Raw genomic sequence first — 288,358 nt, 5'->3', positions numbered from 1 at the left:
GGTGGGCTGCTGAGCCAGACAGATGCATTCCCAGCTGAGGGCTCCTCGCAGTGCACTGAGTGTGCTCCACAAAACACCCGCTCCAGGGACTCCCCTGCCGATCCAGTGGCTGGGACTTTGCTTTCCAATGCAGGGGGTACAGGTTCAATCCCTGGTCAGGGAGCTAAGATCCTACATGGCTCTCAGCCAAAAAAACCAAAATAACACATTAAAAAAAAAAAAAAACACAGAAGCAATATTGTAACAAATTCAATACAGACTTTAAAAATGGTCCACATCAAAAACATCTTTAAAAAAAAAAACCCACCACCAACACCAACAAAAAAAACAATAACACAAAAAGAAAACAAACAAAAAATCACACTAGCTCCAGGTTTTATGCCAGAAGAAAGAAAAAAAAAGTTTTCTTGAATGTGGATGAAATACGTTCAGAAACTCAGGTTTTAACAAAACTGTCCGGGTGTCTTTACTTCTCAGAGCACTTAAAACTACCGAGGTGTGCGGTGACTTCCAGGACGGGGACACACTGAGAAAAAGGTCCCCGCCTGTCTTCTCTGGCTGCAGCAGCCCCGTGCTGCCGGCCCTGCGTGCGGGCCCAGGCACCTGCACTACCCGTGTCAAAGCGCCTCCGGCAGAGTGTGGGCAGGAAACATGTACGTGGGAAAGGAAAAGAATGGTGGGAACAGGGAGCCTGGGAACAGGCACAGGTGATGCTTTGCCGAACCAGAATCTTATGCAATTGTGGGAAACCAACTTTAAGAAAAATACAGAAAAATCTTAATTGTGTGCATTTTACAAAAATATATATATATATATATATAATTATGTGAATGCAGAAATAGAGATCTGCTTTGAAATCATATCCAAGCTGCTTGAGCACCTCTGTGTTCTCTGGCAAGACACTCTCACAGAAGTGTTTCCAATTTACTCAAGTTTCACAGCTTCTGGAGGTAAGAACCATACATTTTTTTCAGCTCTCTGTATCCACTGCTCTCTTCGGGAACCACTATTTTTATCTGAGCAACATCATAATATACAGTAGGCACTCAATCAATGGCTGATTGATGATAAATTGGAAGGAAGGATGGAAGGAAGGAAGGAGGGAAGGAAGGAAAGGAGTGAGGGAGAGAGGGAGGAAGAGAGGGAGGGAGGGAGGGAGGAACGTGCCTTGGTTTATTCTCTAAGCACCAGAATCTTTTGAGTTTCTCGTCACAGGAAGTTCACTTAACTGAAGCATAGAAGATTTTTGAAGAATCTCTCTAAATTAACCAGAGCACAGCATAAAGGTCAAGAGTAAGTTACATTCTTCAAAACACCATAATGTGCAACTGTTGGTGGGAATGTAAACTGATACAGCCACTATGGAGAACAGTATGGAGGCTCCTGGAAAAACTAAAACTAAAAATAGAGTTACCATATGACCCAGCAATCCCACTACTGGGCACATACGCAGAGAACACCATAATTCAAAAAGACACATGCACCCCAATGTTCACTGCAGCACTATCTACAATAGCCAGGACATGGAAGCAACCTAAATGTCCATCAACAGGTGAATGGATAAAAAAGATGTGGTACATATATACAATGGAATATTACTCAGCTGTAAAAAGGAAAGAAATTGGGACATTTGTAGAGATATGGATGGACCTAGAGACTGTCATACAGAGTGAAGTGACTCAGAAAGAGAAAAACAAATATCGTATGTTAACACACATATGCAGAATATAGAAAAATGGTACAAAGCAACTGGTTTGCAAGGCAGAAATAGAGACACAGATGTAGAGAACAAACATATGGACACCAAGTGGGGAAAGTGGGGAGGGTTGGGGGAGAATGAATTGGGAGATTGGGATAGCCATATATATATTACTAATAAGAAAAAAAAATTACCAAATTGTACACTTTAAATATATGCAGTTTATTGTATGTCCAAAAACAAACAAACAAACAAAAAAGCACCGTGATGTGTGAGTAGATTCCAGCTTCTCTTCTTGGATCTATAGTTCCACTCTCTTCCTCCTGCACCTTCAGGAACTCTTACCCTCTTCCGGTTCCTGCCCTGTCGTGGAAAGCTTGGGAGACTCCACGCTGGGGACTCACACAGGAGCCTGAGACAACCCTGCCTTGAACGTTAGTTCCACCTGTGGATAATCCAACCCGCAGGAGGCCTGACAGGGAAAACAGGGGCTTGAGAGTCAGTAGGTGCACACAGCTGAGTCACCTGGGAAGCTCATTAAAGACACTTGTTCCCAAGTGCCCCTCCAGACCAATTAAATCGCACTACCAGGCAGCGAGGCCCCAACATTAAGTAAGTTTTAAAAGCTCCTTATATGAGTACGATAGGCAGCCACGCTGGAACACTGCTGGGCTACAGAAGTGAACGCTGCTTCCAAAAGCTGCCCTTAATTCCTGACGTGAGCGTGGGTACATTCATTACGTTTTCCAGACCTCGGTTTTCTCATCTGTGAAATACGTGGGATGAACGTCAGTCCTGATGTCCTGGTTAGGGAGAAAATGGTCCAGGTTCCATACCTGTGTAGAACAAACACTTCTGTAGCTACCACAAAGGCAAGACTCTGGAGAGTGCAAAGATACAGGTGTGGCCCCTGCCCTCAAGTAGCTTGTAAGTAAGTTTTAAATCCATCAGTTACCTAAGAATAAAAGGCAGAATGGTACTTGTTGGCTTGATGGATGGGTGGATAGATAGAGAGACAGAAAAAAGGAGGAAGAAAGGAAGGGAAGAAGGGAGGGAGGGAAGGAGGTAGGGGAGAGGGAAGGAAAATGTTTTCCTTCTGAAATATCCTACGCATCATTTTGATTCCTTACATCCCCTCCTAAATCTCAGCACTTATCTTGATGTGAATCAGGGGAAAATAAAACACACTGTCATGTCGCTTACAGGAAGATGTAAATCAACACTTTATATTTGTGTTGTTTACTTTATGAACCCAAAGCACACAAAAGTTATAATTCTTGGCTCAAGAAACACTATCACCAATGGTCTACGCCTTCTATTATTTCCTAGGATTTTGATAAAATCATACCTGATAGGTAAAGAGCGTCTACATACTCATCACCTAACCCATGAATAAGAAGATTACCATCTAAGACTTAACCTAAGACTCTTCTCATCCCAGTCCCTTGCCTCCACCACCCACCCAAGTCCAGAGGTACAAGTGACTTGAAACGTTGTGTCTTTTAAACTTTTGTTTTAGAAAAATTTTCATCGTAACACTGCCGACTGCCAGGAGGAAGTCCAGAGAGCGTCCATTGGAATTACCAAGGAGGACAATATTGGAGACCTTCGGAAACGCAATGTCAGTGGACTGGTGAGGGCCAAAGTCTGCACGTCCCAGGTCGTGAGTGACACGTGAGGGAGAAAAGAGAATGGCTGATGGAGACAGATGAGGGAAAGGGAGGTAATCAGAGGAAGCGTGGGCTCAAATAAATACTCTCTTTCAAAGATGCAGAGACTTGGACCTCCCTGGTGGCACGGTAGTTAAGAATCTGCCTGCCAATGCAGGGAGCATGGGGTCGAGCCCTGCTCCAGGAAGATCCCACAGGCTGCCAAGCAACTAAGCCCGTGCGCCACAACTACTGAGCCTGCGCTCTAGAGCCCTCGAGCCACAACCATTGAGCCCATGTGCCGCAACTACTGGAGCCCACATGCCTAGAGTTGGTGCTCTACAACGAGAGAAGCCACGGCAATGAGAAGTCTGCACACTGCAACGAAGAGTAGCCCCTGCTCACTGCAACTAAAGAAAGCCCCTGCACAGCAACAAAGACCCAATGCAGCCAATAAATGAATTAAGTAACTAATTTAAAAAAAAAGATGCAGAGACTTAACATATTAAGAGGCTGAAGGGAAGGGGCCAATGGAAAGAAAATTTGAAAATATAAGAGCAGCCCTCACTTTGCTGTACAGCAAGAAACGAACGCAACATTGTAAAGCAACTATACTCCAATAAAAATTAATTTTGAAAAAGGAAAGAAGATGTAAGAGCTTCCCTTAATGGGTGGCATAAAAACCTACCAAACAGGGAGAGTATAAGCCTTCTGCCCTGATAGCTGGAAGCTGGGTAATCTTAGCTTTGGAGTTAACTGGTAGCTTCCTTTGGCCCCCAGCCTACTCAAAGGAGTTATTCTAAATAATCAAGTATGATTTCTGAGTCTTTCAGATCCAACATTTGTAAGTTGTACTAATACAGTATTCCCCATTATTTCATAGGATCTGAGGATTAGGATTACCTGGTGTCTAACCATCTCATTTTACTACAGAGAAAACTGTCATCCTTGAATGGATAAAGAAGACGTGGTACATATATACAATGGAATATTACTCAGCTGTAAAAAGGAACGAAATTGGGACATTTGTAGAAACATGGATGGACCTAGAGACTGTCATACAGAGCAGACTCAGAAAGAGAAAAACAAATATTGTATATTAACACACGTATGCAGAATATAGAAAAATGGTACAAATCAACCAGTTTGCAAGGCAGAAATAGAGACACAGATGGAGAGAACAAACATATGGACACCAAGTGGGGAAAGCGGGGAGGGTTGGAGGGAGATTGGGATTGCCATATATACATTACTAATAAAAAAATATCAAATCGTACACTTTATATATATATGCAGTGTATTGTATGTCAATTGTATCTCAATAAAAGTTCTTACAGGAAAAAACAAGTTATCCTTAGGGGGAAAAAAAGAAACTGTCATCCCAGAACTTTGTTCCACTTGACCAAGGTGATAACAAATGCTGTAATAAACTGGTGATGGAAACAAAACTGACCCCCAGGCTGATGAATTCAAGTTTAAAAACAGTCCATTCAGGGAGTTCCCTGGTGACCTAGAGGCTGGGATTCTGGGCTGTCACTGCCATGGCCTGGGTTCAGTCCCTGGTCGGGGAATTGAGATCCCACAAGCCACGTGGTGCAGCCAAGAAACAAATAAATAAATGAAAATAGTCCATTCACTCGTTCAACATGTGCTGACCACACGAAACTCAGACAAAACCTCTGTCCCTGTGGCCAATACAAGATGATTTCCATGAACCCAACCTGTCCTTACGTGTTTATTTTTATGTCTCTTCAAAAAAATAAAACAGCAAATTTCCTGGACTTCTTTAACAAAGACTAGAGTCAATTTTCACCTCATTATGGCAATGAGGTCTTTCAGCCCCCTTTTGCTTAAGTGGTCTCAACTTACTAAGACTCATAATATTGGCCACTGGCAGAGCAAAAGAGGGCACCAAGATCTCCTGAACCCTTAATCGGTCACAGTTCTGTCCTGTACCAGTTGTGTGACCTTGGACCCCTGCTTCCTTTCCTCTAACACATAAATATTTCTTGTAATTATATGAAAAGCAAAAAGGATAATGCATTGTAATTTTCTGGCATATAGTAGACATCCAGCACATATTGGTAGCAGATAAGTTCGAAAATTTTAGACAGAGATAAAGAATGTTCAAACAAAAATAAAGAATTAAAATAGAATTTAGAGGGACTTCCCTGGTAGCACAGTGGTTAAAACTCCGTGCTCCCAATGCAGGGGGCCTGGGTTCGATCCCTGGTCAGGGAAGTAGGTCCCACATGCACACTGCCATTGAGAGTTCACATGCAACAACTAAGGAGCCGGTGAGCCACAACTAAAAGAAGCCGACCTGCTGCAATCAAGGAGCCCATGTGCCTCAACTAAGGAGCTGGTAAGCCGCAACTAAGGAGCTCTCGAGCTGCAACTAAGAAGCCCACCTGCTACAACTAAGACCCGATGCAACCAAATAAATAATAAATATTAAATTTAATTAACAAATCTATTTTTTAAATAGAATTTAGAGATTATTTTCCCCAACAGATGTGCTTTACAAAGGCTCTGAATCCCAGGGAGGCATGGACATCCTTCCAGAGGAGCATGACAGGTCAGCAGCCTCCCTACACCTGATCCTGGGTCCTTCAATTACTAGCCCAGAGCTTTTGGTTGCTGCCAAATTGTACTGTACCATGAAGGCACCCAGGTGTTGTCCTGCAGACAATGCAGACTTATCAAAGATTTTCCAGAAGTGATATGATGAATCGCCCATCAAGGCTGGACACCAACAGTGTGTAAAAATTGGCAAGGGCCAGGACTGGGAGAAGAGTTCCTGCCCTCCAGATGGGAGTCTCCATTTATCTGGTGAGCTCTCTTTCTAAATTTAATAAACCGTGAAAACTTTGACTTCCAATAGACATGTTAAAATAATCAGAGTCCACAAAATTGCCAGGAGATGCACAAATTCAGTTTCCACAGGCCTGCCCCAACTCCAGCGAGACCCTGAGTCCTTGAAAGCACTTGGTATGCACTGAGTTGATCAAAAAACATCAGGGAAAACATATTTCATCTGTGGACATCATTTTTCTTTGGTACAGAGTGACTTTCACTCCTGTCTAAAAAAAAAAAAAAAATGAAAAAAAGTGAAAAGCAAAGTCTTCATATCAAAGCCTTATTGATTTTTTTTTCATTTACAAAAACTCAACCATGCCTGTCTATTAAAAATAGAATGTCTAAGGGCCTGAACTTATGTCGTGCCAAGAACCCAAACTTTCTGCTGACTTCAAGGAGGGTTCCTGGGTTGGAACAAAAGCAGAAGAGGCCAAAAGAGGGCTAGAAAATCAAATTCCAAACCCAGGTCTTCAAAACCTTACTTTCTTATTCTCTCTGCACACTCTACAAAGTTTTGAGTCAAAATATCACACAGGAGGTATCAAAAGGCTTTATAAGAGACACCATGTTGTGAGTGAAAGCAAAACAGTCAACAGACGTGTGAGGAACTATATCGCACTGCACCAGCAGAGTCACAAAATATGACTTTCAAACTACCTTTCTAGACTCATGGCCCATCGCTCTCCCCATCTGCCCTATACTCCAACCGTCCAGAGTGCAATCTGGACTCCAGATGCAAACATGGCATTGACCATAACATCTCCAAACCTTTGCCTATGTCTTTACATCTTGTCCTTCAATGCCCAGCCTAAACATCTGAGATCAGTCTGTACACACTGAAATTATGTTTAAAAGTCTGCTTCTTCCATAATAATGGGAACTAACTCCACTAAGACACCAGGCCTTATTCACTTTTTACTTCCTGCACCTATCAATTTCCTTGAGAAAAGTAGATGAATAATAGCTGTTTCTTGACGAACACACGGGCAAATGAAGAAAGGATGAGTTAAACACAGATTGTGCCATCAACGAAGAGTCTAGGAGGGGAAGTAGTTACATAATAATGTTAACAGAAATCTTAAGCAAAGCGATAAACGTGATGAGAGGAAGCCTTCAGAAGCAGGGACTAGACAGTAGCTACCGCTGGGGAAGAGGGGTAGGGTGCGGTCAGGGTAGGCTTCATGGAGGAAGTGGCACGTGAACCAAACCTTCAAGGATGTCTGGAGACTAAAGCAATTAAGCCAAGCAGGGCACTTGCAAGAATCGAAGGCAGCATACGTAAAACACCAGGTCCACAGTGAGGGCTAAATAAATGGCAGCTAATAATAATAATGGTGATGCAAATGATACTCTAGTTGGTCTCCAATGGGTGTGCAGGTTGTTAGCGCTTCCATTTTATTTCTTTTACAGCTTATCCTGACTGGAGTCTCAGGCTGTATGAGTTAGAAACTGGTACGTCTTACCAACAAGGAAGTCAGCATGTTAACAGCTTTTGCACAGTCATGGAGGATACTGAGCTCCTGGTCTGAGCTCAGCATTAGTTCCTAGAACTTGGCTGAACTGGCAAGGCCATTGCTTTTGCTCATAGTCTACTCTTTACAGCCAAGAGTCGGCTCAGATTTTTATTCTCCCATCAAGATGGCCCCAAGCAGGGCAGACATCCCTCCTTTCAACCAAACACTCTTGGCTCTAAAAGAAGACACCAGGACTCACCTTGAACTTTTATCTTGATAACCTTGATAATTAACAAACAGTGATGGAAGGCTCTTCATATGAGACACATAACAGGTGATCCACCAACTCCTAAAACAGTCATGGATTTTTTCAACCCATGTATATTTCCATATATTTACAAGGGACTCATATTGTTTTCAGTTCTGAATGCAGTTGCAGTAAACACGATGCAATTCTCCTATACGCTCCCCAGCTCCTTTCTGCAGTCCAGCCTCATGTGACACCTGCATGGTCTTGGGGACACGCAGACTTCTCAGGTCACTCCTCAGTTCCAAAGCCCTCAACGGCATCCTGTCCTCTGCTGCAATGGTTTTCAAAATGGGCTCCACTGAGTCTTAGAAATTCCTCAGTCAGCCTATGAGTGACTTTTTTGAGGGAGTAAAACGGAGGGTCAGCAGATATGGACCCTGAAATGGCAGGTTTGCAGTTTAAAACCAGTAGTTTACTGTTAAAAAAAAAAGTCAACAAAACTCATTGAAGATCACTCAAGACCTTCCCAACCTCACTGCTATTTCCTCACTGACCCAACCCATGCCCTACGTATGCACTTAATGCTGCCACAAACAACTCTGTATCTTAAAAGCACTTGCCCAGACGCATGGAGGAACACCTGCTAACATACACCCACCGTGCACACTAACTCCATCCTCCCCGGGACACTCACAGGCACCCTTTAACACCCGGCTCAAATGCCTTGTCCTCTGTCCAACGTCCCTCAGCTCTGCCAGCGGAGGTCAGATGCTTCCTCCTCTGGACCCTCCCAGTGACCTCTTTACTCATACAAGAAAGCGCCTCCTCTGAGTACTTGATACTATTCCCCACAGTAACAAAGCTGAACAGAGACGCACAACGAGCTTCACACAAAAATAATCATGAACAACAGTTTAAAAGAAAACAGTTCTTGTCACAACACTCGGCTCTACTCCTACCATCAGCTCTGTGTTCCTGTTGATTATGCCATGCCTGGCAAAGGTTTCAAATGTTGTACGAATACTATGGAAACTGTTTGGAAAATTAAATTGTAATTCTGATGTAGATATAGAATTCCATGAACTTGATAAAAGTGATACTGGAGAACTACTCAAAGCATAGGATACCCACTGACACGTGACAGTCTAACTGAGAGACAGTTGTCAAGTAAAAAAGATAAAATCTGTAAATAAGCAACAGGGATTTACTGTGTAATAACCTATAATGCGAAAGAATCTGAAAAAGAATATATATATATAAACTGTGATATATATATCACAGTTAATATATACATATATAAATATAACTGAATCACTTTACTGTATACTCAAAATGAACACAATATTGTAAATCAACTATACTTCAACTAAAAAAAAAAAGATATAATCTGCCACCTGAACAGGCAGTTCACAAGAAATTTATATGAGTATTATAGGATTAAAAGCAGCCATTGGTAAAACTGGTGAATCCCTCAGAACACTGGACACTTTAAATTCATAAAGGAAAGCTAACTATGGTAGCAAACAACCTCAAAATTCTCAGAGGCTTCACACAAATGCAAGTACGTTTCCTACTCAAGACGTGATCTGATGTGGGTGGACTGGGGTGGGATGGATGGGAGGGAAGTTCTCTAATCAGACTCCTTCCATCCATGCAGGTCTGCCATCTTCTAGACCAGAGACTGGCAGTCTTTTCCTGTAAAAACTAGATAGTAAATCTTTTCAGCTCGCAGGTCACCTGGTCTCTGTCACGACTGCTTAACTCTGCCACTGTAGCACAAAAACAGCCACAGACAACACATAAATGAACAGGCTTGGCTGTATTCCAACAAAACAACATTTACAGAAATAAGCAGTGGGCCGGTGACGGCCTACTGGCTCTGGTTTGCCAGTTTCTGTCCTAGACCTTCATCCTCCTCTTTATTCAAAAGGTAGAGAGGAAAGAGAGAGACAAGGCAGCACATACCTCACAAGGTTATTAGCGCTTACACAGCCCCTGCTAGAATATCAGCTCTACTAGAGATTTTTTCCTAATTTCACCACTGATCTAAATACATAGAGAAATGCATGTAGGTGATCAACAAATACCTATTAAATGAAATCATTCAATGTATTTATTATAACATGATTTTGAAAAGCAAAATAAATATTTAACCAATTTTGTGCATTCTAAAAATTAAAAATAGTGGCTCATGTTGTTGATCGTTTAATATATATCAGGTACTGTTTGTTCTAAACCCATTATGTGTAATATGCCATTAAGTTTCTCACAATAACCCTGAGAAGTAAGTTCCTTATTTTTTTTTAGATGCGAGAACTAACGCAAACAAAGGTTGACCATAATTTAACCTTATTTTTTTTCAGATGCGAGAACTAACGCAAACAAAGGTTGACCATAATTTTAATTATAACATAACTGAATCACTATACGTAAAATGCACTTACTTCCAAAATTTTGAATTTTATGTTTCTAAATTAAAATATCAAAAGCCTTTTCTCTATACCACTTACTATGACATTTTCTTCTTTTAAAAGTAGAAAATTCTCCTCGGGTGTCTTTTTCTTGGTATCAATTATTCTGCCTTACTGAGTGCCTCCTGTGATGGTTTATAAGAATATCTGTTATCAACTTATTGCCTCGACTGCAAATTAATCCTTCAATGCCAGTTCTGCACAAAAAATAAATAAATAAATAAATAAATAATGGAGCTGGGCCCCCCTTTTTTTTTTTCCATCGTGAACTTTGCCAACAGAGGGTGCTGAAGAGACCGTGCAGGACGAAATAACTCCTCAGCAGGCTCCTGCAGCTGGGGGCTTCTCGGCACCTCCCAGGGTTGTTCAGAGATGAGCTGAAGAAAAAGGGAAAATAAAATACCTGGCACACAGTCCATGCACAAGCACCCTCATGTCCCTGTCTTAGTGAGTAATTATATCTGCTTTCAATGCTTGGGGAGGATTAGCAATGGAATGTGGGGATGTAAGGGGCACAGAAAGATTTTTTTCTCTCCCTTCTATTATTATTTCACGAGGAAAAATACTACTGTCCCACAGAACAAATATTTCTTTTATTTGCTAAGATCATAAATTTACAGGTCAATGGACAAACATCCCCTGTTTAGTCCTTTTGTTGGCAGAGCGAAAATAGAAACAGTATTGTGTGTCCCAGGCATTTTTCCTGGAGCCTGAGTTTGCTAGATCTCCGTTCAGCTGGGAAAGAGGATTCTGAGGCTGAATGTTTTCATTTTTGTTTCATTTGTTTTTGTTTTCATCAAGAGACTGCTTTTATGCAATAAGAAAAATTAACGAGGTATTCAAAATATGTGACAATTATTTATCAAGCTTGTAAAGAAAATTATTTCTTATTATGATCAAAGTAACTACAAAAGTTAGGGGGTATAATTCATACATTACACTGAGAAGACACAGTTCAAAGAGCTTATGAAATTTGCCCAATAGCACGAAAGATTAAAAGTGACATATCCAGGATTTCAACCCCAGATGTGGTTGGCCCCAAACATACCTTTTGCTCTGACATTGTCTTACTTCTCTCACAGACTCTCAGTGACAGTAACATTTGCTAAAACTGGACTATAAACCCAGGTCTGCCTGACTCAATAGCAAACACCTTCTCCACTAAAAGAGGCAGGAGGATGGGGGCGGGGCGGGGGGGAGGCAGGAAGTCAGAACCAAGCACAGATATTTACCATGCACAGAAGTCAAGAATTCTGGTGACGAGTGACAGAATTCTAAGACCAACTAGCTCAGCGGGTTGCAACAAAGAGAATTTACTGACTTATGCAACTGGCAAGTCCTGAGACAAAGCTGCCTCCAGGCACAGCTCTGGTTAAGGGCTCAGTAATGACAGTGGCTCTCCATCATTCTGTCCACTCACACCCATCTCCATCTCTGTCCACTTTGTTAACTGGCTTTATGTTCGTCCTATAGTCAAGCTTTCTCCACACAGCAGTTGAAACAGCCATCACCAGCCCCACGCCTACATGTTTACCGCCCTTGATTTAAAAGAAAAAGACAACTTCTCAACTATTGCCCCCATGGAGAATGCCAGGAAGGTCCCTAACTGGCTGAAAATTACTAGACTTGGAAGTTGGAGGCATCCCCAAAATCACTTGGGGGGAGCAGTACCCCAACCCATGAGATGTTGACGAGAAGTTGTCACTACCTCCCTAACACACACATTCGCACAAGCCAGCATTACAACATAATTCTAATATCCCCAAGATTGAATATTCTAAGTGATAAAACATGGAACATTTGAATATAGGACAACAGATAAAATCAGCTAAATCACAATCACATTGTTTTGTTGTAGAACAGACATCATAAATTTTTCATCAAATGAGAAGTCAAATAAAATATAAAGTATTAACTTTATCTCACGGAGAGATCTATCACCTCTACATCAGATTGAGCCTTGCCAATGCCTTGGCTTGTTATGTGAGCTTGGATATTATAAAGTGTGTGAAATACTGAGGCATCTTGATGTGATGATATTTTTGCATAACCCCCAGAGGACTGTGCCCCTATCCTGAGAAGACTATACGCCTTTAATGCTGGATGTTTCTTAACTCACATTAACTGGCATCTAGAAGGATATCCTAAGCTCGCATAGGTATTTGTATACATTAAACCAGCACTTCTGAAAGCATGTTCACAGTCCATGGGGCACCTGCCCTCAGCTGATAAATTTTAAAAGGTTCAGTGGCTAAAAGCATACCATAACCTTCTCTTAGATAAGGATAATCTGAAATAGTAGATAAAACTCTGAGAACTGTAATAAAGAGGAACTATTTAGCTTTTCCTGAAACCATATATCTTCATTTTGATTTCCCTTCAGGCAAAGTCTGAGACACAGATTTGCACAAAGAGTTAGAAAGGTGATCACAGGAATTGGGATAGAAGGAACGGTGAGGCAGGGAAGGAGGAAGTGCTAACAATGCTACGCTTTGGAGGTGGTTACCGCTTTGCTTACCTGTGGGTTGGTCTCAGGACGGTGCCTACAGGGAATGGAGGGAAATGCCCTCAGAATTTTCCCTCCAACTTCAGGAAGCTTGCATTTAACCACCACCTGTGATCCTCTATTGGTTGAGGGTTGGCCCCAAGAGCATGAACCTTCTTATGCCCCTGGAGACCTTCACACAGGCCAAGGGATCTGCTGCAGCTTAGAGGAAAGCATGAGACAAAACCCCCAAGCAGTGGCCTGGGATGCTGCTGCAGGGTCAGAAGGTAGGAACTGGGTACCAAGGCTGTGCTGAAATCAAAGGTGGAGAAGAGAACATAACACAGGAGATGTTTTTTAATCTGCTTATGTATTATGTCCCAAATTTTTTTGAGCATAGAATCCTTGCTTTATGAAACAGCTTTTAACATCACACACGATTCGGAAAATACTCAGGCCATTATGCAGAAAAGAACCAATAAGGACAGACTTCCAGAAGAGCAGAGAAAGAACCTCTGAAGATCTACTCCTCCACAGAGGTAACAACAGCACCAGGGGGAAAAAAAAAAAAGTCTAATCACTTTTTTCAAAATTCTGGAAATCAACAAATATCTTGCAATAATCCAAAGAGCATTTATTCAAGAAAAAATAGCTGAATCTTGGTAAGAATCAGGAGCTTTGCGATGTTTTAACTTGCCCTATTTCCATCGCTTCCTTCCCAGCTCCACAGGGGCCTTGAAAACCAGCCGCCTTGCAATCGTGATCGCTGGGCAAACAAGCAGCCTCGCAGACACTGAGGGGTCCCATCCCCATCACATTGCACTATTTCTCGTTTGTCAACTCCCTGGAAAAGCCCCATTATTTGACCTGATTCAGGGCTCACACAATGAGAAAAGTTCTGTCCCCAGGGTGTTTGTCAAAAACAATCACTGGGCAAGAGGATGAGAAAGCAAGCCACAGAATAGGGTAAAATATTTGCCAAAGACATATCTGATAAAGGACTGTTATCAAAATATACAAAGAACACTTAAAAGTCAACAACAGAAAAAATGAATAACCCAATTAAAAAATGGGCAAAAGATCTGAGCAGACACCTCATCAAAGAAGATATACAGATGGAAAATAAGCATAGGAAAAGATGCTCAACATCGTATGTCATTAGGGAATTGTAAAGGAAAGCAACAGTGAGATGCCATTACACACCTATTAGAATGGGCAAGATCCAGAACACTGACAACACTAAATGTTGGTGAGGATGTAGAGCAACAGGAACCCTCATTCATTGCTGGTAGGAAAGCACAATGCAACTGCCACCTTGGAAGACAGTTTAGCAGCTTCTTCGAAAACTAAACATACTTTTACCATATCATCCAGCAATTGTCCTCCTTCATATTTATCTAAAGGAGTTGAACACTTATGGTTCTCACATAAACCTGCACACATACATTTATAGCAGCTTTATTCATAACTGCCCAAATCTGGAAGCAACTGAGATGTCCTTCAGTGGGTCAACAGATAAATAAACCATGGTCCATCCAGACAATGGAATATTATTCAGCGCTAAAAAGAAACGAGCTATGAAGCCATGAAAAGACATGGAGGAAATTTCAATGCCTATTACTAAGTGAAAGAAGCCAATATGAAAAGGCTACGTGCTGTATGGTTCCAACTATATGACATTTTGGAATTGGCAAAATATAGAGACCAGAAAAAGATCAATGGTTGCCAGGGGTTAGGGAGGAGAGAAGGAGGAATAGACAGAGCCTTGAGGATTTTTAGGGCACTGAAACTATTCCGTATGCTACTACAGCACTAGATGCACGTCACTACATATTCGTAAAAATCCTTGGACTGTCCGCCACCCAGAGTGGACCCTAATGTAAACTACGGACTCTGGGTGATGATGTCACATCAATGTAGATTTGTGGATCGTGACAGTGTACCACTCGGGCGGGATGGTGATGATGGGGAAGGTTGTGTGTTTGTGCGGGCTGGGGATATATGGGGACTCTGTGCTTTTTGCTCAGTTTTACTGTGCATTTAAAAGTGCTCTGAAAAAAAGTACATTTTTAAAAATGAGTGGCAATTGTTTAATACTGTAATGTAACAGCCTGAGGTGATGATACTATCTGGGGCAAAAAAGAGGCTAGCCTGGGACTTCCCTGGTGGCGCAGTGGTTAAGAATCCGCCCGCCAATGCAGGGGACACGGGTTTGAGCCCTGGTCCAGGAAGATCCCACATGCCTCAGAGCAACGAAGCCCGTGCACCACAACTTCTGAGCCCATGTTCCGCAAACTACTGAAGCCCGCATACTCTAGGGCCCACGTGCCGCAACCACTGAGCCTGAGTACTTCAACTACTGAAGCCCGCAAGCTTAGAGCCTGTGCTCCACAACAAGAGAAGTCCGCACACTGCAAGGAAGAGTAGCCCCCACTCATCGCAATTAGAAAAAGGCCGTGCGCAGCAATAAAGACCCAATGAAGCCAGAAAATGAAAAAATAGAAAATAAAGGAGACTAGCCAAAAACTGTGAATGATCTGATCCGAGGAACACATGTTCACAGGGGACTGTGAAAAGCTGGTATCCCCAGGATCTCACGGGCCACACCCACGTGCATGGTGTGCGCGCTCCCACAGGTTCCCGTGGAGGACCACTTCTGCTCCCCTTGAGACTCTGTGAAAGCAGGAACCAATGAGTAAGGCAGAGCTACAAACCGTAGAGCAGCGAAAATGTGTCCAAACACCCCCCCCCCCCCCCCCCCGCCACACACACACACACACACACACAGCTCCTTGGCAAAGCACAAGAGAGTTATTGGTTCCAGGCATTTGAGGCAATCGCTGTCCAATCTTCAGCAGACCATGGAGCTAACTGGGCAGGGAGCTCAGCGGCTGCACATGGCAGAGAAAGCAGGGTTTAGAAAATTAGTCCAGAAAAGTCACAAAATAAACAAGTTGCATTAATAACAGCAACAAAGAGTAACAACAAGCAACCCTAGCGAGAGGGGAGTCACACTCCCAGAGCAGCCACGGTATACTGTGTAAAATGTAGTTTCCAACAAAAAGGATTTCACCTGCAAGGAAAAATGTCCAGGAGGAGAGAAAACAGCCAACAGAAAGTGTCCATGAGGAAGCATGGATGTGCTTACTAGATCTTTCCATCAGCTACTTAAATCAGTTACTAGACTATGTTCAGTGTGTGGGGATGTAAAGCACACCCGTGGTTGCCAGTGGATAGGGAGGTGGCCAGGAAGGATTACAAGGGGACAGGAAGGCGCTCTAATGGACTGTCCCCTGTGCTGACTGTGGTGACGGTTTCGTGGGTGTAAAGGTGTAATAGAACTTTAAAACTGTTAACATGCACAGCTTATTAAATGTCACTATTACATACTCCTACACGGGAGCTGGGTTGGGTGGATGCTACCTGATTTTTAAGTCGAGATTCTGAGACCCCAAATGAATGAATCCAGGTGAGGCAGTCCCCTTCGGAGCCCTAAACCCTGAATGATGGTCCCATCCCTCTCCCCCTTTGCTGCCCTGCACACAGCCAGTGGCTGACCCGCTCACAGAGCCACGCCCACTCTGGGTCCCTACCCACCCACCCCCACCCCCCATCCCGTGCAGGTGAGTGTGAGGCTCTGATGCTCGGCTCCCTCCACCCCACGGAAGGCCAGTTGCTTTGAGGGCTTTTCAGCCCCGCGGAGCTCCTGGGATGCAGGGCCGAGCCTCCCCCTCCTTCCCTGCAGCTGCGACTCCAATCTGCCACCTCAGAAGCTTGGAACTAAAAATACACCTCGCGCCTGGCTCTGGACTCTGAAACTCTGCCCCCAGGAGCTTCTATTACTTTCCTTGCTTTCTCTTGAAAAATAGGATTTGCCATTTTGCAGTTCTGTAGAGGCCAGAAATGAGAAGACACTGGCGGAAGCTGTCACCCGAAGGACCTGAATAAGATGTAAGGTTTTGTTTCCCGAGAGTGGCTGGACTCAGCAACAATGTTCTCTGCACCTGCCGCGAGCCAGGCCCTCAGTCAGGGGGAGGGAAGGAAGGGTGAGCAGGGAGCCTTCCTGCCCCCAAGGAAGGTGTAAAGGCGTCTCTGGAAAAATATATTGTCAACAATGGAGGACAAAAGTAGTGCTTTGATGGCCCAGAGCAGGACTAGAATATATTCTGGCTTTGCAGTGAAAAGCAGCCACTTCCTGAAACCCTGTAAGAACGACAGTAAGGGAATTTATTAAATGAAAACCTATAAAGACAAGAGAGGTGAGAGAGGAGCGGACAGCCGATGAGAGGGGCCAACTAAATTTTAGACAATGGAAAGCAAGCGTCTTAACCCTAAACTTGCCCAGAGGGGCGCCAGCAGGAAACAAGCTGTGCTTGTTGGTCATCCAAATCCTAGCCCCCTCCTTGCTTGATAAAGAAGCCAATTTGACTTGGAGCAGCAAAACACCCAACCCAAGGAATAAATCATGATTGACCCCAGCCATCAGGACATCCATGGTCTCTTGTTTCCCAGCCTCTCTCCTACAGAAGTATGGCCATGTTCTGGTCTTTGAGGCTGAAGCAGACATCTTCTGGGGCTGATCCTGAAAATTATTTGGCTTTCTTAATAAAAAAAGATGTACACATCTCTTTTCTTCCTGCCTCGAAAGTAGCTCTGAAGATTGGAGTTGCAACAGCTATTTAGAAACCCTGAGGGAAAGATCAAAAGGACTGCAGAGATACTGACCCTGCAACAACTGCTGACTTCAGACTTCTTTCCATGTGATCCAGCATACATCCCACTTCTGGGCATATATCCGGAGAAAACTCTAATTTGAAAAGATATATGCTCTCCAATGTTCATAACAGTACTATTAATAATACCCAAGACATGGAAGCCACCTAAATGTACATCAAGAGATGAATGGATAAAGAATGGATAAAGTTGGTGGAATGAGGCTTCCTGACTTCAGGCTATACTACAAGGCTACAGTGATCAAGACAGTATGGTACTGGCAGAAACAGAGATAAACTATGGTCAACTAATCTATGACAAAGGAGGCAAGGATATACAATGGAGAAAAGGCAGCATCTTCAGTAAGTGGTGCTGGGAAACCTGGACAGCTACATGTAAAAGAATGAAATTAGAACACTCCCTAACACCATACACAAAAATAAGCTCAAAATGGATTAAAGACCTAAATGTAAGGCCAGACACTATAAAACTCCTAGAGGAAAACAGAGGAAGAACACTCTTCGACATAAATCACAGCAAGATCTTTTTTGATCCACCCCCTAGAGGAATGGAAATAAAAACAAAAATAAATAAGTGGGACCTAATGAAACGTCAAAGCTTCAGCACAGCAAATGAAACTATCAGCAAGACGAAAAGACAACCCTCAGAATGGGAGAAAATATTTGCAAACACATCAACAGACAAAGGATTAATCTCCAACATATATAAATAGTTCCTCCAGCTCAATATCAAAAAACAAACAACCCAATCAAAAAATGGACAGAAGATCTAAATAGGCATTTCTCCAAAGAAGACATACAGATGGCCAAGAGGCACATGAAAAGCTGCTCAACATCACTAATTATTAGAGAAATGCAAATCAAAACTACAATGAAGTACCACCTCACACCGGTTAGAATGGGCATCATCAGAAAACCGACAAACAGTAAATGCTGGAGAGGGTGTGCAGAAAAGGGAATGCTCTTGCACTGCTGGTGGGAATGTAAATTGAAACAGCCACTATGGAGAACAGTATGGAGGTTCCTGGAAAAACTAAAAATAGAGTTACCATATGACCCAGCAATCCCACTACTGGGCATATACCCAGAGAATACCATAATTCAAAAAGACACATGCACCCCAATGTTCATTGCAGCACTATTTACAATAGCCAGGACATGGAAGCAACCTAAATGTCCATCAACAGATGAATGGATAAAGAAGATGTGGTACATATATACAATGGAATATTACTCAGCTGTAAAAAGGAATGAAACTGGGACATCTGTGGAGACATGGATGGGTGTAGAGACTGTCATACAGAGTGAAGTGAGTCAGAAAGAGAAAAACAAATATCGTATGTTAACACACATACGCAGAATATAGAAAAATGGTACAAATCAACTGGTTTGCAAGGCAGAAATAGAGACACAGATGTAGAGAACAAACATACAGACACCAAGTGGGGAAAGCGGGGAGGGTTGGGAGGAAATAAATTAGGAGATTGGGATACCAAATTGTACACTCTAAATATATGCAGTTTATTGTCTGTTAACTGTATCTCAATAGAAGTTCTTAAAAAAAAGAGAGATGAATGAATAAAGAAGATGTGGGTGTGTGGGTGTGTATGGGAGTGTGTGAGGAAGGTGGGGTTGTGTGTGTATTGGAATATTACTCAGCCATAAAAAAAGAATGAAAGAATGCCATTTGCAGCAACATGGATGGACCTAGAGATTATCATATTAAGTGAAGTAAATCAGAGAAAGACAAATATCATATGATATCACTTACACATAGAATCTAAAAAAATGGATACAAATGAACTTATTTACAAAACAGAAATAGACTCACAGACATAGAAAACAAGCTTATGGTTACCAAAGGGGACAGCAGTGGGAGGGGAAGAGAGAAATTAGGAGTTTGGGATTAACATATACACTCTATTATATATAAAACAGATAAACAAGGATCTACTACATATGTAGCACAGGGAACTATACTCAATATCTTGTAATAACCTATAATGGAAAAGAATCTGAAAAGGAATATATATATAACTGAATCACTTTGCTGTACACCTGCAATTAACACAACATTGTACATTAACTACTTTATTTTTTTAATGGTTTAAAAAAAGAATTGGCAAGGTTAACAAAAATGGCCAACAAACAATCAACCTAGCCAACAAGTGAAGAGAGAAAAACGAAAATAAGAAAATACCTTCAGCTATTACATCTGAAGGAATGGAAAAAAGAAGTTGGCCCAGGAATTCTAGTTCTAGGAATGGATCGTAAGGGAATCATCAGCTGAGCACAAAAGGATGTATGTGCAAAACCATTGGTTTCTGAATTGCCTGTGGTGTAAAAACTGGAAGCAAACATATAAACAGTTAAGAATTATAGAACATGAAAAGAGATTCATGGGACTTCCCTGGTGGTGCAGTGGTTAAGAATCCACCTGCCAATGCAGGGGACACGGGTTCGATCCCTGCTCCAGTAATATCCCACATGCCACAGAGCAACTAAGCCCTTGTGCCACAACTATTGAGCTCATGCTCCGCAACAAAAGAAGCCACCAAAATGAGGAGCCCATGCATCACAATGAAGAGTAGCCCCCGCTCGCCACAACTAGAGAAGGCCCGTGTGCAGCAACAAAGACCCTACGCAGCCAATAAATAAATTTAAATAAATTTATAAAATAAAAAAAGATTCATAGTATACTATTGACAGAAAAAGGATGCTGTACATTCGCAATGTGATTCTATTTTTGTTTTCAAAAGTTTGCATTCTCTAACATATATACACATGTAAAAGTTAATATAAAGTTATGTATATAATTACAGAGAGAAAGTCTCAGAAAGTTCTGGAAAGTTACACACCCAGACGTTAACAGTGGATATGTTTTGGCAGTGGTTCTTGCAAGAAAAATTTTAAGCCATCATTATTGTCTTCAAATATATCCCAAATATATCCCAAACTTTTATACTTCTATAATCATGCTGTATCTTGTTATATAAAATCAAAAATAATAAAATGAAAACAAACTACATTTAAAACACTTAGTACAGTGTTTAGGCTGTAACAGGTGCTCACTACATGTCTGTTACTCTTGCAGACTTTTGAAGCAAGAACATGGAACAAAACTGACTCATCTATCAGATCAAAGTTATGAACTTGATCCTATTCTCTCCATTCTCTGATCAACTTAACTTGAACCTACGAAAGAAAATATGCATTTAATGATCTTGGAACCTCATGTAGCCCAGCACCTGGCCCACAGCCAGTACTGCATAGACGTGGGGGCGGGGAGCAGTGAACAAGTGAATGAGTATCCACATATAGAAAGAGGTCTTCACAGGAACCTGGAAAGTGAGGGAGAGAGACTGGACTATTCCCATGGTCCCGAGTGCTATTCCAGGCGCTGTGTTTGTGTGTCTCATTTGATCTCACAGACCTCAGTGTCATCACCTCTCTCTTACAGATGAGCAAATGGGACTCAAAGAGGTTAAGTCACTTGCAGAAGTTCGTACAGACAGCCAGTGTTGGAGAAGGATTGACAGCAGCTCCGTCTGACTTTCAACATCTGTTCTTTCCTCCACCCCCAAGCTTGGTCTGCAGACGCAAGCACTAGTGGGGGTTAAAAGTCAGACTGGTCATCCACACGCTACTATCTTCGTGATATCAAGCAGTACAGGTGTGGATCCTGATGGTTCAGAGGCTCGATGATTAGGAAACGAGCCTGCACAGACACAAGCCCTCGGGAAATGGGGTGGAGTGGCAGCCCTCCTTTGCTGAAGAAATTGAATGAACTTCCATCCAATCCCCTAAATTATCCTTTTCCGCTCTCAGGAGACTTAGCAACCGAGGAGATGATGCAAAGAGAAGCAGTGCGCTTGGAAAGGTCAGTGGTACTAAAAAGCCCAGAATCTTCCTCCATTAATGCCCTAATTGTTTTTATCACCTAGTTTTCACTCAAACGTCAAACTTAATCTCTGCATTTCTCTTCTCCCAGGTCACGGATGTTTAATATTCCTAACCAAGACATAATGAACCTTTTTATGTCACCGTAATATTTAGTCTCTTTAAAACATGATCAGCTTCACCCACTGTGCAATGCAGAGATGACTGGAAATTTTGGAGATGGGATTCCATTAGGCGGATGTTATTACCAAGTCAAGCTGAAAGGGAAATTAAGCCAGGTGGCAAAGTTCAGTGGTGATAAACTGCACTGCCAGCCTGGGGTTGATTGTCTGTGAAACTCAGGTCAAAAAAAAAGTAAGAGGATTGGGGTATTAAGGACTTTGAAAAGTTATGATTTTCTAATTTTGTGAAAGTCTGCTTCCCAAATGAATATATATTTTTTAATGTTCTAGTGTAGTAAGACTTTTTAACGGATAACTTCAAGTCTATGTTCTTCTAAATTGTAGTGTCCATCTTGAATGGTTCATTTGGCAAAAATAAGTTCCCAAGTCAATGGGTAGGCAATTGCTCACAAAACATCACTGAAAACTGTAAAGTGCATTCTTATGTTTTTGTGCAAAAAAGCATGAGGATGCACCTACCATTTCTTTTTCTTTTTCTTATTTCTCAAATAATAGGTAGCCCCATGCCCATGATAAAACATACAATATCTTTAAAGCACTCCAACAGATGCTGCAAGGGAAAACTGATAAAACTGAGCTGAATATACTCCAGGGCTCTTTGTGGCAATTATTTCAATTCTAAACATATCATCCCAGGCTTGTCACTTCAATTTTTACCTAGGAATTCACTATTGTTGTCTCCCAGTTTTCTATTCCATCAATTACTTTAAACTTGAAACACCCCCATGAAGAAGAATTAGGATGGTATCTGACATTTATTGTGAATTACAAGTAATAGTAACAGCTACAGAAGAGGGCATAGTTATGGGGGAGGGGGGCCTGTGACGCATTTTTGTAATTATCAAGATATAAACACTGGCTTCGAATTTCTGTCAATTTGCTAAAATAATAATAATTAAAATTCTAATAATCATATTAGAAGGATGAACTTTAAAGACATAGCACCAATTAGATTTTGCCCTCCGACATGGACCAAACCAACTATCCAAGCCTGGCCAACTTCACTTCTTAAATATTTTTTAATCCATCTGTTCTCTGGCTCTATCACAGCTACAAGAGTGGAGCCCCACATCAGCTCTCAGCTGGACCGTTTCTGTAGGAGCCTCTGAACTGGTCTCTCTGCCCACATTCGCCCCCAGCTCCCTCGACTCAATGGCTTTATTGCCTTCAGCCCGAGGTCTTCACCACAACATTCAAAACCCTCCTTGAGCTGGCCTTTTGCAGCCCTTTCCCCCATGTCTCCACTTGCAAGTGGGAAGCTTTCTTCTTGGCTCCAGAATTTCCACAGGCCTGCAGCCTGGAAGGATGAAGGCATGGAGTTTCATCTGAGGGGAATCTGGCCTCCTGCAGATACAGAAGCTCTGGTTCCCTAATGACATGGTTTGTGAGAAACTAGCAGAAGAAATGCACTCACAAACCTGGAATGGACTAAATGAGGCTGTCCTAGTCCACTGATGATTTTCTTCCTACATGTATCACAATGTAATAAATAGCTTACGATACATAGTAGTGTATGCATGTGTGCGTATATCCATATGCAATTGGTTTACTGCTTCCTAGAGATTAATTTTGAATCATGCTATTTTATTAAATTATGTTACTGTTTTTATTCATCTTCATTAACTGCCTTGAATTTTTCAGCTATATAATCACATATTCAACTATTGACTGTTTCACCTCTTCCTTTCAAGTCTATACATATAATTTCTTTATCTTATTCACATGTCTGGTATGATGAGAAATCATGGGAGTGATGGCATCCTTGCCTTTTTCCTGAATTTAGTGGGAATGTTTCGCATTCATCCTGAAAATGCCTTTGGGACAAAAGAAATATCATTTACCAAGTTAGGAAAATATCGTGAATTCCTCTTTTATTAAGTTTTTTAAAGTTAAAAATGGATTTTCAGTATTACTTAATGCCTACTCGGCATCTATGGAGATTATCATAAGTTGTTTCCCTCAGATATATCAATATGATGAATTACACATATCGCCTTATAACACACCACACTTGATTACTGGAATAAATGCCATTGAGTCATGCTGTGTTTTTGTTTTTTAATGTGCTGCTAAATTGTCTGTCATAATTTTATTTAGGGTTTTCCATTATCATGTATGTCAAAATTCATTGCTGGGGGATTTAAGCACATCCTGTGTGACTCCACTAGGAAAGGATGCTTGGAGGCTTGTTCCTGGTTTCCTCTGAATTTTCCCCATGTATCTTTTTCCTTGGCTGATTTTGCCTTATATCATTTTGCTGTGATAAATTACCCCAAGTGCTTTGGAGGTCTGGCTAAAGGGAGGTTGAGTTGGGGATGTATTTTGTGGGGACTTGTTGAGATATACTTATGTGATTTTCTGTCGCTGCCATTCACAGTTGAGTTACTGCTAGCCGCCCTTGTGGAGGAAGAGCTTCCAGAAGTCTCTGCCTCCCTCTGCCAAATTACCCCGCACGGTGACTTGAAGATGCAGGGTTTGACCCCAGGAGGAATCTGTCCTCTAGTCTCTGGTACAGGGTCTCTGTGGCTAGTGGGAGAGAAACAGGTTTGAAATGTACACAACCAGAAGCCAGAATTTTCCAAGAGCTGAAAATATTTCCAGTCATCAACTGTGAATAATTATAAGTTTGTTTCTCTTCTCTGGTCGAAACAGAGATTCTCTCCTGTCAGCAAGATGCTCAAAATCTCAGTAGTTACAATTATGAATGTATTGTATGTGTTTTTCTTTTGTGATGGGAACTGTACAAAATAGAATTTATCAGAATCCCTGTGTTTGTAGAAGAGAAACCAGTATCAGAACAATAAACATAATAACAATCAGAACAAGTGTGTCTATGTGAGAAGCTGTGTGTTTTATGTATTCTAACATATTGGATGGCATCTACCACATCCAACACATCTTGTCCTGAGGATGTCTGCTGGTTCCAGATGAAAGAGAACACAAAATTGTCAGGGACACAGAAAAACAGCCTGAAGAAACAAGCGACAATCTCCTACACATTCATCAGTAAGTCGATGGACGTGGAGGAAGAATAATTGGATTACATGATTAAGTAGCTCAATACAAAGTAAGAGGCAGTTTTTAAAAGCATTTGGATTGCTCTTGTGTATGCTTTAATTTCAGATTAATTTTTTACATTTTAAGAAGTACTGATCAAAGCAAAATGAAAATTTGATGGGAAATATCTTAGTAGAAGTAAAAAACAAAAAATTAAACAAGCCAAGACTGACAGAATCCTTAAGTCAAAGACTCTATTATTATATCACAACAGGAATTAAAATTCTGATGGACAAAGCAAGAAAGATACAGAAAAGAATCCTGGCAACTGAAAGGATAAAATTAAAATAACAATTGAATAGATAACAAAAATTGTGAAAATCAGGAGAGAGATGAAACAAAACAGAAAGAGAAAACGAAGAGGAAACAAAACCAGGAGGGAGATGAAAATAAAAGTGAAGTAAGACACAAGTTGTACAAGTGACAAAACTGGCATGAAGGTCAACAGTAGCTGCCCTTTGCTGAATTCATCAACTTCAGTAATTTCTGTGATATTCTGTGATGGACTGTTACAATGAGCAATATTTTTATTCATACAGGTTTAACTAAAAACTTTTTCTAATAACACAATCAGAGTAATATGAAGCATCATATTGCAAAGAAATACAAAGAATCAAACAGAACAAAAATGCACATAAAAATGTTTCTGAAATAAGTACTTAAAAAATTAATGACCAAACGTCTGAGATCTTGGGTGTCCTGTAGGATGTCCTATAGGTGTGTCCTGTATGGCTTTGTGCTATTTTGGTTATAAATCATGTTCCATTAAGAGAGGTATTAAATATCTTGCTTTTTGGTTTGTTCATTCATCTTTTATATTCCACATATAAGTGGGGAAAAAAATAAGTGAACAAACAAAACCAAGCATAAACAAACACATAGATACAGAGAACAGAGTAGTGGTTACCAGAGGGGGAGGGGCTGGGGGAGGGCCATGCGGTTAAAGGGGGGTCAACTGTATGGCAACAGATGGAAACTAAATTTTTGGTGGTGAATACATTCTAGGATATACAGGAGTAGAAATATAATGCTCTACACATGAAATTTATATAATGTAATAAATCAATGTAATTACAATTAAAATTAATAACATCCAGGCAGGGAAAAGAGAGACATACCAAATAAACCAGCCCCTAAATATTACACTACTCCATTATCATAGGTCCTATTTTGGATGTAACCAGCATTGAGCTGTGGCTAGTACTGTGTGCTACTCTTTTAACAAAAACCCTATGAGAAAATTTTAACTTTTCTGCCAGCTGACAACTATCTATCTATGACTTCATTCAACCAAGTGCAACAAGTCTGGGACTATTGTAGCCGCCCTTGAATGTTATTCATGGTCAGTCGCATGAAAACACGGCTACCATGGAGAACAAAGGACTCCACGTGTGCTTTTAAAACATTTAAAAATGGCACAATGTATGCAGTGAGCATCTCACTGCCTTAAACCTACTGAAGACAAAGCTGCCTCCCTGGTGCTGAGGTTTTTGTTGGCTTTGGTATTCTGCTACATTAAATATTTTCTTTTCAGGTTTGAATTGTAGATGTGTTATTTTATCTACACATGCCAACTTGAATTTTTCTTCAAAGATTTTAAGGGTGATAAAATGGTCTGGCCATTATAAAGCTATTCAAGTCTTACACATGGACATAAAGACGTTAACAGGACTCCGACATACATTTTTGAAGACTCAGAAGAGAACCCTGAGCACAAAGAAAATGTAAAAAAAAAAAATAAAACGCATTCAAAAAGTTGATAAAGCTTCAATACATCATTTCCACTGCAATTTGAAAAGGCATTTTGGAATGTTTCAATAAAACAAATAAGAAATACAGGCTCCTGAACTGGATGTCTATGAAGAGTACCTTCTTTTATCATCTTTATTTGTTAAGGGAGTGAGAGGAAATTCAATGAAAAATTAATGAAAACAAAATGAAAAAATGAAGGAAAAAAAGCAGTAGAAATTAACCTGGCATTTAGGAGTGAATTATAACAAAAACAATGTTTAGACCACACTAAATGTGGTTTTTCACTAGAAGGAAGAGTGACTCTTCTCATGGAAATAATGCATAGGGTCTCGGCTGGTTTGATGTTTTGATCAACCTAAAGGAGTGGATCATCTGAATATATTGGGAAGATACTCAGATGTCCAGCTGATCTGAAACAAAAGGCTGACATCAATGAAGGTCATACAAAACTCGAAATATACCATTCTAAGAGGAAATCATTGACAAACCGGCTAACAAATCTCAGTAATTCAAAAATGATTTAGTATTTAGTTGTTACACAAGAAAACTTAATTACAGCCCATCTAGGGAAGAAGTTGGATAGAGTTTTTCCTGAAGTTGGTAACGATCCTTAACACTTACATGACATACCATCAGTAGATTGGGATACTGAAAAGAAATTTTCTCAACTATGAGTAAAACCCATCTTAATCTACCATGCTAGGAGAAAAGACTGAATAAGCTTTCTATTCTCTCATTAAAAATGATTATTAAATTGTCATCCTGTGAAGAGACAATAAAAGCATATGCAGCCAAAATCTTAGGGAAAACCTATTATAGATGTGTGCCAGGAAGTTAACTTTTTTTAAAGTTTAGGTTAGATTTTATGAAATTATTTTGAATTTTATAGATTTTCAGTCTGTGTGATTTATTTCTTTTCCAGTTCTAAATAAATATTTACTTTAAATCTAATTTTCTGTTCATAATCTTGTGTTATTTTCCTTAAAGAGAGCCCCCATAGTTGTGCCATCTGCAGGCCTCAAAAAATGTTAAGAGCAGTGATAATATATATAAAAACAAAACCTGAGGAGAGCATTAGTGAAGATGTGAATTTTGGGTAAAAAGGTTGAGCCATTATTAAACTTTAATACCTTACAAAATGCCTTTCCCACTGTGCCACTATTCAGAATCTCCCTCCACCTCAAACAATTTGTAAATCATTGACCTACACATATTCTGACAGATGCTAGGTGTAGGTCAATGGAAAAATAAGAAAAAGACAAACGGACTTCTCAGAGCCGGTAAACAAGAAAACACAATGATAAACTATGTCTCCTAATACAAGGACCACCAGAAAACGCTGCATTCCTGGAGCAATGCCAAGATCTCTGTCTCATTATTCAGGACCCTGAAGAGTCTGACAACATTAGAAGAACTGCCCTGCTGAGCCCGGCCACAATTGCCAACCTATGGGAGTATAAGTAAATGAAATATTTGTTGTTTTAAGTCATTCTATTATGGGGTGGTTTGTTACACAGCAACGGTTGACATGCTTACAAAGCTGCCTATTCAAAAGACACAGCTATAATATTTACCAAGTTCTGCCTTCTATCAACTCTGAACATAACCCTGAGTTATCTAGCTGTTTCAAATATGCTAACCCCTGTCTTAGATGCCTTTTTCCTCCTCTTCGCTAACAAACTCAAACATTTAAAATCCCTGCCTGTATTGTTCACTCTGCAATTTCCTTTTGTGACCCCGGCAGTTAGCCATCCTCTCTATCATGTGCCTCTAGTATATGTGGCAGGCACAGTGGCAGGCATGTAATGTTTTCCAAGGGAACAAACAGCATAGTGGTTAATGAAATGAGCTTTCAACTAAGAAAGTGATGTGACCTTATGAAATCATCTTGGCTAAGTAGAACAGAAAACCTAAAGGATGTAGTAGGTGAAATAGTAGTTATTTTTCTCTCATTAAAATAAGCCTGGGGTAGGCAATCCCAGGCTGGGCTGGTGGGTCCATGGTAGTCAAGGGCACAGACTGATTCTACTATTTTCCCCATCACTCTTCACTTATGATTTCCATTCTCAAGTTCATCTCATGGTGCAAGAAGTCTGTAAATGCTCCAGCTATCACATCCTTGTACTAAACAGGAAGGAAGAACAGGGAAAAGGCTGCTGCTCTGAGCCAAATTATCTCCATTTAAAGAGCTCCCCACAAGAGCCTCAAGCAACGACTTCCTCCCACATCTCACTGGCCATTCTCATCAGCAAGAGAGAATGCAAAATATACTTTTATAATTTGACACATTGCCACATCCAGTCATATATATATATATAAATACACTTATATATAAATACACTTATATATAAATACACATATTTTGTGTACAATATACAATATATTATACATTGCCACATTCAGTCATATATATATATATATATATATAAAGAAGAAAGGAGAATGGATATCGAGTAGGAAACATGACGTCTCTGTAACATTTTAAACCAATAAGTTAAAAATTTTTGAGCCTAAATTTCCTCATATGTACACTGGGACCAAGACTCTTTCTAGGCGGCTGTGAGGATTTTGTGAGATAACTCATGGGAAGCATCTAGCAGAGTGTCTGTCCCATAGCAGATGCTCAATAAGAGGTCCTAGCATAGATACCAGTTGAACCTGACCAGCTAATGATAGTCCAAGCCCTAAGCTGCCCCCAGTAGGGCACCAGAAAAGTGCATAAGATGTGTTCCCTGCCTGCAAGGGACTCACCAACCACTTGAAGAGAGAAGATGCACATCTAGAAACAACCAACAAGAAACTGCCCCCACTCTGCCTTGTGTACATTCTAACAACTGTCAGATGACACAATGGTTACTCATCAGTGTGGCTCAAGCACTAAACTGGGAGCTTCTTGAGGACAGGACCAGGTCTAGTTTCTCCACAGATTCCCAACAGGCTCACCTGCTCATGGAGTGAGCGGTTCGGATAATATGGGATCAGGGAGTTCAGCAGGTGGCTGGCACAAACTGAGGGCCCATAACTTCATCAGAGGAAGGGGTGAATGAAGGAAAGAAGGAAGGAATGAGTCACACATGACGGTTATGTATCACCTATCCACTGGTGGCATGAGTGGTAGAGTCTGTGCCACGACCTAATCCCACCCTCGCTATGGGCTCAAGTACCTGATGCTCACTTGCGTCAGCCTCCTCACTATGAAATGAGATGTAGGGTCAGAGGGTTCCCGTGAGAATCAGATGCTACCACTGTTCCTTCTATGAAACAGGCCATAATCAAGCACCACAGGTCGCTGACCCTGGTGATGCAGGGACAGGAAGGGGTCGCCGGCAGCAGTAAGTGGCTGCACGCCCAGGGCAGATGCATCCTCGTGGAGGTGGGAGGGGTGACGCTGTGAGCCACACATGGCACACCCTGAGGAAGGGGCCACGGCCACAGCCAGGGGACAGGCCACGACTGGCCCAACACTCAGCAGGGCAGACACAAAGCACATGGAGAACAAGCAACACTGACTCTGGTTGCCGGCTGAGCCCCAGCTCAGTGCCGGTGTATTTCTTCTGTACTGGTTCTCATATCTTATTTTCCACCTTTCTCTCCATGTGCTGCTCATTTACTTCGTTCACAGTCCATGGTGTTTTCCTATTACCTAGTTTCACAGAGCTGCCCTGGATGTTCTAACCCGTGACCCCCAGTGACCCTGACTGGATAAGGTAGCGTATGTGAGCCTCAGACTCCAGCCACCTGCAAACGCTGTGGCCATTAAGTGACAGGCACATCAGACACCCAGGAGGACAGCCACGTGCGTGCTCCCTGAGTTCTTCCATCAGTGCTGAAATCAGGTATGACAGTGACTGAATCTCAGCTCTGCCACTCACCTGGCTGTGTGAACTTGGACTACTTAACCTCCCTGACTCAATTTCCTCATTTGAAAAATAGAGACAACAACACCATTGAATTTAAGAATTAAAACTATGGTTTATGAGTACTTCTTATTTGCCCAGCATTGTTCTAAATATTTCTAACATTTTAAGTGTTTAATTCTTATAACATCAACTATTATCACTCCCATTTTATGGATGGAAAAAGCAAGGCAGACAAGAGGCCCGTGACCCTATGCATGAGAACGCACAGCTAGCAGTGACAAGCCTGGAGTTAACCCCAGACAGGACCTGCCAGAGTCCCCACTATTAACCCCTCCATACACCCCAGCCTTCTGCTCAGGACTCAGTGAGCTAAGGGTATGCAGAGAGCACAGTATGTGTCTAGCACATCATAAGTACCCTAAAAACAGTGGTTATTATTCAATTCCCAGGGTACATGGAGAAAAAAAAAATGTCTGGATTCAATTTGGGTAAATCTCCAGTTTATGCATGAGTGACAGGAGAAAGAACACAAAAGATGGTGATGACCCAGGGAGCCACCTTCTAGAGCAATACTTCCCAACTAGGGGTGTTTTTCCACAGTAAGGGACATTTGGCAATGTCTGGGGACATTCTGGTTGTCACAACTGGGGTGAGGATGCTCCTGGCATCTAATATATGGGGACCAGGTATTCTGCTAAACATCCTACAATGCACAGGACAGCCTCTCACAATCCCCCACTTAAAGAAAAAAGAAAAAGGATTATCCAGCCTCAAATGTCAGTCATACCAAAGTTGAGGAACTCTGTCCTCAAGCACTGAGTCTGGACACACTGATGTAAGCTAACTGCCCAGTACTCAGCCTCGCTCAGAGTATGAATGAATAGATACTTATTCCTCAGCACTAAGATGCTGTCAATTGAACAACACACTATCAACTTAACAGACGTGGTTCAGGGAGAAAGGAAACAGCACCATATTGACTATAAGATATACTCCAAGTCAAAAATGTTCAAATGAGTGGCAGCGGGGGAAACATGCATCTTAAAAGAGAGTAAACAGAGAATATTCCTTATGTTTAAAAATAAACTAATCAAAGAAGAGACAATCTTTCCAATGTGGAAAGGACCACCAAAATATAGCCCAAGATACCTTCAGAGGCTTGTTCAGCCCCCAGACAGACAACACAGAGTACCAGGATGGTGAGAAGATGTTACCTTGAGCCTCAAGTGTTTGGTAGAGGGCTGGGTTGAGAAGGATTATGAGCCAGTGTCTCAATTCAGCAGGACCGACACCCATGATTGATTAGTGATGTCTGCGTAGACATGGCAGGGGAAGCAATCTTACAAAGGACACCAACCTGCTATCCAAAAAAATATACTACAGTCAAACCTACTATAGTCAAAAGAACAGTGGATTCTGAATCACACTATCTAGATGTGAGCCTTAGCTCAGCCACAGAACAGCTATTTCCTTGGAGAGATCAGTCTACTTCTCTGAAACTCCGTCTATTCTTCTATAAAATGTGTGTAATACCTCTTAGTTCTGTGACATGGTTGTTTCAATAAACTCTGTTAGGTATAATGAAAATGCTGATTATTACCATGAGATGAAAATGAGACCATCTATGCTAATGCTTCTTAACCTGAAGTTCCCAGGTACTACCTGGGAGCTATTCTGTTTTCTGTATTTCGAAGTGTACACTGGATATCATTCTTGATACGTCCTCACAGGTTATTAGTTATTCAGTTCAGTGTGTTGTATAGCAGTTTGTGAGACATGCCTACATTGTTGAGGTTACACTATTTGAAGAAGGAGTTTTAGGCCATCTTTTAGGCTCATTTATGTTCTTTTTTAATCTAGAAAAGATATCATGGCTGGGCATGCTTTATGTAATAGGAAATTGACTGAAAAATGAATTACTGGCCTAATAAATGCCTTCTCCTGACTCATATTAGAGCCTTCCAGGGACAAAAGATAATCTGTCCACAACTAAGGAGGATACACAAAGCAGCTATCATAACTAGTCTCCCCATGGGCCCTAGTTAGCCAGGTCTCCTAGTATTCACACTCTTGCATAACACTTGAGCCTTGAACCTAGGCTGGTCCTTTAACAAACAGAAGGTGGAGAAAGTGACTTCTCAGGCTCGGTCAGAAGAAAACTTGCAACTTCCTCCTTGATCTCTTGGTACATTCATTCTCAGGGAAAGCAGATTCCATGTAGACAGTATGATCATACTGCCATGATGTGAAGAAGCCCAAGCCAAGAGCAGCTACGTGAAGAGAGAGACCCATCCAGCTTCCAGGAATTCTATCCACCCAATCAAGGCACCAGACACTGGTGAAGATATGGCCTTGGTTGTCTAGTCCAGCTGAGTCTTCAAATGACTCCACCCGCAGCTGCCATCTGACGTCAACCATGTGGAAGACCAAGAAAGAACCACCCAGTGAAGACCTGTGAACCCGCAGAACCTAGAGAGATTGTAATAAATTATTATCTTAAGTCACTAACTTTTGGGGTAGTTGGTTACTTGGTGTTAGAGATCTCAAACAGGAGCCATCCTGGATGTGCAGACAGGAGAAGGACGGCCCTGGTGAACTACTTACCTGCTGCCCGGGAGTAGGGCACACTCTGAATTACTGAGGCTTAGAACTTCAGTATTTTTGGGGGGGGGGGGGGCAGGGAACAACTCAACCCATAAAGTAGATAATCAGATTTTTTGTGGCTGGAGTATGATATCCATTAATTACTTAATAGGCAATGAAGCTAGAAAGGTAAGTGTCTGTCTGATCCTGAAAGGCACTGCACACCAGGCTAAGGATGTTAGACTTCACAGTTAAAGAAACACAGAATGACTTTAAGCAGAAGAGTCATGTGATCAGACCTGGCTTTAGAATACACAACCGTGACTGTAGCAAAAAGTAGGATAATTCATAATAGGAAGCTGGGGTGGGTACCAAGCAAGAGGCTATTTCAAAAGTCAAGGTGAACCTCACACAGTACATAAAAATTAATTCGACATGGTTCATAAACCTAAATGTGAAAAGTAAAGCAGTGAAGCTTCTAGAAGAAAACAAGAAAATATCTTCACGACTTTTGGGTAGGCAAAGATTTCTTAAGCATGCCACAAAAAAAGCACTAGCCATAAAAAAAAAACAAGATTGATAATTGAACTTCATTAAAATGAAGAACTTCTGTTCATCAAAAGACTCTGTTAAGGGAGTGATAAAACAAGCCATGGGCTGGGAAAAGATACTTGTCACACATATATATGAAAAAGGACTCATACCCAGAATATATAAATAATTTCTACAGTGCAAAGACTGATAATTTAATTTCTTTAAATGGACCAAACACACACATGTGCATGTGTGTGTGTGAGCATGCACACATCTGAAGGCAATAACCAAGTATTGAAGAAGATATGGAATAACTTCAACTCTCCTACATTGCTGGTGGGCGTGTAAATTGGTTCAACCACTTTAGACAACTATTTGGCAAAATCAACTAAAGCTAAACATAGATATTCTATGACCTGGAAACTCTACTCTGGGCTTTGTCCCTAAGAGAAATGAAAACTTCTTTCCACCAAAAGACAGGTGCAAGAATGTTCACAGCATTATTCATAATCACAAAAAGCTGGAAATTATTAAATGCCCACTAAGAGTAGAAGGAGTAAATCATCTGTGATATACAGATATAAATATAGATTTTTTTTCCTTAGCAGACACTACAGACTGTTTGTGTCCCTCTGAAATCCATATGTTGACATCTAAACCCCAATGTGATCGTATTAGGAGGTGGGGTCTTTGAAGAGGTGACTAGGAAATAAGGGTGAAGCCCTCATGAATGGTATTAGTACCCTTTATAAAAGAGACCCCTTGCCCCTTCCACCATGTGAGGTTACAGAAAAAAAGACAAAAACACAGCTATGAGCCAGGAAGCTGCCCTTCACAAGACACTGAATCTGACGGCACCTTCATCTTGAACTTCCCAGTCCCCAGAACTGTGAGAAATACATTTCTGTTGTTTACAAGGCACGCAGGTCTACGGTATTTCTTAATGCAACCCAAAAGAACATAGACAGTGGAACCCTTCGTCATAACAAAACAAAACAAAAATCTACTTCTAAATACAATAAACTGGATTTATGGCACCAACATAACGGTAAGAAGAGAAGAAAAAGCTAGACACAAACAAGTGCATTCTGTATGATTCCATTTATAAGTTCAAGAACAGGTGAAAGTAACCTTGATGGAAGTGATAAAAATAACTGAGCCTTTGGTTACCAACAAGAGGGCCCAAGGGAGCTGCTGGGGTGCTGGAAATCTGTGTCTCAATCTGGAGGTTCCATAGCTGTAGACGTGTCTAAAAATTCATTGGAGGTACAGCTGGGGTTTGTGCACCTTGCTCATGCAGGTAATAGCTCAGGGAAGGATTAAAGAAGCCCAGGTGAGCCACGAAGACAGTGGGGGGGCACCTGACAGCTACTGGGGGCGGTGCTGACTCAGGGAGAACCATTAGTCAAACCCATTTCCCCAGCCTTCACTAATCAAGGTCGTCTAGGAGAGACCTGCACGTCCTCCAAGCCGCACGAAGCCTAAACAAGAAGATGCTTACCTGAGCTGTTTTCTAGGAACTTGGAGTCAGCTGCGTCTTGTTGGAGCTAGGCTGGTTAAGATGGGATGGGACCGCCCACCCTCCAACTGGGCATGCGCGAGCATCCGCTGCGTGACCTTCTGGCGTCAGAGGGCAGAAAACTCCACCCTCTGCTCATGCCAAGTGCCTCCATTTTTGAACGTCCCGCCCTGGTGGGTTAGTTACGCCTGCGCAAAAGGACAGTTACTGCACCTTCTTCAAATCACCTCTCCGCTTGCTTCCCCATGCTACCCACGCTCCCCACGCCCGGGACCTCCCTGCAGCTTTGTTCCTCGTCCCATAAATACCCCAGCCCCTTGCCTTTGGGAGATTTGCCTTCCTGTCTCCTCGCTTGCCTGCCTTGGGGAGAAAAAAAAAAAAAAAAAAAAAACCCTTTTTTGCTGCAAACCTTGGCATCTCAGCGTCTTAGCTTGCTGAGCCTGGGGCTAAAACTAACCTGGGTGGGTAACAGTGGGGAAAACGAGGTTGGGAACCAGCTGGATGGAAAGCAGGGAAGATGAGAGCACGGTCTCTCAGTCCTGACTCTGTTTACAGGAGCAAAGAGAGAGAACAGGGAAAAAGCTTAGAGAGGCATGAAGCAAAGCGGAGCCTGACCCGGGGCCTCAATGAGGGGCTGGGTTTTGTTGGGGGAAGTTGGTGGTTAGATGAAGAAGCTGGTCCCTGGAGGAGGAAGACCACATACGGGGGTTGTTAGATGGGGGTGATCACAGCCCGACTTGCTGAAGGGAGGATGGATAGAATTTTTGCTGAATAGAACTTTTCTAGGTTTTTGTGATAAGGGTCAGAATTTTTTTTAGTCCGTGTTTCACAAAAAGGTGACAGAGAAGGTCCCAGAGTAGGAAAACTCTAGTCAGATCTTCCTCCTGGATGGAAAAAGGTGAGGGTGAGGAGGTGGGGGGCGAGCGTGTGGAAATCGCACAATGCTGCAGTCTTTCAGGAGAAACGCTCTCGGAATCTGAAGCCCATTTTATCACAATTGTCAAAACAGACTCAGGCAGTACATAATTTATGACCCTGGGGTGGCAGCTGAGGGGAAGAAGCCTAAAAGATTGGTTTATTTTTCTTATTAATATTTATTGGCTAAGAAACAGCTCTGCCCCCACTAGACCAGAATAAGGGCTTAATTTGAAGCAGACGCACTTGATTAGCGTTTCTGAGCCTCCGTGGCTGGTCCTCGGGGCTGCCTGGAGCAGAGACCGGTTGGGGGATACTGCCTTCCTGCACTCTGCTGGCCACGTGGCAGTGGGAACTGAGAATACAGAAGACGTGGGCCCCTTTGGCAGAGCTAGTCCACAGCAGGGACAAAGATGGGTGGAGTTGAGTCCTATATGGGCAGGAAATGAAAGTCCCCAGCACAGAGCTTGGAAGAGGCAGGGAGGCCTGAGCCAGCCCAGGGGTGCAGAAGAAAGACATGTGAGCTAAGGTTGAAGGGTGGGTGGGACTTAGGTGAAATATGGGTGAAGGGTGCTCCAGGTAGAGGGAACAGCATGTGCAAAGGTCCTGCGGCATGAAGGAATGCATCTTTTCTGGGGGATTCTCTCTCCCTTTAGGAATACTAAATGATTAAAAACTTTAAAGATATCTTTCATTGATATGGGAGGTGGAGGGAGAAGGAAGCAGACAAGAAAAATTGACAATAGCTCCTTTCTAGAGAGCAGAGTGCTGAGTCAGGAATGAGGATTTGGAAACCCGTGTGCAGGTGGGGGCTATTTCCAGCTTCCCAGTGATGGGCAAGGCATGGTGATGGCACCTAGGCTTGAAATGAGGCAGGCAAACTGTAAGGTCCCATGCCTCACCCATGGCAGTCTGCACAGAGCAGGGCACGTCACCCCCTGCGTGACCTCACTGCAGCCCAAGAGGCAGGGTGGGTGGTCCTGTCACAGCCAGTCACAGGGGAGGAAAAGAGGGCCAGGCAGGAGGCACTGCCCAGGTTTCACTCCACACAAGAGTCTGGACTCAGACTCCAGCATCCTGACTCCAGATGCAGTGTTTTCTCACCAACACCACCTCTGCCCCATCTCCACTCCAATCCTGAGTGTAAGCCCTGATTTTTACAGAGAGGGGGGAGGGTAGAGGAAGAAGGGGATGAGGAATGGATGGGAGTGCGGTCATCTGGAACCGGGCTCTAGCCTGCCTGGCTGGCTGAGTTTGAACCAGTGACTTAACATTTGTGAGAGGTGTTCAGATCTGTGGAAAAGAGAATCATACCCAGTTTGTCAAGTGCTCATGAAGTTAAGTTGCAGTAAGTACACGTGAGCACTTCTGCGCCAGGCACTGTGCTGGACCCTCCTGCAATCTTATTCACCCTCTAGACCATTCTGCAGAGCGAGTGTTATTACACTTATTTTCTGAAATAGGAGATGGGGGTCCAAGTGACTGCTACAACTTACCCAAAACTAGTAGCACAGATGTTAATAGACCCTAATGTTAATAATGCTTTCTCTCTTTAAAGGAATAGAGGAGAAAAACCAAACCAGTCCAGAAAAAAAGAAGAGAAGGGGCAGCCATCTCCATACCCCCACCAGACAAGCCCTGGCCCCTCACATCCAGCAGTTAGAATCCGCTCTCTCAAATGCTTCCTTCTCGATTCACGCTACTTTCCTTTGCCTTTTTAGTTCTTTTCTAAACTAAAGAAAGTCAAGATGGCTAGAGAGGAGCCTTCTGTTTTTAGATGTGGTTTTTGAGAAGAGCTTTTAGGGTGTTGTTTTAAAAATCTTTTCTGGGAAGACTGACTCCCAGAGAAAAGTCTTTCCTCGGAACAAGAGAATTACAGGGAGGTAATGGGTTCTGACTTATCAGCCTCCCTTGCCGGCCCCAGGGGCGGCCTCCTATCCCCTAAGCCTCAGTAAGAACCCAGTCCAGCCCCAGAATGCTGTGCTGTGGCTATCAGACTAATGGGATGTTTCTTCCAGTGGAGACCCACACAGGAAGACCCCAAAAGAATTACTGAAGGGAGAATTAGAGTCAGGCCTGGGGTGCTGCTGGAGAAAGGGGGAGACCTGGAGGGATGTGAGGGGAGGAGGAAGAGGCAGGGGATGGAGGGTATCTTCACAATGAGAAGACCACAGCAGTGGGCTGAATCACGTACCCAAAAGAGCTCCAAGTCCCAACTCCCTACCTGTGCATTCACCTTATTTGAAAACAGGGTCTTTGCAGAAGTTTTGAGAGGAGACCATCCTGGATTTAAGGTGGGCCCGAAATCCAGTGACTGACCCTTATAAGACAAAGCACAGGGAGATCTGAGGCAGAGAGAGACACAGGGAGAATCCATGTGAAGTTAGCAGCTTTGATTGGAGTGATGTGTCTACAAGCCAAGAACGCCAAGGCTTGCCAGCGGCCACCATAAGCCAGAGAGAGGCCTGGCGTGAGCCTCAGAGCCTCCAGAAGGAGCCAGGCCTGCTGGCACCTTGACCTCAGACTGCTGGACTCCAGAACTGAGAGAGAATGAATCTCTGTTGTTCTAAGACACCCACTTTGCGGTAATTTGTTACATCTGCCCCAGGAAATTAACACACCTACCAAGGGGCCAGAGCCACGTGCTCCCAGGTTTGCAGCTTTTTGGTGACTGGCTTCCCCAGGCCTCAGTCAGTGGGGATGACGAGGCAGTTTGAGCCTTTAGCAATGGATGTCACTGGCCTGTTGGCCCCACATCTCCCTGTTATGCTGGGGGCTGCAGGAGTTCCACCCAGGGGCTCAGGAGCCAACCATCTCCCCCAACACTCTTGGTCACGTTCTCTGCTGGCAAAGATGTCCAAGGTTGAGCCAGGCCCTGCTACTGCTACGAGAGCAGGACCTAGCCATGCAGCCTCCCCTGCCCCTCCATCCAGGCTGCAAGCCTTCCATCCCATCTCTAGGCCCCTCTGGAGTCTGAAGAAAGACCAGAGTCCGTCCCTCCCTGCCGCACTCGGCTGTGGTCCACAGCTGGGGAGAGACCTTGTTGCCATCTTGGCCCCCAGCCCAGGCCTCAGTGTAAAAACCTCCATCCCCTCCCCCTTCCCCAGGCAAATTAGCTCCAGTAAATCAAACATCTGAAGGGTTAAAAGCTCGTGGATTCAGCAAACATAACCAGAAGCTGACTCCCAACTTCTGCTTACCTTCCCCTGGGAAGCCACACATGCTTCACCTTGTAGGGGCCTCACGCGTCCCTTGACGTGGGCAGGCGCTGGCTGGATAGTTTCAATGCAAGAGGTTCTCTTGGTTTTTTAATGTTCTATAAAGACAGTCTCCAGAAAAGCTGACGCCCCCCAGCCTTTGCCCATGCTGGTCCCTCTGCCTGGAGCCCCCTCCCTCCGTATTCACATAAGTCCCCTCCCTCCGTGCCCTGCGCTGGTTTCAGTGCCTCTTCTCTGTGCTTCCTGCTGGAAGAGGAGCCCAACTCAGTGAGAATAGGACCTTGGCCAGAGGCACACCAAGGAGAGTGGAGGGCGGGGACCAGAACCCTGCCCTCACAGCGCTTGTGCTCTGGTGCCAAAGGAAAGCAGGCAGGGACGGGCACTTAGACAAGCCCAGGGGACGCTTCAGACCGGTGCCCCTGCCCCAGCTCAGCTCAGAGTCCAGCCCTCCCATCAGCTGTGGGTGAGTGCGTCCTGGGGCATCATATAACACCTGCCCACCTGTCAGAGGGGCTGGGATGGGAGCCCTGAGATGTGTCCAGAACAGGGGGCAGCAAGTTAAGGCCAGTGGTCCAGACCTCGCTTGCAAATGCAGTTTCATTGAGACACAGCGCACCCATTCATTTATGGATTGGTTGCTTTCTAGCTCCGATGACTGAGCTGAGTAGTTACAACAGATCTTCTGCAGGCTCACAAAGTCTGAAATAGTAACTACCCGGCCCTTCACAGGAAAGGGTTTGCAACTCCTGCTTTAAAGAGCAAACGCCACGCACCCACCCCACCCCCGTCCAGGTGGGGCTGCCTCCAGCCTGGCTCAGGCAGCCTGGGAAGAGGGGGAGGCGCTCAGGCTCCCCTAGGTGGGGCGTTCCAGCCCCAGAGGCGGGGGGAGCCGCCCAGGTGTGTGCTTGTGTTCTCAGGCCCAATGTGCTCCTCCCTGCAGGGGGAGGCGGTGCTTGGTTTTGCTCTGTGTGTCGGTCTGTTGCTTATTCTGCCTGTTTGGGGACCACCCCCCGCCCACCCAGCATAGGATGGTGCTGTGATGCAGACTTGGTGCAGTGCACTGCTGTCCTCCAGGGCTGCTGGAGAGGTTCAGGCCAGCACCAAGGGACTCTCCTGCTTCCCTTGGACCCTCACACCTGCCTTTTCCCACTTGTGGTGGTTGATCTTATGGGCCATCTTGACTGGCTGCAGGTGCCCAGGCTGAACATTATTTCTGGGTGCTTCTGTGGGGGTGTTTGCAGATGAGATTGGCATTTAAATCAGGCTCAGTAGATTCCACCCCCCGCCAAATGTGGCTGGGCTTCATCCCATCCCTTGAGGGCCTGGATAGAACAAAACATGGAGGAAGGAGGGATTCACCCCATTTTTTCTGCTTCGCTGTCTGACCTGGGACGTCTCACCGCACCTCCTGCCCTCAGACTGGGATTTCTCCACCAGCAACCCTGGTTCTTAAGCCTTCAGACTCAGACTAAGCACACCCCCAGCTTCCTAGGTCTCCAGATTGTAGATGGAGTAGCTTTTTGGCCTCCGTAATCACATGAGCCAATTGTTCATAACAGATCTGCTGTGTGTGTTTGTGTGTATCACCAGTTGGTTCTGTTTCTCTGGAGAATCTTGACTAACATACCATGGTACCTGGAGACAGAAGTTAGCAAGGGCTTGGAAACAAGAAGGCTCAAAAAGACGGTGGTGGGAAGGACCACTAGGCAGAGGGGAGAGAGAAGAGGGCAGAAGGTGGCAAACCTCAGGCAGAGTCCTGGCCGCCAGCCATTGTCTTGACCTTGATTGTTGACCCCAGACCAGAACCATCGTTTAAACCACCCCAGCCCTCCTTTCTGGCTCCCTGATGTGCAAGGCTGAGCCCGAGGGACAGGGTGTTGGCAGGAGCTGGGACCACCTAGTGCAGGTCGCGAGCTCTTGGAGTCAGGGAGGGGGGTGGGCGGTGTTCCTTGGAGGTGATTCTGTCTGAACTCAGCCAAGGTGACAGATGCCAGATGTGAAGACAGGTGGTGGGATGCTTGGGGGCGAGGAGGGGAAGGCTGCCTTCCTATGTCCAAGCACAGACCTCCTCTCTCACTGAGGTACAGGGTGGCCGTGGGACATAGACTACCTTGCTCAGAGCTGCAAGTTTCCTTGTGGCCCAGTCCCTGGCAGGGAGCAGTCAGAAAACAGACCAGATGTCTCCTGCAGAAAGAACCCAGTGCACTGGGAGGAAATTCATCACCAAAGTGGAGAGTCTGGAAACAACCTGGAACTGCAGGAGTGGAGGCTGCACAGCGGCAAAAGTGGGGACCAGGGCTGTGAGCCTGTGTCCAGGATGGGGTGCAGGGCTCTCAGGCCAGGTCGCCTCCTAGGACACTAACCCATCCCATCCAGAAGAGCCAGGTCACACTGACGCAAAGAACAGGTGTCTGATGCTGCCACCACTGGCCACTGCTTTTCTCAGGAAGTGGGATAATGGCTTCGCGTTGAGCCATCGCGACCCCACAACAGTGACCATTCATTCATTTTTTATGGACTCACTGAGCACCTACTGTGTGTCAGGACTGTGTTCAGGATACGGTGATGGGCAAATCAGGCCCACGGAGGCCCTCAGGAGCGCATGGACTCATGAAAAAAACATACTTTTGACAAGGCAGCCCCCACATGTAAAATCACATCAGGAGAATAGTGTCACCTTAGCTCCGATTTCCCCAAAGTAAAGCTGAAACTAGGATGTGGGTGCACAGACCTCATCTGGGATGTGATCCCAGGAAGCAGAAGGAGGAAGGGAGGAGAGGACACCAAGGGATGCCTCTGGGAGGTCGAAGCGGACGAGCAGGGCCAGTGCTCCTGGGACAGCTGAGAAGTGGACCGAAACCCTCCTGGAAGGTCAACCAGGAATGTCATGGGAGGGAGACTAGAGCACCGTCCACCACTCCAGGGCACCTCCCCACCTCACCCCAGCCACGGACTTCTCCAGTGTGGCTGCTCTCGGGGGAGCCCTGGAGGAGAGAGACAGAAACCCCGGCCCTGGAGGCCCCGATGTCGGCCAAGGCCCATCTGAGTTCTGTGAACTGACCTCCAGGCTGCAGCTGAACTTGAAAGTGGCCCAGGCTGGTGAAGGGGGGTCGAGGGGAGGGTGAGGAGGATGTGATGTGGGCCTCAGAGGTGTCGCTGTAGGTGCTCTCGGGGTGACAGGGGGACCCATCCAGCTGGGGACAGACAAGACGTGCCCGAGGAAGGGGCCGGCGGGAGAGGCCAGCGGGATCACAGGATGCGATGCAGGGATGGCTGGGGGAGGAGGGGGGAGGAGACAAGCTGGTGGAGGGTGGAGGGCATGAGTCCACGTACCTGCATAGAAGATTACAGGGAAGGGAAGAACAGGACTTCGGGATCTGTCTCTCAAAGCTCAGATCCTCGGGCTCTGGTCTTTCTTCCTCCTTCTCTTCCCTCCTTATTTTCTTACCTTTCTCCTTCCCCAGTGGCCTCCCCACATAAAATCATTATTTGTGTGTTTTATAAAAGTTACAAATGGCCTGTTGTGCCGAGTACCATGTCTGCTTTTCCAGAGATGGTGGAGTCAGCCCCCGCAGAGCCAGGAAGAAGGGCAGAGTCCGGACTTGACTCTAAGTGACCAGAGGGCTCTGATGAGAAGCCCGGAGACCCACCAGGGGAGTGGGCATCGCACGGGGGGAGAATCCCGCCCTGTTGGGTGATCTAGAATGAGGTGATGGTCATGTAGGTAAGAAGAGAGATTCTCCTGAACACCATGCCTCGTCCATCAGGATTCCAGGGTTCTCTGGTGGTCTAGTCTCACGTCCATGTGTTTTTATCCGTAGACACGTAAGTACCACAGATACAAATGGCTTCACATTCTGCTGACCCACAAGTTCAAAGTAAATAATTTTCTTAACATTGGTCACCAGAGAAGAAAACTATAGAGGATGAAATATAAATATATATATACTTTTATACCCTATAGGCAGGTTGAAACGGGTAGAACAAAGGAAAATGCAACTCCTGTGTATAAAGAGCCAGAACAAATTAAAGCAATAAATCTGGAACAATGACATAAGGCGATTTAATAAGCCTTTCCAACAAAGGTACATTTTGAACAAGAACACTCATCACCACCACGACTGTCCCCATCACCACCATCCCCATGGCTTTAGGAGGGCAGATGTGGAATGTGAGAAGCCGAGTCAGAACTCTGGGAGTTGGAATCTGGTTTTCCTGATGGCCTTATCCTAAGTCATGAACGAACGCATGGGTCGACTTTCTGACCTGCCAAATGCAGATAATAATGACAACTTTGTACCAAGGCAATTAGCAAATTTGGAAGGAACCCCATTGGAAAAGCATAACTCCTCTATAAATACCAGTGTCTTCATCAACATCTTAATCATTTTTATCAGAATTGAAATCATAGCAGCAACAATAATATATCAGTTAATACTTAACAAATTTCTCTCGAGACTATAAAACCCCACTTTACGGGTGAAGATAACGAGGTTCAAAAACATTGTGACTCATCAAGGTCAGAGCTGCCATATACAGTTGCACAGGTTGTGCACTGCACAGCTCTAGGGTTTAGGGATGCCGTTTTTGTTATCACAGTTTGAGACACTCTCAGCAAAGGGCAGTGAGAAGGCTTGAGAAACAGGCAATATTTTTTAATTCTCAAAAAGGTTTAGCAGAAGGGCTGGTCAGGAGTTCAATTGAATTGTCTAACTCCAAGATGACATCTGAAACTTAAAGGGAAGTGTGATCTTTTTCCAAACTAAATGGTGTAGAATCTCAACATAAATGAAAGCCTTCCTTTCCCCATCCCCTGCTGTCCCCAGCTAGGGCCACCCCTGTGCAGCAGCGTGGATTCTGGGACTGGGGAGAAAGTTCTGGGTCCTCCCTGCCCACACCCCACCATGGTTGAGGGCAACAGCAGACATCAGCAACAGCCATCTGGCCATCTGGGGGGAGCTTGGAGGACAACCACACATAAGACACCAGACCAGAGGGTCAGCAGTCGATAACAGCAGAGGGAGATGGGGGAGGCTTGTGCCCTGAAAGAAAGTTTGAAGAGAACTGCAACCCAGGCCACACTCCATTCACCAAGCCAAGCACCAGGTGACAGGGCCGGCACCTTTGCCTGATTCACAAAAAGTCCTCCTTTGGGGAGCCGGGTACCCAAGGCGAAGGGAGGGGAGGAGGGAGAGGAGAGGGGAGAGGGATCCTGAATTCCTCTGACAAGCATGGCTTAGTGGTTACGATCTTGGGCCCTGTGGTCACACTGCCTGGGGCCAAATGCACCTACCAAGTGCGTGATCTGGACAGTTACCTCCATGACTCGGTTTCCTTCTCTGTAAAGTGGGATTGACAGCTCCTTGAGGCTTAAATGAGTTAAGGAGGGGAATAGGCTTATAGATACCCTGGATGTGCATGGTGACTGTCCGCTGTTGTGATGGGCGTGTCCTGGGCTTTGGGCACCCACGGATGAACCAGACAGATCCCGGAGGCAGACGACTAGACAAAGATGGATCTCAGCCGGTGCCAGGAGCTGTGATCACAGACCAGGGAGTCGGGTCAGCCTGGGAGCCAGGCCTCAGGAGAGAGCAGATCCAGAGGACAACAAGCTGACGAGGAGGGGTGTGTTCAACTCCTGCACATTCAGGGGCAGAGACTTTACCCAGAAGACAGAATAAAACCCAGCTCCTCACCATGACCTCCCCAACCCAGGCCCATCCGAGCATCTCGCGGTCAGCGCCCTGCCCTCTCCGTGTCCCCTGCTCTATCCAGCATAGCCCCAATGAGCGTGCGGGGGTGCAAACAGTTGGGACCAGTCTCCACAGGAGCCTGGGCTTTAATTCCTTCTGAACACAGTGGAGATGTGAAAGCAGAGAAATAAAGGCTCCAGGAAGATCATACTGGTTATAGAGCGAAGGATGCCTTAGAGGAGGGATGGCCTCAAAGCAGAGAGACCTCTTTTAACAACAGATCCCCTGGGAGTTCCATGGCCTGAGACCTGTGAGTGACCGAGGGACGAATTAGAGAAACAGATCGCACTTCCCAATGCTGTGCACTGGCCCCAGGCAGTTTCCAATAAATGAAAATCACTCCCCTAGGTCACTAGGGGGTGGAAGATGGGTCAGGAGGGCGAAATGATTTTTCTAAGGCTCCATTAGCGGGGACCAGATGACCACCAGGACCAGCCTTGGCTTTCATGTCCACCAGCGTGGGCTGCCCACACTGCATTGCAAATTATCGGTCACCGTTTGAGAAGTCTTAATTATCTGGATCCATTGGAAACCGTGTCAGTTATTTGAAACCAAGAGGTCGATAGCTCCGATCAATACCAGGCCATTAGGGCACAGAGAGGTCGATAGAAACAGCCCCAGCTCCCCACGCCAAACTCACGGTGCCCGAGGCACCTTCATCTGCTGAAACCAGAACAGAAAACTCTTCAGGTCGGACCATGTGGTCACTGAGTCTCTGCCAAGGCCCTCACCGCAGCTGTCAGAAGGATACAGAATTAGACTGAGATCTTTTATTTTAGGTGGTTGGAAAGTTTTTGCCTCTTTCCCCTTAGGAAACTTGTTATTTATTTTCAAATTGAGCCAGACCTGCCTGAGGAGATCTTTTTCTTATTTTTTCCTTCTCTCTTGTCTTCCCCATAGCCCCATGCGATTCCAAAGGGCCTCACCTGGCAGAGAAGAGCTGGGCTCCACTCCTAATGCTGTCGTGGCTTTGCTGGGCAACCCGTGCATCTGGAGGCACCCTTAGCATCCCCCTTGGTGTCCTGATGTGACTCAGACGTGGCACAGGACCAAGCCTGTCCCTCTGAGTCTCCTCTATCTCAGAAAGTGGCATGTTGAGGGTACCATCAACAATGAAAACAGTGTCTGACACACAGTAGAAGCTCCACAGATATTTACTGAGTGAACAAATGAGAGACGCTGGGGAAGTTATATAATCTCTGGGAGGCCACTTTCCCATCAGTAAAGAAGTGCAACTATTTCTTATCCCGAGGAGCTGTTTAATGATTGGCCCAAAATAGGTGAGAACTTTAGCACGGTACCTGGCACACCTGGGCCTACTCCTTCTGCCAGTTGAGACAGGAGGCAACCATCTGTGAGCCACGGGGAGAACTGGGGCTGGATGTTCCCAGAGCAAAGGGGAGCAGGGAATTGAGAGGGCCAAAGTTTCTCATGCAGGTTCAGAACCAGCCAAGGATCCTGTGCAGGGAGATAAATGAGGTGCTCTCATGAACAAAAACCCCAGAGAAGTGCCAAGGTGCCAAGACTGAATGTAAGAGACCCACGTGGGCGGCTAGTGATGTCAAAAAATATAGGGGACAGCACTGAGCCTGGTAGCGGGTCACCAATCGCTTATTCACACCACACAACATGGCTGCAGGGTTCCAGCCACTACATCCTCATTCCAGGGAAATGGGAAAATCAAGGAGCACTTCTAGAAACCTGTCCATTGGCTGAACTCAGTCCCATGGACAAACCCAACTGCAGGGGCGGTGAGCAATGTAACCTCTCAGCAGCTCAGGGCTCCCTCTAAAAAAATGAGAGTTCTGTTTTGTTGGCAGGGAGGAAGGGCAGAATAGACATGGATGGGTGATCCGTAGACTCTGCCACAGGCAGCTTCTGCCCAGGTAGCTGTCAACATCATGCCGGAGGGTGGGATAAGAGGGGCTGAGCATCTGGACCACCCTGGGCCAGAGAGGACTCCAGGAAGGTCTGAGCTGCGGGCTGATGGAGGAGATGGGACTCACTCTCTGGCCTCCCTGGCTGGCCCATCTCATTAAAACAGGGTGTAGGGGGTGGAGACCAAGAGACAGCATAGAGGCCAAGGGGAGGGGGGTCTGGGAGGCTTGGGTCCCAAACTAGGGAGCTGGGTTCAGGGTCTGTGTTCCAAACCCACAGCTAGAGTGTTCTGATCTTATGTAAGCCCCAGGGCTGGGGTGTGGAGAGCAGCTGCATGGATTCATATGCCACTATTTTCAACAAAATGGAGTTCTTTCCATTTAATTTTTTTAGTTCTTTCCGTTTTAAAATAAGCTAATCACAAGCAATGAAAAGTGATGTCAGTGCCACTAAACACTGATTTTTAAGAATGGTAAAGAAGGTGTGGTATATATATATATATATATATATATATATATATATATATATATAGTGGAATATTACTCAGCCATGAAAAAGAATGAAATAATGCCATTTGCAGCAAGATGGGTGGACCTAGAGATTATCCTACTGAGTGAAGTAAGTCAGAGAAAGAGTAATATCATATGATATCTCTTATATGTGGAATATGAAAAGAAATTATACAAATGAACTTATTTACAAAGAAGAAACAGACTCACAGACTGAGAACGAACTTATGGTTACTGAGGAAAGGGTCGGGGGGAGGGACAGAAGGAATTTGGGATTGACATGTACACACTGCTATATTTAAAGTGGATTACCAGGACCTACTGTATAGCACAAGGAACTCTACTCAATGTTATGTGGCAGCCTGGATGGGGGAGATCTGGGGGGAGAATGGATACATATATATGTATGGCTGAGTCACTTTGCTGTGCACCTGAAACTATCACAACATTGTTAATCGACCGTACTCCAATATAAAATAAAAAGTTTAAACAGAGTGCAAGAACCAGCAACTCAGACACTGATACGATGCCTCCCTTTTCCTCCTGACAGTCATTGACTTCTGCTGGCCGGCCCTCCAAGCCTCAGCACTCAGTCCCTCCTTCCATCCTCCATGGCTCTGCCTCCCTCTGGCCCTCATCTCTTTGGCCCTGGACTGTCTCCATCGCCTCCTGACTGGTGTCCTTGCCCCTCTTCCTTTCCCAGGCCATCCTCCGCCAGCTGCCAGGAGGGATGATTCTAGAGCTGTGGCCCTGGGTGCTTGTTAGAAACACAGAACCTCAGGCCCCACCGTGGACTCCCAGGACACCATCTGAGCTTCACACTCTCCCCTGGGGATTCCCACGTACAATAAGGTGTGAGAAGCCCTGTTGTAACGCTGAACCGTGCCACGTCACCCCAGCATCAAAGGGACATACATGTGACTCTGAAAGACAGTGTTCTTAGCCCTCCCAGCTGCCTCTCCTCCCCAATTCTCCCCCCTCCATGCACCCCTAGAACCTTCCACTCAATACAGTGAGCTACGTACCATCCCCCAGATACTGCTGTTGTGTGTCCTCACATCCGGCCCTCGCATTCATTCATTCAGCTATCATTCATTCACTCCTTCCACGAAGATGCACCAATGCTCAGGGCAAGGGATTCAGGGCGCTTGTCCTCAGGGAGGTTAGCGTCTCCATAAAGAAGACGCTAACGGGGGAGGGTAGGCATTAAACATTGTGACTGACCATGCACAATTAATTACACCTGTGTGAGTGTTCTTCCCGAGACGTTCTGGGTGATGAGAGCACACGACAGGGGCCTAACCTAGAAGACAGCTCTAAGGGCGTGAAGACAGGCCAGACAGAGGAAGCACGTGTATGAGGCCACGAGAAGTCCAGAGCTCCCAGAATGTGGAAGCAAAGAGGAGAGTGTTGCCAGGAGGCTCTCTGGCTGGTCCTACGTGTCCTCAGAGGCCACGGGGAGGGAGTGGCCGGATGGAGTGGTGAAGTGTGCTTAATGAGGCCCCATCCTCTGTTTTCCCATCCTTGGAGTGACCGGGATGAGCTTCCTAAAGTGCCGCTCCCCAGGAAAATTTTGTGATGCTACACTATTCCCAGAAGAGGCTCCAAATGCCTTGGGAGTTATCCCAGGTTTTCCTACGGTGACTGCAAAATAGCAGCCATTGCTGCCTGTCACTTGGGCGAAAATATGGCCACATGTGTGAAATTGATTTACGACCAGAGAAAGGGGCATTAATCCAGCCGCAAATTCTTTCTGCTGGGACACAAGGCCGTAAATTGCAGCAGCCGGCAGCAGCTCCGATACAGCGTAAAATATGGTGCTTGTGTTGTGAGTGTGCGTGTGTGATTAATAAAGGAAACTCTTTCTTAGATTCCTAATTGACGATCACATTTTCCCATCTAAAAGCCAGAGCCGATGACGAGGTCATAAAGACGTGAGGCGAAGACGTGCCTTTCCCTGCCCTCACTGACACTTCAACACGCGGAGTTCACCGCGTGAGCCTCTTTGCCTGTAGTCGGGACATTGCCATGTGTTTGAGTACCAAAAGGAAATTAAACCAGCCAGCACACTTTATTGAACACACATTAAACGCAAGTTGGCTTTTCAAGAACAATAATACCTAGGATCATTATTCCTTGTTACTATTGCCACTAACATTTATTGAATAATTACCACGTACTGGGAACCTTCTAGAGCTCTCGCCTATCAATTCTGAAATAGCCAGGAAAGGTAGGCTGCCATTATCCCCGTGTTTCTGCTGACGAGCGCTACGGTCAGAGAGCGTAAGTGTCTTTTCCAGGGTTGCACAGGTAGATGACAAGCTTGTATGTTTCCCACCACGTCACAGAAATTAGACCCAGATCCCCAAGGCTGACGCACTTCCTCATGCTCGAATGTGGAAAGCCCCTCCACTCTTCCCAGCTGCACCTGCACCCCACCAATCCCCTATTTCCATGGGTTCCAGGGAAGATTTGATAAAGTCCCAAATCCCCAACGACACCCTTAGTCCGGTTATCTGAGCTGGACCTTATGGCAAATTTTGCCCCAGAACAAAGTTTGTTTCATTTTCCTGGCAGTATTTGATGCTAAAAGGGTTTTTCCTAGATAGCTCTCAATTTCGGCCTCGGTCTTGTTCATGTCATCAACATTTATTGAGCACCTACTGCGTGCAATGCCCTCAACCCTGAGGAGGTAATTACGTGGCTCTTACACTCTAGTGAGACAGAAGAGAGTGCGCCCAAGGCAAGAGAGGAGTGTTCTCCACCCAGCCCCAGCTGACGGCCCCACCCAGCATACTTCCAGAGAGCCTTTCCTGCGATGGGTGGAAGGGAGATTGGCCAACAAGTGCTAGGCACAGGAAGCTACTTGCATCCAATAACTATCCTTCTCTCCCTCCTTTTTTTTCCCCAGTCTTGTTTATTTTTATTACAGTTTTCTTGGGAAAGGGAGAATTTTCAACCTCCCTCCTTCTTGACCAGCGAAACCTGCCTCCCAAAGAGAGAGGCTGGAAAGGCTGGTCCTCATGTTCTCAGACTCCCCTGCAGCTGAGTAATCACGTGATCTATGCCAGCCAATGAGAGTGGAGGGAAAATCTGTGAAGGGGCTTCTGAGGAACATTTCTAAGATACAGATGTGCAAGAAGAAAGACTGGGCTGAGGCTTTCTAAGTCTGGTTTTTATTTGGTTCTCTGAGGAGGCCAGACATCCTGTGACATGGAGGACTTCAAGACACACTGAGGAGACAGAGTAGAAAGAAGGACCGGGGCTCTTGACAGCATCCTTAAGCTGTCTCCTGGTCTGCAAAAGGAAGATGTATCTGTAAATGAAAGAGTGGCAGCCTGAGCAATCTAGACATCAAGGCAAAAATGGAAAACAGCCAGGTAAACAGTGGCAGTTTCTCTCCAGAAGAAAGCACATGGCTTTATCAGCGGAGACAGTGGCTATAGGACGTAGCACTCAGTAACCCTTTGACCAGTCCCTGAGTTTTCTTTCAAAGTGTCTACAGTCAGCCCCAAACCAGGCCAGGCAGGATGCTGTGTGGGGTCTGAAAACAGATCCCAGGCTCTGGATCCTGCCTTCACTGAACCCTACTAAGTTTCCCCAGCTGCTTCTAGGATTGAAAACAGAAAAAAAGAAAACCAAGCCCTGAAGAGCTTTCCTTCAGCAGTGAGTCGGCTGGGATGGAATCAAACAATCTATCAAGGAGGAAATGAGGACACTGGGGCAGGGAATTGGAAATGAAGCTGAGACTGACAAGAAAGTGGATGAAGTATGAAAAGAAGCTCTCTTTTTAATGCATTTATACATGAGAACATCAAAAATACCACATCAGAGAGGGCCCTCATTTCCATTTGCAGAAGGAACTGTAGGACTAAAAGTCGGGGTGGCAGCTGGCAATGGCATCTCTACCTCACTCAGAGGCCCTTGGGTTTTCTGCTCTGTCCCATCCAGCGCATCCTCCCAGGGGGCAGCCGGAGGGCTGCTTCCAGAGCACAGGGCTGACCTGTCCCTTTCGGGCCAAAAGATGTACGTTAACTCTGTTGCCCCAGGACCCAGAAGTGGCTCTTTCCACAGAGTCCTGAGCTCTCTGATCTGACCTTGGCCTCCTTCTCCCGCTGCCTCTTCCTGTCTCTGCTCCCTCAGTACAGACCCACTTATGCCCTCCCTCACGCCTCTGTGCCCTGACCCATGCTGTCCTTCCTTCATGCACCCAACAAGCACTTATTGAGTGCCTTCGGTGTACCCGGCACTGGAACAAGTAACAGTATGTAAGGAAGAATTAGACACATTCCAAGCTTTGAAGAGTTGCTGAGCCCAGTGGGGAAGACAAATACATAGAGATCATCAAAAGCAGCCTGCACAGGACGCCCTGTACATTTGAGAGGGGAGCCCTGTGTGAGGTGTCAGAGCCAAGAAGGGGTGAGGAGGACACCCTGGCATGGGGATGGCCGCTGTGGGGTGGAGGAGACCCAACTGGGTGAAGAGGGCAGCCTGACGGGAGAAGTCAGAGCCTGAGCAGGAATAGGAGGGCATCTGGGTGGGGGAGGTGGTGGGAATGGACAGAGGAGATTCCACATACAGGAGGGCTGATAAATAAGCAGATGTATCAAGGAGGATGGAAGCCAGGTTTCTCACCACTGGACTTAATACAGAAAGAGTGAAAGCTTCCAAAGAATAAACTCTCTGGATTTGGATCGTAATTATGTATGTCAGAATCAGCTCTGGTTTTCAATACATACAAACAGATACAGAAGTAAATCCAGATGTCCAATGAAAGCACCTGGTGGAAGCCACACTCCATTAACACCAAGCACACCTCTCACCCAGATCTTGGCTTCTACATATCCTTCTCTTCCCAAAGGAATCAAGCCTTCTTGACAAATGGCTGATTGCATATTTTGAATGTAATCTCCTCACAAGATACGAATCACTTGAAAGGGGAAATGGGGACATTCCAAACAGCCCATCCTACCCAAATGTTCAAAGCAATGGGACAGGTTGAAGCCACAAGCACAGCATCACTTCTGTGATGTTCTTGCCAAAGGGGTCTGGCCTGGACCCAACCTTGAGGGAGTAGCAGCCCAAAGTGAGGGATATTGACCAGAGAGCTGGCCTGATGTTTTCAAAGGTGTCGGGTCCATCAAAGTCAGGGAGAGACTTAGGTCTGGGTCCCCACCCCCTCATCCCTGGGGGGCCCTCGGCACCCCTTGACCTGCCCTCCCTTCTCGACAGAGAGCTCTCAGCACACAGAGCTCAGCTGTGGTTCCACACATCTCCCCAGAGCCCCTGAGATGCAGAATTTAATATCACTGTGGGTCACCTCATCCGCTCCTCATACAGGTTCACCAGGGGAACAGGAGAAATTAAAGACAGCAGCAAGGAAAATAATTACTGGGCTGAAAGACTTGATAATTGCCAAATGATTGAAGTTCGCAGAGAGCTAGAGCGATGGAGATTGGCCAATTGATCTTCTTGACAAGGGTTAAGAAATGACATCACGACCTGTAGCAATAATTGCAGAGTTTGCTAGTCCCAGGAGGGAGAAGCAGGGTCTGCTTCCAAGAAAGTGATCTATATAGTTATAGAGATACATTTGTCAAGTCTCCACCCCCCAGTCAGCAGCAGACGGGCGAGGAGATACAAGTCCAAGCTTGGAGGTCAGGCTTTTGAGTTGTCACGACATTCACTGGGTGGAGCCCTGGGCAAGTTCTTATTCTATCTGAGTCCCAGTTGTCTCTTCTATAAAATGGGTTTCACAATACAAATCTAGGGTCGTGCAACTGTTAAATCCTGTGTAAGTTGATTATCACAATGAGAGCTCAGTGAGGGCTGCCCCCACTGCTGGGGCTGCATTTTGCACCTCTATCTCTTTACCTTATGAGAGATGATGAGGCACAAAAGTGGGGGCCAATGAGTCCAGAGAGGAAAGCAAAGCCAACTCAACTCACTAAAGAAATCTTGCCTCCTCCAGGAAGCCTTCCCAGGCTTCTCAGGGACAGGTCACTGGTCCCTCCTCTCCAGGCTTGCTACAACCAATACAATGAGTCAGACCACCCAGGACCATGCCCGCAACGCAACATGAGGGGCTCTTCCAGCCCAGGGACTCTCCCCTGGTGCGCGCACTCACTCCCAACTTGCTGTCTATGTCTTCTGAGCCTGACCTTGGGCTTGCTCTTTGGACTCATAACGGGTTTGGCTTCTCCAGGTTAGCCTTTTGGCTCTCTCTGTGTCTCTTTTTGTGTCTCTGCCTCTGTCTGTCTCTCTCTCTGAGAGACCTTGCCTCCACTCCCTAGCTCTCAGGATACCCCCACCTCCAGCCTGAGTCCCCCAAGCTCAGTGGAGGGATTCATGGGATTCTATACCCAGGACCCTACCCAGTTCCCCTGGAAACGGCCTATCCTCACCCCAGCTTCATCTCCAGGGCCATCCTCCGCCCCGCACCCTCTTCTCGGGCTGGAAAGCCAACTGGACCCAGGCCCATCAGAGCTGTTCTCCAGGAATTTCCAGCTGCAATGGACCCTTCATCCGTCTCTGGTGATGGTGGCCTCGGGGTATGAAACTCAGAAGCTGAAAGTGAACAAAAGCCCCCCACGTGAAGAAAGCTAACCTGCAGCAAATGAAAATTAATCCAGCAACTGGGGAAACGGTGCCAGCGGAGCAGGGCTGGGTGCTGTGCAAGGGACTGTGCTCCTGTCTAAGCAGGGTCTTCACTACCCCGTGTGGCCCCCATCGCGGATGTGACAGGAGGAGAGCTGTGTGCGTGGGTGGCAGGGTGGGCGCGAGGCAGAGGCCGTGCTCCTCGGGGACGACAGGCCTGTAACCTGTGCTGTCCGGTGGGCCCGGCTGTCTCTGCTCTTCTCCAGGCTTTGTGTTGCCCGTTTCCTGACCGCTGGCTCTGCTCACCTTCAGGGCCCGAGACCCCGCCCCAGGCACGTGGCAGGGAGCCCCCAGGGTCAGCGGCTATCACAGCGGGGCTGTGACGTATCTGTCTGTGGGGAGGATGAGTGTGGCGGACAGGTGCGTGAGCGCCCCCGGGAAACCCCACTTCCTGGCATCCCCTGCCCCTCTGACATCAGCGCTGAGTTTGGCCACGTGACTCTATTCGGCCATTGGTCCCATGAGCCCTTGTGATGCCAGCAAATGCTTTGAATCTGCTTGTGTGCTGCGGCTTGTCCTCTTGGAAGGCTCCCTCTTGGAGTCCAGTTGCCGTGCTCTGCGGAAGTCAGTCCAGGCTGTCGGCTAATGGAAAAGAGGATTCACATGGAGGCTGCAGCGAAGAGGCACCACAGCAAGATTCGGGCCACGTGGAGGAGGAGGAGAGTGGGCTCCCCAGCTCCGCTCTCAGCTGGTGATGTGGTGGGAGCGCTCCACCAACCCAGAAGGAGAACCCCTTTCTCCTCCCCTAGCTCTGTGCCCCAAGTGTGAACCCAAGGCCGGCCTGGAGCAGGAGGCCTGCAGTGCCTGTCTGTTTGGTTGCTAAGGAAGAATGAGGAGAAATAGGAAACCCATGTTGTTTTCAGCTGCTGAGCTTTGAGGAGGTTGCCCTGCAGGACAGATGACCAAAAGATGAGAACTGACCTCTCTCTCCCGTCTCCTCCAAGCTTAGGATGCACATGTTGGAGAATTAAAGGAGAGGCTGGTGGTGGAACTCCTCTCTTGGCTGTTAACTTCACATCCTCAGGGTTCAGGGACGCGTGACAGCTTCATCTCTCACTCACTGGGGACTTAAGTCGTCAGTGTCCCTGCTCTGGCCTCCTTTTCTTCAGATACAAAGGGCTTGGACCAGTGGTTCTCCGAGTTCCTCGGGTCATTTGCAAACCCAGCCTTCAGTGTTCCGCATTGTACCGGGACCTCAGGGAGCTGAGAACAGAAATTAGAAGTGCCACCTCCGGCGGCTTTGTGAGTTTGGCCCCAGTGGGGACCAGAACGTGCCTCGTGCAGGCGCTGATGGGAGACTCAGGGGGTGGGTGGAGCCCCCAGCTGTCTTGGGGGTTCTGAGGAAAATGTAGGGCCAGCCAATGGTGGGGAGTCTGCCAGGAGATTCTAAATGAAGCTGGAATCCCAAAGCGCTTCGTGGGACATGGGGAGAAAGAAAAAGCCCACTCTGCAGAGAGGCCGCAGGAAACCGCCCACCGCTACCCGCCTCAGCCCTGGGGGGACAGAAACCTCCCCTGAGGCTCTGCAACCCCCAACCAGCTCTCACATATGTTTGCAGACCAAACTGTTACTCTACCTGTGGTCCAAAGACCCTGTGTCTGCAAGGGCGGCCACAACAAAATACCGCAGACCAGGAGCTGAAACAGTGGGAACTGTTTTCTCACGGTTCTGGAAGCTAGAAGTCTAAGATCAAGGTTCCCGGAGGGCTGGTCTCTGGTGAGAGGTCTCTTCCCTCTGCCTCACGTGGCTTCTCCTCTGTGCACACGTGGACAGAGATTTCTGGTGTCTCTTCCTTTTCTTATAAGGACACCCGTCCTATTGGATTTGGGCCTCACACTTACGACCTCATTTAACCTTCTCTCTCTAAAGACCTTCTCTCCAAATATGGTCACATTGCGGGTTAGGGCTTCAACATAGGAATCTGAGGAGGACCCAGTTTCGTCCATAACTAATTGCGAGCTTAGAATTCATTTTGAAGTAAAGCAAAGGGGAAGCTGGGTGAGCGCATATGTAGGAACTTTGCTATTATCATTTTTGCAAGATTTTTGTAAATCAAATTATTCCAAAATAAAAAGGTTAACAATGATAAAAAAATAAATAAGGTAAAGCAAATATGAATCATTTTTAGAAGAATGCAACTTCATTCCAGTAGTGGAAGAATTCCAGTACTTGGAAGATAAATATCTAAGGAACATGAATCCACAATTTTTAAAAAAAATTCTCAAAACACTTAGGGAAACAAAATGCTGTGGGTGTGGAACCGGACCCACAGATAATTAGGCACAGTATAATTTATACACTTAATGTTTAAAGGAATAAAAGAACCCATGAGACTATGAGATGGTAAAATTGACAAGCGGATCTAAAAAGTAGTGCCTCTCTAAATGGAAAACATAATAATTGAAATTTAAAGCTCAGCGGGTTAAATTGCAGATTGGCCACAGATGAAGGGAGAATTCATGAACAGGAAGATAATTCTGAAGAAATTACCTCAAAATGTAGCATAAAGAGACCAAGCTAAAAAATATAGCAAGATTAAAAAAACAAGGCACCTCATGTGAAAAGGCTTACGGTCTTATGATCAAATTTCCAGAACAGTGAAAATGGGGAGGAGGGAATTTTGAAGAGAAAATCTAAGGGCTTTCTGGAAATGATGAAAGACATGTCAGGATTTAGGAAGCTCAACCTACCACAAGTAAACACGCAGGCTGAAAGTGAAGAACACTGAAAACAGAAGATTCTAAAAGCTTCCAGCGACAGAAGACAGAGTCCCTCCAAAGGAACCACCACATTGAGAGTGGACTTCTCGATAGCAACAGTGAAATTCAGAGGACAGTAAAATAATATCACAATGTCCTGAAAGAAAACCTAAAACTGTATATTCAGCAAAAAAACCTTTTAAAATGGAGCACACAATCAAGACATTTTTCAGACAAATACAAACCAAGAGCAGTTATGACCAACCGCCTTTCACTGAAGGAAATTCTGAAGGAAGTGTTTCCGGCAAAGAAAAACGATCCTCTGAAGGCTGAAAGTCCCTCAGAAGAGGGAGCAAATAAGTGGGTAAGTGTATAAGTAAATCTAAGCAAACTTCATACAAAACAACACTCCTTCAACAGCATTCACGTTTTCATTCATTCATTTCTCCCACGTGGATTTCCTGAGCACCTTCTGGTCTTCAGTCCTGCGTGGGATGGATCACGAGGAAGATGGGCTTCCAGAGGAAAGTGTATATCAATGACTTAAGAATCCAAAGAAAAAATATTTACTGAATTATTATTTTTGATAGTTAGAAAGTAGAAACTACTAAAAATAGAAAGGTGGCCAAGAAAATGATGTATTCAGTATATTGAGTCCCCCCTGGCTGGTGAGCAAAGCAAAGGCTTAGAACCCACCTCTGCCCACAGTTCTCTGCCACAGGACAGGGAGCAGGGCACAGGGCAGTGCAGAGGCCAGGCAAAGGCGAAGGGTTCTCTAGGGAATAGTTAGACCAATTCAGTCTGCCAGGGACCTGGGAGGAGGAGCTGTACGAGGTGAGTGGTAAACCAATACTGGGAATTCTCTCCATTTTCCCAGTATGTGCCCAGTACTGAAACCAGAAATCCTACCCTGTGCTTTTTCTCTCCCTTCATTTGTGCACTTGTAATTTAAAAAAAAAAAAAAACAACACACACACACACATACAAACGTTATAAAGCTGATTGAACATTGACTTTCTCTCCTCTTAGTTCCTTACATCCTGCATATTGCAACTAACACTGGGATTGAAATTGCAAAGCGAGTTTGGAAATTCAAACCAAAGATAAGCAAGAGGAAATAAGTTCCTAAATGCGCCCTGGCTATTCCTGCTGATGCTCCCCTTTCCTGACATGTACTGACAACCGGCATTGGATGGGTTTCTCCCTCTCGTTTACCCGCATCCTGCAGTCAGTCTCTAACCGTGATGTATTGAAACCAGTGCTGACGTGAGCAAGCGGGACTCCATGGCCACCCCTCCAGCTCCAAAGTAAATTTCCAGTAGAGATGAGTGACTGAAATTCTCCGAGGACAGCTTTTCAGCCACAGCCCTCAGCCTGGGTGGGGAACCAGGGCATTCTTGGAGGGACCATCAAATTCTGTGCAACAAACAGAATGGAATGGAATAGGGGAGAATAGCACGGGAAAGGCTGGGGCAGGGTGATGACCCTTCATCTTCTGGTTGGGTGTTGTGCATCCTCTCTGTGAGCTCTAAGTGCACAGGATTCTAACACCCTCCAAGACAGAGCTCGGAATAGAAGATGCTGAGCTCATTTGGGTCATCACTCATCACATGAATTGATGATCTGACGTAGACATGAAGTTCCTACCAGGCAGGACTGTGTCTAAGGGGAGACTTCGTAGTACAAATAGGAGAAAATGGAATGCAGGTCATGTTTCTACCACTGGTCTTGCTAGGCCTTCAGAGATTCAAGTTGGCTTTTCTATCTTCTTTTTAGTGACCACTTTATTTCTGCTCGGGCAAATAAAATGTCCAGCATGCCTCTGAGATTGATGCCTTCGGGCAAAATTTAGCAAGGGAATTCTCTCCTGAATTTTTTTTAAATTTTATTAGTTATTTATTTGGCTGCACTGGGTCTTCATTGCTGCACACGGGCTTTCTCTAGTTGTGGCAAGCGGAGGCTACTCTTCGTTGCAGTGCGCCGGCTTCTCATTGTGGTGGCTTCTCTTGTTGCGGAGCACAGGCTCTAGGCATGTGGGCTTCAATAGTTGCAGCACATGGGCTCAGTAGTTGTGGCACACAGGCTTAGTTGCTCCGCGGCATATGGAATCTTCCTGGCCCAGGGATCGAAACTGTGTCCCCTGCATTGGCAGGCGGATTCTTAACCACTGTGCCACTAGGGAAGCCCCTGTCTCCTGAATTCTTGACCAGCCACCAATTCCCAGAGTCGCTCTCCCTGGGTCCCCAAGAAAGCCCCACCTGAAAGTATAGAAGCCATGGCTACCTCTATTTTTTTAATAAATACATTATGATTTATTCATACAATTGAATATCCAGAAAGAAAATGGTAGTATAGTAGCTGAACACATCAACACAGATGGACCTCAAATGAAAATTGGAGTGAAAGAAGCAAGTTACTGAAGAATATATCCAGTATTACATTTATGTAAATTTTTATAAACAGTAAAATGAAAATGTATTGTTTGAGGATATAAAAATGTTATAAAAACTATAAAGCAAGGAGATGATACACACACACACACACACACACACACACACACACACACACACACACACACACACACACACTAATGGTGATCTCTGGGCAGGAGGGATGGACGTATCAACCTGGACCATTGCAGGGAGGAGTCGGTAGCCAGGCAACCACGACTGGGCTTGGGCTGCTGCAGGTTGCCAGTGTGCAATAAATGGGAATTCTGCTTAATCTCCCCGTGCCTTCATCCATAAACTATGACAATATGAACTACTTTAGAGACTTGCTGACTCACGTACAGCACTCATGTACAGTACTACTTGAAAGGTTTAATACATAACATCCTTTTTTATAAGTATTAGAGCTACCAGGCGGGACTGGTCCCTCTGCTGGCTTGAGTCTTCCTATAGCCCTGTCATCACAGTGTTCTTCATCCATTCACTCATCCATCCATCCATTCATTGCTCAGGTACTGCTTGAGACTTCATATATACTGGCCCCTATGCAGTGGTGTGCTGGCATTCCGGCTTTAAAAAATGCACTACATTTATAGCATTTGCCAATTTATGTGGTGTAAATACTCCCACCATGGCCGATTTCAAGCTATCAAACCACTGAAAAACTCTCTGGTAAAATTACCCTGTGAGGTCATCATTATCATTAATACCCCATTTTTTAAATGAAGAAATGGAAAGGATAAGACTTTAGTGCCCAACTTGTGGCACAAAAGCAGCCACAGAAAGCTGGTAAACAGGTGTGGCTGCGTGCCCACTGCATTTTATGTACAAAACCAGGCTGTTGACTGGCTTTGGTGGGCGGGCCACTGTTTGTCCACCTCCTTTCTCGAAATGTGAAGCTGTCTGGGGGCTTCGGCAATTTTGCCCACGGGCTCAATTTGTAACAATAAATGAAGACTGTTTACCTGAAGGATTGTTTACTCTGTAAGGAGGTTCCATGACTTTACGACTTTGATTTCTTTGCAATTACTTGATCAGAATTCCACCCTGCCCTGCTGGCCTTTTGAGGTTAGAGGGCTGATCAAGCATCGCTGGGCAGACATAACCACAGGCCGTCAGGGCTAGAAGGGAAGTGTGCATGGTAGGGCCCCACGTCCTTTACCGATGAGGAAATGGGCATCTGGAGAGGGGCCGGGACATCCCCAAGGTCACAGGACTAACACGGCACACACACAATTGCGTTAACGAGGTTTGCATGGGTCAATACACACCTTCTGTCAGGAGCTTCAGACACACTTCCAACCCTTACCCACTGTCCTCTTCTCCTGCAGCTGGTTCTCAGAGGGGACCTCAAAGGATCCCGCGTACCAAGATTCTGTTGATGGGTGGAAATGAGAATTCCATGTGAGGCTTTGTGTGGAGAAGGGCAGCCAGCTTGAAGGCCGGCTCAAGTGGCTGGCCTTGCAGGGCTGCCATTTCCCAGCTGTGTGACCCCCCAGCAGGTCACTTAACCTCTCTGAGCCTGACTGTCTTCATCTGCTAATCGAGGATGATGGTGTCTACCAGGCATGGTTGCTCTGGTAGCTGAAGAAGGTCATGGACGCAGGCCTCTCTTGCTGGGCCAGGCCTCTCATACCCCAGGGCCGGGTCTCCAGCCTGCGTGATACGCAGCAACCTCTCCATCCTGGGTGGACCAGGGGCTGGTGCTTGATTGAAATGGTTCAGTGCGAGTCGGGGCCTTCAAGAGCTCAAAATCCATCTTAGCCAAGGGCCTTTAGAAGTCCCTCCAGGCCCAGGGAACTCTGAAAGCACAGACACCCACTGAATGTCAGCCAGGCCCCGACTCGGGCTGACACCAGGGAGGGTGAATTTCCCAGGAGTTAACCACCCTCTGGCAAGATCACAGCTGCTGAGGATGCTTGAGTGACCCCTGGGACCCACTGAAACCAGGACTCTGGGGCTGAGGAGGACATCGTGCTCTCCCTTGGGCCGGCCAGGAGCTTCGCTGCAGTGCCCGCGGGGTGCGGAGAGCTCTGCGAAGTGGACTCCTACGGCCCCGGAAACCAGCCCGCTCCCCCGGGGCTCAGATCCCAGCAACCTGTCTGCGGCAACAATAAACATCAACCAAGGCCCTGTTTGGTGCTCAGGAAGCAGGGAGGCTTGAGACGCGGTTACGTCTCCAGAGGGGCTTGCAGAAACAGAAGAGCCCGTGTCGTTATAATGAAGTGACCAGGACTCTGCTCCATTCGCAGGTGCAAGACACCCTCTGGGAGCAGGTGGCCCCCGCACTAAACCCTGGGGTAGCTGGGCAGGGCCTGAGAGCCAGTGGGTAGAACTGGCTGCCTGGCTTCAAGCCTGTCTGAATCACCCAGCAGCTGGGTAACTTTTGACATACGCTTTCTCCCGGTGCTTCAATTTCCTCGTCTGTACAATGGGCTAATAACAGAATCTGCCTTGAGGACTGCTGCCAGCAAAGTCAGTACAGGCCCCCCGTTCCGGGAGGGCAGGTGGGATTTGGCTGGTCAAGCACAGGGGCAGCCGGTACACCTGGGCACAGGTCAAAGGTGGGTCTGCAGAGTAGGGAGACCCGCTCGTTGGATGCACCTGCTGCCGTGTCCTGGGACCTGAGGCTTCTCTCTCTCTGGGGGACCACTTGGGGCTACCTCTGGCCTGACCATCATGCACCGGGGGCCAGTCTGGGAGTATCCAGAACACTCCCCCACCCCAGTCACTTGGAGCCCAGATTCTGCTCCTTCCTCTCCTTGGATGCCTCCTGAGTGCCAGACGCCACGCGGGGAGGTCACAGCCAGCGAGCCATTGAACCAGCAAGAGTGTCTGCACCCTGGAAACTGCCCGCAGCTCAGCGCACAGCCAGGGTCATCCTTCCTCATTACGGTCCACTCATCCTGCCCTCAGAAGCCCTGCCCTGGAAGCTTCTGAAAACAGCTGAACTTCGGACTCCTGGATCGATTCCACAGCCTGGCCTGTTCTTTCTAATCAGAAAAATGCTGCATGACACCCAGTCTGCTCTTTTTAAAAGGCGCGGGGCTTCCCGAAAGGCGTGCGGACAGTGATGAATTGGGGCCGGGCCCAGCCTAATCAAGCCCACGCGTCTTCATAACCCGGGGCCGGAGCAGCGGCCGCAGGGAGAGTGGGGCCGCGTCCATCCATCCTGCATCGAGCTCGAGGCCGAGCCTTGGTGAGGGCCACCCGGGCAGGGCTGGCGGCCCTGGCCCGTCTCCCAATCCCACCCCTCAGTGCATCACAAGCCAGGGAGGATGGCACCCTGGGGCGTCGGGGTCCGGGACCTGGGTGCGGGTCTGCGCTCCCCCACGTGCCAACTCTGGGTCCTCGGCTTCCTCACACGTGAAAAGAGGATGATAAGGATCGTGCTTAATTCCTCGTCTAGCAAAGCTCCCGGCTAAGTGCCTGACTGCCAGACGGGGCTGATCAAGTTTCACCTGAGAAAGAAAGACCACATGTAGGGCCACCTTGCTGTTCGGGAATCAAGGGAGGCACTCACCGTCCCCACGTGGGCCCTCTTGTTTTGTTCCCAGCCACCCCAGCGAAGTGACCGCCCGGGGGTACACGGCGAGGTCCCTCCCGCCTCACCGTGGAGAGGAACAGGAAAGAAGAGTTTGAGGGCCATCTCATGGGGGATTTAGGGTTGAAAACTGACAACAATAAGAGAACCGTAGCTACCACAGATGATAGATAGTACTGCCAACAAAACCATCATTCTCATGACAGTAGCCCCACCATGTTGTTTTACTGAATCCACCCAACAACCGTGGGAACCCTTAGCCGCACCACAAAGGCTACTGGGGAAACTCCAGCTGGAGGTTCTGTCATATTCCCATTGTGGTTGTGGGCAGAGACCCAGGTGACCTGCCCAGGGTCCCCCTGCTGCATCTGGGAGGCAGGACTCAGAGCCAGGTGTGCGGGGGCCGCACGCCCAAGTTTATGCAAAACATCCAGCTGCAGAGAGGTGGCCGAGCTTGGCCTCGCTCACTTCTGTTTGGGGACTGCTGGGCCCAACCTCCGGGCACGAGCCCCAGGGGTGCATGTGGCCCAAGAGCCTCTGACCTCATTTCCTCCTGAGAACAAGATCCTGGGATCCCCGTTGCTGTCTCAGGGAGCAGCAGCACATCTATAGGAAAACCTATGGGGGATCTTCCCTCTTGAGCAAATCCTCACATTTCTTTCCTCTTCTGACTTCCTCATCTCTTTTCAAAAATTCCAGGAGCCAGCTCTGACACGAAGGTGGGAAAGGTGCATGCATTGGAGTGGCAGTGAATTGTCGAGCCAGGTTATCAGCCCTTTCCTTTTGCAAATAACCATCAAACTGGAGTTGCAGGAGCCCTGGATACTCCTGCAGTCCAGCCTTATTTTACAGGTGAGGAAGCAGGCCCAGGGACTTGATGGCTTGACTATATCACACTGCTAGTGTCAGCCCCACATTCACACTTCGCATCCTGTGGTTCTCAAAATACTGACCCTGACACCTCAGCAGAAGCATCACCTGGGAATTCAATTCCATAGGGATGCAAATCATCCAGCAGCCCCCAGGCCAACCAAATCCGAAACCCAGGAGGTGGGGCCCAGCGCTCTGTTCTAACAAGCCCTCAGGGTGATTCTGAGGCAGCTAAAGTTTGAGAACCACAGCTGACAACAGCTGTGTCCTGTGCCCGTGCCTCGGCCCAGGTACAGTCCCCGCTGCAGCTGTGGTGGGTGTTTCCTGGCCTCGTCGCCCAGCTTGTCTGGCTCAACGGTGTCCGGGAGCAAGGAGGCTCACACCCCTGCAGCCACCCTACCCCAGGCAGCCCCCTGTCCTGACTGTGGTGCCCCAGTCACCGGCAGCCTCTGCCCGGCATCCTGGCCCTTTTCTATCCTTGTCTCACTCCCCCTCTGTCCACCCTTCTCTCCCAGGATCACCTCCAGGATACCAGCACCCGAGTCTGCCTTGGGATCACTTTGGGGAATTGCAAACTAAGGCAGATGGGGCCAAAAGCAGCCCAGGGAGGGGATGCAGGATGGGCTTCTACCATCGCCTCTCACCTGTCAGACAACAACAAGCCCACATCCTTGACGTTACAAGTGATGCGGACGAGGTGCAGGGACAAGGAAAAGTGTGGGCATTCTCTCTCTACTGATGCAAAATAAGCCACTCAAGCTTCATGTCTGAGCACAGGGGTCGGCAAATTACAGCCCTTGGGCCAAATCTGGCCCCACGCCTGTTCTTGCCAACAACGTTTTCTGGGTACACAGACACGCCCAGTGGTTGAGCAGCTGTGACAGAAATCCTATGGCCCCCAAAATCCAAAGTATTTCCCACCTGGCCCTTCACAGAAAAGGTTTGCTGGCTTCTGGCTTAAAACAGCATTCCTTATTTTACTCTTTAATCTGCAGTTTGGGGATACATCTGTGGGGACAGCCTGTGTGGGCCCCACGCAGAACCAGGCGGGGGACTTTTGGGCAAAGGAGGTACACTAACATGGCATGACCACCGGGTCCCAGGGCCCACTGTGTGCACGTCACCCAGAGGCAGGAGCTTAGCTTACATGCTGGCTCTACAATTGCATGTCCCCGCTCTGTCCTCAGACGCCCCAGGCTCTGAACCCCCCAGGCAAACACAGGCCTCTGAGCCCAGCCCCTGGAACAAGGGTGGAAGGATGGCTGGTTCCTTCTGCTGTCCTCCCAGGGACCTCCTTGGAAATTGGCTTCCTGTCCCTGCAGCTCTAGCGTGTGCTGAGCTCGATGGTCTGGTTCCCAGAAGGAGATGTTCCCAATAGGGGACGCGGTAAGATTTCCCCTGAACTTAAAACTGCACCTGCTGCCTGGCCACTTTGGTCCCCACGCAGCTGGGCCAGCAGACAGAAAACAGAGTTACTGTATGTATGGGGACCATCAACTCTGAGCACAAGAAGGTGGGGTGGCAGCTGGTGACAGGGAAGGGACAGAGATGCCTGTATTCAGGGGACTCAGTGGGGCTCCCCTGGATGTTCCCACACTCAGTGGTGGCAGGGACCGTGCACACACAGCTGGAGAGGGTGTAAGGGCTCAGCCCCTCGGGGAGGAAGGTCTGGACCACTCCACTTTCTGTGCCTGATCACAGGGAGACAGCAAGCCCAGGGCAACCTCCAGTCAGGGGGTGGAGTCGGAGCATAAGCGCCCACCAAACGGCCTCTAGCAGGACAATTCTGGGATGTGTCCTCCTGGGGACCCAGAGGGACTGGGCCCTAGCAGCCCACGGGGCAGTAACACAGCCCCTCTGCTCCCTCACACACAAAGCACCTGCAGCCAAGCCTGTGTCTGCAGCTCCCTTTTAGGGAGACCCCAACTGAGGCATTGGTGGCAGACTGTCCCAGGGGCTGCACGCTGCGCATGGACTTTAATTAGCAGTTATGAGCAGAGGCTCCAGTAATGCTCTTTAAAGGGGGCTGTCTCCGCTGACATGTGTCCTCCAGTCCCCCCTTCTTCCTTCTTCCTGCCTGGACCACAGCCTTGTTGTGACCAAGAAGCCATCTTGAGAATGGAGGCCACCCACAGAAGACTGCAGAGCAGAAAAACAGAAGGAGCCGGGGTCCCTGCTAGCACAGTGGAGCTGCTGTACCCTGCGGCGTGTATTCTAGAACGGTGGTCCCATGCGGGATGCTAGAACCCAGCCTCCCGGGGTGGGAATCCCAGCTTAGGCACTTAACGGCTGTGTAACCTTGGACAAGTTCCTTAACCTCTCTGGGCCTCCGTTCCCTTACCTCAGAGTGGGTATACACTCAGCCAGGCTTGTACTTAGTGCTCTGTTATAACTATTATCCCGTTTCCAGGCCAGTGAGCTTCAGGATCTTCTATGTGAGGAGAAAAGGCTAATCTGCCTAAACTGTTCAGACTGCTGCTACTTAAAACTCTCTGCAGCGTATCCCATGGTAGACTCTTCTAGAAAGCTGGGAGGTCTCTATCTGGGGAAACTCCAGAGAAAGAAGACCCTGTATTCATCAAGACTTAGGGTCATTGGGCCTCCTATAGGAAGGGGCCTCTGAGGTGGGCTGTTCCTACAGCCTGGGTTTGCCAGCACTCAACCCAGGGCCTCCTGGGTGAGCTCCAGGGCATGGCCTTAACCAGCACAGCTCCAATTTCAGGAGTTGTTCATACAGGCAAGATACTTGTTCAGAGAAAAAAATTGCTGGCTATGTGCAACTACCCATGAAATGTAGGTGTTCCTTCCCTGGCCAGAGGAAGCATCTAGCACCTGCCTGAACTCCTGGGTGGTCAGGAACTGATGTAAAGCCCCCATCTTGCCCATCCAAGGTCAAAGCCAGTGGAGAACTCAGAATTCAGTTGAGTGGAGATCAAAATGGTACCTTCTATTACTTGAAGGTGAGGCTGCTGTGGTCATGCAATATTCTTTCTCCCCTTCATTCTCCATATCATTATCGCATGCAGGCTATGTGCTCTGTTAAAAGACTACATTCTCCAGCCTCCTTTGCAGCCAGGAATGCCCAAATTGCTTAGTACTGGCCAAGAAGACAGAAACCGAGATGCTGTGTCAGATTTCCAAGAAGGTCATGCTAGAGGAGCTGACTTAGCTGGGATAGATACTCTTTTTGTCCTTCCTTCTGCCTCCTGCAGCCAGCATGGGATGTGGAAGCAACGGCTAGAACTCCAGCAGTCATCTTGGCCTGTGAGGTGACTCTTAAGATGAAAGCCTATACTGATGGTAGAGGAGAGGAAGGCTAGGAGGCTTGAGGGCCTCATAGAGCCATCATACCAGCCCTACATTATTAGACTTATTTGTGGATAACTTTGAGAGAGAAACAAACTTCAGTGCAGTTTAAATCACAGTTATTTGGGGTTTTCTTTTATTTGCAATTGAATTGGCTCCTCATCAATAAGCTTGATTAAAGGACCACATGACTAAAAGGATTTTTCAATACTTTTGCCTCTCTGATGCTCCAAATCTGGAACTCGAGACAGTCCCCTTCTCTCCCAAGGGCAGGTTTGGTTTTACAGTGATGGCGTATTCCCCTAGATCACGGCCTCCCTCTGGTCCTGCCCAGAGATGCAAGAAAACAGAGAAGATCCCAGTGTGTACAGTCTTCTCACAGATGAGCCCCCAGCTGAAAAATCCAGGGGAGCAAATCCCTTCTCGAGGGAATTTAAGGAGGGTGATAACTGTTTCAATATGAAGCAGGCCTCCCTTCCTCCTGGGAAACTGCCTCCTTCTGGCCCTGGACTGCTGGCAGGTTCCTCATCACACTGAGCTGGAAAATCTCCAGCCGAGGATGATGGCTGTGGGTGTGAGCTCTGCCTGGATCCACACAGAACATGCCTGATCTCTCTCTGGAGGGTCTGAGGATGCTTCAGAACAAAGGAAGAGCTTAGATTGTAGTGTTGCAAGGTGAAATATAGAACATTCAGTTAAATCTGCATTTCAGACAAATAATATATTTGGGGTAAAATATGTTCAAATATTGCAAAGGACATACTTGTACATAAAGACATTGGTTATCTGAAATTGAAATTAAACTAGGCATCCTGTATTTCTATTTGCTAAATCTGACCACCCTAACCTAGAGGCACCACATTTCCAGACACTGAGATGGGCACACTCCAGTTTTGGGAAAGGATGTAAGGTGAAGAAAAATGCCCAAAGGCTTCTCCGTGATCGCTACCTGCCATGCTCTCCTTTCTCCCTGCCTGTGGTCCTCTGGACTGATTCAAAACCTGCCTTGCTCAGAAATATGAGCCTTCCCTGTTGTCTCTAGCCCACACCAACCCCAGGGTGGATGGGTACCACCAAAAGCTCCCCTCTCGTAGCATCTGTATTCCAACTCTGTCACCTTCAGAGCCGCTGCAAGGCTGAGCCAATCAGATTCTTCATTCTCTGGCTAAAGGGACCGGGTAGGGGCTGGCAACACGTGATCCAAGTCTGTCCAATCAGAGTGGATGGAAGAGCCTTTGCACCTGGTAGGACTCTGAGCCTCCAGAGACCTGAGCAGCAGCTAGTCCAGGACGAGATCCAAGAGACAAGCGCGCTCTATCTTCTAGACTTTTCTGTTTACTTGAATCGATAATTCATCTTTAGCTGAAAGCCAGCTTGTTCTGGATTTTTTTGACACTCGCGAACAAAAGAGTCCTGATACAAATCTCAGAAACGGGCGGAAGTGAGGGAATGCAGAGAGCCTGTCCCATCCCCATCTGTGCAAAATGCTGGGTGCCTGCTGCCCCTCAAAGACTTTGGCTGCTTTCGCCCTTTCTGGGGCTCCCACGGAGCTCACACTTAAGCTGACACAGCTCTGCGGGAGAGTCTTGTTAATCACAGGAAAATGCCAAGAGCAGTTCACATTTGGCCCTCACACCAGCTCCGCATTAGGTGCTGTCCTCCTCCTGATTTACAGGTGAGGAGAGAGGTTCTCCTGACAGCATCTGCCCACGACGGCATGCATGGGCCCGAGGTGGAGCTGGGGTTTGCAGCTGGGCAGTCCACTTCCAGACCCTGCACTCTTCATCCTGAAGGGCATCCTTGTTTTGGGTGCCAGGATGGCTGGAGCAGTAACAGAGGCCGCCAGCTGGGAGTGTGGAGGAGCCCAGCTCTGGAAATCCTGGGAGGGCTCACCTGGCCCCAGCCCACCCCTCCCACCTCTGTGTGCGTGTCTCTTTGTCTCATCTTTAGGGCCTGACGATCCACCTTCCCTGGACTGGCAGCAGTTGGTATATGGGGAGGAGCCGCAGGGGCAGCGGGGGTTGGAGTGGAGGTTGCTCCTTGATGCCCTGTGCTCAGGGGTGGGGAGGGAGCCATTGAGGGAGCACAGGAGCAGGCAGGCCTCTCTTGGAGAAGAGCCTCCAGGTGCCCTGTGGAGACCAGGGCAGAGGCTGGGGGCGGGAGGGATGCTCAGCCTCGGTCCTGTGGACAGAGCTTCCCAGGCCCCAGGAGGGGGCAGGATCTGGGGCTGGGGTCTCCTGGGCTTTCTGGACTGGCCACTGCCGGGGCGGAGTTCCCTCCACATTGCTGGGAACACTCCCTGGGCTTCATCCACTGCTTCTGCCTGGGGCTCCAGGAACCGGGCTGAGCCAGGAAGGCTGAGGAAGGGGGATCGGAGCGAACCTTGGTCCCTCCACCCGGGCAGAGGCCGGTCCTTGATTCTCTCTCCTTCCCTCGCGCCCTTTAGACAGTTCACCACACAGCCTGGGGCGGCGGATTCATACAAACGTGTTTTCTCTCGCAGGGACCATTGCTGGAGCCCCGGGCTGCCTCCAGCGGACCCCCTCACCCTCCTTCCGCGAGGCAGCTGACTCCTTCGAAGATGTGGATCTCAGGATACAGCTTCCCAAAACTGGACCCCACACCAGTGGCCCTTCGCCGCCCACAGGGTCAAGTTCTAGCTCCTCAGCAAGGCAGCAAGCGATCCTGGCTTCTCAGCAGGCTCTGCTGGGCCCTTCCCCATCCTGGATTCACGCCCCCCCTGCCCCCGCTATGAGACCTGCTCCCCATCCTGGTCTGCTTGTGCTGCTCTTTGCCTGGACCGCCCTTCATTCTCCTCCTGACCAACACTCCTCAACCTACGAGATGAAGCTCAGGCATCGTCTCTTCCAAGAAGGCTTCCTGGTCCCACCGTACTGCCTTCTGCCCCTGACACTCCCCGCTGCCCCTGCCCCCAGGCGGATGGGGTGCTCCCCCGTGTTCTCCCTGAAGGATGCATCTTGTGGACACTTGAGCCTTGCAGTTAACCCCAGTCACTTTTTCCTTTGGCTGCTGGGATGCTCAGGGCCCCCCTTTAGGCCTCATGGGGGCCCCTGAGCATCCCACGACCCTCTCCAACCTCACCTTCATCTCATTTCCTCAACCCCCCCTGCTTTTCCCCACATCTCCCCACCTTTCCCTTTTATCCTTCTGCACGGCATGCCTGCACTGCAGGAGACCATCCCCAAATCCTGCTACGGAGGATGAGACAAAGCACAAAACTCGGTAAATAGAAATGATAAAAGTCCACCGGGTTCTATGAATCCAATTACACGAGGAGTAGGAGCCACACATTTCTCCTGAGAGATGAGACGGTGTGTCTGCTCCTCACGGAATGTTGTTGTTCTTATTTAAGGGAGTGAAAAATAAATTGCTGTGGCGTCTTCCTGCCCCTCACCTTCTGCTGAGTTTTCTCCTAAGGAACCTTAGAAATCGCAGAAAGTCAGAACTGGGGAGGTAGCCTACGTCACGAATACCTCCCTGCTCATTAATGGAGCTGGGAAAGTCAAGGTTGATCGGCCTCTCTCCAAAACCTGAGCATTTTCGACCCCCCTCAAGTTGTCTTAGATGGTACATTAGTTTCCTATTGCTGCCCTAACAAATCACCACAAACGTACTGGCTTAACACAACAGAAATTTATTAACTGAAACTTCTGTAGTTGGAAGTTCAATTTGGGTCTCACTGGGCTAAAACCAAGGTCTGGGAGCATTCCTGGTGGCTTCCTCCAGGGGACAAGCCTCTTCCTGGCCTCTTCCAGCTTCTGGAGGCTGCTTTCTCCTTGGCTGGTGGCCCCGTCCTCCACCCTCAAAGCCATCACTCAGCCTCCGGGCCTGCCTGTCTCCTCTCTCTGACTTTTACCCTCTTGCTTTCCTCCTGTAAGGACCCAGGCGATGACGATGGGGCCACCGGAGAGTCCGGCATCATCTCCCCTCGCAAGGTCGGTCACTCAGTCACATCTGCAGAGTTTGTCCTGTCATCAGTGGTGACGCATCCGCATGTCCTGGGGATCATGGGATGGACACATTGGGAGGCGTTAGTCTATCTTCTGAGACAGCTCAGGCTCCCCCGAAGCCAATCCTAGGATGAGGACTTGGTGCAAATAGTTTATGTGGGCGGTGGGGAGGAGAGGGCGGGCGCAGGGCAGGGAAGGCCAAGGGGGGTGTGTCAACGAGAGGTCACCGCTGGGGGCACCTGGGGCTCAGTCCCACCGAGGTCCCTCTGAGCAACTGCGTAAAACTCCTCTCAATTTCATACCTAGAGGCGAGGGACACAGTGATACCCCCCCAGTGTGTTCCTCCCTGGCTGAAGATTTCTCCTGGGGGTGTCAGCGCATGGGCCCCTCCCAAGTGGAGAATCCCTCCGTGCTTGAGGCAGGAGGCCATCACACAAGCCTCTGTGACCTCCAGTGGCCAAGTGGACGGCAGCGGGGGCACCGACAGTGACTGTTTCTGTGGGATTTGCCATGGGCGCCCTAAGCCTAGAGAGGTTACATGATTTCTTGCTGAGCTGTGAGGAAGGGGAGCCAGAGAGAGAACGGGATGCAGGAGGAGGGGGCACTGGAGCTGCTGGTCCACGCAGAGAGGGGGTGGAACTGACCCCCTACCTTCCCTGTCCCCTCCACGCCCATCCCATGACGCGGGCTGGATGCGGAATGGTCCCGGGAACCCCAGACCCACATTGCATACAGTGCAATGGGATTTGGATAGGTCCGTAGCGGTACCTCCGTCTCCCACAGGAGACAGCTGAAGCTCAGAGAACAAAGTCGGCTCCCCAGAACTGTCCTAGAACCCACAGCAGCACGTGTGGTGGAGAAAAGCACAGGTCTCTCAGCCTGCACGAATGAGGACCGAGTCAGAGAAACCAACCCAAACACGGATGCCAGGGCGGCTCTGCCCATCCCAGCTGTGGGTTTGCCTTCCTGAGCCTCAGCCCGCTGTTGCTGAGCGGGGGAGCTTGGGCAGAGAGGGCACGTCCATCCTTGAGTGCCTTGGCCCACCTGCCACTGCCCCTCGCTTGTCGTCAGCGGGAGCTAGATGGCAGGAGGGCAGCCCCTCAGGAGCGGGAGAGGACCTGCAATGCCACAGGTGCCCCGGCCTGGCTGGATCTCGGGCCAGTCAGCATCTGGCGGGAAGGCAGGCCCCCAGGAGTCAAGTGGGGACGTGGGCCGGGACCCGGGGTCACGGAGCGGGTTGCGGGTGAGCACACACGCTGCTGCCCCAGCCGGGAAGAGGTGCAGCCCCTTCCTCCCTCCTGCATCTTGGTCGGATCCCCTTTTCCTCAGGCGGGGCTGGCCATGATCAGCTGACCCCACGTCCCTCCCTTTTTGGCTGCATTTACCACAATTCTAATAAAACCAAGCAAACAACTTTTACGCAGGGAATGCTCTCGAAGTGGCCCCAGAAAAGGGGGTGAGGCCTGGGGGACCGCTGTCCCCTCCCCACTCAATGATTTTCTCAGGGCTTTCCACTCAAGGTCGAGATTTCATCCTGGAGGCAGAGGGAGGCTGCACCCGGGTGTCCCCTCCCGATGCCGTCAGCCCCTCCTCCCCGCCCCCCAGTGTCGACCCTCTCCTCTGTGAAGCATCTATTTACAAAGCAGGTCACAAGTCTGAGAAGCGTGCTGCTGTCTAAAAATAGAAAGTCATTACGGAGCAGACAAGTGCCCGCTCTGTCCTGCAAGAGCTGGAGCTGGGGCGGCTCTGCTCCCTTCTCTTCTCCCCTCTGTGGTTCTCCAGACCCTTCTCACCCAGCACGGCCCGCAGCCGCAGGTCACGGTCACTGGTCCTTCCACGGGCAGCACCACCTCCCCCTCGGTCCCGACTCAGCCCCAGAGCCCACCCCAGGCGGGACGTGGCTTCCCTTTGATTCTTTTGGCAACACCCACGAGGCTAGCGCTCTCATCCGTTTGTCCGCTGAGGGACCCGAGGCTCCGATGGGCATGGGACTGTCCCCAGATCAGGAGGCCAGGGGGTGGTGGGTCTGAGAGGGGTGGCAGGTCCATCTCGGGGGGTTTGTCATCACGCCACATGCACCACGTCACATGCACAGGAGCACCGTCTCTGGGACGAGCGTCATGGGCCTGGCATCATGAAGAGACCCCTGCCCGCCCCTCTCCTGGGAGGCCTGCCCAGAAGGCTGGGTAGGGGGCCCTGATGCACCCCTTTGCTTGGGATCCACCCCCAGTGTACCAAGGGCACCTGCCCTGTGCCTGGTGGAGCCCCTTTGGCAGTGGATCAAGAGGCCGGCTCTCCAGGATGCAGATGGTCTCGTGCTGCTTTCTGAGAAGGAAAGGAGGCAGGAGCCTTGGGCATCAGCAAGGGTGGAGAGGGCCCAGGACCCTGGAGCTCCACCTCCCCGGAGGCTCTGGGTGGCACAGCCTTAAAGCAAAGTAGGAGAATGAGAACCTGCCTGGTTGAGAGAAGCTCCCCAGGTGTCAGAGTGTCTGGCCGCGGGAGGTGAGTGCAGCATGGCCCTGGGGGGGTGGGGGCGGGGTGGGGGGGTCAGCTTGCTGCATTAGGCTCCATTTCTCCTGTCACCCGTGGCCAGTGTGGCAGGCGCCCCTCCTTTCTCACCTGCAGAGGCTGCTCCAGCCCCAGGGGAGATGGAGGATGCCCCTGACAGTCTCCCGGGCTGGGGGCCATCTGCTCGGTGGGGGTGGGGTGGGGAGAGGACCCACCGGGAACGTGGACGAGGCACTGCTTCCTTCGTGTGTCCTGCACCTGCTGAGCTCACAGTGAGGCAGGAGGCAGGCGTCAGGAGTATGTTTTGCTGAAGGTGCAAGTAACCATCCTATTGTGACACAGTGAGATGACTGGGTTGTGAATTTTCCCAGCTAACTTGATTCCCTCATACCACACAGCAGAGGGTGTGGGACAAAACCTTATTGCTTGGGCTATGGACATCAACTGCAAACAGCAAATGAGGCCAAATAGTTACCAGCAAATGCCTGCAGTGGTTGGGCTGGAAGGCAATAGAGAACGGTGGGGACTGGGGCAAACCCTGGGGCTTGTGCCTTGGCTCCACGACCCAGCAGACCCGGGGCACGCAGGAGGCAGGCTGAGGTTGTAGGTCCCCTGCTTATCATGCAATCACAAATCTGGATAATCGTGTAGAGTTATTTGGTAACAGATGAAAATAATCTAAAACACTGGGGAAAGGAAACACGTTGGCAAGTCAGAAGCAGAGAAAATAGGCACACTGCTCAATATTTAATGCAAAAGGAAGTTTCTCTAAGGTATCCACAGCTTGACCTAAATTATTCAGTATAATACACATGTAGGAAAAAATACCTAGGGAGGTAAATATCCTGCGATACATTTGCACCATTTCAGATGGAGACGTCGAGCAATGGAGGGCACAGCTTGACTGGATCTAGCCTGTGCAGTCTTAGCAACACTGACAGGGCATGTGTTTTCATTATGAAAATAGTCTGTCATTTCCCATTATGAACTTTGAATCCCTCTCAATCCAGAGAATCCAGGCGGAGAGGCCTACACGGGCCCACGCTTCTGGGATCGTCCAGGAGTGACGGCGCTGGACCAGCAGGCAGGGAGGGGGAGAACCAGCGAGGACGCTGGGCCGAAGGCTCTCCCCCCCCCCCCGCCACCAGGGGCTACAAGGGTCAAGAGAAGCCTGTGACTTCAACATGAGGACTGCAGAGGCTGCGCCCAGCACACCGAGTGCCTGGTAGCGGGGGACCCTGGGCGCCACTGGCAGGTGGGCAGAAGGAGCCCTCTCACCAGCGCCTGCTGTGGTGTGGGTGCCATGGGGAGGGGCGAGCCCCTGTCCTGCCCTCAGGAGGTCACGGTCATGGCAGTGAAGGCTGAGGGGCTCCCTTTGCGGGAGTGGCGTCCACAGTCTCCACGACAAGTGCCTCTGCGCGTGTGCAGCTAACACACGCGTTCACACGTGCGTCAGTTCACAGCTAACACGTGCCTACGACGTGCAGGCCGCCTCCTGACAATCCCTCCGAGGGAGGCGGGACTCTCCTGTTTTGGAGGGAGCACACAGAGGTGTGAAGGAACTCCCCCGGGAGGAAGCCAGCCTCCAAGGAGGCCCGCGACCCCGCCTCCCAGAGATCCCACCCTGAGCGGTCACCCCCACGCTGTCCTGGGGGTGCTGGGACGGACCACCACCAAGTGGAGGAAGTGATGGGATGTGACTTGTCAAGTCAGGGCCGCGTCTGTGGCCCCCTCGCTCGGGGACGCTCCCTCTTGGACCGTTTGCCCTGGAGGAGGCCGGCTGCCATGTCACGAGGATGCTCGGTGGCCTGTGGAGGGACCCGTGGGACAAGGGCCAGAGCCTCCCGCCAACAGCCCCGTGAGTGAGTCGGTGAGTGGATGCTCCCGCCTGGAGTGACCACAGCCCCTGCTGAGGGTTTTCATCCTCGTGAGAGACTCTGAGCCAGAATGCGTCCCTGATCCCCCACCCTCAGGGTATGTGTGACATTGTCAACGTTTGTTCTTTTAAGCAGCTAAGTGCTGGGATGCTGGTTACGCAGCAGCTGATAACTAGTGCACTCAGGTTATCGGCTGCAGGGAGTGGGCTGTATCTCTGGAGCAGCAGTCCCCAACCTCTTTGGCATCAGGGACGGGTTTCGTGGAAGACAGTTTTCCCATGGGGGTGGGGGGGATGGTTCAGGCGGTGATGCCAGTGATGGGAACCAGCACATGAAGCTTCCCTCGCTCACCTGCTGCTCACCTCCTGCTGTGGCCTGGTTCCTAACAAGCCTTGGCCCGGGGCTTAGGGACCCCTGCTCTGGAGGATGCCCTGTGCCGGGTCACCGCCGTGAGCCAAAATGAGGGACAATTTGGAGGCAGTGTGTTTAGGGCAAGGGCAGAGCAAGGGCAAGAAGTCATCTGGGGCAGGCTGCCCAGGAAGGTGCCATCTAGAGGCAGTTAGGCGCAGACATGGGCACCAGGAGAGAGGCCAGAGCCAGGTGCCTGGAGAGCAACTCTAGAAGTCACCACGAAGCAGGAACACGGACAAGAAGCTCTTAGGTTCTGCACAGAAGCATCCTTTTGCCAGAGCTTCTCATCATGCAATGCAAAAGCACCATGCCTGTGTCACTTTGCAGAAGATTTAAGTCCCACTGAAGGCAGGGCTGCTGGGCTAGCAGAAAGCAGAACTCCTCTGGCACAATGGCCATGATTTTCACACTTCCACGAAGGCACCCCTTTAAAAACCTAGCTCTAAGGGTCGAATACAGTTAAATACGCATTGAAATAGCCATCAGCTGTTATTTTTAAGACCACGGGAAGTCGCTCAGATGGTGTAAAAATCGAACACTAGAATGGCTATCTCAGCCTGCCATGCTTGAAAGCTGCTGATAACAAGACAGACAGTCAAGGAGGAACTCCCGCTGAGATGAACCAAATCCAGCTTAGCTGCAGAGACGTAAAGCTGAACTTCAAATCCTAAGACTTCTGTCCAGTTGCTCTGTGCTAACCCTGCCCTCCACGCCTCCTCCCCAGGCCTGAGGAGTCACATTCAGAGAGCCCTTGCTAGGGGTCCGGCCCAGGGCTGAGCTGGGGACACTGTCACCCTGATGAAGCGGGTCCTGCAGGGCCATGAAGCCAGCACAGGACCCATGAGGAGGCTGGTGACTCTACAGCAGAAGCAGAGAGACGGCCAGGCCGACAGGGTGCGTGTGCGGAGGTGAGGCGCGATGAATGGGACCATCAGTCTGGCTGGAAGGCCCGGAGCAGCCCCCCGTGAGGGGGTCGCCCGGGGGGCACACGGTGCACAGCATTGGAGGGGACGCGTGGGGCGCCAGGCCTCCCCAGCCTGGTGTGCAGAAGTCAGAGCTCCCTGACGGCGGCCGCAGGGGGCGTTTCAGGCTGGACAGGAAGGTGGGGCCAACTCACCGAGGGCCTGGGGGTCAAGCGGGGAAGCTGCGGGCGCCCCGAGGGTGCCGGCCGCGCCTCTGAAGGGCGCTCTCACACAGCCGTGGCAGCAGACGCCCCGGTGCACGTGCCGGCCCTGGCCTCTGAGCTGTCCCCAGTGCCCCGCCCCCCCACCCCCACCCCCCGCGCGGCTGTCGGCCAGGCCCGTCCCTGTGCTGTCGCGGCACCGCACCTCCCCGGCACCCTCACTCTCCCCACACGCTCAGATTTCTCATCCTGACCCCACAGCCCTCTCCAGCCACGCTTCAAAGCGGACTCCCTGGAAGAGGTGACCGCACCGCCAGGCCTCGCTTTACTGCGCTTCGCAGGTACTGCATTTCCTCCAGATGGAAGGTTTGTGGTAACCCTGTGCTGTCAGATGGTGGTTCGCATTTCTTAGCAATAAAGTATTTTTAAAGTATGTATTTTGTTTATTTAGACATGATGTTTTTGCTCACTTAACATGTTTCCACGGCACTGTGTACGCACTGGGAAACCAAAACCTCTGTGACCTCCTTTACTGCCATGTTGGCTTCACTGCAGTGGTCGGGAGGCGAACCCCAGTATCTCCAGGTCTGCCTGCCCCATTCTCTCCGGAGCCTGCCCCAGCTCTCACTCTGAAGCACAGCATGGCCTCTATGCACCTACCGTGTCCAGTCTTCCTCACGCCGCCTGCCCCCTGCAGCAGAGGGTCACGGCCCTCCTCCGGGAAACCCTTTCTACATGTGCCTTGGGGGCAGGACTCTTGGTTCTCTCCTTACCTCCTGGCAGCTCGTTCCTGGGCTCTGGTTCTTGGCCACCTCACTGACTTGAACATGCTGTACATTCCCTGGCCTGTTCCCTGATGTCCACACTCGGAACACACCTTACATACCTGCAATCTAATGGTTCTCAAATCCCCAGCTCCCGCTGCGATCTCCCCTCAAAGTCCAGATCTGAATCTTAAACAGTTCCTTCTACAATCTTCCCATCTCAGAAGGAAGCGACTCTATTTTCCCAGTGGCTCTAGATCAAAATCTCTGCATCATCCAACTGCTACTTTTCTGGACCTCACATCCAACCTGTAGGCTGGGTCTTATCGGCTCTTCTTTCTAAGTGCGTCTCAAGTCTGGCCAGCCCTCGGGACTTGCAGGGAGGCCACCCTGGCCATGCTAGCATTCCCTCTTACCCTCACCGCAGGGGTTTCTAACGGGTCCCCCCACCTTGCTCCACTACAGCCGCCTCTCAGCGTGGTGACGCCAGAGATTCTGCTGAAAGAGACGTCCGACGGTGTTCCTCAACGTGCTGACGGCTCCTGCTGAAGTAAAGCTCAGAGACGGCCCTCCACGCTCTGGCCCCGTCGTCGCCCTGACTTCCTTCCCACATCCTCGTGGCTCCCCCAGCCCTCGTGTTCCCACCTCAGGATGCTGGCACTGTTAGTGTCTTGACGTGACTCATTTTCTTTACTATTCTAGGTCCTGGCTGAAACGTCACCTTATTACTCCCTTATGGCCCAAGGTCAAGTCTAACCTCTCTTCCTGTGACTGTGCTGTCGCCCCAGCTCTTTCACTGCCTGGCAGCCTCTGGTTTGTGGGTGATGGTCTGGCTCTGCCCACTGGAATGTAAGCTCCTCGAAGCAGGATGCCCTCTGCTCTCTCACAGGCAGGGATGTAGGAGATTCTCAGTAAATGTGCGTGCAGTGAATTAAGTGACACAGGCAGCACAGGATGAGGCCAAGATGAAGGTAGCAAGAGTGGGATCGGGAGAAGGGAACAGACAGGAGGTGAGTCAGAAGGTTCAAATCCCTGGGATTTCACTTGCAGTTTTCCGACTCAGTAGGGAAAGGCTGCAGTAGGAAAAGGGAGCTCAAACTCTTCCCCATTTACGACCCTCTGGCTCACGTCCTGAAGCTCTTCCTTGTTTAGAATTAATGCCACACAGAGGGGTGTGCTGACTGTGCTCTGATGGGCGCCCACACCCAGTGCACCCTCTGGGACATGGGCCTTCATTCCTTGCACCTCTGAGATGGAGAAACACGTATCTGACAAGTGCACTGCAGGAGAGGAAGATCATGTCTTCAGGACGTATCATGAGAACATAAGAAAAGCGAACCTATTAGAAGTTGTTCTGTGCTTTCAACACAATGCTCCCAACACGAGACCCTGTGAAAAGTGAATTCCTTGAGGAAACGTGTCTTTGAGGTAAGAAAGTGACACTTTAACAGTGCACAGACTGTTTTCGAAATTCCCAGGCTAGGAAGCGTGTTGTGTGAGCTTCTAGCAGAAGGAATAAAACGCATCCTCCCGGGGCACGCTGAATTAAAATCACAAAGCACCCGTGAATGACGAGAAGAGAAGGAACGGAACAGTACTGTCCGCGGGGATGGTGACCTTTATTACAGAGGAATGGAAGTCGGGTTCCACTCTGGCAGTGCCACTCTGCTTCCGCAGAAGCCTCTGGAATTAACCCTTTATGCGGCAGCAGCCTTTCGGCATAACACATTCATACTCATCGCCCCATAACTGAGATGGATAAATCCTTTTCAAATCTGGAATTTGTGCCTAGTCTTGACTTCTTGCAGTGAGTGGCAGCCGTATATGGTTCTCAAGTGTGCAGAGTTCAGAGTTGGGCTGAAATAACAAGCCTTTGTTTTTCTAGGTTTATATTAAAGTAGAAGAGATTGAGATGGGCAGCCTTTATTAAATAATACACAAATCATTTGTTTTCTGTTATTAGGAGACAGTGAGATTGATTTTCTTTCCCTTTTTTAAACAGGCTTTCCAAATTAAAAAGTATACTGTTTTATAAAACATTTCATGAACCACAAAATTGTGCAAAAAAAAGAGATGATTTTCCAGTTCTCAAGTGAATTTGTTTACTGACTAGGCACGTTGGTGAGTTGACTATTCTTAAACAGTCCATAATTGGAAGGAAAGTTCCTGAAAGAGAGGAAAATGAAATATATTTGTATACATCAAGAAACAAGTAATTATTTACACTCTGTTGGGAATGGCAGGATTTAGGCAGAAGAAGCAGGCAGGGTGAAATTTAATAGAAATGAGATTACTTATGGAAAACAATGCAAAACAGTATTACAGAAATTAAGGACATAAAGTATTCCTGTTCAGTACGGCAGATGAATGATGCAGCAGTGTGAGGATGATCAGAATACTACCCACTAGGACACTTATGGTCTGCTCTCAGAATGGCCAGGACTTTTTCATATGGAACTTCCAATATTAAAAAGTGTGGTGACTTCCTATGGATACACACTGGCACTGTCCTTGCCTTCTTGTCACCTGAGAAGAGACTCAGCTTTCAGGTATATTTAAAAAAAAATTTATTAACTAACACCAAACAACAATATATTTTGATGTGCTAATTACAACAAAATTGTTTCAAAACCCAAGTGGCAATCGGAAGGAAACCAAAGAGAACCTAATCACAATGGAGACATGGCCACCACCATGCTTCCTCCTCACGGCTCTGGTCACAGCTGCTCGGGCAGGGGGGTAGGAGGGGACCTTCTTCGTGGCCCCTGTGACCCGGTCCTGCCAACCCCACCTGCCTCTCCCTCCATCGGCACCGGCACTGGCACCTTACATTCCAACACCTACCTACTTGTCCCTAGACACGTGATGTCCCTCCCTGCCTCCCCGACCTGCGGAGCCTGTCACCTCTGACATTTCCTCCTCCCTTGTCTGCTTCAAGATTTTGACTTAACTTGAAAGCCCTCTTCACGTTTCTCCTCCTCTGTGAAGCCTTTCCATCCTCACCCTTTCTCGGCCAGAGCTTGTGACCTGAGCCTCTGCACCCCCTCTGCCGTCACCTGGCCTGCCATGACCACACGCGGTGCTGGGGACAGTGAGCCTCGGCCCGCACACGGCACCGGTGTGCTAGGACGGGCCAGGCACAGACTGTTATTTTAAAGGCTAATGCTTTAAAGAGGTGAACAGCTAATACAGTGTATCTATTGATCAGGGTATCATTTAATTCATCAATGCATATTTCTTGAATGGCTTGATGACTACAAGTCCAAGTTACACGTGACGGACTTGCTCTTGACCCTCGAGGACTTACTGGGGGTGCAGGACAAGCCACGTGTCCATCAGCATATCAGAATGAGGGGTTTGCCACTCGGGCGCTATCAGCCAGGACTCTCAGAGTGAAGAGAGAAAAGGGGTTTTGGGCAGAAGGAGAAAGAGAAGATCCTGGGGACCTGTAGGCTCTGAGGACCCAGAGGAGACGACGAGGTGGGCAGAGAGGGAGGACAGAAGGGCCAGCTGGAGGCTGGTTTCCTCGGAGAGACCGTGGGCCCCGCAAGAGCAAGGCCTCCCTTTCCCCGGGTGTGTCCGCAGTGCTGAGCACAGGGCCTGCTGCTGAAGGCCGGCCTCAGACTCCATCTGCTCGTGAAAGGAGGTTCTAGGCATGAGTGGAGACCACCGGGAGCCTGAGGAAGGGTGATCTTTAACAATCCCTGCAGGACATGCCAGGTGCGTCCAGAGCTCCCCTCACTCATTGACACGGGGACCAGCCCACCACCGCGGGAAAGACACTGTGAACCCACTTTGCACAGAGGAGCTTTCGGTGTGGCTGTAGGTGCCAACAGTTGTATGTCAGAACGGATAGTACAGCACTGCACGTTCACGTTTCCTTCAGAAAACCATATTAAGATGCACCATTACCTCCACAGGGAGCAACGCAGTAATAACCATAAGAAAATGTAAGGACTCAATGAATCTATTTTAGAAACTTCGTCTACAGGGGTATACAAACGCACACAAGAACAGAGATGAGGGGCTATGCTTTCTAATGAGTGCAAAATACTGGAAGCAAAATGACGTCTCTGCCAACAGTTGTTTAAATTATGGTTCATTCATACAAATATTATTCAGCCAGTAAAAAGAAAAACATACCTTTATAATTTAAAATGATAGAAAATGAACTCAAAGATATACTCTAGAGTGAAACACAGAGGCAGAAAGCAGTGTTACTGTTCTGTATGTAAAAAATAGTAATAATTAGAAAAACATACACTTTGCTTCTGCACAGACTCTCTCTGAAAAATACACAAAAAAAACAAGACCAACAGCTAGCTGCCTCTGGGTGTTTGAGGTCGGGGTGGGACTTAAGATCAACTTTTCATTGCACACTCCTGCCGAAGTTTTGGATTCTGTACCAAGCAGATGTATCACCTACTAAATAAAGGGCATATTTTTGTTTTCCAATTTCACTTTCCCCACTGAAAAAGCCAGAGCTTACCGAAGTAAATTATCTCATTTCCACTGATAAACCAAATGAACAATGAGAAGTGCTCAGGTCAGTGCTGTAGGAATCACAGGGTCCTGTGCTCACTGATTCACTGAGTCATTCATGCCTCAGTGAGCACAGGCAGTCAGTCCCCGCTTTGTGCCAGGCACTCGCTGGGATCTGGACGGAAAGTCAAATGAGACATGGTTCCACCTTTAAAGAAGCTGAAGTGGTGCCGCTGTGAGAAAGACAGACACGTCAGCAGCAAGAGAGCAGAGACCCAGCTTCAGGATGACACCTCCAGCCCTGCTCCCATCACGGCTGCGGCTGCTCATTGATTCCACCTCCCTGTTCCAAGAGCCTCTTAGGTGCTAGGAACCGTGTTTGGGAGCAGACGTGGGGAGGTGAGGAAAGGAATGGGTCTTGCCTTGGTGGTCAGGTGAGCTCTTATATACATACACGCATGTGTGAATGACAACATTTCACAACCTGGCAAATTCTTGTCCAATGGAAGAATGACTCTAACTTGACCCCATGAGGCCGATGAAGTCCTAATCCACTGTCCTGTACCAGGAGACACTGCACCACCTCGTTCATTTCACTCACCACATACATGATGGCTGCGCTAAGACATGGTACCTGCACTGAGGCTGTTCACACTTGGGGCTGGGGTAGGAGGGTGGAGAGGAGAGGAAACAGTCAATCACAGGACCCTGTTTTGCAGATTCAGAGCCATCAGGGCCCTCCAGTAGGGATTCTGCAACCAGGCCAGAGGTGGAGACGCTGGGACAAGGAGGACTTCCTGAGGGAGGTGATGTTTTAAGTCTCACTCCAGAGTTGGACAGACCAGTAACGACCAGCCTCATTGAGGTGGGGGGAAGAGTAAGGAAGTGTGATTTCAGGCAGAGAGTGGCACAGATATCAGAGCCCCCTGAGGGCTGCTCGAGAGCAAGGCTGGCACAGAGTGAGGTCGAGAGCAGCGGTGGGGGGAGTGGGTGCTGGAAAGGCAGGCAGGACCGCGACCGTGCACTGGGAGCCTCGGAGGCTCACACTCAGACAAGAAGAACAATTACAGCACTCGGTGCTGGTCCCTGCACGGTAACTAGCTTCTTGGAATAAGAATCTTGTTCAGAATCCACTTCAACGGGATGGGATCTTCCATTAGACAAGGGGGGGATGCAATTCAGATTTTAAAATGTCCCACAGCCTTTCTCACAGGTGGAAACAGAATCGAGCATAAAGCAGATTTTATTTTAAACATGATGGATTTTTTCCTTTCTGATCAATATAAATAGTATATCACTATAAATAGTAGATATGATTTGCACACGAAATAAACTTTATTATTTATACTTATCACATATAACCTATAAAGTGGCTTAACTTGGCTAGATTTTTGACTACATTTTAATTTTTTTCGTCAAATTGTCAGTTTTAAATTCTGGGACCTGTTTCTCTGCACATAACTAGAATTACTGTCCAATTTTGAGTTAGACTATCTGAATTGTAACACTATATACATGAGTGACCTTTTTCTTCCTTTTTTTGGGTCTCTGCTAACTATTCCTAACCACCCCAACAATGCCTGTCAGGAATCCCACTGATCACACCGACACTGTCATGCTTCCACACTCACTGATGTGCTCCATAAACACTTAGGCTGCCAAACACTGTGCTAAGAGATGGAACAAGAGGAGGAAAAGGTTAGGCCCCTGTTTTTTAAGGCTCTCCCTGTCTGGCTATCAGATCAATAACCAGTGCAAACAGAGCTTAGTAAAAAGCTCTTGTTGGAACACAGACTGGAAAAGGCACTGTCTCTGCCCAGGGAGATGCAGGAGAGCAAGCTCCTGGGCTGAAAAGGATACTACGTTTCAAGGTGGACTCACCACAGTTAAGCTTCTTAGCAGGGCCTGCAAGATCCTTCATTAAGTGTCCCTTGCCCATGCAGACAGCATCATCTATTGCTTTCTTTAACCGAAGTTTCTAGATAAATGTTTTCTTATAATCCAAGCATCTGCATAAACAAACACGAGCAGATACCCAGGTTTGTGCCAGGCATGCTCCTCATCTTCACAGCAGTGCTGAGGCAGATCTCGCTATTGTGTCCACTTTATGGACAGGGAAACTTAGACTGAAGTTCAGAGAGGTTAAGTAACAAAGCTGGTAAAGGACAGAGCTGGGTATGATGCTTCCAAGAAGATCTTCCCTATGTGGTTACCTTCTACTGGTTCTTACACCCCTACTGGCACCCTTCCCACCTCCACCACCCTGCCTGGCATCCGTGTGTCTCCCATGTGCCATGTCTGTCACGGCCCGACTGCGCCTTCCCTGCCCACTTCCCCAGCAGACTGCCATGTCCACCAGCACTGCGTTTCCACTGTCTGCAGCACAGCAGATGCTCAGCCAGTGTGTCTGAATGAACACAGGTACTTATTCAACTTGGAATATCTTGAACAAAGGAAGATTCAGAACCTAACTACAGGGACTTCCCTGGTGGCTTAGTGGTTGAGAATCTGCCTGCCGATGCAGGGGACACGGGTTCCATCCCTGGTCCAGGAAGATCCCACATGCTGTGGAGCAACTAAGCCCGTGTGCAACAACTACTGAGCCTGTGCTCTAGAGCCTGTGAGCCACAACTACTGAAGCCCATGTGCCTAGAGCCCACGCTCGGCAACAAAAGAGGCAATGGCAATGAGAAGCCCTCACACCACAACGAAGAGTAGCCCCCACTTGCCACAACTAGAGAAAACCTGCGCATGCAGCAACAAAGCCCCAACAGAGCCAAAATAAATAAATAAAATAATTTTTAAAAAAATTAAAAAAACAAAAACAAAAACAAAAGAACCACAGCCAAAGAATCTCTCCAGGAGGGAACCTGAGGCAGGGTGGGTTAGAGACAGGAGGGGAGGTTATCAATCACAACACGGGCCAGCACTCAGTGTTGTGGGGTTACTTGTAGGAATACAAGGTAACAAAAATTAGCCCCCGCCCTCAAGGAGCCTTTAATCTAATGGGGAGTGAGCACTAGTCCACAGAACAGACAGCGTCACAGAACGGTCAGGAACAAAGCCTGGATCAGAGTGGATGGTTCAAAACTGGCTCCACCAGTTACAGGGCTTCGGAGCCTACTCAGTGATTTCACCTCTTGAAGCTTAAGCATCTTCCTTCGTAAAATGGAGATGACACTCACCTTCTTATCGTTATAAGGATTCAATGAAATCATTTATAGAACGTGATTACGCACAGGCTTGGTTATTAACGGCAACTTGTAACCAACCTAAGTCATATGCTATCAATACTAAAATGAAGAGGTATACACTGAGCACACTATTTCAGAGAGCACGGAGGGACTGTGATCTAACCAGTGAAGACATCATGGAAGGGAGGGCACGGTTTCCAGGGGCAAAGGCCCGGGGCAGCAAGTGCTGGTGTGCCGTCTGCCACCTCCACCCATGCTGAACTACTTGAGTTTTGTAAGGTCCACGTCCTCTAGACCTTTGTGATCCTGGTGCCTCCTCTGTGTCTGGGGAAGCAGTCGTGCTCAGTAAACGTTGTCGAATGAGGAGATGCACGAACCCCAAGGGGGCAGACAAAGGCTGGGGGAAGACGAGGGAAGGTGCAGTGTGCGCTTAGGGACAGGAGATGGCTGCTGGTCTGTAAGTCTTCCTATTGAAACAGGGAGAAATGAGGCTCAGGAGACTATTTGCTAAATAAGGGGAGCCCTCAAAAGCCAAGCAGAACTGTCCAAGAGCACTCCTGGTGGTTCCGGACCCTGCTGGTCAACACCCCTTTTAAAAGTCCAATGGAGCTATGGAGTCTTCAAAAAAATGAAGAGAAACGTGAAACTGAACAATTCCTATGAATTAGCTCTGAAGACTATATGGAGGGTTTACCCTCTAGGGACCTGTCCATAATTTCTGACTGAAGACATCTACACTTACTATTCAATATGCCAATTCCTAAAAGAAAATAGTGAAAAAAATTCAATATAACATCGCACATTTAAAAAATGTGTTATATATCACATTCCCTTTCTGTTAGAAGAGAAGCACCAAAAAAAACCCCCAAACAAAAGATCCCAAAAAATCACCCCACCCCCCAAAACAAAAAACAAATATTTATTTTGATTTATGAGAGTAAAGAGAACTATTTTCTTTCCTAAGAGTAATTTAATCATTTCAGGCTAATGTTGGCATTTAACAACAACAACAGAAAAGCTCATATATTTCCCATACTTATAAAACAACTTCGACAATTAAATTCTGCATTATTCTATCACCTTCCAGATTACAAAACACTCTCACAACACTGCCTCACTTAATGCTCAGAACAGCTGCGGGAGGTGAGCGAGGTCCTCCCTGTGCTGAGACCACTGGGGGCGGAGCTCAGATACACACGCTCTTAAGTAAGGTTCTCTGGGATGTCAGGGTCTATGCAGTGTTTCTGATGGTGGAGGAAAAAACAAGAATATCTGAAAAGTGAGACCAAATTAAGGATACCTTTCCTTCACAGATCCCTATTTTTTAAATTTCATGAAACAATTTTACAAAATACACTTTATAATATTTACCTTACTAAAAGCAGAAATGTGTTTTACAAAACTCAAAGTAGAAAAGGACACACACACACAAATCATACTTTCACAAGTCTAAGATGATAACTGTCAAAAATTTCCAGCATATCCGTGTAATGTTTTGCCTATGAATATATAGAGAGACAGTATATACAGTCTGTTTTTAAAAAATAAAATTGGGATCACAGTATCGCTAGGTTCAGTAAGCTGCTTTCTCACGCGATACTTTTGCAAACTTTTTCCTGCTATCGACTAGCTTGTTCCATTTTTACTGAGGAAAGTAATGGAGTTACTTACACAGTGTGACGGCCAAGCCTCCCATCTCTGTAGCTCATGCAGAGCTCCTGGGGTCTGACGTGTTTACGTTCAGGAAGTCAATTTGCCACAGTCACTAGTGCTGGTGGCGGGAACAGTGTGGAGAATGTCCCACACGACTTTAGAAAAGCACAAGATCATCTTCATCTTCCACGCACATCAAGTGCCTGGAACAAAGGTACTCACCTGCGTCTGCTGGACCGACACAACCTTCCTTTCACTTTCCAAGACGGCCGACATTTCCTAACAAAAGAAAAGACCTTTTTACTCAAAGAGAAGGAAACCCCTCAGAAAATAAAAGTTAAACATTTTACATAATCTACAATTAAAAAAAACTTAGCCAAATGATTAAAGAAAAACTTTATTAAATATTTGTCAGTTTTAAGAAGTGCCCTCAATTACTAACCAAAGAATGTATTACAAACAACTAGTTATGAGGTTTTACATTTGTTTAACAGGGAATAATTGGCCCCAATTAAACTGACTAAACTAAGGCTTTTTAGATTACTAAAACAAATTAAACTTTTTAAAATGAGAATTTAGGTGATCTTAAAACCTTTCTAAAATGGATAATGAAACCTGCTAAGTTGTAACCTCCCTGGTTTTATTAGTTATATTAAGATAAATTAAGTGAGATTAAAATCTTATTTGATTTATTTACCTTTGAAAATGAAGACCGTTTAAGGGTTACACATCCTCAGCCTTGGCGAGTGCGACCTCAATTAGTCAAGTCAGAATGTCTTTAAAAGCTTTGTGCTTATTGCTTCCAGCATGGAGCGAGGTGTTCATTAAGGTACCAAAATTCTCATAAAAAATCCAAAGTTGCACTAGTGAAAAAACGCTCAACAAGATGAAAACTGATCACATCTTTTTCAGAAAATCAGTAGTTATTTTAAACCAGTTTTTAAACAAGATTTGGTTTTGCGTAGTTTTAACGTGCCACTCAAGCAGCTTGATACCATTTGGACTCTTTAAACAGCATTTAAATCTATGGTGAGTATATAATGGTACATTTAATTTTATACCATGTTTTAAATAAGTTGTACAATGTTTAGTGTGACCCTTTTTTGACAAGCGTTGTTAAATGAATCCTTTCCCTGTTTACGACTATTTATGAAGGCCTTTTTAAATAAGAGAGACATGAAATTGTTAGCTCACACACACAAAATTTCTTTCAAAAGTTTATTTAGTATCAAGCAAGAGGAGACTTTGCTTAACACTACAGAACATTTCAAGACTTGAGTTACAAAAGAATACCACATTATTTGCACTTGTAATTGGCTTCCCTTTTTACGCATGTTGGCAAGAGAAAAAAAAAAAAGCTAGCATATGGCTGAAAGATAAAATAACTAAATTTCTACGGAAACCTTTAAATCAAAGGTGAGGCTTATGTTAAAAGGATGGATTAACATATTTAGTAAACCTATCTTTTTTGTTTAACACTAGTTAATCAAAGTTATTTTTTTCCTTTGATGACCTATTTTTTTCATATACAGACTGGAAATAACAAAATTTTACATGTCTTTTTTTTTTTTTCCTGCCCAGGTTGATGTTTCAACCAAGTAATTTTAAATTCCATCCATTCAGATGTTAAGCATTTTGATTTATTTAAAAAGGGATTGTTCATAGAAAAAAATTACTTTGAACAGTATACAGGACTGGTGGAGACTGGCTATGTCACAACATCAGACAGTACACTCAGTATCTGCCGTACGGCTGGTCTCTGTAGACGCCCTTCGCTGTCCTCGCCGAGGGTGCCTTGTGTCTCGAGTTAGTCCACTCCTCTTGCCCTGAAGTCAGTCAGATGAATCACAGTTAGATCAGTGCCAGGGATCCCACTGGCTTCATTTTTCAGAATCTAACTTAGCCCTGAACCAGTGGTAGATGTTGTACTGAAGCCATGTATCCCCAAGGTACCAAAAAACCCAAGGGAATTCACTTTAAAAAAAATTACGAACACAATGGAAAATGGTCCTCTCACTAGCAAAACCTACCAGCCTGGGAAGACAAATACTTTTTGTATCTTAAATGGCAACCAATTTGCAGGAACTTCCTTTCAGCCACTCATGTAACAAAAGCTCACAAACTCAAGCTGCAAACTGAAATGCCTCTTGCTAAACACGAAGACATCTATGGGTGGGAAAGAGAACGGGAAAAGGGTCACTTGGATTTATTCTTCAAAAACAAAGAAAACAAGAGCGAGAAATCAAAGTTTTATTGGGTGGAGATTTATGCCTCAAAAATACTACCTGGATATGAAATAATCTCAATGACATGATGTCGAATTGCACTCATCCTAATACTAAACCCATACTGAAATGGATTTACAAATCCATTGGTATTTGTAACAGAGGACATTCAGTCACCCCCATCAGGCTGCCACTGAGTGATCTGCAGGTCTTTGACAACAAACAGTTAACATCCATGCTACAACACACAGCGATTTAAAAGCCATGTGTCCACAGAGACCAATTTAAAAAAAAACTGTTAAGGAAAAATGCTTAAAATGACCTCTTCTTTGATACAAACATGCAATCAACGTCATTCCCTCAAGCTAACTTGCATCAATTTAAGTAGACAGCAATCGGCAAACCAAGGTATTTCTCTTAAAGTGTTTATTATGACTAACAACAAAAAAACCCCCCAAAACACAAAAAACCAAGGTGCGGTCATCAAGGCTTGGGGCAGGTGATATAATAAAATGCACTTCAAAAGGAACACTGGAAAATGGTTTTTCAGTTATGTCCAGAGAAATGTCATAACATCCATTAACGATAATCCTGATTCACTTGCACTGGGCATGAGGCATCCACCAGAACTCTGCAACTGACTGAAGCTTTGCGTTCTCTGATCTCTGCCCTGCGGCAAAGGAGCTTCTTAGTATCATTAAGTTGCTGCTGCCAATTCTTTTAATTAAACCTGTCGTCATTCTGCATGTCAACACTCTGGATATGGATTCCCCAGCATCTCGACCAGCTCCCACTGAATTAAGGGGGGTTTCGCTGTCTCCCTGTAAGCCTGAGAGAGCCGTGCATCTCCTCCCTGGCTTAGTGCTTCCGTAACCTTTATGCAATGACTCCAACCGTAATGTTTTCAGAGGACTTGAGATTGGGAATAAATCAAAATATGAAGACGGGGGTGGTGGAATAATTGTAGGGCTGTAGTCTCAATCGCTTCATTTTTCTTTACTGTCAAGAAGCAAAGACACTTCAAAGAGACCCATTTTCTATCAAGTGCCTGCAGTTTGGCAAACTATTCAATAAGTGAGAAAACCAGCACACGGCATTCATCTCAACAGAAAATCTAAGTTCAGAATCTGAATTCCTGCAATTTTCTGCAAGTCTTTAGTCCTCTTTAAATATTAAATTTAAACCTTAAGGAGCTTCTGAAAATAGCTAGATAAGCACAGATGAACTGAGAGGGAGCTGCTGTCTGGATGTCTGTCTGCACGCATTTCCCCTGAGTTAGGATCTGCAAGGTGCTTCTACGATCTTTCTATTTACGGCTCCACTCTGGCCATTTACTCACCGTAGGAATCGTAAGTCTCTTCACTGAGTCCGTGTCCATAATCATAGTAATCAGCGCCACTGCAGTGAACAAAACAAACACGCAGAGAAAGATGAAAACACACTTAGGACGAACTGACTTGCCTGTGCGTTAAATCATATTCAATGAAGTATTCTGAAACTTACAGATAACTGATAAAGGGCAGGGCTAAACACTGGCAGGGATTCCCAGGGAGAAGACAGAGGCCTTAGGATTATCACAGGCCCCTCCGCGGTCCCCAACTTGAATTCACAATAAACGTGTCTGACACCGGCAGCCAACTGGCCGGTCCACAGGGAGGGCGCCGACAGTGCCCGAGGGGTGCAGAGTCTCTGTCCTGGAAGGGCTCATGGCCTGAGAGGAGACGCGTGTACAGTGGACAATCACAGCCCGTGTGCCTGGAACCTGGGCTGGGCTCGTGCGAGGCTCGGGGGATAGGAAGGACAGCCACGGCTCCTTTCCTGCCGATGCAAAGTTTGCAAAAGGCACGACCCTATGTACCACGATGCTGTGTGACCTGTGGGCACTGCACTTTACAGTGAAGTAACAATATTACAGGATGAAATGCTGTATTACTGCTTCCCCAGCACCATCCCATTACCATGGGGAGTGGCTGCCCAGCAGGAGGGCTGTGTGGGACGGGGCGGGAAGGGCCCCTGCGGTCCAGTCACCTGCCCTCGCCAAGTCTGTGAGGACAGAGGCCGGGGATCTTTCCAAAGCACAGGCACATTGGTATTCTAACGCACAGCATCCCTGAGACGCCAGGAGGAGGGAGGGGGCATTGCCACGGCCATTCTGTAGACCATGCAAAACAGGCTACACAGCTACAACATAGGTGAATTAGGCATAATCTTTCATAGGCACGAGTCTGTGGAAAATCTGGGCGACTCGACCACGGCGGGTATAATCAGCCTCTAATGCTAGTCTGAGTAACTGAGGAAGCGCTTCCACTCACTCTCTCCGGCTTTCCCCTTTCCCACTCTTCTTAATTCTGTAGGGAAACAATCATCCTGAATTTGTTATCTTGGATTGTCCTGGAAATAAACATTCTCATTATTCCAACTTGATGCAATCAAGTAAGAAGTTCTAATCAACATGGAAAATGATCCAGTTCAGCTGTTCAGCACCTCAGGAAGCCGTGGAAGGCATGCTAAAGCCCATGCTGTGGGCGCCGTCGCCCTGTGTCAGCTCCGAGACCCCACGAGCAGCTGGCACCCCAGCCCCTCAGGTAAGAAAGCAGAGCTGTCGTGCCCATTTTACAGATAAGGATACTGCAGATCAGAGCAGCAGGGACGCCAGCCTAAAACCTCACAGGGAACACACCCGGTAAACCCACACCTGGTCCTCCTCTCACCTTTCGTTCCTCGGGTAAATATATACCAGAGACTTATCGTCAGCTCCACTGACTACAGCGCAGGGCGCAGGTCTATGAGAAAGGGCTGGCGACAGGAGCTACGCGCCCTTTTGCCTCAAGTCTGTGGGGATGGGTCTTCGCATCTGCGCCTCCTTCTGCCAGAAATGTTCCTCTTTCCTCTTCTTCCAAGCACCTCCTACCCACTCTTTAGCCCAAATGCCACTTCCTCAGAGAACCTTCTCTACCTCCCAGGGTTAGGTGGCTCCCATCACACCCCTCTCCTGGCCCCCACAGACCCTCGCTCTACAGGAACTGAGCGCCTGGGTACAGAGAGAAGGGCACCCCTCCCTCTGGTGTGTCATGACAAGAGACTGATGCTTGAGCATGTTCCGAGAGCTGGGTGAAGCAGAGGACGGGGTGAGGAGCAGGGGTGCACAGAGTCGTGGCGGCAGGGGCCCTCCAGGCACAGAGAGCAGCGTGCGCTGGGCACGGACACAGAAACAGGCTGGAACCTGAGCGTCTGTAAGGACCTGTGTTAAGCAGGGTGAATAAGCATTAATAAAAGGCCTGCTCCAGGGGAGTCTCAGTACAGAATGCTTCCTCCATGTGCAAACACAGGCCAGATCCCCGCCGTCCTGGTTCACCCACGTCCTCACAAGCTAACTCATACACCGTGCCGTGCCAGTGCTGGAGTGAGCTTTCTGGCATGGAATGTGCTGGGGGCTCCACTGGTGCCCAGGAACAGAGGAGTCCCTCCCACGGCTGACCCATTAGACCAGGTGGTGGTCTGCAATCTTTCCGAGGCGGCACACGTAGCTACAGAGTTGTTACGACAACTGAGAGCGGGCACTCATCCCTAAAGAAGCCCGTGGAAAGGAAGGGAGCCTGAGAGGAGTGGACTGTCCTGAGCTGGACCCCTGCCGTCCTGACAGCTTCTCCACGGGCACTATGTGAAATCTCTGTGCTTCTACAGATGAGGTGGCTGAGCCACCTCCCAGAGTTGCACAGCTCACTGGGGCAGCAGCTGTGCTCAAAGCTCAGGACGCACCGCTGCCCCGTGCTGAACACCTAGCTGGAGGCGGCTGGCCCTCGCCGTGCCCAGTCCCCTCAAACCAGCGGTTCCTGCTTGACTCCCACCTGCTCTGTCGCTCTTCCAGAATGTCCTATCTGCTCCCCCTGGGGCTTACAAGATCCCTCTTCATGCTCAGAGAGAGAAGTCCCAACACCACACAATCACAGTAAACAGTAACTGCCTAGTTCTCTCCCTGGTCTCGAATTCTGCCTCTCCACTTCTGTAGTCCTAGTTTTCCATTCGGGCGTTATATAGATTTATGGGGAGAAGAAAATAGGGGCTTTCGTATTCAAAAAGGAAAAAATCCAGCACCAAGAACAACAACAAAACCGTGGCATCCCTATCTCTTAAGATTTAATAGCTTTAAATACGAGAACTGCTATTAAAGTAGAATGTTTTTCTCATCTTGCGAATAGAAATTTAGAAGCGAAACTTTTGATAACATGTCATTGCCAAATAATGGGTCAAGACATCTGAGTCTAAACCCAGGCCTCCCAGGGCCAGGCAGCCGCCTGCCCGCTGAGTCCGAGTGCCCCTCCCCCTGCCGAAACCCACTGCCCCGGATCCGCCCAGACCCCAGGCAGCCCTAACTGCATGGCTCATGTACAGCATCTGGACACAAGTAGTCAACATAACTTCTCATTTTGTTGAAAATAAATTGGTGATTGCTTCTTAGAAACTCAGCACTAAATTAAGTGAACCTCAGTCTTCTTTCCAAAGGTCAGAAGTTACATCATAATGGCTCCTTAGACAAATAAAGCAGTGATGTTCTTTAAAATTTTGTCTTTGTTGCATAAAAAAACGATGAGGGGGCCTCTTCATAAAACTGAAAAGAATTTCCTTTACTGAGACAGGTCCTCAGTGTTTAACTTGGAACTGTCAGTGACAGGTACTGAATCCAATGAACAGGAGTCAAACAATTGCCTTCTGACCAAACTAAGTCTCCTTTATTAAATGAAGTGAGCAGTAATGAACATCAGTGTGGACTGGAAATCCATCTGTCAAGTGTTCTACCATAGTTCAGCATAAAAAAGTCAGGGGTAAAGAATGTTTCCCACCGAACAGGAGGATAAAAGGTAGCATAATTTGGTGCAGCAATGATTTGGTGATAAGACAATCTTAGTTTTGACAAGTGAAAACTTTAAACTGACATCTGCTATCACTTCACCCAGTTTCTGATTATTTATTTCAAGACTGTCATCAAGCCAAGAAGCTGGGAGCAGCTGAGCCCCGTTCTCGTACCTGTCAGTTCCATCTGAATTGCTTCTGCAGCATTTCATTCCATGCCCCTCAAATGTCTATTAACCAAAGACGTGTCCTATTTCCCAAGGATAAACTAAAAACTCAACATATGGCAAAGGGGAAAAACTCTAAGAATTTCTTCATTTATGAGTACAACTTACAATATTAATAATATGCAAGAAAACACATTAGGTTGACTATGTCTCAACTGCATCAGAAGGGGTCAAGAGAAGCCCCCTCCCTCAACAGATCACGAGTGGGCGCCCCTCCATCAGCACCACGGCTGTGTCTCCCCAGGCCTTCTATCTGCCCTCCACGTTCTACCCCTTGTCAGGGGAGGGAGGAAGGAAGAGAGGAAAGAAGGAAGGAAGGAAGTCCAAATGTTCAGCATAATTCCTGGCTTTCCTGGAGGGTTTTTTTTTTTTTTTAAATTTATTTATTTAATTGGCTGTGTTGGGTCTTTGTTGCTGCACACGGGCTTTCTCTCGTTGCGGCGAGTGGGGGCTACTCTTCCTTGTGGTGCGGGGGCTTCTCATTGCGATGGCCTCTCTTGTTGCAGAGCATGGGCTCCAGGTGCGTGGGCCTCAGTAGTTGCGGCACATGGGCTCAATAGCTGTGGCTCACAGGCTCTAGAGCACAGGCTCAATAGTTGTGGCACGTGGGCTTAGCTGCTCCGTGGCATATGGTATCTTCCTGGGGCAGGGATCGAACCCATGTCCCCTGCATTGGCAGGCAGATTCTCACCCACTGTGCCACCTAGGAAGTCCTTCCTGGAGGTTTTTGATTTCATCAATTAGAGTCAAGAAATAGGCCCAGCACTGGGAGGAAACACAGGGGGTCAAGGAGCAAACGGCAGCACGGGGACCAAGTCCACGTCTCTCCAGGCCATTGACAGGTGCTCAAGAGGAGAACAAAAAGTCTGAGTTTCCAGATCACCCTGTCTCCACAAAAGGAATTAAGAAGGAAGAGCTGACATGAATCTGTCCCGTATCCCTTCGAACTCTTCAAGCCTCTCCACAAATTTCTACGTTAAAGTCACTGGAACTAATCTCGTTAGGTCCTTTGCTGGTATTTGTGAAGCTCTGGGAACTCTAGACCACTAGTTACTCTTTGTCTCCAGTTCTGCCCCCCTCCCATCTGTCCTCATCTCCACCCCAACTCTTTAACTGTGCCCTGGAATTCACAGGGTCCTTACATATTCTCAACCTCCTTAGACATTCTCTTACCTTCTTCCTCAATGGAAACCTGATTCTCCTTTAATGACAACTCTTCCCTGGCAGCCCTCTCCTCTTCTTCATCCCCCACAGTCCAGGTACCAGTGGGGCCACAGGAAGGGTGAGTGTTTTCTTCGCTAACCCCCACCCCCGCAACACACCACTGCCACTTCTAGACAGTTACGCTCCACTCCTCCACACAAACACCTGGCTTCGAATCTCCCAATGGTACCACTGTCCTAAGTCCTGGTGCTCTCCGTGTGCAGCAGATAATCCTTCAAACAGGCTGGACCCTCGATTCCCTGGACCACACTCGTTCACTGATCTTGTCTCTAGTCTCCTTTAGCCACTGACTCCCAGGTCACATCCTAGATTTTGTAATATCGATAACTTCAATCTTCCCCACCTTGCTTCCATTTCACACATTCCACTCTAACGACAATTTTCTTTCTCTAGTCTCCCTCCCTCTAGTACTGTGCTGACCGTCCTTTCCAATACATTGCAATCATCCCAGTACTGTTCTGAAATTTTTCATCCCTTGTCAAGGTAAGCAATGAAGTCCAAATTCTCAGGCCTCTCGTGTGACTGGTCAGTAGATGTGATACAGCTGATTACACACAGCAGACGCCACCTGTGGGACTGTGTCCTGGGCTGGGGGCTACCAAGTGCGAGGGTCCTACAGAGGCACATTCTTGGTCCATCTTGGACCAGGAAGGTAGTGCGGTTGGAGCAGAGGGGACCAGGGGGAGGCAGAGCTGGGTCACGCAGGCCACTGAAAGGCCTTGGTTTCTTGCTTTTATCCTGAGTAAGACGGGAAGTTATTGGATGTTTCCACAGCTCCAAGGAGAAACAGTGTGCCCGTATCCTGAAATGGGGAAAAGTGAAGCAGAAAGTGCTCCAGGCAGGGGGGGCCACCAGGGGTCTGGCCTGGGACAGGCCAGGCTTGACAGGCTTCCCAGACCTCCCAGAGGAGGCAGCAGGGAGGCCACTGGGAAGAGAAATAGAGAGGTCAGGGGAGAGGCCTGAACTGGAGACATGAATCTGCAGTCATCATCATATAAAAGGTACTCAAAACCATGAGGCAGGATGCGATCCCTTAGGTGCAAACGGACAGAGAGCTCGGATTCTGGATTAAAGGTTCACTTAGTTTTGAACCTGTTCTTCCATTTGGAAGTAGTGTGATCTTGGACAGGTGGCTTAATCTTTTTGAGCTGCAGCTTCTACAAGTGCCTGAAACACAAAAGGTGCTCACTAGTGACAGGAGTGAATGAGTGAAGCGTGTGCTGCTCGGAGGAGAGGACCGCAGCTGCATCTCCCATGACAGGGCGATGATGGGATGGTGGGTGAGCAGTGACTCAGTGAGTCCACACACAAAGCACTGCCCACTCGCCCGCCACTTCCATTTATTGGCACAGAATAAACGGCGGCGATTATTCTTAACCCTATTGTTGTAATTAAGTTTGCAAAGCCTCATTTCAGCTGTAACAATTACTTTGTCAAATAAAAAGATTTTAAATGCTAATGTAGGTCTGCCAGAGAATGACACAAAGTTTGCCATTTACAGCTGATCATCCACCTCTACTGTGAAAAACTTCTCAATCTGACCTCACTATGAAGTGCAGGAACTTACTGGTACTTGACTGATCAAAGGGGAGAAATCGGCCTTGAGAAGTCATGTGATCCATCCTCTGGGCTTCAGGCCAAATTGTCTTAATCATCTGAGAGAATGATTCCCTCTCCACTTTCAAAGACTTCCAGAAATAAAGTCTGAATAACTTGTCACAGTAACACTTGAACAGGCCTGTCGGAAAGTTCCATGTTTAACCTTAATCTCTCATGAGACACTCAGAATCCTTTTTCTCTTATTCTGTTCTCCACAGAGCCCAAGAGCACCACCTCCTGTGAGAGACCACTCAGGAAGACGGATCACGCAGAGCAGCACGTGCCGCGGCAGGGACTGGCAAACCTAATTTAAAGGACCTACGTCAAGTACCAGGATCGGGTGCTGGGCAGAGACGTGCCAACAAGAGCTAATATAACACTAATAACAGACGCTACTGACAGTACTTCTCAGATATTATCAAATGCCTATCAAGAGCCATGTACTGTGCTAGGTACTCCACATAAACTCTCTCCCATATTTAAACCAAACTCGCAATCTGGTGTTATCTCTATTTTATAAATTCAGGTTAAAAACATTTTCCCACCATTTAAGAAGATACAAACTCTCACTTCTTCTGCCATCTCTTGAGAAAGATGCTCTTAGTAGGAATGTATGAAGTTCAGACATCACCTTCATTCAACATCTGTTCGGCAGCTATTTCTGGAACACCTACCTATGCGCGGGGCACTGGGGATGCAGCCGTGAACAGGATCTGGTCTTTGCGCTAAAACATGCTTGGTCCAGTGCGCAAGTCAGACAACCGTAAAGAGGCCAGTGGAGTACTGTGGTCCCGAGAAGCCCAGAGTGCTGGCGGAGCTCGGGGGTGGGGTGCCTGAAGTTGTGGGGTACCTGGGAGTGCTTCCTGGAAGAAGGAAGCTCTAAACTGACACAGAAGAGAACAGCCAGACAAAAAGGAAGAAAAAAGCATCCCAAGCAGAAGAACAACGCTCAGTTTGCCTTGGTGATGGGAAAGCAGCAACTCAGAGACAGAGTGCTTTCTCCAGAGTCACATGGCGACAGTGGCGGGTGGGGGGAGTCAGGAGGCAAGTCTAGTTCCTCTCACTCCCAGATGGCTTTCACCACCATCTAATTTAACTACCACTCACTACACTCGCAGAACAGTAGGAAATATGTGCCAGTGCTTTTTTTGAAAAGCCACGCAATTCAGGGAGACAAAAAGAGATGATGAAATAAGACACCCCATAGTCAAAAGAAAAAGCCAGAGAACTGTCTGGGAGCTGGACTCGCCCTCTTGGTTACATGGGTGTACACCCTGGAAACAGTCACTCAGCTAGCTACATGCTCCAGTGAGTGTGAACTTAGGCTCTTTGCTGTATGTACGCTTTATTTCAGAAAATGGAAAACAAACCTAAAAGAAGAAAGCTAACATATATGTTAAAAGGGAAGGATCAATGTGCAATTGTTGCCTACTTGATGTGCACTTTCCCTTTCTTTCTCACCAAAAGACTCCTTGCAAGACTGAGGGTGGAGTGCTAGTGATTATGTACCAATCCAGAAAACTCCGTTTTTCAGCCACCTATGCAGATGAGGCCATCAATGAGGTAGAAGTGAGCTACAGGAAGTAAAGCTTCCAGGAAACTTCCTAACAGAACGCTGACCCATCCAAGATGTACGGCTCTCCTCTTCCTCTTTCGTCCTGCGCCAGCTTGGTGGCTGGAACTCTGACAGCCACCTTGAGACCGAGATGAGCCTAAGGACACGGGCAAGGGTGAGGATGGTGAAAACAAAGGGAGAGGCCTGGGCCCTTAGTACCTATAAAGAGTTGTCCCTTTAGTCCGCAGCTGTTAACGTTCTTAGACAAGAGAATAAACCTCTAACGCATTTGGATTTATGGTTAATTCAGAGCTTATCCCAGTCCTAAAAGGTGGCACAAGCATTCTGAAATGAGGGATGTTGAGTATCTCTGTTTTTCTGCTGCAGGGATATCCAATGATGCTTATTTTAACAGCACTCTGTTAGCTACTCTTCTCTCTCTGCGGCACTCTGCTGTGCTATTCCTTCCTATCAAAAGTTGCTTAAAAGATTGCAGATTGTTCTATACAATTCTAAAAAACTATGAATTCTGATTATATACCAAGAAAAACGAAAGAGTAAACAGAAGAGTTTTGTTTACAAGAGTCTCTTCAGTTCACTTTGTGCCTTTTTCTTCCTCCCGCACACCTGAGACACGCACACAGAGAGGCCTCAGTGATGCTCAGTGTGTGTTTTACAGCAACACGTACTATGCTGTGATGTGATGTGTATGCAATGCTAAGTTTATATACCCATTTTCACTTTTCAGCAGGCTTCTCGTCTTATTATAATCATTTTGGAAGACAGTATAGAATTAATAGCTAAGAACCAGGCTCTGGAGTCAAACAAACATATTGTCAGAATCTAGGCTCCAGCATTTACTCTATGAGTAAGCTTGGGCAACGTTAACTCAATTTTCTCATCTGTAAAATATTCTAAAGATAAATCTTTCATAAGATTCTTGTGAGGTTTAAATAAGGTAATGTATTACATACATATATTAAGCTCTTATTCAAGGACAGCTGTTATTAATATTATTGAAGTAGAAGTTCTTTCTAAATGAGTAATATTTTTCCCAGAGTCTCATTTGGATGTTATACAATCTATTTCTACTTATTTACTAGAGTGAGGAACGTACCTTTAGTGATACAAGTCTAACAAAAATATCAACAATAACTAATAATTTCCTCCTATTTGCACAGTTCTCTGCAATTTCATAATTTTAACTTTCAGGAAGGTAAGTACTATTTTGTCCATTCACTTCATTAATTAAACACAAGGATCCACCAGGTCCACGGGTGGCTGGCTCCACGTTACACCCTAAATGACCAAGCTGGGATTCAAGGTTAAACCTGTCTTTGACTCAAGCTTCAGTATTTCTACTATAGCTGTTAATTTCAACACTGAATTAATTTTTCTGAAACACCAACATTTAGAACTAAAATTTCTTATGAAAAAACAGAACGGAACAGACCTATTTTTATAACATTTTTTTTCTGGCAAAAGATAATTAAAAAATTTACCAATAACATATGCCATCACTAGACATTCCAAGAAATTTTAATGAGAATTCTTTGCATGAAGCATCAAAACTGCAAATTCAAATGTGATAAAACATGGCTGTCACCACAGACCACAGGGGAAGTCTTGAGAGTGGGAAGAGGGTCAGGGACGAGTCCCCATCGAGGAGGAGGCTGGGAAGGGTGCCGAGAATCAAGTTCTAAACAATGAAACATGTACCTACAAGTTTAAAAAACATAAAGAGATTTTTGGACAGAGAACAAAATGGAGGTTGGGTTCATTGGCCTATTTATTACTACTTCTCTCTGTCAGTACCCAAGTCTAACTACACTGAGTGCTAAGGCATGTCAGCTCTCAATATTGGATTTGTTGACTCTTTGAATAACACTCAAAATAGCCCACCAGCACTTTATGAGCAGTTTACAGTATTTCATGGGATCATCGGTTAATGCGATTTGTTCCTGGGATCTTGAATTTGTTTTTACAGCCAGTGCCTCTATCTGCTATACTGAGGTATCCTTTCTGGGAGGTTTCTGATAGGTACATTGGACAGCTAGATTTCAAAGCCACTGGCTATTACTCTTTAAGAAACTTTGACTCCTTACACATGTGAGATACGTACATGCGTGTGGAGGGAGCTCACTTGACTTTTTCGGGGATGATCAGCACCCTTGTTTCAGTGTTGCTGGAGACTCGGGTAGCACACTAACCTGCATCAATTTGCATGTCACATTATTCAGCCTCACTCTTCAAATAAGCAGAATTAAAACAACTTAAACTATCCTGTCCACAGCAACTGCATTCAAATTCAACACCAGGAAAGGACAGGAGTACCTACTTTGTTGTAAAATTACTGATGTGAAGTAAAATTTAACCTCTCCCTATTTATTTAACAAATACTTATTAAGCATTTTCTACGTTTCAAGCACTGTGCTAGGAACCGGGGGTTATGACAGTAAAGAAATTTAAAGATGACAGACATTGATCAGAGAATTAGTTCAATATAAAATTGCAGTTACGAAGGGAAATTGCTTGGTATTATGACAGCATATAATTATAACACATTTGGGGGAAAAATCATTCTGGCTGCAGTATGAAGAAATGATAGGACGCTGCTCACAAGTGGAGGTAAGGGGGGGCTGCAAGCGGGCTACTGGTGCTCCAGGAGTAAGGGGGCACTGGGTGGGGCCAGCATGGTGGTAGTGGGTACAGAGAGCACCCTGGTCTGTAAGGACGAGTTAGGTTATAAAACTCCTGGGCCGGGTATCAGGCCCACCCTCCTTAGGCAACACCTAGGATAGCTGCCCGAGGGACTAGCTATCACCCTTCATAGACCATTCCACACTGTTTGTTCCTCTCTCTTCCTCCTGTTTCGCCTGCTAAAATGGTCATCTACTATTAGTGACAGTTACATACTACTACATACTACTACTAAACGATGACTCACATTGAGAGCCTTGTAGGAAGTATGTTTTAAAAGCTTTCTTCTGGTTTCATCTATGTTATTGCAGCTACCATGACTCTGTTCATTTTTATTGCTGAGTAGCATTCCCTTGTATGAATACATCACAGTTTATTCCTCTGCTGAAGGACATCTGGGCTGTTTTCAGCTTTTAGTGGTTAAAAATAAAGCTATTTGGAACACTCTTACATAAAGCTTTTTCTGGATTCAAAGTCTCATTTCTCCAGGATAAAATTATTAGGAGAGGAATTATTGGTTTACAGGATAGATATATGTTTAACGTTTTTAAAGAAACTGCCTAATTTTCCATAGTTGCGGCATTTTATGCAAGTATGAGAGTTCTGGTTGCCTTAGAACTGTGCCAACGTTTGGTGCTGTCGACAATTTTGTTTCAGCCATTCTAGTGGGAGGGCAGCATGTCCTGCTGAGGTTTCAACTCGCATTTGCACTTCCTTGGTGACCAGTAATTTTGAGCACTTCTGCATTTTCTTCTCGGCCATCTGAATATATACTTTTATGTGTTTCTTATAGAGCTGTACAGTTTCTTTATATACTTTAGATAAAAATCATTTGTCAAGAGGTGTGTGTGTGTGTGTTGCAAATATGTTTTCCCTGCCTGTGGCTTATCTATGTATTTTTTCATGATGTCCTCTGATTATGAGATGTTTTAACTTTTGATAAAGTTAAATTTGTAAATTTTTTTCCTATGATTTGGGTCTCTTTCCTATGATTTGTGTTCTTTTGGGAGCTTTATAAACTTAACTTTTAATCTGAAGTCATGAACCATCGCAAGTTAACATTTGTAAATGGTGTGAGGGTTGTGTGTGTGTTGGGGGCGGGGGAGTCAAAGCTATCCCCACCTACACATATATCTAATTGTTACAGTATTAGTTATTGAAGAGACAATTTTTCACCCACTGAATTGCTCTGGAGCCCTTGAAGGCAATTAAGTGTGAGTCCATTTGTGGATATTCATTGATCTGTGATCTATCCTTTCATAGCACCACAGTGTGTTGATCATGGTTTTATAAATCTGGAAGTCAGCAGAGTATCCCAAATCTGTTTTTCATTATCACAACTGTTTTGGCTATTTCAGGTCCTCTGAATTTCCTCATATTTTAGAACCATTGTTGTCATTTTGCACCCCCCCCCCAAAAAAAAAAGTGAGAGAGAGAGAGAGAGGCCTGCATGGGTCTTGATTAGAATTGTACTGAATTTACAGATAATTTCAGGGTGTAGTGATATCTTTGTGAATACTGAATCTTCCAATTAAAAAACCTGGAGTATCTCCATTTAGTTTGGGCTTCACTACTTATGACAAGCAATATCTTATTAATAGTTGTCAGTATAGAGGTCTCCAACATTTTGGTTAAAATTATCCTTAAGAATCCTCATACACCACTGGTGGAAATTTAAAATGGTAGAACTAGTTTGAAAAACAGTTTGGAAGTTTCTTAAAAAGTTAAACATACAATTAATATTTGACCCAGCAATTCCACTCCTAAATATCTATCTAAGGGAAGCTAAAACACAAGTCCACACACAGATCTGCACATAAATGCTCAAAGCAGCATTATTCACAAAAGCCAAGAAGTGAAAACAAACTCAGTAGCCACCACCTAGTTAATGTATGAGGGTGAGTCAAAAATTATCCACACTCCGGCTGCAGAATTTATCGAAGCTTTAATACAACTGGAGTGCGGATAATTTTTGACTCACCCTCGTATAAACAGAACATGGTAGGCCCATAAATAGAAAACCATTCAGTAATAAAAAGGAATGAAATACTGATAAAAGCTATAATGTGGATGAACCTCAAAAACATAATGCTTAGTGAAAAATACCTGGTGTAAAAGATCATATATTTTGATTACATTTATATGTCTTTTTCCTTTGGTCGCTCTCACTCTCTTCTCTGTTTTACAGCGATTTGTCTCTGTTACACCTTGGTGTGCTTTTATTCACATTCACCCGGCGTGGGGTTCTCTGCACTTTGTGGATCTGCGTGATGGTGTTTTTGGCCAATTTTAGAAATGTTTGTCATTATTTCTTCAAGTACTTCTTCTACCCTACACTTTCTTCTCATCCTGCAATTCCACTAACATGGTAAACTGTTTTACATCATTTTGCAGATCTCATATGCAATTTTCCTTTTGCTCATCTTTTTTTTTTCCCTCTGTGCATGTTTGGATACTTGTTAATTTGTCTCAAGTTCTCTTACTATTTCCTGTATGGTGTACAATCTGTTAATGAGCCCACTGAAATATTCACCTCTCATATGGTAATTTTTCAATTCTATCATTTCCACTTGTCTCTTTTTTAAGAGTTTCCACTGGTTAGATTCCTACCTGTTCACTCATACTGTCCACCTTTTGCACAATATCCTTTAGCATATTGAACAAATTAATTTTAAGACCTTGTCTGACAATTCTAATACCCGGGCTGCTTCTCTTGTCTCTGGGTTATTGCATAATTTTTATTCATAACTGAATACTGGATGTTTATAAAAAAGAAGAGAGAGAGAGTTAGATACATAAGATTTCCATCTGTAAAGGACATCTCTCTTCTTCTGTCAGGCTGTTAGTTGCTGTATTAATTTTCTGTTTCTGCTGTCACAAGTGACCACAAACTTAGCAACTTAAGCAACACATACTTTATAACATTATAGTTCTATAGGACAGAAGTTTCATACAGGTCTCACTGGGTTAAATCACAGTGTTGGCGGGCCCACGCTCCTTTCTGGAGACTCTAGGGGAGCATTTGTTTCCTTCCCCATCTTGGCTTCTGAAGGTGGCCCACTTTCTTTGGCTTATGGCCCTCATCCTCCATGTTCAAAGTCAGCAACACTGCATCTTTCCGTACCTTTCTTCCACAGCCACCTCTCCCCTCTGACATCTGCCTTCCTCCCACCTTCACTTTTAAGGACCCTTGTGATTACAATGGGCTCACTCAAAAAAGAACCTCCAGGTTCTTAACTTAATCATACCCGCAAAGTCCCTTCTGCCACGTAAGAGAACACATCCACAGGTTCAGGGGATTAGGCTGTGGATATTTTTGAGAGCCATTTTCTGCCTACCAAACTTGTTACAGGCCAAGATATCGGCGTGTACAGGCTGAAGTCTTCTCCTGTAACTTCATAGTTTTCAGTTTGGAAGCTCCTGTAATCATACTGGGATTAATTTTAGATAGGAAAAAGTTATTATGACACATTCCTGAAACGCTAAAATATTTTGCTCCAAATTGTTCAAAAATAACTCACTCTAAAGGGAAATCTCAAGTCTTCTATTAGAACTTGAAATTACAAATTCAAATGGAAGAAAATGATAACTTTAAGGATTTCAGAACACATGAGACACACTCTCCTCTGAGGGCTTTTGCACAGACCACTGCTCCCACAGATATGTTCTTAAGCAAACACTTTTACCTCCTTCAAGTCTTAAATCATCTCCTCAAATGGCTGAACAGGTGGTGCAGTGGTTAAGAATCTGCGTGCCAATCAATGCAGGGGACATGGGTTTGATCCCTGGTCTGGGAAGATCCCACATGCTGCAGGGCAACTAAGCCTGTGCACCACAACTACTGAGCCTGCGCTCTAGATCTACTTAGCAATTATCTGCTAGGCACTCTGAAAAGTGCTGTATATATAATATCTCATTTGCACAGTACTTACTAGTCAAGAAAAGTAGTCCTCAACTTTGGCTACTCATAAAAATTAGCTGTACAGTTTAAAAGTTTTCAAATAGCTATGCTATCCCAAGACTCAGATTAAAAATAAACAGGAGACTGGCTTGGGCACCTACTCTTTTTTTTTTTAAGGTTGTATAAGTGACTCTTCCAACAGCCTGAGTTGAAGCAGGGCTACCTGTATTTTCGCATTAGAGATTTAATGGTTATCAGACGTCTTACCATGTTTCCAATAAGGAAACTTTTAGAACAGATACAGAATTCTTGACTGTTATCAATTTAAATGAAAAACACAGACAGGTCACTTCTCTGATCGGTACTATACTAGGTATTGGGAATAAAGGATAAATACAAAGGGCTTTCTGCTGCTGAGGGCCTCTGTATAAGAAGGAGAGAGATTCTCAAGTCCAGCAGGTACTAGGGGTGAACAGAGGCAGGCAGGCAGTATTCTGGAGACACAGAAGATTGGCTGAGTACTTAGTAAACGTGGGAGGGGACGTGAGGGGCAGAGGGAGCATCAAGGAAGCTTGCTGGATGAGGTAACTACTGAGTCAAGGAAGCTTTGCTCTGCTGCAAGCAATCTGGCACGTACTAAAATGTAAAGAAAAGCAAAGTATGCTGTTTACACCATTGTGGAAAAGTCTAAAAACATGCATTTAGTCCATAATTTTTATAGAAATACACCAAATAACCATGTCTTTAAAAGGTATAAGAAAATAATTGAAGGAGCCATGAAGAATTTGATGAAATTAAATTTACTCTCATAATTTATGCTTTGAGATCCATTTCATGTATAACTGAGCAAATCATGAGTCATGACTGAACAACTCAATATAAGTTAGACTGTATGAGTGGGTGACGACACGAGACTAGAGAAAAATCAGGGCCAGATTAAGAGACGCCCTGCTAATGCAATGGCTTCTAACAGATGGGAGAGTCCTGTATTAATCCTTTCATCTGTACTATTTAAAAATTAATTGCTAGCACTCACCATTTGTTATACTGGTAGGATGACAAACGGCCAAGGTTGAACACCACCCCTCTTCAGAAATCCCCTTGTTTTTCAGTTTGCCATACATACTTTCCATCCCTCTGTAATCACATTTTCCTTGATCATAAATTTCAAATAATCCAAGCAGCAATCACTGCCCTGGAAAACCAGAAAAAGGGCCCCCCTGGAGTTGTATAACATGTTGAACGTAACATACTGTCTTTCCAAAATTCAAAAATTCTGAGTCTAAGACACTTAGCCCCAAGGCTTTTAGAAAAAAAATTAAAGAATTTTAATGATAGCTAATGATAGCATCTACAAAGTGCCAGGTGCTTTTTCCATATATTAACTCATTTAACATGACAACAAGCTAAGAGGTAGTTTCTATTATCATCATCCCCATTTTACAGATGAGCAACCTGAAGCACAGGTAGGGTAACCTGACCGTAGCTGTGCTGTCAGCAAGCGGAGGCGCTGTGATGCAAACCCAGGCCTTCTTGCCCTTCACTCTCATTAACCAAGTGTGGATTCAGCCTTAATTCAGGTGCTGCTTTATCTGCATCCCTTTGGTCAAGTTGATATGCATAGGCTTTTTCTTCCCATATCTAAAATGTCATATTTCTTTCCCTGAACTTTGCCAGAAACTGCTTACTCTCTTTAAAGAGGTCTTAAAATATATTTACACTGTCAAACACTCACTATATACTAAGTTCAGGCACTTATTGTGCAAATATTGGGTCAAAGGTTACGAACACTTTCAAGGGTCTTGATGGACACTCATAAATTACTTTCCAAAAGAACCCATCGCTTCATGATGTCAAATAAAAGGGAAAAAATGCAATCCATATCATGTCTGAATTATTTCCGCTTCTAAAGTTGTGGGTCCAGTAAATGAAGTTTGACTAGATTCTGAGAAATCTAAGCACACTGACGTTCTCTACTACAAATCATTCTTCACAAGTAACTTCAAGCTTTGACCTCAAGTCTATGCTTCCAAACATCTTAGGACTGTAAACAATCTAAATTAAATGAGGCCTTCAATAAGTTTTTGTTCCACAAATGGGGAATCAAAATAGCATGTATAATTTTACTCAGGTGGTTTCCTTTTTGAGATTTTACTGACTGAAGTCTTCCTCAGGAAAAGACTGTATGAGGTTCTAGATGGGATAACTAAGCTGATAAGAACAAGGTACACAGAAAGGCAGCAGAGCAGAGGGCTTAGACTGCTTACGTTCAATGCCAGCCCCAGCACTTACTCCCTAATAGTCTTAGGGGAGTTCCACAATCTCTGTGCCTCGATTTCCTCATCTATAAAATGGGATAATAATCTACTTATAAGACTGTAAAATGCTTAGAACAGCGTGAGGCACCCAGTACGTGCTATTTTTGCAAGTTTACTGAACTTCTACTATGTACATTACACCTGCTATCTCATTTAATCACAATCTCACAAGCCAAATATTCTTGCCATCATTTTACAGATGAGAAATGAAGACTCGAAGAAGTTAAGTAACCTGGTCAAAATCATATATAGCTAAGGAAGTGATACAGCTGGGATTCAAATCCAGGTTTGCGTGGTTTCATAGCCCACAAGTCTTTTTATCTAAATCATGTGACTCATTTTAAGAGTCAAGAACTATACAAAAGTTATATCATTTTCTTTCACTAAAAAGAGGGCAGAATTTGTTAGGAAAATTATTCTAAAACTAACAAAAACCCATTTTAAGAATGTATGAAACATGGGGAAAGAACACATGGGGAGAACACCAAGTAGATCTTTATCTAACAGACCTTAAAATCCTATAGCGAAGTTTTAAAAGTGGTGGTGTGGTAACCAACAAACCCACTTTTTGGAAAGCCTGTCACACGATGCACATTGTGTAAGGAACCTCGTCCCCGCACACTCACATGCCGCAGCATCTGTCACCGCTACGAATGGCTGATCACAAGCACCGTGGTCGCCTTCTCGATGCTATTAAGCAGATGGCAGTGCTAAATCCAAATGATGTAGTACATCTCCCTGGTGGACTCTGTTTTCACGTACTACCATTATCCCACAATTCCTCAGTGATAAATCTCATATATTCTTAAGAACGTGAAAGAGTGAACTGATGGTGGCAACTGATTTATCGCCATTAGCACGCCTTTGACCTGCTGCTGTTTCCATCCGCTTGTGGAGATCATGCCTGGAGATTCCACGTGGCCAATTCAGGAGTTCTGGTATTCTCTACAGCTGTAGGGATTTTTTTTTTTTTTTTCCTTTTCTTAGTTGCTTTCAGGTTAAACAAAAGAACATGGGCTTGATCTTAAAGAGAACTGGATATGAGGCCTGCTACTTACTAGCTGTTTGACTTTGGTCAAGCTCAAATTCTCTGAGCATTAGTTTCCTTATTTGTAAAACTAAGAACTGACAATCTCACAGACATTCTTGGGAATTAAATGACAGGCATAAGAACATTTAATATAGTAACTAACATTTGATAAGTACTCAATAAATATCTCATTCCTTCAAAATTCATTAATGAATCTTGAAAAAAGAAAATTGCTGAGGGCAGTGTTTGCTCAACTTCAGCCCCTTATGGACCACTTTCGGGACTTCTCCCATCTGTGTCCACCACTCATCCTGTGAGTGACTTAATATTACTCTCTATTTTACAGATTTTATTTTAACTTAAATAAACTTCCTGTAATTTATAACAATACTATTCATAAAATCATGTGCTTGATAAAGTAATTATCTTTTCCAATAACTTTAAAGTCTAATCATTAAAACTGTAAAGAAGTCTGCCCACGTACCACCTGCCATCATACTGTGAAACACCAGTGATAGGTTTACTACTCTTTGAGAAGCACTATAACAGTAGGAAGAAAATGGACTGAGATCAGTAGTGTCACTAAGTGTGTGACTTGGGCCACTTACTAAACCTCTCTCTGTGTCTCAGTTTTCTCAAGAAAAAAATGGGGATGAGAATATCCACCTCTTAAAGTCAAAATTAAGATCAGAGGGGATACATGTATGCATACACACACTTGTCTTCACACAACCAATACCGCAGTAGATGGTCAATGCACATAATCATTATTAACAGCAATACTTAACAGGTGTTAAAACTCTGGCCCTTGGGCTGTTCCTTCCCTTTTCCTCTTTAGGTTTTAGCTTCATTTTCACTATATCCTTCCCTTCTTTTTTTCTTACCATAGCATCCTTGACTGAGAATTTAGACATTTACAGTTTTATAGTATAATCTGGGTTGGTGTCTCTGTTATTTGGTCAATGTCTACATAATACTGTGTTAGAAAGAAGTATCTGTCTGTCAATCGCTGTACTGCTTAGTTTAGTGCTAAGAGATTCCTTCAGTACTTATGCAGCAAGTAGCCAAAAACCCAGGCTAGGTAAAAGCATATTTCAGAAAACTTCAGCAAGGCATGGTTAAACCAATACAACCTTTAAAAGTCCAAAACAGCCAACCCTGACACAACACAGCAATATCATCCAAAAGACAGTTTTACTGATGTTTAAATGTTACACCCTAAATTGAACAACAGGTCATCATTTCCAAAGTGAAAATTCCAAACTATATTCAGACCTCCCCGAGTCAGCTCTTGTGAAGACATTACTGCACATATGATGCTAAAGCTGCCAACAGAAGCAAGAGCAAACCAGAGAGCAGGGCATATGGCAACGTTAATTTTTGCCTCACTGCCTTCCTTGAAACTGGCACCTGAAAACACACCAAGCGTACTCGTAGCTTTTGACAGCTTCCACTACTCTGCCTATTTGGATAAAGGGGCTTAAGGTGTTGTTTTGTCACAAAAACAAGTCAGTGATTTTATATTTAAACTTTTTCTTAGCTGGATAATGGTTTTTAGGGTCAGACAAAAACCTAAGCTTAAGTACTCTTCAGCAGCGTATTCTTGGGAAAGCTGCTAAACATCAGATTCTTCAACTTCTCTGTACATGGAAAAACTTAGCATGTAGGGTAACTGTGAAAACTGGAGGTAAGGTATATAAAGGACATAGATAGCTGAGTGCTAGACTTAATAGATTCTCCAAAACTAGCAGCTATTATTTCTAATTCCTTTTTTCAGTATTTCTGAGTGTTTTCAGGAAAATCATACAGAGTTTGGAGCATGAAATGAAATACGTACTTGGAAGTAGTACTGTCAAACCACAAAGTGCTATGGGAAATCAGTATGTCAACATTAAATCTGCCAGAAAATAAAATCTTTTACTACAGAGTCATTCATTTATGCTTGGAGGTTATTAGAACTTTTTGGAAACAATTTTTGTTCTACTTTCTTTATGACTGACCATTAGAGGAATCAAATACTTCTTTGCAGAATTTATAATTATTCAGAAACAGACTAAAATATTGTGAAATTTGAATAAAAATTGTATATAAGGTACAAAAACATAGTGAAATGATTATTACAGTCAAGATAATTAACTTATCTTCTCACAAAGTTACCTTTTTTGTGTGTGATGAGGGCACCTGAAATTTACTCTCTTAGCAAATTTCCAGAACTCAATACTGTATTAAGTACAGTCATCATGAGGTACAACTGTGACTGTTATTAGGATTATAAATAAGAGATCAGATGAAAACTAATTCCACTTAGTTTAGAATGAAACAGATACATGTACAAAGGGTTTCCAGGAGTCCAACTATGATTTCTGTGAAGGCTCCGGTCATGTCATGGCAGGTGCAGGTCCCCCAGGGCTGAGGCCATTTATCACCTGCTCTTTTTAAATTCACCACAGCTCCTTCAGAGCCGTGTGTCCTTAGGAATTAATCAATAACTATTTCTGAGCCAATGTATATTAGAATAATTCCAATACTGTAAAGAACAGTTTATATGTCTCTTCACAGTAACAGGTGACAGCTTGTTACTCATTAAATGTGTGAAGTTAGATAAACAATGCTTTGTTTTACATTTTGTTTTACGCTACAGAGGTCATTACAAACATCGATGGGGAAATGTAGCTGAACTATGCTGAATTTCCTATCACTCTGTAGGGACTCTCATTTGTACTCTACTTTTCATATTGGGTATTTGAAAATTGGGAGAAAAAATTCCTAATTTGTAAAACCTCCTGAGAGAAACTGTTTTTTCTATAACAAAACAGTGCTGTAAAATGATTACAGCGCATGAAGTGTAGACGTCACTGCTGAGAGAGGCCTTTTACACACAGGTGACAACACCGTCTCAGTCTATCCTGTTTCCAAGTGCCAACCCTTGGAAAGGCTACAGCTGCTCACCCGCTCATGCCGGCTTACGGCTGACATCCACACAGAGCATCCACAAGGTACCCTCTCTTCCTTCTCATTCTTCCTGTAAAGCACGACTCCCACGATCCTTCCCCATTTACCAGCACTGGCTTCTCGTGGCCATCCCGGTGCGAAATGGGAAGCAGAAGAAACTCAGAGCTGCGGGCAAGGGTGGGCACCGGGCTCCCTCAGCGCTAACCACCTGGCAGAATGTGGAACTGCCCAGGGAAGGTCTCACTTAGTTCCTCACAGGGAAGACGCTAGGCAGCGCACCTCCCTCCATGAGGTTCACCAGGGCTGTGGGCTTTCCTGTCTCGTTCAACCTACAGGTCAATCCCCCAAAGAAGAAACCAAGTCACACATTTTACAAACAGAGGCTTAGAGAGGTGAAATAACTAGCTAGCCCAAAGTCACACAACCAGTAAACATTAAAGTGGGGTCTAAACCCAGGTCTGTCACTCTTACACCATGGCCTGGGCCTGCAGACGTTTCTGATGATACATCTGCATCAGAAAGAAATGGTTTTTGAGCTTGTAACTGGAACATTATGTGCAACAGGTGTGCAACAGTAGGAACACAGTACAAAGCTTCACAATAGAAATTTCAAAAGGACACACGTGACTGGATGCTCTCTACTTCTCTACCTGCACCTGGTGAGCTGACTTGCTCGCCCCGAGGGTGTGGCACCCTGACCCAGAGACTCAGCTCCACTGTGCTGGTGCCAGACACGCTGGTCTTTTAACTCTGTGCTGTCCAAGGGGAGCTTGTAATTTAGAGTTTTGTAGTGGCCATGCTTAAACAAAAAGTAAAAAGAAACAGGTGACGTCCATTTTAATCATATATTTGGCATTCTTTACTTCACAGTGCCTTTGGAATCGGGTGTGTGCTTTACACCCCCAGCATGTCCCCTTTGGACTAGACACATTTCAAGCGTTCAATAGGCATGTGTGCTGGGGGCTGCCAGGGTGGACAGTGTGGTCCCAACTTCTGCTCTATGCTCTTTCCACTATGTCTTGACATATCAAAGAACATTTTCAGAACAGCTCGGAATCTAAAAGGAGACCAAGTAAAGAATTCTGCTGTAATGCTTAATTATATAATACAGAATTTTGCTATACTTTCAAATTTTGAATTGAGAGAATTACTGAAGTTTGAAATTAATTTTATAGGACCTGGAGTGTCAAAATCAAGGAATTTTAGACTCCACAACATCAAGTGTTACATGGTATTATCTGTCAGAGGATATTAACGCTGTTTGCTCCCTGAAAGTAGCGGCTGTAAATGTTATTTGCTGAAAGGATCTCATGTAAAATTGGAAAAACAAGTTCTTAATCTCATTAGTCTTAGCTCACAACACTAATATGCAGGATAAATGAAATTCTTAAGTTTGGCTAAGGTATCCATGTCTGATAAGGCAACACTTCCAGTTCAGGCAGAAGCATGATTCCTAAGGGATTCAAAAGCATCACAGAGTATTAGATTTTTGAATACTATATGTATATGGAAAATAATAATAGGAATCAGTTTCAGCAACTGAAATCAAAACCCTAACAAAAGGAGAGTTGAAAGGCAATGGAGCAAAGTACAAAAGAGAATGCTTGGGGCCAATGTGGACCTACCACCACTCAGCCTTGTGAGTCTGGATAAGCGATTAACCTCTCTGAACCTGTATGCAAGGCAAGGACACGTTTAGACTTGAGTTCTGCAATATTTCAGGGCATGCTGAGAGGGGAGAGAGAATCTGTGTGAACCCATGGTGTAGCGCACCAAGCACACAGCCTACATTCACTCCTGAAGATGATACTGATGGTGATTTCCTGGTCAACACCCACCACTCAACCCTGGTGGGGATTTCAGAATTTGCTCTCCTAACTGGTTTATACTACATTTCTAATTCTGAGACACACAGTGTTGTACTTCAAACAATGCTTATAATATGTGCACGTTATGGGCTGAACTGTGTTCCCCCCGAAATCATATGTTGAAGCCCTGACCCTGGTACCTTATAATGTGTATTTGAAGATAGGACTTTAAAGAGGTGATTAAGTTAAAACGAGGCCTTGTATGAGCCCTAGTCCAATCTGACTGGTGTCATTATAAGAAAGGAAATTTGGATACCAAGAGGGAGCAAGGATGCACGTGCACAGAGGAGAGACCATGTGAGGACACCATGAGGAAGTGGCCAGCTGCAAATCAAGGAGAGGGGCCTCAGGAGAAACCAGTTCTGCCAACACTGTGATCTTGGACTTCCAGCCTCTATAACCCTGAGAAAACACATTTCTGTTGCTTAAAATACAGTCTGTGGCATTTTGTTGTGGTAACTCTAGCAAACGAATACAGCACATGGAACCACGTCCTCATCCTACTCCATAATATGGCTGCTTCACTGTGATTTACAGTAGACGCTGAAGAGGAAGACAGACAGACAGACAGACAGACTGAGGGGCGACGTCGAGCCCCTTCGCTTGTATGCTACATGATCTTAGGCAAGTTACCTAATTTTTGCAAACCAGTTTTTCTTCTTTAAAAGGACTGATGCTTATTTCATAGGTTATGAGGATTAAACGAATACTCAAAATAACCAACCGTGATTTCCACATTTGCCAATGTGTATAATTCTCACACAATTCTCTGTATTCCTTCAGGTAAGATGAGCTGTAGCACTGAAAAGATCACTTCCAAGAAGGTGGATTGGCTGTCATGTAAGATGCTTCTTTTAAGTGAGTCTTCCCTGACACTGAAAGGGCTTATAATTCATAATGTGCCAGCCTCCCAACTGGTCTCTGCCTCCAGGCCCACCATCTGCCAATCCGGCCTCTATATGGCCTTCTACACACCACTCCTCTGTCTGTACCTTGTAGGTGGCTCCCTACTGCTGCCTACAGTCCGGAGCCTGCGCCCCGACACTGGGAAGGATGTGGTCACTCCCATTCCTGCCTCCTCATCTCTCCCGTGCGTCACGCCCTCCAGCTCAGACAACACTTACTGTGTCAGGCTCTGTGCCTTGCCCTGGCTTTGGGAAATGTCCTTCCCCATTTGTACCCTGGTGACCCCTACCTACTCTTCACTTTCTCAGTGAAATGTCCCCAGTGTTCCCAACCAGACTTGAGTGCTGTCTTCTCATGGAGATACTATGTTTTCCCGCAGACTCTCCTGTGATTACCATATTACTCGTACATTGCTTTTAAATATTTCTACTTCATTCCAGCCTGTGAACTTCACAAGGAGAGGGTCTCTGTCTCAATAATCTTTGTAATCCAACATTAAGCACAGTGCCTACATTTAATACACATAGTGGACACTTAATAAATGCTGCCTGAATAAATGACCAAAGGAACGAATGCTTATGATCGATCACGTGAATATGTTACCACAGCTTAAAGTGCGAAGACTATAAGCTCTCCAAGTCTGGTACACATTCTGGATGATTTACTTCTCTGAGCCTTAGTTTCATCATCTATAAAACAGACACATTAATTCCTGCTGTTGCTGTTCTGACTGAGACGTGTGAGTAAAGGATTGCATTCCACGCATACATTTTCGGTTACTTACTTAATCTTACACTCTGCGCTCCTTTCCTTCATCTACATAATGGGAACAGCCCCACATACATCCTGACGTTGCTGGGACACCCATATGAGCTGCGACGTGTGAAGTCTTGTCTAGCATCCACTGTGTGCCAGTCACCCTGGCTGTGCCAAAACCCTCAAGGATACAGACACCATGCACAAGGCTTCCCACAAAGAAGACCAGTTGGGAGTCAAAGTTTAAAGGCTACTGAATTGTTACAAATTACATAAGAAAAAACTCTGGCCTGAACAGAAAGAGAAAAAATGATATCCCTATCAATCTCAGCACTAGAGTGCCTACCTGCTCAAGGCCTGCCTGGCCCCAAGTGAGTTCAAAGTGAATTTATGTTTCACCAAAGTAACCATGTGGTCCATGTTTATTTACAGTCCTAAAGCCAGTGTTTTGGTTTGTCTATGTCTATCTCTGTCTTCCACTTAGAATTTTAAACATAAAGCAAGAGGTTTCTAGGCATTTAGGAAAACATTCTGAACAGAACACAGATGTCATATATCAATGAACATCAAGGTATACTATGACATATATAAAGCTGTATTTTCCCTCTGATAACACCCATTTCTAAGTTAAACACTTCTTTAGAAAATGAATTAGAACTAACTCATTTCTCACAAACTGGAATTTGAAGTTGTTAGAAAACAGAAGCACTGCTGCTAAGAAACGGAAATGATCCATGAATACTGAACACAACTTTTGTCACTTCCATCCCCAGGCACTGACAATGTAGGATATTTACACATTTCTGATATGATTTTGGGCCTCAGGACTTGAAGAGCCACGGACTTGGTAGACATTGTCCTTCCTTAGAATGTACTGAATGCTGAAGTTAAATTTTTAGAGTAAATTAAAATTTCAAATTTTATTTTCTAAGACTCATTGCTTTACCACTACAGTAAATCTGAGAGCAATACATGCTAGTTGGCAGGACAAATCGTGTTTCTCCAATTAAAACAAACAAAAGCAAAGCAGGCCAAGTCACACCACCATCCTTGGCCAGCCATCATCGCGCTCTGGAGTGTATCAAGTATGGAAGGGCACCAGTGTCTGCTGTGGGGTCTGGTCATAAAGATGGACTCTTACCTCTGGGCTGGGGCGCTATAGCTGTTATCATAGGAATCATAGCTCTGGTCATCATAGGCAGTGCCGTATCCATCATCATAGTCCTAAAACACAACAGAAGAAGTACAAACAAGTTCAGAGAAATTTCTGGAAAGAAAGAAGCATTCTGCTTTTAGCGAATCTTTATTAATTCAGCTACCATTTAACTACATATCTAATTATAATGTAAGGAAAAATAAAGAAGTGACATTGGTGAAAATGATAGCGTAAGAACCTCCAAAAATTCTCTCTGAAAAAGCAAAGAGAAACTGGCAAAAAGTGCCATAATCAACATTTTCAGAACTCTGGAAATTAACCAAAGGCTTGCAGAGATCTAGGGAGCATTTATTTTTAAAAAATTGTCTGCTTCTTGGACTGAACAGGGAGCTCTGTGATGTTTTAACTTGTCCTATTCCCATCGCTCACCCCCAGCTCTGCAGGAGCCGCAATCAATCAAGGTGGAAACCCGCAGGCTGGAGGTCGCTGGAGGGGCAGGCAGGGTGGAGGCTTTCAAAAGCCCATTCCTGGAGGACTGTCTTTATCTGACCTGACTGGGGGCGCAACCAGTGCACAAAGCCTTGTCCCTGAGGGGACTGGAAGAAAGTAATTAGAGGCAATGGTTTACGATTTTAGCTGCTTGAAGTCGTGGAGAAAAACTGGCGGGAACAACAGGCTAACCAAGAAGATTACACAGGAATGAGATGTCCATAGGAGCGCTGCAAAATTCTGACATATTTCTGGAATCTCAAAGGCTACAGTGTCATGTACTCACCCAGGACAGACCTGAGAAGACCCTAAGCTCTCTCCTCTGGCTGACTTTGAGGTTCAGTATAAGAAGGAAAGTCAAGGCTAAGCCAGAGCTGACTGGCTGAGTGATGAAGACACGCTCCAACATGTACCCATAAGGCTCTTGGTAAAGACTAGGGACTTAATTTCCAAGCATTTGATAAAATCTCTATCCAATCATTAGCTGACCACTAAGGTAACAGAGAAAAGACACTTCCGTGGCAACACATGATAAATATTGACTTCACAATATTCGTTTGGAACAGTAAACAAAAAGAAAAAAAAAATTCTAGGGAGGAAGGAGAATCTGATTTCCACATGGATACTATATTAAATGTTCAGTTTTAAGCAAACAAAAAACATCCTGTAACATGCAAAGAAACACAAAAGTATAGTCTATACACAAGAAAAAAAGTAGTCAATAGAAACTGTCCCTGATGAAGCTGAGACACTGCACTTACTAGACAAAGACTTTAAATCAGTTATTTGAAATATATTCAAGGAACTAACTGATAGCCTGTATCTAAAAAACTAAAGAAGGGTATTAGAACAAGGCCTCACCAAAAGAGGGAATATTAATATACATATAAGAAAAACAGAAAAGAATCCAAAGAAATTCTTGAGGTGCAAAGTATAACAGCTCAAATGAAAAATTCACTAGCAAGGCTGAACAGCAGAAACACAGGTTTAACTCTTTAGTAATAACTTTTTAGTTATTATAAGGGTGGGTCAAAAATTATCTGTACTCCAATTATATTAAAATTTATGTAAATTCTACAGCCAGAGTGTGGATAATTTTTGACTCCCCCTCACAGTTTCTTAGATATGCTAAAAAAAGCACAAACAACCAAAAAAATGTAAATAAGACTCCATCAAAATTAAAAACTTCTGTGTCAAAGGACATCAGCAAGACAGTGAAAAGACAATCCACAGTATGGGAGAAGACATCTGCAAATCACATCCCTGATAATGGTCTACTGTCTGGATTATATGAAGAACTCTCATAACTCAACAATAAAAAGACAACACAAGAGGAGCTGAAGCCATTCTCCTAGTTCTATGGACATTCTGAGGACATTCTGCAGATGTGATAGCAAGTACACTATGGTTATTTTGAAAGTATTTTGGAATTGAAAAAGGTCCAGAGAAACGATCACTCTGTAAGATCATATTAGGTGTGTTACTCAAAGACATTTACATCTACGAGAGGGCAAAGCCTAACCTACAACTGGTTTCTAAGTTTCTGAGGATAATCAATTATATAGTGACTTTGGACTTACTGGTATTTACTTAATATTTAGAAGAGTCAGGAAATAATCTAAGTATTCTGGAACATCAGTATTATCAATGGTAATCACTTTAATGATCACCACCAGATCTTCTGAAGTGGAGAAATGTGGTCAAGGGGTAAGCCAAAAGATCTGGAGTCAGATGGGCTTCTGTGTTTTACTCTCACGGATTTTAGGCAAGTCCATTCACTCTTCAGAATCTGTTTCTTTACCTGTAAAATGTGAATCCTTAATAAGTATACTGAAAGGATGAGAAATTACATACATACGTACGTATTCCAGCAAAATGCCTGATATGTGTTAAGAACTTTATAAAGAATAGCTTTTATTATTAACGGTTATAGTAAAGCATTACCCTTGCAGATTTCTAAAATGGTAAGACTCACAGGTGACGAACACCAGGAGCCTCTACATACAAGGGCAGGAGCCAAATGACTGATTTTAAAGTGATGACCTCGGTTATTCTCTTTTAAGAAGCATCTACTAAAGAAGCGGGAGAGTAGTACAGACATATATATACTACCAACTGTAAAATAGTCAGTGGGAAGTTGTTGTATAACAAAGGGAGTCCAACTCGAGGATGGAAGATGCCTTAGAGGACTGGGGCAGGGAGGGTGGGGGGGAATCGAGAGGGGGGCGTCAAGGAAGGGAGGGAATATGGGGATATGTGTATAAAAACAGTTGATTGAACCTGGTGTACCCCCCAAAAAAATAAAATAAAATAATAATTAAAAAAAAAAAAAAAAAAATTTATTGACTGTTCTCAGGCATTCATTCTTCTAGAAGTTATGTTCATTTTATTCACTTAAAATATCTGATGGGATTCTTTTTGAAATTGTATTACATTAAATATTAATTTTGGGACAATTGGCATGCTCATATCAACTATTCCCATATAGAACATGGTATGCTTTCTCTTCATTTAGATGTTATTTTATATTTTCCAGTAAGATTTTATATTTTTCTTTGTGTTGCCCTCTGCATTTTTAAGTTAAATTTACTGATAAATATTTTAAAGTTTTAATTGATATTGTAAATAAAATATTTTTCTCATTTCAAAAAAAAAAAAAAAGAAGCATCTACTAAATACTAGACCTCAATTCCTTTGATTTAGAAAAGCAAAAATATCTAAATAGCAAGCTATATTGTAATCATTCAATTTTGTGAGACAAATGTTAATCCGAAGGGATGACGCTGTCTTTGTAGGAATAAGGCTTATACAATTTGTACATGATCACCTTAATTTTTTTAAATGTTTTCTCATAAAGGAGGGACTGAATATCTGTTGAAGAGCTATGTGTTCAGAACTTTGAACATGGACAGAATATAAATGGAACACTCATTAAATAGGGGCAGAGGAAGAATAAAAGCCAAGACTACCCTTAGAACACACTGGTAAGCCATGGAGTAGCTTGCCTTGCAGCAGCAGAAGCAGGCTGCTAATACAGCTATGATCTCCCAGTGACCAACGCAAGAAGCAGAAAGCTCTCGGACACGATTCAAACAAACAAAACAAAACAAATTTCAGATGATTTTAGTTATAAGTGGCAAAATGCAGATATTACTCACAATTCTGGTGAATTAATAAATTAAAAGCAGCTAGCATCTTAACAAAAAAAGTAATCTTGCTACATTAAGAAAAATAATAACCCTCCACGTAGCCCCCAGCCTGTAGCTGGCACTCCTGCTAGACACCATGGCGGGAAAGGGGTGTCCTGGTGTGGTGAGTATGCTGGCAGGAGGGAGATGACAGGCGACCGAAGAGAGAACTACCAGGCCACACGTCACATGCGGTGGTGAAGGTAAGCACTGGGGTGGCACTGGGAAAGAGAAAGGGGAAGAAAATTCCCCAGAAGTGCTGAAAGCAGAGGAAAGCAAAAGTGGCTGGGAAAATTTATTTAAAATTAGGCAGAATGAACAGCAGGTGCAAAACAACGGAGATAAACACGAGAACCCTTCTCACCCAGGAGTCAGGTCGGCCCTCTGTGGGGTGCAAACAAGAGAGGGGAGCAAGGAGCCTGAGACACCCACACAGCAGACCACGCGAGGCCAAGTTACAGGGTGTGGGTTTAGATCCTGCACCTCAGGGATCCCTCTCTGGAAACGGGGTGAGGGATCATGTAGCGGGGAGGGTCAGCCTGGAGGGCTGGACACACAACGTCATTGCCTCGAGCGTGCTGTTTGGCAAAATGCAGAGCCCATGGTTCTTTAGAAATCTGTTAATAGCTTAAAAAGAATATGGCTTCACCTGTGCAGAATTCTCTTTCTATGCATATTTAAAGAATCAGGATTCTTTAAACTCCAGTATATGACTGGAATGTTCTTAAATAACTGAAATGTAAAGTAGTAGACTATTCTAAACCTACAGTTATTCTTCCTTGTTCAATTTTTCTGTCAGATACTACAATGCTAGTTTATTTGAATCGTCAAATTGTTTAGATCACTGAATCACTGACTTTCATATTTTACACTGAAGATTTTAAAAGATTAAAAAAGCAATTCCCACAAAGATTTCTTTCACGATGATGCCTTCAGTTGGGTTTGGCCACGGGGATGCAGCCTCTTCCGTTACAAGTATTATTTGTTCAATGGGCAGGACTTGAAAAATACAGAGAAGCATAAAGCAGATTGTGACAGACAAAAGGAGAAAAAGCGAGTGTGACTGTAGATAAATGTGTACCCTTCTGGGAGGGAGTGGAGGGGATTCTTGTTGATTACCTGCTATTTTATTGCAAGGTAGCAGATGAGGTCATTGGCTAAGAACACCTGGGGAGCTCAGCCAGCAAAGGATCAACAAATGGTTAACACGAGGAAGGATGAGGGTGGCGGGGCTGCCTGAGGGCTTCTGTCTGAGGGCTGGGGGATCTGAGGTACAGCAGCCCTCGCTCTCCCTCTCCCTAAGGCTCTTATCTTCCAGTGTTCCCAACAACTGGCTGCTCTTCTTTAAATAATTTGACATTATGAAATTCCTCTTCAGATTTTTCTGAGGCCAGTTAGAAATTTTAAATAAGAGTGAATGCATTCTTTGTCACAAGTTAACATATAATCCACTCTTAAAAAGCACCAGGACCTGGGATGGGGACTCACGACTCCACTGTTGGCGGAGCTCAGATATGCTAAACAATTTCTTTTTACACTTGAAATCTCTGCATAACTTCTCACAGTCCCTTTTTTTCCTAGAGAACATTCTCCTTCACAACATGTCACAAACTCTATTTGTCAGCCCCATTCTTTTCCCATGTGTCCTGTGCTTCACGTGCAAGTTCCTTCCAGTCTACACGTTGTTCCGCATGCGTCTCTGTACCGGCCTTCTCTGCCTAGTCAATTTTTCATGATGAGGCGCCAACGAGCCGAGCCTCCTCCTCTGTTTCTCCCACAAACACAGCGTCCACCACACCTGTGTTATGCCAGCAATGGACCAACATATGCTGCTATTACTACACAGAGAAGACTGACTGGCTCTGGCCGCACCTACCGCTATGAGCACGGACCGTGTGGTCCTGATTCTTGTGTACAGAGTAATGGCAGCGCTGGAAGGTGATGAGGACCACTCCATAAATGCTCGTTAGGTTGCTGGACTGAACGCCCCCGAGGAAAGCATGCCAATCCCTCCTGTACTCACAGTCCTCTCAGCTGCCTGAGTTTGCCTCCACCCATCTACACATCTCCGGAGCCATTCCTCAGACGACCCAGAGTGAGGAAACGGGACATTTAAACTCCTTTACTCTAAGCAACTTAACTGAACCTCCTCTGGAAGAAGCTTAACAGAGCTCCTTTATGTTGCTATAATGCACTGCAAAGATCCCCCTTCTTGCACTTTAAAAATAGGATCCTGTACCTGGGAGGGAAGCAGTCCTGCGGACACGCACAGCTGTAACCAAGTGCTGGGAAACCAACAGTCTACACGGACGTCTGAAGGATCCTGTCCCAGACAGAATCCATGCCTCCGCTCCCCATCTCACCACCATCCCACCTACCAGCAACTCTTTAATTCTCATCTCCTGCTTCTCTCCCTACATTCCCAACGTGACTGCCTTAGAATCACTCAGAATTTCTCCACTGGACTAGTACGATATCCTAACTCATCTCCCCAGCTTCCAGGTACTTTCCTTATCTAATCCTTTCTCCAGAATTATCTGCTAAAATGCTAACTTAAGCTTGTTGCTTCCCTGCTTACTAATCTCCACTCCTCTCTCCTGGTTCCTACGCGAGAGACAGTGCATGGTAAGCTTCATCAGCGTGTTAAGGGCCCTGAGGAAGCCTGTCTGTCTCATGCTGTAATTTCTCTGCACATGCTGTTCCCTCTGCGTCACCTGTTAGACCCTCCACCGGAAGACTCCAGGCCGAATTATCACTCCCTTCTCTGGGCTTCCCTGATAACTTGCACATTCACTGTGCCCACAGTTATTTCTCTGCCTCCTTTCACTCCCTCTAGTCTGCAAGGTCCTTAAAGGGAAGGAAGAGACCTTGTTCTCCTGTATTCTCAATTCTGGGCACACAGGAGGCACACAGTCATGTTTGTTGAATAAACGAATGAATAAAGAAAGGACCTAATTAAAGACTGAGTGGCAGGAAATATAGCAATAGCTTCTTTAAGATGAATGCAAACTGAAGAGATGTGCTAGAGTAAAATGCAATATTTATTAAAATACTGTAAATTTCGATAATGAGACCTCACCTGAATTGTTTTTTCAAACATTACCTATCAATCTTACATTCTCTGCCCTCAGGAAAAAAACTCCCCCTTAAAACTCTGTATTCTATTCCTGAAAGTCAGAACATCATTAAAAAGAGTGAACAAAGATGGACAAGAAATAAATACATATTAATAAACATTCTTGCATCGTTGTAAGAGACTTATTCCTCAAGATCTACTTCTGAGTCTTCATCTTCGATAAGGAAGATGTCTAAATGGAACTGGCAGGGTGACCTGGACACCTGGAGGCATCAGGGAGGCCATGGCAGGCGAGACATGCTCTAACACAGGTAGAGATCCTTCACCTGCCATTCCCGACCTGGAAACTCCACCGACATATGGCCTGATACCAGAGAAATCCTGCTTTGAAGAGAAAAGATTTTCCAGGATAAAGGAAACAGCATGACCTATTTAATTCTATTTCTGTTACAAGTAAAATCAAGCATAAAATTTAAGCTGAGAAAAACCATTTTAAACAGAAAGAGACTTTACAAAAGTGATTTAAAAATAATGTTTAGGTTTTGAGTCCTTTTAAAAAGAGACAATTATGCTAACTACACACCACCTCATCAGGGTGAAACCTGGTCGTTTCAAAACATAAAACGTTTTCATATAAAATACAGTGTTAAAAGATTTTTTAAAATCTAGTCTTATCATGATTACTTTCAGTTTATAAAATACACATACTAGCTAAAAATAGTCTTCTGAAAAATTCATTTTTGCTGGGGTTCTGAATAACAGTAATATCCTCATTGAGTACCACCAGTGACTGTGAACATATCACGTAACCAAGTTACTTTATAATTAAGGACAAAATCTCAATATTAATAACAATTCTAAATACAAACCTGCCCCCCATAATCACTTAAGACATCATTGATTCAACAATCAAATCACATCCCCACGTGTTGAGAAATACATTATGCAGCTTCTAGACTCATACAATTTCTTCATCTCAGTCTTTGGAGTCTGATGGCCGTGTTCAAATTCCAGCTCTGCCTCTTAACTGGCCGTGTGGCTTTGGGGAAATCACCGATCCTCCCTGCACCTCAATTTTATAATTTCCAAACTGTAATATCATAATCCATGTCCTGGCTATTTCCAATGGTTGTGGGAGGATTAACCAAAAAAATATATGTGTAAGCTGTTTGGCACAGTTCTTGCCCAATAAAAGCTAGTTTCATTTTATTGAAGACCTATTCCCTTTAACACTCTCAAGCTATTAGAACAGAGAAACATCTGAGCTATCCAGGTATTTTTCTTTTGTTGAATGTGATAGACTCTAAAAACATTGTCTAAACTGTGATGTCTACATTTTCATTCTGCAAATACTAGTAGTAACTACTACTGTGGTTTTTAGATAAAGGAATGGCTGACAAACAGTAGCTGTAATTCTATCCGCATCTAAACACAGCTTTTAAAAACATATCTACATCAATTATTCATAGAACGTCTTCTCTCAGTTTGTATCTAACTGAGATAGAACTAGATTTGTTTATATTTGACAAGGAATACAATACAGAAAATAAAATAACAAAGAGGTTAACTCAGAAATCCCACAAAGGAAAGGGAAAATTATAAATAGAAAATTAAGGAAAATAAAATTAAACCTGAAATCCCACAAAGATGAGAAAAAGTGGGATAACTAAATTTTATTAAACCTACATTATGTTATCTCATGCTAAGGATTTTTATATGGGTTTTTCCATTTTCCCCAGGAAGCAGGCATTTGTCGAATGCCCACTGTTCTAAGCCCTTGGGGATACTGTATTGAACCAACAAAACAAACATCTCTGTCCTCATGGGGCTTACATTCCAGCGGGGAAGCAGACAACATGAGTCCTCACATACACAGTGTGTAACAAAGAGTGCGGAGAAGCGGAAGGCCTCGGGCAGCTGCCAGAGGAGTGCTTATACAAAGGACTGCATAAACGTGTGAAAGAAGTGAGAGGCTGTTTATGAAGATTTTTTTTTCTTTTTTTTGGGGTGGTACTGGTATTTCAGGCAGAAGGAACAGCAGATGCAAAGGTGGAGAGGTCAAAGCCGGGTGAGCCTGGTAGAGAAGTACAGGCGCCACATCACGTGGGGCCTCTGGGGCTTAAAGTGAACGAGGAGCCACTGGGGGCCCTTGTGCCTCATGCGATCCTCTGTGTCGTCCAGGTGTTTGTCTTTCTGTTTCACTGATTTAACTTTCAGTACACTATTTCTTCCCTTATCTATGCCTAGCCTGCAACTAAAACCATTTTGTTATTTTTTATATTTTTCAGTTCTAGAACATGTTTTCTATATTTTCCAGTTCTCTGCTTAAATCATCAATTTTATCTTTTAATTCCATGATTATAAAGAGCACAGTTATTTTAAAGTTTGGGTCTATATATGGATCTACCGTGGTCTGTTTTTGCTGTTTCCTCATCTTGTATACCTATAATTTTTGATTAACTGCAATTATATATGAAAAATTAATAGAAATAATTGAAGGCCTACACTGTTCTCTTTCTCTAGAGAGAATTTATATTTGCTTTTGGTAGAGGACAGGAGAATCAGCAATTCCAGCTTAACCTGCATCCCACCAGGGACTGAGATGGTGAGAAGCCTTGCTCTGGGAGTATAACATTTCTGGGTTCCAAGCCAGAGCCTAGGGGACTTAGCCCCCTAAACCCAAAGTTGGAGGGCCTTAAACTCCAACTATTTTTTTTTTTTTTATCCTTCTCAAATTCTGGACTCCTTTTAAGCTCCATTCAGCTTCTCAGCTACCTCTTCAGGAATTGGTAGGAGCCCTCAATGCCTTTCTCAACCACGGTTCCACCAACCAGGGTTCCACCAAAGAGTGAAGCCTGGTGCCATAAGGGGTTCACTGTGCATGAAGTGAGTCCACTTCTCTCCTGTGCATCTAGAATAGCAGTCGTTTGTACCACCCCTGGGGAAGCTAAGGAATAATTATGTATATCGTTTTCTATGTTCTGTGATTCAGATGAGGAACCCCAGTTGAGAAAGACTGCCCCAAGGGAAAAGCAGCCAGAAATGCTAAGAGTCTGGCAGCGGATCCCTATCAATACCCAATATATCTGATTATTACCCACATCCTCCACCGGAAATGTCTCCCTGAGAACAAAGGCTTCGCCTACCTCGTTTACCACTGTGTCCCCAGTGCCCGGCACAAGAAAGATTTCAATAAATACTTCTCGAATGGATGGCTGACTGCCAGTGACGGGTTTACATGGGTTCACTCCTTCTTCCAAGTGTTCCTGCACGACTGGCCAGGAGAGAGGTACCAAGTGCTTCCCGCCCTGTGAGGAAGGGGAAAGGGCTCCTGGCCCACCAAGATGCACAGCTAATTCATGGTGCAGAGGCTTCTCCACGATGAAACATCAACTATCAGACTTTCATATCAACTATCAGACTTTCATAATGTTAGTAGTAAGATTACTCCTTGCTCGACTTTTAGACTCACCCAGAAACCTTCCGATTATCATCTGGTTTAACAGCAGAGGGACCAGATGTGCTGAAGGTTTCTTCAGCTTGAGCAAATCTGCTTGAAGACGTGCTGTTCTGTTATAAATAAGAGTATCTGCTCTGTCTAATACAATGTTTTTAATACACAAATTGATCACATTTTTAAACTTTTTATTCAAGCATAAAATAAGTCATAGAAAGGTACAAGTCCCACATGCACAGTTCAGTGAATTTTCACCAAGTGCGCGTAGCTCTGTAACCAGCACCCGGGTCAAGAATGGGAACATCAATGGCCCCCAGACCCAGAAGCTCCCCTTGTGCACAGCCTCAGCTACCATCTCCTGCAGAAGGAGCACCATCCTGACTTTCAACACCCCCAGCAAGCTTTACTTGCTTTTGAGCTTTATAAAAATGGAAGCAGAGAGGCTCCCCCTTTGCGCCAGGTTTCTTTCAGTCAACTTCATGCCTGTGAGATCCATCCATGGCGCTGCAGGCAGCAACCACTGGTTCCTTCTCGCCACCTGAAAACTAGGTCTGTGTGACTGTACCACCACTCCTTGATCCACCCCAGCTGTAAACATACTTAGCTTCTTCCTAGCTTTGCCCGCACACCTCTTGTGCAAGTCTTGTGGTGCATCCGAGTGTGAGTCTCTGTTGAGTGGTTTCCAGAGCAGAATCGCTGGATCTTGGGAGGCCTCTTTTTGGCTTTAACATGTGGTACCAAACATTTTTCCAAAGTATTTGCATCGACTTACATTCCCACAGCAGTGGATGAGAATTCCTATAGCACCCTATTCCAGCTAACACTTGAAATTATCTTTTGAACTTTAATCTTCCCGGTGGGTATGAATAGTATTGGATATTTTGCTTTTCAAATATTAATGTTTGGGGCACAGTCAGCAAGAGTTGGCCCTGAACGATGGAGCAACACTGGCAAACTGAAGAATTAAATATTACTTTGTATGTGCAAGACACTATTCTAAATAGTTTCCGTATGTTAATTTACCTAATCTTCCTAACAAGCCCATGTGATAAGCACTACTATTTTCATTTACAGATTAGGAATTGAGGCACAGAGCAGTTAAGCAACTTGCCTAAGGTCACACAGCAATTAAAGGCACAGCAAGGATGTAAAGAGTCAGTTTGGCTCCCGAATTTGCTTTTAGCCACTGTGACTATAAAACTGAGGGTCAGACTGTGTACCCTAATGAACTCCCCAAGATAAGGTCAAACTATGAAGACATCTCTAGATGGTCAGCTGGTCTTCCACTTGTATCACCCAACCTAATGATGTGGTTTCACTTTAAATTGCTTTAGCCCTAAAGTATCTTTCAAGATTCCATGAATTGCTATGTACCTCAGCTCTATTCTACCTACATACAAACTGAATAGAATAAAAATAATGGTATAAATAAAAAGATGCTAGTGAACCTCATCAGCACTGTACCAGCAGAGCACTTTGGCAGTCCCTGCAAAGGCCCGCACTTGCCTGTGCCTGTGCCTCTGAATAACACATGAGTCTTCAGGGAAAGCTCCTAGCTCCTCCCCTCTGAGTGCTGCAGGTCCCCTTTCCTGCTCGGTTTACACACTGTTTCCTCTGGAAAGTCTTCCCACATTCCGTCAAGGAGTTAGCCTTCCTTCCTCCATCCTCCCTAAATACTCTGTATGGAAGTCAACTGCAGGTGTTCTTATCCTGAATAGTCACTGTGCTTTGTTTCTGAATCAAGAAATCAAACATCGATTAATTATTCAATTCTGGGCTCTGTGGAGGCTTGCCTCTATCATGAGCTTAAAATATAATGGGAAACAGTAAGACAAATAAAGGAGTGATCACATCACTTTAAGGTAAGTACCCTAAATAGGACGTCCACACGTGGATCCAAATAACAGAGACTGAGCACCTGGCGTACACAGGGGACTATGAAATGCTTCAAAGTGAGGGTGACAACTGTTCCTTCGCAGACTCTGGTCTACTTGCAGGCAAGGACTGAGTTCTATGCGTGCTGGTTAAAAGCTCAAAGAAAAAAAATAAAACTAAGATGGCAGGTTCTGGTAGGAAATCCATTATAACAGAGGACTAGTCTAGTGGTTCTCAAGTGCCCTCCCTGCCTCAGCCCTAATTCACCTGAGGGATGTGACACATCCATCATGTTAGCTCAAATACAATCGCTCAACTTACTTGGATGGGAAAGCCTAATTAGGGAGGCAGAATTTGCTTTCCATGCCTTAGGGACATTGTCATTTCAGAGTCCTCTACTCCCTTAATAAAGCACTTTTTTGGGGGGTTGTTTTTGCTTAAAGTAAGGAGGAAAAACAAAAACAGAATCCCTTCATATTCATAAGTTTAAAATCTGAAATTATTTGCTAAAGTTTTCCATTTCTAAAATAGGTCAACTTCTCAAGCAATTTAGGAAAGAGATAGACTTGTGAAGCTCCTGATAGACATTTCAAGTAAATTGCACACTGCTCTTATTCTTGCTTCTGGTAAAATGGATATAAAAAAAAATTAGAGAACCTTCATCTTTTTATCTAAAATAAAAAGGTGTCCCTAGGCTTTTCAATTCACATTTAAAATGCATTTTCATAAATAACCTTTTCACAATCCGTACTCTGTTTTAATTAAATTTCTCACTATGGAAAACAAGATAATTGAAGCAGTTTAGAGATTAGTTAACTGTCAAAAAATTACGCCAGTAGTCACCGCAATGGGAAAATTTGCTGTGAGTACAACTCTCATCTGTACTGAAACTCCCAGACTAGTCACAGAATTAAAACTTCAGGTGAGCTCTCAAAAGAATGAGTGTGACTTCACTGAGTCTTTAAACAAATCTACATTACACAATTACATGTACATTTTGAAGATATATTTGGTTTTTCCCTAAAGGCTTTCACTGATGTTCCCAGCTGACAAAATTTCAGAAGAGTCTATTCTTAAGGCAAATGGAGAAACGGTGGTCCCTGTGGTGCCATTTTACAGACAAGGACACTGTTTATGGTAGGAGCAGCGTTCTTCTTGAGACAAGTTTCTTCTTCTACAGTTTTACTGAGCCTGATGCTACAGAACAGGCAGGAGAGGCATGTCTGTGTGTACAACACAAGGTTAGATTTCTGCTCCCATTCAAATTCTCTCTTTGACTCTTCAAACTTGGGTTAGGTTAACCAGTGGCAGAAGTCCTATGAGGAAATACCCCCCAGCCGCTGCGGAAGGAGTAATAAAACCAATTACTACTCAATCATGGACCTCTTGCTCTAAGTTTTGTATAGCAACCTTTACGTCTGAAGTGATTAAATAATTTCCCCCATTCATTTGTCAGTTTCTCTGTTCATAAATGCAGACTTTTTGCATTAGATGAAACCGACTCGTCCAGGAAGCACTGTGTCTTGATTAACAGCATGGGCTCTGGAGCCAGCCTGTGGGGCTTTAAATTCTAGCTCTGCCCTAATCAGCTGTGTGACTTCTAGAAACTATTCATCTCACCGTGGTGTTTCAAGGATATGACAGATCTATGCAAAAACCTGACAAAAGTGCTTGTGAGGAAAAATAAGGGCATGTGGGCTTTATTACTTCCTAGAAGTCTGATTTGGGAAAAATTAGTCATCCTCTCTAAACTGTCTGGAGATCATAATATTTACTTCACAGGGCTGAGGTGAGGACTGAATAAGATGATATAGCAGAATTGCCCAGCATGCACTAATATATTCTACAGAGTAAATACCCAGCAAATGGCGGCTGCCTTCTCTTGCATCCACTTCTAAAAGCTAAAGAGTACACTCTTTTTCTATGGTTACTGAATCAGAAAAATATTAGGAGACTAAAACAGAAGAATACTTTTCTATACTTTTGTGATTGTTTCCAAATGAAATCACTGGTTTCAAGTACTCTCCTTCCAAACACATAATAAATTAAAGCAATAACTTCTGATCTTAAGACTGAAGCATCTAGAAAGCTCAGGATCTTATTCAATCAGTAAGATGGACCAGATGAGGGCATCAATTTGGAAGAAAAGTCCATGGCTAGGGATGCCTTGATATACAATTACGATTGTGTAGCCAGCTCTCGTTCTTATATTCTCTCCTCACTTATTTTCCCACTTCTTCTAGGTTAAAACATTACACAAGTTAGAACGTTGTGACAAAAAGCTTTAGACTCCGGGTTAGGGAACTCGGGGAAGAATCCACTTTTCATCCTGCGGGCACTGGATGAGACACATCTGTCCTTGCACAGTGCAGGCCAGGTTACCCCCTGTATCTGTGGCTTAGTGACCTTCCTTCCTTCCTCCTGTCCAGGAGGCAGCATACGGGGAAGCTCAGGGGGGCCGAGTGCTCCCCTCCACATCAATTCCCCTTTGGAGAGGCCCTGACCGAAGGGTCTGAAGAGAAAAACGCCTGGTGCTCTAGTCAGATGTACTTGGCTCTGCTACTTCCTAGGGCCCAGCAGCCTCGAGGAGCCTACACCTCCTCCTCTAAAACATGTAAAGCCCTTTTCTGTGGCCCCTGTGTGTGGTAGCCATCCCCTGCCTCACTTAAGTAGGCACTTCCACACCAGATGGGGTGGTTTGAGGACAATTCCACATTCTGTTCAGTAAACATAATACAGATGGATAATCAGGGCATATCAAGTACCTGAAAGAGCTCTCATATTCTGATGAACTCATACGACTTCATCTAGAACGCCCCACCATACGTATGTTTAAAGGTGATTAACCCATCAGCTCAGGCTCAAAAGCTGAGAATGATTACACAACATTAAGACAGCAAGGGATATCAGTGAATGGTAAATACTTCCTATGAATAGACAGCTGGTGCAATCACAATTAAATGAGTTAAAAAATAATATGATTAAAATTTCTAAGACAATTTTAGTTTATACATCTTGAAAGGTGAGTTTGCATTTAAAAAAAGATCTCACTTTAAAAATTATTTTTCAAAACTTCTGTTTCAGAATTCAAAAGATTCAGAGCCATGCACCTTTAGCTTATTTCTCTCATTAGAATGTTTGCTTTGTTTATCCTGTGACTTTCAATATCAAGATTTCTATTTGATGAAAATACAGTTTTTTATTAAAAGAACATGCTTAGGGTGAGTGGAAACCAAGTAAGTTTCAGAAAACAACCAATTACAGAACTTCAAAGTTGGAAAAGAGGTTAGAACAGCATCTGGTCTAACCTGCTGATTTACAGGTAAAGTACCATCACCCGCATTTTGCAGATGAAGAAACTTAAAAAGGTTGAACAGTTTACACAAGAAAAAAAAAGATGGTGAAACAGACAATAAGGAGGATCAGAATAATACCCTCTTTATTAAACTGCACTGTCCTTCATATTTATTAGTTCACTAAATGTTTGCTAAAATTGGCTTTAATTTTATTTCACTAAGTATGTTTAGCAATGCACATTAATAAAAGACAGCCTTCACATGTTTACTTAGTATCTCCAAAATGTCAGGCCCTGTGACAGGCTCTGGGCAAACTAAGATTTACAAAAAAGACATAGTTCCTGCCCTGAAGAAATCCAGTCTATGGGGGACAAGGACAAGCAAGGCGACACTGAAGCAGATACAAGGTGCACCCAGGATGCTACTGCCTGTGCCTGATTAGGACCAGGAAGGCTTCACAACTGAAGAATAAATAGTAAAAAGAACTGGCAGGACAGAACAAAAAAAGGCATTAGAAGAGAACCAAAAGTACATACAAAGCCACACAGTGTTCAAGTCCTGGTATGTTTAAGGAACTGCAATATAGATATTGATGGAAATACAATGATAATGTGGGGAGAGCAGGGAGTTAAGAGGCTGAAGAGCGCAGTCCGGAAAGCCTTCAGACATCACTCAGAAGAATCAAACCTTGATCCTCCTCAGCTTCTACACTGGTTCCTATGTTCTGGGGCTTGGAGGGGCAGTAGCATCGTCAGAGGTTAGACGCCAGAAAGTACCCTACAGGTAACGCGAGTAATAACCTACTTAGGAGAAGGGCCCAGGGTTAGGGCAGGACAACAAGCAAAGGTGTGACTAAGGAGGCTATGGCAATCGTCTGTCTGTCTGTCCATCCCCCTAAACAGCCAGCGTTTACTGAGGGACTACTATATGTTAGGTGGCAGGAGTAAAAGAGTAAACAAACATTTAAAGTTAGAGAGAAGTCAGATGTGAAAACAATACACAAACAAGGAACTGCCAACTGTGGACAGTGTGAGCACTGTGAGAGGACATCATCAGAGCATAGAAGGTGGATGCAGAGAGGTTGGAGAGATGTTTCCTAAGATGCAGGAGGACAAGCATCTTCACTAAAGCGGCTGTAACTGGAGATCAGCTACTCATGAAGCAGTGAGCCGTGTTCACTGTGTGAGTGCAGGGAATGGAGATGAACACACGAAATCCTGGGTGCTCAGCTCACGGCAGTGCCGCTTCCTCAACAACGGCCCTGGGGCCGCACCACAGCCTCCACTGAGCTGCAAGCTGCAGGTACTGCAGAAGGAACTCAGGAAGGGGCCCTAGAGAGAGCTCAGAGGAGAGGCCGGAGTCAGAGAGGTAGATGTAGTAGTTATTAACACAAATGTCAGGTGAAATGAAGGAAATGGACAAGAGTTTTCAGAGACAGTAAATGAAACGACCAGACTGAGTGTTTGGGGGACGTGCAGCCACAGGGGTCCCTTGGTATCCACAAGGGATTGGTTCTAGGACCCACTAAGATCCAAAATCCACAGATGCTGAAGTTCCTACACAAAATGACGTGGCATCTGCATATAACCTAGGCATCCTTCCCTGTACTTTAAATCCTCTCCAGGTTATTTACAGTAACTAAGACAATGTAAATACTATGTAAATAGTTGTAAATACAATGTAAATACTATGTAAATAGTTGCCTACATGTGGCAAATTCAAGTTTTGCTTCAATTCTGGAACTTTCCTGAATTTTTAAAAAAAAATATTTTCCATTTGTGGTGGGTTGAATCCGCAGATGCCAAACCTGCAGATGTGGAGGGCCTACTGTACTGTGATTCTGTGTTTTCTTTGTATGTAGAGCCTAAAGCAATTTATCAAAAATGATTTCACTTTAGAAATTCATATGTAAATTGGCTCTGCCAGGAAGCATCAAACATGTTCTTTTGTGTAATTACACCAACATTCTGAATTGTTAAAGTGCTCTCATTGAATATATTCTGGGTTACACTAATTATTTGTCAGTTATTTAATTATTTGGACATAAGTAATGAATCAATGTCATTTTGGGAAAGAGGTGCTTCTTGTTCTCAAAAAGGAGATGAGAAGTTACCGTAATTATATCTAATTTTACTAAGTTAAAAGTGGAGCAGAAGGTCCCAATTTGTACTCAAATAGTTGAAAACACATCCATTATCTGTCTTCTTCCTTTCTGGAAAAAAGCTAATCGTGTTGAATTGCCTTGTGTTCTTAGAGTCATTCTTAAAGACAGTGCTCACAAGAGATGGTTAGCCTATGCTATTCAAATGGCTACTGTGCGTTGTACTTTTGCAATAATAATGTTCTCATAGTCAAACAGATTTATTTGCTAACAGAGATTCTTCTCAATGACACATACTCAGGGAGTACTCTGTGACAGCAACTCTGATGAAGAACAGTTGGCTCAGATGACATTATAAATGATCACGTATCTTCACCAACTCACCTTGAGAAAAATCAGTCCAATTTCAACAGGCACATTTCAACAAGAAAACACCTTTCAATTATCAGGCTTTCTTGCTTGGGCTAATAGGGAACATTTTTATAATGGGCATATTATAACTACTCACTAAAAATAACTTTAACATATCCCCAAAACTGAGTTTTTCTTGGGCCTAAAACTGTGTTGAAATATCTTCATTTTAGTATACATAATCTGAAGAATAATGTCTATTTTAAGGACTGAAATGTATACTTTCTCAAAAAAGCACCAGCTGTGGCAGGATCTGCAAGAACAGGTTTCACCCCCTTTTTTGTTTAAATAAGCAACTGATATGATTTCTTTGCATCTTTTATTCCGGAAATAATGGCCTCAGATACTAAATGTTAAATGAAAGTTAAAATAAGTAAACTGAATTAGTTAGATATAACCAACAACAGATGACAGAACATTTATTACTACAAATGTATTCCAAGGAAATCATTAGAAATTACATTTTGAGTCCCAAAAGAACGACAAGCCTTTTTTTGAGATATAGATGCTTGGAAATTCTTAAACAGTGAAACTGCTATTTCAATTTTTGCCAATCAATGTAATAATACTTTGTTTATTATTATTTTTTAAATCCTAACCCCATCCCATTCTTCCTAATGGTTCTCGGTTTCCATTTCCCTACTTGAGGTAGCTTATAACCAGAGAATTATTAAACTGCAAGGGACCACAGAGGTTACTTAATCTCCTGTCATCCTCTGCTGCTCTCCTGACAAGAGCAGGGTACAGGATCTGCTGCTCTTTCCCTGAGGGTGAGGAGATCTTATCGTCTCAGCTCGTAGAGCACTGGCTGTTCAAGACAGAACACAGGCCTTGAATCGTTGAGTCCCGCATCTGCTCCTTCTGTGTTGCCCATGTGACTTGGGGAAAGACACTTCACTTCCCACCCCTTAAATTCTCACCTCCACAACAGGACCACAATACCTCTCTGAGTGCTGTGAGAACAACATGACATAACATATAACAAAGTGCCTCATGGAGAGCAGTTTCTCATTAAATGTTACATCCTTCTTGAAAGTTCATTCTTATACTGAGATCAGATTAATCATATGTGATTCTGTTATTTTCAGGAGCTACAAAGAATCAGACTTACATCTTTGTAACCTGCAACTGCCCTCTGAGCCCAAGAATAATGAAGGGAAGATATTTTTTCAAATGCCAGCTACCATATTCTTCCCATGGGAAGGTTACAGTAACTGACTTGGAAAAGATCATTAGGAAAACTTACCAGGTCTCTCTGCAGGGTTGTCTAGTCTAGTAAACATTTACTAAGCAGAGTGTGCCAGAAACTATGCTAGTGGCTAGAGACTAATTAAGAGACACAGTGCCTTTGCGGAGAAGTCTACAATCTTCTGAGGAACAGACATATGCTAGTGAAGACTGCGCTACTCAGCTACATGCCAGTAAGTTAGATATACAAACCGCTAAGTGACTAAAGACGGCAAAGCACACGGCAGGTATCTGGGGTGGGTTCTCCACTGGTGGCAACTTTAAAAAACTCAGTCTTGAGAATATTTTCATTCAGCAAACATTTATTAAGGACTGACTATGTGCTAGACATTATACTAGGTGCTGAGAATATAAAGGTGAATGAGGGGTGTGCGGGGGGGGGTCCCCTACTCCCATGAAGTTTAGAATCTAATTTATGATTATTCCAGGTCAATGGAATAATTATCTTAGTATACTCTAAGAAGACCAACTTCAACTTTCCCACCTGCCACAGGAATGAATAACCAGGCTTACAGAACCAAGCCTTCTAAGTTGGATATTTTTGGGGGGGGCTATAAAAACAGGCTTTCCAAGTTGGATATTGTGGGGGGGTTATAGAATCCAGGCTTTCTAAGTTGGATATTTTGTAGTATACCCACATGATCTAAAATCCCAGAAATAAACAACCAAACAAAATAATTTTTTAAAGTTTTTTTTCCCCTTCCCATGCTGCAAAGCTAAGCATACAGTGTGAGTAATCTTTAGAAGCTCAAATGATTAAGACCAATGACAAGTTATAACCAAGACAGCCAACGCAGCCATCTGCTATTTGAAGGCAACACAGTGGTGTGGCAGAACAAGCACAACCTGTGATGGAAATGCAGCCTGGGGGACAACCAGCGCCTGAAGAGGGCCACGCATGAGGGTGGGTTCACACGAGGAAGGCTGCCTTTTTCCTTCAGACGCCTCCCGAAAGGACACGCATATTCTTCTGCACGGCCACTCTCCCATTCCCCATTGTCGTGGATGCGAAGGGGGTTATTAACTCAACACAATACTTGGCAAATTAACTGTTTTCATGCCTTTCCACTTATCAATAAAAATCAGAGCTAAACACTGAAAAACTAAGTGCCTTGAGTTTCTCTTCTTTTCGCTCCCCTCGACTTTAATCTTTCAAGAATTTTTTAGTTGTATTCCTCTAATTTCATTTGAGACTCGCTAGAGTATACACTCTGAGACAGAGGACATGTGTGTCTGGTTCACACTGTAGGCATTCAATCGATCTTTGCTGAGTGGAAAGGTGAATTAATGTATGGAAAGAAGGCACTAGCTCTTTCTGAAACAGATGGATTGTGAAGACAAAAATGCTAAGTACCTTGCCTGACTCATACCACCTTCATAGCGCCATGGGCCTCGGATCCAGGTCTGTAACCCCTCCCCCCGCCCCAACTATGGTGACACCATCCAGCCGCATCTGCCGCACACCCAAACCTCAGAGAACACAAGGTAAGCCGAGGTGCAAAAAAGCAGATACCGGGCCACCTCAAAGGAATTTCACAACGTTTCCTTTCCTTTACAGTCTCTGCTACTGTCACAAGACTCCGCCTTTGTGGATGAGTTCGAGGCACAATTGCCAGTTTGGTAAGAACACGAGTGAACAGGACCACGTCCAGCTGTAAGGAGCACAGAGACGAGATAGAGACACATCCTTCTCCAACTGAAGAGCAAAACGGTGAAACTGTCTATATGGGATTTATTTTTAAAATAAAATTCACTGAGCTCCCAGCATGGATTCTCTGCCTAGTGCAAAGGGACACAGCCCACCGTGTCCCCCGCCCCCCGCCACCAGCAGCCACCGTCTGGGCCAGCTCTTGCCTCCTAGGAACTTCCCTAGGAACAGGTGACCTAAGTATGAAGGACAAACAGGAACTGGCCAGATGAGGGGGAGGAATGCTCGAGGCAGAGACTGCTGCAGGAACAAAGTTCTGGAAGCCAAAGAGGCTGAAGCACACTTCAGGAATTACAGGGAGTGAAGTATGACCGGGACAAAGACTCAGACCTTTCTGGCGGCTGCAGATGACACTGAAGAAGGTGTCTGTGGCCCAGGGATTACTTCAAGTTCCAGAAACTGTGCAAAAAGGTGCTGCGCTCCCAGCAAGAGACCTCCATTCAAGGGAAACATGAAAACTTACTGGTTCTGGCATTTTAGGCCTGTCACTGCTTCCCTTTCTTTGACAACAGTTCATATACTCTTTCTTTAATACTTTCAATTACTAATATGAAACATCTATCCAGTACTTATTTTCCTCATTTATGTTAGACTAGAAAGTTATAGTAAAAATCCCAGGGGTTCTATATTGTTGTTATAGAATCCACTCCTCCCCACCCACCACTGCCCATTTTCCATGGATGTATTTTCTTTCTCTTATGTTAAGTAAGTCTATGAACCATATCAAAGAATTACTGAATGATAAATGGAAAAACTGATTGGCATTAACTTCAAAAATCTGGGAACTTTTAAATTTTCTTCACTGAAGAGAACTTTCACTAAGAATCCACATTCAGCAGCACAGCTTAAGAGGAAACACTTAAGGGTAAAAACAGCTTGTTATATGTAGGCAATAATTTCTTAAATGACTGAATCACTCAGAGGCAACCTGGAGTGCACCACGGACAAATGCTACATTAAACTCCTGTGAGAGCTTGACAGTATGAGTCCTTGACCCTGGTCTCGAACCTCCCCACCACCCAAATTCATCTTCCATATCTGACGTTTAAGTTATTTGACGAAAAGAGGTTATTTCTTTCATATTTTTTATGCCTCTGACACCAAGCACTTATTTAGCACTCAATAAATGTTTGCTAAAGAGCTAAAGCAAGGTGAGGGATATTGGTCACAACACCCATCACTATGTCTGGATCCCAGACCAACAGATCACCTTCACTTACATAATCTCCATAGGTCTCTTGTGTTGGAGGCGGTGGTGGAGGTCTGTATCCACTTGGAGGGACTCCTCTTGCCCTTGGAGTGAGAAGTCCTCTTCCCCGACTCACTGGCCCACGGGTAGAAAGGACTCCCCTGGAAGTTGGCGTCCCTCGTGGTACCCCAACTCCCACTGGCCGGGCTGTGACTCCTCCCCTTCCCCTGAAAACAAGAGGGTCAAATTAGCAATACGCATGGTATTCTCTAGCAGTCCACTGTTCACATACATTAACACCTTATAAAAATCAGTGTTCGACAATTCTGTAAAAATAAATAAGGAAAACAAACGCAAAGTGAAAACTAAAGCAAATGAGAAACAGGTATCTACCTAAAGGGAGGAAATTAAGTCATTTAGGCAGCTAGTCCAGCAGCAATAAATATGATAACATCAAAGAGTCAGTTTCTGTTTGGGACACTGACTAGGACGCTGACATCCAGGGAGGCTGCATCTACTGAGCACTCCTCCATCACACCTGGCCAGGGTCGCAGCCCACCCTCACTCCAACACTGTGACCTGGGCTTTACCTGGCTCGTCTACGGACAAGGAAATGGAGGCCTAGACAGATCTTAAGACTGTCTGAGAACACACAGCTCGCAAACCTGGGGCCAAAACATACACCAGATTCCGTAAGAGAGGGAATAAAATGAACTTTCCCAAACAGCGTATCTACTACTTAGGGGCTGAACACATCACTCTGACATTAAACACATATTTTCTGAAGTGGAATTCAACGTATTCATGTATTTCTAACATAAAATATGAGACTTCTAGTCAGAGAGGAAGGAAGGAGGCAGAATAGCCCAACATAAGCTAAAACTTGAGGAAGCGTGCAAGTCCTGTGAAGAAATGAGGACAGAAAATAAAGGCACAGCCTGACCCGCCTCCTATGGACAACGTCCTCCAAATAAGGAGAACTGAGCAGATAACATGGCTGCCCATACACCAGCTCTTCTTCTGACTGGGATAGCGAATACCCAGCTGAAAACACAAATTCCACACACAACAGAGAAAATTAACAAAACCAAAAGCCAGTTCTTTGAAAGGATCAATAAAATTAATAAACCTCTAGACAGGCTAAACAAGAAGAAACAGTATCAGAAATGAAAGCAGGGTCATCACTACTGATCTCAAGGACACTAAAAGATTAAAAAAGGAAGATGATGAACAACTGTAGGCCCACAAATTTGTTAATTTAGATGAACTGGACTAATTCCTTCTAATATATAAATGACCAATTCTCACACAAGGAGAATTAAATAACCTGAATAAATCTATGTTTATTAAAGAAATTTAATCAATAATAACCTTCCAAAAAAGAAAGCATCAGACCCAGAGGTTTCACTGGTGAATTTTATCAAATATTAAAGAAAAATGATATCAGTTTTCCACACGCTCTTCCAGAAAATAAAATCAGAGGGAACATTTCCTAACTCATTCTCTGAGGCTGGTCACTGGACGTGCCTCCTGAAAATTATTTCCACATTACTACTCAGAGGCTACAACTGGCCTGGGCCACCAGGGAAGACAGAAGTAACCGGCCTTGTTCTTGAGCCCTTATGGGGATCCGTCACAGGAGGTGCCTCCCAAGATTTTTTTTCTGTCCACCTGTGGAAGCCATAACTGGTCAAGGGGTTGGGAGGCAGAGAGGCCGAGGAAGGGTGACAGGTGGGTGAGCAAGGTGGTCTCTGACCTCCCCAGGAAGAGATATGTGGTCTAAGGGGAAACAAAAGACACTAAAGACATTATAAAATGAAAAACAAAAACTATAAATCAGTATCTTCCATGAACAAAGATGCAAATATCCTCAAAAATAGTAGCAAATTGAATTTACTAATGTATTAAACACATCACAACCAAGTGGGACTTATCCCAGGCATGCAAGGTTGCTTCAACACTGATGGAAATCCACATGGTCCACCACATCAAGAGGGCTAAAGAAGAAAAATCTTACCATCATACAAAGCAGAAAAAGCATTTAATGAAATGCAACATCGTTCATGATAAAAACTCAAGCCAACTAGGAATGGAGGTAAATTTACTCAAGTTAAAAAAAAAAAGGTCTACAAACACCTACAGCTAGTATCACACTTCAGGGTGCGAGACTGCATGCTCTCCCCTTAGACGGGGAATAGGCATGGGTGTCCAGCCTCACAACTCCAACTAAAGCTGTACTAGAAGCCCTACCTAATTCAGTAAGACCAGAAAAGGAAACAAAACTTCTAAGATTATGAAGAAAGAAAAACTTTGTTTGCAGGTGACCTCATTTCTATGTAAAAATTCCCAAAGAATCAACCAGACCAAAACAAAACAAAGCAACAATACAAACAAACAATAAACTAGAACTAATAAACACATGAAACAAGACCTTGGAATACAAAGTTAATATGTCAACTGCCTTCCTATATAGCTGCAATGAATAATTAAAACTTGAAACGTTGAAATTAGTCGCTAAAACAACCAAGATGCCCTTCGTTCAACAGGTGAATAGATGAGCAAGCTGGGGTACATTCATATAATGGAATATTATTCAGTAACAAAAAGAAATGAGCTAGTAAGTCATGTGAATAGTGCGTTCCCATGAAATGATGTAATATAAATAGCATTTTAGCTCTGTGGTTTTTGTTCCCCAAACCTATAGCCCCAGGCTAATCATGAGAAAAATATTAGACAAATTCCAAAGGAGGGACGTCTATACAAAAAACCTGACTGGTACTTCTCAAAAATGTCGAAATCATTATTTAAAAAAAAAAAAAAAAAAAGTGCAAAATCTATGACTTTCACCTCAGGTAACTTGTGTTACCCCTTTTTTGAGCACTGTAATAAGTTAGATCTTTTTTTTGTTTTCATACTAGGCCACAAAAATCGGTGCAATAAAGTTGATGGTCAAGAACAAGGATACTGGGTTCAGATCTGAATTCAATTCCTGACTGCACTTATTTACCTTCTGCCTTCCAATTAACATCTAAACTAATCAAAAGTCTGAACTTTCCGAGACAGTTTCCTCAAGTGTGAAATGGGATATGGAACCCATTTCTTAGCGTTATGGCAAAGGAAAAATGGCACAGGACATACACACACAGTGTTTAGCACATTTCCTACTCAATGAAGATCAACAACTTACAAAAATTTCAATCTCCCTGAGCTGTACTGATAGACACTGTGATATCTACACTCTTACCCATCTTTTTATCTCTGATATATATCGAGAAAAATCTTCAATGTGATTAGAGAATAGTTTCTACTTATGGTATATCTAACTCATTTGTGATATTTCAGTCAATCTGTGTATATTCAAACTAAATTAGGCTCCTTCTTCTTTATCTAATACCCCATCCCTGCCATCCAAGGTACTGTATTGATCACAAAATATTCAATACTTCTGACTGTATAAATTCATGTCTTTCACCACACTGAAAGACATAATTTATATATAAGAAGCTCACAATTCTCTCGATCATCACTAGCGTTGTTAGGTTATGTGCCCGCTGGGCACAGGGAATACTAAAGAATCTGTTATAGAATTCTGGACAAGTCATTTGATATATGATGCTTGAGATACTCATCTACAAAAGACACTTTGAAGATTCATTTCTAAGGGTTTGAAATCCCACGGGAATGGTGTCAAGCTGCACAGTCTCAGTACTGCTGTAAATGGTGCCCTGGTGAGAGGAAGGCACAACGGAGTGACAGGCCAGCGTGAGGGCCCCGCTGCACTGTCAAGTGCTCACGTGATGCTGCAAATGAAGTTCAGGCTGGGACTGAACAGCAGAGCTGAGAACATGGGCTGAGAACAGAAAAGGTCTGTTAGATGAGATTTATAACAGTGATCAATGGGAACGTGTTTATTTTTCACTTGAGAAGTTGATTCAAATTGATAGGACTGGGTGCCACGCTGCTCAGAAGCGGGTAATTGCAAAGCAGAAACCACACATCTGATTAGAAAGTTTCATACACAGACAAAGGGGTGTGATTATCCTCCCTACAGTCCTGATCTTGCCCCATCAGACTTTCACCTGTTTGGTCCCTTGAAAGCAGCCCTACGAGAAGATTCACTTCTGATGAAGACGTGAAGACAGCAGTGCACGCGTGGCTCGCAGCTCAGCCTAAAACATTTTTTAACGAAGGAATACAAAAGTTTGTTGACAGATGGACAAAGTGTACTGAGAAGCAAGGAGATTATGTCAAAAAATGATGTATTTGTCTTTTCTAAAAGTTAATTAAAATAAATTCTACAGCCAGAGGGTGGATAATTTTTGACTCTGCCTCATATGAAAGAAATCCAATGCAATCTGCTTCTTCTCCAACAAATGACAAACTGGTTACTAGTAAAACTGTTGACAAGTAAGACAGTGTGAGAGAGTGTCCAACCAAACATATCTTTTCATCCAATGATGTATCCCCATGAAGGCAGAGAGCTTGCTCCATACTCTGAAACCTGTCACTGTCTTCCAATTCTGATTGTTACCAACGTTTTTACTTTTTTTACTTATAAACAAAAAATAGCAAAAATCTTTATCCTATCTAAGTATCGGCCTTACTTCTGCCTTCTGGAACTATGCAGCGCAAGCGTTCCTCCTCTGTGATGATGGTGAAATTGATAATAAAGGAGTTAAGAGAGATGTGTCATTTGCCCAAGGACTGATCAAATATCTGTGCTACAGGAATTCAATTTTTAGTGAGGGATCATTTTGAGTAATCAGAAAAGGAATCATGCCACCGTCTGGGCTTCAATGGGGCATTCAAAAAATTAAGTAGGATTTGGATTAATGTGGGCTCAAGTTCTATCCCCATTTATAGACCAAAAAAGTAGGGAAGTTCCCTGTGACCACACAGCTAGGAGGGCGGGGCTGACACACGCTCACTCCAGGGAAATGGCCCCATTTTCTCTGCTCTCAAGCCTCTGCCCTTTGCACGGGATGACCCCCCTGCGACACCACCCTGCCTCAGGACCTTACCTTCACCCTAGGTGTGTGGTACCCATGCTCCCCATTTAGGGTACTCTGGGCTCTCATCCCTATGTCCACTTCCCTCTTCCTCGTGTCCCTCGTGCTCTACTTCAGCCGTTCTGCCATAATGACTGGTTTCTCTGACTTTCCCCTTAAACTCCCTTGAATGGCAGGACAATGACTTGGTCATCATCTCTGTAACTTCAGTTTCTGTCACAGAAAGAGCTCAGGAAAATGTGACATTAAACGACCTAACACCAGAAACTGACTGATATTCAAAGAGGGAAAAAACCTGATTAAAACTTCTGAAGAGCCAGGGTGGGGAGAGCAGGCAACACCCACTGCGTACAGGACACCCTCACTGGGCTCCTTCCACCCTACAGGCTGCGGCCTGTCCGTGGCACGGGTTCAACATCATTCTAGGAAAAGTCGGTTGGCCTGCTGGGTGTCCAAGCCTTCCTCCAGCCGGCGCCAGAGTCGACAGGAGGCCCCGGAACACACACCCGGCTTCAGGCGGTGCTGACGCGCTGTACCCAGAACCTTGCTCAGGCCGCTGCAGGCTGCTTTTAGGTTACAAGTTATTGTCAAAGTTTTCTCACTGTTTGCAACATTATTTGCCTCAGTTATTGTTTGCCCAAAGCCTGTTAAAGTGATTTTAAAAGAAACCACACATTTTTCTCCTTTTGTCTCCCCTTAATCAACTCCAGCGCAGCTGCACTAACACACACTCGGAGAGCACTTGGGTGAAAAGGAGGTGGATGCTGAGGACTGAGGAGGCAGTTCAAGTCAAACGACAAGAGAGGTAGAGAAGCCCATTTCCAAGGAAAGCCCTCTAGCATCTGCCTGCGGCTCGGGGCACGTTGTGTCCTGAATCACTGCCTGGCTTTTGAGAAAGACCCAGACAATAGACACAGAGTTGGAAGGAAGGAGAGGAGAGTGACTATCCTGACAGGTCAGGCGGTACAAGGTCCTCAGAAAGTAAATCCAGGAGGGAATCAATTTACATGACATCCCAAATTAATGGGTTTTGTTTTTTAAATTGGAAATTCCTATAATTTTGGCCAGTAGAAAAAGAAATAAATTATCATTTTCCTATATCCAGCCTTTCCTTAATAATAAAAAGGACTTTTTAATATAGATTGGTAGATTAATATAAATCATATCATATGCTGGTGAAATATTTATGGCCCATATATTAACTATTCAGTTTTCCCAATAACATTTCTCGTAACTTCACATACTGTGGAGAAAAACAGATCATTTTCTGTCATTAAAACAATCTTTAGCATCTATGATACTATTCATAATCTATCTTAAGAAGAGAATAGGTACCATGTGAAAATCTGTGTGGACGAGAAAGTGAGAGGGACCGAGTCCCGTCTGATCCCCTGGTTTGGGAAGCTAAATAGTGCCCAACAGGCAAAGTGATTGTGGCTACCTAACATTTATCACAGCAACTGCTGAGATGCCAGTTGTACAAACATACAATGTCATTAAAATCAGCAGGGCACGCTCTAACGTTAAAACGACAAATGATTACCTTGAGCTGACAGTTCATGCAGTTGTCTAAGAGCTGTTGATGACTGCGGTGGCCCCATGACATTTTAAACTCTCCGCAGCAGCCCAGGGAGTGTGCTGCAGCATCCCAGCACCCTGGCATCCAGCCTGGGAAGTGCAATCATGAGTTCTAACAAGGGACTGCACTCCAAGAAAAGACGAGATAAGGGGAAGGCAAAACATTTAAAGAAGCTGTAGCTGAAAATCTCCCCATGTGATGAAAGCTGATAAAAGGTCTGAGTGAACAGGTCAGCCTCCTGCCCTGAGCTGAAACAAACCACCAGCTTCAGCACCCAATACCAGTGAATGTGTATTTACTACTTAGAAGACAGGCTTCGTCTGCTTGGTTCGCTTTTTCTTCCTGCTATTTCTGGTAACAAATGCAAGGAGAGAACACTGTCGGCTACTTGGGGAGAGGCCAGGTGGGCCAGACAAGGCCAGTGGAAAGGCAACACAGAACAAGCCAGCTGTTCTGAAGACAGGACAGGAAGGGGGCATCCTTGAGGGCTCAAAACTGTCTAGCCCAGACCACTAGGGCAGCAGGCAAAATATGGGGTAGAGACCCTATGGAGAAAAACACAGAACTAAACAAAAAGTTTGCCTAGGGTGGCGTCAGTCCTAATCTTTCCTGATATGTTCTCTGCTGGGGTCCGTGCAGGGAGTTATGGAGGCGATGTACCACAGGGCTGCACAGGGCAGACCTGAAGTAAAGAAACTTCCTTATCTCCTAGGTAGAGAAGGAGTAAGTTTAGTCCTCTCACCTGAAACTGAATGAAAATGTTTCATTAAAATACATGTTACTCCCTACTGCAGGATTTAATTTAGATCATTTACATCTTTTAGCAGAAAGGTGTCCTGAAGTGGTAACAGTGGAGAACACGCACGAGGCTTCTAGCAATGACCTGTTCCACTATGACAGAGCAGTGCTGCCCAGGTGACCACTCCCCAAAAGCTAATCCCCCAATAAACCCAGCCCCGTGACAGACAACAACTACAGTCACAAAAAATATTGTAAATGGTCAATACTTGATCAGAAGAGTCTAAAGAATTTGCTATTGTACAGTATTCACTCAGCATTTATTTACTGAGTGATTCCTATATGCCAAACATTAGGGACACAAGTGCCTTCAAGGTTTTATATTATACTGAGGAGTAAGTAACCAATGAAAAAGTGATCAAGTCAGAAAAAGTAACTTCAGTTTGATACATGCTATTATGTAACCAAGAAGGGTGTTATGGGCCGGCCTCTGGGTTATGGGGGGGACACTTCAAACAAGGTGACAGCAAAGGCTTCTCCGAGGAGGCACCTGTGTGTGCTGAGAACAGGATGCGGAGGGGCAGGCGGGCAACTGCAGACGGGCCTTCTGAGGAGGAGGAGGAGTGAAGGCAAAGCACACAGAAAGAAACGAGCTTGGCCTGTTCAAGGAACACGAAGGAGACCAGTCTGGAGCACAGGATGAAAAAGGTGACCAAAGGAAAACAGACTTAAGGCTTATTTTAGAGCTAGAATCAAAATGACTTACTGAGGGACTGGGTGTGGTGAAGATCTACCTACTACCTCCCAAGGGTCCCAGGGCTAGAAAGTGCTAGGCTGCAATAAGTACATTTGTCTTTCGTTTTATGACTGTTTTTAGCCATTTAGACAACGTGAATTCTATAACCATATTTCCCTCAGCTTTGGCCACTAGAAAGTTCAAAGCATAATTTTAAGACCGATTTTGCCAACCCTACAAAATAACGTTGCTTTTTGTGTATTACTCTCACCCTCAGAATTTTTGTAACTTTCTATCCTATTATTTTCTATATCAATTTATTTTTATTCTGTAAGATGGGCATTAACTTAGCAAGTTACTATATACGATCTGATGAGAAAAAATAGTAAAAATATGTCTTTTCAGCATGGTTTGTATTAATTGTGTTATAATTTAAAATGTCAGAATGAAACTTCTATGGAAAAACTGCAAGGGGAGAATGAGTGGAAGGAAAAAAAAAAAGATTCTGGATAAAAACAGAAGGGAAGGATCAAAGAGAGAGAGGCGTGGTTTCTGCATTCCAGCCAGGCTCTACACTCACCAGCTGAGTGACTGGGGCATGTAACTGACCCCTCTGGCCTTGCTTTCCTCAGCTGTGAAATGGTGACTTTAGCAAAACAGTGCCCGCCTCACAGAGCTGCTATGAGTCTTAACCTAGTTAACATCTGTAATGTGCTCAGAAAGTACCCAGTAGTGGGCGCAATGTGAGTGAGTGTTAAAATAAGTTTCAGTTTGGGATGTAAAGACTAGGATTTAAACAGGTGAGGGGGTAGAGAGAGGAACTACAGACCTGCAGGCACAGGAACAATGCAAACAAAGGTCTAGAAGGGTAGAGCACACCCTTTAACCCAAAGTAATGAATAAAGACCAACCGGGAGAGAAGTCTTAAGAAAAAAATACAGGAGGACAATGAATGCCTCTGAGGGACACGAATTTAAAACTGTAAAAAACAGTGTTTGAAAGATTTGGTACCACGGAAGCCCGCGATCACGTGGAGGGGAGAAGGCGGGGCCCTGTTGTTTAGACACGCGGCGACCAGAAGTGCCCACATGAAGGCGTGCAATCAGCACAAACCAGCCATTACTCCACAAACTAAACCACTGGGTCTGAAGTGCAAACCAAACAGTAATTCTACCCGAAAACACCAACCACTGAGGCAGCAAAGGAATAGCCTAAAACGGTAAGCAATCTGTATGCTGCCATCAACATGGCAGATGGAGGTGTTTCTCCAGATACTACACTCCCCCTGGTCTGTTCATAACACAGTGTTTTCTACTTCACTGAAAACGTGACAACTAGATTAGAAATTATCTCCCTTAAACCAGCAGATCTGGTTTAAGGAACCAGAATCCCCTACAGCATGACACTGCATGTGCTCTATTATCTATAGTCTCTATCCAAGGGATATTCATTCTGAGAATGTTGCCTTATTTAGAAAAAAGGGCCTTTGCAGATGTGATATTAGGTTATGAATCCCAAGATGGAAAGAATACCCTGGATTATCCAGATGGACTCCAAATATAATCACATGTATCCCTATGTGAGGGAGGCAAAGGGACATTAGAGAGGACAACACAAAGGAGAGAGAGCAGAGTGATATGGCCTCAAGTCAAGGCCTGCCCACAGCACCAGAAGCTGAAGGGTCAAGAAAAGGATCCCCTGCTACAGCCTCCGGGGGGGGGAGCTGTCAAAACCTTGACTGTAGCCTAGTAATGCTGATTTCAGACATCTAGCCTCCCAAACTATGACCCATTTCATTTAAAGCCACGAAATTTGTGGTAATTCATTGCAACAGCCACAGGAAAACTAAAATAGCAAATATGTAATTTCTTACGATTTCGAGTAAATTATTTAACATGAGGAGAAATGGAAATGAAAGATATTACTGAACAGCTACATAAATTATTTCATTAAATCATCAGCAGCAATCCTATTATTACTGGCCTGTTTTTATAGAGAAAGCCCACCTGGTGCCATGCCCAGACCGGTGTTTATTTCACATTGCAGTAACACCTGTCTGTAATTGCTCTGACAGTGTGCCCATCACTCAACAGGGGAACTGACTTTTTATTCCTCCAAATAAACTTGGATGTGTATGGAAGAAACCTATTTTAAATTATTTCATGCGAAACACTACCTGAAAAAATATATACAGTCACCAGAAAAAAAAAATCTATATTACTAACTTCCACTGAGTTCTTTTGGGGGCAAAAATTAAAAAATTAAAAATAATTCTCAAATAAGTTTGAGAGTCACATCTCGATTTATAGTTTGCTTCAAATGACTTATGAATTCATTAAAATATTTTTCATGTTAAAAGTAATCACTATTCCGAGACAGAAATACAAATTCTGTGTGCCTGGACAAGCTCTCGAGTTTCAGATACCACAGAGCATTCACATGGAATAAAAAGACAACGAGCATCGGGACATTCACTTGGTACCTGACGCCACTCAACACTGAGGATGTGGCAATGAACTAGCCTGATACTGTCCGCACTCACTGGGGAAACACAAGCTTCCACATTCTCCATTTGTGCATCAAAACAATGACTTACATTTTAAAGAATTAAGGGATTAATAACATGAGAGTGATTAAATAAACTTACCTACAGTCATTAGCTAGTAAGTGGTACAGGTTACATTTAAGCCCAGGAACACCTCAGTCCAAAGTGAATCTCTCGATATGACACCATATTGACTGAATGCATTCCTACAGGCTTTGTACCCATACAGTGGTAGAGCTGCTTGCCTGTTAATAAAGGAAACACTGCAACTGTTGCCATGGTACCCTATTCTAACAACAAAAAGGTAAGTCAATTAATGACACCTACCTGGTTATTGTTGGGGTTGGTACACCTCTTGTACGTAAGGTAGGTTTCCCTCGAACAACAGGTACATCTGCGTTTTCTGAACCACCATTCAAATATGTTAATTCCTGGAGCTGTGCTTGCCTGATTTCATCATTATAGTCCTATACAAAAGAGAGAAGATAATAAAGTACTTAGAACAAGAAGCAAATAATTTTTAATAGAAAAAAAGGATAAGGAAAATAGCTGAATTCCTAAAACAAGATTTGAGGTTGCTGAAATAAAAACCTATCAATAAATTGTTGTAAAAATAAAAAAACAAATAGTAATTTTCCCCTAAACTAGAATTTTCAGGCATAACTCCTGCTGGGCATACTTTCCAAGTGAAATATTTATACTAAAATTAAAATATCATGTAACTGACATATGGGCATTACTATTTACAACTGAATCAACTAGTAGTTATTGAGAACCTAATATAGCCAAAACTACCTAAAGAAAAAAGAGCTAAGTTAGAGAACTGGTATGTTCTCATTTCAAAACTTACTATAAAGCTATAGTAACGGAGACTGTATGGTACTGGCTTAAAGGACAGACATAAAGATCAATGAAATAGAATTCAGAGCCCAGATATCAACTATAGTCAACTGATTTTCATATAGTCTCTAACAAATGGTGCTGTAACAACTGAATATCCACATCAAAAAAATAAGGTGAGCCCGCTACTTTTTGCCATACACAAAAATTATACCAAAATGGATCAGAGACCTAAATGTAAGAGCTAAAACTATAAAACTCTTAAAAGAAAACATGAAAGTAAATCTTCATGATCTTATATTACATAATGATTTCTTAGATAAGATACCAACACACAAATGAAAAAACAGTCAAATTGGACCAAGTCCAAGTTTAAAACTATTATGCTACAAAAATACCATCAAAAAAGTGAAAATACAGTCCACAAAATAGAAGAAAATATTCTGAAATCATATTATCCGATAAGCAACTTGTATTCCTAATACATGAAGAACTCTTACAACTCAAAAATAAAAGGACACATAACCTAATCTTGAAAGGGTAAAGGATTTGAATAGGCATTTCTCTTTAAAAAAAACATAGAGTGGCCAATAAGCCTAAGAAAAGTAGCTCAATGTTATTAGTTATTATGGAAATGCAAATAAAAACCACACTGAAATACCACATTAGGATAGCAATAACCAAAGAGATGACCAATAGCAAGTGTTGGCAAGACTGTGGAGATACTGAAACCCTTATAACTTTCTGATAACAACGTAAAATGGTCCAGCCACTTTAAAAAACCGTTTACTAGCTCCCCAAAAATGCTGAACACAGAGTTACCATATGACCTAGCAAATCCACTCCTAGGTAACACCAAGAAAATGAAAGCGCATACCTATGCAAAATTGTGTGCGCAGATGCTCAGAGCAGCATTACTCATAACAGCCCGGAAGCGGGAATCGCCCCAAAGTCCTCAACTGAGGGATGGACATATGAAATGTGGTATGTCATAAAATGGAACATTAATCAGCAATAAAAAGCAACTTGAATGAACCTTGAAAACAGTATGGTAAGTGAAAGAAGTCAGGGCAAACGACTACACATACTGTACATGTTTTATATGAAATGTCAAAGAACAGGGAAATCTAGAGAGAGAAATTAGTGGCTATGTAAGACAGGGAAGTGTGAGAGGGTAGGGGAGCAGAATGGGGTATTGCAATTGGGTATGGGTTTCTTTTGGGGATGACAAAAATCTATAACAGTTTGTAGTGATGGTTAAAAAACCATGAATATACAATAATCCAATGAACTGTATACCTTATGGGTAAACTGTATGGTATGTGAATTACATCCCCATAAAAGCTATGTAAAAAGAACAAAAAGTAATGACTGCTGCCTAAGAAGGGAGAAGAATGGGGAGTGACCGCTGCTGGTTACAAAGTTTATTGGGCGGGGTGGGGGTGTGGGGGGGAAGAATAATACAGATGGCCTAACAGATTATGGTGATAGTTGCAGAACTCTGTAATATACTAAAAACCACTGAACTGTATACTTTATGTGTGAATTTTATGCTCTGTGGTTTATATCTCGATAAAGATATTAAAGGGGAAAAAAACATACTGGAGGCAGAAACACCAGACGGCAGCACTTAAGTAATCCCAGTATATGGTAAAGATGGCCTGGAGTAGGGAAGTGGCAGGAAGGATGGCGAAAGGTTGAAATGGAGTTATTTATAATGTCTACCTTTATTAGAAATGGTAAAATGTTGGATATGGGGGTGTATGAGCAAAGTCAAGAATGTTGATTAGTTTCTGGAAGATGAGGAGAGGAACAAAGGGATATCATGATTGAATCAATTTTGTACAGGTCGAGTCTGCAATGGTCTATAGTACATAAAAACTGAGATGTTCTATAGCAATCAGACATAGGAACTGCAAATTCAGAAGTTAAAGCCATGGATACAGAAGTGGGAAGGAAGGCCCTACACATTACAGAGAAGGGTGTGTCATCACGGCTGGCCCTCGGCAGGCTCCTGGCAGATAACCTCTGAATCCATGGTGGGTTCTGCCTATTAAGAGTGTTTCCACGGGACTTTTCTGGTGGCATGGTGGTTAAGAATTTGCCCGCCAATGCAGGGGACACAGGTTCAATCCCTGGTCCGGGAAGATCCCACATGCCGCGGAGCAACTAAGCCCATGAGCCACAACTACTGAGCCCGAGCACCACCACTACTGAAGCCCGTGTGCCTAGATCCTGTGTTCCACAAGAGAAGCCACTGCAATGAGAAGCCCGCAAAACCGCAAGGAAGAGCAGCCCCCACTCACCACAACCAGAGAAAGCCCGCGTGCAGCAACAAAGACTCAATGCAGCCAATAAATTTATGTATGTATGTATGTATGTATGTATGTATTTATAAAAAAAGTGCTTCTGAGGCCTGAGGCCAGGCTGTGCCCATCTGGCCGGGTAAGTCTGTCCTAGGAGCGTGACTGGTGGGGAACATTTGTTATGGCTCAGAAAGGGGGGCTGCGGCGCTGGGATCAGGGGCACAGGTGCTGCAGGCCTCTGTGACTGATCCCCAGTAAAAGCCCCGGACGGCTGCGAGACTCCGGGAGGCTCCCTGGCTAGCAGCAATCACTTCGCAGTGCTGTCGCACAGACCGCCAGGGGAGCGGCAGTAGCTGACGTAACCGCCGGGAAGGGGCGCCGGGTGGCTGGGCCTGGTCCTTCCTGACTCACTCCTCTCTCTTTCCTCGTCCTGATCTGTGCCCTTGTGCTGGGAAAGCCATAACCACAGCCCACAACACACCTCCTGAGCCCTCTGAGTCCTAGGGAACAGCTAAGCCTGAAGGTGGCTGCAAGGGCCTCTCATGAGAAATCATCTGTAGACAATGTCGGCAACACGCAGGGCTGCATGGGGCCCGCTCACAGAGCTGGAGAAGGGCTGCGGCACAGCTGTGAACATCCATGTAAAGGGCCTTGAAGAAGGGGACGGGCCGCCCAGAGAAGACCTGAAGGTGTGGCGAGAGCCTCAGGACAGGCAGGTAATCACACCACAAGAGCCACAGGAAGTCAGCGCCGCATTCGCGGCCGTCACACAGCCAAGCACAGACTCTGCAGGATTCACTAACAACAAAGGCAGCCCTGACTGCAGAAATAATCGTTTTGGTGAAAAGTGGAGCTGGAACTCCAGGTGGAATGAAGAATGAATGGGAGCAAGTCCCAGACACAGTAAAGGAGGCAGCTTCTCCCAGTTGTTTGGCTACGAAGAGGAAGAGAGAAGGACTACAGTTTGAGGAAGGAAGGAAGGATCCAACGATAGAAGAAACAAGCATACCTGAGTATGAATGAAAGATTCAGATGAGACAGTATCCTGAATTATTTAGAATTAAAATATAAAATATACTTAGTAAATTTATAAAGAAATATGTTCTCTGCCTTACGTTTCAAAAGCAGAATGCAAAAAGTAACTTACAACTTATAGCAGAAGGCATTCTGGAGTAAGAAAAATAATATGGACACCAATCAAAGAGGAAGCTGACGTCATACCCAGCTAACACTTGCAGAGGAAGAGGAAGAGGAAGCAAATGAAGACAAATTCAAATCATTATGATTAGCAGGAAAGGCTAAGGTTCAAGTCTAGATTTTATTGTAAGTACAGATTTTCTACCTTATTTGGGGTATCATGACCTCAGAAGAGTCATGTGAATCTATCATTATTTCAACCTCTCTAAAAGAAGCCTGTTAGTATGTTCCTTACCATTTTACTAAAAATGTATGATTAACAAATTATTTGTAAAGCATGTTCTAAATAAAATGTGTTACATAAATGCTAAATACTGGCCCTGCTGAAAAGTGTTAGGAGGCAAGACACAAAATGGTATGTGGTTAAAAACAGATTCATGGGAAAAGAAGATAACTGAGGCCCTATTCGAAAAATACAATTAAAAATTTAAAAATAAAAATAAAAACAAAGAAAAGCATTGCTCTAAGTAAAGTCAGGTGACTTACAATGGTGCCACAAAAACTAAACTTAGAGCCTATTTTAAACATCATCTGTGTAAAAGTACATTTTATAGCAGATAGTATAGTTAAGAGAAAAAACAACAACAAGAAAAACAAACAAACAAAAAAACCAGAATCTGAGTCACTCACATCTGAGGTTAAGCCTTAATTTAACCAACTGGACTGACCAGCTATGTGATTTTAGACAACTTCTTTAAATATGAGGCAACCGTTTCTTCTGATGTCAGATAGACACTATTGATACACACACTGTAGTTACAGTTTTATCGGTCTTTGAAATAATGCTTTTAAATCAGTAGGGGAACCAAGTCATATATGGTAGCTTACAGACTAAATTATTTTTACAATTTTACATTTTAAACTAGTCATTAGTAAATTATCATTTCAACTCCCCATCTGAAAAGTGAAACAATTATAATATTAACACCAACACTGTCACCAATTGTGAAGAGTAGAAAATTGATTAGAATTCTAATTAAATATGTGTAAATGGGATTTCTCTAGCCAGTAAATTTAGAATCTATTTAAATGTGTTAGCCTGGAGAATAGGAAAAAAGTTTTTAAATAAAATTATTAAAAGTAATTTATTAAAAATTCAGTGGGTTCTCTGCCAGAAATGTACTCCCCAGATATATTTGCCAAAATATGCTAATATTTATGTCCAACGTTAATCCTGGGATCACTGTTTTAATTATAATCTATAAGAAATAAGTGTTCATTATTTGAAGACTAATCAGATAAATTCTAGAACATGCATATAATGAAATATTATGCAGACACTAAAAAGAATGAAGTGAAACTTTACACATGCTCATATGGACAGAGATCCAAAACAACCTAAGTTAAAAAAAAAAAATTAAAGGTTATGAGAGAGCATGGGACTTTCAGGATAACTAAGTGCAGAGTTTAGCAAGGTCGTGAGGGAGCTTAGCAAAGCCTTTCCATAAAAAGCAACAGTAAAAGCTGACCAAATTGTTAAAAACAACCATTTGAGGACTCTGGAAACTGACTGAAGGAATGCAATAAATTGAAAATAAGTAAATTTATTTGTGAAAGATTGTAAATCTCGAAGAGTGGGAGTCTCTGGCAATCTTGTCTGGGGGAGCTCCCACCCCTCCACCCCAGCCCAGATGATGTGTAAGTTCCGCTAGGATGGGGAAAGTCATGAAAACCAGTAGAAGGACATTCACTTAATTTTGAAGAAAGTGTGAAAAAACTCCATGCCCAGCAGCACTGTCAATATCAGTAGCAATTCTGGCAGCAAAAGAATAGAGAAGACCAGTCAATCAGCAAGCCTAATAATCAGGTGTTGGGTGGGGCAAGCAACAAACAGACTGGCAGACTAGCCAGAAATTTAACAGCCATGGAGAGCCTTGATAAGCTCTCTCTGCACACCCCTGGCTGAATGGAGGACTATGCACATGAACTGCAGAGAGCAAAGAAAGCTAAAGTTCCCCACACATCCTTTCCTGACAGTGGGGCTGTGTTACATGCAAACGAGATACAAGGATTCCTGGCAGAAAGTAAAAGCCAGGGCAGATCGGAAATCTGAGTAGCCTTTGGAGGTACTCCCCAGTGCAAACCCAGTTCGCCTTACTGACACAGGTGTTTGAGCACAACCTCTGACCAATCACTGGCTGATCTCTCAGCAATCACTGGCTGACCCAGAAAAAACTCCTAGCGGGACAGACTTAAAAATAAAAGTGAGAAGGCAAAAAACTAACAAAACTTTAAACCATGAAGGAGACAGACTGCAGATTTAGTCCAACTAAATTATTAAAGGAAAAACAAAACAAAACCCTGCAACAACAATCCTCTGAGAATAAAATGAATCAGAACCAGATTTGCTATATTTCCTAAAATGTGGTGTTCTCGACAAAGACCCAAGAGACATGCAAAGAAACAGGAAAATATCACCCATACCGAGGGCAGGAAGAAGCTGCCTAGGAGAGGGCCCAAATCTGGACTAGAAAAAAAAGGAGATTAAAGAAATCCACGATAACTACAGTGAAAAGTTACTTAGAGGAGCTCAATAGCAGAGCTGAGATGGCAGAAGAATGAATGAGCAAACTTGAAGATAAGTTAATTCAAAGTATTCAGTCTGAAAAACACAAAGAAGAAAGGGTGAAGAAAAATGAGTCTCAGAGATATGTGGGGCACCCTCAAATGTACCAGCAGCACACACATAATGGGAATCCAGGGATGGGGGGAGGGTAGAGGAGGAAGACGAAGGCAGAAAAATTTTAAAGAAACAATGGTTGAAAACTACCCACATTTGAAGAAAAAAACCCATGCATCCACAAAGCTTGAGACAAACATGTACACCATAGTCAAACTGTTGAAAATCAAAGATAAAAAGAAGGTCTGGGCAACAGCAAGAGAAAAACAACAGATCACGTACAGAACAACAAAATAACTAATGACTCTTCACATCAAAAATAGTGGAGGCCAGAAAACAGAAGAATGGCCTCTTACCACCTAAAAAGAAAAACCATCAGCCAAGAATCATATACAAGTATACGTCAGAGATACAGCAGATTTGGTTCCAGACCACCACAATAAAACAAATATTGCAATAAAGCAAGTCACAAGAATTTTTTAGTTTCCCAGTGTATATAAAAGTTATGTTTACACTATACTGTAGTCTATTAGTGTGCAACAGCATTATGTCTAAAAAAACAAAAGTACTTACCTTAATTAAAAAAGACTTTATTGCTAAAAACTACTAACCATTACCTGAGCCTTCAGTGAGTCACAGTCACAGCAGTAACATCAAAGATCACTGATCAAAGTTCACCATAACAAATATAAAATTAATAAAAAATTTGAGACACCGTGAGCATTACCAAAATATGACACAGAGACATGAAGTGAAAAAATGCTATTGGAAAAATGATGCCAACAGACTTGCCTGACACAGTGTTGCCACAAACCTTCAACTTGTTAAAAAACAAAACCACAAAACAGGACAAACAACAACAACAAAAATACAAAAGACAAACAAACAAAAGAATCAAATCCACAGTATCTCCAAAGCACAATAAGGTGAAGCACAATAAAAAGAGGTGTGCCTGTAAACTAACTGTTAGGATATAGGTGAAATAAAGACATTCCGAGAAAAAACTTTTTGTTAGAAGATCTATGTTACAAAAAGACTAAAGGAAGTCCTTCAGGCTGAAAAGAAATAACATCATATGGTAACTCTATGTGCATAAAGAAATGAAGAATACCAGAAATGATAAATGTATGTTAATATAAAAGTCTATAAAAATACTGCACTACAAGCCAATATCCCTCATGATAATGGATGTAATAATCCTTAAACTATTAAGATTTTTTATGTTTCCAGCAACATATAAAAGGGAATATATATCATGACCAAGGTTAACTTGGACTGCAAGGTTGGCCTGACATATGAAAATCAACTATTGCAACACACTATTATTAACAGAATAAAGGAGAAAAACCACATGATCAACTCAATGGACTGAAAAAGCATCTGGCACAATCAAACACCGATTTGTCATTAAAAAACAAAACAAACAAACTCCTCTTAACACCTAGGAATAGAAGAGAACTTCAACATGATAAAGGGCAGCAGTAAAACAAACCTACAGCTAACACCACACTTAATGGCAAAAGACTGAAAACAAGGAAGGGATGTCTGTTTTCGTTTCTATTCAACAATGCATTGAAAGTTCTAGTCAGTGTAATAAGGAAGAAAATAAAGTCAAATAAAAAATTAAAGGCAGCAGATATGAAAGCAAGAAGTAAAGCTTTCTTTATTCATAGATCACATGATTCTGTATGTAGAAAATCCCAATAATTCCATTAAACACACATACCACACACACACACACATAAATAAACACATTCAGCAAGGTCACAAGACAAACAAGATCAACTGCATTTCTACACACTAGTAACCAACTGAAAATGAAATTAAAAAAAAAAAAATTCCATTCACAATAACATCAAAAAGTATATAATACTTACAAATAAACTTAACAAAAGAAATGCAGGACTGGTATCCTGAAAACTATGAAACACCACAGAGAAAAAATTTTAATATCTTTTTTAAAAATCGAGAGACATTTCGTGTTCATGGACAGGAAGATACAATATTGTTAAGATGGAAAACTATCCCCAAATTGACCTACTGGTTCAATATACTATCTATCAAAACCCTAGCAAGGGCTTCCTAGGTGGCGCAGTGGTTGAGAATCCGCCTGCCAATGCAGGGGACATGGGTTCGATCCCTGCTCCAGAAAGATCCCACATGCCGCGGAGCAACAAAGCCCGTGCGCCAAAAAACAAAAAAAAACCCTAGCAAGCTTTTTTTTTTTTTTGGTAGAAACTGACAAACTGAATGTAAAATATACATAAAATGCAAAGGAGCCAGAATAGCCACAACTATTTTGAAAAAGAACAAAGTTGCAGAACTTAACACAACCTGGATTTCAAAATTGGCTATAAGGCTGCAGTAATGAAGAGTATGGTGCTGGCGTAAGGACAGCTATATAAACCAATGGAACAGAACTGAGAAACCTGAAATAAATTCATACATTTATATTCCGTTAATTTTCAACAAAAGTGCCAAGGGAATTCAACCCGGACAGAATTGTCTTTTTAATATATGGTGCTGGGACAACTGGATATCTACGTAAAAAAAGATAAATGTAGATCCTAAATTAACACCACACACAAAAATTAACTTCAAGAGGATCACAGACTTAAATGAAAGAGCTAATACTATAAAATATTAAGAAGAAAACACAGCAGAAATTCTCTGTGACTTGGGTTAGGCAGAGTTTTCTGGCCAGCTCAGATTCAAGGTGAGAGAAGTTGGACCCTACTTCTTGGCGGAACAGCGTGTCCTACTTGGCTAAGTCAGCACTCCCTGGTCCACAATGAATGACCATGAGGACATTAAACCTCTCCTTAGTCCTGTCAGAGCTGCAATTTTAAAGTCATTTATATAAACATCTGATTCTAACCTGTCTCTCCCATTATATAAACTCCATAAAGGCAAGGGCCATGTCTTTTATTAGTTCACATGTGTCTATCAAATAGAAAGCACTCAGAAACTTCGTTTTTAAGCTAAATGAATAAGAGGATCATCATCCTGGCTGGAGGGAACTAGTGAAAACTATGTTAAACTCACAAATTAAAATAGATGACGCAATCTTATGCCCTGGCTTTTCTAAGACCATCATGATTTAAAATGTCCTTACAGATAAGATAATCGCGACACGCTTGCAGTGTGTAAGTCAACCGACGACACCAACCAGGAACCACTGAGCACAGCCTTATTCCAGACAGCCGTTTGGCAGATGTGACAGTTTCTCTAAAATAAACTGTCTGAAGATCCACCGTGTTCAGGTTTTTGTTTTTTAAATCTAGCACATGCAAATTATACAAAAGACCTAAATTAACTTTTGTAATGGAGATAGGGACATATTCTCTTTAAATGATCACATTCTCAGCAATGTCAAGGTATCTGAAAAGAATTTAAAAATATCATCAATTGTTAACAAAACATAACTATCTGCAGAGGGCCTTCCTCTCTGTGTCCGTCCACTCCTGTCCGTCACCATCATCGCATTCCTCCCGCTGCACAGAAGCTGTTTGTTTCTGCTCCCCTAAACCACACAGGCCTCAGGCAGGATGGCGCTTCCTCACCTGTACACGCCAACACCACGCACAGCGCCCGGCACATGGACCGCACGCACAAGCTCATGCTCGAGAGCAGTGAGTCTGTGAAGTGATTCAGTGCCACAAAAAGCCTTAGGACTTGAGACCCAAAACACACACTAGTGACTGTACTCTTCACCTTGCTTGCTGTGTCAGCTTAGTGGTATTACCTCATTGCTTTAAAAATTCCTGGCCTCATATATAAAGAAGGAATGATGCCAAGTAATTCACAGGGACACTTGAACAAAGTGCTATGCAAATAACAATTACTGATAAGAATTATCAAGGATTAAAACAAAGGGAGGACTTTAAAGTACAAATTAATTACCAAGAAAAATTGTACTAACAGGAATGAGGAACTTTTTGATTTCTTCCAAAGCATGTCCCATCCGGGCATAGGCTTCCGCTGGGGGCGCAAACACTTCAATGAGAACATGGAGATCATCGTTGAGGTGGAAGTACTTTGCTTCTCCACTTTTCCTCAACTCTTCTTCCTGAAAAAAAGAAAAGTCATGTTTAAAAGAGTGTCACTGTGAGAAAAGAAAAAGAAAATAAAAAATACCCAAGCTTATTTGGCATGTGGTCATCACAAAAGATTCACTCAACAGCAAACACCACCTAAGGAAGAAAGTTTAAAACATAAACCTGATCTTGCCATTCCCAGGCCTTTATGGAAAGGCCAAAGGCTTCCTGCTACTGTGGGAGAAAGTCTCAAGTCCTGCCTGGGGCCCAGGACCCCTCCTACATCTGCCCAGCATCTGTCCATGGCTCCTTCTCCACCTCCTGCCTCCCGGCTCAACCCCTCCAGGAGCTGCAGAGAACCTCTTTGTGTTCCTCACACTGGCCAAGCAACCAAGCTCACTTCTGCACTGGTTACACTGTGTGCCTGTGAGCTGTTACAACGTGTTTACCACTATCTAAAATACCTAAAATACCTTACTTTTTGCTTGTCCATTTTCTAATTTCTCTCACTTAAGGTGATCACCGTGGAGCAGAACCCACAGCTGTCTTGTTTGGTGCTGCACGCTCCTTGTCTAGAAAAGTGCTTAGTAGACAGTAGATGCTCAACAATGAATAGGTAAATATTATTTATTCATTTTATGTTCATTTGCTCATTCATACAAAAAACATTTCTACATGCCAGGTACTATACTCTATCGGAGAATAAAACAGTGAATAAAATAAATGAAAAATTTTATTATATGATTTTATATAATTATGAGAAACATTTAAAAAATTTTTTGATTGATATAATGAAATTCAGGGGGAAAACAACCCCAGATCATTAAGGGACCACTAACTTTGCTCCATTATCTTTTTCTAACAAGCTTTTATTAGAGTAGCAATTACAGAATCTGGTTCTTTTCACAGTCTTTGTTCTCAACATTAAAATCACAGATTGAGATTAGTAGGAACCTATATCTAGAGTGATTTCCAAAAGGCAGGAAAACTAGCCTCTCCAAAAAACCCACCCCGAAAGACAGAGAACCTAGGAATTCCTGGCAACAGCATCTGTTGATTCCAAAATTAGCCAAGAGGACAAGGAGGCACTCACACCCTTGACTTCACCCCTTAAGGCTTCAACTTTTGTTGCTTTATTAATTTGAATTCTTACAAAGAAAAGAGAGATCAAAATATAGAGCATGAAAAGGGCAGGGGATTTAGAGTCAGATATATCTAAATCTTAGCCATGGTGGTCACCAGGTGTGTGAGTCTGAACAGATTATATATAATCCAACACAATTTGCAAAATCAATTTGGTGTTAACGTATGTAATATTATGCAGGTCCACTGAGAAGACTAAAGGCCTGGCCAAGGAGATAGTGTATATAGTGCCCAGGACACTGCCTTGTGTGTGGCAGGCACTCAGTAAATGCTAGCTTCCTTCGCATTTATGAAAAATGGGCCGGAAACTGAAAGAAAAGAAGAAAAATATATTTGAAGGGAGAGCAAATATAAGCTACCATAATATCCTATGCATTTCCTTCAAAATTTGTCAAGTAGGAAAAGGACGATTCTTTCATGCCAATGCTGGATTAGTTCTTGTTCCAATTAGAACATTTTCAATCATCTGATTTGACACTCTGCCTTTCATAGCTTAAGTTTTAGAAATTGGACTCTATGTACAGTAGTTCATCTTCAAAAGCATGAAACACTGAAATAAACACTTCTTGTCTTTTTCTAACATGGCACCAAACTAATGCTTTTAATGAGAGATTAAATTGTTGATTCGTAGGCAAACATTTCCATTTCTATTACAAACTTAAGCGGGAACAGGAAGGCTTTCTGATCATAACCACAGCTGTCATGTAACTCCAGAGAGCAAACAGTTATTACTGGATTACTTCTTGGATTAATGATGAGAGGCCATGCAGTGTATGGGGAAGAACACAGTCTGTGTTTGAAGTTCTGCATTCAAATCCCAAAGCCAACAACTGGTCAGGTTACTTTATCCTCATCTTGAAGAGGTGACTTAAAAATGGATAATAGTGTAGTACCTGCTCAAAGGGTTGTTGTAGTAATAAAGGAGTGATTATAACAGTCATTAGGAGTTATGAGTAATAAAGGAGTTGTAGTCATTCGAAAGACATAAGAAGTCTTTAGAATTATGCTTAGCACATTATAAGCACTCAACTGATAAATACAGTAATGAAAACTATTACTATATAATGATAGTATTAATTATTCTTTTATTCTATAATACAGATGACGTGGGCAAAACGTCTAGCGTGTCTGGCATAAACTGAAGGCTCAACAGACCGTAGCATTATAGTGCTTATTATGCTACATGACCAGCTGACACAAGTCAGTAATGACTCCTATAATTTCATCAAAGTAGCAAATACAAGAAGAAAATGAATTATGTTCACATTACAATTTAAATGGTAAACACTGTGAAAATCTAAAAGGATACTTTAATACTAAAGAATGGAAATCTCTTCAGAAATAAACATTATTAACTGAGAATTTCTATAGACTAAAATTAAAATTAGTAAAGAGGATCTACTGAAATCAGTATTCTAGAGTTCAGGCAGTGACGATCTAATTATGATACAGCAGACAGGACACCTGTTACTTAAATTATCACCTGTGGTTACTGTCAGTGAAATGCTTTTGAAGGTGTAACTGATGGCCACATGGTACAGTATGACGGACGAAAAGGAGACAAGGTAGGCCAGGTGGGGTGAAATGGGCTGTTTCTACTGTATTGAAGAGTTTAAAGAAGGAAATGACAGACTCAGCACTTGACATTATCAGTTCCAGGCCCAAAGAGCCAGTATCAATGTTTTACTGCTTATGGCCACGGCGGATGGACTTAACAGCCCAGGCGGAGTTCAGGCATGTGCTCTATCAATCAGCAGATTGCCTGGCCAACTCCAAGGGAGACTAGGACAGTGTCTGGAGGCCAGAGAAAACCTGAGAGCTGGATTGGCAACATTTGGAAAGATTCAAATAACTCCGAGTATACAAACGCTAAAGTCTCACTGAGACTTCCACGCTGGAAAAAGCCTGTCTTGAACAGCCAAGGTAGCTCCTTGAAAGGAGATGACAATTCTTACGCTTTACTACTGCTAGCCTTTATCACCTCCTGGCCTAAGATCAGATCCTTCTCTGCCTGCCCCAGGGATGCAGAGAACAAAAGAGTTAAGCGAAATCTAGAGGAGAAGGCTGCACGAGTACAGTAACTGCAACATCTCCTGGTGTGTACGTACTGAACACTTCCTCCCAGTCTTCCCAACAAGGACCTGGGACCTTTTACTAGAATGACTGTACACTAGAAGAAGAAATACTCATACAGCTTGAGGACTAACAGACTTGACTCTGAGCAAATGCTGTTCCACTGAAGGCCACCAATGAGAGTGCGGTTTATGGGATCAAGAGATAGAGCACTTCTGGTTCTAGTCCCTTGACAGGGGCTCAATGGACTAGGCTACTTCGTCAGTTCCTAGTGTCTTGATGGAATGTAAATGATCAGCCACTGGCAGAATCCCCATATTCACTTGCTGACCCTTCTGGTCAAGGACGCAGAAATGAGAGGATTAGTGAAGGGGTGATAAGTGGTCTGGGAAAGAGGCCCAAGTGCGTAAGAACTGGGAGCCCATGCGATGCCAAGGGGACCAGGTAGCCAAGGGGACCCACTGTAGCAGACATCAAAGCACCTCACTCCCCAACCACCGCAATGCTACTCAAGGGAGTGGCGAACAAAGTACCTATGGTGACAGGGAGAGAGGGCTTGGGGTTTTTATTTATTTGCTTAATTTTTATTGGAGTATAGTTGCTTTACAATGTTGTGTTAGTTTCTGCTGTACAGCAAAGTGAATCAGTTATACATATACCCCCTCTTTTTTATATTTCCTTCCCATTTAGGTCACCACAGAGCACTGAGTAGAGTTCCCTGCTACATAATAGGTTCTCACTAGTTACCTATTTTAGTGTACACATGTCAATTCTAATCTCCCAATTCATCTCACCCACCTCTGGGAGAGAGTTTCCGTATTACTCCACAACATGGACTCCCCTCCAAAAGGATATCTGGCTAGTGCTACTGCTGACTGTCTAATATGCCGGCAGCAGAGAACCACCACCAGACCCGAAAACGGCAACACGATGTGGGAGAACCACCAAGCCCTGCTAGTGAGCTGATCCTATTCAGGATTCCTTTCATTAAACTAACAGCCAGGAACTCGCTATTTTTGGACATATAATCTGACTAAAGACTTGCCTTCCCTGCTCCCCTTCTACCTGTAAAACGATCTATGGATGCCCTGATCACAGCCACCATAGGCCACAAAATGTTGCTCCTCACCAAGGAACTCCTTTAATAACAAACAAAAGCAGCACAAGGTTGATGGGCTTCACTGCTCATACTATGGACCTCATTACCAGATGGCCTTCCTGAAAAATTAATTAAGGGATCAGCAAGGATGGGATACTTTCCAACAACATACACATAATTTCTGACCAACTGACCAATATACAGTTCCATTTTCTCCTAGTGCCAGAATAGATGAGTCAGGGAATCAGAGTAACATCATTTCAGACAGTGATACTTAGTGAGCAGTCAACCTAACCTGGCCATGCAGTAGAATCCTTTCAACATCTATTGAAAATTCTTTTTGAGGGTCTACCCTAAACAGGTTGGTGCATGGGGCACTCTCTCTCTCCCTCTTTGAAAGAAATTTATATATATATATATTTATATATGTATATATTTTTGGCCACACTGCACAGTTACGTGGGATCTTAGTTTCTCGACCAGGGATCGAACCCCTGCCCCCTGCAGTGGAAGTGTGGAATCTTAACCACTGGACCACCAGGGAAGTCTGGGACTCTACATGTTGAAACAGCATCTCACTTTTCTTACATAAAATGAGGAAAATGTATGTATGTCATCATTTTTCCAAGGATAACGTGGAGTAATGCATGTAAAGTGTCTCACAGAGTGCCTGACTCACAGTGACTATTCAATAAACAGTGGCTTTTTTTTTTATTTTGTAACTATAAAAGCTATTGTTCTTGGATGGACTTTTTTGTGAGGGGGCTGGATTTTGTCTAAATAAATTTTTTGTCCCTCACAATCACTGTTCAGCATTTCATGGAAAGTGATCACTGAATGTGGATTTTGTTCTCAGTAATAAAATCTTTTAATAATGAGAGAACAACAAAGTAATAATAGAACAACATAAGTGATAGCACATTATGAAATGTGAAAATTTCTTTCAGAACTGGTATAGTTAAGAAAGTGATCAATAAATATAACTCAGTAATTTTAGCTTATTAAGAAAAGAAGGCAGTTGTGTGAATACATCCAAGTAGAACAACTATGTGTTAGAATAGGAAGCAATCATTAAAACATTTACAATCAATTTTAACTTGCAAAAATGCATAGGATATCAAAAGAGGGGCAAAAAGAGCAAATAAAAACATATATTTTACAAACACAACAATATGAAACACAGCTGTAGAAAAAAATGACCTGAAGAACTAATCTAAAATGCAAATAGTGATGGTGAGACCACAGGTAACTTTTACTTCTCTTCAGGATAATTTCAATACCACTGTACTTCTGGGAGGTACTGTTTCTAGAATCAAAAGCACAGGTGCTACTATTTTACTCTATAAATAAAAATAGTAGAGATTTTGGTATAAGATACTACATATTCTGAAATTAGCTAGAGTGACTCAATTTTCTAAACAGTATCACAAATATATCACCATATATAGCATTTTCATATGATTTCATTTGAGGTCCTAGGTAGTTTTATATAATATGCATTAATACCATGAATGATCTAAAAGCACATTATATAACTTGACTAAAAAGCTGCCGTTGTTTGTAATAAGCGTTACCTTTGCCTTGTCTCTCATGGAACCTTTTCCAAGGATGGACATTTTTGTCAAGGTTTCTTCTTGTAAACGCTTCAGAGAATTGCCACGTGGCCCCAAAAGTTTTCCCACAAAGTTGAACTAGGAAAAATTAAAAAAAAAAACAAACTTATAACATTCATATCTGAAGAAAGTAATTTATTTCTTGGATTTCAGGGAACACTGTAGTATGCCACACGTCACTGATTAGTGACAAATATTTGGGTTCCTGCTACATGCATCACCCTATAATGTTCCCCACAAACCACATAAAACAGGGCTTAAAAAATACACAATTAAAAAAAATGATATATTTATTTCTACCAAATCACTTCAGTGACAGCTATATTTTACAAATGGCAAACAAAGTTAACTCCCAGAATTCCTTAGTTGCCATCCTGGTAATTTTCACACACATTATCAACCATGAACAGTGCTGGAATTAGGCTGTTGGTGAGGAAAAATGACGCCAGGCGTCCTGTAACGTGCACTAAACTGGTCACCATGGAGTGTCTGGGTTCTTCTACCTGGTCAGCACTTTAGCCTCGGTTAGCCAACCACTGGGTGCACTGGTCTGGATGGCTCTACGTCTTCAGTGGCTGACAAACGCTTGATGACAAGATCCACCTATTTAGCCTAGAGGCCTAGGGTTCTTCACTCAGCAAGCAGAGTAGCAGTGAATTTAAGGGTACCATGCACTCTGAGGACAGACTGCCATGGTTGTAAAGCCCGGCTTTTCCACTCTCCTGCTGAGTGACCCTGGGTGACTAGACCTTGGTTTCCTCGTTTGTAAAGTGGGAGTGATGATGGCAACAGGACCTCCCCTCTCAGGGCTAGTTCGAGGATTAAATGGGTCCACAGAAACCAATCATTTAGAACAATGCTTGGCACGTAACAGACAATAAATACATACAACTGAATGAAATAATTATTGTGAGGAATTTCACACAACTTTTAAAAGCCTTACGATAATCATGAATTCCTCTTGCTTCCACACAGAAAGTCAGCCCTATTTACCAAGAGAGAAACTCTTCTCTCTGGCAAGATTCTTGATCACAAAATCACGGAGTTGCTGCTCTGACACAGGCCACCTTTCATAAGCTATGCTATCACTGTGCTGCTGCTGTTTTTAAGAGAAAACTGTTCCTAATGTCTCTAACTATGGTAATTGAAGTAATTTCCTGAAATAGGTACTTTTAAAAATTCAAAATGGCACTTCTTCCTTACCCACTTTCAAGTTTGTCTTTAACAAAAACTAAATTATCTATTTTTAACCTTTACATGTAACATTTTTTTGCTTTTTAAAATTTAAAGTAAATGATTTAAAAAAATATAGAAATGTTGTGTACAGAGTTTAAAACATCAAATAACACTACAAGGTGGAGGAAAAAAATCAATGTCTCAACCACCCTACCTCATTCTTGTTTCCTGTTTTCTCTGCTTTATCTTTCTGGAAATTCTCCTCCCAGATATCGGGCCTCCTGAGTTAGATCTCTGAGTTTCTCACGTCTCCTTCCTCCTTCACCCCTCTCTGTTTTACTTTCTAAGAGATTTAATTACATTTCCTACATATTTATTGATTTTTTCATTTCTGCTCTCAAATGTTTAACTTTTAACAGTATTTTCTTATATTTGTCCCTTCTTTATGGCATTTTAAAAATACTTTATGGAAGTGATGTAAGTTCTTATCTTTCTGAGGATGTTAATGGCAGTAGCTCTCCCCACTCCCACACCTTGGAGCTTAGAGTATCTGCTTCTTCCATCAGATCCCCCTTACCCTTCCATGTTTTGAGAATTTGTTTCTTGCTACATTATGGGCTTTTCTCACATGACAAGTAATCATCTGCTATTTGTTTTTAAAAATTATAAACTGAGGTTCAAAAACACTAACTGGATATTCTGCTTTCATACATGCGATCTGACAACTGGACGTAACAATTCACTGCAATACGGCAGCCCAGTTCTTTCACCCAAAGCTACTCAAATATCAATATTTGTATGTCTTTTCTTTTGTGCTAGGCGTTTCCCTGAATAGGAACTCCCCAGCTGCCTAGGAGGCGGTATAAGCCTGGCTGCCAGAATACAGAGAATCCCATTATGAAGCACACACACCTCTGTGTAAAGGAAATAATGCCCTCATTTTCAGCGTGGCATCTCACTGCAGCCCTCAGCTGTATCCACCTAGGTCTTAAAGCCTAAAGCTTCTCTTATTCAAAATCTTAGGAAATCTCTTGTCTGTTGCTAGCTTAAGAAGGGCAGATGCGTGGTTTTTTCAGCTGGGAAGAGCATCCAGGGGTCTAACTATTTCCATGCAAACTTTCCACCAAGTCCACTCGTCAGTTCTATCCCATAAGTTCATCCTCACTGTAACTGGTATCTACAATTCCCAAGCCTTCTTGAGGTTTTCCCACACTAATAGGCATGTTTCTGATTGGCTTTCTCTTTCCCTGCAAGCTCAGGATTCTGCTTTCTCTGGTCTCCTAAGTCATTACCATTTATGCATTTGTTTTGCAGCCACCAAATTTTACTAACATTGTCTGTCTATTGTCTCACACTTCTTATCTTCATAGATCAGTGCCTTTTTAATTCATTTACATTCATTTTAGCAGGTTTCAAGGATAGCATAAAAGTTAATTTGTATTCAAACAGCCATATTTATATCACATCTGTAATAGTTAAATATCTTCCAATTAATAAAAATTAAGAGACCTTAGAAAGCATCCAGTCCAAACATCTAATTTCATACTGAGGAAACTGAAGTCCATAGAATGACAAGAGTTACTCAAAGTCACTTGATATAACATAAAACCACGAGGTTCCACGTAAGAAAAAGCATCTTATGTGATTTTACATGCAGTCAGTTTTCTTTCTCCATTTAACTTCTATTAGCCTTTTGCTCACAAAAGCTACAAAAATGAGCATTTTGACCGTCAGAAGCACTTCTGCTCTCTTCTCCGTCAACCACACACTGTGTATCAGCTGCACTCTCCTGGTTCAGTCAGTCTTGTGAGTCTCAGACGCCTCGTCCACAACACAGGGATCAACCACCTCCTATGGGTGTCTGATGTACGGACTAAACACAACAACACACAAAAATCGCCTAGCAGAGCAGCCAGCAGACCGTGCACATTCTGTGCCAAATCAGTCATGAATGGATGAATTTAACTATTGTGAACATATATAATTTTGAGTGAACAATACCCACCTTGTACATCTACAAGCCTGCTAAGAAGCTACCACCTGAAACAATATGGCCACACCCAGGCCACCCAGGTGGGTCAAGGGGCGCTGCCTGGGAGCTGGAGGTGTGAGGGTTAGAACTAGGAGGGTGGAGGCTGACCGTCCGCACAGCTGAGTCACATACAGCGATGGGCTTGGTCACCTCACTGGGTTCTCCACAGAGGTTAACCACTCCCCTCCAAAAGGCATTTGGAAATAGTGAGAGTATTTGGTCACAGTGACTGTGCGTCACTACTGGCATTAGTGGCCCAAGGCCTAGAAGTCACACATCAGCACAGGTGCGGCTGCCCTTCACAGTGAGGCATGTATAAAATGTCAGTCGTGCCTGTTAAGAAGCCCTGCTGGAAAGAGGAGCCACAGACCCATTCACTCTGACTCTTAGGCTTGAAGCCCTTCTCTCAGATCACAAGTTCAAGATCTCCATGGATTCCAGAAGATACCCTAAGGAAGTCAACACACACACATACCCTTGAAGCCTGCCACAGCCTGCACCTGTGACAGGGACTACATCACACATGGGCTGAGTGTCTTTTGGACTTTAAACAGGCAGCTGAGGCAGCACGGCCCTCTGACCTGCCGAGTTATACGACCCACCGAGGGTCCACCTGCTCCCCACCCGACGGCATGCCGAGGGCTCCCTCTCACCAGTGTGATCCAGGCAGTGTCCCCGGCTCCACCGAGTGGACCGCGGCTGTGGTTTACAGGAGTCACGAGCGCCAGGACCTGCCGGATGTCACCTGAGCCCCTGACCCTCTGTGTTCCTGGGAAGACTCACTGCAGAGAACTGCTCTTACCCAGACATGGGCGGCCCCCTTGTTTCTCCAGGTCAGACACAGACCCTCCATTCTTTGCCCCATAAAAGATTAACTGTTCTTTCTGTCCCCGCTGATCAGTCAGAAAATGTCCCTTAACCTGATGTGATCAAACTTTAGTTAAGCTTGGCCTTTCCTCAGGCCCCTGCAGGTGACATACAGGCAACCTGGGCCAGCACAGGCCTCTGCGACAGGCCCTCTGCTCTCAGGGACCAGCCTCAGGTGAGATACTCTCTGATGTCTGTCCCTTCCTGCTCCACCCCACCCCACCCCCCACAACCCCACACCTTCCCAGACTCGTCCACTCTCCCTCCAAGGTCTGACGCCTGAGATACCGACAGGTCTCAGGCTCAGAGTTCTCCCTATCACAATGGCCCCTTTCCCTGATCTTCCAGAAATCCTTCCAAATAAAGTCTGTCCTTCCTTAAGTCAGGATTCATTTTCTTTTTGATAACTGTATTGGCAAGACAGACAGTAAGAACCTACTGCATTTTAGCCTTCGTTTTCATTAATGATTTCATTTGTGCACAGATTTGAATAGAAGGTGAAAGTGTTATTTTCAAGACCACTGATTTTTCTCCAGATGCCAATTATTATATGACAAATATACTATCATATTACAAATGTTACAACTGTAAATAAGAAACTTTTCAAATGATTATGAAGATGGTAAACCAACATAAAGTATACGTGAGTTTCACCACATTATGTGTAAGATCCAGTAATTACGTTCTTCCGCAGTAAAGATCAAGGAAGAACTAGCCTTAATTGATCTAAACTATATTTGTGACATGACACTGTTCCATGGGGAACAATTACAGTTAGGCTGTCATTTCATAAACAACTAAGCCTCAAGAACATGTCACTGTCTCCGCTAAAAGGTTTCCCTTAATTGGGTGTTCACCAAAAAGTTGATTAGTCTAACAAAGGGATGCTTTATTGACCTCTAACTCAACACTAAAACTGAACTTGTAATATCTTCCAACGTAGCATCAAATACGTTACCCTTCCCAGCAAATGGCACTACTGTCCGTGTAGCAACTCAAGCCAGAAACCTGACGTTCTTTCCATGAAGGCAGTGACCAGGCCTTTTGTATTCACTGCTCCAACACCTGTGCAGAGAGGGCATTTAATCAATGTCCAATGGATCAATTAATTACATCATAACAATGTTACCTCTTAAATCTTTCTAAAACCTGCCTATTTTCCTGTAGCCTCACCGCAACCCCTAGTCCAGCCATCATCATCCCTCACCTCACCCACTGCACAATTCCATCTCTGTATCCACTTCTATCTCTTTCAGTCAGCAGAGAGGTTTTAACAGAAACGTGACCTGGTTATTATAGCTCTGTTTAAAACAGGACTGTCCAACTACCCTTCGAGTAAAGTCCTCACGGCCTGGAACTGCTATGCAAGGCCCTCTCTGGCACACACCTGCCCACTTCCCCAGCCTCATCACTCTCCTGCTTTTGATTTTAGCCATTCTGGACTCATTTCAGTTTCTCAAAATTACCACTCTCCAATAACTACCCATTTCAGCTCAGATGTAGAACTGTAAAGAACGTCACTCTCACCCTTAAAACAAGAAAATGGAACAGAATACACACGAATGCTGAAGTGCCAAGGCAAACGCTAACCACACGTCTGGAGAGAGTACAGGCACCTGCAGGGAGAGACAAGACTCAAGCAGCTGCTTCTCTGGATGGGGGAGGAACATGAGAGCATGAAAGCCTGAAAGCCCCCGATTTAAGAGAGCTGGCATCTTCTCACAGGTTTTTTCTGCAGGATTTCATCACCACCACCCTTAGTCCCCGAGTGCTCCCAGGGAAGATTAGAGAAGAATCCTGAGACCATGTGCCCCGGCTGGTGGGGGAGAGGAAAGCAGCCTCTGCTGAAATCTGCTCAGAGCCATATTCCCCTAGCTCCCCTCCTAAACAGAAGCCTTGACCTGCAGGAGGAAAGGCAACAAAACCCACTTTGCTTTGTGTTTTAAAATATTGACAAAAGAAACAAAACGTGTACTGAAATCAGTGTCCAGCCCTCAGGAAGTGTTATTACTGCTACGACGCTGGTGAAGTGTAAACATGTTCGAGGCTCTGGGCGGAGAACAGAAAGAGGCAATGGCGCCATCCTCACTGAGTCCCACCTGCTCCTGGAAGAGAAGAGCCAGATGACACACAAAAGAAGCAGAAGCACAGACACAGGGTTAATTACCGCTAAACATCTACTGAAGTGGACAGAAGGCGACTACAGAGAGCGTGGGTGTTCACGGAGGGCTGAGCAACGTCAGACCAGGCTGGCCTGTGACGGCCAGCTTGGCTGCGTCCTATGCAAGGATCTGGGAACAGAGAATTTCCTGCACTGGGAACAGCAAGTGTAAAAGCCCTCGGGCACTAAGGAGCTTCTCTCCAACAAGAAGATGGCCAGCCTGATGGAGCAGAGCAACCAGGGCAGGGAAGTAAGAGGCAGAGTCATCCATCTGGCCCAAGAGCTTGGGCTTAATTTGGAGTTTAAAATATAGACGCACTCTGAGGTTTGAGTTTTTCTTCGTGAAGAACAAACGCAACACACCAGTGCATGCACAGCCAGCCCTCTGCTAAGCTCAGCAGAGTCTGACAGACCCAGGGCTGCTCCTCCAGGCACCTCCCCGACATTCTCATCCCACTCACTCTCTCGCCTCCTGCTTTCTCTTGTCCCACTTACCACACTATGGTTTATGACATTTCCTTTCAGGCTGTATTCCTTGGAAGAGGAAATGTGTTTTACTCAACTCTGAAATCTTCTCCATATCTTAACCCCAGTCTTCATTCTTGATACACACAGTAATACTCAAAAAAAGAAAACTTGTATTGAATCAACAAAAGCAAAAGAACAGGGTAATGAATTCTGGGTCCAGGAACCTAGTATCCTGCTTATTGTTGCTTTATTTTTAAAAGGCCATGGCTGTATCAGCAGTAACATAAAATATAAAACATTCTTTGGCAAAAGAGGAGAAGAATTTCAAAACAGAAAGTCCTCTCGATGGTAGAGTCCCTCTGGCTCACTATGGCAAAAATGCTCAAAAGTGCTATGGTATCTTTCCCGACTGTAACATGAACTGCTTAACCTCCGTTTACATCAGTTATTTTTCTTAAATGCACCTTACCTTTTCATGGATAAATCTCACACGTGCTAAAAGCAGCTCCCTTTGATCCACTACAGTCCCTTCTCGCTGTCTTCATCCTCCCACTTGACCCTGAAACCCCACCTACAGCCGACATCCACACAGCCACACCTGCCTTGGCAATCAGAAAATCAGGGACTGAGTATGTTATGCTTTAATGGCATCTGGGTCATCTATTGCTGCATAACAAACTAACCCAGAACCTAATGGCCATGAATAACCACTGCTTTATTTATCTGCTCACAATTCAGCAATCTGAGTACTTGGGGGGAGTTCCACGTGGCAACAGCCAGACCAACTGGGGCTGGAGGACCCACTTCCAAGACGCTTATCACCATGTCTCTTAAATTGGTGGTGGCTGCCAGCTGAGGACCTCAGTTCTTACTGGTTTGATTCTCCTCCACCTGGGTGTCCCAAGCTTCCACCTCCCATGGTGGCCTCAGGGTGTTTGCAATGGTATATGTCTTCCGAGATGAGAAAAGCAAAAGCGGCTGGGCTTCCTTAAAGCTCGGACCAGGAAGTTCACATCTTGTCAGTTAAATGGAACTGCAGGGTCAGGACAGCAAGGGAAGGGCACTCACTACACAGGGCATGAATGCAGGGAGTAGCCACGGGGGGGCGCACTGCCACAGACAAAAGCAACAAAGCAGTCGTTTATCAAAAAGTGAAGTTTTAATAGCCTCAAACATCACAGTCTTTTCTAGGCCTAGCAATCACCTGCCTACCTTTCTTTCCTTAAGAGGGGATGGAGATGGCAGTCTCTGAGTGCAGAGACCCTGACTTATTCCCCTGTGTACTCAGCCACAGCCGAGAGCAGCACTAGCTCCGGACAGGCAAGCAGCGTTTCATACCAAAGTTAAGTCCGAAACGTACCAACCACTACTCAAGTTCTAATTAAAACAAACCCTAAAATACACCACACAGGCACAGATGAAAGGAGGCATATTTTGGGTAAATGGGTCCTAACTGTCCAACAACGTCTTGTAATTGAGTGTCTTATAAAATCTAAATGTTCATTAAAAATGCTTAAAAAGGTATCTGAAAAAGACTAAAATAAGGAGGTATCGTAACAGATAAACAATGTAATTTATTTCCATAGAGGTAGGTCTGAAGTAGGATGTGAGAAATGGGAATATAATGAAATAAAAACTTTAAAAACGTCTGGATACAGTATGAAGTGTATCTCTTAAGTTTACTGAAGAGCTAAGAAAATGTGAGACAGGAAGGAGGCGAGAGGAAGCAGGCCCACCAGTGCAGTCCATGGCTACGACAAATGTAGGCGCTCCCTACAGACTCTCACGTCAAGTGTTCCAGATCTTAAGTCAGGCGGTCAAGAAGTATCCCTGGCCCCTGCACTATATTTCATACATATATAAAGTGGATGCATGTGTGTGTGTATATATATGTACACATTTATTTTAAAATTCGGCACCTGACCTATCATTGCTTAATATTTTAATACTTACTTAGGCCAAGAGATTCATCATTAACAATAGTGGGTATAGAAAAACAGTCCCAATTTGAGAAGACTATTCTTCTTACACCCAACTGGAAGGCAGCTGCTCTTCCCCTGTCCTAGTGCTGAGCCTGCACTGGGCACAGAGGACGGAGCGCCTCTGCCGTTTTCCTGCTCATTTCGATTGAACCTGCAGTGGCCCCAAAGTCGCAGTCTCTTTTCCACAATCTTTGTCCATTGAAAGTTAAGTTACTTAAAACTAGGAGGTGCAATCCAAGAAACCACACCCAGGCACATACAACAGCTATGTGCCACAGGTACTGAAAGCAGTGAGTGAGTAACCTGGTGGGCGCTTCTGCCTGGAGACTCCCCTCTTCTACTCCAGCATCCCGTCTCACTGTGCACATAACTGCCCAGCTCTCACACAAGCCAGGTAATGGTACTAGCGTTCACCAGTGTAATACACATTCATAAAGCTTAATTTCTTGAACAAGAGCATGGGCTCTGGAGCCAGATTTCTGGGGTTCAAATGCCTGTTCCTTATTAACTGTGTAACATTTAGCAAGTTACTTAACTTCTCTGTTCTTTAGTTTTTCATATGTGAACAGGAGATAATCATTTCCTCCTCCTAAAACTGTAAAGATTAACACGTGAAAAGTTAATACATGTAAGGCCCTTAGAACAGTGCCTGAGATGTAGAAACCATACGCTACGTACATACATTACCCACAGAAGTTCTAGCATGTTAGCACCCAAATGTAAGGCTGGGCATAACATTCCTCTTTGGAAAACATCACCCCATATTCTCTTCTAGACCTTAAACTGGGGAGAAAGAATTAAACTGTCAGGAAACACATTCGGTTCATCATCTCCACATTCACCTAATTCCTGCCCAAAGGCAAGAATAAAAACAAACGAAGTTTGTTTCACCTATCTTCTCTTGAAAGGAAAGATCAGACCATTACTTTCATTAGCTCTATGAGCCATTTTAGGTTCCAATAATTTAACCACTAGCACAATGATTAATTAAATAAATCCACCTCTTAGCTGGTATTCAGAATACTGATATCATTTGAATTAATACAATGTCATAAATGTGAAACTTCAAACAGTAGTAACCCTAACAGCAGACTTGGGCCCGTGGCATTGTGATTAAATAACTAATAATTAAATAATTAGCTGGTGTTCAGAATACTGATCTCATCTGAATTAACCCAATGTCATAAATGCGAGACTCCAAGCAGCAGTAACCCTAGCAGCAGACTTGGGCCGGGGGCACTCATGTGAAATGGAGCAGCCTCTTCCACAACAAAACATTGGTTTCTCAGGATACGCAGTAACTGAGTCAAGCTTTGGATTAGTGACAATTTTCATGATTCTGATAATCACTCTAAACATAACAATCACTTTTACAAGGGAAGTTGAATTTCTAGGGAATAAAAGTCATTCCAACCTGTGTTTAAATCTATCATTCCTAAATGTTGAGGACTCAGAAAAAAAAAAAAAGGTAAGATCTTTCTTCATAATGCAGAATACTTCCTATTATATATTCTACTTGTTTATTTATATCTGTCATAAATCTTTCAGGGCTCCCTAGGCTATATAAAAGTCTAATGCACAAGTACAGCACTGAAAGCTTTCCATGCCAGTCATCACCATTCCAATGACTGCTACGAACTAACGCTCCCCCTAATGAAATCATTCTGGCCCAACAGTTATACTCGGCCCTTCCCCCGATGTCTGCTTGTTAACGTCCTGAATTTACACTTAAGGACTACATTTAACTCCACCAGTAATTCTCCCTCCAGCAATAACTCTCCCTCACTCTGTTAAAATCTTTCAGTGTCCACCTACCTCTCTTATGTCAGTTCAGTCTTCACCCTATGTTACTTGGTACACTTCACTGTTTCTCCTGTTAGACTGTAAATCCCTGGAGAGTATTTAGGACCCACATTTGATTCACCATCTTTCCTGCATAATGATTTCTCAATAAATACTTGTGAAATTTAAGTTTATGTTGCCCCAAATCAAATGGCACTAGTCAACATAGTTTTTATTGATTTTCTTTGCTGCAGAAATTATTGCAACATATTAGTTATATAAATACTATTATTTAAATTTATTAATTTCCCAACCACAAATAACTAAGCATTATTGGTAGTGGCTGAGATTATTTGGTACTGCACCACTGACTGTAATTTTAACATAGTATCTACTTCTAAATGGTAAGCAGCCCTACTTATTTAGACACCAGCAACTCTGGAAATCAATCAAGTAAAGTATACAAGTAACTTCTTCAGGAGATGGTACCTGCAAAATCACACACACAGGCACATGCAAGTGATATACCATCTGAGATAATCCACTTTATACATTTTTTAGCCTCTATATGCTCAAAGATGGATTATATTCTTTGGGTGGGGGTGGGGTAATGTGTGGACAACAAAACAAACGAAACAAGCAACACAGTCCACATGTACTTCAGTTTGAAACTGTTAATCCAGACAATCCCAAACTGCAATAGTCTGACTTCGAGTGTGGAGAATGGGACGAGTGTGGAGAATAAGTCAGTGGCAGATTTGAAACTGGGTAAAAGGCTATCACAAAAGACTGGGTGAGGGATGACAGTGGTCTAAATTAAGGAGTGGCAATGGAATGCAGAGATAGAAAGAGATGAGAATTAATTTAGAAGCAGAAGTAATAAAATGTGTAAGTCGTGTTTCAAGAATGGAGGGGGAGAGGTAAATGAAGGAGAAGTTAGTAGACAAAAATGATGTGCTAGTTTTAGGCATGGGCTCTTAGATACATGGGCTGTCATTCACTAAAACAGGAACACAGGGAAAGGTCCAGGTTTGGCAAGAAGAGGTACGAAGTTCACTTATGGACACATCAAATGTAAGAAGTCTGCACAATGTACAAGTGGAGGTGGTCCAGTAGGTTTTTTTAGGCGGGGGGAGAAGAGAACTAGAGAAGGAGAAAAGAGAAAAAGAGAGGGAGGAAGGAAGGGAAGAGAAGGGGAGGGGAAGAGAGGGGAGGGGAGGAAGGAAGGAAGAAAGAGGGGAGAGGGAGGGACACATCTGGTGTCAGAAAGCTTGTAACTGGCAGAGCTGGCAGGCGTAACAAAGGGGGGGCTGACTTCTAACCCTGACTGCTTTCCCCTCTGTAACTGCCTCAGTATCAAGGTATATACTAAATGCCCTCTGCTTCATGTAATTGTGTGTCAATTACTTGTTTTGATAAACGTTCACAGTTTGAGCCACCTAATGACTTTCTTCCATTTTACTCCACGGCGGGGGGGGGAGAGGGGGAAGGGTGGTCCTAGAAGAGAGGGGTTAAGCTTCGTTCATATTTCCTGTGTCCAACAGTACAGCTATGCAATTTTCAGTTGATCCAATTTGGAGGTCTTCACGGGGCCCAGAGCCAAAATAAGCAGTACAGTAATATTTAAGACATCTAAGCGAGTAGTATATTGCTAAGCACTAAAATTGTTTTACCTTTTGGCTCAGCAATACACTTAAGAGATCGATCCTCTATCACCTCTCAAACGTAAGCAGTGATGTAATGAAAGATTTATACAGATTTACACAGAACACTACTCATCACAGACTTCAATTTCTTAATATACTGCATTGTGACCAAAGTACACATAATGGCAGCATTTCTAGTCTTTTACACGTAATGAGATTTTGCGGGGCCTGTATATAATCAAATTTTGTAATTACTCACTTGACTCAATAAAATAGTAACAGTAATAACAATAAACCCCCGCAAAACATGAGTGAATTCTTTCACAGGCCCCTTAGTATATGCGTGGCTATTTCTGAAGTTCACTTAACTCTAAGGTCAAGGACTGCTTTCTGGGTCAATAATCAAGCATTTTAAAAGAGAAAAAGGGAAAAGTCACAGCATAAGATTTGAAATTCCTTCACAGTATTTTCTGAAAGCTATCATATTCACAAATACCAACTTAACTTTCTAATTCTCATCACATAGGGGCGTGTGTCACAAGATCTCAAGGGCCCAGAGGAGACCTCTGAGAAAAAAACAACAGTAGCCTCTGAAGAGGCTCACCTCTACGCACAATCACACTTCCCTCCAGCTCCCACGGTCAGATACAGGTTGTCAAGATGGGAGAGGGCTGGCCTGGAAGGGGACTTGTGCTCAGTGAAGCAATGGCCTGTGGGCCAATACATTTTCCTAAGGCTCTGTGCCCCAGAGTGCCCTTCTGCTTCCCCAGAGGGTCCCAAGATGTAATGAATACTAGGAGGGACACTGATCATGACTTGTCATAAATACATGTGTCTTTAAGTGATTATTTTTATTATCAGGCTTCCTTAACACCAACAAGTGTCAAAATCCCCTCTAGACAGCCTTATGGATTTTGCTAATGGCACTTAAGGACTAACAAACAAGTGTACTATCACTTTATTTCTACAGGTGAACTATCAACTGAATACCAAAAATAAAAAGGATTTTCACATTAATCCTCTTGAAAAAATATTATTTGCCTCCAAAAGTCAATTAGGAGTCACAGAAAGGGCAACTTTTAACATGCGTATATGATTGTCAAATATTTACCACTCTTGGAAAATTTTTAAAGCCATGATGATTTCTATGGAATAGGCTTCCACCCAGTAGTAAATTCACGGGTTTTTGATCGTCTGCAATTCACTACATGGGAAAAATGCAAGCCAACTTTAAAAAAGACACTTTCTGGAGCTTTAACTCAAACTCCAAAGGAAACATGTTTTATGAATACTTCTCTCTTCTCTCTCAAAGACGCTTAACTGAAGAACTTCTGCAAGACAGCAAATATATCAAATTTAAAATACGCACATAATAGGAAAAGATTTAATGTAAGAACCCATATTTGCCTAAAATAATGTTACTGAGAATAATATGTAAGCATTAGAATGCTTAGAGATTAGACAACAATTACCAAAGTAAGAAAATTAATAAATCTAATTTAAACCTGTAGAATCTAACTCAGTACACCAAATCTTAAAAATCATAATCATAGTACACAGCAGGTATCTTCTAAATTAACAATTTTGGGCACTTTTTTCCCCAAAAATGGGAATCTTTTTTTATCCTAACTATAAAAGTGACACAAAATTATTATTAAAACATTAAAGTACAGAAACACGTAAAGTAGAAAAGAACACATGGTCCTACCCTCCAGAAAATAACTGCTATTAAGAATCAAGTTAGTTTTTTTAAAATAAATGTTCAACTAGGATTTTATCTGTTCTACGTGTTGCTTTTCCTTTTTTTATTTAACAGTTTAATAAAGACTATCTGACCATAGTAGTAGAGCATGTATGTATACTGATATATAGAGATACAATTTAATCTCACATAACAACTGACTTTTTAAATGGTATATAAGCCTTGTTAGCCTAGCATGACTTTACATGTGGCATTCCATCTCCTGAAATAGTTTCCAATAATTAAACACCTGGAGAAGCCTACCTCATACTCTAAGCAGCTCAAAGGTCTCTTCTTGCTCTAACTTCACAGCCCTCATTGGCCAACCCTACCTTATGAATAAAGTGATAAGGAAGTAGCCCCCCTACATTGCTCCCTTCTCACTTTATTTGTAAATCCTCAATAACAACCTGCACATCTTACTGAAATTAACCTGCTGAGCCAAGCACAATGGCTGGTAGTTTCTGCCCTGTATCCCCTTGGTCATGGCCTCCCCTCCATCTTACCCTGTCTCACTTCTGACCCCTACCCAGCCAGCTCCTTCAGAGCCTTAGGGAGCCTTCTCTGAGACTGTCAACCTAATTTTCTGTCTTTCTAGAGCGCCCCAACATTGAACTTCTCACATTGTATTATACGAAATTAAGCTATTCATCTGTATTCCCCACAAAACTAAGAGCTCCTTGTGACAAAAGAACATGTCTTAATCAGTTTTGTCTTCCAGGCCACAATTCCTGTCTCAGAGAAGACCCTCAATAAATGTTGGTATATGAATGGATAGAGGGGTTTAATGAAGAAGGAAACCTTGATTTAAAAAAAAAAATCAATGTAAAATCTAAACCACAAGGCATCTAAGATTCTCACAGACAGGGCGCCTTGTTCCAATGTTGATTTGGCACTTAGGTTAACTCTGTTACATCAAGTCACTGCCCAGAACCAAGGGTTAGGGTTTATCTACAGGAAAACTATGGAAGACAATTTCTATAGCTTAAAGTCTTTAAAAAAAAAAAAAAATCATGAAACAGTGTTTACTTGAGTCTCACACTTTACAAGCTCACACACATACTCAAAAGAACAAATATATTTTGGGTCTGAATACTTAAAGACTCACGTTCAATGTTGTACCACTGAAAGAGTGTTGAAACGATTCATTAAGAGAAGAGAAATTATTCAATTAATGGAAATCATCTTATGGAGTTTCACAAACTGCACGTCTCTCTTGTCCCAGAAGCTGAAAGTATACAGTAGCTTCAATTCCAGGCCAAGCGGCTCTTGCCCACTGCTATTCCAGAGGGGCAAGTACTGCCAGCTTCCTCCAGCTCAGCCTATTAACTGACACCAGCATGAAAGCTTTTTCTTAGAACTGATGCAAGTGCTATATTAGCCTTTACATGAGGCTGGCTTGAAACTCAAATGCTCAATTTGCTAAGCAGAAATACCTTTTCAGCATTCTGAAAGCAGATTTCTAAGCAGCCTACTTCAGACATTATAAGGACTTGAAATGGACTCTGCTCTCTGTGAGACACAGAAATTAAAAGTTTGTCTTCCCATACTCTCATCAAAGCTGACACAAAAACAGTACTTGAGGCTTTATTTCATATACTTAACTCACATACCTTATTTCACATACTTACTCATACACAACAGAGTATTAACTTCAGATTAATCATCTACTAGACTATGAGCTCTTTAAAGATGCGGATGGTGTCTGTGCATCTTCTACCTACTGCACACTGAGCATATAGACCATATCAAGCCTGATGAATCAATTTATAAAAGTTTCCATAAGCCATGCTTTGTTTAGTAACTAGCACGTCTATAAAATGCTCATAAGTTTTCTTTTTACTAAAATGTATATCCTCAGTTTTGCAAGTATGGCTGAGTAAGTTCCTAACAGACTGAGTGCCTATAAGTAAACAAGTATAAACTCTTAAACACTGAACAAAATACAAAAAGCAACTATCTAAAGCCTCTGTAGAATGCTCAAAAACAAGGAGATTCTAGAAAGGAGTCAAGACTTGGAAGAAGGGAATGGCTGGGTGAATTCACTGACTGTAGCGCTTTGAGCCACATAGCAGAGTTTGAGGCAACCATAGTGCTAAAACCTGTGGTAGGAATACTAGAAATGAAAGAGTTAGACTTGGGGAGCCCCAAATTTTGTGTATAAAATCTGCCAATCATGTATACCAAAAATAAATGCACTAACACAACACTGTAAAGTAACTATACTCCAATAAAAATTAATTGTAAAAAATAAATGCAAAAGTCAAACTAAGACATAAACTGAGTTCTGTACTCCACCCAACAGAGTCTGCAGTCTGAATCCAAAGACATCAACATTCCTCAAAGAAATGTAACAGAATCCACTTTCCACAATACTCACAATGTCCAGTATACACTCCAAAACTACTCAAAATACAAAAAAAATGGGAAAAAAATATGACTGTCAAGATAAAAGTATATCAATTCAGGTTAAATCTAAGATGACTGAGATTTTACAATTAGAGACTTAAAGCACCTATTCTAATAGTGCTCAATTACACGAGATAATACAACACCTGCAATAAATGGAAAATCCCAGGAGAGAAAAAAAACATTTTCAAATACACACACATATATATGAATCAAATATAAATTCTGGAACAGATAATTATAATACCTGATACAAAAATTTTATCTGATAGGCTTAACAAAAAAATAAAGATAACATAGGAAAGAATCAATGAGTTTAAGATACAGCAGTAGAAATTACCCAAACTGAAGAACCGGGGGAAAAGCTAATAACAAAAGTGAATAAAGTCAAAAGTGAATCTTTTTGAGAATATCAACAGGTTGAAAGTACATGTAATTACAGTCTCAAAAGGTAGGGAGTGAAAGGATCCGAAAAGGCAAAGAAGCAATAGCTGAACTATTATGATGAAATGGACAAATCTTCTGAAAAACACAAAACAATTTTTATGAAAGATGAAATAGAAAATCTTATTAGTGCCTTGTCAATTAAAGATAACAAGAATTTATATTTGATTCATATATAAAGATATATATTTGAAAACACTTTTTCACCACCAAACTCCAGGCCTGGATAACTTCATTAGTGAATTCTACCTAATAATAAAGAAAAAACAGCACCAAATTGACATACATTCTATGGGGAAAAAAGGGGGGTGGGGTGGGGAGAGAACACTTCTCCACTTTATATATATATATGTGTGTGTACATATATATATATATAAAATAGACCACTATCACTCATGAATACAGATGCATTTGAATCCAACAATGTATAAAAAGGATAATACATCATCAAATAGAATTCAATCCTGGAATGCAAAATTGGTTTAATTTAGCCAAATCAATAAAATTCACTATATTAACAGCAAACAGGAGAAACATCCTGTGTTCATTTCAACAGATGCAGAAAATATATTCAACAAAATTCATTACCCAACCAGGATCAAATCTCTCAGCAAAACTAAAACAGAAGAAAACTTCCTCTACCTGATAAAGGTCATCTACAAAAAAAACCCACAGCTGTTACCATGCTTAATGGTAAAATACTGAATGTTTTCCACATTGATTGGGAACAAGAGAAAAATGCCTAATCTCACCACTTGTATTCAAGCATTATGTTAGAGACCCTAGCCAATACAATAATGTAAGATAATAAAAAGCATAAAAATTGGAAAGAAAGAAGTAAACTGTTTATGCAAATGATATGATTATGTACCTACCATATTCTAAGGAATCTATAAAACAACTTACTAGAACAAGTGAACTTATTAGCAAGGTAGCAGAACACAAGGTCAATACACCAAAGTTTACGTTAGAGGCAAAAAACTGGAAAATAAAATTTTGAAATATCCATTTTACAAGAGTGTTCAAAAGACATAAAATATTCAGGAATAAGTTTAACAAAAGACGAGACCTTTACCCTAAAAAGTACAAAATGCTACTAGAGAAATTAAAAATCTAAATAAATGGAAAGACACAACATGTTCAAGCAAGGGAAGACAATATTGCTAAGAAGTCAGAGCTCCCTAAACTGATCAACAGATTCAATGCAACTGCAATCATAATCCCATCAGAATGTTTTGTGAAAAGAATTCTTAAATTTATAAAGGATTGCGAAGGATCTATATCCAAGCAATCCTGATAAAGGACAAAGTTGAAGGGACTACATTACCTAACTCCACATCTTACTATAAAAAGCTACAGTAATTAAGATGGTGTGGTACTGGCATAATGATTTGTAAATGGATCAATGACACCAAATAGAAAGGACAGAAATAGACCCTCACTTAACAGAGGCATCCAATTTTCAACAAAGGTGCCAACACAATCAGTGGGATGAAAATATCTTTCAACAAATGGTATTAAAAACACTGGATATCCATATGAAGAAAAAATGAATTCTAACTATCTCACATCACACACAAAAACTAATTCGAGATGTATCATAGACATAGAATTCAAAGCTCTAACAATAAAGCTTTTAGAGGAAACTCAGGAGACCACCTTTACAACTTAGAAAGGACTCTAATATTTTCTTGAGGCTGGCAAAGATTTCTTAGTTGACAGAAGGTAAAATCATAAAAGAAAAACTTGATACGTTAGACATCATCAGAATTAAAAACTTCTGCTTATCACAACACCCTATTAAGAAAATAATAGGCAAGCCAGACTGCGTCAAATATTCACAACACATATATTCAACAAAAGATCTGTATCCACGATATATTTTAAAAAAGCCCCTACAACTCAATGATAAGAAGACACATAGCCAACTCAGAGAGCAGCAAAAGATTTAAAAGGAGGTCTCAAAATCGAAGATATATAAATGGCCAATAAGCGCTTGAAAAAGTCCACAAAACCATTCAGCATCAGGGAAATGCAAATTAACACCAGAAAACACAAATACCCTAACAGAATGGTTGAAATTAAAGACCCTGACAACATCAAACATGGATTTAGATATGGAGCAACCACAACTCTGCAAGCACTGTTCTAGAAATGTCACTAATACAACCACTTTGGGAAAAAAATTATGGCAATTTATTATAAAACTAAAGACACAGCAATTGAAGTCCCAAGTATTTACTAAAAATAAATGAAGACACATGGTCACAAAATGACTTGTCTGAAAATGTTCAATTTAATTATAATAACCCCAAACTGAAAACTGCCCAGGCAAATGGATGAACACACTGTGGTATCTTCAGGTACTGGATTACTGTTCTGCAATCGAAAGAAATTAACTACTAATATATACAACATAAATCTTGTACACAGACACTCGAAAGAAAAACGAAAAGCAGAGTAAAAAGAATATCAATTTAGGCAAAATCCAGGATGATCAGGATTTTAGGATTAGATAGACTTTAAAGCCCCTATTGTAACTGTGCTCCGTGTCATAAAATAACACTCGCAATGAATAAAAATTAAAATTTTTCCTAGAATAGATAATCAGAGAATATTTTGAACATTTATGTGCTAAGCCCTATGCTAAGCACTTAACGTGGATAATCTTATTTAATTTTTATCAAGCCAACCTTATCTTACAAATGAAGAAACTACAGCAGGAAGAAGTTGAACAGGCTGTCCAAAGTCAAAAACATAACTCAGAATAATATTTTTTAGGGCTCCATAACTCATACCAAAGTCAAACAGAAAGGATAAAATCACTAAATAAGTTTTTAATTAATTTAAAAATTATGCGTGTCGGGGTGTTATGCAAAGGAAAAACACCTCAAGAAAACACCAAACAGAATACAAATTAAACATGTGCTCCCCCCGTGATAAAGTTTAACACACCTGCAGTGCAAACTCACTGTCTTACCTTAGGGAACTGCTTCACAGGAATTAACACTTTCTGTCCCAGCTTCATATTCTTATTAATCACCACATCAATGTACTTTTCTTCGTCCTTGCCTTCTCCTTTTTGAAATTTCTCTATTTCTGTGGAGGAAAAACAGATAACTGTAAAGTATCTGACTTAGAAATCCAGAGGCTGGGGGTTCTCCTTAGCTATATTGTGGTAAGAAACCATATACAGAAGATGGACTTCAGATGGGTAGTTTTTTCAAGTAATGACATATGTCCCATTTAATCGATGATTCTTCACCAGTACAGTGGGAAAACACACATACCAGGGTACCACAAAGTCAAATCTCAATTGCCCAACCTAATGGAGGGGAACAAACACAAACATAAAAACAGATTCTTTGGGGCCTTTCGGAATCCTAGAAAAAGGCTGATCTAATAGCAAAGAAAAGCCAGAAACTATTCTCAGTTCAGCATTATCAAGTACTGATATCCCTATTTATCAACCCCACCTGGCTCTCCAAGGCATTCCCCATCAGTAATGGGTTCTCTAAGAGGGCATTAAAAGCCCTGGACAACCTTCTGTCAGTCGACCTCTCCAACCAAATCTTCCCTCCTCACAAGTGACAAGGCCAACTACAAGCTCACAGCTTTGTTAATGCTCTTTTCTCTACTTGTGATGTTATTCTGATGATTTCAATTTCACGTATCTCCTTCGAAATTCAACCACATTAAATACTACTATTTTTGTGCGACCATTCCTTTCCTTGACTGGGCAGCCAGCAGTGGGAGAATCAGTCCCTCCCACCACAATACAAAGCACTTTGTACACAATTCTACTATCATTCCTAGCTTAGCTCTGCAGCTTCTGACCAAGGCTTCTAAGAAAAAAGATAATTACTAAATTTCCAACTAAACTGATTATTTTGCTGGCTTCCTTGCATTATCTCATGTTTTGATCCTGTAAAACTATATCATTTTATATAGAATCTGCATAGGAACAATATACACTGAAACAGAAGTATGTGAAATGCAAACATTTACATAGATAATTCTTGTTATTGTTATTGGAAAAAAACCTTTCAAGGATACTTTTAATTTTGACATTTTTCTATAAAAATAAAATACACATATGGTAAAAATTTAAAACAGTATCGTAGAATTTAAAAGTAAAAGAAGGTTTCTTCTCTACCCATACTCCAGAGGTAATAATATAGGCTGTTATATACTCTTTCAGAAATTTTCCATGAATGAACTAGCACACGGGCACCCACACATACAATGTGCTTGAAAATCGTACAACTAACGGTGGACACAAGCAAAATCAGTTTTGTTTTCTTCAGTAAAAAACAATAAGTCACATGTCATCTGCTCCATCGAGTACAACAATTAATGACTTCAGATTTAATCAGTAGAGGAAAATAAATTCCACATTCTATTTTTATTTATCCATTTATGCTATAATTGGGAATACCGTTAGCAAGTTAGAAGATTCAGCAAAATTAGGTACACTGAAACTTCCTAGAAAAAAGAATTTTTAATGTATGTATACATTTGTCAAAATATATTTAACTACCTGTTTTCTTTTTAAATAACAAAGCATTTTTATAATTTTGAGAACTTAGATGCATAATTTAATATTTAATTCCCTAATCAGCATTCAAAATGTTATTCCTGGCATCAGTGACATTTAACATTTGAAGTAACATGGAAAGTCATAAAGGTAAGATGAAAAAATTAGAAAAAATATATTTTAACATATATTACACTAAAGTCTGAAATATGCCTATGATTTTAAAGAGGAAAATAAAAACTGAAAGAAGAATATATAAAATACCTAATTTCCTCTCCAGATAGTCAACTTTCCAAATCTTATATTGATAAAATACTTTGTTGTTACCTTAAGTAGGCTCTGAAATATGCTAAAAAATAATATTTCCCTGTTTAAGATTTATTTAACAAAAAAATTTAAAGCCTGATGCCATGTTAAAGCATGTAGGTTTATATGTATTGGGCCTATCACACCACACAGCAGTGGAAAGAGCACCATCCCTGTCACTGGCATCAAACAGATCTGGTTTCCAGCAGGGCTCAGGCCCCTGTGTGACCTCCAGTGGTAACACTCAAAACTGGTCAAATCCTCTGTTTTTTAGGAGCTGCTCAATCAACAATTTTGCATTTCTACTTGATTGAAGAGTATAAGTAGGCTGATGTTTTCATGAAGTCCAATAAAATAAAGTGCAAAATAATAGGAGGTACGCAAAATGATCTAATGAAATCTTGAAACTGTCCCTAACTGGGAGTTTCATATTCTAAAACTCAGACTACCACCCCTCCGGCCTTCCCTAGGGAAAGGAAGGCACAGGATACCTATCAAGGTGGATTTAACCTTCTGGCAAATTGGAGCATATGAAGGCCAACCATAGAAAATCCAGCCAGATGTTCAAGGTCAAACACATAGGGGATTTGACTTCCGTTAATCCCCAGATTACATTTGTTACACACAGTTTAATGTAGCAATGCCATCTCCCAGCTCAGAAATAATAAGCAAATGTGTGATTGGGTTTTAGATGATGTAGGGGATTAAAATGCTATATTTTCAAACCAGGGACACCAAATTTCTATCAACCCAGAAATCTAGTGTCAATTATGTCTTTTCTGGCTTTTGTTTTTCCATTTCTTTTTTGTTTTTATCTTGGTCCCATCCGGAGCTCCCTAAGCAATGGACACTTACCGTTTCAGCCTACCAAATATATTAAAATTCACTAATCTTCTAAAACACAGCAAAATAATCTTTGGATTTAAATAAGTTATACTTCCTATATAAAAAAATTTAGTAATGTAAATTTTCATTAAAACTGCTTAAATTCTCTCACAGAACCAAGCATTTCTAAATTGACATTTTCCTTTGTCCCAGCAACTCCATTTCTACATATTTACCTTACAGATATACTTGGATAGATATAAAATATTATATACAAAGTTACCCATTTAAAGCACTGTCTTCAATAGCAAAACACTGGAAATCACCTAAATGTCTATAATTAAGAGCCTGGTTACTAAGTTAGGGCACAGCCATACAAAGAAACTGCATACAGCTACTTTACAACGTCAAGAAACTCTTTATGTTCTGATAGGAAAATGTCTCCACCAAATACATCGTTTACTACGCATACACACACACAGTGTAAAACAGTGTAAGAATATATGTTCATATTCACTTGTATATGCACAGAAAATAGCTCCCTTCTTATATATAAGAAACAAGTAACAGTGATTATCTAATTGTCAAGGGGGGAATGCAGTGGATAAGAAACAAGAATAGGAGACTTTTCACTGTATCTCTCTCTTTTACACTTTTAAAATTTTAAATCGTGAATATTTTGCCCTTTAAATTTTAAATCTTTAGACACTTGGGCAGATTTTTTTTTTTAATACTGAAACAATAAAATAAGAATGCACACAGAGACTGCTGTGTTTATATTTTGCGCCTTGGCTGAAAATTCAGAGCTTGACTCTTGATCATTCATTTCAGTTCTTTATTAAGATATCCTCTCACTGAGACTGTGATGAGGAGCTTACCTGGCCTGCTCCCCCACCTGAAGCAACAGATGTGTGTCTGGAAACTACATGAACAATATTTTATTTTGAGAATCCAATGATACTTCCAATGCAACACGGTCCATGAGGTGACAGAGTGAGGAGTAGGTATCTACCCAAAAAACACTGACTGAGTGCTGATATGTTGGAGAAACTGAACTGGGTGCTGGGAATACACAGAATCTGTGGCATATATTTAACACACACAGTGCTGCAGAAAAGGGACAAACAGGTTTGGAACTTGGAAAATTATTCAAAAAGCTAGCAAATGCGTGCTAAGTTCTTACAAGATGAGGAGTGGGTTTGCCAGGCAAAGAGCTGATGAGTTCTTCAACGAAGTAAAGTAACCCTGGGAAACACTGGTTCACATTCCCTCATCTGACACATTAGACTGTAGTTGATACATGAAGTTTTTTTTCTTTTCCCTTTTCTCCTTTAACAGTACAAAATGAAATAAATCACACAAGTAATGATGACAAAATCCTGCCACTGCAGAGCCAGTAAGTGAACAAGCTGAGACATGAACTCAATTTCCTGACCCCATATCCTGGGTTCTTGCAGAAAAGAACCAAGGTGAGAAAAAGGATGGTTCTCTGTGGCCAACACAGAGGAGAAATGAGGAAAAAAGTATGACAAGGCAGACCAGGTTCTTAAGGTCAACGCTGAGGTACTAAGGGTTCAGTAACAATAGGGAGATACGGAAAGCTGTTGGCTTGAGCGCCATCCTCAAGGAAAGGTGGTCCTGAGCAGAAATGGGTGGAACATGGAAAGAGCGCAGATGACATCCCAGCTGGATGATAAAACAACCTGTCCCATGAACAACCCGTGAGGGGTGAAACTAGAGGGTTCATTTCTATTTGAAGTGGACAGAAAGCCATCAGAGAGGCAAACCCTTCATATTCAGAGAAGGCATCAAGCCCGCGGGATGCCCAGCCAGAGAAACGCACAGGTGTGCCCTGTGCTCCTCTCCCCTGCCCTGCCCTCTACCCCTAGCACCCAGCTCTTTATAGCTTCTAAAGCACCAGCTCACTGTGGCTCAGGCTTCTGCACTTCTTCCCCAAGACTGAAACATTTCTGGGGACTTTCCCCCTAACAACAGTCTTCTCTTTGGTGCCTCTGCCTAAACCCCACTTCCTAGAAAGACTGTCTTTGAATTCCCAGACTAGTTAACCAAAACAACAGTGTTCTAGCATGATACTCACCACAAGTCTAACTTCCTACTTAATGCCCGTCTTCTCCAACAGACTGTCATGTCAGCTCCCCACCCCCCCCCACCCCGCCCGCCAACTCCTTTCATGATCCTGACAATATTCCAGGAAGGTTAAGCATTATTCAAATTTTGCACATAAGAAACGTTAGAAAATATATTTCTAGAAGTCATACAATTGGCAAGGAACATTACCAAGCCTCAAACTCAGGCTCAAAGTCCAAGACACTTTTCCAACACAGTCTATAGACAGGTCATTAGACATCCTGTGTAGCTAACAACCCAATCAAGCCTGTTACACAGTGCTTTTATAAAGGAAAACAAATATTCTTTATGAAACAGGTCCATGAAAGAATGCACTAATAAGCCAATGAATTCCTATGCTTAGCCCACATGGAATTTACCCTTCCGGATCAGAAACTCTGAGTTAGAAACCCTGATGCTCTGTACCTCTGCCTGTTCCTAGAGCCTCTGTTCTTCCCTGGGTGCATAACCCAAGGAACTGGATTCCAGGAAGAAACAGATGGCATTTAAATGGAGAATCTGAAGACAGTTTAATTAAGGACCTATATATTATATAAAGGTGGAGGTATCCTAAAACAACAGCAGCAAAGAATGGTGCAGTACTCAGGGGTTAGCTAGGAAGGGAGGTGTTACTGCCGCAAAGCTGGGAAGCAGGAAGGGGCAAGGAAAGGAAAAGAGAGACAGCATGGAGAGGGCAGCCCGGCAAGGGTATAACTTCCCCAGAGGGAAGCAGCCCGCCTGTGCTGACCTAACACAGAGGAAGCCAAAGAGAACACTCACTGGGATCTCACTTCCTCCTGCAGATGTGCTGCTGGTGGCTCCACTGGGGAGGGGGAGAGTGTCTGCTGATGCAGCCCTGAGGCACCCACACCAGCCCCAGGGGCAGGGGGCACAGAGCGGAGGACGGTGGAAAGAGGACCTGGTGAAGCAAAAAGCAGCAATCCAGTCCCACATCTTTGGTAAATTGAAGGAAGCTTTAAACAGAGTGTGTGAGGCCTCCTTTACATACAGAAGTTTCCTTTTGTGCTTACCACGTATAATATTACACAGTAAAATACTGAAAAGTAATGAAAATCATTTTAGAGATCACTTATGACAGGACTAAGTAAATAATAATTATTATGACACTGTTGACAGTGATTCACCAGGTTAGGGGCTGCACGTTTGACTCAAAGTCTCTCTGTATTCTAATGAACCTATGATCTATCACCCTCATTTCACAGAATAAGACCCCGAGGACTCACATTGGTGAGAAGCTTGCCAAAGTTTGGACAGTTCATAAGTACTAAGGCAGGAGTCACACTACGATTTAGCTAACATTAAAGCCTATCTCATTAGTTGTTTAAAATCTATGTAATAAAAATTCATGAAAGGTTCAGAAGAGTATAAATAATACAAATCAGCCTGCACAATAAAGTACTAGTGTAGACAGTAATATGGTCAAAAGTGCCCCCTTTCCCAAGGACCTTAACTCTGCACGAACTTATTAAAGACAGGGGTTGTTGGCCTGGATCTATAATGAAACAAGAAGTCCACATAAGCAGAGTGACAATACCTACATGTTCAACACTCAGAAATCTATTTCAAAGTAATACAAGAGCCTAGTTGGAGGATTTAAAATGATCTTAAAATATATATAGTTTTCACAGCCATTGTAAATTCTATTTGACAGATTACTAAAATGTTACTGTGGCTGCTGTGTCTGAAAAGATATTTTTTAACCTCCAACATGACAAATGTTTTCACAAAGGAATTATTTTATTTAAGCAATCCAAACCTAACAGAACACCTATTAGATTCAAACCAGAGTTGAATACACTAAAACCTGCCCAGACTAGACTGATTCATACAGCTCATGATCTTGCAAATAATCTTCCATAAACAGAAATAAATGGCACAGCAGAATAGAGATGCATATCACTCTCTAATAAGAATGAACAAGCTCATCATAAATACACAAAAATATACCATCCAAGGAGCAAAGAACAGTCAATACTCTAAATATTAAAATTCTTGGAAGTAAACCTATTTTTATAAAGACAGAGCTAACATTTGCATACAATGTATCCTTAAATATATACACAATGCATAAGATTAAAACATACACACAGGAAATGACCGTCAAATTCCCCCAGGAAGGAAGAAAAAACTGATAAGGAGAGCGGGAGAAAGGAATTACAGCTGACCCTTGAACAAGGAGGGGATCAAGGGCGCTGGTCCTCCATGCAGCCCCAACTCTGCGTGTAACTATCCAGGTGGCCCTCCATATCCACAGTTCCTCTGTGTCCATGGTTCCACATCTGCAGATTCAACCATTATTTTCTATTTTTAAAAAATCTGCATATAAGTGAACCTGCACAGTCCAGACCCACGTTGTTCAAGAGCCAACTGTACTTCTTCTACCCATCATGGAGAAGTAACAAAAATATAACAATAATACTGGCAGCTGGAATTTATTTAGTGACTATCATCCAGGCACTTAATACTTGTAATGATGCAGCAGAGTAGAGGTAATCTTCACTTTACAGAAAGGAAACAGCTGCTTACAGAATCCAGTGGTTTAGCTAAGATCCCACAAGCGACCCGGATCTAGGATTCCAACCCCCATGTACCCGATTCCTAAAGCCAGGCTCTCTCCAGTTTCTTGGCATCGCTGTAGTAAAGGGATCTTGATTTTGAGTGAGAAAAATTCTTTGGATTATTATTTAGTTTTGGGGGAAACTAACCAAGTTATTACAAGTTACCAAAACAAATGATGTTTATCAAAGTGCTTTGAAAACTAACACATAATGCAAATACAGGTTACTCTTCTTTACTTAATGCAAAGCCTAAATTATGATGACTGATTTACATGTATCTCACTGTAGAATGGATTTCAAGAATTTGTGAAAGCAATACGATTCTAGAAATTCAAATCCAAATAACTAAAAAATTCTGAGCACTACTCAGAATTATAACAAATTTTATCAATTTTTAAGAGAAAAAAAAATGCTTCCAGTATACTGACCCCTTTTCTTCCCCTTAAATATAGACATTCACCAAACAAAAGGCATCGTGGCAGAAAAAAGAAAAATACAAAGATAAGACATGATGATCATTCAATGCCCCAGTGAAATGTAAATTTATCACCTAAACAAGGGGAAAGAAAAACCTTCAGAAATAAGTAGGTTACTGAATTTTGGTACTAAAGTCTAACACTTTGCAAAATAAACTTTTAATTGCAAAGGGGTTTTATAATTTTAAAACCATAAAGACCGAGGAATGTAAATCAGAGATGAGATGTTCTTTAAAACTGGTAGAAGGAGTCTAACAAGTTGAAGGAATACTACATTCTAGACCCTACCATGGAGGCTTTGCATTCGCGAAGTTCACACAGCTTCTCAGAGTGCTGGGGCAGGACTTATCACCCCCTTTTCTCTTGTACCTAATATCTGGCAGAGCTAAAGTCTGACTCTCACAGGGTTTGCTTCTTCTCCAAAATACCATACAACTGGCTTCTGTGAAATAAAATTCATATTTTATGGCAAGAAAAGAAAAACTTAAACACAAAAATTCTTCTTTGCCCTTTGGCCTGCTCTCTCCCCTCTACTGTGCATGGTGTAGCCACATCATGCATCAACCAACCCTCCCCACTAGCAGAAATACCTGCTCAGCCATAAAGAGCAACATTCTAGAGTCGACAAGACAACCCCTTAAAAGATAACCTTCCTTCTTAATCTTGTAAGGGGTCACGCTGACCCATGGCCCACCACCTGCTCGGTAAGCTTAGATCTGGGCTTTGTAAACTGTCAACAATAACATCATTTAATACACAGCCCTCTGCCTCAAAAACGTATGTAACTGTGCTTTGGCCTCTAACCGGCAGAACAGTTCCCGGAACTTTCTGAGAGGCTGTTCCTGGGTTATAATGCTCAATTTGGCTCATATAAGATTTTAGATTGACTGATTAATTTTTGTCAACACTTCAAAACAAAACAAAACCTTCTGAGCCAACAGGTAACATAATAGATTAGATTCCACCTCCAACATATGAAGAAAATTTTATAGGAACAGTCAACTGCATTCACTGAATGCCCGCTGTTTACAATGAGAAACGTAACAGGACCAACAGAGGAAGATAAAAACATAATAAAAGTACAACAGTGCAAACTAATTTCCAAGATGCTTCCATGCACAGTGGTGGAGACAACCAACAACCAGGCCCAGGGTCATTCAGATTTACCAGGCCTAATGGTTAATAGTGGCAAATTTCTCTCCACTGACTCATTTTCATCTGGTACTAAGGAAAGTTCTGAAATAAATATTTATTGAAACTGGTTGCAAAGAAAGGTCTCAGGTTCTACTTCAATCACCCAAAAAAGGCAGAAAGATGAACGTAGACAACAGAGAAAAAGAAGGCTAGGAGTTCTTGCCGACCCAAACAGACCAATCCCCTGGCTATTCCAAATGACTCAGGATTGCTCTCAATGTACCCCAATGCATTTGTCAAACGGAGACTTGGCAAACCCACAGACTAAATGAAGACAACAATACATTAGGTTAATTTGAGTTAATAATGACTTAAGTCAGTAACTGCTGGGAGGAGGAATGGGAATAACTACTGAAGACTGAAAAAAAGGAAAATCTACTTTTTAGTTATACCTGCCTAAGGGTTAAACCACATTTCTCACTTTTAATTGCAAACATCATTAAGTATACTGCAAAAGACCAGCTATTTTAAACAATTATCAGGCTCCAGAGGTCACCAATTAGAACCCTGCAAGGATTTGAATTAAAAAAGGTTTTATGATTAGGTGAAGTAATGATCCCAGAAAGAGATTAGTTCTGTTCAGGCTGCACTCATTATAAAACCCATTTCCTTTGTGTGAAGATTCAATGTCTTTCTCATTTATCCCGCTGGCATTATCACACTTTGAGATAGAAATATGACTGTACTAATGATATTCTATAACAACCATATAATACAAGCATTTTGCTCTCTATTACTTTCATATCTAATAAGATTACCAATGATTATTTTCTATTGGTTAGATATACAATAATACAAACTCTATGGGTGTGACAGACTGTTCAAAATAAATTCAAAGTAGGATATAATCAAGCTTTCGCTATACAGAATCATAGCCAGTCCCTACTTATGTAGCAGAGAGTCAGAATAATTGGGGGAAAATAATCCTTAAGACATTAAATCATATTTTTTCATATAATGATTACTTACAGGTTCACTTTTATAAAAATAATTCTAAAAATAAATAGCATTATCACAGATTGCAACCAGATCCCCAAGAACATCGACTCTGATGCTGTTGAAAAGGCATATTGACAAAATCATGAGAGAGATGCTAGAATAATGAACACTACTAAAAAAAAATGCAGCTTAATATTAGTACAAAGCATACAAGATGCCTAAAATATTATATTTCCCTCACAACTCAATGCTCTTCTAAGCTGCCTAAAAACTCCCAAACAAGCATAAAACACTTTTTAAAAACAAAATACAATTACAGCAGAAACATATTTTGTTACTCAGATTTAATCATCATAGAAAGTTAAGGCACTGATAACAATCCAGCTGTACACACTTTAATCAGCCACAGCCTTTGAGGACAGGAAATATCTCTACACAGATACATACAAGTATTGAAAATGGGGACACCTTCCCACATCATTTTAAAGCCAGGATGTGTTATCCGTACTAGTCTCCAGCCACATTTTATATTTTCCTTCTCCTTATGAGTTAGATGGTATCTCTTCACGGTGGACATTCCCACTGGGGGTTTTCTTAAAGGGATTTGTCAAGTCAGGTATAGATCTTCACATTCTAGACCAAGCTGTACATTAAAATCATCTAGGATCTTACAGAAAAATAACTACACTAAAGCCAGTCAATAGCATTCCTCTGTTTTCATTTTGTCCTTCAACCACGAAATATCTGGTTAAGCAATCATGCAGTCCAGTGGGTTCCACTTGTCAAATCTACTGACAACCGCGTCATCTGTTTTAAGGCTGAAAATACAGATAACTTTTGACTTCACAGAATTGCACTTCATGGCCTATCCAGGCAAATGAGACAGATTCAAAGGATAAATACAGAGCATTAGTTTGACTAAAACTAACAACTAGTACGTTAGGTTGATGTCTGACTGTCCTCTACTCTCTTCTCTTAAACATAGAGGTGGGATAATTTATTGATCTATTCAATGAATGAGTAACAAACTAAGATGAGAACACAGAAACAAATAACATGGACAGGAATCCAGAGAGGTGTTCCCCTAGATTTTCAAGAACTTACCAATTTTCATAGCAACAATGGTTACTGTCTCACCAAAGGGTCACAATACATAATCAGATATACAGTATATCTAAAGGATCACTATTTCATCAGGAAAGGGGAGTAAGAGGAGGAGGATGATTCGAGGAAAAAAATGTTTAAAAAGGCTCTATAAGGGAGGAAATAATGGGAAAAAATGAAAAGCACTATCTAAAAAAACCAACTGAAACAAATGAAATGCTTATCCTAAAGGATAAATGATTCAGGAGAGAATCACTAATTTACATACAATTATCTCTGTATGTCATACAAAAGAGAGATTAGATTTGGTCAGTAAGAAGGCCAGTGGCATAGAATTGAAACTAAAAGGCAGAAATAGAGAAAGGAGCTACTACTCATTTCAGAGATGAAGATTCTAAAAATAGCATTTTCCAAAGATGGAACTAGCTATCTTGAAGAGATTTTAAGTTCACCTATAGAGGCCTGACCAGCACAGGCTGGACTCACCTAGCGGGAATGTTATAGAGAGGATTCAATCACCTGATGGCAAGCTGAACTTGACGGTTCCTTTCAACCCGGAGATTTACATACATCTCTATCATCTGTCTCACTGACTAGCTCCTATACACATAAAACTGTGTTATTAATCATCACATGCCCAGTACCTGGTTCTACATCATGAATATAACATGCATTCAAAAAATATGTGAGTGAATGAGAGTGAATGATGATATTCTTCATGGAATGGCATGGTGAGACTTGATGCACTTTTAAGAATACCCAAAGTCTGAATTAAGCAAAATGGAAGTCATCTATCTATCTTTCATTTCTGTAAACAAACCATCTATGCCAGTTGCTAAGCTATTATCTCCCAGCTCCAAACACACTCACCAGGAAGGCTGGGCAGGGAATCTGCAAGCCCTGTTTCTCTGCTGCCAGGGCTTCCCAACAGGTTCCGCATCTGGGAGTGCCAGAGTAGAGGAGGCAGGGATACCGTCCCCTCCATTTCGCTCTGGTTCCTGGCAGCATACAGAACAGGGTTTCCAAATTCTGGCAATGACTGATTTTTCACATTTCCCTCACATTCTCTGCACCTCCTCCACAAGCCAGGACCCTCTCCTCAGAGGCTGAGTCCCAGCCCTGGGAGGTCCCTTAACAAGCTCCTGAGTAACCAGGCTCAATGGGCCTCGGTCCCAGCTCCACGAAGCACTTTCTCCCAAGTGTCCTCTCTTTGTGTCTCCATCCCTGATGGTTCTGACTCCTGGCAGAGCCTGTGTTACTATTTCTGTTACTTCAGTATTCCTCATTTGCTTTTTCAGTCATCTAGTATCTCCCTAACCAATCCTTTAGATTAAGTCTTGTTAAAACGCCTGCTGTGACTTCTGTTTACCTGACTAGACTTGACAAACACACCACCTTGGTAAGTTCCTGGAAGTACAGCGGAAAGTCCCTGGAATCCACAAGTTGGACGTCTAAGTACTACATGCCAGGCGCCATGCTGGGCCCCTATCAGCCACAAATGAGTCAGTGAGTGGCAAGAAGGACACAGGGGTCGGGGAGCAGCCCCAACTTGACCACCGGAGACCCTCTGACAAGTCACTAGTTTCATTGAGCCCTTCTTTCCCCGTGTGTAAAAATGGGGAGAAACCTAGGTTTGTGTGACCCATCCCCAACTCTGGGGGCTGGAAGTCACTTATCTAATGGCACCAGCATCTTCTAATTTGATGCTTCTAGTTTAATATTGCTTGGAAACCCAAATAAACATTTTCAGACCAGTGATTTATGAATGGTAGGAAGGCCTTCTTGGGGAGCATCTCGCTCACCTGCTGAGAGTGCTTTCTTACTTGCTTCCTTGGTCTCAACCACGCCTGGGAGAGCTGAGAGCAGGGGTGGTGTGCCTGTTATTCTCCACTCCACCTCCAGTACACCATAACCATCACCATCAGAGTTGAATGACATTAGCATAGATGGTCTCTATACAATGGAACCATAATGAATATCCTGGAGGCTGAATTATCTGACTACATCTCTGATTTCCTCTGTGAAAAGCACAGAAAGACAATGTAATCTGGGACTATGCAACTGCAGGTGATGTTTACCTTGAGAAGCAGACCTATCAGCATCCTAATTTGAGAAGTATAGAGTAAATTTCTATGACTATATAACCATTCAACACATTATTCAGAGGGAAAGGGTTTATCATCTTCAAAACATTTGCTATTCCAAGAACTAATTAAATTTACAAACTGTGTTGTGAATACCAGAAGGCAGTAGATGTACAAATCATATTGTTAATTATGCTTCTGACAAAGAAACTGTATTACAGGTATTACATACAAATGCTACAGACAGCCAACTCCTTTAAATTCTGTGATCTCAAGCTTGGGAACAAATGAAGCCAAAATATGAGCATAAAATGAATGTAAAACTAAGTTGCTTAGAGGAAAGTTCAAAAATAGCCCTAAGTGAAGGCTTCATCAGGTTATTCTGTCACCTGTTTTTGCTCAGGGCACTCCCAGAGCAGCCCATTAACCCACAGCCTCCAGACAAGCACAACTGTCTAGCTTTTTGACACCTACATGGAGAATGTATAAATTAATGATAATATGGAAAGAAGTTCTTAATTTAGTGAGACTTGAAGTAATAAAAACATGGGTTCAAATCACAGACCAGCAGCTACTTACAGTATGACACTGGGAAAAAAAAGCGAGTCAGAGGGCTCTCAGTCCCCTGGGCTATTGATTAGGGATACTGAGACATACGTCTACCTGGCAGGGATTAATGATACACCTCACTGCCCCGCCTCGAAACTTGCACAACAAATCCCTACCTCCTGCACACTCCAGGTTTCTGTATATTAATTCACGCAGAGGCACACATGAAGAGAAGGCAAATACAGATTTAATGAAAATTTAAACATTAATATAATTAAAGCAAAGATCACCAAAAGAGACCACAGCCGTCTGGGCTCTCTTGCAGTGAGAAAACTATCAGCTGCGGTTGTGCTGCCCCTGGGCAGGGTCTGGCACCGACGGTCAAACGAGGAGCACTCTGAATGTGAAGTCAGAGGGGCTCAAGCCCCTGTCCTAACTCACCCCTTGCTGAGGATTCATCTGGGTGAGTTACTCATCCTCTCTGAAACTTGTTTCACTGCCTGTGAAATGGGGATTCCCTATTACCTCACTTAGTTGAGGTGGAAATTAAATGAGAACGGGAAAAAAAACCTGTACAACCAGAAAGAGCTACACAAATATCAGTGGGACCACAGCAAGGGCCCTGAGGTGATTCCTGTGCAGGAGGGAGGGTCCATCTAAGCAGGATAAGGAACTAAGCCGCAGGGCCATCTGTCCTCATCGGTAGGGAAGCTTTCCAACTGCATTTAACTGAGGGCTGCAGGTTAGGCCTTCCTTTTGCCCTTCAAGGCGCGGCTGGCTCTCTAAACTCAGGGCTCTGGAGGAGAAGCAGCTCTGCGCCAGACGGGAGTTGGAACCACCTGGACCAGCGCCGTCCTAAGGGAACCCTCCTTGAGGGTGGAAACGGCACCTGGGCAGCCCCACGGTGGTCTCTGACACACATGGCCCCTGAGCACTTGAGATGCAGCTAGTGTGGCTGGAGAACTGAATGTTTACTTTTACTTTAATCAAGGAATGAATTAAAATTTAAATGTAAATAGCCTCAAGTGGCTAGAAGCTACCACAGCAAACACTAGGAAGGACGTGAAAAGGCCTGTGACAGCACAAAGGGATGCCATGAAGTTCGGACACTTTTTGGTCATTTGACAACCAGCTCCTGAGTGTGGACAACACGCCAACCACACTCCCTAACAAACACCTAACTGCCGTGAGCAGCAGCTGGACACGCACACACAGACACTGGAGCCAGGCAACCCCGGGCTCGATAAATACTGGGTATGTACGTGACTGTATGAGACAATGAAACTGACCCTATTCTCAAGAAATACAAAGTTTAGGAAAGACTACACGTGGATACTAACAATGCGAAGTTTACATTTTAAGAACAAATGAAGTATTACAAAATGTAAAGGAAATAGCAAACACTTCCAGGTCAGCAGATCAAGAGGAACTTCATTTCTACTTCCATGAGTTTCACTATCATCAACCAAAAGCATTAAAAAGAAAAAAAAAAAGTGGTATTTCAGCTGAGCCTGAATGAATGGGCTTGGCTACATGGAGGGGAGTCCCACCCCATGCAGAGAGGTCCATGGTGATGTCTGCAAAGAAACACCGAGCAGCAGGGTATGACAAACACATAAGGCACAAAGGCGGGAGCATCTGGTGACGAGGCTGAGAAGGCGGAGAGACTGGAGACAGACTGGGAAGGACTTTCAACGCTCTGCTGAGTGAGCAGTTCCTTTCTGTGGGGACTGGAGTCTCAGGAGGCACTGACACAGGGCAGGGGCAGGAAGAGATTCACGGTTCACAAAAAGAGAAAGGGCATCGTACAGCAATGCCCCATGGCTGTTCTGTTGAAACTGACGATTTAGTGGCCACAGCTGTTTATGTGAAGGTTAAACTACTTTCATAAACAAAGATGTCACATAAAGGCTCCACAGGAATGAAAAAATATGGTAAAGAAAAAGTGGGTCTTGAGACCCTCTACAGGCCCTTGTAACTACCTACATCAGAAGAGTGAAGCAAATTTCAAAACTTTGGTAATTCACACAAAACGTGCAAGATGTGCTGGTATGAATTTCTGCGAAAAAACTCACACATTATATGTTAAATCTGAGGCCATGGGCTGAAGACCGAAAAAAGTGAGAATTACTACACAATAGCACCCGCAATGCCTTCTTGTAAATACAAGGTCATTTTACTCTGAGACTAAAAAATAAGAGAGTAAAGAAACTTCTGTTATATAACATCTATGAAAGAACAACCAAAAAATCCCTACACTACAACTTTTCTGTAAGACAGGAAGAAAAGGAGTGATAAGCTACATGTTTGGTAAACATGATAAGCTACAACTGGTAAAACAGATATAAATCTTACTGAAGGATGGGTAAAAATGGGTGACATTTCTTTTCCTCTAATCTACTTCTAGCTTACGTCTGTTGAATTCATGCCTATTTCCTTCAAATGCATTCAAATCTCTTAAACATTCTTTGATATCTTTTAAGTTTCTTGCTCAACTGCTACATTTGATTTTTCCAGAAATGATTTTTAACAAGTCATAGAAATAATATGTTAAAAGGAAAAAACTTTGCCTTAAACAAGAACCAACAATGGCGAGAATCATGCCTGATATTTTATGTGGACTTTCAAAAGTCTGAATGCCAAGGCATCACATCTTTATGTACGCTCATAAGTCACCAACTGAATATGTTCAAAGACCTTAAATTCTAAGAAAGAAAATATTACAAAAAAAGAAAAAAAGGGCTCAGAATTAAGCCAGCACTGTTTTTGTTTTTGTTTGTTTTAGAAATTAAATGTCTGTTCAGCCAGAGATGGGAGTCAGCATTTATTAAAGAACCTACTGAAGAGCAGACAAACATATTTTTGGCACTTTCAAATATACTGTCTTAATCTTCGAAGGAGGTAGAAAAACAAAGGAGGGTCTTTTCTTGTCTATGGAGCTAGTGAGTGAAAGTAATAGTTGTTACACCCACATGTGAAAAAAGTGTGATACACTTAATATAAGCCTACACTAGTTCCTGGATAATCATTTTACTTACCCTCCCAAAGCATTCACCCCATGCTATCTTGCAGAATTTATCATACTTGTTTACGTCTGTCTTAAGCATGGCCAAATTTCAGCACTCAGGATAATGTCTTGCACATGGCAAGTATTTTTTTTTAAGAACTTTTACTGAGATATAATTGACATACAATAAACTGCATATATTTAAATTGTACAATTTGATATTTTTTTCTTATTAGTAATGTATATATGGCAATCCCCATCTCCCAATTCATGCACACTGCAAGTACTGAATGAATAAATGAATACACACGTGACCTTGACCAAACTACAAGTTTTCTGAGTTTTATTCCATTTCTTCTAGGAAATATTTTCTGAGCTCTGTACCTCTTCCCAGCCCAGCCCAGGCCTACAATGTGTAACTAACTGCCTTCTGAGAAGAGGATGGGGTGGACTTCTGCTTCCTTCCCACTCTTGTGAGTGGCCTTCCTCCCTGCCCACTTCAAAACTACCTCTAATCTTCCATTAGCCTCCATCTTCCATCAAATCCTCTGACAAATTCAAGTTTTGTTGGTCAGCCAGAGTCAGTTGCTATTCTTTGAAAACAAGGACCATGAGTGACACAGCGGGACACACAGTCATCTCCGCGTTGTAAGTGCTCCAATATTACTCCTTCTCATCTAACCCATTTAAAAAAAAAAAAAAAGACTATACCAAACTACCACCGGATCCTGCCTTGTATTACCTCACAATCAACTGCATTTCTTCCCAATTGCCACTGTTCTACTTTGACTAAACTTTCACCTCTCCTTGAAATCCTTCTGTTCATGTTTCTGGGACTAAATCTCACCTTCCTTAGCAGCTGCAGTGATTTTCTAGGATCAAAGATACATTAAAAAAAAAACAGATGTAGTACCATTAAGTATGAGAATATGATTTTGTATTAAAAAATCCTGAAGGTAATTATAGCTATTAAAAGTTTTAATTCTATCACAGAACTAACAAAGATAAACTTTAAGTGTAACAATTCTTTCTCATTTTAACTTTGTGGCAGCATAGAGGGGATAAGAACTCTAGCATGGGAGGAGAACAAGATAAAAGGAAACTATTTTTAAAATATTTTTTCCTTGCCACCTAATATAAAAAGTCTCTCTGAGCAAATAAAATCCTGAGTAAATCTCCTCCCTCTAGGCAAGGTTAAAAACTCAGGAAGAGAAAGTAAGATAAATGAGTTTAAGGCACTCTGATGTGTTTCTAGAGTAAAAATTAATAATTTTTAAACACTAAGATGTGTAGATACTATGCCATAACAAAAATATGACCTGCTGGCTATACCCTGTATCTAAAATTTTATATCTTCAAAAACAGGCAATTATAATGAAAGACAAAGTTACAGATAAGAGCTGCAATTTCCTTTTTGTATAGATAAAGAATCGCATACACATACAGACCAGAATTTAGTAATTTTAATATCAAGAAAGTGGATCAGTAGAAAAACTGACAACAAGCATAAGTGGCCTTAAATTGTGCCTCCAACAAGGAAAGCTGCATGACTTTGGTCAAATTACTTAATCTCTGACACTATCTTTTAAACTGGCAAAATGTAGATAATGATGCCTAATATGCCCACGGCAGTAAGGAACTAAAACAGAAAACAAATGTCAACAATGCCTGACAGGCAGTAAATACTTATGTTACCTATTTATGTTGCTATTATGTTTCATTTAGGCACATCTAAGGTGAACACCCCCCCTCCAAAGACACTGTAAATATCTACCCTAAACCAACCCCTCCCAAGACACTATAAATATCTACCCTTCTCAAACACAAAGCTCTTTGCCATCTTCCAACTCTTTTTCCTGCACAGTCAGGTGCCTGCCCGCTAGAATAGGCACCAAAACTGACCTGTGGTTGTAGGGTTAAGAGAAATAGGAAAAGCAAGTCAATTCTAAGAGGAAAGCACAGTGAACAGAACCACTCTGAAAGAGAATTACCCCAGTGCGTGACAATGAGGATTCTTTCAAACACCCAGGATGGCCCAGCACACAGGGAAACAGGTGTGCCGATTCCACAGAGAGAAGGCGCTCACCTTCCCCTGCTCCAGACCCTGCACCTGGGGGCAGGTTAATGTCTTTCTTACCTCTTCTGTATCCTCTACACCTCAGAGTAAATGCTCAATATATTTTAGAAGAATAAATGAATAAATGATTAACACGTGCACTTACATTGAAAACAAACAACAGAAGAGGAAAACGAGCATAACTTTTGCCTACTCCTTCAAAACCATTTTCATTCACCTATGTATGGGATGCTGTTTGCATGCCAGGGACCCTGCTGGCTGTGGAGTTCTTCCAGAAACAAGACAGAGATTCAGTGATCACGAAACTTAAAGCAGAGCAGGGAAGGTAGGCATCAGGGAGTAATTACAGCTAAGGAGATGAGTGTCCTGGCAGGGGGCCCCCATGCTGGGAAAGACAAGTGCAAAAGCTCGATCGAGTCCACTGCAGGGTCAGAGATGGACAGGCAAGCTAGGATTTGAGAGGTTTTCAGCACAAGAGTTATATGCTCAGGTCTGGCTGTTACGAGATCACTTTGGCCGCCCTAGAGAGGATGCTCTGCTGGGGAGGAACAACGCAGTAGGGCACATGAACCACCTAAGAGATTGCTGCTTGAGCTTTTAATGACTAAAAGCTCTCTATCCCCCCAAAATTCCCGAAGAAAGTGTGTTTTATGTACTATGGCTTCAATGCCTCAGAGCAATGCAACATGGCTAGAATGTAACCAGGTTTCTTTCATCTTTGAGTTTGTGAACATCTTGAAGCCCATTCATTCCCTTCATATGGAGCCATGAAATATCCTTAAGTGAACACACTAGCCTAAGCTTCAAACCGCAAACCACAGCACAGCATAAAGAAAAGGAACAGTCTCACCATGCCATGGTGATTCAGTGGATTTACCATCATATGTAAATCATCTGATAATGACCTGATTACTAACAGAATCATAATATATTTTTGAGAAGTCAGGATAGTACAAAATGAATGGCCACTTTCTAGCCTAATGACCTCAGATAAGTTACTTATTCACTTGGTTACAACTTTACTCACTTTTAAAAATAGAGGAAATACTACCTACTTTTCATGATTACTAAAAAAAGTAAGTTCAGTGTATAAAGGAATACCTACTATTTGGGGGAAAAAACACCCACTAAGCACAGTACCTGACACACAGCAGATGTTAATTAACGACTGTTGCTTTAAATGCATCTGCATTATAACATCATCCATTTCTTCCGACGGGTCACTTCATCTGTACAGACTTGGCCTAATAACCTTGTAAGTTGTGTGCCTTTCACTCCCTCTCCCAGCCCAAGAAAAGAGCTTTCACATATGCTGCTTCCTATCAGTAACAGACCACAAGATGCTCATACTAAAGGTAATAAGGCTAAATTCATGCAGAAAGCAAACATTTACAAACCCCGAAAACCTTCAAAACAGCCATTTAAAATGTAGCAATAAGGACGAGGAAAAGGCATGCAGAAGGGATGCTGCTAAGGTCTTGAGAAATACTCTCCTCTCAGAAATACCCTTAAAAACCTACCATTAGGACACATGCAGCACTCTGACATAGCCGCTGGTGACAGCACAACTGATTTTCTGAAGCCCCCAAAGGGCACTCAGAGCGATGTCTCTGCTACTCCTCCCATGTAGAGATGGGAGTCTAATTCATTCCTCTTGAATCTGGGCTCACTTCAGTGACTTACTCAACCAACAGAATGCAGCAGAAGTGGCACCCTGGGACTTCCAAGTCTAGTCACAAGAAGCATTGCAGGTCCTGCCCAGCCTCTTGAAGTGCTCACACTCCCTCTGGGAACCCTGTCCGGAGCTCTACGAAGCCCAAGCCATGCGTGACAAGGTTACAAGTAGCCTAGATGGCTGACAACTCGGGCTAAGCTCTCAGCTGAAGTTCCAGCCACCAACAGCTGGCGTCACCTGCCAGCCGCAGAAGGGAGCCACCTGGACGTCCAGCCTTCGGATGACTGCAGCCCCAGCCACCCTACCTGCCACCACATGAGACACTCCACGTGAGAACTGTTCCGCCAAATCCAGTCACTCCCACAACTGTGCAAGTTCACAACACACTGTCCTTAACCATTTGAAGTTTGGGGTGGCTTATGACACAGGCACAGAGAACATGTAAATATCTATCGGGGTGTGCAGATGTAAAGCTGAGGAATATTACCATGGCAGCCACTTGCCACAGTACTAACTAGCCTCCACCAAGCTCAACATGGCAGGCATGTACTTTTTGTTAAACCCTGGTACTATTTGTTTTAAAAAATGCTTCTGAAGAGCTTCCTTCAATTCCTTGATCTATCTTCTTGATGAGCTTTTCTCTTTTTCAGCCTGATCTTTCCACTTTCCTGCCGTTCTCCTCCAATTTCTGCTAATACAGATCAATGGTTAAACATGCCCCTCGGCTGGAGGTTAAGTGCCAGCTCTATGCCCAACCTGGCCCTCAGCTCAGCTGCAGAGTCTACTTTTATTTCCCTAGGAAGCAACACAGTTCTCCATCACACATATTTACATTTCAAAAGGAATATTTAGTTGCTTAAACCAGACAATCTAAAATATTACAAATATTAACTACTTCTACATCACAGTGACTCATTCCCCAAATTCTCTAATCACCTCCCTAGAGGCAAAAACAGGCTTTTCACACATTGCCCTTCTCCCCATCATTCACACAGTCATTCACCCGTTCATTCTGCTACAGTGACTGCCTAGGTGCCAGGACTGTGCTCCAGCCTGGGAAACAGCTTAGTAAAACAGCCCATTACCATAAGGAATTCAACCCTGGGAGAAAAGACAGACCTATAAAGGAAAAATCAAAGTATAATATGATAAGGGAAAATACGGAATCACAAAGGACCCATAAACACCATGGAGAAAAGGGAGTATAACTGCTGTTTACTGGCACAAATTCAGCGAGGAGACAATACGGCCTTTCTGACTGATACCATGTTCTAATCCTGAAAAGCAGATATCAATGAAGTTACGAACATAAAACTATAGAGAAAAAAAATCAAACCAAAAGCTGGTTCTTTGAAAAGCTCAATAAAATTGATAAGCCCCTAGGCAGACTGATCAAGAAAGAGTGAAGACATAACTACTACCATCAGGAATAAGAGGGACATCACCACAGATCCTACATTTACTAAAAGGATAAAGAAATATTACCCAAAAGTTTTATATCAATAAATTTGATACTTCAGATGAAATGGATAATTTCCTTAAAAGACACAAACTACTAAAGACCATTCAAAAAGAACAAAACATGAATAAGCCTCTATCTTTTAAAGAAACTGAACTCATTGTTTTCAAACTTTTCTCAAAGAAAACCCCAGGCCCAAATGGCTTCACTGGTGAAGTCGACCAAATACATAAGGCATGAATAATACCACCGATTCTAAACAAACTCTTCCAGAACAGAGAGGAGGCATGAACACTTCCAAAATCATTTCATTAGCCTAATATAAAAATAAGACACAGATTTTAGAAGAAAAGAAAACTATGCATCAATACCCCTCCTGAATAAGGATGAAACGGTCCTTAACAAAATATTAACAAACTGAATTTAGCAATATCTAAACAGGAGTAGACAAGATCACCCGTGCGGATCATCCTAAGAATGTAAGTTGACTTAACATTTGAAAACAATTAAATGTTATTCACTACACTGACAGATTAAAAAAGAAAAACCTTGTGATCATCTGAATAAATGCAGAAAAGGCATTTTAAAATATTAAACCTCCATTACAATAAAAACTCAGCAAATAAGAATAAAAGGAAACTTCCTCAATCAATCTGATAAAGAATGCTTATGAAAAATCTACAAGTAACATCACAATTAATGGTGAGAGACTGTATCACATCCCCCCATGACGAGGAACGTCTACGCACTGACGTGGATGGATAAAGCCAGCACGATAAGAGAAGAAAAAGAAATAAAAATAACTCAGGTTGGAAAAAGAAAAGTGCCTTTATCTACAGAAAGAATAATCCAGAAAATCCCAAGGAATCTACAACAAAGCCACCAGAAGTAACAAGTGAATTTGGCAAAATTGCTGGACATAAGTATTATATAACAATCAACTGTACTTCTAAGAGCACACACACACAAAAAGTAACATTTCAATAGCATCAAAAAATATGAAATACTGAGAGATAAACGTGAACAAAATATGAGTAAAACCTGTAAAACATTAAAAACTACAAAATATTGCTGGAAGAAATTTTTAAAGATCTGAATAAACTAAGAATCATGTCCATGGATCAGAAGACTCAATATTGTTGACATCAATTCTCCCAATATTGCTTTATAAATTTAATATAATTCTCTGTCAAAAGCCCAGTAATCTTTCTTGTAGAAATTGATAAAAGCTGATTTTAAAATGTAGATGTATGTCAAAGGATCTTGCATGTAAGGTCCTTTTAAGTACAGGGAAGAAAATTCTGAAGAACAAGGTGAAGGACTCATTTTGATTTCAGCAAATTAGTATAAAGCTCCAGTAATTATACAGTTTGGTGTTGGCTCAAGGAAAGACACACAGAACACAAGAGCGTCCTATATACACTAGGTAAGTCACACATATGGTTAGCTGATTTTTGACAAAAATTCAAAGGCCATTCAGTAGAGAAAGGATAGTCATTTCAATAAGCTGTACTAGAACAATTACAATAGACATACATATGCAAATTAATCTCAAGCTTTACCATATACAAATAATTTGAAATGGAATACAGACCTGAACATTCCCTTTCTGCTTCCTGTTTTCTTTGATGCTTAACTCTTTCTCCATACATACAGCCTTCTCTAACTAGTTAACAGATATGCAAGTATTTTAATTACTGTCAGAAAGTAAATGAAAAATGCATTTTGCTTTAAGATACACAAAGTTCAGCAGAAAAAATATAAAATGGGGCAAAGTACTACAACCCACAAGTCTAGAGCTAATAATCCCATATATTTGTTCAGCCTAATCTACTACTCAAAGTGCTCCCGTAACCATTATATCATATGACTGCATCATAGAAATCCCTGACTTTTGGCAAATGATTATCAGTATTTCATTTACTACCTACAGTCTTGAGGCTTATTTATCTGGTTACCAATCTGTATGGTTGTCAAATAATCATAAATTGGTGATTTTGGGTGGGGAAAGTATACAATAGATGTTAAAACATATCCTTAAAAAATTAGTGATTTTTCCTGTCATGAAAATTCTCAAACGTGCAAAAGAATTTTAAAAACAGCCTACTTTATTAGATACACTTTATAAAATAAGCAGTTACTAAACAGACAACCAGAACAACATCAAACAACGTGTTAATAACTATTGGTCAAGAAACAATTTATTCATCCAACAAGTTTTCTACATTTCCCTGCAAATGCACAAAGCATTATTGTAGATGTGAACCATGGAGTTTTCCATCTTTTCAGTCTTAGGATCCTTCTGACTTAGATTCAAATTTTTAAGAACCCCAGAGAGCTTTTTGTTTACATGCTATAATCCATCAATATTTACCATATTCGAAATTAAAACTGAGAAATTTTAAAACATTAATTTAAAAATAATTATTTAGTTCTAAAATGTCATTCAAAATAAGTAGGTGTACCAAGTGGCATATAACATATAGTAAATAAATATTAGATACATACAGTCAAATGCTAATCGCCATTTGTTTTCAATGCTATTATTGTCATTGGCTATTTTAATGATCTGTATTTAAGCCTAAAGGTGTTAAGCAAAGAAGTAGTTTTTTAAAAATCCATTAAAAAAAAAATAAAGAACAATTCTCCATCATTCACTAGTACTAACACTGGCAGACAGTGAAGTCCAGAATTTCGACCTCTGGTGACACTTTTTCTAAACAACGCACCCTCAGTCCGCTCCTTGGCTTTCATCTTAACACCTGACTACACAATGCCTTGTATTAGTCACTCACTCTCATATTATTAATCTTTTCAAACCTAATTAAATAAAACATTGAATCTCACACCTGTGTTTCAATAACTCTAATAATAACCATGGTGGCAATAACGATAATACTTGGCTTTGTGTGGTACCTGACAAACTAAAAAGTCTTTTCCTATTTTTCCAGTTTATCTTACTCTATGGCTCTATGGGGTGAGCAAGCTAGACACCATTATCTCCATTTTAAAGATGAGGGAGCAGAGCAGAGCAGGGAAGTAATCTGTCTGAGGCCACAGGGTTCAAAGATGGGCTCTATACCATCAGACATCCATGTAGGTGCAGAGGGAGGAAGCACAGGCCTTTTTCTCCAGGTAATATTTCCTGAACTAGAACAATGCACTTAACAAAGAGTAGTCAACTTCCTATGGGAAAAAGCCACAAACCCAAATTGTAGACAACATATGTTAGAAGTAAGTGACACTGGGTAGATACATCCTTTTTCAGAGCGGCAGGGGGTCATCAAAAGTCGTTGGCCTTGGATTATAGGCCACCTTCTCTCCATATACAGACAGAGATCCGTGGCTTCTCTTTCTCAAGTAAGAACAGTCTTTCCCAGACACAAGGGGCCTGTCTGATGCATTTGGAGGGATTAGGACTATGATAAGTGCTCTGTAACTAGGAAATGTTAAAGTGTTTCTGTATCTATAACACAAATGTCATTTATTCCACAAACATTTGAAGCCCCAAATGTGCTAGGAAATCAACAGTGAACAGAAAGACACACCACATGCCTTGTTAATGTGAAATATATTAACCACCGCTGACAAATGATGTCAAATGATAACTATACTCAGACATTATATGAAAATATTTTAATAATTTGAAATGTTGAGAAAACTGAAAAGAAACATAAAGAATATAGAAAGCAAATTTGTTTTACATAGGTCTAAAGGTTCAAAGTCAAAATACCAGAGAGAAGAGAAAAGTCATTTTGTCCCAACAGGTGAGCTCGAAATACCCTCTTCTAGAAAAAAAGAGAAAATAAGAGAAGAATCAAATTTATTGTCTTTCATCAGAGATGCTTTTGAAAATGAGTATTTTTGTGCAGTATGACTGATGTCCAATCAGATCTGATAATAGTATTTCTGCAAATCAATTTCTGTCACAATTAAGCATGCCAACTTATATACCATACAAGAATGGGTTTTGCTACACAGGTAAATATCGTTGTTACTATTCAAACTGTGCTCATATACTGGGAACATCTGGGACACAAAACACAAGACAATATCTAAACACGCACAGATTATATATAAACAACTATTACTACTCCTTTCTAATGGAGTTGAGAAAGCCATTCAATTGCTTTGGAGGGACCTGGATTTGAGTAGTTTCTCCCCTTGCCTACCATATAACCCAAGGCAAGTTACTTAACCTCTCTGAGCCTCAGTCTTGTCACTCAGAAAATGGATATAACATCAGCCCTGACTACTAACAAACCTCTAATTTCTGGGGAGAGTCCAGACTTCCCCAATCTCCCTCTGACCCACAAACAGGAGCTCAAATAAGGCCCAGAGACAAAACAGACTTTTGGTACACAAAATGAGGCCAGCACCCATTAACTATTCATCCATCCAAAATGTTTACTGAGCATTTTCTATGTGCCGAGTACACTTTTGACTGCTTGGCATCCAGAGTGAATAACAAAGACCCTGCCCTCATAAAGCTTACATTCTGTAGAAAGGATGATGCCTTCAGAAAGAAAAATAAAGCATTGTAAATGGTACTGGAGAGGGACTTGGGCTCATCAACCACAGTCTCACTGACTTTTTCATTTGCTTGGCTCCCACCCGTGGCAATAAGCCCAGGAGTGCCTTGGGGTCGTAAGCTTCCCCACTCTTGGAAAGCTAAGGGGACACCAAATGGAGTGAGCGTGTGGACTGGGCTTCTCCAACATGCTGCTCTTTACTCCTGGGGTGGGGTCCAGGGCTGCAAAGGTCAAGCAAAGACAACACGTAGCACTCAGGAACTAAGGTCTTTGGCAACAATAAGAGGATACATTTTGAAGGCCTAGGCAAATGAAAAAAATATACAGATCAAGGATGCTACTCAATCTTGCATACCTCATCATGCTATTAAGAGGCTTAGTGAAGTAACATGTGAAAATCTTCGGTAAACGCACTGTAAAGTGACCTGCAAATGCCATCATCACCACCATCATCACCATTACCTTTACCAGCATTACTCAGTCCTATTTGTGCTTCATTATATCACTGAGGAATAGCCAATATTTTAGAAACCAACTTTACCCCAAAAGATGAAACTACCATATGAAATCTTACATAAAACAAGAAATTTCCTACAACAGCAAAGCAAGAGTTTAGATGAAAGCATGATACGGAAAACTAAGTAACCAAACAGAAAATGAATTCCTAAAATCTCCACGCAAACAAGCCATCAGAGCACCTGATGTGACAACAGGCGTGAGTCATTCCTCTCATTAACACCTCAGACTTTCCTATCTCTAAACCTCCTCTTCTGGCTGCAATGCCTTTCTCTACCAGTACTCAGCTGGGAAACTCTCACTCACCCTTCAAGGACCAACATAAAAAGTATTGGGTGGGTCAAAAAGTGCCTTTGGTTTTTTAAGTAAAAATAAAAGACACATTTTTCATGTTCACCAAGAACTTTACTGAACAACACATTCACCCTTTTCCTCCATTACCTTCTGCCATTTTTCAGGGAACTTCATAACTCCACCTTTCCAAAACTTTTTATGTTTTTGAGCAAAGAATTGATCAGATGCCTTTTACAGTATTCCAGGGAATTGAAATTTTTTCCATTAAGAGAAATTTGTAAAGATCGAAATGAATGGAAATCTGAAGGTGAATATGGCAGATGAATCAGAACTTCCCAGCCAAAATGTAACAGCCTGGTCATCAAAGAAACATGCAGTCTTGCATTATCCTGATGGAAGATTATGCATTTTCTGTTGACTAATTCTGGATGCTTTTGTCAAGTGCCACCTTCAGTTGGTTTAATTGGGAGCAGTACTTGTTGGAATTAATTGTTTGGTTTTCTGGAAGGAGCTCATAATAGAGGACTCCCTTCTAAACCCACCACATACACAACATCACCTTCTTTGGATGAAGATCGGCCTTTGGCATGGTTGGTGGTGGTTCATTTCACTTGCCCCATGATTTCTTCCATTCCACACCGTTGTACAGTATCCGCTTTTCATTGCCCGTCACGATTTGTTTTAAAAACAGAATATTTTCATTACATTTCAGTAGAGAATCACATGTGGAAATACAGTCAAGAAGGTTTTTTTCATTTAACTTATGTGGAAGCCAAACATCAAAGCGATGAACATAACCCAGCTAGTGCAGATGATTTTCAGCTCTTGATGTGGATATTCTGAGTACGTAGGCTATCTTCCGCATGGTATAACATTGATTGTTCTCAACTATTGTTTCGATTTGATCGCTGCCAACTTCAAGTGGTCTGCCCAACCACGGAGCATCGTCCAGTGAGAAATCTCCAGCACGACACTATGCAAACCACTTGTGATACGTTCAATCAGTCACAGCACCCTTCTCCACATACTGCAAAAATCTTTTTGCACATTTCAGTTGCATTTTTACCTTTCTTGAAATAATAAAGCATAATATGCTGAAAATGTTGTTTTTCTTCCATTTGCCATATTAAAATGGCTACACAAAAACTCACCAATTTTGATGTCTTTTTTTAAATGCACGCTGATACGACAGCTGTCACATATAACCTAACAAAATTGTTTTCAATGAAGTTAAAGACAATTAAGTGCTATTAGAGCCATCTTACGGAACAAATCGAATGAACCTTTTGGCCACCCAGCATCGTCTCTGTAGTTTTCCTCGTCCCACCCAGGCTAATGCACTGCTTTCTCATCAGTGCTCCCAGGGCACTGTCAACATTCGTTCATCCCATATCTTTTACTGAATACCTACTACATGCCAGTCACCATTACAGGTGCTGGAGAGACAGCCGCAAGTAGAAAACACGCTATTTACATAGAGTTTCCACTCTAGGAGAGAGAGACAGATGATAAATGCATCAGTTGCCAGACAGTAAAGGGTGCTCTGAAGAAAAGTGAACTGAGTGAGGAAGTAACTGGGATGGGGAGAGGGTATTTCTGTGCACAGCTTTTGTCACACTGCGCACATTCTAGTAGCCTGCAGCTCCTTCTTTCTTACACATCGTCACATCCCCAGCAGTTAGCACAGCGTTTGACAAATACAATTTGCAAAAATAAAAATAATAAAAATAATAACAGCTGATGTTAATTGAATGTTACCACCTACCATGGAATGAATGTTTTACATTTACTAGCCTATTTTCATAGTAGTCCTTTGAGGTAGTATTTTTGCAGTTCCACATCTTACCTCACTGAGGAAATTCAGGCACTGAAGGTTTATATTACTTGCCCCGGCACACAGCCAGCAAGTAGGAGTGACAAGACAGATTAAACCTAAGCCATCTGATTCTGGAGGCCTCATTCTTACTATCCAAGTCCTTATTCCAAAATACTGGGCATTCAAAGTCATCTTATCCCCAAACAAACTGGAATTGTACATTTGTGCTCTATAATATATCTAAAATGTCCTGTACTGGCCCAGAAACAGAGTCCTCACAGCCCTGGATAGGGAGCGAGAATGAGCAGGTCCTGACTGGACCCAACACTCCAAGGTCTGGATGTGGAAGAGTGAGCTCAGCCCCACAGGAGACAGCAGGTGAGCAGTGGGTTTCGGCAAGGCAAAGCCAGAGACACCTGGACACGATGGCCTCGTGGCACGGTGCCCTGATAATGGAGAGGTACAGAATCGTGTAAGTTCAGAGTATGAATTTGTTTCAAAGACTATTTAGCTTCAAAAATTCTCAAATACAAAAAATGGCCCCCACTTTGCCCCACCACTGCCATGACAACACTGCACTAAGCACAACCTGACAGCACTTAGGATCCAGTGTGGGCAGCTGCAGACCACAATACGCCGGCTAATGGCAGCTGGACATGTTTCCCTGCCACAATCCATCTTCTTTGGGTTTGGTGCTGTGCAACAATGCAACCATAATATAATAATTATTGGTTTGAGAAGACATTTTCAGACAGCTCTGACCATTGTGCATGTTTAACGTGGGGAAAAAAAAAAAAAGAGTCCCTAAAATAGAATCAACAACTTTCAAACATGAGCCAGGTGCAAAGAGGATCTAATTAGTAAATACAACATTTCAATACGGAAAACCCAAGTCTTCACCTTTCTTTTTGATGGACGGGTTTACAGAGTGAGGGAGACAGAGAAAGAAAGGGAGGAAAAAGTCGACATCTAGGAATGCTGCGGGAGAAGGAAAAATGCTTATTCCCAGGAATAAGCACAAGAACAGTAAAAAAGCAACGCCTATTTTTTAATGTACTGAGTTCTTTTCTAGATGTTCTGATGGGAAAAACCTCACGAGAAAGAAAGGAGCAAACATTGGCTGAGCACCTGCTATGTGTCAGGCACTAGCTAGACTCTTTGCAAATAGTTCTTTTAACCTCCCCGACCTTCACACACACCTCCAGACAGCTCGGCTGGCTGGGTGGTGTTACCCCTTTCACAGAGGTGGGAAGTGCTGCAGGGAATATACTTGCCCACATCCTCGCGGTCACAGCCCATCTGCTGTCTACTCTGTCAGACTACCTATTCAAACAGTGAAATCAGAATCTCACATGACAAGCCTTTCCCAGGCCCTAAAACCACTTCCCATCCATCTGAACACACAAACACCCGACTAAAAACTTTGAGAAAGAAATACTGAAGGAGAAAAAAGATGGCACCAGGTACATTTGGGGCTGTGGAGGTATAAGGACAAGGGGCATATAACTGACAGAGAACATTCTTCCACAAACTGGTCTGGTAACCAAGAGCTCAGTTCCACCACCCCTTTTCTCTAGTATTAACCCTTATAAACCTAACTGTTTCCTATTTCCCAAAGCAGCACTGTGAAATGTGCTGTAATTCTACTGCGGACTTTTATCAGATGCAAATCCAAACACTATACAGCATCGCTAATTATTTTTCTCTCTGCCCTACGGACAACTTTAGTCACCGTAAGTTCAGCAGCCCAACCAGCAGTTCTGAACTTATCTATTAAAACAATACTCAATGACTTTATAACACCTTTTTTTTAACTTTGAAAAACCATAAGGAGATCAGACAAAAGTGCTTCTCCAAGAGTTTCTACAAATTCTGAAAAAGCATTAATTCTGGCAGTGTGCCTATTACTGTTTTGATCATTACGCTGAGTGTCAGAGAAAGCTCTCTGCCGTCTACAGTATCAAGAAACAACACATTACAGCTGAAAGGCGACCACACAGCAGAATGGCAAATGGAAAACCAAATACCCAGCTTTCTAGTTTAGTACATTATGCTCCCAATACCAATTACTCATAAAAGGTGACAGGCTGAAAGCCCACCAAATAACGCTTTCTACTTAGTATCTCCCTAAATAATCATGGCCTACGCAGAGACAACACAAATTATCCAACATATCTTACCTCAAAATATGGTTTAGAAGATCCCACTTAAGCAGATTCACAAACACTACTGGCAGAAAGTTTAACTGGCACATCTCATCTATGAATCAATTTGACAATGAGGGTTGTCAATGCTGATGAACTCTGACCTAATTATTAAACTTCTGGGGGACTATCCTAAAGAAATTATCCGAATGGCCAGTGCAGACTGATGTGCAAAGAGGCTCCCTGCAGCACTCACTGAGTACCTATTGTGTTCCAGGCACAGTGCATACAGCCTTGGCCTCAAGGAGCTACCTTGTAAAAGGGAGATGTAAGTAAGGAGGTGCTGACAATCCAGGGTGATCGGGGCTACGAGAGAGTGATGCAGAGCACTCTTAAGAGATCAGGAAACACCAGAGGAGGGTACCCAACTAAAACTGAGAGTGGGTGGCCAACTGGTTTCTTCTGGGTGGTGACACCTGAGCTGAATCCCTAAGAACAATGGATTAATAAGCACATAAGGGGGAGAAGGGCATTTGTGTTACACAAAACAGAACAGAAGAGCAAACAAAAGGCTTTACAGAAAAGAACAACTGGCTTTCATGAATCAGACAAGAAATCCAGCACCACTGTAACCTCAGAATCAATGAGGGGACTGACATATATGAGACAGGATAGGTAAGTAGGGCAGTGAATACCATCCTGAAGAAAGGTCTTGACACAAGTTACCTTGAGGATATGATATACAAGTCAAAACTTTAAAAAAGAAATGACTTGATTGGATGTGCATGTTTAAAAAGATCTGCATTTTGCACTGCTTCTTTTTAAAATGCAAATCTTGAAAGAGAGGAGAATACTAGTAATAAGGAAACAAACTCAGGCTCTTGCAATAATCTAGGTAAGGGCAAAAATGTACAAAATGTAAGGACACAAAACAGACAAAACAGAATTAACAATAATTCAAAGAGTTGGAAGTGCTCATTAGTGAGGAACCAACTAAGTACAGGATTCACAAGTGAAGCCATCTGGACCTGAGCTGTTCTTCCTGAGCAGTCTGGTTATTCATTCATTCATTTGTTCATTCATTCATTTCCAATTCAATCTCTTTATCATTCTATTCAGATTTTCTATCTCTTGAGTGAGTTTCAGTAGTTTGTGTCTCTCTAGGAATCTGTCCATTTCATCTAAGTCATTTAATTTATGAGCATACAATTGTTCACAGTATTCCCTTATAATCATTTTCATTTCTGTAAAGTCAGTAGTTATGAATCTTTGTCATTCCTGACTTTTGTCATGAGTCTCCTTTTAGTCAATGTAGCTAACGTTCTGTCAATTTTGTTGATCATTTCAAAGAATCAATTTTTGGTTTGTTGATTTTCTCTAGTTTTTCTATTCTCTTTTTCACTACTTTCCATTCTAATCTGTATTACTTCCTTCATTTTGCCTCTTTTAGATTTAATTTGCTCTTCTTTTCCCAGTGTCTTAAGATAGGTTAGGTTTTAACATTAAGCATTTACAGCTATATGTTTGCCTCTAAGTACTGCTTTAGCTGCATTCCAAAAGTTTTAAAATGTCGTGTCTTCATTTTCCTTCATCTCAAAATATTTTCTAATTTCCCTTGTGATTTTGTGTTTGGCTCACTGGTTACTCAGGAGTCTGTTAATTTCCACATATTTGTGAATTCCCCACATTTCTCTCTATTACTGATTTCCAATCTCATTTCACTGTGGTCAGAGAACATCCTTTACATGATATTAATCCTTTAAAATGCATTGAGGTTTGTTTTATGGAGTAGCATATGGTCTGTCCCAGAGAATGTTCCACGTGCACTTGAGAAAAATGTAGTTTCTGCATGTTCTATAAATGTTCCCTAAGTCTAGTCTGCTTATACTGCTGTTCACATCTTCTATTTCCTTACCAATTTTCTACCTAGTTGTTGCTTCCATTATTTAAAAAAGGGTATTGAAGTCCCCAATTATTACTTTTTAAGCAGTTCATAATTATTTAAGGACATTGTATTAGTTACCTATTGCCACTGTAACAAATTTCTACAAGCTTAGTGGCTTATAACAACAACAAAAATGTATTACTTTATAGTACTGAAAGTCAGAAATCTAAAATGGGCACATAAAAGCAGCATTTCTTCTAGAGACTCCAAGGGAGAATCCTTTTCCTTGTCCCTCCCATCTTTTAGAGGCTGCTAAGCATTCCCTGGCTTGTGGCCGCATCACTCCAATCTCTGTTTCCCCTGTCACACTGTCTTCTGTCTGACTCTGACTCTGACTCTTCCCCACATTCCTCTTATCAGGACCAGTGTGATTATACTGGGCCCACAGGAATACTTTCTCCATCTCAGGATCTTTAACTTAATCATATCTATGAAGTCTCTTTTGCCATATAAGGTAGCATTCACAATTTCTGAAGATTAGGATACAGACATATTTGGGGGCCATTGTTCAGCCTACCACAAACATAAATCGAAACAAATTGCTGAATCAAGTCCTGGTTTATTCCATGTCACTGAGCTCGTCGGGGTCAATATAAACCAAGCACTTTTTAGCCCTACTTTTGATATATAAACTTGTGCTTTGGGGGCATTCTTTAGCTACTTAATTACTACTACATCAGGCATTTTTAGTTTTTTCTATCTCTATTTTCCTCATATTTTATGGAATTACATCAAGAGATCATGTTGAACATGTAGGACTGAAGCAAAAACCTGTAAATAAGATACATCTTTTATAGCATCAAAAAAAAGCATAGGTTTTGAGTCAAAACAGAGGTTGGCTTCAATCTTTCTCAGGCTCAGTTTCATTATCTATAAAAATAGGAGTATTAATATTTATCTGTAGAAGACTGCTGCAAAGATTAAATAAAATAATGAAACTATATGGAAAATAGATGGGAGGAATAGCAGCTGAGGAGGAGCTCAATAAATACTTACTACAGCTATTATGGTCTAGAAAGACATAAAAAGTTGGAGGGTAGAGGAAAGGAAAGATAAGCTGTCAAGTCAGTCAATTAACTGGTCATTTTGCTATGTGACACCAAATAATCGTTGACAAATACCCTGAGAGGTACTCTGACCTCAGAGTACCTCAGACAAAGACTTCCATATGCGAAGGGATGCAAGAGAAATCAGCTCCAGAAGCCCTTTTTATCTTAACTCATGGTAACTTAACAGGAAGAGTACGGACTTGGGAATCAGACTGGCAAAGTCCAAAGCATTCAGTTACAAGCTTGCCATATGACACTGAGCCAATCACAGTTCCATGAAAGCCTGTTTTCTCGCCTATAAAGTGGAATTTATGTCATTCATCTCAGAAGGCTGTACTGAGAATTGAGAAAAATACGCTCTGTGAATCTCCTGACACAGTGTATGACACTTAGCAAGAACTCAACAAAATACCTCATTATTATTAATAATTACATGACATGAACAAGTTATTTTAACATCTCTAAAACCCCTGATGTATAATTTGAGATAATGTCCTAATACATGAAAATCCCTAAAACCAGGCTGAAGATATACTCGGTACTTGATAAACATCTGATGCCTTCTCAATTCCTCTGTGGTTGATAGAATACTGACTCCCCAAAGATACCCACACCCTGATTTCCAGAACCAGAGAATGTTAAGTTGTAGGCAATGGAGAATGAGTGGTTGCAGAGAAAACTAAGTTTCCTGATCAGCTGACCTTAAAATGGGGAGATTATCCTGGATTATCCAGGCGAGCCCAATATAATCACAAAGGACCTACAGATGCATGAGAAAAGCAGGAGAAAGAGAACCACAGAGAAGGCAGTGTGAACAGATTTAGCCTGGTGTTGCTGGCCTTGAAGATGGAGGAAAGGGCCAGAAGCCGGAGAATATGGGCAGCCTCTAGAAGATGGAAAAGTTAAGGAACGTGATTCTCCCCCGAGTCTCCAGAAAGGAACACAACAGTGTTGATACCCTGACTGTAGCCCAGTGAGACCCATTTCAAATGTGTGACCTCCAGAACTGTAAGATAATGAAGCCACCAAATGTGTGGCCATGTGTCCCAGCAGACATACAAAACTAACGCGCTTCTCTTGTCCAGTTTTTTAGTTTTAACGTAAGTAGGTCTCAAAGCACATCTGAATCAGAAAACTGAAAAAAAGGAAAGAGCAGAGTATTTTCATTTTCTCTGTACAGATAGATGCACCTCATCTTAAAATGATGTCTCTTAAGAAAATTACTTCATACTAAATTACACTGAATGACTGAACTTAGTGCTTGATTCCTGGTTCCTGCCACAAAGAACTCAGAAGATATAAAAATATAAACTGACTTATTAACATTTTGGGTCAACAATATAAAATAATAATTAAGATACAACACACAGCACAGAAGGACCTAAGGTTCAAAAGAGCAGCCGTATCAAGTGGAGTCTTTATTATTAAAAACTAAGCAAGACAGTGCGTATTTCCCTTGGGAGTCTGCTAGCTTCAAGCACACGGTATGTCAAGTTTCAAGGCAAAATTTATGGTTTAAAACCTATACTAAATATTGCAATTTTGTTTAACTAGAAGAAATACTGTTGTCTTTATGAATATGTGGTAACTAACGGTAGTGGCCAATATTTTCTCTCCAAATAAGGAACCCAACTCAAGGTGCTTAGAAAAGCTTATTATTGATATGCTCAAACAGAAGGCAAAATTATACTGGAAAAGGGTTTTTTCAAAAGGTTGAGTAGGAACTGACAACTTTAAAAGGAAACTTGAAATATGAACCAACCCTTCACTAATTCCTACTTAAGGTCTGAAGGCAAAGGAACTGAAAAACAAAACGTCATTGACACACCCAAATCTCTTGAAGATACTAAGGATCTGTGCTGTCCCCTCCAAAGCCTATAACAGCATCACCAGTGGGAAAGAACTGAGGCTCTAGTGGATGTTCCCAAACACCCACCTGGGAGAAAGCACTGAAAGACGGAGCCTCCAGGGTGTAGGACAAAGCTAAAAAGCTATCCTCTGTAAAGGGGGCCTTTTCTGGGCTTTTCTCCTGGAACTCCCCTTTTTTGGCACACTTAACCACATAGCTACTGTAGTAAGAAAACCCTACAGTTCTACCTATCTTGGCTGAGGCTTCTGCCGCCCACGGAGGAGCCCAGACGAGAACAAGGTGAGCCAAAGAGGGAGGCGGCACAAAGCAGACAACCTCATCTGCTCCTACCCTGAGCCCTAAGTGAAAGGTACAGGGGATGAAACAATCTGCTGCAGTTTATGCGTCAAAGGTCTGTGGCCAAAGCTCTTTAATTATGTATAAAGTGCACATCTGCCTGGGAGGCTGTCTGGTTACCCTGCCTAAACCCCCAGGGAACCCCGACGCCTGGGTGGGCCCTTGTCAGCCAGCTGGAACTCACACTCAGCAGGGAATCTGGACCCACCACCACCTGCTCCTGCAGCAACACTAACCAAAAATAATCACAAAGAGAGCAGCAATTTCAACTTGTATTTGCTGGTGAGAATTGGAAGCCGCAAAGCACATCCTTTAAATTTCAAGTCTACTGGGTAAGTGTAAACCAGCTCAAAGTCAATCAGGGAGACATGTGGTCAAGAGCCATTCAGCTCTGCAGACAAACAAGCCTCTGACACACCGACTCCCCCACATTTCCTGAGACTCCTCCAAATTCCTATGACTCAGGATTCAAGAAGCCTACAGAGACCCTGCTTGGCTTAGGTAACTCTGATAGTGATAAATTTTAAGATTTCCACTTGAAAAGAAATAGATCATGCACACAAAAAAAGCTTTTAAAATAAACATTTTTAAGTGTAATTTACACTGATGGAATCACATGCCCTTTATGAAGTTTGTCACCTTAAGTAAGAAAACGGGACTTCCCTGGCAGTCCAGTGTGAAGACTCGCGCTCCCAATGTAGGGGGCCAGGCTTCAATCCCCAGTCGAGGAGCTAAGATCCCACATGCCACACAGCACGGCCAAAGCAATTACTTTTTTAAAAAGGTAAAAGAAGGAAACACTGGAGGTGTCTTCTTCTTTGCCCAAGCCTTCTAGGCTGACGTGGCCATAAGGATTCCTTCCTCCACCCTTTCCTCCGCTGGTTCTGTGCACCCGCCCTCTTCCTGGGGGCTCTCATCTTCAGCTGTGGCTTCAAATCTGAGGCGATGCGTTTTCAGTGAAAGCGGACGTCTAGAGATACCACACGTAACTCTGCACTCACACAGTTCAAACACTTCTCAACCTGCACTGTTCAGCATTCCACATGACCTTTCTAAAATGCACGGCTGACCGTGACATTCTCCTGTACCGCATCCTTCAGCTGTGCTCCAGAGCCTTAAAATGCACCCCTTCACCTCAGCCCTGCGGAGGCCCCGCACGCTCTAGTCCTGGCCCGCCCCTCCGTGGCTCCGTTTCTTAATACAGCCCTGCTTTTACCTTATACTCCAGACAGACCGGTAGAAAGTGTTTTCACATATGTCAGTCACTCAGCAAACACTGCGTGCCTACCATGCATCAGGCACGGTTCTGGGCACTGGAGATCCAGCAGGGAAGAGAGGCCTCAGAAGCCTCAAGTCTGGTTACACACAGTCTCGGGGTTTGTCACTGAAACCGCACAGCAAGTCTGGGTCGTAGGTAGTCTCATGCCTTGTTTCAACAAACTAAAGCAGTGGGGTTTAGAGAGGTGAAGGTATGTGCCCAGATCCAGAAACTCTTCAGCAGCCCGGGGAGACTCCCCACAGGCCTGACTGAGTCCCACACTGCCAGGGAGCACACGCCTGCCCCACCTGCCTGAGGAATGGAGGGTCTCCCCTCAAAATCAGGAGTCAGAAACTCAAGAAAAGCAGAACACCCTTTTTCAGTTTTCCCTCACCAAAGTGTCCTGAGATAATGAATCCACTGCCCTAATGCGCAGGAGAGACTGAGACCAGCAGACCATTCATTCTACAGACATTTCCAGAGCACCGACCATCCCCCAGGCACTGTGCTCAGCACTACAGAAGGAATCGAAGCTAAGCAGGCAGATTTCCTGTCTGTGAGGAACTGGGATTCTTGTGGGAGAAATAACTCCCAACAAATCACTGTAATCTAGAGTGTGATCAAAGCAAGCATGGCTGAAAAGAGGACGGGCTGTACTGGGAGGAGGAAAATGTAAATAATCAGTGAATCCAGACAAGTGGGTATACAGGGGGTTCTTAGCACTATTCTTTTAACCCTGCTATAAGTTTAAAGTCGATTCCAAATAAAAATTTTAATGCCAGGGAAAAAATGGGAGGGGGAGAAAAAGGAGAAGACAGATAAAAAACTACAACACACTATGACAAGCAGGAATGTGAAGATGTTATGGAAACATGGGAGACGGAAATTAATAACCTGGAGGAGTCAGAAAAGTTATCTGTCCCTGCCCAAGTCCTCCCCACCCCACCCCTGCCCCCACCTGCAATGATGTCTGCATCCAGCTAATCCTCGCTGAAAAAGCCCCCTCCAGAAAGCCTGTCTTGGTCCTGGGATGAGACAGGTCGTTCTCCGAGCCCCTAAAACCTCTATGCCTTCTTCTACCACAGTGCTTAACACACTCTTAAAATTGTTCCCCCTACATATGTTTATCTCCCCCACTGGATTACAAATTCCTTGATAAAAAAAATGATGGTGATGATGACAAGAGGAGGAGGGGGAGGAGAAGGAGGAGGGGGAGGAGGATGGCTGCAGCAGCAACTACGCTGCACCCATGACACGTCAGGCATGACTCTAAACAGCTCTTCACACATATCTCATTTAAAAGTCACAAAAACTCCAGAGGATTTATTCATTTTTTTATCCCCATTTCTCCATCACAGAAACTGAGGCTGAGAGGGGTTCATGTATCCAAAGTTACAACACAGAGAAGTGGCAGAGCTGAGACGTGAACTCGGGTCTATCTGATTTTAAATTGTGTCCTTAACCACTCGCCTGAATCTATAGTTAGCTGTGGCTTGCACGTATGAAGCAAACAAAAGGTGAGAGGGATTTTTCTGAGCATTTCACTTCCGTTTGTGTTTGCTGAGCACACCCAACCAGAGAGCAAGGGACAAGGGTGGCACATGATGGCAGGAGAAAGCCAGATAGAAAAAAACAACATAAAAGGAACAGAAACATAAATGCATAATTACCTCACACTGGACATAACAATACATTCTATATGTTAAAAATTTTAGTAAAATTAAACAAACACAAAATCACCCTAGTGACATGGGCAGATAAATGAACACAGGCTCAGAGAAGTAACTGGCCCATAACAAACAGTTCAATTTAGCACTGCAGATACTCAACAAATATTAAGTAAAAGAAAGGAGTGAAAGAAACCTCCATATACATTTCTGAATTCCTATGGACTCGATCTAGTACTCAGCTCTGCTAAAATTACTAAAAGCAGAATCAAAAGCTCTGTCCGAAGTCCCACATGGTTTTGTACCTGGTACTGATCAAGCCGCCTGGCCCGCTCAAGTCAGCAGACAAGGGAAGGCAAGAGGAAGCAGCAATTTCCACACCAGCTGACAAAAGCTCTGGTTACAACAGCTCACTTCCTTACACAAATCAAAGAATTTGACTTACCTACTCCAATGCAAATAACTGTCAGGACTATAATTCTCCTCAACAAAATAAACAGATTACGGTGGCCAGTAGCCATAAGTCAGACTATCCTAACCCTCTCCTTAAAAACTTTCAAGTCAACGCTTCTGAAATATTTTTTCTTTAGGGCACAGTAAACCCTACACTGTAAGTCATCTGCATGACCTTGAACAAGTTATATCTCCCCCTAACCTCCAATTCTTTGTCTGTAGAATGAGAGCAACAAAACTTCCCAAGGCGCTCACCAGATTACAGAAGGTAACATGTGACAAAGAACCTTGCAGCAGTGCCAGGCACACCTTAGGCAGAAAACAAAAACAGGTCATGATTTTTTGCAAATGCTGGCTACAGAGCATGCCTCTTACAATATCAGAAATATGAAAGATTAATATCAGTGCGTGAATATCAAAAGCAATGCAAGCTTGTTGACGGATCAAGGCTAACCCTGGTTCAGGAGAAGCTCCCTGTGTGGATGAAGAAGGTGACCTGGCTACGTGGACCGCCATCTAGTGGAAGAAGAGCAGAGCACATGTGGCGTAAGTAACTGCAGTAGATCGAGAGCAAGGAAAAATAAGGAGGGTGAGAACTGTCCCTTCTCCTCTCCGTTACAATTTCCCCATGGGAGCCTGAACCAACAGTGACCCCACGTGTAAGAGTCACATCAAAAAGGGTGCTCTCACACACTCACACGCTTTATCATACCAAGGAAGAACATCGATAATATGCCAGGAACACCTTTTAAAGTCCTTAAAATAGTAGCAGGGGCTGATTGGTGAAAAATTATGGAAATGTAAAAAATTATGGAAATTTACAGCTTACCAATTGGGAGTAGGATACCTTGCACTTGTGGAGAGAGGCTGCTGCTGAGTGTCCAGACATGTTTTAAGATGTGCAGTCATAACTCTGTTTACGGAAGCCTCATTTGTTAATGGAAGCTTCAGGTGCTGCATCTTGAATAGCATAATAAAAATCAGTCAGAGCTGCTGCTAATTTTGTACATGATATTAATGCAAGAGGCTTCCTAAAGAATGAGTTTCCCCTTCAGTATTTCCAGGACTGGAAAACTAAAATCATTCTAATAACATAAAATTACCCTGAGGAATGAAACTGCATGATTTATGTATTAAGTTATTATCATATACTTTATGTCTGGAAAGTGTTGCCAATACGCACACACCTTTCTCAGGCAATTCTGTGAAACAAGCAGGTGATGTTTGTTTAGCACCTATTATGTGTCCGACACTGTACTTACCTCACGTCTAAAACCACCACCCCACAAAGCAGGTATAAGGTCTCCAACTTTACGAATGAGAAACTAAGGCTCCGAGAAGTTAAGTAACTGGTACAGGGCTACAGACTAGAAAGTCATTGCCTCCCATAATCACGTGGCTCTTTTAGCAGCTCTTCCCTTGTGAAGTATCGCCGTTTCCCATGGAAATACATCCGCCAGACTTTCTATGCTGCCCGAGGTCACACATCTCCACTACCACGTGGTCGCCCCACTATCTGCCCCTCTGTATAGTGGCCCTGCTCACAGATCACCAGTCCAATGCCAGGCAGTTCATTTTAAGAGCTACATGACAGAGATCTTCCCAGGGAAATCAACATGAAAACCCAGCCACAACCAAAGCTTCTGCCTCTGCCCCGAGCTCACAGGTAAGCTGTGGGGTACGGTGCCCTGGAGGTGGGCAGATAAAGCTCTGAATCCTGGCTGACCACTTGCCAGCTGTCTGACCTCAGGCAAATTATTCAACCTTCCTGTCCTCAGTTTTCTCACCTACAAAATAAATTAAAATGATTTACTCTTTTAAGACTGTTAGAAGAATTAAATGAAATAATGTACATAAAGCATCTAACCCAGAAAAGGTTCTTAATAAACAACTGCAATCAAGTATATTCAAACATACCCCCCCCTTCAGAGGGCCAAAACCATTATCTGTGGGAATATGTTCTTGGCACTTTTTTTTTCCTTTTATGAGCCTATTTTTAGAAGATGGAGAATTTTTAAACATACCATAAACTGACTATAAATCTCTGATATCATACCAACTGTCTGTGACAGAGTATTAAAATACAGAGAGCTCTGTGACTCTAAGACATTCCTTCAAGAGAGACAGAGCTTTATCAAGAATTGACTTACTAATTTTCAATACAGAAAGTTTTCCTATTTTCTCCTTGACTACTGAAACATACATAATTAAAAATCTTTACCTTGAATGCTCACTGGAGGCTGAAAAGTACTGCTGAGAACACAGGAAAAAAGGGAGCTTGCCTTTTTGGTAAAACACAGGAACCTCTTTTAAAAATTCATCACCACAAATGGAAATTCCTAGCTGGCTTCTACTATAATGAAACTCTTATCTTACAACAAACAACAATGTTGGGTTCTGTCCTTTTGTCTCTTTTCTTAAAGTATCCTATCAAAACACTGCAGACTTGATTTAAAAGTTCAGCCTGACTACTTACAGCTGTGCACCTAGCCTGGACAAGTTACTTTACACTTTTGAGCCTCGGATGCCTCATTTGAAAAAACAAAGAAGGCAGGCAGGGGATAAAACCACCTAACTTGCAAGGCCCCGTGGGGATGAGAGCTAATGCCTAGGAAGCACGTGGCGCAGAGGCCCTCACTTTGGCAGCTTTTATTATAATCATTATGCCAATGCTGAGGAACACTCCACTTCTAGTTTTTGATAAAACATAAAAACCATTCTATCTCCACTCAGGGGGAATGATGACAACAAGAAAAGGGTCCTGTGACATCCAAGGTGCTGCTTGGCATTCCATCTGTGACCCCAACTGCTCCTCCAGCTCGGGGTGTCTGTCTGGCATTTGAGATTGAAGATTAACTCCTTCAGGTAAAAAGGCTTATTCGGCAAGTGACAGGGCCTCCAAATTTCTGGTTTAATCTCGTCATAAGAAATCTCATTAGGAGTTTAGGGAAGGAGAGCTAATTGTATTAGAGTGCACTGGCTAATAATTCCTCAAGAAAGAATAAAAGTAAATAAGCATCTGATTCAAAGCAGATCTGATAACACCTTCTCATTACCTCCTGAGAAGGACCCCTACTGTTCCACCACGTGTAGAGAGCCCTGGGATGTTCTTCTGCTTGTTTAACACTGCATTTCACTTAGAACCTCCTTTCACTTCTGTCCGCACAGCTGTTGGTGACTTTCTCCTATCCCCACTCAGGGGCTCTAAAGTGGTAGAGAGCAAAGCCCTTAATGACTGCCAAACTCCAAATATACTTTCTAACTCTTCTACCTTTATGAGAATTAAGACACAACACTGAAACGAAGATTGGAGCTTGCGAAGGATATGTACCAAGAATTACAACGAGGGGCTAAAGACACAAAGACATGTTAAGACCAAACCTTGCCTCCCAGGCAGCCCCCACTCTCCCAGGGAAGACAAAGAGATCCAAACAACAGTGTGATGACTATCATCCCTTCAGAGATGTAGGCACCAGCTTCTTTGGGATCAGAAAACAGCACTCTAACCCTCTTGGGGGAAGGGAAGTGGTCAGAGGAGATACCTACAGCAGAAATTTGAAGGCTAAAGAATAACAACGGATACTATATAACCCATCTTTCAATTCCAGCACAGGCTAGAGAGAAAAGAACAAACTGCACAGAAGAGGCGAGAGTCTGAATCCCCTTCTGTCATTAACCACACCATCACAGTTTGACCCTTTATACGTCCAAGGGTCAGCATGATATAGTAAAGAACAATGGGCTTGGAGAACAAAGCTTGAACCTCCACTCGGACATTTTATAAGTATGTCACTCTGGGTTAGTCACTTTGCTGTTGGAGTCTCGGTTTCTACAAGTGAAATATTAGGCTAATAGCCTCTACATTTCTAGGCTGTTCCCAGTATTGAAATTACAGACATGATCAGGCACAGAGAAATACTTCAAAAATGTTCCTAGACCAAGAGTTAAATCTAAACCATCTCATCACTAAGTATTTCAAAAGCATAGCTAAAGGCTAATAAGACATTCCTTAGGAAAGCAGAGGGCATCTATAAACTTAAAGCTCACTCTCAGTCTAACACAGAAAGAACAGACGTTCCTCAAGAGCAGAGACTGTTTTTCCCTCTCTACTTCCAGGACCAGCACAAATGCCCTGCGTGGTGGGTTCTCAATAAACCTGCTAAGGTCCAGATACCAAAACACTGTAACTGACAATCACTGGATCCCTTTGAATCAAAACACACTATAAAAAATTCAGAAATGGCTTATCTAAAAATGTGAGTCACCGCATCCATTTTCTTACAAAAAACGAAACCTGATAACCCTGAGAAAAACTATTAAAAACTAAATAACCACATCTTTCTCTGGATGAAGCAGAGAATCACACACTATGGCATGAAGGCACCACAGCTAAATATAACTCTGCAATTTTCATTCTCATTCTTCTCTCTTACTTTACACGCCTGACAACACATAAGCAATCAAAAGAATTTCCAAAAAGGATCCCCCAAAATGAAACTCTTAGGTCATCGTGTTTTGTTGAACAAAGAGAAGCACGTAAGGAAAACAATGATCCTTCATTAATACATGTTTACCCCTCACACATATCCTGAGTAATGCTAAGAATCCTATCATTAGAGAAATTTATGTAATATGAAAAACACTTATTTTGAAATACCAAAAAAGAAATTTATCTGGACACGAATGGACCCCCATAATCTGGAATCCTTTGCTCCACTTCCTCTTATAACCAACTACTAAATATAACTTGGCAGTGAACCAGCCACCAATCCATATATTATATCAGATAATTAAAAATACAGGGTTATGTAATCTTATTTAATGGTTACTTGGCTTGGACTGAAAAACATCCAAAGCAATACGAGAGAACTGGATTAAATTATAATGCGTAAGACACTTCTGAAGATGTTTTTTAGTAAGAGTCAGCACATCGCCTACTAGCAAATATAATATAAAACATGGAATGCTACTTTCATCTCCAATTAACCTCCTTGGCAAGAAACCGCAATGTCAACTCACTCTATAGGCAATGGCGGGGAGGGATGGATCAAAAAAAGTCTATTTTATTTGATTAGGTTTTAACATCAAATAAACATTACCCATTACTATTGGCAGAGAAGCCAAAGCATTCAATATTTGAGGGGTGGCGGGAAGGAAAATCAGTTATCCTGAGAAAACAGAAATAAAAGTCAGGAACTAATGTCCACTACGAAACACAACCCCAAAAAAAGCATAAAAGCTGACCTGTGTTAGCATGGAAGCATACATCTTGATGTGATCCCAGCTCAAGTTCTTACTTAAGGATTATTAGGGAAAAAAGTAACTCAGCTAGGAAGTTGATCAATGTTTACAAATGCTGAATTTTTAAAAATAGACCACACCTCACTTACCAGCTGTTTCATTATCATAGTGTGTTGATTACTACAGTCACATGTTGGTCCCAAGAGGACTTTAATTCAAAAATGCCTCTTGACCTGAGCACTAAAATCCTATAGGATAAATCTAAGATGAATGTTTGTTTCTTCAAAGACCACTAGACAAGTACAGAAACAAACTTTTTTAGGAAATCAACAGGAAGTCGACAGGAAACAAGCATATTAGTTACATGGATTTCTGCAGGGAAACTAGCATGTGTGAAGTATCTCCGTGGCTCTTTGGGGAGGCATCAGTCTGGGGAACCATGGCCTTATGAGACCGAACACCTGAGTTCAGATTAACCTATCTCAGTTACCTACGAGCTCCCTCCCCTGAAAAATGGAGACATCAAAGTCCACCTCACTAGTGCGTGTGAGAACACAAGTAAAGAGCATGTGTCTGAAAGAGCCTTGGAAACTTCAGAACACGATGCAAATAAAGGTACTGTTAGCATCTGGAGATGTTCACCATCAAATCCGTCTATTACACGCCACTCCATAAGCAAAGAGAGGCATGCACTGCTGACCCAACAGCAATGTACAAGTTAGTGCCCGAATTCCTGTTCCAGTACAGAGATTCAGAATAACATCTCAAAAAAACAGATGCCCTCTTTAGAGGCAAATAGTCAAAAATACAGCTAAAAAGAATAAAAATGTTCTCGACAGCCAATCACAAGATGATTATCAGATTTAAAATCAAAGCTTCCTAACAACCAACTCAGATTTAAGACACTATGTTTTAGAAATGCACTTGTAATTTTGGAGTTACATAACAGAGCATAATTAATATTTTAAATGATAGGGCTGTGCATTCCAGATACCAGCCTATGATTTAAGGGGAAAACATTTTGGTCTGAAGTCATCTAAATTAACAGTAACAGGAGCACCTGAGCAGCCGCTCTTCCTTCACATAACTGTTCAATATGAGAAATGTACTTCTTACAAGAATTACATTTTTGATGGAAAAGTAAGGTAATCAGGTTTAATGTCTTAAAAAAAAAAAAAAAACACTAAATGGCAACCTTGTCCAAGAACTGTTTCAAATACCTGGAGGCAATTACCACAGGTAAAAGCACAGAAACCGAAAGAATTTTGAATGTATTAGCAGAATGAATGTACTACAGCAACCTGGCATAGAAAAAATAATTCTGACTTTTAAAATGAAATAACTTATTGTACTTTTGTTTAACTGTTCCCTTAATTGAATACAACCTAACTTTGATTCAGCTTCTTTATTAAGAAAAATGCACTCACTCTACAACCTAGAATATTTCTAAGGCCAGTGATCTCACATAATGTACAAAGAAATTTCTTTCACAGAGATGACAGCCCAGCAGGCAACAAAAGATATATGTAAATCACAAAGAGCAAGGAGTACAAACCTAACTGTAGAACTGTTCAAAAGAGCATGGCAATAAAACTTAAAATTCTCTTTCTTTAATGCACGCTCATTACTTTTTCACAAGCCCATTTTATTAAAGAAATAAAAATAAGCCTACAATTGAAATGGGAAAGCTCTGTGAACCAATCTCTGTTCAACAAATCAAATATCAAGCTTAAATTCTTGGAGACAGTGAGTGTCTCCACCACCACCCTCAGTCGACAACACACACACCCTACTCGGAAGAACTGGTTGCAATAGGCAAATACCGGAGGTCGCTGTTTCAAGATATAGACATCTATATACAAGTAGAATATGTCTGCCTCATCTTTCACTCCCAACAATAAAAGAGCCGGGGCCAGCATGAAGAACAGCAGACCCGCCTGAGTCGGGAACCACAAGACTGTCAAGGCACAGTGATCCATGCAAAAGGTAACAGATCTGACCAGATAATGTTTCTGCCATCAGCCAGAGAAAAAGCAGACCACTGGCTCCCAGACCCAGCTGTATCTGAAACACGTATTCCAGATCCAGGAGGGATAAAGGACTGCTCCCGGGGAAGGCAGGCTTAAATTACCGTCCATCCCAGAAGATTACTCAGGAAGCCGGAGGAGGAACAAGCCAGGGAACCCTGTCCTGGGCCGGCACGCCTCCACACGCCCCTGCACCCCCTGTCCTGTACTTCCCAGGGCTGCTCACACCCTGAGCCGGCCAGAGTCTTGCTACAATGGCACAGGCAGCAGAGAGTCCGCAGCCGGGGTTCTGAACCCCGAGCCAGCCCCAGTGAGGATGACCCACCCAGAGCCTCCCGAAGAGAGGACAGGCAAGCCGAGAAAGCGGCTCCTGCGTGGGCCTCTTCTCCCCTGATGACCCTCCAGGGCCAGCCTGCAAGGCTTGGCATGAGCGGCCCGCCCCAAGGGAGGGCGGCTAGAGCCTGGACGGGGGAGAAAGACGGATGGGAGCGGAAACCGGGCTCTGCCACCGGGACTGCTGGCCCTGCTCCTCCAAAGTGCTTGGGGGTCTGACCCCAAACCTCCTCCGAAGGTCCTCAAACTTCACCAACAACCCAGGCACCTGCTCCCTTCACCTTTTCTGCATCCTATCCCCTCAGATCCTTCCATTTTCCTCCGGCTCTTTCTCCAGTTCCTCAGACACACCAAACGCGCCAGTTCCCCGAGCGCCCCCGCCCCACGCTCGCCTCCACCGAGATCCTTCCACCCCCCGCCCCGACGAGGCCCCCAGACGTTCGCCGTCCCCCACCCAGGAGTTTCCCTCGGGTGCCCTCGAGTCCCCAAAGTCCCATCCGAACGCCCCAGCCTCCTGCCTTCCCGAGTCTCCCCAGGGCGCACACGCACCTCGGCTCTCCCCAGGCGTCCCGTGTTATCTCGGGTTCCCCCCCGGCCCCGGGCGCCCCCAGACGGCGCGCTGGGTGCCCGCCCGCCGCCCCGCGGTCGAGGCCGGCCGCCCCCGCCCTTCTCCCCGGCCCGCCGCTTCCGGGTCCCCAACGGCCGCCAGGTAACGGCCGGCCGGGCGGCCGGCGCGCGCCCTCACCGCGGTTCACAAGCCGCAGGGCGTGCGTGAAGGAGGGGTCCAGGGAGTCCTTCTCCGCCATCAGCTCCGGCAGGTACTTCTCCTCCATGCTCGCCGGCCGCCCGGGCCCGGGGCGCGCGCGCGAGGCGGGCGGGCCGCCGCGGCGGCCCCGCAACCCCCGACCCCGCCCGCGCCCCAGCGGCGCGGGACCCGGGCCGGACGCCGCGGCCGGGGCGCCGCGAAGCCAAGCCGGGCGGTCGGCCCGGCGGCGGTGGCGGCGGCGGCGGCGGCGGCGCGGGGCGGGAACCGGCCGTGCGGCCCCGGTCCCCAGGGGGCGGCCGCCGCCTCCCGGACGCGGCCCCCGCGTTCCCGCCACGGGCCGGCTAGGTTAGGCGGGCCCTCCGGCCGGGCCGGCGGCGCGCTCCGTGAGCCTGAGGCCGTCCCGGGCGAGCCCCGCCAGCCGGCGCCGGCGCCGCGCTCAGCCTGGACCAGCACGCCGCGCGCCGCCCCGCGCCCTCGGAGCCGCCTCGCCGAGCGCCCGGCCCCGCCCCGCCCGCCGCGCCTGCGCGCTGCGCCCCGCGCCCTCCGCCCGCGGCGGCGCGCCGCCTAGTGGGGGCGCTCCCGGCCCGGCGCCGCCCGCCCGCACGCCCGCCTGTCCGGCTCTCGCCCACGGCCCGGGGGGCGCGCGCGCGCGCGCGCGGGGACCCTCACCCCCACCCCCACCCCGCCACGGCCCGGGCGCCGAGACCCGGACACGGAGGCCCGGAGCGGCGGAGCGCCCGCCCAAGGTCGCGCAGCGAGCGCCGCCGGGAGGAGGGCCGCGCGCTCGGGCCCCGGGGCGGGTCGGAGGCCCCGCGGGGAGGCAGACGCGGAGCGGCGCCCCGGCTCGCCGCGGCGGGGCGGGCCGCCCTGCCCTTCCTGCTCCCGGGGGGACTTCCCGGACTTATCCCGCTCGGCCGTCGCCTCCTAGCTGTTTGGACGCGACGCGGGCGCGCCGCCCTCCCGCGAGCCTCCCGCGAGCCTCCCGCGCTCGGTGCCAGCCCCCGAGACCCTCGGGGCCGAGGTCGGTGACGTCCCCCGGACGCACGTGGGGCTGATGTCCTCGGCTCATACACGCCCCCCCCCCCGCGACAGCTCCCCCATCAGGCCGTTTCCACACGTCCCGTCGAGTCGGTGTCCCCCATCAGGCCAAAGACTCCGAGCCTGTCCTGCCTTCGCCGCACCAAACCCCCACCTCAAGTCCCGGCCGCAGTCACTGTCCCTGGGCAGCCTCCCGGGACTTCCCCAGCGAAGCTGGTTACCGCCCTGTGTCCCACCAGCGCTGGCCAAGCCTCGCTCACGCAGAGCTGTCATTTTATCTTCATCAGACCACGATCGTCTCGGGGACAGGGCTAGGGTTTTGTTTTGTGGGCAAGGGTACCCAGCATCTAGCACGCTAGGACAGGTGTATCGTCTCCAGAAATGTGTGATGAAGGAGTAAGCCATGTAGGCACACCACTCTGAAATTCCTCTGGGGGTGAATCCTCCTCCCAGTCCCCCAGGCAACCGTCTTTACTTGTGATGCACGTAGAGGCAGCTCTACATCCAAAGACACTGGGAGCTCTTAGCTGCCCTAAGTCCCAGCCTGGTACCAACTTCCCTTATTCTCAAACTCCACCCCTAGACAGACCTGGCTCCAGGTGAGGTGCCATTTCTAAGCCCCCAATAAGAATTTTCTTCCTGTCTCTCTTTGGGCTAAACTTGCAAGAGGCAGTCAGATGAGACAGTTAAATGTGTGGCCTCTGGGACCAGAGAGCCTGCACGTAGAACCATGGCTCTGCTGCTCACTACCTGTGTATCTTGGGCAAGTTACTTCACCTCACTATGCCTGTTTCCTCATCTGTAAAGTGGAAATAATAGAACCGATTTCCTAAGAGAATTGTGAGGATTAAGCATATCAATGCTTAATGAAATTCCCCAAACAGTCTCCAGCACATAGCCAATGCTTGGCTGATCTTTGTTGAGCTTTTCCCCCCATGCGGCTGCTCTCTGGGTCTTCTGAACCTCTCCTTCCCTTCAACTGTAGCTCCCCGGGGCAGTTGCATCGCCCCAGCAGACTGAGTGAAGGACCTGCGACCACACACCTCTGTTTCTGGCCAGGGGCCCAGAATGCAGCTGGGCAGACACCCTGCAGTTCCAGCTCCTCAGTGAACCACTGTGCACCCTCAGCCAAATAAACCCATCTGAGCTTTGGAGTCCACCTCTCCAAAACCCGGCTCATGCCAGAATCCTGGAGGGCAGTCGGAAGGATTCGAGGGGAAATGTTTTCTCCTTTAACACCAGAATGGAATGCACAGGCTTCCATGCCTGCATCACAGGACTTACATTCTAGGGTGTGAGTCCCTGGCAGCCACTTTTCAAGGGAGGAAGGGAGAAGGAGAGCGTCTGGGACCCATAAGGGGGAGCAGCCCCAGGAGAGGAATATGGGGAGCAGATGCTCAGCTGCTCCCCTCACCACCTGATCTAAGACCCTCCTTTCTATTCAGATCTCCTGCCCCAGTGACAGTCCAGCCCTGGAGTAATTGCTGTTTTTATTAAGCATTTACTATGTGCCAGGTGGGATGTCAGAGGCTTTGCACCCACTATTGCACCCACAGTGTTCTCGCAACACCCTGTAGGGAAGATACTGTTTATCAGCACTTACAAATGAGGAAACCGAGGCTCAGAGCAGTTTAATACCTTGCTTAAGTGCCACCGCTGTCAGTGAGGGATCCCAGGCCCACGGGACTCCAAAGTCTTCTCTCCCTCCCTTCCCTGTCCTGCCCTCCCAGGTAGCAGTCTGGGACACTCAAGACCAGCTTCGTCCCTCCTGCATCCAAACACTTGGCAGACTTGTCTCTCCAGCAGCTGGGGAGGAGGGCTGTATACCGGGAAGCTGACAGCAAAGGCACTGAATCTTCTGCTCCGGCCCCTCCTTCTCACAGAACCTTCCAAGAGGGCAGGTGCCCAGCACTGCGAGTATCCATGTGGGACTCTCCAGGGAGGAAGGAGATGGATGTCTCTGTGAGATGCTCAGGAAATTATCCCCACCCACCAGCCTGGCTGAGCTGTTGGCTGGGGGGCACCTCCACGCCTTACTGCAGACTCTGCTAGTCTTCCCGAGATGGCCATCCTGCAGGTACTAACCCTCTGATCCCTTTGAAGATGAGAAAATCAGATCGTGGGAAAGGTCATGGTTTTCCTTCAGGCAGATGTGGGTAGTGCTCAAACTAAGGTCTAATGAGTTCCAGGGCAGACAGAGATCTCTCCAGGCACACACCAGGACTCACGGAGCACAGACTCAGTGCATGCACTGCTGTGGGTACAAAGGACTAGCCGTGTACAAAACATACTTCTCCAAAGCCGCTTCAGGCCAGAGGCACAGGGCCACTTGCTCCATCTGCATGGCTTGTGTCTGCCCTGGACTGGAGGCCCAAAGCTGCAATAAGAAACTCTGGCTGCCCTTTCTCCTCTCATCCACAGGTCAGGAAACAGCCTCTCAGCGTCAGAGACAGGGGGGCCCTTCCCAAATCAACCACGCCTGGTGTCACTGGGCCACCCCAGGAACTGCGCTGCCCTGACAGCAAGTCCCTCCAGCCCCAGCCAACCATCACATGGCAGTGTGAGCCAGAATTCGCACCTGTCACCCCCACCCCCACCACACCTACGTCTGGAGAGATGGCGAACACTTCCCCGGCCTCTGTGACACTAACTGCAGTGGGTCAGATACAGCCACAGCAAGTCCATGTCATCGGGGACAACAAATGTGAAGATTGTCTGTGAGGTCATTGCCATGTTTGTACTGAGTTGCTGCTCACACACAAGCTTCCTATTCCTTTTGTTTAGGAGAGGTGGATCCTATCCCAGTTACCCCGAGATCCAGCAGTGCCATGGGTGATGGGGTCCAAATCTGATTGGCCTGAGGGCCAGAGAGACCTCGATTTGGCCTCCGGCTCTCCTGCTTACTAGCTGTGTGATCTTGAGTCAACTACTTGATGTCTCTGAGCACAGGGAGAAGAAATACTCACCTCCCAGGATTCTGCAAAGTTTAAACTGAAACATCGAGCTTGTCATAGGCACCGATGGCATTTAAAGCATTCTGGCCCTCCCTGCTCTCCACTCCACCAGCATTTAAGCAGTTCAGTGCTCCTGTTCACACTTAACACATCAGGTTCCAGTCACCTGTGGACCCCTCTGCCACCATGCTGTCCTCGGAGGCTGCTCACCTCCACAGCCCGAGTGTCCCGCTGGGCGGTCAGTTCACAGCAAGTACTCCGCACTCATTCAAGTCCATTTCTCCTGAAATGCAGTCCCCCCACAGCGCCGCTTCCCAGCGACCTAAGATAAATGAGTTTGTCATGTAAGACAAGCACCAAAAGATGGCACAGCCTTACCTAGGAATCAGTCATTTATGTGTCAGGGAGGAAGACACCACAAATGTTCGCCGTGATCCCCGGCTCCCGTCACTTACAGCAGGAAATGCGTTTTTGAACCTTGAGAATGACTGAGAAGGCTTGGCACACGTGGACGAGGACACGGGAAAAGCTCTTCAAAGTGGAGCCTTCACAAAGTTCAGAGCCCATCCGTAAAGCAGGAACGCATACACTGAGGACTGGCTAGTCTGCTGGTGGCTCTCTCCTATTTTATTCAACCAACCTTCCCAAACCTCCTGCATTCGGGATATAGAAATACAGCTGGAGGGAACCAGAGAGATCTGCTAGCTTACAAGTCACTAGTTTTTAGAGATGAAGAAACAGTTGCTCAGAACAGTTAAGTGACCCAAAAGTATTAAGTGGAGAATTGGATACACACACACACACACACACACACACACACACACACACACCCTCCAGCCATGTCTATGAATAGGATCAAACCTTTAAGCCCAGTCACTCACGTACCTGAAGACTCCTATCCTGTCTCTGTACCCACGTTCCCTACAAATCTATTTCCTTCTCTTGCTGCTTGGTGGATGGAAACTCCAGTTCCTCTAGCCCACTCTTCTTTCTCCAGGAAGGGAGCCACCCTGGTACTCTCTTCCAGGAGCTAACAAAACCACAGATATTGCGCAGGCACCCCCTAGTGGCTAAGTGTGAAAGCACATGCCCCCAAAAGTTCGTATTGAACCAGAGTGACAACTCCGTGGGTTGACCTCGTCTCCACCAAAAGGGAACCTCACATAGGGTTTTAACTCATTCCCAGCAAAGGGGACAGAGAAATATGATCTTAGGTAAAAGAGTGAAAAAGGCAGAAGGTAAAAAGGGGGAAAGGAAAGGAGAAAAGGTAGAAAAAGAAGGCAAAGGAAGAGAACAAAAAGAAGAGAAAGCAGAAGACACAGAATAGGAGAGAGAGCAAGAGAATAAGGAAAACTTAAAGGAGGGATGTTTCTCTATGCTCAGCCTTTCTCTATTTCAAAGATAAACACTCAAGAAAATAGTAATGGAAAATAAGAACTGACATGCCCCAGGTCAGCAGGCTGCCCTGTGGCACAGTCAGGTGGGGGCAGAGGAGCCAGGGAGAAGAAGGGCCAGGGACCCTGTAGTTGACCCCATCACAGCCTGACTTGGTAATCTTTTGAAAATCCAAATCTTTCTCTGACTCTATTTCTGAGTTTGTAAAAGGTTCACTAATAGCAGCTGTTCTCTTCCTCTTTTATTGAGATCCGATGAGAACAATAAAAATTTGCAGAGAAAGCCCCGAAAAGTGCTCTGAAAAGTTCCCAGATATAACCATCACAGAAATGTGTTTTATTGGTTTCCTCTATGCAACAGCAGTCCTCCATCCTCTGCTTCTGAGAGGTACCAAAAGGGTGATATGAGATGCTGGACTGCCAAGCACTTGCTATATTTCAACAATGCAGCAAGTTATCACGACCTCTGATGCTTTATAAGATGCCATGATTTGAAAGGCGCCGTTGAAATGTAAAACATTATTGCCATAGTAGTAAAAAGATCTATGTCGATCTCCTAACCCACTCTTTCTTGTCAGTATGCATAGAGGTACACACAAAACAATTCCGTCCACATTAGCAGGATACTTTGCAATAAAACTGCACACGTCTGAGTTCGGCAAAATGATCACAAAACAAAATATTTTTGGAAGTGTCAAGGTACCTTTAGTGTCCAAACAGGTACCAAGGGGGTGATGACATTTTTAGAGTCTACTGCAAAAGTAAACACGTCCAGGTCTCATATAAAAATGCCAGCTTGTGTTTGTGTTTTTCTGTAGTTAAAAAACGAAGAGATAATCTTATCAAAAAATGGCTGTGGAAGAAAGGTGGACATAAAGTTGATGTTCTATACTCATGTGTATTGAATTATGTGAAAAAAAGTCTCTTCTCAAAACAAATGTGGACTTTTGTCAGTATCCCATCTGCAGACATCCTAAGTGTCTCTGGATTGTATTCACTGGGTTCTGTGTAACATGGCACTAGCCTTCCCACAGATCTCATCCCTCATTGCCACCTTGTCTGGGTTTATAGCGGGGTGAGAGGGAGCACCCCAGAATCCCTTGCTTGCTCTTGATGGGGGGGGTAGGGGAGTAGGGTGCCAGGTATACCCAGGCAATCTTGATGGACTTGATCCAGCCTCAGATGGCAGCTGGTACGTGGGGACGTTCCAGCTTCCTCTGTCAAATCTTATCCTGATAATCAGTTTGCTCCTGGTCTTCCTAGCCACACGCACTGCTGCAGCAACTTAGACGTACAGACCACAGTGATCCGTGCACAGTTCTACCTGGTAATTACCCTTGAGCAGGTAATGGTTGGAGCCACCTGCTGAGGAACCAAACAGAGTCGGGGGCCTGCCGCCAATCATCTGGGTGGTCTGAGCAAAGCTGCCTCTCCCGGCCTCTCTCTCCCCACTTGTAAAGTGAAGGCAGCACGTCTCATCACAAAGCGTTCCTTTAAGATCTCCATGCGATAAACGTGTGTAAAGTACTGAGCACAGAGCTGGCACTCAGTGGGCACAGAATGGGTGGAAGAGCCAGAGAGCAGACATATGACGTGAGCTACAGGCTTGGCTGGAAATTTTCCAGCAGCCACGTGAGCAAGGTGAAAACAGAGAGGTGGAGTTTATTTTAATAAGGTGGTTTAACCATACACATCCGGAATACTATTTCAACATGTAATCAATAATTTTAAAACTAGTAATTAGATATTTTACATTAAAAAATGTTACACTGTGAAAACTGGTGTGTATTTGTACCTACAGAACATCTCAATCCAGAAGCAAAAATTTCAACAGTTAAAGTAAAATGTGGTCCTTCTGAAACTATAGAGTTGTGTTTAATGGAAAAATAATTGAACACTGCTTCCATTTTTAAATTCAAATTCAATTGATTAAAACTAAATAACTTTTCACATCATGCTAGCCTTAATTCATGTGCTTGTTAGCCACATGTGACTAGTAGCTATGGTATCAGGCAGTACAGATCAGAGGAAGGGATTCAGGGGCATGGAACAGAAAATACAGTTGTCAACTGCTTAACCAGAGAGCTGTGTCCTGGCCTCACCCTACATGAAGCCCAAAATTGACTGCCCAGGGCTGGCGCAGTGGCTACAAAATGTCCTCAGTGAGCCAGACTTCTTCAGTCTACTCCACCCACCTTAAGGTGGCAGGAAGGGTTATCCCCACACCACCCTAGGCATCTGACCTCACTCCAGGCAGGAAAAAATGGGGAGCAAAGGGGCCAAAGGGAAAATGACCATCACCTGTTGAGTCTGCTCAGCTGTTAAGCCTTCTTGCAAGCCCCATCTAATGGCTTTTGCTTAAGTGTCGTTAACCAGAACTGCATCACACACGGACACCCTTATCTGCACAGGGCAGAGTTGGTAAGCAGTGTTTTACCTGGGTGCACTAGCATCTCCAACCAAAGTGGAGCTCCTCAGTAAGGGATGGGGTACAATGGGTATTTTGTAGACAACTGACAGCCTCTGTCAGAAGTGGCATCGGGAATTATTACTTATATCACCAGACTCCAAGGGGCACTCACAAAGAATCCTTAGAGAAATAAAGCAATAGATTTTTTTTTTTTTTTTTTTTTTTTTTTGCTGAATAGCAAAAACAGAAATCCCTTACTGCATGGCATCTTAGAACACAGCTGGGTAAAGTCCCGGGAATCAGGATAAACAAGGCAGGGAAGGCAGGAGGGCTGGCTGAATGAGGGGTGGCTTGGGCAGAGAACAACTCCTTTGTGGGGATGAGGCAGATTTTACAGCTTAAGTTAGTGTTGGATGGAAATCTGCCTTAAGCAACCGGGAGGGTCACTTTATGGAAGGCAAGTGTTTTCCTGTTGAGGGATTGTCTCACGGACACTAAAGATGTTTCTATGGGTTCAGCTGCAGCTTGGAGATCTTTCTTGGGAAGCTGGCTTCCTATCCCCTGGCCTCCTTACTACACCACTGCTCATTGTTGAGCAGGAAAAGATGTACTACCAACCTCAATATCATTAAGGTGATGACCTTGTTTGTTCTTGGAGAGTAACTTAAAATCTAAGCCTCCCTTTCATCCTAAAATGGGGGCAATAATAGGACCACTTAACAGTCCAATTGTGAGGATGAAATGAGTTAATGCATTCAAAATGCTTAGCTCAGCCCCTACCACGTAGAGAGTGCTCGATAAATTATTATTCTGAGTTTTCTCTTATCATGCTAGAGTGAGTTTTGTGTTTCCTTTTGTCTACCCTATCATTTTATATATTGGTTAGAAGCCTGGCAAGAAACAAATGGTGCTCTCAGGAGGTGTCATTAAAGAGAGTTTCATAAAGGGGCTCTTTACACGGTATGTGTAGGGCAAAGGGAAACTAACAGGGAAGAGTTAAGCAGTCTGGGTAAGCTTGCCAATCTATTCTGAGGAGGCAAAGGAGAGGGCAAGTCCCAGAACCTGCAAGAGCTGTAGAAGCAGGAGAAGACTTGCAGTGGGAGCAGTGGCTGCAGACAGAGAGCACCACCCTTACCAAACAGTGATGTGACGCGGAAGGAACGAGGGGACCACACACCTTGACCTCGGGTCAACACACCTACCCCCTGATCTCCTGCAGGTGCCTACCATCGACTGAGTCCAAACTGAAGCCAGAGACTGGGGGAGCCCAATCGATGCATTCCCTAGACATCAGCCTCCCAGGGCAGAGAACAGTGTTGAAAGGGGTGGAGAGAGGATCCAGAGGGGCAAAGGGAGAATGCAACGTGCTGTAGTAAAAGATTTCATGGTGAATGTCTGGAGCTGACTTACTGGATTTGCACTCTCGTTAATTCTCTTTTCTGCTTGGCATGTTTGGTATTGTTATATGAACACACGGCTTCTGTTGAGAGTCCAGAGGCATAGAGACATCGTGGTGTTAAAGTTCTAGTCGCCTGCCCAGAATTTTTCACCGTGTCTCTTCCACTCACTAGCCAGTGACCCAGTGCAAACTAACAGGCCACTCTGCATATCATGGGAGAAAAAGCAGTTGTCTCGCTGGCTAGCTATGAGCATGAGATGAAACGACATGAGATTCCTATGCCTTTCCTACTGCATGGAAGCCAAAGGCACAGTGTCTGAGAGTGCAGGTTCTGGAAATGGAATGATTGGCTTCAAATCCCAGCTCTGCCATTTAAAGCTGTGTGCCCTTGGACTAGTTACTTAACCTCTTAGCATCTCCGATTTCTCATCCACAAAACGGAGGAAAATTGTCCCCACCGTATAAGGTTGTTGTGAGAATTAAATGAGCTATTACATGAAAAGTGATTGAAACAATGTGTAACTCTTATCATCAACACCCTGTTATGAGTAAAGCACTGAGATGCAGATTGCACACTTAATACATGCTGAGCTCCCTTCTGCGGTGTTCCTACATGATCAGCAACAAAAGCACGGACAGCACCCTCCCAGGACTCTTCCAGGGGGAGGGTGGGAATTTCCTCCTTTACCCTGTTAGGGTAGATACAACAGAGGCAAGTGTTTTCAGCATCTGAGCAGGGACAAAGTATATGACAGGGTTCTTGGCTCCCTGTTCTTCAGGAAAAGGAAAATCAGTACCGAATCCACTGCTCCCTGCTTCTGCCCAAGAAAGAGCTGAGCCTAGTTCAAGTACAGGTCTGCTTAGTATAGTGGTTAAGACCATAATTTAAAGAGTCAGCTCTTCTCTAGCTCTGTGACTTTGAGTTAGACTTGACATCTCTGTGCCTGAGTTTCGTCACTTTGTAGAAACGTATTACAATAGTGCCTATCTCATCAGATTGTTATGAAGATGAAATCAGTTAATATTTGAAAGTGCTTAGAACAGGGCCAGGCACATAGTATGTGCTTTATAAAGGCTTCTTGAATAAATAGAATCATCTCATTTCTGTAAACAAATTTTGACTGATTGATTTCCTTTGTGATCAGTACTGGTCTGAGACACTGTTCTCCCTTGGGAGCTAAGAGCAAATCAAAATTGTTTGTTCAGAGAAAAGATAGAAAATGCTTAAGTCAGCAAAATCAAGAGGTCCATTCATTGATACAATTCACTGAGATCCACCCTTTGGCATGCTATACCCTGAGAATGCTTTGATTTTTCATCTTGTGAACAAAACAAAGCCCTGCCAATACTTTCCAATCACCAACAACAGATTTAGCAGAAGGCAAATGAAAGTTTCACTCCTTCCCTTACTAGCTTGTGCGTATGACTTGGTCAAGTTATTTCATCTTTCTGTGAGCCTCCATTTTCTCATCTGTAAAATGGGGATGTTAATTTCCACATCAAAGATTCCTTCAGGCACACAACAGTTAGTCAATGGAAGTGGTTTCCTTCTACCTTTTGTATCTATAAGTCTGTAAACAATGAGGAAGTCTAAGAGACAACTGGTTTGAGAGACTGAATTTCACAGATGGCATCAGCTAATTCAGTGTTAACAAATATGAAACCAAGTGTGCAGCAGGGTTTGTGGGTTTTTTTTTAACTAAGCAATGCACAATGACGCTTCTTGCCTTACTAATTTCCAGAAGGAACTGGCTCTGCTGTTTCACTTTGAATGAAAGAAGGGCTGAAACCTCCGAGACATAGTAGGAATAACATAGACTCTGGAACCTAGCTTTTCAACTCCCCATGTACGATAGCCTTTAGCAAGTGACTTAAATTTTCTTCTCTTTTCTTTCTTTTTATCATTAAAGGGTCTTTTAATTTCTGAAGCGTCAAGACTACTGACAACTTTTCTAAGCCTCAGTTTCCTTGATTGTAAATACCTACCTTACAGAAATATTGAGATTGATTAACTAATATTATGCACATAAAGTGCCTGGCACACAGTAGGGGCTTAGTAAGTGGTAACTGTTACCTTAAGTGCAGAATAAACAGACTGTATAAAGTGGATGAAGCAAAAAACAATCCACATTAATTACTTCTTTCACCGATGATTTATTTTCTAGATTTCCTGAAATATGGGGAGGAATAGAACATTGTACTCTAAAGAAATAATGCTACGTCTGCTGAAGAAGCTGTTAAGTTTTAATGATATGAAGACAATTTACTTGAAGTAAAGTCCAAGCAGATGCTCAATGCTGGAGAAGTTGCTCCTAAACAGGTCTTTACAATTAGTCGAGAATCTGAGGCTGTGTGGGGAGCAGTTGTTTTTAGTCATGGAATAGTTTCTCCAGGATGTCAAGTTTGCTCTCATAACAGGCCCCTCAAATTAGCCTGAGTCCTTATAACAAACAAATATCTGATTAAAGGAGTATTGTGGTCTCATGCTGCATTTGCATCTTCTGTCTCTCTCTTACAGACAGCTTTAACTTTATTCTTCTTCCCCCAGCCTCCCAAATCTTGTTCTCCATCAGTGTTCTCTATCTCATCGATTGGCTTCTCCATTATTCCAGAAACCTGGAGGCCACCACCCTCTCCTTCAGCCCCCACAGTGACTGCCAGCAATTCCTGTTGGTTTCCACTCCTAAGTATCCCTAGATTCCTCTTGTTCTCTCTCCTGCCCTCTCCACAGGCTTCTCATTGACCTCCTGCCCTCTGGCCTCCCTTTTGTCCACTATCTGCACTGCACCTAGACTGATCGCTAAAAATGCAAGTCTGGTCATCTCTTCTTTGCTGAAAACCTATCAGTGGTCTCCTTTTCTCTTGGTTTCGATGAAGGTCCAAATCCGTTATTCAGCCTGCTTTGCCAGTCTCTTCTCACTCCAGCCAAACAGGCTTTAGTTTAGGGGATGTACCGGGAATTAACGGACTGGGTGCTCTGTAACCTACAGTGGCTCCCTTTTGCTTGTAGCATCAAAGTCTAACACTCCTCTGACTCTGTAAACCCACTTTCTGTCATGCCTTCTTCCCCTCTTTGCACCCAGAGCCCAGCAGCTCTCCTGGGGCTGGCCTCTCTGTGTTGGGAGCTGCAGAGGTGATATAGGGTCAAGTTCCAGTCTCTCTCTCAGAACTTCATGGTGGTGAACAGATTCAACTCAGCATTCACATCTTGGTCCAGCAGCCCATCACACATGCATGGAAACACAAACATACATTCACTCACACACTGCTCCCAGACCGTAGCACCTAAACCAGCACCTGGACTCAGTGTGGCCAGAGATAAAGCGCCTATTTCTGAGCACAGAGAAAACATCTCCTCACCACTTAATAACTCATCTATCTTCTTTATCCTTAGTATTCCTCTCTTTATTGTTTCAGTGTCTGCTGAGTGTATGTTATGCGTCAGTTACTGCTTCAGGTTTGGAACACGGTCCCTGCCCTCATAAAGCACAGAGTCTAGTGCAGGAGACAGACATGCTACTTACCAGCTCTATGACCTTGAGTGAGTTACTTAACCTCCCTATGTCCCAGTTTCATTATCTGTACAATGAACATATCAGTGTCACCCTTACAACACTGTTATGGAATGAAGTAAAACAGCATATGTCAATCGCTAAGTGCTGACTTCACAAGACTGATGTGAGAGACAACAAGAAAAGTGCTTGGAGTTATATAAGGATAATATTTCTTAAATACGTGATGCCTTCATATTATTATCACGTGAAGAGAGGAACACAGAATAGCAGACTGTGATCAGTTCTCTGAAGGGAGAAGGGCTGGCACCGTGAGGGAGAATGACACCGGGGACTTACGTAGGAGGAGAGGCCGGGGAAGGCCCCTCTGAGGAGGGGCAGAACGCGTGTGGGCCTCCTAGACGCCCCGGTCTGGTTCAGCTGCCTTCCCTGTGGCTCTCCAGCCGTGTGTCCTCGAGAGGGCCCCATGGCTTCCCTGAGGCTCAGTCTTCACATCTGCAAAATGAAAATGACAACATCCACAATAAGGAGAATGGCGGTAACAGTAATGAAACAGACAAGGACAGCGCGGTCCATTTTAAATAAGAACTGTCCATCACCAAGCCGAGAGCTTACGCCAAGCAGGCAATTTAACAAACATGGGGTTGCTTCTGCTTCCCGGCGCTAAGCATCCCCCCAAATTAACCACCGCCCCCTTGGGATCATTCACAAAACCAGTCAATCAGGCTTCAAAGCCAAGTCTGTCTGACTGCAAACGCTGCGTCCTTCCCACTTCACCACTCGGTCAAATCCAGAATCGTCACAGTAGCAAACACATGGGCAGAATGCTTGCTCTAACCCGGGCCTTTTTCCAGGATGCTCGTTTTACCCCTCATGGTGTCTCGATAGCGGGGATTCTATTCTTTGCCCTCATTTTACAGGCCAGAGGGGCCCTGAGGATTGGGCAGCGTGTCCAGCATCGTCCAGCAGTAGGTCGCCCGAGCCGGTTTCCCGGGCCCCTGCCTCACGCCCAGACCTCCTTCTGGAAGGGCGTTCTCCTGTGTCCTGAGGCTCCCTCCGCCTATTGGGGTAATCCTACTCCCGATTAGGTCACCTCTTTCTTTCCTTCCTCCCCGGTCATTCTGGTCCTCCTTCATCTCCTCTTGTGCACTGCACAGGTCTGGGGACTTGCTAAGTGGGCAAGTCTGCATGATGCTGGATAAGAGGCGAGGGGGAACCAGGAGAGGAAAACGATCCCAGTGATTCTGGCAGGAGTGAATCGCTCCACTTGTCACAGCCAGAAGTAATGTCCGAATAACCTCAGAATTAAAACTTAACTTTTCCTGAGGAGGCCATGTTTTCTGGAATAAGAATCAAGACACATTTCAGGGAAGGAAGGTGAGGAGATATGAAGAGGCCAAATTCTTAGGATTGTGGTGGGGGGAGCCGTTGAAATTAGTTTTTGTGGAGTAACTACCAAAGGGGGTTACCATTCCTGTTTCAAGGATAAAGAAATTGAGGCCGAAGGACACTTAGCTTCTAAGCTGCTGGAGGCATCGGACTAAAAGGTGAAATTCTCTCCTCCTGAGAATCATCACTCTGTGCATTCACATCTTGCCCTGCGAGGTCCATGGTAAGCCTTCCGTGGTCCACAGAACTGACGATGCGAGCCTCACTCTGCACACGGCCCTGACTTCTCATCACGTGGCCGAGCCCATCCCGGACTCCGACCTCCCCCGTCAAAGCGTTCATCTTATTATGGTGAAAGTGTGTATCTACTTCTCCCTGGCGCCTTGGATGGAGAGCTCATGACAGGTCGTTTCACATTTGTGCTCCAGTATCTGGGACAGTCACATCCTCCTGCCCTCGCTCTACATTCTAAAGAGTCCCTCTCCTGTTTCTCAACCCTCCTCCCTCCCCTGGCTCCTCACTTTCATCCTGCAGAAGTCCTCTGGGTGGCACGCGCTTCCTGGAGGAGGTGTCCCTCCACTGGGCTCCCAGAGTGAGGGGCTTCCTCCAGGCGTCGCAGCCTCCTCCAAACACTCATCCTTCTCCGGCCTGGGACGTGTTTTCCTGCTCAGGACACATGAACTGGATAAATGGACAAAGGAGCCATTACTGTTGTAGCCATGAGTTTGTGGCAGTTCTTCCTGTGTAATTGGTTAAAAAATACATTTCAATGTGTGCTACTTAAGCCATCTGTGTACATTTCATATCCAATGGATTTGTACTGGGCCGATTTATTCCGCTATGTGGCAATTTCATATACAAAAGGAAAAGAGACTGCGTATGGATAACCAGTTGCAGCATTTAGAAAAAAAAATTCCTATAGGTATTATCCAGAAAATTTTTAAGGAGATGGAGGTGGGGAAGCCTTCAAATACAGGGCATTTTTTTTCCCCTGTACTTATGAGAAGCATCAAGTTTCTGTGTTTTCAGCAGCTAAGAGTGTGAAAAAGAGTGTTAAATTACTTAATAGTTTATTACATATCAGGTCTAAAAAGCCAATTATGTAAAAAAAAATCCACATGTATTTTAATAAAATTGAAATCTATGTGAGCCAAAAAGGCTTGTTTTTCTTTTTTCCTTTAACTGCTCTTCAAGAAATTCAGGTAATAGTCTCTAACTCCATCATGATTAGAATATGTTTCCATTGTCCATTCACTTATCCATTCAGTACATCATTGGGTACCATATACCAAGCACTGGAGAACACCAGAGAGATGACTGTATCCTTATCAAGTAATGGTCTCTGCTTCTCCCTGGGAAAGACGTGTGTTAAATAAGCTCACACACCAATATGGAAATTACAAATGGTGATAAGCACTCTGAATGAAGAACAGCAGGTGACCCACTTAAATCAGGTGGTTAGGGAAGTGACAGGCTAGAGGGAGAGCACTTTTTCCCCTGTCCTCATTTTACAGCTGGGGAGATGGAGACCTAAGGATTTAGGGCTATTGTAGAAGGCCAGGGACAGAGATGAGGGAAAACTCAGGTCTTCTCTTTCCAAAGCCTGAGCTTTCTTCACTAGTCACAGTCCTCCCTTACCTAATGATTCATCTTCACAAACATGGACCAAGTCTTGGTTATTTCTAGGATCTTTCTGCTTCTAGTGGTCAGTGATCTTATTTGGTTAAATCCAAATAGACACCCTTTGAATATTTCCCTTTTCTCTGATCCCATTATGAATCAGTGACAAAAAAACAATCATAGGAATTCCATTAGGGGATTATTTTTATCTCACCCTCCTTTTAAAAAAATGTTTTCTACCATAATTGGAAAAGATACATGCACCCCAATGTTCATTGCAGCACTAGTTACAACAGCCAAGACATGGAAGCAACCTAAATGTCCATCGACAGAGGAATGCATGAAGAAGATGTAGTACATATATGCAATGGAATATTACTCAGCCATAAAAAAAAAAGAAACAAGGCCATTTGCAGCAACAGGGATGGACCTAGAGATTGTCATACTGAGTGAAGTAAGTCAGACAGGAAAATATAAATATCATACGGTATTGCTTATATGTGGAATCTGCAAAAAGAGTACAATTGAACTTGTCTACAAAACAGAAATAGAGTTACAGATGTAGAAAATAAACTTATGGTTACCAGAGGGTAAGGGGGGAGGGATGAATTGGATGATTGGGACTGACATTTACACACTACTGTATATAAAATAGATAACTAATAATGATCTACTGTATAGCACAGGGAACCCTGCTCAATACTCTATAATGGCCTATATGGGAAAAGAATCTTAAAAGGAGTAGATGTTTGTGTATGTATAACTGATTCCCTTTGCTGCACACCTGAAACTAACACAACACTGTAAATCAACCTCACTCCAATAAAAATTATTTTAAAAGAAAGTTTTCTCTCAATATCTGAAAACTGTTTTCTTCTTACATAACTTAACTTCAGAATATAACTTTGTGTTAACAGGTACAGACACAAAACAATTGAATGAAGACCCGCAAAGGTGAAATTTGGGGAAGAAAAGATATAACCAGATAGCCCAGGCTTGTTTTGATATCTATATAATCAGAATGTATATGCAGAAGACACTTTCTAAAATCATCTGAAATAATCTATATTTCATTAGATGGTAGTTTTCATAAAACAGTGTCTTGTCACAAAATAAGTTCTCTGCAATCTGCAATTAATTAAGCAAAGGGACAAATTGTGTTTAAAGATCTGTTGATATCAACACCATTATTTTTCTGATACAAAGTGCTTTTTTCCCATAATGCATCTGACCCCTCTTTTTTTTTGCTCTCTCTTTAGTACTTGATTGCAATGAAATTCTTAAAACAGGCAGAGTTCTCATCAGAGCATTTTTGTTATCTCTGGAATCCCCAAACACCATCCTCTTCCACTAACAGTTCTCTTAGATTTCACCACGGTAGTCTCAGTCTTTCTACCTAAGGCTTTGTTTTAAATTGAACCCCTGGTAGAGATAATCCACATTTTTCTTCCTTCCTTCCTCTCTTCCTTTCTTCTCCCCTTCATCTTTCCATCCTTGTCTCCATTCCACCTAAATATAGAAACATCTCAGCATTCCTGGTTGAAATGGAAACTGAATCCCCTCTAGCACCCTTGCCTGGGCTTTGCTCACTTGGAGTCAGCAAAGCACCTATAGGCTCAGGATGAGTCCAGGGCTCCCATTTGCCTAGACCATAAGGCAGCCCCAGAAGTGGGTCTTTCTTGCCTCTGCACAGTGCATGGAACAGCATCTGACACCCTCTAGTTGCTCAAACAATGAAGCTATCGAAATGAATTCAATCTAGACTGGCTGGCTGCGAATTATAGAATTTGAATCTGGTCCTACTGTGCTCAGCTGGCTGATGAGGAAACATTTATTCAAGTGGGAACACGGCTTTTCTTTTCACGGTGTGATGAAAAGAGTTGGACAGACTTGGGTTCAAGTCCTGACTCTGATTCATAGCAATGGTAGAACGTAAGTCAAATCATCGAACACTTGTAGGCTCAGTGTTTTCATCTTAAAATAGGGATGATGATACTTCACTGGACTGCTGGGAGGATTGGGGATAAGATCATAATCAGGTCTCTTATAAGAGCTGACACACAATAGGTTTCCAATGCGTGTTTACAATCAGGGAGAGCCTTATCACCTCTACCACCTGGAGGGCAGAGCTGTGAGTCATAACTCAAGGCTCAGCATTATTCTTTTAGGGTTTGCTGAATAAACAAAATTCCACCAGCGTATTTGTTAAGCACCTGCTTTACCTACACAGGTGTGCTGCTATGAGAGCTACAAGAAAAAAACTAAGACAGGGCTCTAGCCATCAAGGAAGTAATCACTATGTTTGACTGGATCATTTAATCCATCTCATTACTTGGTAACAAACTGGGCCAGCTGCAAAATCCCCTGGATGCAAATGGAAAGAAGAGTTTAAACAATTTACTCCAACAAACTGCCTTCTCTGTCTGAAACACTGGATGAGAAATAAGAAAAACAGCCGCCTTGTCTTTCTGGCCCTTCACCAAAGCTAGATAGGACAGAAACTCACGAGCTACTTTTCCATTTTCTAACAGGTTTCAAATCTCCATCAGAGTCATGCCCTTTTGGGTGGATTATGGGATGAACTAGGAATCAAAGGTTTCTGCAAGTCCCCAGTGTTTTTAAATGCATACTAAAAAATGAATGAGTGAATGTATAATAGTCATAATTCTGCCCTTTCCTGCTTAATTATCAAGCCGACAGGTACTTCACTCATTCAAGCACTCATTTCGCTAACGAAGCATCTCCTATGTATCAGGCACTACGCGACGTACTGTACCAGATAACTTCCGATCCAAATAACAAAGCTGTAAGGTAGTTACTATTATTCCTGTTGTACAGATGAGGAAACTGAGGGTCAAGAGGTTGAACAATTTAGTCATACTTATACCATTAGTAAAAAGTAGCGTCCAATTCTAATTCCAAAACAGTCCTCATGGAAATAAAAAAATGTATGTATTAAGGCGTGTAAGGGCCTTGTTCTCCAAAACTTCGCTTCCTATAGTTTTCCCCATTTCATTGCAACGATGCATCCTCTCTTTCTGTTGCACAGGCTGAAACGTTTTTTCTCTGATGCTCCACACCCCATCCATCAAAACAATCATGTTGCCTTTACCTTCCAAATAAATCCAGAATGGGCCACTTCCCATGACCTGTCTCTGGAGTCTCAGCGAATTGCTGTGGGTCTCCAAACCCCTCTCTGGGGTTTCACCCTTGCTCCCTGGAGTGTATTCTCATCTCTGCAGCCAGGGGGAGCCTTTGCAAGCAGACGTTAGGTTGTGTCCACCTCTGATGGTTCCAACCTCAGGTGGAGTCAAGGCCATAGTCCTAACAAGGCTTACAAGGACCTGCCTGACCTGGCCCTCTGTTTCCTCCCCGCTCCTATCATCCCACCCCCCTGCCGCAGTCTCTGCTCTTCACACCCTCCTGCTCCTGGCATTTGCACAGGCAAATTTTTATTCACATCTTTTTGCAACTTTCACCTTATAATACCTCATATAGTTTACTCTTTTGTTTCTCTGGGTAGTGTCTTTCCTTTCCCTCTAGCATGAGACTAGCATTTTTCATCTTCTTGGTTCTCTGCTGTATTTTGAGTGCCTGTCACATAGTAGGTGCTCAATAAATATATGTTAAGTAAAGGAATAAAGGTTGGATTGGGGCGCTATTCAGTGGCATCAAGATAATATGATGGCCAAGGAACATAGAACCACCTGAGTCTTAGCCCAACTATAGACGTCCTTCCTGGTGAGATCCATAAGGAAGATATACAGCTGACCCTTGAACAACACAGGTTCGAACTGCACAGGTCCACTTATACATGGATTTTTTTTTTCCAGTAAACACTATAGTATTAAACAATCTGAGGTTGGTTGAACCCACGGACGTGTAATTGCAGATACAGAGGAATTGCAGATACAGAGGAATTGCAGATACAGAGTGTTGACTATAAGGTGTACTGAGATTTTCAACTGCACAGGGGTCTGCATCCCTAACCTCGGTGTTGTCAAGGGTCAACTGTATGCATAAGAAACAGTACAGGCAAAATTAATGTATTAATATGTTATTGCCGGCTCACCTGAGTTCCAGCCCCAAAGGAGCACTCTGGGAAGCTGGGTTAAAACAGGCGGCCTCAAGTGGAGCCTAAGAGATCTACCACCTCAGTCCCAAACCAGATTTCTAATCTTATCACACCTTGACCACCACTTGTAAGTCAAGGAAAGAGAACCTCTTACCATTTCTGCTGTGGTTGTAAGAGAGGAGAAGGCAAGAGAATCCTATTAAGTAAGAATGAAAGAGTAAAGGCGGGGTCCTGACCTTTAGGGTACAATCAACAACCTGAAACTCAGTAATCAATTACAACTCAGTAATCAATCCAATTACTGAGAACTACACCCTGGAAGAGGAGTGGGGCCTATCAGAGATTCCTGCCCCTCCTCAGGTCTTAGACATCACACTGTATGTACATAAATTTTATTGCTTTTTTTTTCTTTTTTTTTTGGCTGTGTTGGGTTATCATTGCAGCATGTGGGCTTTCTCTATTTGTGGCAAGCAGGAGCTACTCTTCATTGTGGTGCACGGGCTTCTCATTGTGGTGCCTTCTCTTGTTGTGGAGCATGTGCTCTAGGTGCGTAGGCTTCAGTAGTTGTGGTATGTGGACTCAATAGTTGTGATTCGACGGCTCTAGAGCACAGGCTCAGTAGTTGCAGCACATGGGCTTCGCTGCTCCATGGCATGTGGGATCGTCCCGGACCAGGGCTCGAACCCGTGTGCCCTGCATTGGCAGGCAGATTCTTAACCTCTGCGCCAGCAGGGAAGCCCAATTTTTATAGCGTTTTTATACTTTATGGAAATATAAGCATTTTCCTGTGTTACTAAAGACTACATCATGTGTGATAGCTGTTGACTATTCCATCATAAGGGGTCATTGGAGAGGAGAGGGACTCTCACTTGCTGACAGTAGGCATCACCCTGCTTGGCCCCACAGCCCTGAGCCAGGACTGCGTCCAAAGTGATTCCCTTTATATTCTTGCTACTTTTAGCCTGGTATGAAAACTACAGTTCAGGACCATATGATCCAGCAATTCCACTCCTGGGTATATGCCCCTGAAGAATTAGAAGCAGGGATTCAAACAGGTATTTGCACACCAAGGTTCCCAGCAGCATCACTCGCAACAGCACAGAGGCTCTTGCTGCAGCTATCAGAGAAGGCAGGCCGCCTGTCCTCACGGGAGGTTGAGGAGGCAGGGTGGGCCCTAAGACCCAAGGGGAGGAGCAGGATGGAAGCTTCTAGGTGGAAACGCATCTCAGCACGCAGGTTAAGGCAGCGGGGCAAGGTAGGACGCAGGAGGAAATGGGCTGTGGTTGGGGTTCCTGGGCTCATCAGGAGAGAGGAGGCTGCCTTGGGTTTTGCTCCCATTGCCTGGTAAGGAGAAAGGAATAGACCCGAACGAACACAGCAAGCTCCCGCGAAAGCTTGATTCTGAAAAGTTTCCCGCAGTTCACTGGGGTGCCTCACATGGGGCTGAAGAATAAAAGAATTTCTGCCAGTGGAAGCCAGGTAGCGTACACCCCTCAAAATGAAGGAAGTTGAAGGCTAATTTGATCAGTGTAGATAAGACAAGAGACAAAAATGTTAATTCAGAAGGGAAATCTAATCAAGCTGCCCTATATCCCCTTCACTCACACCCGTGCTCTCAAATGGGGTCCTCAACAGTGTGCTGGGCAGGACACAGAAAACACAGATGCCCTCCTGGAGCGTGAGTTGTGTTGAATCTTAGTGAATCTGACATTGTTGTTAACTTAAAATAAGCAATGAGATACTTTGGTCTAGCAAGCAAACTTTGAATTGTTCAGATTAAAGCTGACATTTCCAAGCCATTTCCCACTGTGGTGGGTGATTTGGTCCTGAGCCCCAAGACTCCCCTTAAGAAGGACTTCACAGGGAACGTTTGGGGGGGCCCTTCCCTCACCAAGCGGGTGATGCTACCTCCCCCTCAGTCCAACTCAATCCAACTAACCCAGCCAACAAACATTTCACGATTAGCTAGAGGCAGCTCTGCAAAGTGGTAAAAACATAGGCTGCTGCCTTTACTAGCAGGCTGACCTCACGGTGATCTTATAACTACCTGTGTTCGCATCTCTGAACCTCAGTTTCAGGTTTTATTTTTCCTAAAACTGGGATTAACAGCAATACCTCCTCCACAGGTTGTAGTGAAGACTGGAGAGCAATCAGCTCAGTAAATATAAACGAAGATGATGACATTCTAGGAAGGAGTATTATGCTCTTAGACCTCTGAGCCTTTGCACATGCTGTTTTCTCTGCCTCAAACTCCCTTCCCTACCCTCTCCCTAACCTTCCCACAAGTCTCAGGCCCTGCGTCATGTCCCCTTGGTCATTTTCCCTAAACTCCTCCAGCCTACGCTGTTTCACCAGGACAGTTACATCAGGAATTCTTTTCTCTGGGCAACCCCAGTCCTTTGGCTTTCTTCTCTCCTAGCGTGTAGCCCATGGAACTCAGGACAGCAATCATTTTAAACCTGCACACACATGCATGCACACACACACACATACAGATACCACACACGTGTGTTCGTGTGCGTGCACACACACACACATATGCGATTATCTTGAACCCTTGAGCTTCAGGAGGCAGGGGACCCTGTCTTTGAGAGTCAGTATAGAAAAATGGTTAAGTCTTGGGAACCAGAGTGCCCTAGTTCAAATCCGGCTTCTGCTTCTTCTTAGCTCTGTGACCTTAGGCAAAAAATTGAATCTTTCTGTGCCCCAGTTTCCTCATCCGTAAGAATGGAGACAATGATAGTAACAGTACTGCCTTAGACCAAGGCAGCCTCGGTCCCCTTCTCTGGGAGGACCTGCCCTGGGCTCCTCCAGCTGCACCTTCTCAGGGGACCAAGGGGACATTCCACTGGGATCCTCCATACTGCCCTCCACACTGTGTTCTGGGTGCCCCACAGACTCCAGAATTCCCAGCCCGAGCAGCCTCTAACCCATCCTCTTGCAGGGCCTCCAGGACTTTTCCCCTGGTCTGTCCTCCCATGGGCGGACAGCACCACGGACACTCCCAGGCCTGGGGTGTGGCCAAGGGGCCACTGTTTGGAAGAGGTATCTTAACTGAGCTTGAACATGAGACTAAGGATAGAAAGAGAAGGAGGCAAGGGGCTCTCTCTGTACGTTGACACTGGTCTGAAGGAAGCTGGTGTGTGATGCACACTCTTCCTGCAGCTGCCAAACCTTCAGGAAAGTTTGCCAAACTCATACGTGAATATTCTGGGTGCGTGTGTGTGTGTGTGTAGTGCAGAAACAGGGCAAAAGCTTGCTTTCACATTGGGGTCAGCACAGGCTAGGTGAGAACAAAACATGAAGTTAAGAGATGTAGAGGCTGAAGAAAGGGAGCCTCTTGGGCTTAACAGCAGTTGCACAGATGTGGGTGGATTTCCATGGGCCAGGGAAGTATCTAAATGTGGCTGACACTCTTGCACCTGGATGTCCCGGGGGCAGGGGACCACGACTGATATTTGGGTTACATGAAGTGAGAAACAAGCACTCGTGCAACGTCAGTGGACCTCACAGCTGGGGTGAGAACAAACCACTGTCTGGAGATAGTACAGACTGGCCGGCTAAACCAGAGAACAGGGAAGGGCTGCAGACGGCTCTGGGGCAGAAATCCGGAGAGAGGATGGTCCAGGGCGGGGAGGAGAGGAGGCAGAGGGGGAGCCCCATCATGACACTGGTTGCCTTGGTCCTTCACCCCTCACTAGAGTCTCCGCTCTCAAAACAGATGCTGGGTCACACTTATCTCTCTGTTCCCAGGTCTATTATATGCCTGCCAGCAGCAAGGCACTAATAAATGTTTGTTGAATAAACAAATTAATGGAGATGTTTTTGCATATAAAACACGATATGTTGCTTAAAAATTCAATTTGTGCTCAGCTTTGCAGATGCACATCAATAGTTGGTTATTCTAATTGCATTCAGCTTTTTTCCGAGCAGCATTTATGAAGTGGACTGTGGCAGTAATATAATTAAACTAATCAGTGTAGGAAGCTAAATAGGATTATCCAAGGTCGATTTTGACCCTCAATTATATGATATGGTAACCACAGTTTAGGACAGATTAAGAGGCAGTGTGGTCCAATGGGATGATCCACTCCCTTGGACGAACCTTCTAGGTTTGAGTCCTTGCTTTGTCCATCGCCTTCTGTGTGAATTTGGGCAAGAATCAAATTCTTCCTCTGCCATACGAGGGAAGTAATGTTTACTTCCTAGGATGTGCTATTTGTGACTGATGGCATGAGGACATAAGCGGAATAGTCAGTAGAATTACTCTAATTTCAGGTACTGCTGTTCTTGAATGCAGAGCTTTAATCATTGTGAACTTGAGGTGGAGACAGGTAAGTTGCTTTAGGCATCAGCTCCCAAATCAGGATCCAAGTACCATACATGACAGAACACTTGACTCTGCCTGGCTTTAATTCAAATCCCGTGACCCAGCGTTCATCTAGATTCAATATGAAGTCTGATCCCAAGCACTGAAACAATATTTAATATCAGCGCATTGTGCCACTGAGTTCTGCTGTAATCTGTTTTCAGATTTGCTGAAGTTTTCTTTTCAATTTTATTAGCAATTATTTCAGATGAAATTGGCACCCGACAATTGGATTACTGAATCGTTGACTCTTACATCCTAGTAGACGGCAAAAAGCAAATGCAATTTTCACCAGTTACGTGTCAAGCCTTGGCCTAGAGAGGCGTAGTGGGAAAGGATCTGAATGGATGAGAAACCTGGATTCGAGCTCTTCTGTGAGCATCGCTTATGTTTGTAAAACAGGACTCAAAAGTTTTAATAAATCAGCTCCTTATTGTCTCCACAGTACATATTCACATTAATCAAACTTTCTTCCTTTAAGACAACATTTTAGCATGCCTTATCCTCCAAGTAATTCTTCAAGGTAAAAATAGATCAGATGAAGAACATTGCCATTAGGGCTGGAGAGATTTAATTCTTATTCCAGCTTGATGATGCTTTGTCTGAAGACAGAAATAATAAGGCCTTCTGGCAAAATTGTTACAAAATTAAAAGAAATGGTCATATACAGGAATACCCCGGTCATTCCTGATTCTTCCGTCTTTTACAGACGCAGCTCATCTATTCATCTATTTGACAGTTAATACTTTTGTCAGATCCTAGGCGGAGTAGAATGTATTATTATTGTCAATTATTTGCTTTTTCATCTTCGTCTGGGTCTGTGAATGTGAAAACACATGGGACAGACCTGAATTCAATCTGCAGCATCGAATAAAACATTGTAACTCACTGAGGTGTGGAGGGTGTTTGTTAGCACATCAAATGCTGACTAATACACTATGCCCTTAGGGTGAAAGACTGAAGAAGACAAACCCCATTTCCAGCTCAAGGAAGTTATAATCTAAGGAGGAAGCTATTAAGCAAGGAGTTATAATAAATTGTGCACTGTGCTCCTTGGAGGGCAAGGGAGGGGCTATGGGAACACGTAGCAGGAGACCTCCGCTTATTTAAGGGGTCAGTGGCCACCGACGAGACTACAGGCTTGGGCAGTTTCTTGGCTTTTTTAGGAGCTGGGGTGTGGACCTCATGGAAGGTAAAAGAACAGCATTTCAAAGATGCATATGTCCTAATCTCCCAGAATCTGTGGATATAGATGTGATACAGCAAGGGGGTATTAAGATGGCAGATAGAATTAAGATTGCTAATCAGCACACCCTACAATAAGAAAATTATCCTGGATTATGGGGGTGGGCCCAATGCGATCACAAGCGTCCTTTAAAGTGGAAGAGTGAGGGAGAGTGATCCTCGGAGTCAGGGAGAGATTGGGAGGTGCTACCTGCTGGACCTGAAGGTGAGGGAAGAAGCTCCAAGCCAAGGAATGCAGCAGCCTCTAGAAGTTGGAAAGGCCTGGAAACGGCGGTTTCTCCCTCAGAGCCTCCAGAACAGACGCAGCCCTGCCAACACCTTGATTTTAGCCCAGTGAGACTTATTTCAGACTTTCGATACTCCAGAACTATAAGATAATAAATTTGTACTGCTTTAAGCCAATACGTTTGTGGTCATTTGTTCAAGCAACCACAGGAAACTAATACAGATCCACCTGTCTCCAGAGCCTTTGCTTCCTGGGGAATTACTTCCTGTCTCCTCTCCCATGTGCTCTGAGCCTCTTGAATCATTTTAACTCGCTTTGACACCAACCCCAAAGGCATCGGGGAGACAGAAGGGGTCGAACCTATCAGCCCAACATCTGGTTTCCGACAGCGTCTCCAGGCTAGAGAGTCACCGGGCATGGGAGGGGCAAGGGCACTTGAGGGTCCCCCAATCCATCCCCTCATTTGACAGCTGGGTGACTAAGGTTTAAAGACGGGGAGAAACTTGCCTAAAGTTCAGAGCCAGAGGGGAACTGTACTAGACCCATGTCTCCTGAACCTGGGTGAGATGTTTTCCTCATAAGCACAAGGCAAACCACATCCCTTCCCCAGCAGCTCAGCCGTCAAAGCCGGTCATGGTGCCACATGACAGGCATTACGTCATTCAGTCATTGTGACATGACAGTCATTACGAAGAAGATGGAGAGTCTGGGGGAGTGGGGGAAGAGTAGGGGAGGTTTTAGACACTGCCTTCGTCTGTCTGTCTGAAAGGCTGCACAAGGAGGATAAATTCCTTTGGAGCCTTGGAAAGATGGGCATGTGTGAAGGAGTTGCGGCAGAGATGTGATGGGCTGGGCTCCACCGTCTTGTACTGGCGCCGGCAGCAGCATCCTCACCCCGGCAGCAGCATCCTCACCCTGGCAGCAGCATCCTCACCCCGGCAGGCTCCAAGGTCCCTTCCAACCCTACGCTCCCTGCCCTGGTGAACAGTGGGGCAGGGAGGTCGTGCTCCCTGGCGGCAACTTTAAAGCTTGGGGTGGGCTCTTTCCTACCCCTCCCCACCCTCCCTTTTGCCAAAACCAGCAGGAGCAGCTTTTGACTTTGTGCTGTATCATCCCAGTCTCTGTGCCTCTTCCTCCTCCGTTCCAGGCCACTGGGAGATATATTTGTCTGACTTCAAAAGGCCCCTAACAGCCAGTGGCTGTCAGGTGAAGGCACCATGCCAGGGTTGAGCTCGTTTGCGAGCAGCCCTCTCTGAGGTTCAGACCCGGCTTGCCCAGGGCCAGCCAGAGCCTCCTGTGGCTGCCCGGCCGCCTGCTGCTCCTGCCTCACCCCTGCCGCCCGCCAGCCCCACCTTTCTCTTCTGTAGAAGAAAGACGCACAGTGGCCCTATTACTGTGGGGCTGGGACAAAACTCAGTGATCCTCCTACCTGGGCTCCAAAGGATCATCTCTGAGCCTCTGAAAAGCCTCAAAGCCGCTTCTGAGACCTCTGTGATGTTTCTGCCAGGGAGCAGGCACCCGTTAGGGCCTGGAGAATTTAATCAAGACATGCAGATAGCGTACCTGCCATTCTTCATGGGCACCCCAGCCAAATCTCCCTTTCACCCAGATACCAGTAACACGTTGAAGGTGTTTTTACTTACCTCTGGAAAATAACAATTATGGCCTGATGATGGCATAGTCTCTGCTCCCCGGGGGCCACAGCAAATTTCCATAAAGCAGCACCTTCCGTTTTCACCCTTCGTCAAGGACCTAACTTGGAAAAAAGGTCTCTGACCCTGGTTTAGATTTCAGTGCATCTGTTTGCTGTTTTGCATTCTGGGCCTTTCCTGATGTGTAATTTTCCTTCCTCTCTTTCTACATCCCCTGCATGAGAGAAAGGAAGACAGAGGCAGAAGGAGGTCACAGCAGGACCCTCATCCTTCTTATTCCTAAACAAAGTCTCTGGTGGGAAGGGAGAGCTTTGCAGATTTGTCAATTGCAGCTGGAAAAAAAAAAAAAAGTCCTGATGGGCAGGGAGGGATGTGAATATGGTTCAGGAGTAAAAAAGAAAAAAAGGATTTTTTTAATATATTTTGAGTAAAAACAAATCAACCTGGGCATCCTGATGGTTCATGTAAGACGGGAGGAGGGGGCTGAGGAAGTCACTTGACATTTTATTGTAGGACATTGTTCTTTCTAAGGTATTATCCCAGGCAATTATAATGTAAATAGCCATCTTTTCTATGTCATTAAGATCACACTGGGATGTGAGGGTTTCCGTTCTCACCTAGGGCCTCAGTGTATACTGTTTCTTTAGTCTTACAGGGAAGATGGAGGGGCAGAGGCTCTGCTGAGTGCCTTTGTACTGGGAATATTGGATCACAAGTCCTCAAGAACTCTCCACTTTCTAAATGAGGAAAGTGAGGCTCAGAGAGGTTAAATACCTCCTTGCCTGTGTCTGCATGGTGAATGAATGAATGAAGAAATGAATGAATGAAGTGTATCCAGGCACAGTTTGAGTGTGCCAGGCAGTGGTTCCCCACTAATCACAGCTGCCCCGACACTGACGAGGCCCTGGCACCTCAAAGCCTCCCCTGCAGCTCCAGATTCACTTCTCTGACTGCCTTGTTCAGGACATTAACCCCAGGGAAAAGAGTTTACAAGTAAGTTCTTGATTCTCTCTCCTCATCTGTCCTCCAAGTCCCAAAATAGATCTCCCACAGTGTTACAGTTAGTTACCTACTGCTGTGTAACAAACTACCTCAAAACTTGGTACCTTAAAACAACTACCATTTTATTATATCTAAAAAATTTGTGGCTCAGGAATTTGGTCAGGACTCAGCTGAGTGATTTTTCTTTTCTACGTGGCTTTGATGGAGGTCACTAGTGGGTGTTCAGTTGGGCAGATGGGCTATTCTGGAGGGTCTACTCATATGTCTGGTGCTCGATGGGCATTAATGGGAAGGCTGTATTCTACTGGACTGTTGACTGAAGTTTCTGTATGTGGCCTATGGAGCTAGCAGGGTGGTCTTACGTAGTCAAAGTTCTCACATGGCTGAAACTGTGTACTCCCTACACGGGCTCAACAAAACATGGAGTGTAATTCCCTCTCCTTGAATATGGGCTGACTTTAGTGCCTAGCCTCTCATGAATGGAAGTGATGATGTGTGACATCTGGGGCTAGGTTAGAAAAGGTGATAAAGTTTCCACCTGGCTCACTGTCTTGGGAAGGGTCTTGCCATGCTAGACTGATACATACAGGCCAGGCAACCTGGAAGCTGCCATGCTGGCAGGAACAGGTGGAGAGACTACATGGAGTTAAAGATGCTCAAAAGGCCCAGGCCACCCTTTTCCCTAGCTGTTCAAGTTTTCCCAGCTCAGGCACCAGCCTTACGAGTGAGAGATCCTTCAGATCACTCCAGCTCCCAGCTTTTGAGCCACCAGCATGACTGAGTGCAGACGAGCATTCTTCACTGTGTCTTGTGTGAATTTCTGGCCTTCAGAATCTGTGAGCATAATACATGGCTGGTTGATACCACGAAAATTGTGTGTAACTTGTTTTGCAGCCATAATACCTGGAAGAGTGGTGACCTAGGTACCCAAGAGTGCATGCTCCAGTTAAGAAGAGAGACACTTCCTGGTCTTTTACGACCTGACCTTGGACATCGTAGTCACTTCTGCTGTACTGGTCAATGCAGTCACCAGATTCGAGGGGAGAGGACATAAGTACCCACCTGTTGATGGCAGGGAGGTAACAATTTGCTCTGATATTTTTAATATCTCCACAACCTGTGTTCACCATCTCAATGAATGACACCAGCTTCTACCCAGTGGCTCGAGACAAAAACCTGGGTGTCATTCTTCATCTCTCCCTCTCCTTTACCTCACACCCAATCCACCAGCAATGAGCAAATCTGGCTGAGTTTTCCCCCACAGCACTTGTGAATCTATCCATGTCCCTCCCTCTCTCCTGCTGCCCTAGTCAAAGCCACCATCATCTCTTGCATGAGGTATGTCCAGAGCTTCCCGACAGACCCTCTGCTCCAAGTTCCTCTGTAATACTATCCATGCATCACCAGAGGGATCTTTTTAAAATATATAAATTGGATCCTATCACTGCCCTACTGAAATCCCTTCAATGTTTTCCACTGTAGTCAATGAGGATTAATGATCTGCTCCTTGTTTACATCTCCAGTCCCATGTCAGGTCACCCTCCTCCTTCAATCTCTTTGGCTCATGCCAAGCTCTTTCCCACCCTGGGGCCATTCTGCATGTTGTTCTCTTTGCCAGGAAGCCTTTTTTTCTAGGTTCTTTGTGTGCCTGGTTCCTTCTTGCCCTTTAGGCCATCGCTTAAATGTCACCATCTCAGTAAGATCCGCCCTAACCACACTAGCTAAGAATGTCAATCTCCCTTTCCCACCATCTTCTCTCTCAGCATCTCACTCTTGCTGTTGTTTATGTAGTGGAGTTGAAATTTACACACTACAACTCAGAAATGCAAAAAAGATAGCTTAATTTTTTCTCTGTAGGAGATCTCATTCTTCCCTAGAGTCTTCCTTATTTGGCTGTTGGAGACAGTAATGGTAGTAGGTGATGAGGAGAATGTAAGCTAACAGTCTTCCGATCCAAAACAGCTTATTTCAGGTAAGTTCGGCCTCTTTTGGAAAAATGCTCCAACCCATTCTAAGCCCACACTCTCTCAGAACAATCCTTCCTCTCCTTTATTGTTCTCCTCATTTTCCCAGATACGGTGTAGGTACTCGGGGATGATTTTTGCCTTCCTCACAACTGGGAGAAAGTGGTCCCTGTGTACTCCACACCCTGATGTTTCCACTGTGGTGTGGCCAGTTTGGCCTAATAATGGGTCACCAGTGTGTGTGCTAGTGTCCTCTGGGGTATGGCTACTCCTGTCTGGTTCTTTTGGATGTCAGGTGGGACAAGCTGCTAAAATGCCTACCATTTCACTCTAGCCACAGTGAGCCAGCTCTCTGTGGACTCCTCCTCCAGCTTCAGACCTCTGTGGGTCCACTGTCTGCTCAGGACCTCAGTGACCAGCCCCTCCCCCAGTGTACACGGGACCTTCTGGATTGCCTGGGGATGGGTGTTGGGAGCACCGTCTCGGGCCCACCCGTCCACGAGCCTTCCTCTGCTCCTGCTGCTCTGCTGGTCCCACTTCCCCATGAGCAGAGGAGAGAAGGTGGAGAAGAGGGCACTGCCTGTCATGGTGCCACCCACTGTCACCTACCTGGGGTTCTACCGCCTTGCCGCACCGTGTTGCTGAATCTTAGGGCTCTGTGTGGGGAGGGTGCTTCTCAGAGGCAGAGGCAGCGTCTCCAGCCTGGATGGGAACCCTCCCAGTCTCTTTGCCTCCTCCTGCTATGCAGAGTATTCCACACCCTCCTTCTTCTCAGGTGGGAACTTGCCTTGCCTGACACCTCCAGTCTCTTTATCTTTAAGGTGACGATTTTGGAAATCGAAAGTTCCATATGGACTCCTTCTCCGTGTTCCTACTTTCAGTCTCCCAGCCCTCCCTAAAGCAGTGGCTTCCTCTGCCTGAGTAGTGTCAAGATAGTGTAAGAGGAAGCATCAAAGAAACATACACGTGAAGGAGCATGTGTGAGAGTTTGTGAGTCTGCACGTGACTGGTGCCTGCGGGCATGTTGTATGCATGTGTGTGTGTATGTCGTGTGTGTGCACACGTGTGAATGTATAAACATGAGCTCATGTGTGTTGACCTTTGGAGATACATAAACTTGTCCCCATTGTATCTATTTCAAGACAGCATGATTCGTTTACTTGTTTGCTGTTAGTTTCCATCACTAGAATATAAGCTCCATGAAAGAGGAGACTTGCCTGCCCAGTGTCCTAGCACAGTTCCTGACCACTACGGTTGCTCAGACAGCATTTGTTGAATGAGTGAATGAATGAATGATTGGGGATCCATATGGCCTGAGAAAACATTGGGCTTTCCATTTAACTTAAGATTTTACCCTTGTCACGAAGGTCTCTTCATTTCTGTAATGCTCGAGTTGGGTAAATCTATGAATGAAGAACAGAACCAATACATATTGATTATGTCCTGTACTGTGCTGAACATGAACATGAAAATCTCCCCAAATCCTTGCAATTATCCTGTGAGACATGAAGCATCGTCATTCCTGTTGCACATAGAAGTAGATGGGGGCTCAGAGAAACGAAGTGACTTTTCCAAGGCTGAAAAGCCAAAAAGTGGCAAAGCTGCACTGCCATTCATGTTTCTCTTACACCAGATCCCACTCCATTACTTTGGGAAAAGAGGGCGGGGACAACCAGGGTGCCTGCTTCAGAGTGCTGTGAGGATCAAACAGTTAGCACGTGACTAGAGTAGCTCTTGGCACAGAATACGCAGCTGGCCCTCAAACAATGTGGGAATTAGGGCGCTGACCCGCTGTACAATCTAAAACTTGCAGCCCGCCGTATCCGGCAGCTCCGTATCTGTGGATTCAACCAGCCATGGACCCATTAGGACTAGAGGATCTACTGTTGAAAAAAAACCCGTGTATAAGTGGACCCACACGGTTCAAACCCGTGTTGTTCAATGGTCAGCTGTGCGACTCATATTAGCAGTCGTGTTGCTGATTTTTTATTCACCTACCAACGTCTCATTTTCATAGCTTCTGTTTTCCTTTCAAGAGAAGAGGGATAAATGAAATTCATGTCTTTGAGGCTAAAGGGCACGTGCAAGTCACATTTTTACCTTCTCTCCTTCCTTCTCTTCTCCTACTTTCTTCTTGACAGAATCAGGGAGAACCAGGTGAGAGCTTCACCTGCAGTGGTCACAGTTGAAATTGGAGGGGGTTATCTGACACTTACAAAGGCTTATTTCAGGGGTGGGGAATGAGCAAAGCTGCACAGAAATTAAGGTCATGGTTGTGGAGGTGATATTGCACGTCCAACTGGAAAGGAAGGATGGGGCAGAGCCTTGGTATCCGGGAGGGCTCTGAGCGGGGGTGGGGGTACTTAGGCTGTGCCTGTAAAGAGGTAGCAGGATGCAACATACATGGTGCCCAGAATGAATTTGGGGAGGGGGTCTCCTACTCTCTCAAGAAGCAGGGCGCTGGATTTGGGCTGCTTGCTGTGGGAGTGAGGAATAACCCCGTCGAGACCAGAACCAGGGTCCAGAGCAAAGGTGGAAGCGAGGGTCAAGGAGACTGCAGCCGAAAGCAACACCCAGAAAGAGGAAAGTTAGACCTTTGGCAGCAGGAAGGGGTCAACTACAAATTGGCACTTGCCATGGGCACTTGCCATCTACCTCTGCAAGGATTACATCATGTGCCGCTGCAGCTGCTGACCTTCAACACCGCCTGCAGGGAGTTCAGGGTGGAGGTCAGGAATGAGGCACTCTGTGCTTTGGAAAAACTGGCAGATCAGGCCTTCAGGTAGTTAGATGTTTTCAGGAGCTGATTTTATGAGCCCAATTCTTGCAACTCCGCATACCTAGAAAAGCACTAAATCCCTTCATGGTGACGTCTGCTCCTGGTGACTAGCAGCACCTTCTACAAAATATGTGCTTGGGTGCATGTGCTCCCCCTTCACCAAGATTACACATACACTGACCTCCCCTTACCTCTTTGGAGCAGTTTCTCAGAGCGATCTGAAATGCTGTCTCCCAGGCTGCAGCCCTCATTTTGCCCCAAATAAAACTTAACTCCCAACTCTCACGTTGTGCATTTTTTTAAATCAGCAAAGGAAGTAGAGATGCAGTCAAGAGGGCTTCAGAGAGGAAGGTTAGTGATGGGAGCTGGCTGGTGTCCCCTCACAGGCCCCCTGGGGCATTCTGTGAGCTGTATCTGTGGACCCTCTTCTAGGGGAAGGGGGGTGGTGGCTGATCTTCTCTCATCTTTTTCCACATTCTTAAACTAAATAAAGGCTTTACGATGACTTGTGTAAACTGTAAGTACTATAAAACCATAGGAGACTGTTCATGTTATAATCTTCATTGTCTCTCCAAAGTGGAAGTGGGAGAGAGGTAGGTCCCCAGGAACAGAGGCTGGTTTCAAGTTGTTAAAGACCATCCTTCCAGTCCCTTCAAAGAAAAGAATCCCGTCTTTAAATCTGAGAAAAACTGACTGTTGGGAAGCAAGAACCATGAAAGTAGGCAGCTCAGGGCCCTGCCATGGGGGGAGTCTCACACTAAAGGATGAGAAAGTCACAGAATATCAGAGCTCAGAGGGACCCACAAAAAGGAACAAAATTGGGTCATTTGTAGAGACATGGGTGGACCTAGAGATTGTCATACAGAGTGAAGCAAGTCAGAAAGAGAAAAACAAATATCGTGTATTAATGCATATATGTGGAATCTGAAAAAATTGGTATAGACGATCTTATTTGCAAAGCAGAAATAGAGACACAGACATAGAGAACATATCAAGGGAGAAAGGGGGTGGGGTGGGATGAATCGGGAGATTGGAATTGACATGCATACACTATTGATACTATGTATAAAATAGATAACTACTAGAGAACCTACTGTATAGCACAGGGAATTCTCTTTGGTGACCTAAATGGGAAGGAAATCCAAAAAAGAGGGGATGTATGAATACCTATAGCTGATTCACTTTGCCATACAGCAGAAACTAACACAACATTATAAAGCAACTATACCCCAGTAGAAATTAAAAAAAAAAAAAAAAAAAAGACCGTCTGTGCCTGAAGTTTTGAAACCCGCTCCTGCAGAGCGAAGGATGCCACAGGGCTGCCGTAGATTATCTCTCGGCCCTTATTCCTATTTCAACCTAAACACTTCTACTTTTATCTTCCTTATGTTGGATTTCTGCATAAGGTTCTGTGGTTGCTGCAGGAAACGTGCAAAGCTCTGCTCTCCTCCCATTCACCCAGTGCATCAAAGGAAGTCCTAGTGAGCAGAACAACTCCCAGGGCATACAGCTAGTTTGGGGTTGAAAAGGGACTTCAGCCTGGCGAGCTTCCTTAGCGTCCAGAAGAGATGAGTTCCTTCCAGGAAAAGCCTGTCCCCACCCTCCAAGGTATTTCCTGAGTCAGAGCAAGTGGCCCAACAGGACTATCTGTCTCTCCACTGGATGCCATATCTGATTAACAGCCCTGGGACAAGACTGGAGCTGCTTCAGTTGTTTGTTATGTCAGCCAAGGAAGGCTTGACAGGGAGAGAAAAACACCTCTTCATACATTTGCATCAACATGCTCTCCAACCTTTTACTCCAGCACTGCCTTTGTTAGCCCAAGACCTCTATTATCAACTCTCAATAAATCTGGCAGTGGCATCTGCATATGCCCGCACAGGCTCTATAACGTTCCCAGGCTGTCAGGACATTCAGAGAGGTGAGGCAGGATACTTGCCACTGGGGTAAGGTGAGCCTCTTCACACCTATGCTGATGACCAGTTTAGGTGTGGGAGCAGCTTGGGTGAGGAAAGTGCACCATTTACTTATTTATTTATTTGTTTATTATTTTTTTGGGGGGGGATACACCAAGTTCAATCATCTGTTTTTATACACATATCCCCATATTCCCTCCCTCCCTCAACTCCCCCCCCACCCTCCCTCGAGTCCCCCCCACCCTCCCCGTCCCAGTCCTCTAAGGCACCTTCCATCCTCGAGTTGGACTCCCTTTGTTATACAACAACTTCCGAGTGCACCATTTACTGATCACAGGCAAGAAGTTAGGCAATGCCCTAGGCGCCCTGCATGAATGTCATTAATCCTCCCGAGAGCATGAGCAGCAAGTATCTAGTGGTGAGAATGGGCTACAAAACGACCATGAGGTATCACCTCACACAGGTCAGAATGGCCATCATCAAATACTCTACACGGAATAAATGCTGGAGAAGGTGCAGAGAAAAGGGAACCCTCCTACAGTATTGGTGGGAATGTAAATTGGTGCAGCCACTAAGGAAAACAGTATGGAGGTTCCTTAAAAAACTAAAAATAGAGTTACCATACGATTCAGCAATCCCACTCCTGGGTATATATCCAGAGAAAACTCTAATTTGAAAAGATACATGCACCCCAATGTTCACAGCAGCACTGTTTACAATAGCCAGGACATGGAAGCAACCTAAATGTCCATCAGCAGATGAATGGATAAAGAAGATGTGGTACATATACATAATGGACTACTACTCAGCCATAAATTGGAATGAAAGAATGCCATTTGCAGCAATATAGATGGACCTAGAGATCATCATATTAAGTGAAGTAGGTCAGAGCGAGAAAGACAAATATCGTATGATATCACTTCTGTGTGGAATCTAAAAAAAAAATGATACAAATGAACGTATTTACAAACCAGAAATAGACTCAGACTTAGAAAACAAACTATGGTTACCAAAGGGGCAAGGGGCAGGGAAGGGGTGAATTAGGAGTTTGGGATTAACAGATACACACTACTGTATATAAAATAGATAAACAACAAGGACCTACTATATAACACAAGGAACTATACTTAATATCTTATAATAACCTATAATAGAAAAGAATTTGAAAAAGAATATATATATATATATCTGTATCTATATATCTCTAAATACATAGATATATAACTGAATCACTTTGCGGTATACCTGAAACTAACACAACATGGTAAATCAGCTATACTTCAATAAAATTGTTTTTAATAAATTAAATTTTTTTTTAATTAGAAAAAAAAAGAATGGGCTAAGCTCTGTGGCAGTAACGCATAAACCTCAGAATCTCAGAGGCTTTACATAGTGAAAGTTTACGGGTCATGCAAATCCAGGCTGGATTGCAAAATGGATGCATTATGGGGTCTTTCTCTTGGCCAGGTCTCTCCTACTGTACCTAAAATCAAGTTCAGCCCGATACCGCTCAGATGGATTCCTCTCTCCTTATTTATGGTCTAGACCACACGAGACATTCATAGCTTTCCTATTAATGAAATTTTACCCTATTTCTTGGGAAATAACACAGTGGCCTTATGATGCCAGGGGGAAGGCAGCCTCTTCCTGCTCAGATTTAGATTAAAAAGCAGTCATTGTGCATGAAATTAAAGAATATCACATTGGAATTTCTTCTTTTTATTACCGGAAAGGAGATTTAGAAGTCTCATTTCACCCCACCACAAACATAGCTGTTTCATGAGAAATGACAATACTGATCTCATTCAAGACATAATTAAGGGGGCGAGAAACAAACACTTAAAACCCAAATATGGGGTTTAGTAGGTTTGGTGAAACTTTTATGATTAGCTATAAACAATCAGATTTAATGAAGCAATGCATCTGCTCATACAAAGTATAAATGATTATTAGAGTTGCAGACAAAACATTCCTACTCACAGAAGGCCTAATGGAACGAAAACAGTAATTACAATGCCAAAAATATTGTTAAGTGTTAAAATTGACACCGGGAAAATGAAACACTTTGCTTAATTTTTGATAACGTTGCATGTTGAGACGTGACATGCCTGGCATTTCAATTGACACAAAACCTTGTTTTTTAGCTCAAACACGTTTCAGCCTTTCATTCACACTCTGCTTTGCAATATGATTTCCCAAAGTCTGGCCTGGCTCCGGTTGACTGCAGGGCACCACGGGTCCAAGTGGTATTTCTTTTATTCTTGTACATTACCTAAACTCAAGAGCTTTGTTTTGTTGCTGTTTTCACTTTCAAATGCAAGTCAAATACTGTGATCTGGAATACCACTGCTTGCAAATGTCTGTTCGCCTCCCAAGAGAAGCAACATACGTGTGGACAAAACATGTAACTCAAGCCCCACAGAGATCCATGAACCATATTCTACATCTGCTCACGTGACATCTGATACTATATACAAGCAAGATGTAAAGAGGGGGCCATTTTGCATTTTGTCTGATGTCTCTGGACCATCAAAACATTGCCTAGAGATGGTTTACCATTTCTATTTGAATACATTCCCTGTAATATATGCAGGTTTCTACAAACAAAAGGAACCCCACGCATTTCAGCAGGTTTCAGCAGGCCCGACAGTCTGAAAGGGCCCTCTCCTCAGAGTGCTGGTATCAGCACCGTTGGAACAAAGCAGCCTGTCCTTTTAAGAAAAACCCCTCTACAGAAATGCTATAATTTCCCTGTTACAAAGGAGCCTTTTTCAGAGCACGTAAAGTGCCAGTTTGTTCAGTGTGACCTCTGCTTTCATTCTATCAAGGTTGTATCTGATTACAATATAAGACAGATGAAGGGGATGCCGTTCAAGGCAAAGAAGAAAAAAAAAAGTTTTAGTCTTGGGTCACTTGCAAAAGTGGTTCATCACTTTTATTGGCAATGTTTTCAATAACATCTGGGGGTGGTTCTCCTCTGTCAGTCTGAAAAGATCTGTCTGGGATATATTTTCAGGGGCTTTGATGTGCTTATTGGGAGTCGACCCACACGGGTGAATGCCATGCTGCTGCTTTCCTTCCGGAAGACAAGGTGGCTGAGCAGGAGGGGGTCTCAGTGGACATCGCGTCTGCATGGGACCTCCTTGTGTCTTGGGCCATTTGGTTGCCTAAGCCTGTGCTGGCCCACAGTCCAAATCCTACAGGAGTGGATGTGACCTCAGAAGGCGCTCTATGCACTGTAAAGAACAGTACAGACGTTCTTTGTGTATTACTGGAGACAGAAAACCATGATGGTAAAGAGTCTAAAAGAGCTGGATCTTAAAGCCTGACTCTACTACTTATGAATTCTTGCAAACAGTCTATATTATTCGTATTATTTGGGTTAATTAGCTCTCTGAGCCTCAGTTCCATCCTCTGCCTAGCAGGGTTATTGAGAATTAAGTGAGATGATATCCATCATTCGCTAGGCACAGTGCCCAGGACATAGCAAGTGTTCAAGAAATGTCAGATGTGATTATTATTTGTGGTTCTAGTACTTTGAAGAAGAGATAAAGCCCTGGCAATTCTTGCCTCCCCTAGAACCATGGGAGGGAACACCGTTGAGTATAATAGAGGTGGCACAGACACTGGAGTTAGGCTTGTGTCCTATCCCCAGTCCTGAGACCTTGGCTTTATCCTTCTGTCGTCGAGTTTCCCAAGTGTTGAAACAATGATACTTTCTATTTCCTAGTGCCTGGCCTATGGGATGGTCCATACATGCTTTATGAATGCAGGCACGGGGTAACGAATGAAAAGCACTTTGTACAGAGCAGATGCTTTAAAAATGTCCCACTGTATTTAGGGGTTGGATTATCTCCACCTCAACGGGTAAACTGCGCTCCTTTCAGCACTACCTTTGAAAGCACAACCAGCCCCACCTCTCTGCCTTTGTCCAAACCTAGCCTCTGCTGGGAGCAGCAAATTCCTCCCTAAGGTCCCTACAGCCACTGAGATAGCCGTCCAGCCCCACCCAGCAGTCTGGAGGGATCTTTCCAAAAATATGGAGTAAATCAAGATGATCCCTGTGTGAACCCTCCAGTAATCCCCGTTGCTCTCAGAGTGAATCCACTGTCCCCACCCTGGCCCGTCCCTGCTGCCCATCTAGCCTCACCTGCTGTGGCTCTGCCCTCCGCTCTTTCCCACCTGGCAATGCTTTTGTCTTTCTTTTTCCTCTAACACATCAAGGACTTGGCTGTTCCCTCTGCCTGGACTTTTCTTCACCCAGATCTTTCCTGGCTCCTCTCTCTCCTCATTTAGGTTTCAGTTCACATGTCTTCCCTCCAAGAGGCCCCTTGACCACCTAGTTTCCCTCCAGCCCCATCACCTTTTGACCATGACCACCTTACTGTCTCCCGGCAGCTGTCACTCCCAAAATTTCTCCTCTTTGTTTCTTACCATCTTTCCTGTCTATCTCCCCAACTGAATTAAACCTGAGATCAGCTGCTTTGGGTGCATCGGTCACTCTTGTATCACCAGAGCCTAGGACAGGTGCTGTCATAGTAGGCGCTCAATCAATGTTGGCTTAATGAATAGTGATTGCTCTCTGTGTGCCGGGCACCGGTTAAAGTGTCCAGGATTCGGAGATGAATGGCTGTTTTGTTCTCAGAACAGATAAATATTGCAAGAGAGATAAGCTTAGGATATTATTGGAGAACAAAGGATAGACAAAGCCATCTATATAAAATGGGGTGATGGTGGGGGTGGCAGAATCTTCCCAGGGTGGCTGAAAACACCTGAATCTCGAAGACCATGTACTAAATTGCAATGCCCCCTGCCTCAGACTGTTGTACCAGGTAAAAATGGATTATATATGAAAGTGCTTTGTAAACAAACTTTTGCTCTTAAGATGATTGCTGCTAGTAACCTTCATATAAGGCTGTACCTTGGCCCTTGCTCCTCTGAGCCTCTGATTTCAGGATGGTCTATTTCTTTTCTCTACCCACACAAAGAAAACCTCAAACCTTTGAACTCTAACCTCAAGCCTCTAAATTCACCAAGAGACATGGGTAGTGGGTTTAGAAGAATGGAGAAGCTGGCTGTGGGCAGAGCCTTGGGAAATAGCTGCTGTTTCTGAAAAGAAGGATGATTCCCGTTGTCAGAGCCCTCCAGCCCTTCACAGTGTCATCAGGGGAGATGCTGGCGAGAGGCTCGCACAGAAAAACACAAGAAGAATTGCTGTTAAAAATATTGTGACAAGTTATATGAAGCACTGAGGGATATTCCTGAGTTTCTCAAGAGTGAGGCAATCGTTCCCCCGGTCATAAAAGTGCCTTGGCAAGCAAGGACAGTAAATGTAATAAAAGGGGGGAAATGTTGTCTGAGCTCATAAAGGAGGAGGGTGATTGTGTAGTTACAGACCTTCATAAAACCCTTCGACACAGTAGAGGGAGAGAAATTGGGTCAGCAGACGATGCCTCCATCATGCTTGCTAACCTGGACAAGATCAGCTGGCAGAAAAACAACAGGACCATGTCATTATTCTAGTGAATAAAGGCAGGGCCTCAGGGAAGTGACTTGTCATTTTGAGTCAGCACAAGGCATTTCCAAAAGTAGAAAACTTACTGGACTATGGATCAAGAGACCTAGGCTCTGGGCCTGTTTTCTTGTTTTGTTTTGTTTTGTTTTCACTGAGTTCCTGTGTAGCTTGAAATAGTCCCTCAATGGATTAGTCAGCGTAACTAACTCCAGATGCTATAACAAACAACTCCATACTCTTAGCATCCTAACACATGAAACATGTATTTCTCTATGACATCACCATGCACTGTGGGTCAACAGAGGGCTTTTGCTCCATATGGTCATTCAGGGACCCAGGCTAAGGGACATACTGCCATTTTTAGCACATGGTTTTCAAGATCACACTGGTATTAACCTCTAACCTGCAGGGGGGAAAGAGAGAAAGGGTATTGAGGACCACAAGGGATATTAGGAGTCTTGAGACTTACAAACTAAAATTACAAATTATCTCTTTCTCCTGATGTACAATGGTGGATCAGAAACAGAAATTCCACAGTAAAATCTCCCATTCAAAAAGGAGGGAAAAGAAGGCACATAATAGTCATTGATTCGTAGCAATGTGGGAATCATCTAGTGCAGACACCATGAGCTTCCTTTCTCTAAGACAGGGAGAGGCTCCCTAGAATTTTGTTCTGCTCTTTGGGCAGAACCATGACATCCATTTTTCCCGGTGGTCTAGGCTTTACCCACCAGGGGGATGTTTCTTTGCTCACTCTCTTCCATACCACTTCTGATGTGTGTTGGGAAGAAGCTCTTCTTGGGAGATGAAAGTTTCTGGAGGCTGCTATTTGCTTATAGAAGGTTGGAGGACAGAGGGTTCTTTTAAGTATTAAATCATCAAGGATCTTTTTAGTCTGAAATTTTGGTTTGCTTGGAAATACAGTCCTCCCCAGACCTTAGGAGATGTCTGATCTTTCTGCTTCTAGTCAGTTCAATGAGCCAATAACGGTACTCAAACATCTTTCCTGGATGTATTTTTCAAACCTACTTAATTTCTTTGCTTCCCCATCCCTATGCTCTTCTCACTCAATATCGTGGTACACGAGGCTGTCAGGGTTAATTGGGGCAACCACATTTTAAATTTTTTGTTGCAAGGTTTGTTGCAAGGTTTGTTTGTTTGCTTATTTAGACAAAAGGCTTCCTAATTCTTATTTTCTACCATCTGGAGTATAAAATCAGTCAGCTTTACTGATCCTCAAGTTCCCACATTTCTGGACTCTCTCTGTTCCCTTTTATTCTTGCTTAGAAACCAGCTAATGGTCCCCTAAGTACATCTTGCAATGCCTTGTCAAACAGCCAACATTTGCCAAGCATTTCCAACATTCATTTTTCCACCAGAGATGAGACCATTACTACCTTCAGATCTAACCCACATCAAACGTTCCGTTTTTGGATCCATCACTGTACCAAAGAGTCAGAGTGTGTTTCAGGAAAAGAGAAATCCCTCCAGGTGTTCTGAGCAGGAGTGGATTTAACACAGGCAGTTAGAATTTTGCCCAGTCATTGTAAATGCTAGGGATGAAAGGTCATGAAATCCATTGCACCCTCATCCAAACCTTCAGAGGGGAGAGGCAGACATTAAATTGCAACTGTATTTATTTGCTTAGTATTACGATGCACATTATATAAAGAGAAGTTCAGGATGCTCTGAGACTGTACAGCTGAGCAACCTAGTGTAATATGGGGCATAAGGAATCGACTTCTCTCAATTCCTTTGGTTAGGCTTTAGTAGCATAAGAGAGACTAGCATTCCACATTTCTCTGACATGAGGGTATTATGAAGATTGGCTCTTGTAAAGCACACTGATTAGATGTTGGGTAGCAAAAATTCATAGCATTGTGATTGAAGTACAGTGTCTAGATTCAAAACTAATAAGTAGAATGCTTTCTACTCCCTTACTTCCAAGACACAATCTGAACTCTTTGGCATGACACGTAAGGGTGTTCAGGATCTGACATCTTACCTCTTATCTTGCCTCTGGTTGGATACCACTTTCATATTCTGTACCCATAATACAAAATTAATCTTTATCCTATGAACTTGGTAGGTTGTGTCCTTGACCCAGAATTCCCTCACCTCTAGTGCTCCCCTAATCTGAAGAGACAGTTAAAATATTAAAATATTTTGAACTAAATTAAATTGAAAATAAAACTAATAAAAAATCATTTGATGTAGTAAAAGCAGTACTGCAAGATGAATTTAAGCAATATATGCATGTATTACAAAAGAAGAAAGATCTAAAATCAATAAAATTAGAAAAAGAAGAGCTATTTAAGCTTAAAGCAGAAGAAAATAAATCATAAAATTAGGAACAGAAATTGATGAACCTGAAAGGAGAAAAACAATAGAAAAATCCGGTTCTTTGAAAAGATTTTAAAAACTGAAAAACATCTAGCCTGGTTAATCAAGAAAAAAAGAGAGAGAGAGAGAGAAGACACAAATTACAGTAACAGATATGATATCATCACTACTGATCTCATGGACATTAAAGGATAAAAAGGAATACTATGACTAGTTTTCTTTGATGACTGATGAAATAGGTCAATTTATTTAAAAAGATATAAACTACTAAAACTCATACAAAGAGAAAAGGATAATCTGAATAGGCTTATATCTATTAGAGAATTTTAATCCATAATTAATAAACTTCAAAAAAGATGGCACCAAGGTCAGATGGTTTCACTGGTAAATTCTACAAACATTTAAGAAAGAGATGAAACCAATTATCTATAATCTCTTTCAGAAAATAGAATCAGAGAGAACAATTTCTAACTCATTCTCTGAGGGCAGCATTACCCTAACACCCAGTTCAAGGAATTACAACAAAATAAAGTTATAGATCGACATCTCTCATGAATATCAATGTAAAAATCTTCAACAAAATATTAGCAAATCAAATTCAAGGATGTATAAACAGAACTATGCACCATGACCAAGTGGAATTTATTCAAGATATACAAGGCTGGTTTTACATCTCAAAAACAATCAATGCAAATCACCATATCAACAGGCTAAAGACAAAAACTCATATGATGAAATCAATTTATGCAGGAAAAGCTTTTGATAATACCCATTCATGATAAAAACTCTCAGCAAACTAGAAAGAAAGGAGAACTTCCTCGTCTTGATAAAGAATATCTATAAAACACATACAGCTAACACCAAAGTTAATGGAGTGAAACTAGGTGCTTTCCCTCTAAAATCAGGAACAAGGCAAGGATATCCTCTCTTCAACATCACATTAGAAATCTTACTAGTGCAATAAGACACACACACACACACACACACACACACAAACACACACACACATACACACACACAGGACCACAAAAAGGAGATAAAAGGTATACAGATTGGGAAGAAAGAAATAAAACTGTCTTTGTTCACAAATGACATATTTCCTATGTCAAAAATTCTAAAGAATAGCCAAAAAATTTCTGGAAATAATAAGTGATTATAGCAAGATTAATATAAAAAGTGAATTGTTTTCCTTTATACCAACATTCAACAACTGGAATTGAAAACTGAAAATTAGTATCATTTATAATGGCACCCCCAAATGAAATAATTAGGTATAAAACTAATAAAATAAGTATAGGATCTGTATGTGGAAAATTACAAAACTCTGATGAAAGAAATCAAAGATCTAAATAAATGGAGAGATACTCCAAGTTCTCAAATTGATAGACCCAATATTATTAAGAAATCAATTCTTTACAACTTGTTCTACAAATCAATGCAACCTAAGGAAAATCCCAGTAAGGTATTTTTTATATCTCAGCAAGATGATTCAAAAGTTTATATGGAAAAGCACAAGATCAAGAATAGTCACCACAACATTAAAGAAAAAGAACAAAGTTGGAGGACTAACAATATCTAATTTCAAGACAAACTATAAAGCTACAGTAATCAAACAGCATGGTATTGGTGAAAGAATAGACACATCAATCAATAGAACAGAATAGAGTCGATAAATGAACCAATACAAATACAGTTATACAGTCTTTGTCAAAGGAGCAGGGCAATTCAATGGAAAAATAAAGGCCTTTTCCATAAAAGGCACTGGAAAAATTGGGTATCCATAAGCAAATACTAACAGTTACCTAGACACATGCCTTATATTCTTCACAAAAATAAACTCAAAACGGACCATAGAACTAAATGTAAATGCAAAACTATAAAATTTTTAGAAGAAAACATAGGAGAGAATCTACATTTGCTTCTGCTCTGTGGAAGATACTGTTAAGATGTTGAAAAGCCAAGCCATTAGAAGGAAGACAATACTTAGAAAACACATACCTAATAAAGGACTCGTATCCAAAACATACCCAAAACTCTTAAACCTCAGCAATACAAAAACAACAACTTAATTGTAAAATGGGCAAACAACTCAATATCTAAGAAACAAATAACCCAATTAAAAAATGGGCAAAAGACTTGAGATGACATTACTACAAAGAAGGTGTACAATTGACCAACAAACACTAATCATTAGGGAAATGCAAATCAAGATCACGATGACATACCACCTCACACTCAGTAGGGTGATTACTATATTAACAAAATAGAAAATCACAAGTATTGCTGTGGATGTGGACAAACTGGAACCCTTGTGCATAGTTGGTGGGCATGTAAAATGGTTCAGCCACTACAGGAAACAGGATAACAGTTCCTCAAAAAAGTAAACATAGAATTACCATACTATGAATCAGCAGCTCCACTTCAGCAAACCCAAAAGACTGAAAGCAGAGACTTGAGATATTTATGCACCTGTGTTCATAGCAGTATTATTTTCAATAGCTAAAAGGTAGAAGCAAACCAAATTTCTATTGATAGATGGATGGATGGGTGGATGGATGGATGGATGAATGAACTGGAATATTGTTCAGCCTTAAAGGGGAAGGAAATTATGACATGTTATAATATGGATGAAACTTAAAGACATTATGCTAAGTGAAATAAGCTAGACACAAGAGGATGGCTATTTCATGGAGTTCCTAAAATAGTCAAATTCATAGAGACAGAAAGTAGATCGGTGGTTGCCAGAGGCTATGGAGAGGAGGGAACGGGAAATTATTGCTAAATAGGTACAGAATTTTAGTTCTGGAAGATGAAAAGTGCTTAGGAGATAGATCTTGGTGACGTTTATGCATGAATGTGAATGTACACTTAAAATGGTTAAAATGGTAAATTTCCTGTTATGTATATTTTACTACAATCTTAAAACATGGCCAAAAATCTGAACAGATACCTCACCAAAGAGGATATATAGAAGGCAAATAAACATGTGGAAAGTTGCACATCATTCATCATTAGGGAATTACAAATCCAACCAACAATAAGAGACTACTACACACCCATTAAATGGTTAAAGTACAAAAAAACTGGCAATACCAATTTCTGGTAACAAGCATACCTACCACCCAGATTGTGGTTGCTAATATCATTCCCCAATAAAAGGAACCAGGATTCCTTAGAGAAATAGATGAGTCTAAGACGGGGTCATGAAATACACAAGATGAGCCTTGTAATGCTGAAAAGTTAGGAAGTGTTAAAAAAATAAAATGTCACAATGATGGAGGGGAATCTATCAAAGAGGTGCAGGAGTCAATTGAAAGAATTCCCAGCTCCCAGTGGCCAAAGCTGGAACACATCAAGCAAAAACTTAAAGTGCTATTGGACTATAACCTAAAGTATAAATATTCATGGGTCCATCCTGATATAAATAAATGGTTGAATAAATAAATAAGTGGGGGAGAACAGAAAATTCTTCAGTGCAGAAGAATTCCAAATAATTTATGAAGATACTCTGCCCTCAAGGAAGTAGAGAGTAGCGCCCCACTCCTTAACTGTGGCCTGTGCATAGGGACTTTCTTCTCAAACATACAAGGAAAAGGGGGAAGAAAAAAGTAACCATGGCGGAGAAAGCTGACAAACACGATCTCCGCCAGGTGATCGAGGTAACGCCAGCCGTGACAAGTCCTGTTGATGGTATGTTTCCTTGGTACAGTGTGATGAAAATGACATTTTTCCTCTGTGGTGTTCCTCTCAAAAGCCCATCACCCCAATCTAATCAGGCGGAAACTCTCAAATTCCAGTTAAACGACATCCTACAAAGTACCTGACCAATGCTCATCAAAAGCCAGGAACATCCAAGAAACTGTCAGTCAAGGAGCCTAAGGATACATGATGACTAGATGTAATGTGGGGTTCTGCCTGGGATCCTGGAGAGAAAAAGGTCATTATGTAAAAACTAAGGATATGTACATAAAATACAGACGTTAGTTCATGATAATGTAACAATATTTGTTTAATTGTAACAAATGTACTATACTAATGTTACATATAAATAACAGGGAAAACCAAGTGTGGGGTAATTGGAAATTCTCTGTATTATCTTCACAATTTTTCTATTAATTTAAAACTGTTCTAAATTTAAAAGTTGTTTAAAAAAGTGAAAAAAATTAGCTTAGATTTGACAAATTACATGACAAATACAGTTGAGGACAACCAAATAACTGAAATAAATAATTATATTTTTGTCAACATCTAGAATTTATAAAAAAATATTCTTTAATCATTAAAATAAAAACCAAGGAGTACATTAGAAACATGGGCAAAGTCACAGAAGAAACATATACAGCCAATAAACACATGAAAAATATTCACTTTATTCGATTACTAAAGACAGTCAAATGAAAACAAGTTAACATTTTTTACTTCTCAGTTTGGCAAAGATTAAAGATTGAGATTCCTGGGCTGGGAAGATGTGTGGAAACACGGACTTTCATGCACTGTTGATGGGTGATGAATTGGTAAGGCATTTTAAAAGGAAATTTGACTACAGCTATCAAAACTTAAAATGTACCTTTGGCCTAGGAGTTCTACTTCTCTGAAAACATCTTAAATAAAGATTCATTCTTGGGCACAAATATGTTAATTCTAGAATATTAACTGGAAATTTATTTTTAACATTGAAAAGTGTAAACAACCCAAAAGCCCACGAGAAGGGAAGTGGTTGAAACAATTCATGGCATATCCAGGAAAATCTCTTCATCCGTTCGAAAAGAGTCAGCACTGCCTGGAACTATTGCTATCAAATATTTCAAGTGAAAACAGCAGTTTTCAGAACCATGCTTATTATTATTTCTGGGCACACTGCATTCACACGTACAGATTTGTGTGTGTTTAAGGGCTTAGAAAAGAACTAGAAGACCACGCAGCCATATGTTTCAATCTGTCTCTTTTGGGCAGGGGGAAGGGTAAGGGGGACTTTCTTTTTTGGTTTGTTAGAAATATTTATGTTCCTTTATTGAGGTATAATTGACATGCAACATTATGTTAGTTTCAGCTGTAAGACATCAATATTTGATATTTGTATATATTGCAAAATGATCACTATAATAAGTCTACGTAACACCCATCATCACACATAATTCGAATTTTTTTTCTTGTGATAAGGACTTTTAAGATCTCCTCTCTTAGCAACTTACAAATATACGATAGCGTATCATCAACTATAGTCACCACACTGTACTTATTTATTCCCTGGAGATGTTTATCACTGGAAGTTTATATCTTTTGACTTCCTTCACCCATTACACCTACCCTCCAGCTCCCATCTCTGACAACAACAAATCTGTTCTCTGTATTTTTGAGTCCATTTGTTTAGATTCCACATACAGGTGAGATCATATGGTCTATCTCTGTCTGACTTATTTCACTTAGCCTAAAGCCTTCAAGGTCCATCCACATTGTTGTGAATGGCAAGATTTCCTTCTTTTTTATGACTTAATAGTATTCCATTCTATGTACAGTTGACCCTTGAGAGACGTGGGTTTGAAGTGTGAAGGTCCACTTATATGTGGATTTTTTTAGTAGTGAATACTACAGTACTATATGATCCATGGTTGGTTAAATCCAAAGATGTGGAACCGAGGACACAGAGGGCCGACCGTAAAGTTCTAGGTGGATTTTCCATTGTGTGGAGGGTCGGTGCCCCCAATCCCTGGGTTGTTTAAGGGTCAACTATATACATCACATTTTCTTTACCCATTCATCCCCTGATGGACACTTAGGTTGCTTCCGTGTCTTGGTCATTATAGAAAATGCTGCAATGAACATGGAATTGCATATATCTTTCTGAGTTAGTGTTTTCATTGCCTTTGGATAAATATCCAGAAGTAGAATTGTTGCGTCATGTGGTAGAGGTATCCAGGGGTATATGTAGACTCCCTAGATTCTAACAATCTGTAGAGTTGAGATGGGTTTAGGAACGGGTTGGATTGATGTGTCAACAAAGGTGACTGCCATCTTTCCAGCCATGGCCAAATAGCCAAGGTTTGTTGGCAAGTCACATGACCTCTCAGGGACTGTTTTCCTCTGTAAAATGAGGTGTATGGGTAGGAGCAGTGGCTGCCCCACTTTTGTTCACTGCAAAACGCTTTCTTAGATGTTTGCACCGGAGGCTACTACACAAAAGGGAATTAAAGCATCACTCTCCATAGAGTATGGCCCTTGAGTAGACTTGGTGGGTTCTCTCGTGATTCTCAAAGCACACCTAAAGTTTCTGGACCAGAATGTGCCGATATTCCCTTGGAACACAGAATTATAAAATCAGCATGCTCTAAGGGCTTCTTGTCAGCCAGTTTACCTCCTAAAACAATTTCTGCTGGTCTGTGGGGAATGGCACTCCCCACCCTGGAGTTGGGCAGTGCACAACCTGTGTGATCATTCCCAGCAGTCCTGAGCAGGATGTGTATTTATCTAAGGTCTTCACCTTGCCTATCTTGCAGAGAATGTCCTCTATCTGATGTTGAGTCCTTCCTATTTGTTTGGGATTTTGTGGGAATGCTGATATATCCTTTCTTTGTAATATTATATTTCAAAGACATATAATTTTTTTGTATTTTTTGAAATTATATTTTATGTATGTCCTCATTCTGGAAAAGCACAAAATTGGCCACCCTATGTTTGTCTTTAAAATATTCCTTGAAATTTTACTGACACATAAAATTCCAAAGCCTGGGAGCCCATGGGTGGAAACCATGTTCCTCCCTCCACACAGAATCCTTAGTGAAGGGCACTCAGGTTGCAGCAGCTGTGCAGCTTCCAGCTAGCAGCAGCCGTGTGGACTGTGAATTCTGTTTAAATTGAACATGAACCAGCCTGGCTTTTGTCTGTACTTTGGGAACAGTCGGAGAGATGAAGGGATATATTTATACTAAAAAGATTTTTAGCCTGAAGGGTGAGGAGTCTTGATCATGATTCCAGCTCATCACTAAGCAGGTCACAAAACTGGTCCTCAGTTTACATCAAAATAGGAAAAATAAGACCAGCTTCTGCTCACTCATGTGGGTATGGTGAGGTTCAAACAAGCTGTGCCCACTCTCTTATCCTAGAGATGTAAGTTAGGACTCAATTGTCCAAAACAGCAAAGATGATAATGCTGAGATGCTCACTATCAGGGTCCTTCCTGTGGGTTCCAGGCTTACCCACTGCAGGAGGCTCCCGTGGAGCAGCTCTCTTCTGACCATGATCCCCAAAGTGTCCTCTGTGGCTGGATCTGCCTCTGAGACCCACTCAGCACCAGTGTCTCCCCTTCTGCAAAGTCAAATGTTAATACTCCCAGCGCCTTTGTACTCCTTGTGAATGAAAGTCCTTGTCTTTCAGCAGTAGCCTTGCTTGCTGTCATCAAAAAGGGACATGCGGGGACATTTTGCATTCCTGCAAGTGACAAGCTGGAAGCATGTCCCCTCCTTACTAGCCTTGAGTTCCCTTTCTAGTGACAGAGGCTCTAAACATGAGTTTCAGGACTTGCCTTTCATAACAAGGCCCTGGGACACAATAAACAGGCCAAAACAAATGTATGAACCAACTGATGAAGATGATGGTGGTGATGATAATGATGGTGATGATGGTGGTGATGATGGTGCTGATGATGATGGTGGTGATGATGGTGCTGATGATGATGGTGATGGTGGTGATGATGGTGATGATGACGGTGGTGATGATGGTGGTAATGATGGTGCTGATGATGATGGTGGTGATGATGGTGCTGATGATGATGGTGATGGTGGTGGTGGTGATGATGGTGGTGATGATGGTGATGATGGTGGTGATGGTGATGACGATGATGGTGATAAAGAGCACTTACCATGTGCCAACACTGTTCTAAGAGCCTCATGAGTATTAACTCTTTTATTTCTCACTCCAACTTTGCGAGGCAGGAACACCATTATGCCCATTTTACAGGTGAGGAAATGGGACATCATGGGATCCAAGTTCATACATCCAAGGACCTTTGGGGCTGAGATTTAAGCCCAAGTATTTTTTGGGCCCAAAACATGGCCACTTAGCCACTAACATATATTATGTTGTCATTTTTTTTTAAAGGCAAGGATTTTGAAATGGATCGATTGCATGTTCCCTCTCTCAATCCTTCTGGTTCTGCCTCATAGCACCCTAAATTTAATTACTCTCTCATAACCTGGGTCTTTGCATATGCTTTGTCTAGAGAACACGTGTCCAATTTCACCCAGAAAAAAAACTAGCCATTCTCATGACTCAGCTCAAAGGTCCCTTCCTCCAGGCAGCCTTCCATGAACACTTCGTCCTCTGGGTTCCCAAAGCCTCCTGAGCTTTGGGTCTCATAGCTCATCACAGTGCCCTGTCTTTGTCTGCTTACCCACCTGGGGGTATCTTGTCATGGCTGGACTCTGGAGCCAGACGCCCTGAGCCTGAATTCTGGCTCTGCCACATGCTACCTATATGACCTTGGGAAGTTGACCTAAACCTCTCTGCCTGTTTTATTTTACCCATAAAATGGGGCTGATAATGCTATGAGGATTAAATGAATCAATTTCAGTAAAGAACTTGGAACAGTGACTGGCATACACTAAGGGTTTTCCATCTATTCACCTCTAAACCCCAAACACTGTTAGAGCTGAGACCACATCATATTTCTGAATCCTCACTGCTGGTATAGTATCCAGCACATAGTAGGTGCTCAGTACACATTGATGGATTAAATGAATACACATGCAGGCAGCTTTTGGAGAAGGTGCAAGGACTCGTAGGCACATCTCAGAGACCAAGAAAAGCTCCTTCCCAGGAATAAGAGAGAGATGCAGAGGTAAAAAAAAAAAATTCCAGTTATATCCTGGACAAGCAGACTGGGGTAGGGGAGGGCAGCAAGGAGCAGTACGGAAGAAAGTCATTAATAACACACATGCTTATAGCAATAGTGGCAGAAAGGAATGGAAATGGCTGCTGAAGACCAACACGGTGCTGGTGCTGGGGAGAGCACACAGCTGGGAGTGAGAAGGCCTGATCTATGATCCCTGGGCGGGGCAGCTGTAGGCAAAGCTTATCACCTTCTGGGCGCAGTCTGCCAAGGAGGGGGCCAGGAATCGGCAGTTGTTATGAACTGATTATTTGAATCTCCCCAGATTCATGTGCTGATTGGTACCCTAAGCCTCGATGTATTTGGAGATGGGGCCTTTGGGAGGTGATTAGGTCATGAGGGCAGGGCCCTGGTCTGATGGGATTAGTGCCCACGAAAGGCCACGTGACGATATAGCGAGAAGGAGGCCCGTCCACAAGCCAGAAGGCGAGTGCTCACCAGAATCCGACTGTGCTGGCACCTTGATCTCAGAACTCAAGCCTCCAAAACCGTGAGAAAACACGTCTCTGTTGTTCCAGCCACCCAGTCGCTGGCATTTTTCTATGACAGCCAGAGCTGGCTAAGGCAGCAGCCCAGCCTTTTTTGTCTTTCTGTAACTTGCTTTATTCTCTCAGCAGTGCACTTGGAGCTGTGCCCACATTCCCGAGTGAGCATCAGTGCATTTGTTCTCTCTTCTGTGTGCTGTTCTATTGCCCCACAAGACCACACAGCCTTGACACAGTCCCTATGGAAGGGCGGTGGGGGAGTTTCCAACATGCTTGCTTTCATGAAACCTGTGGCCCTGTGTGTGTCTGCCATGCCCACAGTGGAGCGTTTCCCTGGAGGGTCCACCTATGAGGGGGTGGCTGGGAACTGCTTATGCACATGCTTTCTGAGCAGTTGCCAAAAGGGCCCTGCAAAGTTGGTTGCACCAATTTTGGTGCTCCTGCCCCAGCTGGGAGGATTTGAGGACGTCTTCGAACACTGATACTCTGTGAATTTATTATCTCCTCCCTTCCCCATAGCTGTCTTGCGTTCTCCTGGAAGGAAGTGAAGTACTCTGGGACCTTGGGAGGATGCAGCTGTACATTAAGAGTGATGCTGCTTGCCAGAAGACAGAGAAGTATACAGCTTAGGAAGGACAGTCATGACTAACGAGAATGGATTTGTTTCCAGCTCTGCCGCGAATCCCTGGCTACTTTGAGCAGGTCTTCACTTCTCAGTGCCTGGGAAAGTCAGGCAGTCTTTGTTTTAATTGTGTACTGGGAGCTGTAGGAAGTGGAAGGTGTCACTTACAGGTTGAACACATATTCATTGAACCCCCACAAAGCGCCAGCAGCTGTGGAGTGCTGGGGGAACACACCTGTGACGCCATCTCTGATCCTTCCTCTAGAATTCTTGATCAGTTAAATGAGTTCTGGAGGTAGGCGACTGCTCACGTGGGCTTGGTCGCTCAAAGAAGCCATTGGAAATGCAGGCGCTTTTACCGTCAGTCTTTTCATTTTCACGCATGTTGCCTCATGGTTGTAAAGTGGCTGACACAGCTCCCGGCATCACACCATTTATTTAAGGCAGTAAAAAGGGAGTGGAAGCAATTCTAAATGGTAATGTCCCTTTCATTAGGAAAGCAAAACTTCCTCAGAAATCCCCAGCAACCTTCCCCTTACCTCCTATTGGCCAGCACCATGAGTCACTGTCACTCTCAGCTACAAGGGAGGCTGCTAAATTGTGGGACTTTGAAAGAGGGCTGGGAACAGCCATTGGGCTGGCCCGGCTACATGCCCACCACATATGCTCTAACAGCATCTGAACGTTTTCTCTGCAGCACTTACTACAATACAATAGAATTTAGAGATGATTTGTGTTGTTTTAAAAAGATGTATGCTCCTCCGTGTTTTAAACTGTTGGGTGCTCCACGAGGGCAGGACTGAGTCCACATTCACATGTGGCACAGTCCAGGGCCCAAGTTACGTGGTTAATGAATGTCTGCTGCGAGTTATGGGACACTTTCCACACTCCTCCTCCTCTTCTTGCGATTCCACAATCCACCCACTCCCTGCAGCTCTCATTAGCAATCCCTTAAGCCTCCCTCCAGGAGGCACCTGTAACTCTTCTCCCCTCTCCCCCTCCCCTCTCACCAAGGCTACCGCCTAAGAACAATCACCTGTGACCCTTTGATGGCGAGGGATGGTGGACTGTGTGGCTGATCCAGACAGATGGTAACTGTGGAGCTAGAAAGTGGATTTGGTTTCTCTGATCTTGGCTGAGTCTGAGGGAAGCTGGGAGCTGGAAGGGCACAGGGAAGTGGTAAAGTCTGCAGTTTAGAGGAGCTCAGACTCAAACTGGTATTTTGGGAGGGGAGAGGGGATTGTCAGAACTGGGGACATAGCCTGCGATTGCAGAGTCCTGAGTTTAAGTCCAGTAAGAGACTAGGTTGAAGTACAAGCACATCAGGAATTGGCTAGAGGTTTGGGGCAGTTGTCTAGAACACTGCCTCTACTTTGCAGACCAGTGACTGTGTCAACTACAAATTGGCACTTGCCGTGGGCGCTTGCCATCTACCTCTACAAGGATTACATCATGTGCCGCTGCAGCTGCTGACCTTCAACACCCCCTGAAGGGAGTTCAGGGTGGAGAGCAGAAATGAGGCACTCTGTGCTCTGGGAAAAACTGGAAGAACAGGTCTTCAGATAGTTAGATGTTTTCAGGAGCTGATTTTATGAGCCCAGTTATTGCATCTCCGCATACCTAGAAAAGCACTAAATCCCTTCATGGTGACATCTGCTCTTCGTGACAAGCAGAAACCCCTACAAAAATATGTGCTTCCTTGCATGTGCTCCTCTTTCACCAAGGTCACACAGATACTGACCTTCCCCCTACCTCTTTGGAGCAGTCTCTCAGAGCTATCTGAAATGCTGTCTCCCAGGCTGCAGTCCTCATTTTGCTCCAAATAAAACTTAACTCGCAACTCTCACATTGTGCACTTTCTGAAGTCAGCAGTTACCTGGAGCAAGTGAGGATGAAGCTGGGTTAGAGGGCCAGGGGACACCTGCCACAGCTGCTGCTCTTGTGGGGCTTTTGGTGAATGAAAAAAAGACGAATGACAATAGTATAAGGAGGGCCATAAGGGGCGACTGCAGTGTGTTCTGGGCACCTGTGGTAGCAAGACCCTTCAGCAATCACTGGCATT

The 288,358-nt window shown here is 43.7% G+C and overlaps 1 protein-coding gene across 4 annotated transcripts; it reads right to left on the bottom strand.

Annotated features, from left to right (window-relative positions):
* Positions 1 to 79,051: 79,051 nt before the first annotated feature.
* Positions 79,052 to 233,659, bottom strand: KHDRBS3 (KH RNA binding domain containing, signal transduction associated 3). 4 transcript variants are annotated; one of them, XR_009053816.1, is made up of 11 exons: positions 233,483 to 233,653; positions 185,299 to 185,417; positions 165,572 to 165,688; positions 159,568 to 159,714; positions 149,010 to 149,149; positions 138,107 to 138,302; positions 116,023 to 116,105; positions 90,334 to 90,392; positions 88,446 to 88,595; positions 86,992 to 87,048; positions 79,062 to 79,606 (listed from the first exon to the last, which is right to left on the bottom strand). XR_009053816.1 is itself a non-coding variant. In XM_057735717.1 (9 exons), the coding sequence occupies exons 1-9, from the start codon at positions 233,568 to 233,570 to the stop codon at positions 88,504 to 88,506; spliced, it is 1,041 nt and encodes a 346-aa protein (XP_057591700.1). In that variant the 5' UTR covers positions 233,571 to 233,653; the 3' UTR covers positions 87,974 to 88,503. The 4 variants fall into 4 exon arrangements, 2 of the variants coding, with proteins under 2 accessions (XP_057591700.1, XP_057591701.1); XR_009053817.1 differs by lacking the exon at positions 138,107 to 138,302 and having other exon boundaries at positions 79,052 to 79,606; positions 233,483 to 233,659; XM_057735717.1 differs by lacking the exons at positions 79,062 to 79,606; positions 86,992 to 87,048 and having other exon boundaries at positions 87,974 to 88,595.
* Positions 233,660 to 288,358: the final 54,699 nt, after the last annotated feature.

Source organism: Hippopotamus amphibius, chromosome 5 (assembly GCF_030028045.1).
Source record: "Hippopotamus amphibius kiboko isolate mHipAmp2 chromosome 5, mHipAmp2.hap2, whole genome shotgun sequence".
Taxonomy (NCBI): domain Eukaryota; kingdom Metazoa; phylum Chordata; class Mammalia; order Artiodactyla; family Hippopotamidae; genus Hippopotamus; species Hippopotamus amphibius.
This window is presented reverse-complemented; position numbering and strand designations above follow the sequence as displayed.

Excerpts from the sequence above, each read along its gene's own strand:
- KHDRBS3 (XM_057735717.1), bottom strand. The coding sequence starts at position 233,570 with ATGGAGGAGAAGTACCTGCCGGAGCTGATGGCGGAGAAGGACTCCCTG. Across the intron at positions 138,303-149,009 it reads CCAACCCCAACAATAACCAG|GGGAAGGGGAGGAGTCACAG; the intron begins GTAGGTGTCATT and ends TCTTGTTTTCAG. Across the intron at positions 88,596-90,333 it reads AGAGACTTACGATTCCTACG|GGCAAGAGGAGTGGACTAAC; the intron begins GTGAGTAAATGG and ends GACTGACTTCAG.